We start from the raw sequence: 276,078 nt of genomic DNA, 5'->3' as shown, positions 1-276,078 counted from the left end.
ATAACTGCCTTTCTCCTAATTATTTTCAGGTTGGAAAGGGACAGATTTAAAGCCTAAGAATTCAAGAAATAGAAACAGAAATGGAAAAACCATGAAAATGCTTGGAATGGGTGCATATGCACTATAGTAAGAGTTCATATACAGGTGTGGGACCTGTGATCCAGAATGCTCGGGACCTGGGGGTTTTCGGATAAGGGATCTTTCCGTAATTTGGATCAACATAACTTAAGTTTGTTAATAATAACTTAAATATTGAATAAACCCAATAGGATTGTTTTGCCTCTAATAAGGGTTAATTATATCTTAGTTGGGATCAAGTACAAGGTACCGTTTTATTACAGAGAAAAAGGAAATCATTTTTAAAAATTAGAATTATTTGCTTATAATGGAGTCTATGGGAGATGGCCTTTTCTGTAATTCAGAACTTTCTGGATAACGGGTTTCCAGATGAGGGATCCCATATCTGTAATAGTGAACTTCCCCTTTAAAATAAAATGTCTCCAGGGAGCCTGGCAAGGACCAATTAGCAGCTCCAACCCTGCAATTATTTGGGTTACGCTGTACACTGCTCTTGGGTTGCAGGGTTTTCTGGCAAGGCCTGTCCGCCAAGGTCTAAAACTTAGTGACCAAAATAAGATGCAACTTTACAAATCTATTTATTGCACTGTATATATTAAGCTGGCCAACTTCATTAAAGTTGTCCATATTTTGGTCAGTTGAGAAACAAACACAGTGGATTCATACATAGGTTCCCATAAGAAGACACCATGGTATCTACTAACCCTAAAAACAAATGCAAATAACAAAACCTTCTTGCTGCCTGTCTTGTATATGCAGAAATGGGATTTGTTAACACAAAATTATGTATATGTATGTATGGGGCAGGGATCTCATTCCATTTGTTTCTTTGACACTCTCAATCTTTAATATGACTGGACTTTGTATTTATTTGTTTTTATTATTGTAATGACTCCATTTGTTGTATTAATTTATTGTTCTGCCATGAAGTGCTGCATATATAAGTAGTGCTATATAAATAAAAATACATACAAAACCCTTTGTCAAAAACCTGCCAGTGCTCCATTGATGCGGCCAATGCTTTATTAGCCCTACCCCACCCACATATCCCACATTCGGAGCAAAAGCTCCTGAACTATATATACACGGCAGCTAGACTGTCGATTACCTCCAAGTGGAAGTCCCTAGAACCCCCTAGCACAGGAGAGGTCATATCTAGAGATGTAGCGTTCACGCAAATTCGCGGACTTTTGGCGATGTTCGCCATTTTGGGTTCGCCGCGGTTTTTTTTGGCGTTTTTTTTTCTTTCGTTATTTTTTGGCGTTTTTTTTTTTTTCTTTCGTTATTTTTTGGCATTTTTTTTTGTTGGCGTTTTTTTTACAAAGTATTTTTCAGAGAAATTTTTGCTTGATCCCCCTCCTGCATGCCACTGTCCAGGTCGTGGCACCCTTTAAACAACTTTAAAATCAGTTTTCTGGCCAGAAATGGCTTTTCTAGGTTTTAAAGTTCGCCTTCCCATTGAAGTCTATGGGGTTCGCAAAGTTCGCGAATATTCGCGAGTTTTGCCGAAAGTCCGCGAACGGGTCCGCGAACATTTTTGGCGATGTTCGCTACATCCCTAGTCATATCCCGCCTACAGGATATGAAACTGCTAGAAGAAATGACAGCAAGACTCAGGGGAACAACCCCGCAACATGATAAAGTATGGTCAAAATTGGACTATTTTATTTCCCAAAATTATGCCCTTCATAGGAACAGGCCTATGTAATAAGGGATATTACCCCACCTACATTAACAGATAAGTGAACATAGGGACAAAGGTTATATTTTGATTCTCTACTCTGGGAAACACTTTAGAACTGTTACTATTACAACTGTATTTTACTTGTTTATTTCCCTGAAATTTCTCTCCCCCCCCCCCTTTATTTTATTTACATGTATAAAAATTTGACATGATTTTACATCATACGATATCTGCTACTGATCATACGATGTATAATACTTTACCTTGAAGAAACAAACACTGTATGTAAAAATTATGCTGTCAAAACCAAATAAAATTTAAGTTACAAAAAAAAAGCCTGCCAGTGCTCATAATTCACTGTTTAAATAAATGATCTGTACTCTGTACCTAAGTCCACACTCAGAGAATGTTAAAAGAGCAGAGTATCACTCAGTTTGCAGGTCATTACCCACCCCTTTTATCCTGCCGTGGAAAAAAACTAGCTCCTTGTACTCGGGTACCAGCAGGAGCAGGCAAGTTCTACGACAGCAACAACACATTATCAAATGTCCTTATCAAAAGGGATGTGTGTGTCATTCTTGATGTAATTTCATAAGAGGGAAGCGGGTACTTGTATGTTGGTACAGTTAGGACAGTCTTAATTTGCTTTTTTTTCTTTTCTACATGATTTTGACAGTAATCTAATTTTGCTGTTTCTAAATACACATGCAAAACGTAGTTCCTGAACATTCTTCAAATTGTCATAAACAGGGCCATCTGACCTATCCCCATCCTAAACCTGATGGCTGTTGAATCTAGTGAAGGGAAAAAGAATTCTCAGAGTCAGTAGTTTGAAGTCTAATATCAGCCAGGAAGCTGTCAACATCTAGGGCCTTATGTAAATCTGTATATAGGAATCTCACTAGCACTCCTTTTCATTCACTTTTAAGTGGCACTTCTGAATCCCTGGATGTCTAAACAACACCTTATAGCAGTAACAGTGAACAGCACTCAAATAAAAATTCTGTCACTTTGCCTTTTATTTTAAGCCATATATTGACTTCTGCAGTCGATTTAACATTTTGGGGGTAAAGACCTTCCATCAGGAATTGATGACGGTAGGGTTTATTCTAATAAAATACTGAATTAATTGTACAATTCATTCTGTGGGCAAACATATTATTGGTGGACCCCCAGCGCCCAGTGTTCTTTTCACTTTTTTTGAGGATGGTAGGACCATGAGCTGTATTTACCGTTGACTTCTATGAAAACTGTTCTTTTTTGGTGGGATAGGGACATATTTATTTTTCCCAACCTGGCTTATTTTTTTCAACACTGCCCAAGAAATCTGTGATAGAAAACCTTCTAGCACATGAACTTCAATATAATGTGGGAAGCAGTGAAGAAATGGTTTTCAATTTTTGAAGTAGACATGGTCCATGGTCCTCAAAAACCCTTGGGTGCCTTTTCGCACTTTGAAGCTTTCTGGATAATGGGTTTCTGGATAACAGATCCCATACCTGTGCTGCATGTGTTCAGTTGGTATATTTTTTGTGTGATGATTTATTGTCTAATGAGGACTGATTTACAATGCAGTCAAGGTCCATAGTTTCTGAAAAATGCTACAAAACTAATACAATAACATTTATCATTTATTCAAATATGATGAACTGAGAATTATGTTATTAACCAGAAGAGGGAGCCAGTGTCTTTTGAGAATGTCTCATTGTTTAAAGTGACAGTATAAAAAATAAAACCTTGGCCCCATCTACTATCTTACTGTTTTTGCTTGTAGGTCATTGTATATAGATAGATAGATGAGATTTTAATACTATTTGTAACTTACTAAGTGTAGAAGATAAGGGCCACAGATTTAGCTAATTTTCTTCCTTTTATATCCAAAACTATAATCAGGAAAAATAAACTGCAGTATATTACCTTGTAGATACATTGGGTGTATTATTCTAAAGAATTTTTCCACCGCACATCAAATTAATTATATGATATGTTATGTGTATCTCTAGGACTAAGTAGATTTTTAAGGATCCAGCAGATTTCCTTAGACAATTGTATGAATATACAACAGGGGTCTCAGAAAAGTCCCACCCATTGTTTTGTTAATTAATATCATGTTGTGTCAGGATGATCCATTATGGTGTTTTGTAAATTTCACCAACAATAATACTGTTTGAAGCCTAAGAGAAACCTATTAGGGCTGTTAGGAGACAATAGTGCTTTCTACTTACAATACATGTCTGCTTATACATGTCTTCTTCTGTCTCTTCCCATAATCCTTCTTGCAAATGCTTTCCATGATCCCGGGTTATCCCATCATTATATGACATACTTGAAAAACATTTGTGTTGATGTATACCAACGGCAAATGAAAATAAAAACCTACAAACTGCAGATAGAATAACGAGGGGTTATTTATATGGAAACCAGAGTACCCAGAGGAAATGCATGCAAGCATAGCATACAAACTCCTAGCAGATTGTGCCCTGGGTGGAATCAAACTCAGGACCCCAGCATTGCAAGGCAGCATTATTACCAGGGGAATTACTCTAATTGGAAAGCATTTAATTAGAAGGTTCTCTCAGTGCCCTGGACTTTCACTGCTATGAGCAAGTAGGTTGGTGCAAAGGGGAGCAGCTTCTGAGTATATTAATAACAAACTAAGCTGTATTGCTTTTACAATTTTTGGCTCTAGGCTTTGAAATGACGTTTGGGTGGGATGGGTGGTTGGTGCAACTATATTAAAGTTTAAGGACTATATTTGGACACAAGTACCTTTAATGAATAGCAGTGCTTGCACCCGGAAAGATGGCCACCTTTTTCCTTGTATACTGATTACTCTACCCATTTGTAGAAACAGCAACGCTCCTTTACAATTATCAAGCAGTAGCTGATAGATCTTAAAGGAGAAGGAAAGTAATTTTGGCATTTTACTGCCAATAGATTTGTCACATTAGTGCCACCTAGAACACTATATTAATTCTGCATAAAATTTTATCATACCTGAGTAAAGAGCCCTAGAAGATTTCTCTGACTGCAGCTGCCATTTTAGCTTGGTGTTCATAGCTCCTTGCTTCATAGCTCAGATTACACATTCCTAAGGGTGGGGGGAGTGAGTTTTATGCATTCTTATGGGAGAGAGGAGAGAACTGTGCAGACTCTGGCCCCGGGAATGAAGGATTTTTCCGAGAGAGTAAGTCAGATACCCTAAGAACATGTATAAAAGAGGAAAAAAGACATCCTGTGTTTCTTTTGATAGAGGACTTGATAGGGGTGTGTAGCATTACTGTAAGTGCTTATGACTGTATTTACACCGACCTTTCTGATAAAGCTTCCTTAGCTTTTACCTTTCCTTCTCCTTTAACCTTACTTATGCAATGCTCTATCCTGCAAATCTCAAGGTAACTGACACTGACGGATCCCATTACTTCACATTGTCTTAAGATGCCATGGCATTGATAGAAGTCAGGCCCAGACAGGGTCCACAAGCCTAGCATAGCTGCATCATACCACATAGGTTGGTGACTTTAGACTGGGCCGTAACCTTTACACAGTCTTTCACAAGGCTGTTGTGGCAATTACAGCTCATATATATGCATCCCTAATAATTCAAAAATATGATACTAGACCCTGGGTTAGATCACGAGTGAGGAGATTGGTCTTCACCTAGACCTGGAAGAGGTGGAAGACAACCTCTTCTTACCACTGATAAGCACAAGAGATAGGCTATTCAAACTTAAAATCATGCATCAAACTTACCTAACACCTAAGAAACTGCATTTAATGGTTCGATCTGAACACTCCAGATGCCTCCGCTGCAATGTGCCTGATGTGGACTTATTATGGCATTGCCTGGTTACTTAGACATTCTTGCAACAAGTTATGCAGTTCTAAGTTGGGCTCGGTAGACTCTATGATACCCAGACTACTTTTGCAAACACTTTTGTTTTATGTCAAAAAAATGATGGCCCTACAGTGCATGCATGGGTCCTTCTCCTCCATCCCTGTCTAAATGTATAAAGGTGAAAAAAACTCCCAGCTGGAACTCTGTAGGCTAACATACCTAGCCAGAAGCAAAAGTTTGAGAATATATGGAATCTGTGGCTTGACTCACGTACACCTACACTCTCCTAACATTGCTTCTATGTACTCTCCAACCTCTACCTCTGTCCATTCTCTTTCTCTCTTTCTTTCTCTCGATTCCTTCCTTCCTCTTATTACATGTTTAAAACTGAAAAAAAAAAATATGATTAAAAAGAAATTCTGCATGCTACTTACCTTTTAACCCAACTCCCAAGGGCAGAATTCCACACCTCCGCTTATCTCTATGCATTTATTGTTCTGTCTGTCATCTCTCCAGGTTCTACTATTTCATTCTGTCAGTGTTCTTTTTCAAGTGCATCTACCATCAATGTTTATTATAGCTTCAATACAATACAATATTGTTGACTATGATAGATTTATATTCATAATTTATGCTTAAAGATACCTGCATTTTAAAGACTGTAAGGGACAGATTGAAGAATGAGCCTTTTGGGTTCCAAACCCTTGTGTGGTTTTCTTAATCCGAATAGCACACTTCATGCAAATTGGGTTTTTCTTTTCCTAGTCCAAAAATAAAAAGCTTGGCAGATTTTTGTTGGGTAAAAGAAAAATCTTGTTTGCATGAAGCGAGGTATTCGGATGAAAAATCCACACAAGAGTATGGGAACTCTCGCGTGAATTTAGTATACAAATGCTCGAGCCTGAGGGCTTGAGCAATCTTAAATCTGCCCCATAATGTGCTTTTTTTCAATTAAATCATACATTGTAATGTGAATAAAATGTAAAGAATATATTAATATATAACTGTTTTCTCTCTGTCTGCAAAGAAAGATCCATACAGAATTGGGTTGCAGAGATGGGAGTGGAAAAATATGACTAGCTATCACATAGCCCTGACCTCAATAAAATGAACGTATTATAAACTGGAGTGCTGATGCAAGCCGGGTCTGATCCTGCAACATCAGTGCCCAACCTCTTACACATGAATGGAAGCAAAACCCACCAACAGTATTCCAACATATAGTGGAAATCTTTCCCTGAATAGTAAAGGGTAAAGGTTGTTTTTGCTGCAAAGACAGGGGCAGCTTTATATTAATACCCTCAATTCTGGAAAGAGATATAAGACAAGGAAGTGTACACATAATTTTGAACATATTGTGTATTTGACAGAGAGCTGCTGTAAGAACCAGATATAGCAGATACAGAAGTTATGTTACACTAAAGACCTGTCCTTAAGGATATGAACACACTAACATCAGAATAGTATATTAAATTGAAATCTGAAAAGAGACAGATTAGGAAGGTAAATTATTATTATTATTATAAACAGAAGACCAGCTGAAAAGGTTAACTTCATCTTTAACGTTTCCCAGGCCTACAGCAATTTGCCATATTTTATTCATGTGCATTTAGATATTGCCTTGGTATCAATGACTGAGTCTTATTATGAGAGATGCTTTTACTCTTCTGTCATCCTAAGGACTTCATTGACTGTGTCTCATTTGTGAGTGTTTGAGAGAAGACTGCCATCAGTCTCAAGTCTCATTATCATCCTAAAATAATTTATGGTTTTACTGTATCTGGTGATTGGATTTGAGGAATATTTTTTTTATTCCATAGTTCAATGACAGTGAGTAAGTCTCATGGGAAACAGTTCAAGGTTTGAGCCTGATATCCAAGTTTGATGGATGAGTTTGTCTTTCCTCACTGTCATAGATTTTACCCTAGTTATTAACAATTTAAAGTTTCAGTTTTGGTAATTACTGTCAGTCTTCAGTATCAGTGCCAGTTCTGAGTCTGATTTCTGGGATATTAGTCAATTCACAGTTTAATTGTTCTTCAGTGCTCATTTTAATTTAGCTCTTGAAATTTGAATCTGTAGTTTAAGTATGAGCCATGACCTTGTCATTCCTTAGTCTCAATGTACAAGCTTCATTTATCACTCAGATTTAATTCTGAGACTAAGAGATACTATACCATTCTTGAGCTTCATTTAACAGCTGGAACACAATTTTGAATTTGATAAACTGTATTTCAGCTTCATTTATATAAAACTCCTGCAGGCTAGTACTAGAGGAATCTCGCAGGCTAGTACCAGAGGAAGGGCAGCTGGCACAGGCCTATATCTTCTATAAATCAGGAGAGCCCCGCTAGTTTTGATCTTTACTGATGCCCCTTTTGGGCCCCAGAACTTTTTGCTGTGATACCAGCTGGAAGTCTACTTTCTTTAGACTTTAATCAAGGTAAAATGAAGTACAGACGAGGATGTGGGAAAACCATTGTAAACAGGCAAAGGCTCAGACACAGGTGCCAGGAATCGTAGTCACAAGTCAGGCAATGGCCACCAGTAACACTAAACAGGCTTGAGCAGGATGCATATAACCAGAAGCCAGCTTGTGCAAGGTAAAAATGGCCTTTAAAGCAAGATGGGAGAGTAGATTGGAGGAAAGGGGGAAATAAAAAAAATAATTTGAGGGTCATGGTCCCTTGACTTCATATCTCAGGATGCATTTAATGATCACCTACATACAACAGTTGAGAGGAGATGGGCAGTTTTTTGAAAATGCTCTTGGCGGGCAGTAGAAAGAATGACTTGTTGTCATGTTGTTTGACTGGCCAGTGGATATCTGATTGCCAACATGGATGGAAAACAATAAATATGCTTAACTGTGCTATAAGAGATTGCAAAATTTTTCCCCATGTGGGGCAATATCAAAACATACTTATAGCAACCTTCAGTCGTTGTTTATTTGTAACAGAAAGTAATGTGACACTTGATGCAAATTTCACAGCAGCACTGAACCAGGCAAAAAAGATTGGTTATCCCTAATAAAGAGTTTTAGGAAGCTGCAGACGGAAAAAGACAAGATTAATCTGCATAACCTAGAAAGGTCCCACAAACTTTTGCCCAAAAATGTTCAAAAAGATAAGTCTGCCCTACACTGTAGGCACTAAAATATTCTAAGGAAGAGCTGAAAATATGCTTTTGTTTTTATCATCAATGCAACACAGAGCATCAGGACTACAAATACCTTAATATGCCTCACGGTATAGCCTGTGCTGGATATAGGAAGTGAGCATTTGCCCTTTTAGTGACAAACACTTTTCTGTGTATCTGTATTATGAGCTGTTAATAAATACTCCTGCTGATTCTTTTGTAAAGTCATACAAGCGCTAAGAACTCTTTAAAGGCCCATTCAACCTTGGTTTTTATTTCTCTTTTTTTGTTTGTATAAAGGAAAATATGAAGAGTTGAATGTGTACTGAGGAAGTCAGCATGTATGGGCACAGAAGCCTCAGTATGATATTAATGGGGGCATGTTCAGTTGTAAATAAGCACAGCTTTTATCTTTCTGACTATTGTTCAGTGATACTAAGCACAATTCACTTGATATACATATACATTTCTCATTTACCTATATTGGCCCTTTTGTGTGCCAGCTATGTAGAATGAACTCCTTTGCAGGTTCTTCATTAACTTGGATCTAGTAATTATAGCCACAGTAGCCGTAGTATTTTCAGTGTGTGCACATGAGCATGATGGATTCCTTCCTGACTTTAAAATGTACCCATGTCATCATTTGCAATTTAACATCTTCCCTTATAATTAAATATGTATTTTCTATCAATCTGTACCACCATGTTTGAGTTGGCTGCTCTATACAGCAAATACCAACATTTTAAATGTGTAGGGGTTAACTTATGTACTCAGGTGCTAAGAAGCAACTAATCAGCAATTACTTTTGAACTTTTGGCAAACAGAATCTAATGTAGCCCTAAATCTTCAATAAAAGTCAATAAAAACGAAACTCGTGAAGATACCCAGTGTTATACACAACACGTTGTTCCTAAAGCTCTTTACACTATTAAGGAAGATCAGTAAGAAATTTATAACCCTCTCCTAACAATTAAACATCGATTTCTTAAACTATGGTTATGGATCAATATTTGTAGACCGCACATGTTAAAATACCAGCTTAAGTATTATTTCTATTCTATTTGCCAACTTCTTTCATCCATGTGCAGTAATTGTGTACATGTCCTGTATGTGGTGCCTCTACTTACATTATATTTATAAATCATATTTGTTACAATTCATTTTCTTTCAAAATGTCTTATTTCTGCAGTTTTTTTTCCTATATCACAACTATGTAAAGGGCTTATGCTCCAGGTCATTCAAGGCCCTAGTGACTTTGCTTTTATGCTGAAGGAGCTACATTTTGGGACTTTATTTGCCAGGCTAATGTATCTTCTCTTCACAACATTAAATTATGCAACAAGGAGCTCATATGATTTGGAACATTAAGCCATTTTGTGCATTAATCTACTAAAAATGCCCTCCCCTTTAAATAAAACAGAAATTGTTTTTCCATATATTGCAATATATTCAATCTGGCCAGCTACATCATAGTCATCCCCGGTTTGGCCAGTCCATCTCTCAATTTTGTCTGATTAATTAAGAATTCTATTATTTCATTATACATTTTCCACCTGCAGCGTTGCTTTCTAAGGTTAAATCTTGGTTGCCCTTTTATTGGCCACCACTGAGATCACCTGACAGTATATGAATATATATATATATATACAGTATATATATATACAGTATATATATATATATATTGATAATGGGTGCAGAGGTATTTCTATATGAATTTTGTAGTCACAGCCTCATTGTACCTCCACCTAATGGTTTAAAATAATTTATTTTTTTCCCAGAGATTATATGATTTCACTTACAGTGAGGATTATAAGGGGATGCTTCTCCTTGTTGAGAGAATTTGACTTTTCAAACCTGCCAAGACCCAGTCGAAATACTGGACACATGGATGTGAGCATAAATAGAAACATTTTAAGCACTACACTTACTGGATAATTCTTGGATTGCTTTACCATTTAAGTCTATGGGTAACACATTCAACATTTGAAACAGTTCTTCTGTGTGGAAACACATAAACATTTTCTAAATCTATCCTGTATTGTGAGCTTGTGATTGAGAGAGTATTTTTGGGGCTGGGGGCTACTTCCAAACTTTCAGATTATCACCTCCTTATCACCTTAGTATATAGATATAGAGCACAAGCCCTTTAACAGAGGGAACTAAAGCTTAACTAGTTGGTGCAAAATATTTTACATTATGTTTTGGGCTTCTGTTCCAGCCCAAGGCAACCAAAGCCCTTTAGCAGGGAAGAGCTGTGCCCCCCACGATTCCCCAGTAGCTCCCCATCTTCATCTCTGCTGATTCACTACACATGCTCTGTGCTGCTGTCCTTTATCTGAGGTTAGGGACTGACGCACATGAGCTCTGAAACCAGTGCAGCTTGCATCAGAATTTAATAATCAGCTCTGTAGCATCACCATTTATGACAGACAAACCTAATTTTCTGATTTTGCAACAACCCTAAGCTCAGCTTCTCAGCAGCTGTTTAGAGCACACTGAGCATATGCAGTGTCACTGACACATCTAGCAGACTCCAAGATGGGGAGCTCAAGTGACAACTGTAAAGTTGGTGCTGTAAGTTCAGTACAAAAAGATGGCCTTTTTATCCATATTAATTTCTAGGGTGTAGTTCTCCTTCAAACTGGGCTTCTGTTTATAATATGTGTGTAGATACCTGTCTTAATAGGGCTTTGGGCTACCATGGGTTTCTAAAACAGCTTCATTGTGCTTTGTCATAGTTTCTACAAACGTCTGAAGGTCATGTAACTATATTACTCCTTGAGTGTAGGTAGAATAGAATGAGACAAAGATACATTTACAGAGAATGATGAATGGCAGCTAAGTTGAGAGGTGGGAAGGGTGAGAGAAATTAAAGGAAAGTTAGCATGAGGCCAGAGAGCACAAAAAAAGGGAATGGAATAACAGCATAATTTCTTTTCACATACAGTCGGCTATTGATCCTGAATTAGAAAAACCAAGCAGAATTTAGAAAAACTATTGATCCCTGAGACAGAATTACAGTGGAAGCTTGACTTACTTTTACCAGACCAGCAATTTTGCAGAATTGTTAGAAAAGTTAGAAAATAACTGTTTTGGTTGGAAATGAAAGTGATAAATGTACTATACAGTTAGCAACAATTTTCTAAAGTCAAAAGAATAGTATTTTCAAATAACACTTTCTAAATAAAAATGTGTTTTTTGTCTCCTATGTACGCATTTAATTAGTTGGGGTTAGACTGCAAAGGGTGAAACCATCCCAAGGAAAAACAGCCATGCTCCAGCCAAGGAAGCTCGCCAAGCGAGCGGATCTTCACGTGTATGGGCTTTACTTTATATTACTTATCTTTCTATTCAGCCCCTCTGCTATTCCTATATCAGTCACTCTCTAATACAACTTCCTGGTTACTAAGGTAAATTGGACCCTAGCAACCAGATAACTGCTTATCAACATCCACTTGTTTCTGACCAAAAATGTCAAACATGAATCCAACAAACTGCAGCAATAAAGCCATGCTTTTACAATAACTTTGCCAGAATGATCTCTTGACTTATGCAACAGTGAGTCTGAGATTGATGAGATGAGTCATATCTATTCCCCCCACCCCCCGTGCTGCAGCCAAATGCAAAACAGGACCCCATGAGTGTGGTAAGCTCCAAAAGTTTCTTTCATTAAAAAAAAAAAAAAAAAAGGAATGGAATGGAATGAATTGCTAAGGGTGCTTTTCTAAGCACTTTTGCGATCTATGTTATTTATTTATTTTTTCAGTCTCAGAGCTATTTCAGTCTTTATTAACTGCTAATATAATAAAATTTGTAACAACAGAGCCACCTGCTGGTCAGTTCCTATTACAGTCAAAGACGGCATACCTTCAGAAGCAAGGTATGGTGTTTCGCTGACCCCTAAATGTAGCTATACCTTGCTGTTATTTCAGTACTAGTGACAGTTCTGCCCTTGAGTGACTGGTGAACCTCTATGCAGTATATCCCATAGCTTATAATTAGAGACAGACGACCCAGCATTGATTGTAATCACTTACCATATACCCGAGGTTGATGGTCCTGTTGGAAGAAAAGCCCAGCAGCTCAGGTTAGCTGCAAGCGAACAATCCTCTTCCTTCTCTCGTCTATCTTCAGAATCCCAGGGCCGACGCATGTGCAGTAGAGTGAAATAGCTGGCTTGTTTGTTAAAGTTCAGCTTTTCACTCTACTGCGCAAGTGGCTCAAAGACAGAAGATGGAAGGGGTCGCTGTCTCATAGCTACCCCAGGCTGGTATGGTTTTCTCTAACAGGAGCACCAGCCCCCGGGGTATCAGGTAAGCGATTACAATCACTGTGGGGGGTGCCTAACATTTTGGCACCTCCCAGTGATTGTACCTTTTCTTTTAAAGATACCTACATTGTTTGGGGGTATAGTTTTCCTTTAAAGGACATGTAAAGCCTACTTTTGCCTACAATGTATATCAGTTGGGCATGCCTCCCCCACCCAAATGGCATCATTTGTAGTGCATATATCCCCTCCGTTTGCCAGCACCATCACATTTTCCTAAAGCAAATAGCAGCTTTCACCCAGTGGCCATTTTTCCTCTGATACATAATTGGATACATTTAAATCTGCAAACAGTCTACACCAGGGGTTGGGAATCTTTTTGGCTGAGAGAGCCATAAACACCACATATTTTAAAATCTAATTCTGTGAGAGCCATACAATATGTTTGGCCGCGGATGCTGCGGGGCAAGGTAGGGTGGGTCCTGCGCTCGGCAGATGGAAGACGTGTTCTAAGGCTTAGAACACGTCTTCTATCCGCCGAGCACAGGGGCAAGGTAGGGTGGGTGCCAAGGATGCCAGATGTGATGCGGAGAAGAGCGTAGCCTGCGCTCGGCGGATAGAAGACGTGTTCTAAGGCTTAGAACACGTCTTCTATCCGCCGAGCGCAGGCCACGCCCCCGTTATTTTTTTTATTAAAGATTTGGCAGTGAGCCCGAAGCAGCCATCAAAAGAGCCACATCTGGCTCCCAAGCCATAGGTTCCGTACCCCTGGTCTACACACACAAAAACTCTTATTCAGCATACATTTCATCAAGAATACAGGCTCACACAGGCACAACTGCCTTTAATAAAAGTTCTGCTTTGTTTGAGCACTGTAGGTAAAGCTGAGCTCAAGAGAAAATAAATTGAGGCAGACAGCTAGAGCTGAGTTTCTATGGGAACCAGCAATGCCATCTCTTCTGTGGCTGCTAGTTTGGGGGCATGTTTAGTAATCTGAGCTTAGAACAACTGAGCATGCCCACAAGCCAACAGCCAAAGCAAATTCCTGAGGGCGGGGGCTGAGTGGGTTACAGGAGGAGAAGGAAATCTAAGGGGCATATTTATTATGCTGTGTAAAAAACGGCGAGAAAATTCGCCACACATCGCCAGGCTTCACCGTGTAAAAACGGCTTAAATCTGCGTAATTTTTTAAGCGTTTTTTCTTCCACCGGAACTTATGGAAAATAACGGCGTAATATCCGGCGTTCAGATGGCGATCTTTTCCATTTATTTTACACAGCTTTTTACTCCGTTTTTTCAGCAAATTAGTTTTACACAGGATAATAAATACGCCCCTAAGTGATTAAGGGGACGCTGAAGCCTTACTATTAACCTCTGGACAACCAGTGTGGCAGCTATTGAAATATTTCAAAGAGGCTGTTCACTGATTACATTTTCGTGTGTGGGGTTTACATGTTCTTAAAGCCTCAGACAATAATAAATAGGCTTAGACTTCAGTAGGACTCATGAAGAAATAACATTGCACAGATAAAGCAGTGAAATTATCACTAAGGGTAGATAGGGAAGAGTAATTGCCACTTTTAACTGAAACACCATTTACTGAATATGTTCAGTCAATACAGCAAGCACTACACCGACACACACTTTGCAAGCATGGTACATTACCTTTTGTTCCTAACGCTGTACCGGCGCCATTAACTGCTTAAATTGGTCTTTTAGCTTTATGTCTTTTCTTAAAAGGGAATGTTGAGAACAGAAAGTGCCTTCAACATGCACTCACTTAAATGCACAGGACAGTACTCAAATCCAAATGAGGAAATTGTATTAGAGCTCCTATAAGCATATTGATAAAGGATAAAGAATAGGATAAAATGGAACATTGGCAAGCCACATTTCTTAGTTTGTTAAGAACGCCCCTAATGCATAAACTTATACACACACCACTGATTATCTTGCTATATATAAAGTAAAAGGATGCAATATGGTACGTTTATTCTTCATTTCCTTTAGTATTCGGGGGGCATTTAGGGAATCATGGCCAGTAATAAGGCTAGAACCCTTAGGGGCACATTTACTAACCCACGAACGGGCCGAATGCGTCCGATTGCGTTTTTTTCGTAATGATCGGTATTTTGCGTTTTTTTCGGAAATTATCGCGACTTTTTCGTTACCAATACGATTTGCGCGAAAAAACGCGAGTTTTTCATAGCCATTTCGAAAGTTGCTCAAAATCTGCCGATTTTTTCGTAGCGTTAAAACTTGCGCGAAAAGTCGCGATTTTTTCGTAGAGTTAAAACTTGTGCGAAACGTCGCACCTTTTAAGTTTTAACGCTACGAAAAAATCGCCAGATTTTGCGCAACTTTCGGAATGGCTACGAAAAACTAGCGTTTTTTCGCGCAAATCGTATTGGTAACAAAAAAGTCGCGATAATTTCCGAAAAGTCGTAAAGGCGCTGAAAAAAATCGCAAAAAATACGAAAAAGTCGCAAAATATTCGTTTTCGAATCGGAATTTTTCCAATTCGGATTCGAATTCGTGTCTTAGTAAATCAGCCCCTTAGGGTTTCATAATATCTTTAAATATCTACAAGTACTGTAAACAAAAGTATTGCCCTCTACTAAAAACAATTCAGTGAGAGTATTTTTGTGCAATGGTCCTTTAATTTGAACCCTGCATGTTGCTAGCTAACCTTGTCCCACAACTCTTACTGTACCGCGACCAACAACTGCCGCAGTCTGAACAAGGCACAAATCTAATTCGTACATATTAAAGGTCTTGCAGAAAAGAGATGCACCAAACTTTCAGGTGCAACATCTATGGTTTCATATGGAAGATATAAACAAAGGACCCTGCAGTTCACTACCCCAGATCTGTGGAAAAAATGATGTTTAACTGCTTGAGATGCTTTGTGGTCTACATTCTAAAATGTTTCTTTGGGATTCTATATGTAGGGAAAACACTGGGCAGTAGATACATTAGTGCTAGTAGATGCTGCAGGTATTGTACTGTACAGCGCTGCGTATATAAGTAGCGCTTTATAAATAAAGATATACATACATACATACATACATATACAAGGCATTTTTCAGGTAAGGGATCCAGTGTAAGAAGTGAGATTTATGAGAATAGAACTGTCTAAAATGCCCCTAGAGGTTGGAATACAGAACATCATTTTGAGTAAAGTGAATTACAGTAAATATAGAAATTCTATACCTACTATCCTCAAGGTTTAAACAAGGAAAGAAAATGTCTTTCTTGCATCTTTGCGTTAGGTATTATAGGTCTGGTCATGTCCATGTATGAAATTTATGGTGCTGAAGAGCAGTTGTGCCTTTATTGGCACAATGGCTGTGTGATTATGTACTCTCTATTGCATAGAAGAATCACTATATTAGTACAGGTATGGGACCCCTTATCCGGAAAGCCGTTATCCAGAAAGCTCCAAATTAAGGAAAACATGTCTCCTATAGACTCCATTTTAATCAAATAATTCAGAATTTTAAAACTGATTTTCTTTTTCTCTGTAATAATAGAACAGTACCTTGTAATTGATCCTAACTAAGATATAAATAATCCTTATTGGATGCAAAACAATCCTATTGGGTTTAATTAATGTTTTATTGATTTTTTAGTAGACTTAAGGTATGGAGATCCAAATTACCGAAAGACCCCTTATCCGGAATACCCTTGGTTCCGAGCATTCTGGATAACGGGTCCTATACCTGTATGTATTTATAGTTCTCATATATGTATAAAAACTCTCAGCACATCTATGATGTTAAATATAGCTGAAACCTTTTTAGCATATTGGGTGTGAACTAAAGTAATGTGCTAGTACTGATGTGCTAAAGTCATTCCCAGTCAAACTAACAGCCACAAGAATGCATGCCAAACTGGAGAATGAACATGATCCTATAAATATATATGTGCGTTCAGAGATACAAGCCAGGCCTTCCCCTTCACAAAGGCAAAATCCTTGTTTTACGCAGTTGTTGCTTGGAGATCTTGCTTGCTCAGCAAGTATATGATAGACACGTAGGGGACCTGTTATCCAGATGCTCAGGATCTAGGGTTTCCCAGATGAGGCGTAGCATACAATCAAAGGTTCCTATCACATTCACACACTATGGTTAGTATTATCACGAGTTAACCTGTCTGTTTGGTTTTTGAGTGTGGCAGGAAACCAGTTCATGATAAAAGGATATATACAGGTACACATGCTTGATTTTGAAGTGCAACGTTTAGAAGTATGCATGATACAGACATAATAGGTGCTCTTGTTTTACCCCCAAAAAGCAAAAACAATCCCTAACTGAGAATTGTAATGTTTTTAATGATATACACATAGAGTGCATAGACAAGTTCTGTGGGCAATGGCTTGGTGTCAGGGGGCAGTATATGTAATAGAGGTATGGGATCCCTTATCCCCAACCTGTTATCCAGCATAAGCAAAACATTTACATTTTTAAATATGATTTCTTTTTTTGCCATCCCACCGGCGATTTCAATTTTCGTCGGTGGGATGGCAATCCGGGGAGATTAGTCGCCCATGAACAGGGAGATTTGTCGCAGGCGACTACTCTCCCCGTGTGCCAGAGCCCTAATAGGAATACAAGCACAGGCTCTTGATTTGGTGCTTTTTCTCCCTTTGTGTACCTTTCACCTCTTATCTTCTTTGGTTATAGGGCATGCCAACCCAAAAATAGAATATTACTTAATAAAAAAATAAGTCTAAGCAACTTTGGAATATACATTTTCAATGGTTAAAGGAGAATGCAAGTCAAAATTGAAAAAGCATACTGCCCAATAGTCCTCCTATTGTTTAGTAAAAACGCCACACTTTTGGCTCACCTAATCAAATATTTACTTAGTCACACTTACTTCACATTTTCTAGAACAGGCAGCCATCTCTAAAAAGGTATTCTCCCTTCCTTTCCCTCCTTGCTTCATACTGCACATGTGTTTCATTCCCTCCCCCCCACCCTCTGCCAGATCCGCTTCTGATTGGCTGGTGGGCATGTGTAGCTCAGAACAGGAGACAGGATCAAGTTACACACATGCTCAGAGAATAGGAAGGCTGCCGCTGGCACCTACAGGAAGGGGAGAGAGATTTCAGTGATGTCACTGTAGTCTTCACACTGCTGTAGGCTGCCAGCACCATATCTCAGAGAAGCAAGCAGGGATATGGGAATTTAGATATGCAGTAAGTACTTAAAAAGAATGCCTTTAGACTTAATTTTAATTTATATTAACCTTTCATTGTCCTTTAAGTGATTTGTATATACTGTATTATTGCATTTGAGCAGTGTTTGCTTGTCCCTTTCTATTCTGTGCCCTGGTGGTTCTGACTCGTGAAACAATGTACTATAAGCCAGCTGATTAACAGACCTGTCTTTGCTGGAGGAGACTGACTTTTGCAGCATTCTTTAAAAAAGTCATGACTAGGAGTTAAGCAAATGCTAATTTTCAAAGCACTGACAATTTGTAATAAATTCATTTGGAAAGATGCTTACAAATATGTTTTCTTTTATTAGGCAAACATTTATTTTTTGGGGCTGACAGTCCTTTTTAAGTCTTCCAGTGCTCCAAGCCCACTGCAATAAACATAAAATGCGTTCCTTCTATTATAACAACACAAGTGCCCTCTGTCCTGCTGAACACACAAAAGGGTATGTTAAATAACTGCTAACCCTAACACAAATGTGAGCAAATAAAGGGGTAGTCTCACCTGACAGTTGTCTTGCCCTTTATATTGAAAGACTGTTCCACAGTCTTCACTCTTCCCATAGCTTTCCTGCAGTTTGCGATTTCTCTGGTTTGCTCTTAAGAGAGAATCTTACGTGCACAACACGTTTGACTTAAATAAACATGCCCCATGTTTTATTTTCTGTGACCCCGCACTGTTAAAGTGTTAAAAAGACATATTTTAGTTGGTCTTAGAACAATTCTGAACTTCTCACAGGATTATTTTTAGTGAGCGTGCAAATGAAAGGAAGTGAGAACAATGTATTGCAGAAATTGGGCTTTTCCTCTGTACTTACAGGTCTGGTTTAAATGGGAGGTTACGATGACTTTCTTGATAAAGAATTGTTCATTAAAGAATAAGTAAACCTTTTTTTTTCTCTTTAAATCTCTAAAATTACTCTGTATAGCCTCCAGAATAACTTTTGTTTTTTCTATTACAGCCAGTTCAACTACAGCTCTTTTTCTTTCTAAATACTTCTTCTTTCTCCGACTATGATAACCTCAAAGCGGTGCCTCCTGCGCATGTTTGATTTTAATTGGAGCAGAGGCAGTGAGCATGCCCAGTAGGCACCTCTTTGAGGTCTTCATAGTCAGAGAGAGAAGGAGTGCTCAGAAAGCAAAAGAAGGGAGAGCTTTGCGCTAGACGAGGAAGTCAGAAAAAGAGCTGCAGTTCAGCGGCTTGTGATAGAGTAACAAAATAGTTCTGCATGCAGGGAGAAAGGTATGTTATACTGGGGGGTGTTTAGAGTAATTTTAGGGAATTTTAAAATAAAAGGCTAACGTATCCTTTAAAAGAAGAAGTGCTTTAGTGTAAGCTAACAATCTATCCTGGCCAATGAATCATTGGAATGACTTGGGCAAGTTATGGGTGGATTAAGCTGGCCATACACGCACCTATAATATCGTACAAAACCTAGTTTCGTACGATATTCAGTGCGTGTATTGCAAGTCGGTGAGTTGACCGATATCGCAGGAGGCTGCTGATATTGGTCGACTCGCCGATTGGGCCGGTTTAAAGATTTTGATCGGGCACCATAGAAGGCGCCTGAGCAAAATCTGTCTTTGGGGCTGAATCGGCAGAAGGAGGTAGAAATCCTATTGTTTCTACCTCCTTATCTGCCGTTTCAGCCCTGAACGGTTAGTGGCGGGTTGTACGATCTAAAATCGCCACATGTGGGGCCACCTTTAGAGTGAAAGGTAAGATAACATCACTCAATGGGTATTTTCCACAGGTCTACAGGAAGATAACATTGCCCATGAAGTAAGAGTTCTGCGTCCATTCTTATCAAACACAGACCAAATTGCCTGTAGATCTTATGCCTGTTTATTCTTTAGCACCTTTAAACGAAATATTTTTACCTTGCATGGTGCCACCATTTTGCTTCAGACTGTGCAAATGATTGCAAGCTACAAATAATTAGAGTTACTAAGGCTACAAAGTCAGCAAGGCAGTATTTTTAACCATTTCAAAATGCATCTCTAGTGGTGGCTGTCTGCTTTGTTCCTTTGTAGGCCTTCATTGCATTTTTCCCTATGCTTCATAAATGAAAGTGTTTTAAGTATTTCAGTTTCTTGATATTTTGCCGTCTCTCAGCCTACCCTGCTGTTCTGTGTCTGACTGTCTCCCCACCCCTCCCTGCTTGGGCTGTCAGCGCTGCTCTCCTCTCACAGTCGCACTGCAGAAGGTCTCCTCATCATGACTTGTCCTTGGCATCAGCTCCTTACTGTTATGCCTCCTTCTTGTCAAGTCTCCATGGTATAAATACTGTATAACAATATGTGTGAAAGAGACTGCTGGATGCTTATTATCAGATCTGTTGGTGGAAGCTGCCTTTTTATCCCTTTCATCCACAACCAGCAAAGAGCTTTTCATCCTGCGAGGAACTACCGTGGTGCTAATTTACTAGGCAAAAAAGGTAAGAGCCGACCGAGTTGCTTGCAGTGTCACAGATGCCACAAACATGCCTTTGGGATTTCTTTAAGGGGCTTTAATGTTATTCTGCCCATTTACACCTGGATTCTAGTTGTCATGGGGGCAGTTGATAGCACAATGGGATTCAGGCTCCCGAGAGCAAGTTTTCAGGAGGTGTTTCCTTGTTTCATGCTCAATGTCACAGAGTGTTGCTATTGATTACTGGGTGCATTACTTTATTGATTTCCCTGGCAGGATTACATTTATTTTGGGGGATGACAAATCAATTGAATCTTCTTGGGATGAGCTGAGAATTATCATTATTTTCACTTTCCTAGAAATGAGTACAAATTGAATTTAAGTTTTCCTTCGCATTTGGGGCTTTATATATTAATGCATGTATATCTTTCTTTTGTACTATTGGATAGTGTGACTTCAGGGAAATACAAATACTTATTAATGAAGAAGTCCCTTGAGAAAAGAGTATATAATTTTGTGAATGGGGATTGGATCCATACTGTTGTATAGGACCAAGGTTACATGGTCAGACAAAGGCAACGCTGGCATAGTTAATATGTGGAAACCTTATTCATGTGTGTTGCTGATAGCAAAATTGTGGCTATGGAAATAACTTTTCCTAAGGAACAAAATGATCCATAATGATTCATTCAAAATAGAATGGGAAAGGAACATACTGAATAATAGAACACCACCGAGCTGTCTATGAAAGTATCAAAAGTGAGGTGCAGGTATATAAATAGCAAGGTGATTGTTATGGGGCAAGGGCTGAATACTGGGTGCCCAGATTGTACATTCTGTGGTAATATACTGTTCTACAGAATGTAAGCCCTTTTGTATTCACTTGCACGTTTTATTTCTGCTTACATACACCTTACAGGCTGCATCTTTAGCTAGGCCTAAACAGTCACCTGTTTATCAAGGCCATACTAATAAATGTTTTAGGGTAGAGACTAGACATGTGTGCATGGGAAGAGTATGGGAAACAGGCCAATGACCCATAGCTAGCATTCTGCAGTAAGCTTATGCTGGACTAGTTCCCTCAGTGGGTTTCAAATTATTTTGTTCATGCTGCCCTTTGGTTAGAGCCCCCTTTATCTCATTAAAAGATAACATAAATCCTGCCATATCAAACATTCAGCAACACAATAATATAATAAATGCAAATATATATATATATGTATATGACTATATTTTGTGCTTTTTCTGTTTTTGGTAGGTCTGAAGGTCACGTAGGGTGAGATTATGGATGAAAATGTATTTGTGATTCTAGATCAGTGATTCCCAACCAGTGGCTCGGGGGCAACATGTTGCTCACCAACCCCTTGGTAGTTATTTTTGACTTCCTGACTTAGGGGCAAGTTTTGGTTGAATAAAAACAACATTTCCTACCAAATAAAGCCCCCTGTAAGCTGATAGTGTGCATAGAGGCTGCCTAATAGTCAATCTTAGCCCTTATATGGCACCTCCATGAAACTTTATAATGCTAGTGTTGCTCTCCACTTCTTTTTACATTTGACTGTTGCTCACAAGTAGGAAAGGTTGGGGACCCCTGTTCTAGATATTCTTGGTACTGAATCAGGATGAGTGATGCAGTAATTTTGTTCTGAGAAAGTGGCCTTGACCAGGTGTTAAACTTCAGGGGTTGTTTGTGCCAAAAAAACCTGAGAACTTTTGCAGTACAGAGTTGCCTGTCATTGCTAAGCAGGTTTAACCAAACTTCTCATGTTCACTGTTAAAAACTGAACACAGACTGGAAACAGACTAAGCACAGGCTAGACTTGTAAAGAAGACTCTATAGGGCTCTATAGGTGTAGCATGCAAGTGCAATTCTGTATGCATGTCGCCATTTTTTCCTCCACAGTTCCAGTGTCTTTGCAGCTTTGCATTTACCACAATTATATCTGCTGCAGTTGTGACTAATATGCCAAAACAAGTCGAATTGCACAAGTATTTGTGAATCAGGTGCCTATTGCAGCTAACATTTTAATAGTGGGAATGGTGTTACTTCCAGCATTTGTCATTAAAACATCATTGGCCTACTTTTCTCTGGGTGTAAAGGTGGCCATACACGTGGCGATCTGACGATGTTTCGTACGACCATCGGTCGCACGAAACATCGTAAGATCCGCCACACACCATTCAGGGCTGAATCGGCAAGTAAGGAGGTAGAAACAATAGGATTTCTACCTCCTTCTGCCGATTCAGCTCTGAAGGGAGAATTTTGGTCAGGCGCCTTCTATGGCGCTCGATCAAAATTTTCAAACTTGTCCGATCGGCGAGTCGTCCGATATCGGCAGCTTCCTGCGATATCGGTCGACTCGCCGACATGCCATACACGCACCGATTATCGTACGAAACGAGGTTTCGTACGATAATATCGGTGCGTGTATGGCCACCTTAAGTCTGTTGCATCTATTGACAGAGTTCTTTATGCGCGGTTTGTAGCAAGATTGCTTTATACTTAACTGCTTCTTTTGAGGTCAGTTTATTGCTGTAATGTTTGCCCCTTCTTTTTTTGCCTTTTGTCTTTTTGGCTTATTGAATGTGAGAATGGAACATGTTATTGAAATCTGAGTAAACAGAAACAAGAGGTCCTCTGGACTCATTATTAATATATATAAGACATTCTGTGCATTAAGCCAATTAAAAGTAACAATTAAAAGTAACAATAACAATAAAATTATAGCCTCACAGAGCAATATTTATTTTATTGCTGCTGCTGATGTCAGTGAGCCCCATTTGAAAGGTGGAAAAAGTCAGAAGAAGAATGCAAATAATTCATAATTTATAAAAAATAAATACTAAAGGCCAATTGAAAATTTGCTAAGAATAGGTTATTCTATAACATACTAAAAGTTGAACCACCCCTTTAAGCAAAACAGGGATTATTTGTCTATATATTGCAATATATTCAAGATGGCAAACTATGTCAAAGCCATCCCCAGTCTGGCCAGTCTTACACTCACTTTCATCTGATTGATTAAGAATTCTATGGCTCATTGGAAGACCTTAGATCCTCCTCCCCTTCCATTTTGGGAAAAATTGGTGGATTATTTCCTTCCTAGCCAGAAATTGAGTTACATAGTAAGGGGGTGGCCGGAGAAATTCAATGCCATATGAGGCACATGGCTGGCCCTATGAAGTCTGTAAACATGGAAAACTATTAATGGATCTGTTTAAACTGGAAGTTTGGCTCTTTTAGTAAAGTGTAGGAGCACCCACAACAGTGCTGATTTTCCCTATACTTTCCCCCAAGCAGGAGTACAGGTAAAGCTGAGGGTCGAGAAGGCTTTGCAACAAATAAATATTTTTATTATTTCTTTTGGTTTTAAAATTAAGGTTGAACTGTTTAAAAAATCATTTTTAGTTTTAAAATTGGAAGTTCTTAAACTGCATCACCTAAATAATGTAAGTGTGTGGCCTGTTATACTGCCAAATCAGCTTTTTATCTAAGATTTGTAATTGCTTTATTAACTCTAGTGTAACTAATGTAAAAAGGGTTCAGATTTGTGCCGTGCCTTTCTGCAAGATGGCTCTTTTTTTTTTGGAGTATTGTTACATATACAAGGGCTAGGGCTGTGTTTTTTCTAGAAGTCTAAGGGAGCAAGGGAATTTACTGTGTGAGTTAGAAAGCTACAGACATTTATTCTTTGCTTTATACCCGTAGGTGCATTCTTAAATTGACAGACTCTAACTAAAATCTTGATGATGTTTCTTGTTTGAAGCTTTGGTAACAGAAAGGCTTGACAACAAATATTTCTATGTGAAACCCATAAAGACTCATGTTGCTTCTTTTTTTCTGGCGAGTAAGCACCTAGCTTGTTATGTCGCCTACAGCGATAAATTAGCCTGAATGAAGCCAGTCTGTTATATATGAACAAAATATGTTTTCTCTAGATCTAACTTTTTTTATTTTACACTCGTTTTCAAGGAAAACAAAATTAGACTTAAGAAAAACCCAAGTATTAAACCAATTATACATAGTGCAGTGTTTTTCCAATTGGTATTTTAGAATGATATTTGAAGTGACAAAGTAAATGTAGTATTTAATTACATGAAAGACTAAAGGGTCTCGTGATGTGCCCAGAACCTTGATTTGTGCCTATAACAGAAGACAAATTTACACGTTGGTAATACAGTATACCGTATCTGATTTCAGAGCATGATGGAAAAGTTTCAGGAAATTGGTTCCTCTTCCTCACTTATGACTTTATGCTTCGAGACAGCAATTACTTCTTGCTTCCATTCTTGATCGGCATTTGTTCTTGAAGATAACCTGGATGATTACTATTTTGCCCAATCAGGTGTTTTTTTTTCTGAGCACTAAGGCATATTAAGGGCTGTGGCACACAAGGCATTTTAACTGCTGCAGTACTTTCTAGGAGAACTTTGGTGATGAATACCCTGTATCCGCTTCTTATAGAGAAGATGAGCAATGCTTAGGAATACCATGTACCATACTGGTGTCTTTTATAGGCAGAGAGTTTTCCGTGCTTTTACATGAGGATTGATGAGTGCCCTGAGGATTGATGAGTGCACTGCAACAGTCAAAGCCACTTGCACCAAAACCCTAAGGGCAATGACACATGGGGCTGTTTTGTTAAGCACTTCAAGTAGCCCACAAATTCTTACCAATGAAATTACATGACAAGCGCTTGGGCAGTTTCTTACAAGTTTTGACAAGTTTATTATTTCTGCTCCTAGCATTAGATAAAATGGGAGTGATAAAATGCCCACCTTTATGACCACAAACCTTTAGGAGCTCCTTAGTCTTTCTATTAAAAGGGAAGTCCACTAATTGAGAAATGTTGGATAGTACAAGAACAAGAGTGCATCCAAACACCCTTCTATAGGTTGAATAAGGGTGTCCGGGATGTAAGTTTGTTATGTTACATCCATAAGTGGTTTATGTTAGAAAGTGTGGCCTGAGACCTCCAAGGGAAAGGATATTGTGGAGAACATCTAGATAAGCTGAAATATGAATCAAAAATAGAGCAGAAGTATTTAGCTAGGGCAGGACTATAAGGGCAACAAGGGAAGCTATCCCTAACTCATCTTCCACTCATGTTTAGACAAAACCTAGAGGGAAGTGCACACAGAACCACGTGCAATAAATGGAACTATGGGAAAACAAAAACACTCAAACACTCAAAACACTCAAACAAAATTTGGATTGCTAAAAGCACGATTGGAAAAATTTCTTAGTAACAGCAATAATTTCTCATGTGCGTAAATTGCGCAAAAATTTGTGTCGTGGTCATGTGAAAATATTGTGGTTGTGATCCGAAAGTTACGAAATTTTCGTATCCAAGCGGCGTAAAAACCTTTCTGATTTTCATGATTTCGGAAGTCTCCCATAGGACGCAGTGGCATTCTGCAGCTCCAACCTGGCCAAAAAATACTGTAGTCATGATACCAAAGCTTAAATGAATTGCGAAATGTTCGTAGTCATTGTGAAAAATACGTTTTGTTTGTGCAAATTTACACAAAACGTGAAAAAGATACGTATTTTTAGCTATATTTTTGTGGTCTAAAGTTGTAAACTTTAGAAAAATAAGAATTTTTCGCAATCGTGCTTTAATGAATGGGCCCTGTAGTATGTGTGGGTGCTCACAAGGGATCTGTGTTCCTTCAAATTTCTTGGTTGTGTGTGCAAAAAATTTCTTTTGTGTGCACTTTTATAAAAACTGTATGTGCTCTTTTAAAAAACTGATGTGCGCAGAACAAAATGTTCATTTATTGTGTGTGCTGGTCTCAAAATCTGTGCTGCTGCATGAGCGTGTAGCTTACAGGGATCAGTGAAAGGAACATATTGTTATGCAGCATATTAACATTTATTAACATAAAACCAGTGGCAAATGGTTGACAGATATTAGTTGGGTAGTAAGCAAATGGATATTCATGAGATAGGCACCGCATATCCCCTCCAAAAGTCCCCTTATCCAGATATCCAGGTCCTTAACTGACCTCATACCTATATATACTGTATATGTGTGTGTGTGTATATAATTGGAATTTTTATCATGCCGTACTATTTATCTCATCTAAATAAAGATATGCCAAGATGTTATATATGGTTAGAGCAAGAGGTCAATCCCTCAGCAGAAAGATACTCTTCGCCTTGGGGCAAAGACACATGGGGCAATTAATTGCTGTGACTTTAAAAAAGACGGTCGCAGAGACTAATCACGGCCAGCTCTGCCGGCTTTTCCTAATTTGGAAAACTGGGTAGGAGGTTTCGACCTGGACAGCTCTTCTGAAAACCAGGCTGTCTGGGTCAAAACCAGACAGGTGGCAACCCTAAAAATGCACCTTAAAGTAAATATGTGCCTATTGACTGCCAACTTACCTGATAGCAACCTCAGCAAATCAGATCTTTGTTTTCATTGTTCTACCTGCAGCTAACTGACAAAAGCTAATCAATGATTGGTTGCTATGGTTTACTGCCCAGGTGCACATTTGCCCTGTGTTTATAATTGACCCCCATTAACACCTAAAACTAAACTGTTTTTTTAATATATCACAACATAACTGTCTTTATACATGCTTTATCATTTTGCCATAAAAGTACTTCCTGATGCTTTTACATTTTCTACCTGATCCCCCATGTTCCGCTATGAGGGAGCTGCCATATTTGTGCAGCGGTAGGCAAATAGCATAAGATGGAACAGTCAGGTTGGCAAAACAGTCAGGTTTAGGAACCATTAACTTGCAAAAGCAGCCCTATCAGCAAAAAACAATCAACATGACCTATAGGGAACTTTTAATGTACATTCATGTTTTGAAGAGTCGATTTTAAGTGTCAGTATCACTTTAAATACATGATATAGTAGCACTGCCACTACTCTTAAAAATAATTGAATTCAGCTGCTTAAAGCAGTCAAATCAGTTCTGAACAAACTGACATATTTAAAAAAGCTGAAGGGCTTTGGTAAATGAGCGCATTTGTAAATCACTTTTCTTATTGTCTGGACAAGAAAGCGTTAATAGATGTGACATAAATCTGCCTGAAAGCGTTTGTGGCCATTTCCAATCTGTGTGCCTGCAGTAGTGGCCCTCTGGTTAGACAGATGATAAACCAATTTTGAGCCCATATTTTAGTCAAATTAATAACCTCTATTTTTGTTGTTGTTAGTGATCATTTAAAGCAGTGATCCCCAACCAGTGGCTCGTGAGCAACATGTTACTGCTCCCAGTGGCCTCAAAGCAGGTACTTATTTTTGAATTTCTGGTTAGGGGGCAAGTTTTAGTTGCATAAAAACCAAGTATAATGGCAAACAGAGCCTTCTGTAGGCTGCCAGTCCACATAGGGGCTTTTAAATAGCCAATTATTGCCCTTATTGGCACCATCAGGAACTATTTTCATGATTGTGTTGCTCCCCAACACTTTTTCCATTTGAATGTGGCTTACGGGTATGAAAGGTTGGGGATCCCTGATTTAAAGAATAGATGCTGAATATTTGAGGCCTACTTGCAACTCTGGGGAGGTTAAAATGCCGTATCTTACTATCACCCGTGCTTTTTTTGACGCGACCACGTCTTTTTTTGACGTGTCCGCGCCCAATTTGACGTGACTGCGTCCTTTTTGCTACGCGACCGCAACAAATTTGACACAACCGTGCCCTTTTTTGGCGCAACTGTGCCCAATTTGACGCGCAACGGAATTTTTTCCACAAGTCCTTTTTTTCTGCGGCTAATTTTCACGGAAATTTCGCGAAACAACTTGCCAATGCCAAAATGCAGAAATTTGCTGCGAATACATGCCTGCCGAAAAATATTCGCTCATCACTAGTACTAGTACAGAACGACTATAGAAAGCCAATACAGTTCTTTCTATATCATTGTAACAATATATTTTGTAGACACCATGAACGCTATTTGCAATTTTTGCAGTGCTGTTTCAAACTGGTGATGTTTGTTTGACTATGATAAAACTTTGAGACCTTTGTGATCTGTTACATGCACAGACCATTTACATTCAGTTGAGCTTTGAAGGGGAAATAAAATGCGTATACATTTTTGGGCCAAGGATGAGGTACCTGATGCTGACCTGGAGGTACAGCAGCCCAGTAATGATGTATGGCTTCCGACTGTCCCCCAGAGAGCCAGATCTTTCTAATCTTGCTCAGTTTCCTCCCTTCCATCAGCAGAACTACATTCTACAATATGTAGCAGATTTGGGTTGCTGTAGGTTTTTACTGGTCACGCTTGATAACACATTCTGCCTGAAAATGATGAATGCCATTGGAGGGCCAGATAGATTGCCCTGAAAGACACGAATCTAAAGGCATTCGTATTCACTGTAATAAAGATTTAGTGGTCTCTAAAAATGGTGCAGAATTTTTTTTATGTATAAATATAGATTCATTTTTATGATACCTTGGCCTATAACACCAGGCAAAGTAACAGATGCAATGCAGAATAGGGGTCATTTACATTGCAGAATCAGACTTTTTTTGCATTTTGCTTGTTAGAAGAGCTTGCTCTTCTACCCTTTAGTGCTTAAGCACTGGGGAAATGTAAATGCCCCCTAATGCAGATGAACACAGTTTATTAGGGTATTTGCATTCAAACACAATCCTGCACTTCCACATGGTTGCACCCATCCTGCCTCATCTAATTAATGGTGTTCAACTGTGTTTATTGACACTGGGGAACCATAGAGCTACCATCATCCTGGACCTTGTATCCATGGGAGCTCCAGATTTGTGCCCAGTAAATAAGATGCAAACAATGTTTTGAACTTTTTCTCTTGAAGTAAGACAACCTTCACTCTGAAAATTCCAAATGCAACTTGCACCTAATTTACACCAAAACATAAGCACAACTGCGTCTGTCGCAATTGTGAAGGATGCAACTGGGAGTTTCTGCAATTGTGCTGGAAATATGGGGGAGGGTGCTGCCTTATGGGTAAAAACATGGCAATTTGCTGCTGAAATTTCACTTGCGCATTGCACTTGTGTTCATTAGTGACCCCTTATATCTATAATGCTGTAGGTATATGTATGTGGTATGAATAATGGCAGAAGGTCTCAAGAGGCTAAATATTATAGCTCAAAGTGCAACACCTATATACATACATATATATATATATCTCTAATCCCATTTTCCTCTGACATATAATATTTGGCTTCCATTTAAGTGAGTCTGTCAGGAATGATTTATTTTGCTTGCACAAGTAATCTTGTATTATTTTATTCATGGAACATGGAGTGCAGGCCTCCAGTTATATTCTATTTGTGTAAAAATTTATGTCAAATAAGTCTGTATATGACACATCCCGGTTTGTAGAACTACATCATCCTCATCTACATCTAAATAACAACTGTCAGTCTGAGCTTTGTGACCACAGTACACATTTGTTTCATGGGCAAGGAGTAGTGAATAATGAGCTTTTCTCAGCAAAGAGTATATAACATTACCATTTTAACATTAAAGGCAGACTCTGAGCATGCATGGAAATGTGATGGAAACATTCGGGGTGGATAATGCATCACAAACCGTTTATCTAAGTGCACGGAATGGAAACTAGTAGCAGACATCAAGTAAAATGTTTGAAGACCAGAAATTAACATTTTGATCGCAAACCAACGTATCATTTTCATCTTTGTCTGTACATATTTATTTTTATTTCTTTATTGAACATTTTATTTAGGCAGTATAAATCTTATGTTTTGCCAGTGTGCATTTACTCTCTGGGTCTGTCCAGTTTTTTTTAGCTTTAGAGAATAGGTTCCTGAGCTTAGGGATTGACTATATATATATATATATATATATATATAATATAAATGTCAGGATACAAGGCTGATTACTAATTAATTCTGATTCTCATTACATATCAATTGGGAAACCAGTCCATTTTGCATCAAGAGTTAATGATTAATGACTAACTTGTTTATCACAAAATGTAGTGTATCTGATCAAATGCCCTTGTGGGCTAATATATTGTGGAAAAACAAACAGACAATTGAAAGATAGGATCAGTATGCACCGCTCCACTATACGGGCAGCATTGGATCCCGAGTATGATAAAAAGAAGGGGAAACAGGATATCTCAAAGCAACCGATTGCACAGCATTGGGCAAAAGCGAGACATTCTATTTCTTCTTTTAAATGTATGCCAATAGACTGTGTAAAAATCCCAAGGAGAGGGGGAGATATCAATCGACTGTTATTGCAAAAGGAGGCCTTCTGGATTCACAAGCTGGGATGTGTTGCACCGAGGGGACTGAACACCACGTTGCAATTGAACTGTTTTTTGACAGAAAAATAATACCTATTAAGATGTATTACTGTATTATATTGACCCGGGTATAGGTACTATAAATGTCATGTAATCTATATGAATGTATTATATTTAAGCAAGGTAAAACTGTACGAATAGGAGTCAATGGGTTAATAATATGGGAAACTTTGGGACCATGGACATAGGAAACTGTGCATAGTCATGTATTGTTTTTAAATTTTACTAATTTAGCAAAATTGCACTTTATATGGTTTACATAATGTTCACATAATATACAATGTTGCACGAGTATCTATAGATGTGGGGGCAATTTTATACACATGTATGCTGTTTAATATCGTTGCAGTTTTAACTAGATTGGGGTATTGAATATGTGCAACAGATTTATTATGAAGTATGAATGCACTTTTATAAAATATATAATTAGTATATGGTATTAATGGTCACTATGGGGTTAATATGCATATGATGTCACTGGCCCTCCCTGGATTCATGGGAGGAGGCTATTTAAACTGAGTTGCTGTATGTATTTGCACCTTGAAAAAGGTCCCAAAAGGGACCGAAACGTCGGTTGTACATGCAATTTTAATACACGAGAGATTTTTTGAAACACAAAGACCCTTGGTGCTGGCTGTTTTATTTTGATATTTATATGATATCCCGTGCACAGGGGCAACTGCAGAGCAGCAGATTTTGGAGTGTGGTGCTGTCGTGTGGACTGTTTTATATATATATATATATAATATAAATGTCAGGATACAAGGCTGATTACTAATTAATTCTGATTCTCATTACATATCAATTGGGAAACCAGTCCATTTTGCATCAAGAGTTAATGATCAGCCCTGTAGCATCAACGTTTATGGCAGGCCAGCCACATTGTATGCTTGATGAATTGTAGCAATCCCCAAACTCAGTTTTTCACCAGCTGCCCAGGGCAAACTGAGCATGTGCAATGTCACTGACACGTGTTTCTGTACTTAATGCCGCCTGAGACGGCTTTTGCGATGCCGCCTCCCTGGCCCCTTCCCCTGCACGCTTACCTTTAGAGAGCTGGACGGGGTCTGGGGGGCTGTATCACTAGTGCGGAAAGCACAACTTCGTTGCCCGCACTAAATGAACTGGATTTCTAGTAAAAATAACGGATAATTGGCTCTTAAAGTTACCGGTATAGTCCTCCTATAACACTGTGGTTTTTAATAAAATAACAGAGCAGGGAGACAACAAGAATCCCTGATTGAGCTGGAATCCATTTGTCTTACTCCTTTTGAAAATGTATCACCCACACATCAGGTAGTGTTAATCATTCTTAAGATGTTCACCTATGGGCAGATTTTGGCTGCCAAAGTCACCTTTCTTGACAGTCAGCAGCGTATTGACCCATATATGGGGCTAAAATGATGGCCTCCCTGAATGACATCAAGGCTCCTTCGGGTATCAATTAGGAAGCCTGGAAAATGCTGTCAGTTGAGGACTGCTTTGTGGCATAGTTGTGGTACAGATCTGAAGAGACTTCACATACCCCTCTGTGTTCCAGTTATTTGCCTAGTGGTCACAAGATAGCTTCAAGACAACTTGGCCACTACTTAGGGGGTTATATTTGGCTGCGATTTGATCATTTAGTGACAACTTTACTATGTATGGTGAAGTTTAGTTCCAGAAAATCTAGAAATTATGTTCAAAATGTGTTTTGCCTATTCCTTAAATTAAAGAAGTTATGTTTTCAGACAATTCATTACACAGAGCTTATCTGTGAACTTTTACAGATATGGGATACACTATTTAGAAACCCATTATCCTGAAAGCTCTACATATTATAGGAAGGCCATCTCCCATAGGCTTCATAGTTCATTGTACTTGACCCCAACTAAGATATAATGAATCCTTATTGGATGTAGAACAATCCCATTTGGTTTAATTAATGTTTAAATTATCTTTTAATACACATATACAGGTATAGGACCCGTTAACCAGAATGCTTGGGACCAAGGGTATTACAGGTAAGGGGTCTTTCCATAATTTGGATCTTCATACCATAAGTCTTCAAAAAAATCAATAAAACATTAATTAAAACCAATAGAACTGTTTTGCATCCAATAAGAATTAATTATATCTTAGTTGGGATCATGTACTAGGTACTGTTTTATTATTGCAGAGAACAAGGAAATCAATTTTAAAAATCTGAATTATTTGATTAAAATGGAGTTTATGGGAGACAAGCTTTCCATTATTCAGAGCTTTCTGGATAATGGGTTTACAGGTAACGGATTACATACCTGTACAAGTATGGAGATCCAAATTACTGAAAGATCTCTTATCTGGAAAACTTGAGGTCCCTAGCATTCTGCATGACAGGTCCCGTACCTGTACTGTATTGCTTGTAAGAATCGGAGGAAGCCAGAAAGGGAAAGTGCTTTAATTTTGGGGGGAATATATTAACATTCAGATTTTCGTGGTTTTATATTTTTTTAAAACCACAACTAAATTCATTTTCACAAATGGCAATCATTTATCAAAAATTGAGAATTTTAAAAAGCATGAACAAAAAAATGCAAAAGTCACTACTTTTGTCGCATGAAAATCGCAACTTTTTTGTATTGTCGCACAAAATCCTGAGTAAAAAAAAGGCTGAAAACCTCTAAAACCACAAAGCAAGAAATGTCTTCCAACTGTAAAATGGACATCTGCCATTGACTCCTACATGACCTAGACAGGTTTTAGCTGGCGTATTTCTGCACTTGGAATTGTTGTGGTTCTGTCAAAAAATTGAAACCGAAAAAATTGAGTATTAGTAAATGCCCCCTTGGAGTCTTTGGCCTGTTTCTGCAAGAAGTAATGAAAACATACCTCCCAACTATCCCGATTTTCATGGGACAGTCCCTCTTTTAACAGCTCAGCCTGGATTTTTACTGAAAAGTCCCTTGTTTGATCTCCTGCACTGAATACTAAAACAGATACAAACTTAATCAAAAAGTAGCTTTTGGCAGAGAGCCCAGAAATCTTAACAAGCTACACCTGCAGATACACTGTTTCCCAGACTTAATTAAATAAGTGGGCTGTTGGCAGAGAGCCACAGAAAGCCCAGAAAGCCCAGAAAGTTAAAAAGTCACACCTGCACTTAGATACAATTGTAACTAATAAGCTAAACAGATTTAAAGGGCAATTTAACTGTAATAATACATAAAACAAGACCCCAAAACTCCCAGAAATGTGTTCAAACTTACTTTATCTAACCTGCCAAATTTTGTAAAATGGGAGTGGTATTTAGGGGGTCTGGTCACAAAAATGGCCGTTGTCCCTCTTTCCATTTTCCAAATGTTGGGAGGTATGATGAAAACCATAGATCTTTACTATTTAAAGCAACAGACTAAAAGCCATGTTCATTAAACCTGTGTTAAAAAAAAAAAAACACTACTCATTTATTAAAGGAAAACTATACCCCCAAACAATGTAGGTCTCTATAAAAATATATTGCATAAACAAGTTCATATGTAAAACCCTGCTTCATCTAAATAAACCATTTTCATAAAAATATACTTTTTAGTAGTATGTGTCACTGACTAATCCTTAATAGAGAATTGCCATTTTAAGAATTCAGTGCCGCCTCCTGGGATCATAGGATTCACAGTGCACACAAACAAACCAAGGCACACATACATGCTAGGCCCCATCAACCAATTAATCGACAGAGTTCTGTCTTTGCTCCCACACGTCTTCCTGTTAGAGCTGCATTATTTCCTGTCATGTGATCTCTGAGGGAGCACACAGCTCATCACTAAATGGAGGGAAAGGATGTAAAAGGGCAATATTTACTATTATATGTATTCCAGATACTTTAATAGGTCACTTAATATGATATAAACTGTATATAACTGTATAAACTGATATAATCTGTTGGTTACGTATTCATTCTGGGGGTATAGTGTTCCTTTAAAAGTGTGTTGGCACACACAATTTGATTTATATCAATCATTAATATGTTTTTTCTAGACTACAGATGAAACCGTGACAGTGATGTGGGAATATGTGTATATAACAGATCAAAGATATCAGCAGGTAGTGAGCAAACACCCTAGGGTCTATGGCACACAAGATGTTTTGCTCGTTGCTTCAGGTAGCAGCATTTTAGCCATTGGGATATGCATAACCCCCAGATCACCATCTGTTGACAGAACTGGGAAGTAAAACATGTAGCTTGGGACCTACATCTGTCAGTTGCACCGGTGATCTACGCTCCTTCGAGTGTCAATTATAATGCCTTATGGCTTAATCTTACAAATTCGCAGCCTGTGCTGAAGTTTTTTGGGAATACTGAATTGAAATGTCTGGAATGTCTGTGCAAATGAGATCTTTTATTGTTGTGCTTTTGTGTGAGCTATTCTAGCCCTTTATTGGGGAAGAAAAAAAACATTTTACTGATAAAGCCGTATAAAAGTGTTTGCCACCAGCCGGAACGTCAGTGCCGGGATAATTAAATTACTTTGCCACATTGCATGTTGGTGGTAAATATCTCCTGTGAAACTAATTGTTAATTAAAAGCAATTTACCCCACTCTTTAAACGACTTACATTAGGCGTCTTAGAATGGAAATAGCTAATTACATTTTTCTTTTAATTTTTAGAAAGGCAATTCCACGTCAATAATAGAAAGCAGAACAGACGCCATGCTATAAAAAGTTAGAGGTGCATAAAAACTGAAGGCGATGCTATAGTCAGATGCATTGTAGTGGGCTTGTTTTGTGGTTTTTTTCCGAACATAATTCTTTCTTTAAACTGTTTCACATTCAGCTCCTATAGTAACTATAGGGTTGAGTCACTAAAGTGCGATAAACATTATCGCATACTTTTTTGCGTTAAAATTGACGTAAAAAAACGTGCGATTCGCTAAAGTATTATCACGTGTTAAGTCACATATCTCATGCGCTAAATAACGCATGATCACAAGGTGTTAATTTTAATGCATTGCGTTAATTCTCTCGCAGAAATAATACTAACGCATGATTCACAAACACTTAGATGCGCTAAATATCACATTAGTCTGTGCGAAAATTAACACCTACTTGGGGCAGGCGGTAATTATAGAAAATTGTGGTTTGTGAGCTTTTGACAACACAACATGGACTTGGCAGTGGGATTTTTTCAAGTATGGGGGACAATTATTAATATATGAACACTCCTATCGTATTTTCTGCGATTTTTCGTACTTTTGGCGACAATTTCGTACTTTGCAACATCTGAGCACTTGAGTATTTTATATTATTTTTTATATTTACTGTTTTTTGAGATACTGCAGTCAGTGATGAGGGAATCTGTCCCATTTCGCTTTGCCATAAAAATTGCAAAATGACAATTCATGAACCAGCGAAAAACCTGCGCGACTTTTTTGTTGCTCGTGTCTTTTTTTTGTTGCCCGCAACTTTTTTTATGCGACTGCACCCAATTTGACATGATTGCGACTTTTTTTGACACAAATTTTTCTACGTGAACTTTTGCCGAAATTTAGCCAATGACGAAATGCAGAAATTCGCTGCAAATCCATGCCTGACGAAAAAAATTCGCTCATCACTAATTGCAGTTTTAAACTGCTAATACCAGGCTTTCTGCTCCGTTTTTAAACTTTCTGCATCAGTGACCCCAAGGGGGTTATTTATCAACATTTGTCATTTTTTTCCCGCTGTTTGGGGGTTTTTTTGCATTAAAAAACATGAAATTTAAAAATTATTAAAAATTTTTTGCAATATATGTGCAAATTTGCAATATTTGTTAATAAAATAAACCTGTAATGTAAACCTGTAATCTGCAAGGTTGTGTAGAAGTCAGTGGGAGCTGTCCTAGTTAAAATTTCAGCTGTGTAGCTAATTTTAACTTTTCAAATTTTTTTGAAACTTTTAAAGCATTAAAAAAATATGTGAAAAATTACAAATGGTATAATTGAGGTATTTGGTTTTTTTGCACTTTTATGTAATCCCTTTTTTATAATTTAATTGGAAATTACACAAATATGAGTTTGGATAAATTTGCCTTTTTATATTAACAGGAATGATATTTATATGCATATAAGGCATTAAGCCAGGTTTTTGCACCAGTTAACCCTCTGAAAAAAAAGCTGAAACAAAAGCCTGGTATTAGCAGCCTAAAATTACTAATATTTAAAAAAAAAACAAAAACAACACTAAAAATTGAATGTAAATTGCAAAAGTGCTTAGGAGCACTCCAAGCATACTTACCTTAATGATTCTGCTACATTATTATGTATGTCAGATTTTCTTATAAATATTGGTGAATAGTAGGTTATACATTTAAAAATGAAAACAAATGCTGCTTATTATCTGCTAAATGTCCTATCCCATTGTGTCTTGTGTTCTTTTGTTTCAGATATTTTCTAACATTTAATGGTTTCCCACGAGGGCAGTTTTTGTGAAATATCATCTGCGTAAATGCCTGAGGTTGCTAGCGTTCCTTAAACATCAACAGAGGACATTATCATTAATAGTAAAAAACCTGAATTCAGAGCTAATTAACTACAATGAGAGCAATGGCGCACCTGCTTTTTACTCTCACTTGTTTATTCATTATTTCCCAATGTGACAAAACAGACAGGCAAAAAGATTTAAAGGCTTAAAATGTCAAGTTTAAGGGTCTGTTTCATTTTAAGCATCTCATCTCAGCTAATGAAGCCTGTGTAACTCTAACACTTTCATAGTATATCCGATTTTTTAAAGGACCAGTAACTCAGAGCTTCATATCATGTGACGGCCATTGTCAGCATCTAGTCACTTGTCATTAGTTACAATATACATCTGTGAGTCAGGTTACATTGGGCTTATCAAAATACTTATCTGTACAGGTATGGGACCCCTTATCTGGGAACCCATTATCCACAAAGTTCAGAATTACTGAAAGGTAATCTCCCATAGACTCAATTTTAATCAAATAATTGGCATTTTTAAGTTTTTTTTCTCTGTAATAATAAAACAGTACCTTGTACTTGATCCCAACTAAGATATAATTAATCCTTATTGGACCCAAAACAATCCTAGTGGTTTAATAACTGTTTAAATAATGTTTTCAGTAGACTTAAGGTAGGAGATCTGAATAACTGAAAGACCTCTTACCTGCAAAACCCCTGGTCACAAGCATTCTGGATAATGGGTCCCATACCTGTACCCCATATTTGAGAGACCATATTTTATTTGCCCTATAGTTCTAGGATTTGGCAGAATTTGACTACTTTTAAAAAAGGAGGTTTAGTAGCCATGCATTCTTTAGATAGTGATGCCCGTGGGACTAAAGTTACAGCATGAATTCATATAATGTTAGCTTGTAGCATAGTGGGGTAGCAGTGAGGTATTAGAATGTCAAAATATCCATACATTTTTTTCATAGCGTGAGCCATATTTTTAACCCAATGCATATAAACTGTACTTTTTGTGGGGATCTTGACAACATCATGCAGGAGGAGCTTCTTTTATTGTACAGTTTCCAAAATTACACTTGGGGTCAGATTTATTCTGATTTTCATGGTTTTAGAGTTTTTTTTGACACCATGACTAAATTCGTAAAATCGTTTCTTTTTTCCGTAACAAAATCATATTTTGGCACAAAAAAATATGAATCATGAAAAAAATTGAGTGTTAGTAAATGCCCCCCCATCATTATTGGATTTGTTATCGATAAAAGTCCATGGTTTTAGAAGGTTATTCGTGCCTGCTCCTTACTGTTGCCCAACATAATCTAGTTTTCTGATGGAAATTGTAAAATGCATTTAGTGTGCACCAGGGTGCATTCCAGCTCTCTTAGGGCTTGGCTTGAGTTGAGTTGTATTTTTCAGTTGTAGTAGCTATTTTCCTTCCGCAGGGACCATTTACTAATACCCCAGATGCAAAGGAAAGAGAACTAAAGTCTGCACAACTGGCTGTTATCTACACATTGTGCTGAATTAAATATTGAGCTTGCTTTGTGCATTTTTTTTTTTAACTTGTACCTTGCCAATGATAATAGATGAGCCCTCGTGATTTTGGGGTTGTCCTGTAAAGAGTAATGGGTATAAGGCAGCCCTGTTTCATCTTCCTGGATAAAGCATGGTGTGCTGATTAACTGCCATTGACTACAACTGGGATCTGTTAGTAGGTGTAGCAGTACGTAGGCATGGGCTAACAAGCACAGGCCAAAACCCATTATAATTTAATATTTAATCTATCTCATTATAAATTAATATTTAATCTATAAAACAGATTGCTTTAGACTACTGAAAATAAAAAATGTAAGGTTTTGGCATTTTTGCCATTGTCAACATGTAAAGATGAATCTCAAGACTTTTAAATGCTGCAAAAAAAGCCAGTGACAGTGATTGCCAGAGTTTCTCTGTGGTTCTAATCATGTTGCAGCCATGCAATTCCATCTGAGATATCTGCCTATCAGTGATGCCTGTGCTGTTTTCCTTGCCAGTAGCACAGGGATTTTACTGGGAAAAAATCCAGTACAGATATTGTAAGGTGGGTGCCTTGTAAGGGTTCTGTTTTAATATAATACTGTAATCTATGGAGTTATCCATCATATCTGCTGTTACTAAATCTGTAAAGTCTAAATGCACAGGTCAGTCTAACAAAACCAAGGGCAATATATATTGTGGTCTGGTGCTGTGGGATTGCAGTTTATTTCAAATAAAAGCAATCACCAAAATGATTTCCTTATGGTGCAATCATATTTCATGTTTTGCTACTAATTCTCTCATTTTTCTGCAGTATGCACAGCTAGATAAGGCAGCTGTGGCTCCAAAGGTTCACAAATCAGTTTACTTCATATGCCCCTTTTTGCTACTTCAATTTACTGAATGCATATATCAGATGTGAAGTGGTCATGAATCATCTAAGAAAAATATGTGCAGGGATTTGTGCCATGTGATTGCTTAGATTTGTAATACATGGAGGTTTATATAAACCAGCTTGCTAATTTCTACTAAGAGTTTATATTGAACTCCTGTCGACATTAGAAACCAGAAAAAAAAAGATTTAATGCTTGAGATACCAAGCTGGGTATAGCACAGGAGACTCCAAGGACTCGTACTCTATTTCTACTGGGTGTAATTGACAATTAACAGGGCACCAGGAATTATTTAGCTGGAATCTATTTTACTTCCAAATAATAGTTATACTTATGAAGCAGTATATAATACATATTACAGTAAAACACAGTTAAAGATTGCATTTATGTATTGTAGAGCAACACATATTACTAGAAAAGACACTAGGTTCTGACCTAACCAGGCTTTGTTTTGAATACCTTTGACCAGGGGACCCAATCTGTTTTTACCCACGAGCAACATTTAAGTATAAAAAAGTTGGGGAGCAACACAAGCAGGAAAAAGTTCCTAGGAGGTGACCAGAAAGGGCTGTGATTGGTTATTTGGTAGCCCAATGTGGACTGGCAGCTTACAAGTGGCTCTGTTTGGCAGTGCACATGGTCTCTATGCCTCCAAAACTTGCCAGAAATTTAAAAATGGCCACCTATTTTGAGGCCACTGGGAGCAACATCAAAGGGGTTGGCAAGCAACATATTGCTTATGAGACACTGGTTGGGGTCACTGCCTTAGATAAAACTGGGAATCCTCTCTCCAGATACCTCCTTATCTCTGAGGACCCTGAACTAGGTTCTTAGGAACCTACCTCTAATACTTTACTGTTGGAGCCTTGTGCTGCTCACTATCCTAACTAGCTCTGAGTGGGTAGCTGAACTATTCCTATAACACAAACTGCCCAATCCTACCTGGAAACTATTAGGGATGATGTAATGAAGTTAAAACTGGTAATATACCAAATACTGGTTGTAGTCCAGGGTGTAATTAGGTGCATATCTGGCATTTATTATTTATAGTAGAGAGCATCACTTTTTCTGTAGCACTCTTATTAAGTTAAGCCTTGAGTTTTAGGACTGCACTTTTTTTTACATTGGCTCTCTATTTTATTCAGTTATTCAATTATATTCATTTATTCAATGAAATTGAATGAGACTGAAATGTTACTACTGCAGCTAGGGGACTGAAGCCTGTCTTTGCTTGTGTGACTGCAGGGTTGTGATTGGCTATTCCCCTCCTGCTTCTGGTAAGGACCAATAGAGCACGCCCTCGCTCACCAAAACCATATATTATTATTATTATTGCCTACAAGATTTGAGGATTTGAGCACCAGACATATAATTTGAGCTAGAGCAGAGTTTCTATGGAAACCAGTAATGCCATCTCTTCATTGGTGGTTAGACTGGAGGGGGCGTGTTTAGTAATCTGAGCTGAAATGTTTCACTGCCTTTGCTTGGAAGTGAGCATGCTCAGTAGCCAACAGCCAAAGTAAATCCCCAATGGAAGGGGTCGAGAGGGTTAGAGGAAGAGAAGGAATCCTAAGTGATTAAGGGGATGCTGCAACCTTACTATTAACCTTTGAATAACCGGAGTGGCAGGTGTTTAAAGATTTCTAAAAGGCTGTTCACAGAGATTTTGGGGATTCACATGTCCTTTAAATTAAAACATATTACAGGTATGGGATCCGTTATCCAGAATACTCTGGACCTGAGGTCTTCCAGATAAGGAATCTTTTCTAGTTTGGATCTTCATGCTTTAAGTTTACTAAAAGTCATTTAAACATTGAATAAACCCAATAGGTTTTTTTAAGGATTAATTATATCTTAATTGGGATCAAGTCTAAGGTACTGTTTTATTATTACAGAGAAAAGGATATTAGTTCTAAAAATTAGAGTCATTTGTTTAAAATGGAGTCTATGGGAGATGGCCTTTCCGTAATTTGGAACTTTCTGGATAACGGGGTCTCTGGATAACAGATACTATACCTGTACTAACATCTTGATTGCAGCTGGAGGGATGCCAAGCTTTTCATGGTACAGGTATAGGATCCATTATCCGGAAACCCGCAATCCAGAAAGTTCCGAATTACAGAAAGCCTGTTTCCCATAGACTCCATTATAAGTAAATAATTCTAATTTTTGATAATGATTTTCTTTTTCTCTGTAATAATAAAACAGTACCTTGTACTTGATCCCTACTAAGATATAATGAATCCTTATTGGAGGCAAAACAATCCTATTGGGTTTATTCAATATTTAAATGTTTTTTAGCAGACTTAAGGTATAGAGATCCAAATTACGGAAAGATCCCTTATCCGGAAGACCCCAGGTCCTGAGCATTCTGGATAAAGGGTCCCATACCTGTACTGAATTTTCTTCACACTAGTTTCATTTTTGGTGGTCATATCTTTAATAATAAAAAGAAGTCCCCATCTGTTGTATCGAATTTCTAAAACCTCATGGCTTTGGGGTATTGTTTGTGACTCAACTCTTCCTATGAAGACATTTGCTCCACTCATAATGTCTATATAAGCTTCCATCAACTCTGAAACTCTATACTGTATTTTAAATATATCTAGTATAAATAAATTTAAAGCAACTGGACTTGTTTAGTAATCATTGAAGACGTTTCACTACTCATCCAAGCAGCTTCTTCAGTTCAACTGACTGGTATGGGAAGTCCTCAACATATGTAATCTTCCACTAATCCAATCACAATGGCACTTTGTAACTCTTCAGAAAGGTGACATCTGAAACTCACAGAGGTGTGAATGCTGTGGAGTTACTTAGAGAGGATTACCAAAGTATCATGCAACTCTTCAAACAGGTGTTACTTTTTTGGAGTTGCATGAATGGATGTGTGAAGAGTTCTGAAACTGCCGGGGTACAGATGTTAGAACAGCATTGTATGTAGCAGACAGATGGTGTCGAAGTCCCCCGCCTCTGTTAAGGGATGGTTTCTCCACTTTGATATGAATGGACTCTTTTACACCTCTTTCAAACCAGCGGTCTTCTTTGTCCAAAATTTGGACGTTGCTGTTTTCAAAGGAGTGTTCCTTGTCTTTTAGGTGTAGAAAGACAGCAGAGTCCTGGCCTATAGTGTTCGCCCTCCTATGCTGAGCCATTCGCTTGGAGAGCAGTTGCTTTGTCTCACCAATGTAAAGGTCGGTGCACTCCTCGCTACACTGGACTGCGTATACAACATTGCTTTGTTTTTCCTTTGGTGTTGGATCCTTTGGGTGTACAAGTTTTTGTCTCAGTGTGTTGCTAGGTTTGAAAAACACAGGGATGTGGTGTTTGTTGAAAATTCTCCTGAGTTTCTCCGACACTCCTGCTACATATGGGATGACTATATTGCGCCTTCTCTCTGCCTCAGGACGGTTATTCCTTTTGGTGTTCCTGTTGGGCTTAGTTGCTCCTGTTTTGACAAAGGCCCAGTCTGGGTAGCCACAAGCTTTCAGTGCTCCTCTGAGATGTTTACATTCCTTGTCCTTGGACTCTGTATCAGTTGTCACACTTTCCGCCCTGTGGTGTAGAGTTCTAATGACACCCAGTTTGTGTTCCAGCGGATGGTGGGAATCGAACAACAGATATTGATCCGTGTGAGTTGGTTTCCTGTATACTTCTGTTTTCAAGATACCCCCCTCTTGAATGGATATCAAACAGTCCAAAAAAGTAAGTTTGTTCTCATGGACATCCTCCCTTGTGAACTTGATATTGTTGTCCACTGAGTTAATGTGTTCTGAAAAGGCCGCCACTTCGTTGGATCTGAGTTTAACCCACGTGTCATCTACATACCTGAACCAGTGACTTGGTGTAGTTCCAAACATACTTGGTTGGGACTGAGTTTCGTTCTGCTGCCGAGGGTGTTATCTTTCTGCAGTCGATTTCTTACAGTCTCAGTAGCCTCTGCTGTAGGTATACATGTGAATAGTGAAGTGACATCATATGATACCATAGTTTCTTCTGCCTCTAGTTTAACTCCTTGAATCTTGGTGACAAACGCTTTGGCATTTTGGATATGATGCACTGTTTTACCTACCAATGGGGCTAAGATGTTGGCCAAGTATTTTGAAATGCTGTAAGTCACTGAATTGATGCTGCTGACAATAGGCCTGAGTGGTGCTCCATCTTTATGTATCTTGGGAAGTCCATATAAGCATGGTGTAGCTTCTCTGGGGTACAGGCGGTGGTATAAAGCTCGATCAATGGCTTCCTCCTTTTCAAGTTGTTGTAGGCAATCTATCACCTTTTTCTTGTAACTGCTGCTTGGGTCTCTCCTTAAAGGTTCATATGTATTCCTATCACTGAGTAGTGAGGTCATTTTGCAGTGATAGTCAGTTGTGTTTAGCACAACTGTGCATCGCCCTTTATCTGCTGGCAGGATGGTGATGTTTGGGTCCTTACTGAGAGATGTGAGAGCTCTCCTTTCTTGTGTAGTAAGGTTAGAGGGGGGTGCTCTGGCACTTGACAATGCAGCTGACACTTTTAGTCTGAGTTGTTCTGCTTCCTCCACCTTTATATGGTTGTTATTGATGGCAGATTCTGTGGCTGTGATTAGCTCAACCACTGGGATGTGTTGTGGTGTCACTGCATAGTTTAGCCCCTTGGCTAGCACGTCCTCTTCTGGCTGAGTAAGTACCCTGTCTGATAGGTTCTTAACCCATGTATCTTTGGTGTTCTTGGATGTCTCATCTTTCTGCCTCCAGGTTAGTTCTTCTGTCCTTTTCAAACCGCTGCTACGTGATAGTAAGCTGGTGAACTTGCTTATTTGCCTCTCCTTACTCTTAATGTGTTGGGCCATCTGTGCATGTTCAATGAACTGAACCACCCTTTCCAGAGTTACATCAGGTAGCTGTTTTGTCAAACTCTGTTTCAGTTGTTCAATTTTCTGTTTAAGGGCCTCAATGGTGAAGTTGATCTGTCTAACCCGTTCATTTAGTAGATGTTTTTGGGCCTTCATTAAGATATTGCTGGCTCTGTGACCTTTTACAGTGGAACCCAGGCGTAGGCTACAAGGAGTGAGTCCCTGATGTCTGCATCTGAGATTGAAGCGTAGATGGTTCCGATAGTCTGCGAGTTTTCTTGCTGTTCTTTCATATTCCCGAACCAGTTTTAGAGTATTCTCTCCAAAATGAATGGCAATATGTCTATGAAGATTTTCATTCATCCAGGTCATGGTATATCTAGTATAAATAAATTTAAAGCAACTGGACTTGTTTAGTAATCATTGAACACTCTTCTTTCTGAAGAGTTACAAAGTGCCATTGTGATTGGATTAGTGGAAGAGTATATATGCTGAGGACTTCCCATACAGTCAGTTGAACTGAAGAAGCTGCTCGGATGAGTAGTGAAACGTCTTCAATGATTACTAAACAAGTCCAGTTGCTTTAAATTTATTTATACTAGATATACCATGACCTGGATGAATGAAAATCTTCATAGACATGTATTTTAAATAGATCACAAAATGTAATATCTAGGGGCATATTTGTGATTGATCTATATGAACGATATGTACTTAAGCCAAAAAAAAAAGATCAGTCCAAAATTGTATTGGTCCTATTGCCTGACTGAAATGGCGCTGGAGTTTTACTGAAGTTGCTACAGACCCCTTTTGTATTAAAATGCACGCCGTGTTTTACATTATTTAGATGTAAGTGCCACCTGGCAAGGTTTATACCCATAGCAAATAATGGCAATTGGCTGGTTTTAGCAAACAAAGAGTTTCTGATGAAAAGCTACAGAAAAAATACTTTTATAAATTAGCCCGAAAAGTATTTAAAAATGTGATAAATTTAGAAATTTTGAGAAATTGCCAGGAATACCCAATTTGGCGTTTAAAAAAAAACAGGCTAATACTATATATTTAAATTCAAGGAAGGGTTAAAAAACATGAAATGATAAATGGACCGGATTTTTTTTTTTTTACACGTAAGCTAATGTTGCAATCTAATCCTATAGGAAACTGAAATGAGAGAAACCACTGCTGACCATTATCAGGAAATGGTACAGAAGATTTACAGACTGTCTGTTGAGGGTGACCTTATCTCTATACAAATACATGACAGATAGGGGTACTTAATATAGTCATGTAATCCTGAAGCAATGTATGATTTACAGGAAGTAGAAGCCTTTGATATCAAGTTCGTAAAAATATTAATGACAAATTGATGGGAATGTAATACCTGTATACTGACTGTACTTCTTTTTAGCAGTGTGATACACAGGATTGCTCTCATTAAATGAAAACCAGAAAGTTTAGATGTTTACTTATGTTTAAAGTCTAAGAGCTTCTTCATTTCTGCACCTGTTGTCACCTGTCACTGCAAATAAAAGTTGAAAAAAATGGCATCATGGCCCAATATTGTTATAGCATTTGGCAGTAAGAAGTCCTACATAGTGCAATACACATTTTCTGTGAAGGCACTTGAATTCCTGTGCCAAGGGGGTGGTCATTGGGTGCCAAAATAGAAGAAACATATATTTTTATTAAAAAGGTATAAAGCCATTGTCCCACCACTGATTAATTGCTGTGAAATTTGGTGGCAAAGCTGAAGGGGAAGGGGTTCCATCAAAATGCAATCTTTTATCAACCAAGGTACCACCAAGATAATCTATGTACCAATTAGAGCTCTGTGCTCCGTCAATAAAGTAGATCCTCCATTCTGTGAAGAGGGGAACCTGGGCAAAACAGAAAAGTTTCTAAGACAGGAAATTTGTGATATGAAAATACTGGGTGCACTACCATGAGGCCCGGATATCCTTTCTGAGTTATCCTAAAAATAATAATGGAAGGTGGATACAAGTGAGGATTCAGAATGGACATATCTGGAGCTGAAATAGCTGAAATATGTTTGTGTATATGTTGTAAATAATAAAACATGAAGCAAGAAGGGGTGTGACCTTATTATAATGCTTTGGGATGCTTTGCTAAAGCATTGGAGACCGTACCACACAAAAGATTATTGATTAAATTAAAGAATATAGGCCTGGAACATAATATTTGTACTTGGATAGAGAGCTGGCCACTTTGCAGAGCAATTTGACTAAACTGAAGAATTGGGCAGCAAACTGGCAAATGAGGCTCATTGTTAATAAGGGTATGTAGAAATAATATAAATGCAAGTTATACAGTAACCAGTAGTGTGTTGGGGGTATCCTTAATTAAGAAGGATCTGGGGATTTTTGTAGATACCAAGCTGTGTAACGTTATGGAGTGTCATTCAGTGGCTATTGAAGAAAATTAAGTACTGTCTTGCCTAAAAAGGAGATATAATTTTGTCTCTGGTAAGGCCTCGCCTTGAGTATGCAGTGCAGTTTTGGGCCTTAATGAGCTGGAGAGAGTGCAGAGAAGTGCAACTAATTTAGTAAAAGAAATGGAGAGTTTAAACTATGAGGCTAGACTGTCAAGGACGGGGATGTCTTCTTTAAAAACACTTGCAAAGGGACATAATTACTCTTTACAAGTATGTTAGAGGATATCATAGACAGATAGCGGGGAATCTGTTTTCCTATAGAAAAAAATCAATGCACCCCCTTTAGATTAGAGGAATGGAACTTTCATGTGAAGCACCGTAGGGGGTTTTTCACCGTGAGGGCAGTGAGGTCGGGGAAGGCCCTTCCAGGTGGTATTGTGATGGCAAATTCTATTATGCATTTAACAGTGGTTTGGAAGATTTCTTTAATAAGCAAAATATGTGATCTTTAGATCTACAACTTGTTAGTACAGGTATTGGTCTTTCTCAACCTTATATAAAAACATATGTATGGTTGTAGGCCATTTGTATTTTCCAGAAAAAATGTTTGTAGATATTGTTTTAGCCACCCCATAATGATAAAGTTGTGCCTTTTTTGTTCAGATGTCATTGTTAGAAACATCAATAAACTCCCCCAGTTCACAGCTTACTTAAAGGTTACAGACAGTAATCATCCAAAGAGTTAAAATAGATTGACACGGAGCCTGAAAGAAATAGACGGTTAAAATCAATGATGATTCTCTCACATCTTAGAATTAATGGCGCCTGGCACTTTGCTAGGTTTTGACATTTCACTGCTAAACCCTTTATATATTTCTCATACTGCATTTTCCCCCCTTAAATATTAAGTTGTTATGAAAGCAGCACACTTTATGTGTCATACAAAATCCATTGTGTGCCTTGGATATTTCATTAGTCTATTGATCTGCAATTAAGGAGGGGTGTGTTTGTGGAGGATGTGGGTTCTTCAGAGACCACATGAGATATAAAAATGAATGAAAGTGGTAATGATTTATTTTAGACAGTACAGGGATCAATAATGTGCTGACCAGTGACAGTATTTCAGGGAATTTGTAATTTCATCTCTCCCGCACAAAATGGGGTTTTGGAAGTTTCCTATTTCCTTTTAGAATTAGTGGGCGAAAAATTATTTTACGCAATATGCAGAATGAAAACCTATATTATTTTGTATTTGTACATAGGATGGAACATTAGCTTGGTAACTCTGGGCATAGAGAATGTCACTGGGGGGATGTTGGAAATAGCATTATTGCAAGAAAATTGTTTAAGAACTGTATTCACCTCTTTGTCGCCCATATCTGATAAAAATATCAGCATAAATTACATTAATTATTTCTCTCATTAATGTCAAAAAACTGCTCTAACAGTATAAAAATATACAGTTATATATATATTCTTCTACAGCAAGCCCATCATTGTGACAGAATGCATGAGTTCCATGAAGAATCCACATTTATATGTAGAAAAATGGGCCAAATGAACCCCTCATCAGGTAACCCATAGTGACCAGTCAGGCATCTGTGTTCATTGTGCTGGCTGCACAGGGCAAGATCTGATCACTTAACAAGAAACTATTTTCCAGTTTGGTAGACGGACAAATGCTGCCCCAGGCCCAATGATCTGATCACAGTAGGGGCCTATGCAGATTAGAGAGGACCACATCAATGGACTGCTTCAACCCTGCCCAATAGATATCTGTGGGGTCTCCAAATGAGTCATGTGACCCTGTATACTTCACATGGTCTGGAATAGGGAGTTATCAACCAGTATCAGCCTTTTAGCCTTTAAAGTGAGATTCTTTATCTAAGTGGATGAAGAAGTTTCTGAATCAGTACTGTGTAAAAAAAAGATGTTCCTTAAAGGACAATGAAAGGTTAATATAAATTAAAAGTTAGTCTAAAGGCATTCTTTTTAAGTACTTACTTCATATCTAAATTCCCAGATCCCTGCTTGCTTCTCTGAGATATGGTGCTGGCAGCCTACAGCAGTGTGAAGCCTACAGTGACATCATTGAAATCTCTCTTCCCTTCCTGTAGGCTGCCAGCGGCAGCCTTCCTATTCTCTGAGCATGTGTGTAACTTGATCCTGTCTCCTGTTCTGAACTACACATGCCCACCAGCCAATCAGAAGCGGATCTGGCAGAGGGGAGGGGGGGGATGGAATGAAACACATGTGCAGTATGAAGCAAGGAGGGAAAGGAAGGGAGAATACCTTTTTAGAGATGGCTGCCTGTTCTAGAAAATGTGAAGTAAGTGTGACTGAGTTTTTTACTAAACAATAGGAGGACTATTGGGCAGTATGGTTTTTAAATTTTGACTTGCATTCTCCTTTAAAATACTTCTTTCCAGTCTGAATAAGGTTTGGTGACATTTATGTGCAATCCAAGTAAGATGAAAACCATAAGTTTCCTTCCATCGGTCTCTTCAAAAATAAAGTTTGCCTGTAAGTTACCCACCCAATTGATTGTAAGCTCTATGGGCCAGGGGCCTCCTTTCTCTATTTCTCTATAACACTTACTCATGAATGTAACTGCATTTTGTATGTATATATATGTTATTATTGCATTGACTATTATACTAATACATTATTCTGCTGTACAACACTGAATGGATTCTTACACATCAAACATTAATGGCTGCCGGACCTTTCAATCTTAATTACTCCTTAACAAATATGTTACATTTTATTTTGTATCAATCCAAATAAAAAGAAAAAACCTTGATTTTATGGCATCACTGTCATACATATGGCTGAATGCCTCTGCTTTGCCAATTATGCATATCAACTCTTTGGAGATATAAGCATATTTACAATTAGTGTTCTGAAAACCATCTGCGCTCAATTAAATCAGGTAATTGCGTGAGTGAATGTAATAGTGTTGTGTACTGTTTTAGTTTAATGAGGCTGAAATTCAGTGCCTGATTAGGTTAACAAATGGATACGGCTTAAAGATTCCTAATGTGCTGAGAAGCATCAAGTACTACGGCGATCATCCTGGTCTCCAACAATTTTCCTTTTAATAAAGGGCACGGCGAGGAAACAATCTCCCCGGAAATGGCAATGGTTATATTTGATTGCTTTTATATATTGTGCAAAAAATATCAATATATGAGCTAATGGGCTTTTTGTATTGCTATCTTTGCCCATTCCAAATTTTAAAAGCCAGCATCTTGTAAGAATCTGTTTCCTTAATGAAAGCATTGCAGCCTATTTAGGCTTATTAGTAGGCATTAAATCCTTTACTAACTCCTGCAGCTTTCAGTCTTTTGTTTAGTTTTATTACAGCAATAGAACATGCAGTGAGCCCCAGAGACTGTGCGATCTATTCATTAAATTCTGGCACTGCAAAGGCACAGTCATCCAAAGACACTAGGCTTCATAATAATAATCATAATAATTCACTTTATCATATGGAAAGAAAACAGCTTGATATTTTTTGGGGTGGTATTATTAAAATTGTTATATTAGTATGACTGGATGTGTGTCCTTTATCCTCCCACCTGAAACATGAGCCAGTAGCCGAGGTACAATTATATTGTAGTGAAAACATCCATCTTGACAATGTTTTAGAAGGAGGCAACAACATTTCAAGGCAAAGTTCTTTGAAAATGAAAACAGTAATATGCAGCATTCTTCAACATGAGACTAACAAATAGGCTGTGCAAAATGTTCTCGTCTGTGGTCTTCTGTTTTTTTGCTATGCCATTTGTTGCATTTAACAGCAAAGTAGCATACTTAAACAATTTGTTCCACTTTACACTTATGAACACATACTGATTTCTTCATAGTTTAGAAGTGTTGAATCAATTAGCCTCTTTCATCCATGTTATCCTCCTTATTGATTATATCTGAGACACAGGCAGCAACCTTGGTTTTGGGAATACTATTTATTGTGTCTTGCTTGGTTTATTTGCAGGTACAGTTCTTCTACTTTACTACTACCTCTGCGATGGCTGCAACCTCCACACCCAGTCACTTGATGGCACTCACTCTCTAAACTGGCAGTGTCAAGAGCTTTAGCTTCATGATGTTGAAGGAAGAGGTTAGGATGGTACCTGCTGCCAAAGCACCTTTATTTTTTCACAATGCACAAAAGTGCAGTAAACAGTGGGGTCACCCTCTACCAGAACCCTCAACATCCATTTGGTTTTGAAAATAAGAAACTGTTTAGTTCCTTGGGTATTATAGCACCCCTCCCAGCTTAGTACCTGGGCCTCAAGTATGGCTGGGTGGCAACAAATAGGCATGGAAAGAAATACAAGAACAGCTTTCTAATGGTTTTAAAAATACATGTTGCTTCTTAGCTTAGACTGTGGATTTCGGTCCATGAAGAAGGAGGGATTATGTAATAAATGGCACTACGTTTGCCCAGGAGCAGTACACCATAGCAACTAATCAGCAGGCAGCATTTACTGGTTTAAAAGCAAACATCTTATTAGTTGCTATGAGTTACAGTTTCTGGGCAAACTTTTTGACTTTTATTACATATGGGGTATGTCTCCCTTTATAAATGTTGAGGGATCTCTGTCCTTTTATTACCATAACCCTAGCTGTACGTGGCCATAACTCTAACATGCTAAAAAAAATTAAATCTGCTCTCAAATACAGTAGCTACAATTAGCTTCGTGCAGCTCCAGACCTATAATATCAGGGGGCGAACTAGATAATATATGGGGGTATGATGGATGATGTTAATTGGTTTCTAATGAAATTGTCAGTCTTTGTATGCACATGAAGTTAGACTAAAAGCTCTATGGGGACAGGGGCTGATGTCTATATGTTAATATGTAATATGGCAGAACAGCATAAAATATATTTGGTTTGCTCCATAGAAAAGAAAATTGTGGTTAAAGAAATGATGTATTTCGGGTACAAAACATAGTGAATTGCTCCCAAAATGTAACTTCTTTGTGTATTGGTGCTAAATGTAATAAAGCAGGTTAAATATACACAGTTATATGTAATGTACTGCTAGTAGTATTAGAATGCTGACTGCCTATACAATGTTTAATAGCACGTGAATGCAAATATACAGATGTTATTTGTAGTATTGTCTTACTTTTGTATAAGCTAATGACCAGTTTATGTTTTTCTTCCTTTTATTCATTGCTCCTGCACGGATCCTCTGTCATGTACAATTGTGTGCAGAACACAAGTAATAATGTTTGTGCTAACAGCCAGGCAGAACTCACAGAGTGATGGCAATTTTCCACATAACTGCACAGATTTTTATAGACTTCAGCAGAAATTACGCTTTTTGATCCCAAGTGTTCATGTAGGCTGTTTTATAGAAAGATTTACAGATAATATGAAACAGAATAAGTAAAGTGTACAGTACATGAACATCTAACACCATGAAGCCGCTTTATGCACCATTATCATTTAGGAAGTCATGTGGCGTAGATCCCCCTGAAACTATACAAAAGGAAATAAAAGAAATACATTTACTATAGCAAGCCATACCTTAATCAAACACATTCTGCTGTGACAGCACACTCTTCTGTATAAAGCTATACCTTACAGGTATGTAGGAATTGTATAATTTATAAATTTGATGATACTTTCAAACTACTTGCACCTACTTATGCTCTTTGCTAAAGTGCAAGTTGCAAGGAGCCCTGGAATTAACACCTGCTGTCAGCGGACGTCACGATCGTTAACCGACAACCCAGAACAATTTCCAAGATCCCGGTCACAGCTTACACTTTTGCCTATAACAGCCACCTTTGGCTTCGGGAGGAGCCCTCCGCTCCGGTGCCACCAGGTCTTAAAGTGAGAGGATCAAGGCAAATGTTCTGAGCAAGCAAAGGAACCAGATAAGTAGGAAGAGGACTGGGATCCAGAAGAGAAGTCAAACAAACAACACCAGACAGAGTTCAGTCAGGATACAAGCAGGAGTCAGAATCAGAAAGGCAGAACAGAAAGCGCACTCAGGAACTAGATAAACCTATAATGGGTGTGAAAGGAACTGAGAGGTAGGGATTTATAGGCTGGATAATTGGTGATTTAGAGCAGGTGTGGGTAAATAGAGATCGCCAATAGCCATCATTCCTACCTGGAAGACTAAGGATATTATTGAAGTGAACCAGATACCTGGCAGTCTGCTCAAATAGGTGAGCGGTATGGAAACCTGCATTAAGCAGTAGGTTCCCAGGTCTAATCCAGTATACTCCTGTTGTGTTTTGCACCTATACCCTAGTGCTTATACAATTTATAACAAAGTGTGTAATGGTGTTCTAGAAGTTAAGCCATTTGTGATACTGAGTAAAAATATTTACCATTAGTTTGGCCACAATGAATCACCTACATTTTTTTAAACTAAAACAAAGCAGCACGTACAGGATGAATATATGCTATATTAGTGTATGTACCAGCAAGAGGCCTGTATGGGGGTCATTTGGAAACCATTTATACGGTATATTTGCTTTCATAATTTATAAAACTTCTAGATCACAGGCTGCATTGTTTTTTTTACAAGTGAGCCACATTCAAATGTCAAAAAAAGTTGGAGAGCAACACGAAGATGCAAGAAATTCCTGGGGGTGTCAAAATGGGCTGTGATTGGCTATTGGTAGCCCCTGTCTAGCCTGGCAGCTTACAAAATGCTCTGTTTGGCAGTATACATGTTGTTTTTTGCAAATAAAGTTTGCTTTAAAGGAACAGTAACACCAAAAAATAAAAGTGTTTTAATACAATGCTCTGTTGCCCTGCACTGGTAAGTTGTGTGTTTGCTACAGAAACACTTCTATAGTTTATATAAATAAGTTGCTGTGTAGCCATGGGGGCGGCCATTAAGCTGGAAAAAAGGAGAAAAGGAACAGGTTATATAGCAAATAACAGATAAGCTCTATACAATACAATGGTCTTTTATCTGGTATCTGCTTAGTAATCTGTGCCATTTCTCCTTTGAATGACTGCCCCTGTGGCTTCACAGCAGCTTTGTTTACTGAACTATAGTAATGTTTCTAAAGCAAATACACCAGTTGTACCAGTGCAGGGCAACAGTACATTATATTGTTATTACTTTTATATCATTTCATTTTTTGGAATTCAAAAATAAGCACCTGCTTTGAGGCCATTGAGAGCAACAATACTGTTACATAGTTACATAGTTACATAGTTACATAGTTACATAGGGTTGAAAAAAGACCAGTGTCCATCAAGTTCAACCCATCCAAGTAAACCCAGCACACCCAACCCACACCTACCAATCTATACACTCACATACATAAACTATAAATACAACCACTAGTACTAACTGTAGATATTAGTATCACAATAGCCTTTGATATTCTGATTGATCAAGAACTCATCCAGGCCCCTCTTAAAGGCATTAACAGAATCTGCCATTACCACATCACTAGGAAGGGCATTCCATAACCTCACTGCCCTCACCGTGAAAAACCACCTACGCTGCTTCAAATGGAAGCTCTGTTCCTCTAATCTAAAGGGGTGACCTCTGGTGCGTTGATTGTTTTTATGGGAAAAAAGAACATCCCCCAACTGCCTATAATCCCCTCTAATGTACTTGTACAGAGTAATCATGTCCCCTCGCAAGCGCCTCTTTTCCAGAGAAAACAACCCCAACCTCGATAGTCTCACCTCATAGCTTAAATCTTCCATCCCCTTAACCAGTTTAGTTGCACGTCTCTGCACTTTCTCCAGCTCATTAATATCCTTCTTAAGGACTGGAGCCCAAAACTGCACTGCATACTCAAGGTGAGGCCTTACCAGGGACCTATAAAGGGGCAAAATTATGTTCTCATCCCTTGAGTCAATGCCCTTTTTTATACAAGACAGCACTTTATTTGCTGTAGTAGCCACAGAATGACACTGCCTGGCATTAGACAACTTGTTATCAACAAAAACCCCTAGATCCTTCTCCATTAAGGAAACCCCCAACACACTACCATTCAGTAGATAGTTTGCGTTTATATTATTTCTACCAAAATGCATAACTTTGCACTTATCAACATTGAACCTCATTTTCCAGTTTGCTGCCCAGTTTTCTAATTTTGTCAAATCGTTCTGCAAAGCGGCAGCATCCTGCATGGAACTTATAGTTTTGCACAATTTAGTGTCATCAGCAAAAATAGAAACAGTACTGTCTATGCCCACCTCCAGGTCATTAATAAACAAGTTAAAAAGCAAAGGCCCAAGGACTGACCCCTGCGGTACTCCACTAACCACACTGGTCCAATTAGAAAATGTTCCATTTACAACCACTCTTTGTACTCTATCCTTCAGCCAGTTCTCTATCCAATTACAAATATTATGTTCTAGGCCAATATTCCTCAATTTGATTATTAACCTTCTGTGAGGTACTGTATCAAACGCTTTAGCAAAGTCCAAGTAGATGACATCAACTGCCATTCCAGCATCAAGGTTCCTGCTCACCTCCTCATAAAAGGCAACTAAATTAGTCTGGCAAGATCTGTTACGCATAAAACCATGCTGGCACAAACTAATAGTATTGTGAACTGCAATGTATTCAAGTACCCTATCCCTTATTACCCCTTTCAAAAGTTTTCCTACTACTGATGTCAGACTAACAGGCCTATAGTTTTCAGGCTGAGAACGGGATCCCTTTTTAAATAACGGCACCACATTAGCAATCCGCCAGTCTCTTGGCACCATGCCAGACCTCAATGAATCCTGAAAGAGGTTTGGCAATCACAGCGCTCAGCTCATATAATACCCTGGGATGAATCCCATCCGGCCCTGGACCTTTGTTTACCTTTACATGTTCAAGTCTCTTTTGAATTTCCTCCCGAGTGACCCATGCGCCAATAGCTAAATTACTAGAACTGGGCATATTACAAGGGAAGCCTTCATTATCTGGCTCCTCAGATGTATAGACAGATGAAAAATAAGAGTTCAAAATTTCAGCTTTTTCCCCGTTCTCATCAACCAACGTACCCCCCCGTGATAATAAAGTTCCCACCCCTTCTTGCTTCATTTTTTTACTATTCACATAATTAAAAAATAATTTAGGATTCTTTTTACTCCTAGCAGCAATATCCCTTTCCATTTCTATTTTAGCTTGCTTGATAGCTTTTTTGCATGCTTTATTTGCTTCCTTGTACCTGATGAAAGTTTCTGCTGTCCCAGCTAACTTGAATGCCCTAAAAGCACGTTTTTTCTTACCAACCTCAACAATAACACTTTTATTCAGCCATAAAGGTTTTGCTTTGCGATGCCTCTCCTTGCTTACAAGGGGGATATACTGTTGTGTATACCTACAAAGCAATGTTTTAAAGATGTTCCATTTTCCTTCTGTGTCTAACCCTATGAAAAGCCTTTCCCAGTTGACACATTGCAGAGATGCCCTTATACTGGCAAAGTCTGCACATCTAAAATTAAGCGTATTAGTTACTCCCTTATAGCGCTGTCTCTGCAGCATTATCTCAAAGGAGACCATGTTGTGATCACTGTTCCCCAAATGCTCACCCACACAAATGTTAGAGATGAGTTCATTATTATTAGAAATCACCAGGTCCAAAATAGCGTCATTCCTAGTGGGTTCTTGAACCGCCTGAAATAAAAAGTTGTCATTTAGCATATTTACAAACCTACTAGCTTTTTCTGACTTAGCCACCCCATTACTCCAGTCAATGTCCGGATAATTAAAGTCCCCCATAACAACAACTTGACCCAGTTTTGAAGCCTCCTCCATTTGCAACAATAGCTGGGCCTCATCCCATCCCCCTCATCTATACGGGGTGGTTTATAGCATACACCAATGATCATTTTCTTTGTAACCTTCAGCCCTACAGAAATTTCTACCCAAAGAGATTCAACGTTTTCATTGGTAATGTCTTTGTTACATGGCTTTAAGTCTGACTTTACGTAAAGACAAACCCCTCCACCCTTTTTAATCTCTCTGTCCCTCCTAAAAAGTGTTGTTATTATACACTTTTTTAGTGCATAAGCATCTGTTGTGTTGGGTTTGGGACTAGATTAGTCAAACTGGCCATACAATGGGCAATAAAGGCTACCCCTGACGAGCAAGCTGGCAACTTTTTGGTCTGAAAAGATTTCAAAACCTGACTGATAGCTGAATTTGAGGGAGGTGTGAAAATCCAGTCACACACTTGTGATTTTATGATGTCTGTCCCCAACAGGTCTGGTACTTCAGCAGTGTGGCCCCTGGATCTGCCACACACACATACACCCAAGGCCTCTCCTGCCATGGGGTAAGGTGAGAATCTTGCCTTAGGTGGCAGTGAGCACCCAGTTACCAGGCGGCAAAAAGCCACCTTTGGCAACTTTAAGAACCGAATTTCCATTTTAAAAAATGATGTGCCCCCTCAGGACCATTGCCAATGCTGAAGGGATAAGTCCGGAGTGGGTAAGGGGGGGCGTCATTGGGGTTGTTGCCTCAGGCAGCAGCAACCCCAGAAGCGCCGCTGGACACTAGAGATGTAGCGAACTGTTTCGCCGGAGAACTAATTCGCACGAAAATCGGGTGTTCGCAAGTTCGCAAGTTCGCGAACTTTTAGCGAAGTTCGCAATTTTGGGTTCGCCTTAGCTGGAGCCAAATTTTGACCTCTCACCCCAGAGCCAGCAGATACATGGCAGCCAATTAGGCAGCTCTCCCTCCTGGACCACCCCCGGACCACTCCCTTCCATATATAAACCGAAGCCCAGCAGCCATTTTACATTCTGCCTGTGTGTGCTTGATGAGTTAGCATAGGGAGAGAGCTGTGCAGGGATTTGAGGGACAGTTTATGTAGCTTTGCTGACTAGTAATCTACTTTCTACTGCTCTGTATGTAGCTGCTGGGGGCAGCTGTCCTGCTGATCTCATCTGCTGTAACCAAATAGTCCTTGTAAAAGCAGTTTATTACACAAGTTTAGGAATGTAGTGTGATTTCTGCCCTTTACAGCACAAAACGCAACGCTGTATCAACAACGTATTTTTCAGAGAAATTTTTACCCTTGATCCCCCTCCTGCATGCCACTGTCCAGGTCGTGGCACCCTTTAAACAACTTTAAAATCAGTTTTCTGGCCAGAAATGGCTTTTCTAGGTTTTAAAGTTCGCCTTCCCATTGAAGTCTATGGGGTTTGCAAAGTTCGCAAAAGTTCGCACTTTTTGGCACTTTTTTTGTGAGGTTCGCTACATCTCTACTGGAAACACCTAACCCGCAGTTCTTACATGGTTTGGTGCCTGCTGCTGGTGGAGGAACTTCTCCAAAAGATAAAGACCTCAAATGATAGAAGCATTGAACCCAGGTCTTTCTGAATCAGCTCACTGATACTGCTTCTCTTTCCAACTCCAGGCCAAATACATTAATCATAAAAGTCAGAATTAATAAGTGATATTGACATGATCCTGCCAATGATACGACTCAGCTCATCAGTACAGCAGGACCCCAACACTCTGACATGGCTTCATTCAGTAGTGTGCTGGATGTAATTGTGTCTGTCATTCTGGCCTGGGGGTGGTTTGGGGAATTTGAAAAAAATAATATTTTGGGCCTTCATTAAAAGTGATACTGACACAATTCCTATCATTGATAAGAATGTATCAGTAGCAGTTAAACTGACTGGCATGACAGAATGTACAAGAAAAACAGAATCAAATAATCAAATCAGTATGATAGCAATAATACTACCAAGAATTACATTCGTAACCATCATTAGCTTTTCTGTCATCGTCAAATTAAAATATATAGGCAGGTTAATTGGCTCCCGATGAATCTGACCCTAGTGTGTGTTGTTGCATAGTTCCTTAGAGTGTAAGCTCCAATGGGGTAGGAGCTGACGTGAATATATAAAATGTAATAAAGAGTATGTAACGGTAATAATACACTTCTTACAGTGATCCCAGTGACTGTTATAATTTCTGTATAATTTAAACACTGTCTAACATGTCCATTAGAACCATGCACACTGCCAGTTTGTGCTCCTGTCCCACGAGGGCAGTAAGCAGGTCTCATCTGGCCTTTTGGGCTTCCTATTACCTTAATGTGACATTTGTTCCCAGTCTGTGACTTCAAGGTGTGAAAGGCTAGAAATAACTGCCACATGGCTAACTCATCACAAGTGCTCCCTACTTTGTTCATTGCCTGTATGAGTAATAAAAGATCAGCTGTCAGATAAAATTTATGGAAGGGCAATAGTTACTGAGGGATTGGCTCTTTGTTCTTTGGTTTATCTAAATATGTTTTCTGCCTGGAATATACACATAACATGTAATGATCTGCCAGTTTTATTATATGAAGTGTGAGAGCACAGAGTATTGTCATCTGTAAATCTAACAGGAGGTGCTTGTTGTGATAATGGTAATTGCAAGCCCTTTTGACTTGACGTCTATGTAACTGACAACAACCATGCTGCTTAATACCCCTAATTATTAGTTAATGGGACAGCATTAATGTTATGGGGATATATTAAAACCAAATTTTGAAAAATAGAAGCTTTTATACATAACTCATTATGTGTGTATGAAGGCATACATGTACATGTTTATGTAAGGCTATCGGTAAATGGAGGTGCCCTTACCTCCAGGGACTATAAGCTTTACCAATAAATATTTTAAGAAATATGCATGCAACTCTTAATATGCAGGTGTGTTTGTTGACAAAACATTAACTTCTTTATTAACATTAAATGTTCAATTCACTTGGAAATAACACAAATGAGGTGGCAGATTATTTAAGATACGTACTCACAAATACTCTGTTGAAGGGAATAGCAGCTCAGTGGATAATCAAGTGGCAAATGTCACGCCAAGGTTTCAAGGCTCCGCAATAGAACCTAGTCCAGACACTTCTACCCCTTGTTCTGCACACTCAGGTCCTTACTCTTGTGTGATATACCCAGTCCTTACTAAATTTCATTGTTAGAGCTAGGGCTGCACGCTAGCTAACCTGTCATTATCAATCACTCCTAGAGTGGTCTATAGCAAGAAATAACCTCGGACTGTCTTACCTAATATGCCTCCTCGGCTTAAGGTCCCCATACACTGGCAGCCTACGTGTGGGCGATATCGGGAGGATCAAGGGTAGTTCGATCGTTTGTCCAGGGGCCAAATGAACGAATTATAATGAGGAATTATAATGATGGGCATAGGTAAAGGCGGTCTGGGGACTGCATCAACGAACCAATGAGGTCCCCGATCCGACTAGATTTTCTAACCTGCCGATCGAGATCTGGCCGATTTCAGGCCAGATATTGGTCGGGCAGGCCCGTCGGAAGTGCCCATACACAGGCCGATTAGCTGCCGAATCGGTCCAGCAGCTACTATCGGCCCGTGTATGGGGACCTTAAGATTCCAATTTTCTTTTCCCTGTCTGCTCAGGGGAAAATCCAGATCCAGAACACATGTGAACGTGATGGACGTATGTCTTTTTTCAACCCAACTTACTATGTTACTATGTTACTATGTGTATACATGTGTACACTTTAGAACAGTGACTCCCTATGGCCAGTTTTAAGTCCCTTCTACAAGTAAGGACCCTTTTAGCTGTCTAAGATCTAGGAGACTGCTTGAGAAAAGGGTAGCTATTTTACCAGTCCCCTACATTTATAAAGGGTGTTTGAATAAAGTATGTGTTTGTAAACTGTAGGGCTGTTGGAGCTGGCCATTTTTCTCTACCCCTTGTCACTGAACTGCAACACCAAAGACCCCCATACAACTGCAGGATTTGGAATGGTTTATGTCACCTGTTCAATTACACTTATACACAAAATAATGAGATAGTACATATTTGTGATAGCCCTGCAACTAGGCTAGTTTCCCAGGCTGCACAGTCCTTAAGAAGCATCCCTGACCTGATATGATAGGCAACAATTTGTAGTTTACACCATGCATCTTTGTGTGTGTAACATCCCTAATAAGATAAGTTCCCTCTGACCAGAGCAGGAAAAGAGAGCTCCTGTAATCAGCAAATGATTTGTGACAGAATAACCCAATGCTCTTTATAGAGGAGCAGGTTGAAGAATAGAGAGCGATCATTCATTTTCAATTCCATAGTGACTCATCTTAAAAGGCTGAAATAATTTTGGTTCCTTAACTTACAGTTTATTGTTTTACAGTAAAGACTGGGGAAAAAAATGGACTGAAACATTAACTATATTTACCTATTTCTTGATAAGAATCTTCCACCTAGAATATTGATGGAATGTTATTGCTTACAATAATATTTCCTAAGGCCAGTTCAGTTTCAGATGATTGTGCCTTGCTGCCTTTCTTGGGAAAATAATAAATCCCTTTTCAGAGTGGAGCAGTTGCTCTATTACTGCATCAGTGACCCTTAGGACTCTGCACTGGCCCCATTACTGTGTGTCTTCAAGCTTCCCGGCATGGGATTCTGCTTTGAAATATACAGCCTCGTTGTTGCTAAGGAAGGATATTTTAGCCCACAGCCATTGTCAGACACAATATTTTATCAGATCACATTCCAACATGCTCCTAATTTGTCTACAACTCAACAAAATGGGCAAAATCTGACCATTGCAAATGTAATATTTTGGTTACAAAAATAGAAATCCTGCAGATATGATCAGTTATTACTTTTAAAGCTTAAAGATTAAATAGGATTTTACTGCTTTTTTTCTTCCCACCTGAATTTCTTCGGAGAACACGTGTGCATTACCCTTTGCCCCCGTGCAAGGATTGTTAGAACTACAAAATATTTCTGTTGTTTTGATGTCTCACTGTTTGAATTCTTCAGCCCAGTGGCTTGAGAGAGCCCCTTTGTTGCATGGCTACTTGGAGAGATGCTTCCCACCGAGCCAAGAGAGAGTTAAACATCTATGTAATTAAATGTAGCATGGATTTTTTTTCTCCCACCTGCTGTTGTTTTGCATTTGCTTTAACATCAGAGGATGACACAGTGTAGAAGAGGACATTCTCTGCTGGATAGAACCCAGTTAACCAGTTCTGTAAGAACCTATTGTTTTTCTCACCTTGAAATTCAATTTGCAAGAGAAGTATTGATTTGCTCACTTCACCTTCACCTTCACCCTCAGCTGGCTTTATGCTTATTCTATTAATTACCTCATCAATATGGTGGTGTGATGCAATATCTAGGCACTGCGAAATTCTTCTCAAAGGGGCATGGCGATGTGGGGTCCACACTCTGTATTTAAGTTTGTTTGTATATATTTTTGTATATATTATACGGCTACTGTATACATACTTGTGTATACCTGTGTAAACGTTTTTTGTAACTAGGGGTACCTAAGATCACCAATGCCTGTATACCTTAAACCTTTTCAAATTGGGTTCAACTCTTGGTTAGGCACATGTTACATGACTCTTCTCACTCAATTAATTTTGGGCACCAGTGGTTTTATAGAGACAGATGAACTCTTTATTGGGCAAATGCATAAATGATTTCTAAATCAGTTGCTACTTACACAATCACAGATGCAGTGTTCACAACACCCCTGAGGGAGTATTGCCCGCCTTGGTGAATCCATCCCCAGTGTTAGGTGAAGCTTACAGTGTTGCCACACTCCAAAGATCTCTCTGTCCCTGAGCCTAACTGATTGAGTCCCTATACTGGCAGCATTGACACCACAGGGTACTAACCCAACTGACCTCCTTGTTGGAGCCTTTAACTGCTCTACTAACTACCCTGATCTTGCCTCTTGTGCCTAGAGTGAACAATTACAAACATTACAAATCATTGCACTACTTCAGCTGGAACTTACCTCTGTCCCAGGCTTCCAGAACACCACTTTCCCCAGCATGTGGCGAACTAAAAAACACATGGTGCTTTCCCTTTTTATAGACTATGGGAATCCTGTTTCTCTCTCTGTCCAGTTATTGCTCTGTCAGGAAACACTTAGGAATAGGAAACACTCCTCCTCCCAACTATAATAAAGACCCATACTTAGCTAGCTAAGAACCCTCCTGGGAAAACTAATAGAATTAAATGTTGGCAAAACCTTTACCTTCCTATACCAGTTTACATGTGTGAGCATATGGTCTTTCCTTTAAATGCTTTGAGGTAAAGAATTTATAGGGTCACCTACCTAAAAAGGCTCCCTGCTCCATCTTCTCTTTATCAACATGTTCCGTAAACTAACAAAACATACTGTACATGCCAAAAGACAGAACTTGTTGTGTCAGAGGATTTTATGGAAGAAAACTATTTGAAAAGAGTGGAGAAGGGTTCATATAAAATAGCTAGCTTGGCAGAACAAAAGATATAAGGGACAGTGTAGTGAATGCTTTTCACTTTTTTTTACAGCGACTCAAGCTGCATAGCACTGGGCTCTTTGTTGACGAATACCATTCTGCTTCTACTGACAATGAGGTAAGCTTTCATTGTACTCCAGATTGACATATAAAGCTTTGCTGTAAATCTATGGGGAATCCTCCACCAGTTCTGAAGTGGCAGATATTTTTGTTCACTGGTGTGAAAGTACTCTGTATGCACAGCTCTATGTCCATCCCCTTGTGTCTTGAATATTTGTGCTTATCATACACAGAGTAGTAAAATCAAATGCTTAAACAATGAATAAATATGCAGTTGAAGTCATCAGGAGGAATTTCACCCACATTTTTTGTAATGTGTCAATTGTGACAAATCAGGGCAAATGCACTAAAAATCCAAGTCTAGCTGCCATCATTTCCAGTGTGTGATGTGAGAATAATGTGTGCACCCAGTACTTTAGGTGCAAGTGCATTGTGATGACTGACACAAGTTGCTTTGGGAACCCAGGGCACATTTGGAAGTGCGGTAGCTCAAAAGATCCCCGGTGTCAAAAAGCACCTTGCATTTAATTTTGGAACAGGAGACAGGAAGAAATCTGTAATGTTAAACATAACTACTGTATATATAGTTATAAATTATATACCAGTTACTCTATTCTTGGCAGGACCTAGAACCAGGGATTTCATGTTTGTAAGCCAATTTTCCTTCAGATGCTTTTTTAGTCTCAGTGCTGTAATGAATTGTAGAGATTTCTTATGTTTCTGCCTCATACCTGCAAATGCCATAGTCCCAACTGCAGGAAGTTTCACAAATAGGAGACTGCCACTTCCTCTTCCCAATCGTTGGACTACTGAGGTTCCTACTGTGATCTAACTACTGAGTTTAAGTATTTCCTGCCTCGCCCTAATCCTCTTCACTTGTCTTGACTGACACCTGACTCTACCTCTGGCCTCTATGGACTTATTTGACACTGATTTTCTGTTAGTATTATTCTGATAATTAAAATGAATAATACATAGCTGCTTTCCGCCAGGAATTCCAACAATGTCAAGAATAATGGCATCTCTCCATACTCCATTTTCAAGTCAAAATCATATCATTAGTAATAAAGGGCAGGATGACATTCACTGGGTTGAAGTACAAGTATGGAATCCATTATCTGGACATCCTTTTTCCAGAAAGTTCCAAATTACGGAAAGGCCATCTCCCACAGACTCCGTTATAATCAAATAATTCTAGTTTTCAAAAATGATTTCCTTTTCCTCTGTCATAATTAGTGATGAGTGAATCTGTCCCATTTCCCTTGAAATGAAAAACTGCTGAAAAATAAGGGAAAGGTGATAAATTCAGGAAATGACATTTAATGTGACTGTGACTTTTTTTTGACACAAGCGCAACTTTTTTTCCACAGTGAGTATGTACCTTGTGAAAAAAATGCTCATCACTAGTAATAATGTAACAGTTTCTTATACTTGATCTCAACTAAGATATACCGTAATTAATCCTTATTGGAGGCAAAACAATCCTATTGGGATTAATTAATAGTAGATTTAAGGTATGGAGATCCAAATTACGGAAAGCTCCCTTATCCGGAAAATCTCAGCTCACTGCTATTCTGGTTTGGTCAGACTTGACCACTGTAATGCAATTATTACTAAAGCATGTTGTATTAAATCAAAAGAACACATTTCTAGGTACTGTGTCCAAGTGCCGAGCCTTTGGAAAGCCAAAATACAATAGAATATGGGCTCAGGTTTGTTTCCAGTATAATTATAAAATTGTCTAAATTATCTCTGCATGAAATAACATTTTTATGGTGAATGAAACAAATCAAAGTGAAAACCAAAAAAAAGCTTTTTGTAATAATTTGGATATTTTTAACTTCAAATCAAATAGGGCAACCCAGTGTTTTCTCTGTTCTCTCTGAGATATTTCTGAATTCTTCATAAAACCTGGGATAGCAGAAGGTAGTGTTATCATGGACATATAATGATACCATCACTAGTTTCTACATAAATAATATATTTATAAATAGTCATTAAAAATTAACTGGCTCATTTCATAACATTAAAAGCAGAACCAGCTTAACAGTAAAAGCATTTAAATGGTTTAATGTATTTGTGTTCCTTCCTGCAGTATGTAAATGTTCCATATTAATACATATATGCATGTTCGCAATTGCATGCATTGTAATTATTAATAGCCAGTGGGGACGATATATCTGTTCTTAGTGCTCTAACCAGTGTCCAAAGGTCAGTGCCTACAGGGCTACGGGGACCCACTGGCTACTACAGGAAGAGAACTGAAGGTTTATTTTACTTCTGTTAAATCATGTACTGGAGACAAACACATAGCACCACCATAAATATTATACAGTGAATGTTGCTGCCATTTGTGATGTAGGAGGAGAATGTAACAACTCCAATAGCTCAGATTAATGAGGAGAGAGGCCCCCATTGGCTTTGACCAAAATGCCCAACATGGTAAGGCATCCAACATGCCCTGCTCCCCATATAACATGTGGAACATAGTAAAGGATGATATTTATATCAATACTCACAGCAGCTTATTTTCTATTCTCTCTGCTTTCTCATCTTGTAAGTTATGTTTAGATTTTGATTTGTGCTCCAAGTCTCTTGGATTCCTTGTAACATCCTTACTGTCTTTGCTAAGTGACTCTTCAGGGTCAAGTGGAAATGGCGTATCATCCTTGTGCACAGTTAAAAGGGCTGCCCACACAAAAAAACTGCTATTGAAAAGAAAATTACATTACATCCAGTATGCTTTGATTGAACATTTTGTAATGATTTTAAAGTTACTTGGAAACATAATTGCTTTTGATAAGAGTGTCTGTTTGGCTGTTTATATTATCTGCTCTGCTCGTTCCGACTCAAGAAATAGTAGCAGAAGGCATCTCATTAACAGACCTGGAGGAGAACTGACTTCTTCTACATATTTCTTTCTATTCCATTATTATTATTATCACCATCATTATTATTACATTGCATTACTGACACATATTTATAAAGAGCCAACATAGTCCACAGAAGTGTACAATAGATGGGTGTATGCATCAAACCTACAGATTACATTCAGTAACTGATACAAGAGTAAAAGAGGGCCCTGCCCCATATAGCATCCAGTCTAGAAGGAGGAAGGGGGGTAGGATACCCAAGGTGTGGGGATTTCAAATACATTTACAAATTACTTTAAAATGAATGAACATTTTTAATCAATGTATATTGGTATTGCTTCTTGCCTATTAAATACAGCCAGTATATATATATATATATAGTCAGGATTTCCCCATCTGTCCGATTCTGTATACATTACAAACAATAAGATTGAGAAAGAGAACCTAAGTTATATCACACTGAAAGGTCCTGAAACAACATACCATTAATTTAACACATTGTTCAGTGAAATATACAACCATTTATTGGCTCAGAATTTAAACACAAAAAAATCAAAAAACAAAACATACTATACCAAATGGTAAGGTACATCTCAATGCCACATGGTACCCACTCTCCTAACGCGTTTCGCACCATTGGGTGCTTCATCAGAGGAAGTTCTGTATACATTACCATAAATAAACAAGGATAGCAAAAGGATAGTCAGTTCAAGAAATTTGATCTTACAACCATCTATGTAGATTTTTTTCTACAACCTATAGTTCAAGCCATACCCACTTACAATAAGGACACGGGATTTTTTTAACAAGCTTAAATCAACATTACCTTTCCTCCCTAACATCAAATTAGCGACGACGGATATTTCCCCTTTACATATGGCTGTTCCCACCACTTTGGACTCACTATGAACTATTTTACATTTGAGTTGGCATTCTATCTACAAGTAAGTGGGACCAGCATGGGTTCCAACCTGGCTCCTGCTTTTTCCAATCTGTTTTTGGCTGGTTTTGAACTTAGATTCTTACCCCTTTTAAAGATAACATTTTCAGGATGTGGCGCTTTATTGATAATCTGTTATTCTATGGAGTGGTACCCAGGAACAATTTTATGTCATGGTTGAACATTTAAATTCTATACTCACTACAATAAAATTCACAGCACACATCAGTGAAACTAATATTTCTTTTCTTGACCTTAATCTAATACTAAGGAACAGCATAGATTTACAGGGAAAAAAGCCACAAGAAAGAAAAGCCTATCCAAAAATGCATTTTGCATGAAAAAAAACACTGCAAAAAAGGCCCATTGATTTCAACCTATTGTATGTGGAAAAAAAACGCTTTAGAAAAAGGACCCATTGACTTCAATGTGTTTCTTCACCACTGAGTGAATTTTTCTGTAAAGCAAAGCTTGATTCGCTTATTACTAATTCCTATATTACATTGGTTGTAACTTTTGTAACCCTCTGCTTCTAAACATTTTTGTGAAAAAAAATCTTCTAAGTTATAAATATAATGCAGTATAATCAGTGAAGTACTGCAAACGCAGGTTCTTACTCTGACTCTTATTACAGCAAGGAATGTGATGTTCCCTGAGACACCACTTGATGATGAATGATATATTCATTAGCAGATAATATGAAGATAACAAGGGCATTAGTACTAACCAGCAGCCCCTCCAATATGTGCTGTATTGTATACAACTCTGAAATAAGATATTTTTATCCCTCCTTATAAATAGCTCATATTTTCCTTTAACAGCCCCCACCTGTTATATAAGTTGAATCTTTATTTGCCAATGGCCACACAAGGGCTCATCTCTGCTTAGTTTTTTCCACTCCTTGAGTTTATCATTATTGCATAAAGAAATCGCATTGACTGGCTCTTTGAATTTTGAACAGTGAAAGTGCCTATTAAAGGTATTTCCAAAGTGGAATTTTCCCTGTTGCAGGAATAGAAGCAATCTAAACTGATCTCAAGTTCCGATGTCCATTTCTCTGCTATGCCTATTCTGCTCTTGCACTTCAATTCTTTACTTATTGATGTGCAGTGATGGGCAGTTTTATGCTTCAATAAAAGCTGTGGCGCTTTTAAGGTACTTGCATCATTTAGAAGGGAAAATATGCCTGTGAAAAAAGATTGTAAGAATTCCAAAAATAGACTAGAATTTTACCAATGATTCGTAGATTTGCTAAATGTACAATAATATGTGCAATATTGCCTATACAGGTATTGGACCTGTTATCCAGAATGCTTGGGATCTGGGCTTTTTTGGATAAGGGGTCTTTCTGAAATTTGGATCTCCATACCTCCACAAGTCTACTAAAAATCATTTAAATCTTAATTACAGAGAAAGAGGGGAATATGCTTTAAAATTTGAATTATTTGATTAAAATGGAGTTTATAGGAGATGGCCTTTCCGTAAATCAGGGCTTTGTGGATAATGGGTTTCTAGATAACGAATCCTATACCTGTTCATGGATAATATTCATGAAGATATGTAAAATGCTGAGGAGCAATAGAATTGTCATCACTGTTTTTAACTATATGAAAGCGAGTGTATTTAATAGTATAAGAAATAGTATTCAATATAGTGGAACGCAGCATGTTGTGTCCCACCTGTGGTCGTGAGTATGGCTGCATTAGGAAGAACAGGATACGTTCCTTCCTGCCATTTCCTGCTGTGGAACACAGAGGAACGCACCACAGGGAAACACAGAAAAGGATACTCGCGAGCACGAGCCCTAAGAGAGCATGACATGACTGTGATTTACAAGAAAATGAATCATTCCGATGAAAGGTTTATATGATCCAAACTGAATTTGTGCTGACAGAGGTTACGATTTTACTCTTCTAATAAAATCCAGTACAAGGGTCTCTTGGGTAACAATTTATTGTAAGACCTTTATAAGGATCCCCAACTCACAGCCTTCAAAATATGATCATATGTCTAAAATATTAGAAAAAAAAAATGTAACATCCTTATGGTGCCATTAGCAGCACTTATTACTTTTCACCATGCAATGTCTATATGTATGCACCCAGATCATGTCATCAGCTTGAAGAAAATCCAACATCATTATCAGGTATCCATGAGGCTGTGAGTAGATCATTTAAAATGAGGTGACAAAGAGAAAAAGCAGTTGGTACTAAGTCTGCCACCTTTCGAAAACGCTAAGTCCAGGCAGGGGGCTGGGTTGTAACATTTTAGGGACCGGCCAGTGACATTAGGGGCGGGCCAGCATCATCAGGGGACATGGATATGATGCGGTAATATGTGATCGTTGCACCAATTACTTAAGAGTCCTATCCAGATTTCCTGATTTGAAAACCGGACATGCGGTAATATAATTAATTATCAATGCTAGGTTAAGGAGAGAAATGCCATGGTACAGTGGCTTGCAAAAGTATTCGGCCCCCTTGAACTTTTCCACATTTTGTCACATTACAGCCACAAACATGAATCAATTTTATTGGAATTCCACGTGAAAGACCAATACAAAGTGGTGTACACGTGAGAAGTGGAACGAAAATCATACATGATTCCAAACATTTTTTACAAATAAATAACTGCAAAGTGGGGTGTGCGTAATTATTCAGCCCCCTGAGTCAATACTTTGTAGAACCACCTTTTGCTGCAATTACAGCTGCCAGGTTTTAGGGTATGTCTCTACCAGCTTTGCACATCTACAGACTGAAATCCTTGCCCATTCTTCTTTGCAAAACAGCTCCAGCTCAGTCAGATTAGATGGACAGCATTTGTGAACAGCAGTTTTCAGATCTTGCCACAGATTGTCCATTGGATTTAGATCTGGACTTTGACTGGGCCATTCTAACACATGGATATGTTTTGTTTTTAAACCATTCCATTGTTGCCCTGGCTTTATGTTTAGGGTCGTTGTCCTGCTGGAAGGTGAACCTCCGCCCCAGTCTCAAGTCTTTTGCAGACTCCAAGAGGTTTTCTCCCAAGATTGCCCTGTATTTGGCTCCATCCATCTTCCCATCAACTCTGACCAGCTTCCCTGTCCCTGCTGAAGAGAAGCACCCCCAGAGCATGATGCTGCCACCACCATATTTGACAGTGGGGATGGTGTGTTCAGAGTGATGTGCAGTGTTAGTTTTCCGCCACACATAGCGTTTTGTATTTTGGCCAAAAAGTTCCATGTTGGTCTCATCTGACCAGAGCACCTTCTTCCACATGTTTGCTGTGTCCCCCACATGGCTTGTGGCAAACTGCAAACGGGACTTCTTATGGTTTTCTGTTAACAATGGCTTTCTTCTTGGCACTCTTCCATAAAGGCCAACTTTGTGCAGTGCACGACTAATAGTTGTCCTATGGACAGATCCCCCCACCTGAGCTGTAGATCTCTGCAGCTCGTCCAGAGTCACCATGGGCCTCTTGGCTGCATTTCTGATCAGCGCTCTCCTTGTTCGGCCTGTAAGTTTAGGTGGATGGCCTTGTCTTGGTAGGTTTACAGTTGTGCCATACTCCTTCCATTTCTGAATGATTGCTTGAACAGTGCTCCGTGGGATGTTCAAGGCTTTGGAAATCTTTTTGTAGCCTAAGCCTGCTTTAAATTTCTCAATAACTTTATCCCTGACCTGTCTGGTGTGTTCTTTGGACTTCATGGTGTTGTTGCTCCCAATATTCTCTTAGACAACCTCTGAGGCCGTCACAGAGCAGCTGTATTTGTACTGACATTAGATTACACACAGGTGCACTCTATTTAGTCATTAGCACTCATCAGGAAATGTCTATGGGCAACTGACTGCACTCAGACCAAAGGGGGCTGAATAATTACGCACACCCCACTTTGCAGTTATTTATTTGTAAAAAATGATTGGAATCATGTATGATTTTCGTTCCACTTCTCACGTGTACACCACTTTGTATTGGTCTTTCACATGGAATTCCAATTAAATTGATTCATGTTTGTGGCTGTAATGTGACAAAATGTGGAAAAGTTCAAGGGGGCCGAATACTTTTGCAAGCCACTGTATATTCATCAAAATTCATAGTGCCAAAATATAGTGGATCATGCTTGTTTTTTTGCACTTTATACCCTGCCTTGCAAGTTATAAATTACCCTAGGGGGAAGATTCATTAAAGTGCGAATTACGAGTACGATTTGCATTAAATACGAAAATTTCTGATGTGCGTTAAATTTGCGAAAAGTCACGTCGTGCGTGTACGAAAATGTTGTGGTACATTCCGAAAGTTACAAAATTTTCATATCCGAACGATGGTAAATGTCGCTCAATAGTACTCTGCAGCTCCAAACTGGCCAAAGGAAAGTCACGATACCGAAGCTTCAATGAATTCCGAAACTTTTGTACTCGTTGTGACAATTCCGATTTTGTTGCACAAATTGTCGCAAAGTACAAAAAAGCCACACAAATTAATGAAAAAAATGCAGAAAATACTCACAGTTCTAAAACTTAGAAAAAATAAAAATTTTTTTGTATTCGGACTCAATTGTACATTGATGAATGTGCCCCTAGATGATATAAACTATCCCATAATAAATCCATGTTTAATTTAGGTTTAAGCAAACATATTCAATTTATAGAAATACCCTTATACAGAAAACTCTTAACTTCCAAGCATTCCAGGTAATAGGTGTTTTACCTCTAAGTACAGTAGTCTGTAATGCTGGGTATAATGGTTCATTCTATAACTGCACAGTTTGATATATTTTGTTTATTCCTTTACTCAGTGTTTAAATCACATGCAGTGGTGTGTGTGCAAATGATAGTATCAGAAATTCCGTTTCATAATCCCCCATGTCCTCAGTGTATTTCTGCACAATATCCGATAATATCGAATCACTTTTCCCAGTCATTTATTTATGCAGGTTCTTACAGACCTTCAGTCCCTAATCCCCCAAGGAAAGTTATGTGCTATATGAATTTTAAAAGATATGTGTTTAAATATGGATATGTATTTAAAGACAGGGTTTGAGCACATAGTAGCGGAGATTAAGCCCTGAATAAGTTAGTATAATAGGTAGGGAAGAAATAAGAGGGCCAGCTAGCATATTTTTTATCAGATAGCTCTGCAGATTTATACATAGCAGGAACCCATCAGTGACCATCAGATTTTATGCAAATAAATGCAGAAATTTAAAATCATCTTATCAATTCACATAGGACAGTTTATGCAGCTGAGAACACAGAATGTTACCTGAAGGTCTTAGGACACATGGCTGTCAATTACCATTATGCTCTTGAAACCAGCAGTTGCAATGAATTGTAATGGCAAGTGACAGCATTGTGGTCTTTGAGGCCCTTTGATACTGCCCTGTTTCCTGCATTGCTCTCTGTGCTTCACCCACTCTTTTCCTTTCCTTTGGATTATTATTTTCCAGTTCATTAGCTGGAACTTTGGCGTATCCTGGGATCAGAAATGCAGCTCTGGAGAAAAAACATAGGGATGAAAAACAACACATAGCCAGAAGCAAACTGCATATATAAATAAATGATGTATCGCTCTTGTGGCATTTCTTACACTACATCCATAAAAAAGCATATTAAATCCATTACGGACAGTGGCAGCCACTGCCTGTCATCCAATTTCAATTACATGTATAAACAAGTCCTATAATTCGCTTCAACCGGACAGTTTGCTGTCTTCCTGGTGCCAGGGTTCGGCATGTGGTTGATCGGGTTGACACATTATTGGGAGGGGCTGGGCATGACCCGGCTGTCTTGGTACATATCGGTACTAACGACAAAATGAACGGTAGGTGGGGGACTTTAAAGAGTGAGTTCAGGGATCTAGGCTCTAAGATTAGGCAAAGGTCCTCCAATGTCATTTTTTCGGAAATTTTGCCGGTGCCACGTGCAAGTTTAGGGAGACAGCGGGAGCTTAGGGAGCTAAATGCGTGGCTAAAGTCTTGGTGTAGGAAGGAAGGGTTTGGGTTCCTAGAGCACTGGGCTGACTTTTCCTTGGGGTACAATCTATACAGCCGTGACGGATTGCACCTCAATGGAAGGGGGTCTGCTGTGCTAGGGGAGAGAATGGTTAAGAGGTTGGAGGAGTGTTTAAACTAGACAAGGGGGGGGTGGGTGAGCTAGAATTCCATAGGAAAATTAGTGTAGACGGGGTAGGGGGACTAGCAAAGGGTTGTGGGGGAGGAGTGAGGGGGGCATATAGTTTATCAGATAAGGAGCTTCCGTTACAAGGAAAGCAGTCTCATAATTGCCTTAGCTCTAATTCTCCCTTAGCTAATGTAAACATCAGAGGGAGAAGTAAAAATCTCCGCTGCATGCTGGCTAATGCGCGTAGCTTGTCGGGTAAATTAGGGGAGCTGCAAGCTATTGCATGTATTGAAAATTATGATTTAATAGGTATCACTGAGACCTGGTGGGATGATAAATGCGACTGGGCTGCGAATTTAAATGGTTATACCCTTTTTAGGAGGGACAGAGGGATTAACAAGGGTGGAGGGGTTTGTCTTTACGTAAAGTCAGACTTAAAGCCATGTAATAAAGACATTACCAATGAAAACGTCGAATCTCTTTGGGTAGAAATTTCTGTAGGGCTGAAGGTCACAAAGAAAATGATCATTGGTGTATGCTATAAACCACCCCGTATAGATGAGGGGGATGAGGCCCAGCTATTGTTGCAAATGGAGGAGGCTTCAAAACTAGGTCAAGTTGTTGTTATGGGGGACTTTAATTATCCGGACATTGACTGGAGTAATGGGGTGGCTAAGTCAGAAAAAGCTAGTAGGTTTGTAAATATGCTAAATGACAACTTTTTATTTCAGGCAGTTCAAGAACCCACTAGGAATGACGCTATTTTGGACCTGGTGATTTCTAATAATATGGAACTCATCTCTAACATTTGTGTGGGTGAGCATTTGGGGAACAGTGATCACAACATGGTCTCCTTTGAGATAATGCTGCAGAGACAGCGCTATAAGGGGGTAACTAATACGCTCAATTTTAGACGTGCAGACTTTGCCAATATAAGGGCATCTCTGCATTGTGTCAACTGGGAAAGGCTTTTCATAGGGTTAGACACAGAAGGAAAATGGAACATCTTTAAAACATTGCTTTGTAGGTATACACAACAGTATATCCCCCTTGTAAGCAAGGAGAGGTATCGCAAAGCAAAACCTTTATGGCTGAATAAAAGTGTTATTGTCGAGGTTGGTAAGAAAAAACGTGCTTTTAGGGCATTCAAGTTAGCTGGGACAGCAGAAACTTTCATCAGGTACAAGGAAGCAAATAAAGCATGCAAAAAAGCTATCAAGCAAGCTAAAATAGAAATGGAAAGGGATATTGCTGCTAGGAGTAAAAAGAATCCTAAATTATTTTTTAATTATGTGAATAGTAAAAAAATGAAGCAAGAAGGGGTGGGAACTTTATTATCACGGGGGGGTACGTTGGTTGATGAGAATGGGGAAAAAGCTGAAATTTTGAACTCTTATTTTTCATCTGTCTATACATCTGAGGAGCCAGATAATGAAGGCTTCCCTTGTAATATGCCCAGTTCTAGTAATTTAGCTATTGGCGCATGGGTCACTCGGGAGGAAATTCAAAAGAGACTTGAACATGTAAAGGTAAACAAAGGTCCAGGGCCGGATGGGATTCATCCCAGGGTATTAAATGAGCTGAGCGCTGTGATTGCCAAACCTCTTCACTTAATTTTTCAGGATTCATTGAGGTCTGGCATGGTGCCAAGAGACTGGCGGATTGCTAATGTGGTGCCGTTATTTAAAAAGGGATCCCGTTCTCAGCCTGAAAACTATAGGCCTGTTAGTCTGACATCAGTAGCAGGAAAACTTTTGGAAGGGGTAATAAGGGATAGGGTACTTGAATACATTGCAGTTCACAATACTATTAGTTTGTGCCAGCATGGTTTTATGCGTAACAGATCTTGCCAGACTAATTTAGTCGCCTTTTATGAGGAGGTGAGCAGGAACCTTGATGCTGGAATGGCAGTTGATGTCATCTACTTGGACTTTGCTAAAGCGTTTGATACAGTACCTCACAGAAGGTTAATGATCAAATTAAGGAATATTGGGCTAGAACATAATATTTGTAATTGGATAGAGAACTGGCTGAAGGATAGAGTACAAAGAGTGGTTGTAAATGGAACATTTTCTAATTGGACCAGTGTGGTTAGTGGAGTACCGCAGGGGTCAGTCCTTGGGCCTTTGCTTTTTAACTTGTTTATTAATGACCTGGAGGTGGGCATAGACAGTACTGTTTCTATTTTTGCTGATGACACTAAATTGTGCAAAACTATAAGTTCCATGCAGGATGCTGCCGCTTTGCAGAGCGATTTGACAAAATTAGATAACTGGGCAGCAAACTGGAAAATGAGGTTCAATGTTGATAAGTGCAAAGTTATGCACTTTGGTAGAAATAATATAAACGCAAACTATCTACTGAATGGTAGTGTGTTGGGGGTTTCCTTAATGGAGAAGGATCTAGGGGTTTTTGATAACAAGTTGTCTAATGCCAGGCAGTGTCATTCTGTGGCTACTAAAGCAAATAAAGTGCTGTCTTGTATAAAAAAGGGCATTGACTCAAGGGATGAGAACATAATTTTGCCCCTTTATAGGTCCCTGGTAAGGTCTCACCTTGAGTATGCAGTGCAGTTTTGGGCTCCAGTCCTTAAGAAGGATATTAATGAGCTGGAGAGAGTGCAGAGACGTGCAACTAAACTGGTTAAGGGGATGGAAGATTTAAACTATGAGGTGAGACTGTCAAGGTTGGGGTTGTTTTCTCTGGAAAAGAGGCGCTTGCGAGGGGACATGATTACTCTGTACAAGTACATTAGAGGGGATTATAGGCAGTTGGGGGATGTTCTTTTTTCCCATAAAAACAATCAACGCACCAGAGGTCACCCCTTTAGATTAGAGGAAAGGAGCTTCCATTTGAAGCAGCGTAGGTGGTTTTTCACGGTGAGGGCAGTGAGGTTATGGAATGCCCTTCCTAGTGATGTGGTAATGGCAGATTCTGTTAATGCCTTTAAGAGGGGCCTGGATGAGTTCTTGATCAATCAGAATATCCAAGGCTATTGTGATACTAATATCTACAGTTAGTACTAGTGGTTGTATATATAGTGTATGTATGTGAGTGTATAGATTGGTAGGTGTGGGTTAAGTGTGCTGGGTTTACTTGGATGGGTTGAACTTGATGGACACTGGTCTTTTTTCAACCCTATGTAACTATGTAACTATGTAACTATAATTGGCCAGGGCCACCCCTTTTCTTTTAAAAACTTATATGAAAACATTTTGCTGTAGTTTTACCAGATGTGCTTTCTCCAAATCTCTACCTAGCTGGCTTTCAAGAACATTTATGGCAGGACAGCAAACAAAAATTCACCAAAAAAATCGCAATGACTGCTCTATGTTTTCTCCCCCACGTGCAACTTTGGATTTGGGTGACTCTCACACCCTGGGTGAGTTTTGGGTGAGCCCTACAGCCTGGGAAAACTATGAAGTAACTGAAAGACTTTTCCTGTCCCTGTCACCAAATTGAAACAAATGTTGTACCATGGGCAGTAATATATCAGTATCTGTAGTTTGAAGAAGCCATACATATAGTATTAGACCGTCATGCAGTTTTACAATTATCTATGGTTAGTACTACAATTAACCAAAGCCAGAGTCAAGTAATGTCAGCATGGAGGATCTCTTCACCACCAGTTGCTATGGCATTGCATTCGATATAATAGGGGGGAAATGTAGCTAACTGCATCCAGATTTGGTTTGACTGCTTTTGGCTGGCAGGAATGGCAATCCAGAGTCACATTATTTTTACAAGCTTTCACCCCCTTTGTCCTTCAATGTTTCGTGATGTCATTATGGTTTCACCATATTCTGGCAATGGATATCAACTCTCTGTTTTCTCAAAGCCAATAAAAAGTGCTCCTTGGCAATCTGTCATATGTACCATTCCCTAGCTAGTCTTTTAGCTGCCAATTGCTCATTGCCTAGCAGCACACAAAGTCGACACTTCAGGCCAGTTACTTACTGCAAGGCCAGGCAGACTAGTGAGAATAAAGTCTGGCCTTGATTTATGATGATACCTTGCTATTATTATTTATAAGATCATTACTAATAATTAAGTTCATACCCGTAAATGTCCAACCTTTTTTTTTTTTACTAAACTCAGAATCACAAGTCTCTAAATCTATAAAACAAGGTGTGTGTGGGGGGGGAGGGTGTTGCATTACTTTATAAGCCTAAGGGAAACCTTTATACATAATGGACCCTGTAAGGGATGCTCCCTTCCCTTCAGGCAATCCCTTCAACCCTTTGCATCCCTGCTGGTGTGTAGACTGGTGCTTGCTGGGTTCCTGCCTCTTCTCAGAGGAGTAAGGCAGTTGTCAGCAGAATATTTTGGGTTCCTTTGTAAGTTCAGGTACAGGCACCATTTTTACATAAGGTCAACTGACTGAGCTCATGTCAAAGAGAAGTGTATGCCTTTCTTTTAAAAACTGTCCAAAGGTTTTTAGACAGATAAAAAACATAGGGCCTGATTCACTAAAGTCCGAAATAAGGAGTGCTATTTATAGCATGCGTTAAAAATCTTATCACTTCTTATTTTTCACTCAATTCACTAAAAGGACACTTCTCATAATTAAGAAGCGATGTTCTTGGCGTTATTTATCTTATGATGACATATTTTCAAGCAATATATTACGCAGCGCACAAGATATTACGCAGAGCGCAATATATTACGCACGTAACCATTACTTTCTGAAAACCACCATTTCCCTGAAAACTGGAGGATGCATCACTCTAGGGCCAACATATACTTGAAAAAATACGACTGCAAACTCCATATTGTGTTGCCAATAGCTCACGAACTGCAATTTTCTTTAAGTACCGCCTGCCCCAAGTAGGGTTAATATTCACACAGATTAACACGATATTTTGCACGTTGAACGCTTCATATGTGTTTGTGAATCATGCGTTAGTACTATTTCTATTCGCCAATTAACGCAATGCGTTTTTTTGTGCATACGATATGCGGATTAACACATGCTAAATGACTTTGATGAATCGGTACTTAATTATCGCATGCTTTTTTATGAAAAAAACTATGCGATAAGCGTTATTGACCTTTAGTGAATCGGCCCCTATAACGCTTATCGCATAGTTTTTTTCATTAAAATATGTCATCGTAAGATAAATAACGCCAAGAACATCGCTTCTTAATTATGAGAAGTGTCCTTTAAGTGAATCGAGCGAAAAATAAGAAGTGATAAGATTTTTAACACATGCTATAAATAGCACTCCTTATTTCGGACTTTAGTGAATCGGGCCCATAGTCTTATGTTATAGGCTCTGAAATTATAAATGTAATTTTGTCTTTCCAAGGAATCCATGATCCTATAAAAGCACATTTGCAGAAAGGAAAAGGCAAAGAGTAGAGGGCACAATCTGTAGTTAAGGATCACTTTGTTGAGGATACTTACGCAAATTATAAGCAGGGAACTGAGTCAGTGAAGAAGTCCAATGATAAGGCAATTGATAGGCCAATGATAAAGCAATTTTAAATGTGCTATTAGTCTTTTCATATACATTTAATGAACATGCTAACTGAGCCAATTGGTTCTTCCTTCTGTTGATGAAGCCATCAAGTAGGACTAGCATAATAACTAACATTTGCAACAAGTTTACTAAGTTTTAAGCACAGCTCATATACTGTATATACTCAAGTATAAGCCTAGTTTTTCAGCACCCAAAATGTGCTGAAAAAAGTCACTCTCGGCTTATACTCGAGTCGGGTGCCATGAGTCCCTCTAGACTAGCACCCTCTGTCCTTTGTGTGCAAATTAGGCCACCTGCAACCAGACCCTCCAGTGCCCTGGCCTAGGCTCCCACTAGCAATACTTATTTACCCTTACATCCCTCCGGGACCGGATCTGCTGCCAGTTTGCCAATGCGCAATGAGCGTGGGGTAGTACTCATATTGTTTTTGTTGACCCTTTTCTCCACTTACAGAGATAGTTTACTGTTTTTCTTTGAAATAAATATTGAAAAACCTATACCCCACTGATGCCTCAATTAATGTAATTTTATTGGTATTTATTTTGATTATTAAAGGAACAGTAACACAAAAAAATAACTTTCAACATATCCATTCTAAATACTTTATTAAGATGTGTAGCGTTTAAAAAAATGCAATATTCTACATGGTTTTAAAATAAATTACATTACCAATGCTTTACTGTGCAGAGCTTGAAAAGGCGATACGGCGACTTCCGGTTTAACCGGAAGTTAAATGCCGCATTCTTCAGAGTCTGTTGTGAGTGATTTATGGGCTGTTAGCAGTTGGAGCATGGAGAGGGAGAGGAGAGGGATCAGAGACGTACTGTTCCTTCTGTCCAGCTAAGTCTGCATCGCTGTTTGAAGTAGCGCTGTATGTGCCTGCATTAGGAGAGGGAGGGGGTGGAGGGGGGAGTGGAACGGAAGCGTGGTGCGAGACTTGGGAATAAACAGCAGCCTGTTCTCTATAAATCAATGCTAAAGTAAGATTTCTAAAAAAAACCACTGCTGCTATTGAAATTTCTGTATGATATATTTGATAATCAAAGTGTATAGAAGGGATATTTTGAATGTTAAAAAATTGTGTTACAGTTCCTTTAAAACTTAGCAGTAGCGGCTGCATTTCCCACCCTAGGCTTATACTCGAGTCAATAAGTTTTTCCAGTTTTCTTAGGTAAAAATAGGTACCTCGGCTTATATTTGGTTCGGCTTACACTCGAGTATATACGGTTTTTAAAAAAATAAATAAATAATAAAATTGCTAAGAAAACCCTAACCAGAACTTCATTATGCTTGGAAAATTCATAAGAAACATAAATCAATTATTTAACTTGCTTGGTTAACTGTAACTTCCTTCCCAGAATTCCTGCAATTTAACATACAATTAGGTCTTCCTGTTCCAAAATGTTAATGTGAAATAATTTTTTCTCAGAAGCACAAGGCAGTGGGTAAATTAGTAGTGCCAGGGGTGTAAAGACAGTCCTTTAGCTCTTCCCATTTGATTACAAAGTCTTCAGTCAGTAGCCAAGTTAGTGCTGCAGAAGATATGAAAGGAATTGGTTCTGTAGCCCATTAGTCCATTAAGTCCTTACCGGAAGTGACATTGGCCTTACAGTGCCAAAAAAGGTGATATAGTCTATATTCTCTTGTTTTTTATCTGGAATAATATGTCCAGAAACTCTATCCATTGTGTGATATTTATTTGTATTGAATATTGCACTATTTTTCTACTAGTACTGTACATGCTCCTTTGCTACCTATAGCTACAGCATCAGTTTGCATTGCCTTTCATATGAACCACTTCCAATATCTTTGACACTGCATGGATCCTTTCTGCAATGGCATTATATAATGTGTCATACATCAGTACAGGTGAGCATCTGAACGACCCTGTGGTTTGTTCCAACTAAAGCAATTTGTCATTTGTAGTTGTGCTCAATGAAGCCAGTCAGTACACACCAGTGGGTTTACTGCCTGTGGACACAATCTATCTATGTCATGTTATGGTATGAGCTGTAAACCTGGTTGCTTGTTTATGTGCCTGAAGCATGTGTATATATATGCATTATTCAGGATATTGCATGTGCTGTAGTTAGTGATGAGCGAATCTGTCCCATTTCACTTCACCAAAAAATTTGTGAATCTTTCAAAAGATTTGCGAAACGGCGAAAATGTCATCTGCGACTATTCTTTTGTCGCCCGCGGCTATTCTTTCGTCGCATGGCTATTCTTTCGTCGCATGGCTATTCTTTCGTCGCCCGCGGCTATTCTTTCATCATCAACATACAAATGTTTTAGTGAGTCATGTGACACAAATAATATCACTGACCATCACTAAGTGCCATTTATAAGGATATAATTTATAGGATATTATTTCGTCGCATGGCTATTCTTTCGTCGCATGGCTATTCTTTCGTCGCCCGCGGCTATTCTTTCATCATCAACATACAAATGTTTTAGTGAGTCATGTGACACAAATAATATCACTGACCATCACTAAGTGCCATTTTTAAGGATATAATTTATAGGATATTATGGCTCCTCTGAATTAGAGCAAAATAATTTAAGCTTTTTTCATTCAGATTCTCGGACTGTGTGTTTTAATTTATGTAAGCATACTGCAATTTATTAAATGTATTATGTTCACAGATACATATCCATTTACTTTTAACTGCCTACATTTTACTCATTGGACTCAGAATCATTTACCTATGTAAGTGAAATGTGCAAAGTGCAATTTCGGAAATGCCAAATATGTAGTTTATTTATGTAGAAGAAATATTAAACATTCCCTGAAAGGAAATGATGGAATCCCTCTTGTAAAAGTGGTTCAAAAGAACCCTGCAGCCTATTCCCAATTATTTTGCTGTTCATCAAGCGGAAGGATGAAGAATTCCTACCGGTGTATCTATTTATTCTCCTGTTTACAGAATGTGTATATATGCTTTGTGGCCTCTGTTTCGCCAACCTAGCCAATATCATTGAGTTTAAGAGGGGGACTCCATGATGGCACTATGTCCTTGGTAATAGTATATATATATACAAATACAAATAAAACTAAATATTAACTGGTATCGCTGATATCTAATAATTAACCCTACAGCTGTTACTGACCTACAATTCAGCCTTCCATGAACAACTGAACAAAAGGCTGTTGGAGGGGTAGAGAGGCCACTTCACCGTCTTTAAAACTGAATACATATTAGATCCATATCTTGAATGGCTAATAGGAGCTGTCACCTCTTCCCTTTAGTTCTCATCACAGAAAATAGCATGGGACATGGCTGGTTAGTTATTATATAACGTGAATTTTGCATGGCTGCTTAGAAACCAGTACTCTAATTTAATTCCAGTATAAATGTAAATAACATTACTCAATAAGGAGATAATATACTGAATGTGCTGCTCAAAAACACTCTTGCTGTGTAATTGCCAGCAATCCAGTTATCAAGATGGGTGAAAAGGGAAGAAATTAAACTTTGACTTAAGTAAGTTTCTTTTAGGAAGTGAAATGTATTTTCAAGCCAGTAGGAGTTCATTTATGGGCAAGTTACAAATCCTGCTGATATTTGCTGCCTGCTGGGAGACTGATTAAAATCTGTAGGGGGTGAGGGTGACAGAGCTTCTGGAAAATCACCAATTCAATACAAACGCAATAAAAGCCATAGTTACAATTTATTCTGTTGTTCCAATTTAGATACCATTTAGACTGGAGGTATGTACTACAAATCACTAATAATAAGTAAACAGCCTTTTTGTAGGGCATGATTTTAGTCAAGCCTAGTTTACTGACAGTGCTGATACAAAGGGGGGTTCTATAAGTGGTGCTGGGGGATGGGTAGGAATTACTTATCCACTTACTGACCCATCCAGCTGTGCTTCTTTGTGGATATCTTAAATTTGTACAGTACAAAGCTGTTGGGAGCTGAGGACTTGGTTGAAAAGCAATGATTTCACGGCTGTATTGGTATTTCCTGTTATATACGACAGTTCTGATAGAATCTGATATTTTGTGAATTATTTATGTATGCTTTGCACCAGATGGCGGCCTGGGGAAAGCCTGAAAAAAAACCTAATACATGAAATATGCACCAGTTATAACATACTGTACAGCACATACTGCCCTCCATATGTGTTAGTATCATTAATCTGTGCTGTATCATCCTTTCTGATCATGGTCTGTAAATGTAAAAACAAAATATTCAGCATTATTTCTTCACAAAAGGGGCGTTACATAATTATGTTCAACTTAAACTTAAAACAGTTCATTATGTCCTTGGTGTTTTTTGTACTTTTGTATTTTATATATCTCTAATAGAACCAAATAACAGAATTATATAAAGCACTTTAAAGTTAGTCATACATTTAAAGATCCACTCTATATATTGGTTGGGCAAGAACGTCAGCGGAGGGAAGGAACGAGCCAGCAGCTTTTATCGGCCTGTGTGTGGCCACCTTAAGGTATAATTGAACTAAATTCTAATGACCTTGACAGACTATAGCTGGCCATACACCTAAAGATCTGCTCATTCAGTGAGGTATTAAAAAGCAGATCTCTACCAGATATGCCCACATTAAGCTGGGTGATATCGGGTTGATCGAATTGTTTGGCCCTCGGGCCAAATGATTAGGTCAAAATTAAAGTAATGCAGGCTGTTGTAGGCAAGGCACCAATGGGCCAAAGCAGTCCTTGCCCCAGCAGGAATTTTTTCCTGCCCAATATTTGGTGCCTGTGGTGCCTACGAGTAAGTACTAGATGTAGTACAAAACACAGGATGGCTGCAACTATGCCTGTGTTTCATTAAAGAAATGTTTGGTTTTACAAGTGCCTGCCAAGATTTCTTCTTTGCTTTATCAATTCACCATGCTGTAGGATCAGGGCAGTGCACGTGAGTAGTGATGAGCGAATTTTTTCGCCAGACATAGATTTGCAGCGAATTTCCACATTTCTCCATTCACTAATTGTTTTGCAAAACCTCCATGAAAATTGGCCTGGAAAAATTCTTTGCTCTGAATTTTTTTTGTTACCACCAAATTGGGCACGGTCACGTAAAAAAAAAAAAGTGTGCGCAACAAAATATAGACGCTGGTGACAAAAAAATAGACGCGGACGACAAAAAATAGACGTGCGTGACAAAAAAGACACAAAAACAAAAAATCGTGCGACAAATATGTTTCGCGAATTTTTCGCTGTTTCGTGAATTTTATGACGAAGCAAAATTGGACAGATTCGCTCATCACTATACATGAGCCCTCCTATATACTGGTCACAGTTATTCTATATGATATTCTCTAAAAAATACTTTATTGGACACACCTTAATAGTTGAGCTACAAAGCCGAAGATGATTGACGGGCTTGGCAGGACTTTTAATCCTGTCCCATAGATATCTGCCATATTCTTAGCAAGGTATCGGTGGGGCAGGGCCAATGACAGGCCCAGTGGCAGGCACCATACATTGGCCAATAAGCTGTTGACTTAGTAGTCAACAGTATTGGCATTGGTGGTTTTAGATCAACAACATTTGGAGAGCCTAATTTTACCAGAACTAGATACTGTATGTTTGCCATTTTTGCAGATTTGGACACTTAAAGCATTTCACTTTGAAAGAATGTGTGCCTTACAGTGATTTAACATATTTGTTGCAGATACAGGGGAACCCAAATGTCAGGGATGGAGTTTGAATATGGTCCTGCTGGTCAATTTAAAGTAATTCTCTTACTCACCACATCCTGAGGCAAGTCTGGAGCCTGAGGCAAGTCTGGAGCCTGAGGCAAGTCTGAAGCCTGAGGCAAATTCAACTGAAATATTGTGTATTTCTGCATCATCACACCTCTATGTTCTCCCACTTTAGGCAGACCGAGTCACCAATGGGGGACTGGAACATGGCTGGCCTTAACCAGGGGTGGGGGGAGATAAGAAAGAAATACTTAAGGAGCTTTTTGTTAATATTCAGAAGCAGTTCAGTTCAAGGCAAATAGTAAGTTGAACATTATCATGATTTTGTGTGATATCTGAACCTTTAAAATTGATACACTATGGGACTGATTTATCAACATTCTAATTGCAAATATTTGCCAAAACTGAGACAATTGTGAATCTGAAAACCTGTTGAGATCATAAAGAAGTCAGTGTTGAATGTCCCTTTTACAAGTAGAAGATCTTTTTTTGCTTTGTGGTTTTAGAGGTTTTTGGGTTTTTTGACACTGGCTTTTGTGTGACAATACAGAAAAGTTGCAGTTATCATGTGACAAGTCAAAAAAGTGGCGGTTTTCGCAATATTTGTGTGACTTTTTCTGTGTGTGCTTTTTCAGTTTTTTCATGGTTTCAAATGAATATAAATCTGGAAAAAAAGAGTTTTAGTAAATCCCCCCTAAATGTCAATAAATATAAGGATGATTAGTAATACAGATTATTAGTGCATGGCAGCTCTGAAACCATTAACATCAGACATTAATAATCAGCCCTGTAGTATCACCATCTATGAAAGGCATACACCTCATGTTAAATATGGCTCTAACATGATGGGACCATGGAAATATTTTTTTTTCAAGCAATGAAATTTTGATTGTGATCTGTATAATAAAACTGTGACTAGGGCTAATTCAAACTAGACATCATTTTGCCATATTTCTTCCATTCATTGTTATTTGACACATACCTTGGAGTGATTGCAGTAGGCATGTAACATTATGGGGCATATTTATTAAAAAGCAAACACTTGAGTGAAAAGAAAGCTGTATAATGTCATCAATATGTGATTGCGACTTTTTCCTTGATTTTAATTTCCATGCTATTGCAAAACTTGAATGGGTTAATTACGATTGTGCTTTGACAGGGAGAAAAAAAACCCAATTGCGTTAAAAAAAGTGTGACTGTAAAATAATGTGACCGCAAACCTTTGATTAAGAACTTACATGAATGCTAAAAAATACCTTTCCCATTGACTTCTATGGCATCTCTGCAGGTTATAGGTATATACTGTAGATTTTCTTCTATTTATTATCAACATTTAAAAATTTGCACCGACAATATCCACTTGTTAAGCCAAAATTGTGATATCTCTTAAATTGCTCTATACAGCCCCCAGAATAACATACCTTTCTCTCTGCATCTAGATTTATTTTGTTTCTCTATTACAAGCAGCTGAACAGCAGTTCTCGTCCTGAAGCTCCACCCCCTTTTGCTTCTGAGTCCTCCATCCCTTTCCAACTATGATGTCCTCAAAGAGGTGCCTATTGCACATGCCTAATTGATTTTAATTGTAGGCAATGAGCATGGCCAATAGGCACCTCTTTGACATCTTCATAGGCGGAGAGAGAAGGGATGCTCAGAAAGTAAAAGGGGTGGAGTTTCACACTAGACAAGAAAGCCAGTAAAAGAGCTGCAGTTCAGTTTACATACAGGGAGAAAGGTATGTTATTCTGGGGGCTGTACAGAGTAATTTTAGGGGATTTTAAAATAAAATGCTTACTTATCCTTTAAATAAATAAAGATTCTAAGATATGGAATGGAACAAAATATGTTTTAGATACATTTGGCAGGGTTACAATATACAGTATATGGCACTCCCAATGAAATGCTGAAATAAATGAATAATGCATGGCACGTCTGCACACAACTTTGCAATAAAAGAAGCAGAAGACTACTAAAGGGCAGTCACCATTTCAATAAGCCGGGATTTTCCTTCCTAGCACGTGTTCACTATTTGCATTTTATACCTATGTGATATTCCCTCTGGTCAGGCATTTTCTCTGTAAGCTCTTCTACGGTCTTCCAAGTCTAAAAAAATCCTGATGAATTGTATAAGAATCATGGTTATTAAAGGAAGATATTTAGCTTGTTTTAAAAGCTGAGCCAGTGGATAGCATATGTGCTTCTATCTTTTGTCTTTTCACCTATAGTTAACACGTGCACCTTCAAATCAGATTACAGCTGCAGGAACAAAGCAGTTACCATGGAAAAACATGCATGTTCAGGTAACCTTGGCTTCCAAATATAATATTAATGAAAAGTAAGTCCTAAATACTGGTCATTTATTCTGATTCAAGGTCAGCTGATGCATTAGAAACATAACAACAAATCAATTGAGATCACTTATAAACGGCTACATTGTCTTTTTTGTTTACGCCTCGCTATCCTAGTCTGGTATATCCAAATATTTAGGCAATATATGTCCTGATATACAATTAACCTGACTATTTAATTTTAGCACTTTTAAATCTTTATTATTCTTATAATAATAAGAATTGTTTAGATTAACATTTTGTTTTAGCTTTATTTTATATTATCTCTTGCCAGGGCAACCAATTACATTTCACCAATAAAAGAGAGGGCTGCTCTGGTCAAATCACCATGAAACACTTGCTTGGATCTTTCAGATAGTAATTTTGAATACAAGCTTCTCTCTCTCAGTACCCATGAAATCATTGGTCTGCATTATGATCACTGTCAATATTAAAAACAAATCCACTATGGCGGGTGTTTAATAAAACTGCTCCACAAACAGTTTTGATCAGTTGTTGACATATTTAATGATTTATTTGTGAGTTGCTCAACCTTAACATTTTGGTTCCTAGCTGCAACCAACCCACACTGATACTAGGAGGCACTGACAAATTTCACCTGCTCTATCTGGCGAATGTTAGCACGAGCTGGCAGCTTGCAATGCACAGCTGACAAGCAGCATGCTTGAGTTGTTTGAAGTAAGGGAGAATGTTAGGTTGCAGAAGCGCTCTAACAAACCATTTATATTTTCAAATCATAAGAAAATGACAATCTATGGGGCACATTTACAAAGGCACGAACGCTCGGAGCGTTCATTCAAACGCTCCGAGCATATTTTCAGCAAATTTTTCGGGCGTCTGCACAATTTTGTCGTACGCCGCACAACTTTTCGTACGGCGCACAACTTTTTCGTACACTTGCACGAAAAAATCAAAAAGGTTTTACCGCTGTTGTACGGTACAAAAATTTTGTGACTTTCGGATCGCCAATACGATATTATCGTGACTAATACGATTTTTCTGTAAGCATTTTCGTGATATTTGCGATCTTCAGAAATTTTCGTTTCCAATCCGAATTTTTCCCATTCGGGATTCGAACTCGTGATTTGATAAATCGGCCACTATATGTGATGTACAAAAATAGTGTATGAGCAGATTTATTAAAGTGTAATATTAGAGCTTACCACAGTAAAATGCCACCACTCTCTATTCATTCCTATGGGATTTAAAGAACATATTTATCAAATTGTGAAATCTTAGAGAGCGGTGGTATTTTACTGTAGTGAGCTCTATTTTTACACTTTGATAAATCTGCCCCTATATGCGAAAATGCATTATTAAGCATCTGTTAAAATTGTGTTTTTTTAACAGTGATGGTTCCCCTTTAAGTTAGCTGATGTTTCGGCTTTATCCCCATGTGTTCTGATAAATGGAGTTCTAATCTGTAGGCAATCCAGAGAATATATCTTGAATAATTCACTTGGAAGAGAGACTTCCTCTAGGACCTTTCATCCTAAATATAAACTGTAAAGGGAGAACACATATGTTGTATGGAGCTAAAGAAACCCTTGATTAATATGTGATTCTAGCCTATAGTAGGTATAGTAGGTTAAGAGTAAGGACAGCTACTTCTCACTTTCTGCAGATCTGAGCAAATGGAAGTATAGAACACTGTTCCTTGGCTATCCCTATGGATTTATGCATCTGGCAGGTCAGATAGTGTATAACCACCTTTAACCTTTAACATTACCTATAACCAATGAAAAGCTTTCGGTGGTTAATAAGCTGCGTGCTATGTATATGTTTAACCCTGCTTATCTTCACATTCCTTACTAATATGAAGCACGGGCCTAGAATTAGGATTGAAAAACATGTTGTGCCTTAAGGAATGTCAAATATTCTAAGCTCTTTTAGTATCAGAAAACATTTACATAAAATTTTCTTGATACAAGGGAAAGTCCTTTTTATGTAGGAACCAGTTGTATTTCCGCTATAGCCCCCAGGAAACGAACCTGCTGAAATTGGTTCCCACCTACTGCAATTCCCTCAACCTTTCTCTAAGCTCCAGGCTCGGACTATGATCTCAAGGGAACCATCTGCTGTCTGTATAACATGAATATGCCATTTATCAGATCTGCCAGGGCAACATTTCTGTCAAGGAGAAACCAGCAATGTGAATATTATAAAGAGGAAAGCCTTTTTTCAAGACTACGGTGTGTAAAGGCAGAAAGACAGGGCATTATTTCTTTTGGAACTTTGTTTTTATTTGGGTTTATTGTTTTGGTTTTATTTGGGTAAATTTCCTGCTTTCATCACCCCCAATGATGGAGGGAAGGAGGGAGCCAATCACCTGTTGCACTACATTTCCAACAACCCATTGCAACTAACACCTTTCCAGCTCCCTGCCTAGCCCTGTCATGGTCCCATCCCCTTCTCTATATCACAGTCCCCTGGGGTCCCATTGAATTGTTAAACATCTAAGAGCATGGCTCTGCCTTTCTAGTGGCTTTTTACATATGGGGGAAGTTATGTTTGCTATATAATCAGTTTGAATGGCCTCCAAGGTATTGAGTTGTCTAAAGGGGAGGAGATTTATAGGAATTAAATAAGCTTGGTGCAATTAATATTTTTCAGTGTTGTATATTATTAGTTAAAATAAAGTTCAATAGTTACTATTAATGAAAAGTCCTATGAGATCTACATTGCAATGGCAAGAAATTTTACACTGTGTTGGTAACACAGAAACAATTTGATTGTCCATTTTAGTTATTGGCTGAGGATTGCAAGGGTGTAACTACAGAGGGAGTAGACCATACAGTTGCAGGAGGGCCCAATGAGGCCCTAAATAGTGAGTGATTTCAATATATATATAGAATAAGTCAACTTATGTTTGGGGCTCTAAATTGAGTTTGCTGTGAGGCCCAGTAACATCTAGTTACGCCACTGGATGATTGCAGAGTATGTGAACCCAAAGCACGTGGACCAGCCTGTAAAACTACTTAAACTATCATATTTCAATATTTAGAAGTAGCTTTTTTATTCTAAAGTGCCGGAAATTTAGTTGAAATGTTATTGGAACTAAAAAGAAGATTTCAAAACTATACATCAACAGAATGCACATTTATTGTGCCAGCAAGGTACACAGTACTTCACAATACAAGGCATAATATACTGTCTGCATCTCCATATATAGAGTAGGTTTATCTGGATTCACCAAGCTGTTCCTTAACCATATTAGACATGAAGCACTATCAATCAACATGACTTCAAAACAAACAGATATCTTATAATATTTGTAAATATCCTTCACTTCACACCATTCATGTCTATGCAAAAGACACACAGTTTCTTAAAATCAGTATTTATCTTTTTTTATAATTTACTTTAAGGACAGGACCCCTACTGCTTTTATTACAGCATGCGCTGCCATGCAGTCTGCATTTACATTTTCTCTTCCATTCTTAGAATTATGTTAGTTTTGTGCAACCAAAAATCATGGAAATTCTAATTATTATTGATGTGAGCTTACATTCATATTGCCATCAGCTGCAGGGGGAATTTCCAGGCATCATCAATCACTGTTAGCTACATCTATGCCCACTAGACATTGGACATTTCCAGGAAGTGATCTCTTTTGTATCCCAGTGGTACATTTGAATTGGTCTTTTATTTCATTTAAGATCAATATAAACAACAATGCCGCATACAAAAAAGCTGTGTCTTGCTGTGTTTGGTGAACCACAAGTAGATTGTAAACAAGCCCTAACATAGCCAGTGAACAAATCACGTTTATTAACACATTATCAACCTTGGTTATATGTTGATGGAACAATTATGTAATTGTATAATGACATTGTCCTAATTATGTTTTTTAGGTTTGTGGCTTTAGAAAGACAGTCTGTACGCAACTGATTTAGCAGTCGCAATGTAGTTTTGTGCCACAGTTGTGGATCATTACTACAGTGATAATCTGCTGGTTCAAACAGCAATAAAACCCACTTTGACTTGCGTTGTAGCATATCACAGGGGTTACAAAATGCATTATGGTATGTGGTGTGGGCTTGTATCCTCTCATATATAAAATTTGATAACTGTACTTTAACAGGGATGATAGAGGTAGTAACTTTAATAACTGGTACTAAATTCAATTACCCCTTTTTTGGGGCGGCAAACTTTCCATGGAGGTGAAGATGCAAACTCAAGCACCTGAAGAATTTGAAGAATAAACTATAGGGGGCACATTTACTAATCCACGAACGGCCGAAAGCGTCCGAATGTGCTTTTTTCGTAATGATCGGTATTTTTGCGACTTTTTCGTCGCTGTGGCGTTTTTTTTTCGTATTTTGCATGACTTTTTTAACTTCGTTACGACTTTACCATATATTTTCCGCGACTTTTTCTTCGCCGTTGCGAAAAATTCGGATTGGTCTTTCCGCCGTTTACAATTGCTCAATACGAAAAAATCACAACAGCGACGAAAAAAATCGCACAAAATACGATAAAGTCGTAACGGCGTCGAAAAAGTCACGCAAAATACAAAAAAAACCACGACAGCGTCGAAAAAGTCGCAACATTTTCGTTTCCAATCCAATTTTTTCCCATTCGGGATTCGGATTCGAGGATTAGTAAATGTGCCCCTAAGTGTTGGATACTTTTAGCAGAAGTAGTAGTAAGACTGAGGTAAAGATAAGTGGAGTTGGCAAAATAAGGCAGACCAGTGTCCACCACAGTTAGAGAGGGTAGCAGGAATCACAGCAAAATTCTCATGGTTCATGGTTTTCTGTTTTCATGTTTAAATCGGTTTCTGTAGGAAGCATAGGATTTAAAAAAGCCACCAGAAAGGCAGAGCCATGGGGATGGGACCATGACAGGGCTAGGCAGGTAGCTGGAAAGGTGTTAGTTGCAATGGGTTGTGGGAAATGTAGTGCAACAGGTGATTGGCTCCCTCCTTCCCTCCGTCATTGGGAGTGATGAAAGCAGGGAGCATGGTAAGTTAATAGTTGCAGCCGAGGGCAGACTTTGTTTCTGAGACTAGCAGTTGCAGATATCAGTTGCTGTAGAAAAAAGGAAGAGATACAACATCATATGGGATATCCATAAAAGCATACTTCAGGGCTTTGGGTGGAGATCCAGTTTATTATGTTAATAAATGTGGCTGCGGACTTTTTTTGAGTTGCTTGAGTTATCAGAGGATGATAATGGTGGTAGGTAGAAGGTTCCAAAACTTGGCACTGCCCAGGTCATGAAAGAGTCAGCAGTGATTAAAAAGGGCATTTGCACAAACAGCAAAGTAAGAACTGGGACCTCTGTAAATTGAAGGTCTAATGGCATTTTAACACAGAGACACACAACTCCCATCTACACAATACAGTTTTGGTGCATTGCTGCTCATCTGTAGTAAAGCAGAAAATACTGTAAGTAGGGATGCACCGAATCCACTATTTTTAGGTTTGGCCGAACCCCGAATCCTCTGTAAAGCATATGCAAAATAGGCCATGGAAGGGTTAAATAGAAGTGTGCACTTCTATTTAATGTTTAAATGTTTTTACTTCAGTGTTCATGTGACCAAAAGTTATGTTACTTTAAGGATTCGGATTTGGTTCAGCCAGGCACTTGGATTCGGTGGAATCCTGCTGAAAAAGGCAGAATCTGGAATCTGAACTAAATCCTGGATTCGGTGCATCCCTAAAAATAAGGTGCACTAATTGGTTAAGTCTTCCTTAGACTTGCATTGCTTCAATTGCAGCCTTTATTCATGAGTAGTGATGAGCGAATCTGCCCCGTTTCGCTACTCCCGAAAAATTAGCGAAACGGCGAAAAATTAGCTAAACAGTGAAAATGTTGCGCATCAAAAAAACCTGTCGCCCGCGACTATTCTTTTGTTGTGCGGATATTCTTTTGTCGCCCGTGGCTATTCTTTTGTGGCACGGCTGTTCTTTTGTCGCCCGCGGCTTTTGTTTTGTCGCGCGACTATTGTTTTGTCATGCGGCTATTGTTTTGTCGCCCGCGACAATTTTTGGACACACGTTGAATTTTTCCTCTGCTAATTTTTTCATTCGTTTCGCGAAACAATCCGCCATTGGCAAAACATGGAAATTGCCGGGAATCCATGCCTGCCAAAACATTTCGCCCATCACTATTCATGAGCTTAAAGAATGACTCAGGTGTTATAGTTCAGTACTACACATAAAAAAAAGAATTACAGGCTGCTTGGATGAACTGGCATTTTTAAAACATCCAAAAAGCTTTGATACATCTGCCAATTTGCTAGTTGTTTCTTGACTATAAGAAAAGGAGGTCATTTACTAATAATTTTTTTTTCACAATCCATATTTCTTTGTGCTAAAACGTCTTTTCTTTGTGTAAAAAAAAACAACACATTTTTAAAAGCTGTTGAGGTAATGTGGAAGCCAAATAGGAGCTGTTCTAGGCAAATGTAACAATCTTTATTTAATTTTTGGTTTTAGAAGTTTTCTGGGAATTTTTGTTTGTAAATCTGTGAAGATTGGCAGGAAAATGTAAAAACTAATATGGATTTTGTGTTTTTGTTTTCATTCCGCATTTTAATTAGTATGTGCTGTTTTAATTTGGATCTTTTTAATAAATGACTAGACATTTGTGGTTTTCTTGGAAATAAGTTTGTTCGTGGTTTCAAAAATCTCTAAAACCGCTAAAATCCAAATGTTGATAAATCTGTTCTACAATTTGATTCCAATTTTAACAACTCTGCCCTTCTGTTTCCTTATTCCGCACTAGATCTTAGCGGAGGAAATAAGGCCATGACTTTAGATAAAAGGGATTTCATATTAATGTGCGTCATAGATTTTTTAACAGTGCAAACTCTGAAGCTGTGAAGTTATTTCCCAGAAGTGGCTTTATCGGCAGTTACAACAAATGGTCAGATAGTTACAATATAAAGGGTTAGACACCTTTTAGCAAGTGAGAAAAGCTTTGTGATGATCCAGGGACAGGACTGTTGGCTCTATTGGATTTAGGATATTTTCCCCTGTTTTGAGGCAAATTAAGAACATTGCTTTCTTTGGAGCAATTAGCTTGGTATGATCTCTGTCAGCAAAGTGAATTGCACAGCTACCTTTCTTCAACCTCCTGTGTAACCCAGGGGCAATGATGGCATTGTTATTAAATACATTTAATAGAGCTTCTCCTGAGAATCCTGCATTGAAATCTGTTTTTTCAACAGATTTGTTTATATTTAGTTCTGAAATTTCACATGGGGCTAGCCATATTCTTCATTTCCCAGGGTGCCAGTCATGTGACCTGTGCTCTGATAATAAATTCAGTCTTTCTTTACTGCTGTGCTGCAAGTTGGGTGATATCAGTCCCTTCCCCCCTGCAGTTGATCAGCAGAACTATGGGAAGGGAGCAAGATAGCAGCTCCCAGTAGATGCCAGAATAGCACTAAATAGTTTAAAAAAAGTCTGGCTTGGGACACCTCCAGTTACGTGGGAGCAGGAGAAACAATAGTTTACCTGAAAGCAGTTCTAATGTGTAGCTCTGTAGCGTTCCTTCTGAAAGCTCAGACTCAGGCACAATGCACTGAGATGGCGCCTTCAAACCAATATTACAGCTAAAATAAAATACATTTGTTCGTTCAAGAATAAAATTTTAGATGGTAGAGTGAATTATTTCCTATGTCAGCAGTGTCATTTAGAAATAAAAAGTACACCATAGAAATAATGACAGTATCCCTTTAATGTTGAAGGACTGTGGAGACTCTCTGCATGCAAGATTGTTTGGCTGTAATTTAGCTCAACTGCTTTGCAGATTGCAGAAATGTATTTCAAAAGAATCAATAAGATTATAGTCATGAGATATTTATTTTTCCACAGGACTTTAAGTTAAATTCCATTCAAAGTTTTGGACAGACAAAAAGTCAACTGATAGGCTGTAAGCTCTTTGGGGCCCACCTTCTACAGTCTATAACACTAGTCTTGTGTCTGTATCCCCCTAATCTGTAAAACATTGCAGGAGATGGTGGCAGTGTTCATGATTTGACACAATCATTCACCATTGCTGAAATAAGCCACCAGAATCCATTACAATGTCCAGAACAGCATATTTATGAAGGTGTGTATTTTATTTTACTCCACCTCATAAGTGGACGCTTAAAAGTGAATAAGGGTTGCCACCAGCTAGGGCCAGTGCCAGTGTTACAAATTTAGTCGATTTCCCCGCCCTATTATGTCATTACCCCGCCCCCAAGTGATGTCACTTCTCTTCCCCAAAACAAAAATATACGGTTGCTGCCTAGTCAGTATGCCCATATTAATAGAGAATTAACAATATATGAAGACTGATACATTTTTTCATAAAAGGTGGCAACCCTATGTTTAGATGCCATTATGTGATAATGCATTGTGTACACTGGTTTTGACACAGCTATTGAATGAGGTCCCTTAACTGAATAAAATGTGTTATCATTTAGCTTTTGAAGCTTTTGAGTGTTTCAACCTATAAGTGAAAGTGATTAATACATTAAAGCTGTGCTCTTTAAGTAAACATTTCTGTTTCATAAGTAGTGATATTATAATAAAATACATGAAGCTGCGTTTGAGCATATTTGGAGAGGGAGTCTGTGTTTTTATGCGTAACAATACTTTGGACTGGAGAAAAGAGAGCAATTGCATCTCAGCAAGGAGAAAAGGACCTCTGTGCCCCTCCTTGGGGGATAGCATTGCTGAAGCTCAGGCTTGGCTCATTATGCTGTTTTGCTACCCCAATGCACACCACATATCTCACTGCTAGAGCCAGACAATGGAATCACAAATTAGAAACAAATAGCTATTAACATGAAACGTCAGGGGAAATATAGCAATGCCATGGAAAATTTCCTTGATGATATCTCACATTATTTTTTGGATTTTACAAGCATGTTGAAATGTATCACTATTTAACCTCAGTTTAGGGATTGTGTGTTGACCAAATTATAGCCAGATTAGTTAAATTGGCTCAGAATACAAAACTAGTCCTATGTAAATGGTAGCTTGGCTGTGTGATGCAGAATAGAGGCAGAAAATGTTGGTTTCTCTCAGCTCAAACCTTGCACTGTTACTGAAGATAACCAGAATAGTATTCTGACCCTTTATTGCTAAATGCAGATTTATCAGTATGATATTGTATATGTATAATGCATTTATGTCAATAAATCCAAAGATTGTGGGACTCATTTACTATAACTAAAAAATGTGTGCTTGGTGTTACATCTGATAAATGTAGTGGCATGTAACTGCTTGCCCATGTCCTAACTATGTGCCATTCCCCTTAACTCACTGAATCTGCATTCATTTGCACACAATATATATATATGCATAACTGTGGGAATAGTTTTGTCCTGGGCTACAGGTGAGATCCATATTTGCAATACACAAGAAGAGTGTGGCTGAAGAGAAGTGACAGAATTGGTAGACCCCCCTGTTAGTAAGAGCATTATATTTCTATTTCTGGCTCTACACCTGTAGGCCTAATAATATATATTATACCTGTCTGAGGTTGTCACTAAGCAGTCCCCTTGAGACTTAATTTCTAATTTGTTTAGACAAAGATGAACTCAAACATCTCTCCTCCTGCTCCACTAGTGCTGCCCGTCTCTGCCAGTTCCTATACTGGCTATCTGTCATACATACAGAATTCACATTAAGGTTTTTTTCCTTACAAAGAACTCACCAATGTCACACCACTATACATCGCCTCTCTAATCACCAAGTACACCCCCACATGTAACCTTCAGCCAGCACATGGCCTTCTTTTCGACTCCTGGCTGAATACATTTTCACACTCCTGCATCTTGGACTTATTATGTGCAGCACCCATCCTCTGGGACTCCTTCCCCTGTCCCATTTGACACATCCAGAACCCCCAGGTCTTCAAATGATCAATTAAAGGCCAACTTTTTATTCAAGCCTATAACCTAAGCCCTAAGCAACTTGTCCAGCTTCCTAACCCTCCTGCTCTTTGCTAACACACACTAACTGCTGGTTCTTTATTTTTCACTGTAGACTTACCATTGCTATCTTGATCAAAAGAAACATCATAACCACTCCAGTCACTTAGACCATATATCTCACTTCTTTCTCCCTTTTAGATTGTAAGCTCTTGCAAACAGGCCCCTTCCCCTATTGTCTCCTAACATACAATTGTAATTATGTACATCTACATGAAATTTGTCTGTCTGTAAGTGTACATTTTTATGTCTTTTATTTATATCCCCTTACTTTGTAAAGTACAGTAAAAGATGGTGAAAGTATACAAATAACTGTAATAAACTTTGTGGTCTGCTAAGAAAAGGATTGCCTTTTGTTCTAGCACATAAATTCACAATAGCTATACAAGCGTGTACTATATATATGGTGGTATACAGTAACTGTCTATTTTATCTGAAATCTAACTCTCTTACCCTTGTATGAGGGTACCACTTATTATAGCAGAACTGTTCACAGTTAATGTGGCAGTATCCCATCCATATAGACACTTATTCCTTCTCAGTACCCATTTTGGTATAGTAGTCACCTCCATGCACTAACTGACCACCTATTTCTACCCTTGTATATTACCCAAAAATTTCCCTACGGTGCTTAAGCACATTTTTTTGAACAACACAAGATTTACTGAGTGTGTTGCTAAATACACTTTGGTGGATTACTGTCACGTTTTTTTTAATAGTGACTGCTATAATTAATATTGTGGGTGGACAAAAATCCACCCAAAAATCTTATTTTTGTTTTGAGGTACATTTCTCTATTGTTTAGGTTTAAAATAATCTAGATAAATGGATTTAATAATCTAGTTGGGTGCAGATTATGCTCAGATAGGGGATGGTGTTAAATTGCTAAATTACTTAGGGGAGGGTTGAATATTTCTTGATAAACAGGAAGGGAGATATTCATCTAATCTCTTAGATTTTAATCTTTTCTCCTTTAGAATATATACATTTTTCAGAAAATCCTCTTCATAAATTGACCTCCAGAACTAAATTCTTCTAAATCATTATATCACATTATGGCTTTTGTACTGTCAGTACTGACTAATTGTGGTCCTTCTCCAGAGACCTCTACTGCAATCTATCTATACTGCTACTGGCATGTTTATCCAGCTTACTAGCTGCCTCAGCAGAAGAACAGTCAGAGGGTCCCCAGGGATGTTAAGATCTTTACCTGTCAAACTCATCTACCCATTTAAATTATAGATGTGGGAGAAACAGTAGTCGCAGTCATTATGGCTGAGGTGCAAAGTCACTACCAGTGGTACAAGAAAATAGCTTGGACATAGTCAAATGCAATATGGTTCAATTTCTTATGACTATTCAAACTTGGGAGCCTTTCTTAGATTATTCCTTTGTGTGGGGATGCCAAAGATTTGTGCCCTATTCTGTTATAATTTTTCAGCATTGAAGGTGATGACATGGAACAAACATGATGGTCTCTTTAAAGAAGTCGGGAGGATTCAGAAAGACTGTATGCAGATGTATACCTCAAATAAAATGTATTATGATTGTAATGACAAACTACCAGCTTTGGACGAAGCCCTGATTGAATACCTCTGTCCACACAAGTGCCTGTAGCTGTTCTTTCAGTGGAGCCCTGTGCAGTGGCTCAGGATAAGTGTTTCTCCCATGCTTTCAGGTTCTTCAAGGCTAAGCCTAGCTAATTCCTAGTCCTCACATCACACTGTTACCAGACAGATAGCTAAGGCAAACAAGAGAGCTGCACAGGGTTTGGATAAACATCCAATATCTGTATAATACTATGGCAGTGGTTCTAAAAGTGTGGGGCTGACTCACCAAGGGCTGCTTGGAGCATCCGCAAGTAGAGTTCAGACTGAATGCTAGATATGGTAATATTGGGGAGAATGCATATTTTCTCTCCAAGATATACCTGAAAGTCCACTTCCAAAAGAGTGAGATTTGGAGTGAAAACGTATCTGAGATATTTTCGAAACTGTGGCTGAATGAATGTTACACTGATTCTTACCTATATCTGTAACACTTATGAGTTAAGGGACCCTGACCCAAAGTTGGACCTTCTAGGGGAGCTGGAGCTGAAAAAGTATGTTGACTGGTGCTCTATGGCTTATCTGTAATGTCTAAATAATGGACAGTAATGTAACAGCTCAAGTATTAGTAGTTCTGTCCAGAACAACCAAAATGGATAGGAAATGTTTACTTCAATAAACATTACAAAGACAAAGAACGAAGAGGGCAAGGAAGTAGGGAAATGAAGGAAGTTATGGGCACTAGAGAAAATAAAAAGGGGTGAACATGGATAGGGGTAAAGAAGAAAAGAGCAGAAAAGAAATGATGATAAAAGTGGCCAAGATTAATAAAGAGAATAGAGAAGAGACAGTAGCGAAGCAAATGCTAAATACATTAAAAAGGCTAAAGGAGGAGATTAAACTTAATTTGTGGCAAAAGAGTGTTTATGTCTCAAAACAAAGGAAAAGCAGAAGGGGAAAATTAGGAAGGCAGCATACAATTGGCAGATAAAGGAGAAACAGATGAGGAGAGTCAATGTGGACAGTGGTGAGAAAAAGGAGGCAAAGACAAAGGAAAAGTATTAAAAATGTACGTAAGGTAAAGAGAAGAAGGCTAAATAAATTCTTGGAGGAAAAGGAGAAGGGGAGAATGCTGGGAAAAATAAAAAAGACAATATGCAAAGTGAAAAGAAAATTTTTAAACAGAAGAGATGGAAAAAGATACAATAATAAGAATAGTAGAAAAGAAAGGGAGTGAGGTTGGTTGGGGAATGCAAAAGTACCAGCATAAATATGGGAATGGGAATATAGTCCCTACTCATACATACAGCAGTCCTATTTATTTATTTATGTAGTATCTTAACAAGTATTGTCCTTGCTATATGTGTTAAAAAAACAAGCATGACTTGGAAAGAGAATGTAGCATTTTTGGAGAAACCACTATTAACCACTCTAAGAGCGTTAAAAGCACTGATTTAAATAACCACTTTATAGTTTAATCTTCTCTGCTTCTGAAGGGTACTAAGTAAAGAAAGACTATGGGGCATATTTATTATAGTGTGTAAGCCAACATCAGCAGTGATGTTGTTCATAGCAACCAATCTGCAATTAAATGTTAAAAGTCACCTGCCAGTTAGAAAACTAAAACATAGATCTAATTGGTTGCTATGGGCCACATCACCAGTGATGTTGGCTTAATAGGCCAACATCACTCTACTTGTAGGATTAGCTATATATTTATACGGTCAGATAGGACCCTAGAGAACAGAGCCCATCAATTAGTTAGATGTGCAATGGCCGCTTGAAGGGTCTGGGAAGAAAAGGCCAGATATGTAATTGCATGTTTAGAGGTCTTATGGAATGAACCGCTGTAGGCTTGAGCTTCAGCATCAGTGCATATAGTAAACTCCATATGTCTGTAGGGAGATTGCTTGCTGTTTTCCATGGGAAAAACTGGGAATCCACAATATTTAATTTATTAAATTATCCTTAGGTTTGCAAGAACACACAGAAAGCACAGAATCTTGCCACCAACATCAATGAACAATGTCATTCAGAATGTGCATTTTACTTTTTCCTGTAATCTTTTAAAATACATTTTAATGATGCACATTTAAGATATTATTAGAATTGATTGCTAAGTTCCATAACATTACATTGCCAATAAAACATACAAATTTATGACAAAATAATTGTGTTACCAGAATTATGGTTATGGCCTATATGTTCTATTTTCCTTTTTATAGGTCATTTGTTTTATACTGTACTGTAAATTGACTCAGATTGTGCTTTTTCATCAGGGAATCACAACAGATGTCCACATTACCCATGTAGATTGCAGAATTACATGTGTTAATTTATGGCATACATATAAGGGAATACTGTCCTGTTCTACTGCCTTTTTCAGATGCTTAGTGATGCTTTTATGTTTATAGCCAAGAGATTTGCATTTTGGCCAGCACCTAATGTACACACATGTATGCACACTTACATTAATTGTGGAGTAAAAAACCTGTTATGCAGTCATGTTCTGGCCATGCATCTTATAGCTGCTATACATTTGTTGATTTGGACCAAACATTTTATTTTTTATTAAACTCATGAAAGGCAAGTGCCTGTGCCTAAGCTGTCATTCTTACAAAGCTACAGGCTATTTATTAGAATGCCATCCAGGTACTCACAGACTCTCACAAACAAGATGCCTTGATGTGCAGCATGTCCAAAATGTGTTGGGAAGCTGCATGAAATATTGCCCTGTCAGGCATCTGAAATAGATGTGGGAATGTTGTCCAGCCCCTGATCTGGAATGCGGAGGGTGCAGCTGGCATTTATGCAGCGGGTCTCTAGTTGAAGTATGGCCCAACGATGTCTGTCTACTGGACCATCTGGATAAAAAACACATATACATTATCCTGGCAGAGTCTGTTGATTTTATATACAGTATGCTTACATATTCAAATGTTTGAGAGTATCTGTACAGAATTTCAATAAATAGTAGGCTGTATTTAAAGGGAAACTCTGAATTCAGAACGAAAATATGCTAAAGAGCCCAACACAACGAAGAAACCCCTAATATACCTGTAATCCGTTATTTCGAAAAGTATGAATAAATACCATTTTATATGCTGAAATCCAACTGCAAAACAGTTCTTCTCTTTCTGCATCATTTGAAATCCTGGCAGGGGAGGAGGGACTCAAACACTGATGTTACAAATTGTAACAACTTGACAGCTTACAGACAACATGAAGGAACTACATAACAAACAATGCTTTGCACTGTGATGTTACTTATAGACATCACCTGCATAGGGATTTGTGGGATTTGGAGGATGCAAGCTGTGGACAGGCTGAGGACAGTCAACTACTGTCGATTTGCAGGAGAACAGGGACCAGGCTTAGGTAACTGTTTCAAACCATATTACATTAAAAATCATGAAAAGGCGGCATATTTCTTTCATTGATGTACAGTATATATAGTAAAGTTGCTTGAAATTATTTTTTCTTTTCAAAAAGCTTAAATTGTGTTTGGGTGGAGTTCCCCATTAAAAATAACATTATGGCACTTGATGTTCAAGATAATGTTTGTTGTACAGGTATGGTATCCCTTATCCAGAAAGTTCCGAATTACAGGAAGGTCATCTCCCATAGATTCCATTTTAATCAAATAATTCAGATTTTTAATAATGGATTGCTTTTTCTCTGTAATAATAAAACAGTACCTTGTACTTTATCCCAACTAAGATAGAATGAATCCTTATTGGATGCAATTCAACCCTATTGGGTTTATTTAATGTTGAAGGTATGGAGATCCAAATTACAGAAAGGCCCCTTATCCAGAAAGTCCTGAGCATTCTGGATAACAGGTCCCATAGCTGTACAATATAAATCAGCAACTGTTGGGTAGCTATAAGCTGCCATGGCAATGGCCAAGGCCACTATTTACTCCCACAAACTCTCCATAGCCTATGATCCTACTTTAAAATGATAAGCGAGAGATATTCAGGACAAGGTTATTGTTGGATATCAAACCCTGATCCACAAGTTATGAAACAGGCTGGGTTATGAAATGCCTCTCATAAAGTAGCCTGTCAATCTTACGTTTCTTTCTGCGCTTCCTTGAGTACTTCCAGCTATCACAAAGCTTCAAGTCAAGACAGGCGACGCTGTCCCAATAGCTGAGAAATGTCTGTAGGTGAAATGTGCCTTAAAATCTGACAGCATCATAATGAAATCAGACGTGTTTTCTATACTTTCATGAGATTTTTTTCGCCAATCAGAAAGAGTTGACACTGCAAAGAAACTATAGCATGTAATAATATCTGATGACTGGAAGCACTCATGGAGAGTGCATAGAGAGCCATCCCAGGACTCCTCACTTCAGGTCCAAGGGCAGCTTTTTAATGAATATACATATTTTTAATTATACAGTGTCATCTTTTACCTTTCATCAGAGCGCCATGAATTTTAGCCTAAGTTTCCCATTACCATTACCCGCTCTGCTTTATGGAAAGCCTCCTACGGTACAAATGATGCACTCAGCATAATGCGCATTTTATCTCAGCAGAGTTGCACATCTGTCTCATATCCAGCATGCAGTGTAGCATTGATTAAAATGTTCCCTGCCAGTTAATGACTATCCTTTAAGAGCTCTACATTTGAAAACACATTTAGTATACTCCTGCATGAATAGTGGAAATTAAACATCTGCACCGTATATGTAATGGGATATGAACATATAAGCAATCATTTCCATTTAACTTTCACCCTCCATATCATCAACTGATGGCGGAACCAATTTACAAATATGGATTTAAAGAGCCTATAAATGGAAAATCTTATTATGTTTATTTCAGTCACTTGTGATACTGATGTTGAGATTGTTTTAGCTGTCATGTGCAGTAGGAATGAATTAATCACATTCCTTAGAATCCCCACCCCGGGCTATAACTTCCACGCCTTCTGGTACATCAGAATATGTGTGTGTTTCTTCTATAACACTGATGAATTTAGTGTCTGACAAGCCTATAACAGAGTAGAACAGACTTGCTGCAAGTAAATCTTCACAATAAGACGACAATAGTGGGAATTTATAGCAATTTGATTCTATTAGCACTGGTTGGGGGCCAAGAGCTGCTGGGATATACAGACATAATACATTTTCATTACATAGTGTCTGTGTGTGGTTGCCCACAAAGAAGATGTGGCTGCAGCAAAACCTCTTGTGTAAACATGCTGAGCTCGGCTAAGGAGGGGGGTAGGATATATTCAGGCTCTTGAGGCAAATAGGTAAATAAAAAAAAACTAATCTGGATAGAATCAGGCTGCTGGATACTGTCCATAATTGCAAATCACCCGTTGGCTACATTTCTTTAATAGACTCTATAATGATAATGCCCTCTTTATCTCGCATACACTGTGGGTTTAACTAACATATTTATTGACTGTTAAAACGATCAATATCAAGTTCAACCTATGAGTGGCTAAATAACAAAACAGTTGATATGCTTTATTCATAAACTATATAGCAAACGGAATCAGTCATACCTAGGTTCTGAATGGGGCAGACAGAGCATCTCATGTATGGCAAACCCAAACCCCAGGGGAGTATATGGATTCCTGTGTAGCCTTTTTGCCTATAATAGTCACCTTTGGCTTTGGGTCTGGATCTCAGCTACTCAGGCACCACCAGGACTTATCATATGAGAGTTCAGTGAAAAATTTGCAAAACTGCTGAAAATTTCCCCAGTGAAAAGTTCAGGAAATACAAAACTGGGACTTTTTTGACATGGCCGTGACTTTTTTGATGCAACTTTTTCCTGCAGGTTACTGGTTCAAATCCAGGCAGGATATTACAGAACAGAAGGTTCAATGCTTTCTTTCAACAGTTTTTACATTTGAGAACACAGCTGCTATTGTACCAGTTCTAGAACCTTAAAAACTTACTGAGCAAATCAAAGATGCAACTGTAAGATCTCTTCACCACAATGTACCAGAGCTTTACTAGAATATAATTTACACCATACCTAGGCAGCCTATTTATTGATTCAAAGGATGTGATCTAACATGGAATCTGATGTTTTCTGGGGGTAGTCAGACAGCTATTGTTCTTTTAATGTCTACTGACTTGAACCATGCAATAAGGGATATAGCACATAAATCGTTTGGTAGCTGCTACTGGTTAAAGCAATTCAAATATAACTATGTGTTGGCATATATTTGAATATGAAATCATGGGTGCTTACCCGCAGCCATCAGGGCCAAGTAGTCAAGCTACTTGCAGCCCTAATGAAAACCACTTATACAATAACACTATGGGGCTGATTTACTAAGACACGATTTTGAATCCGAATTGGAAAAATTCCGATTGGAAACGAACATTTTGCGACTTTTCCGTATTTTTTGCGTTTTTTTCGGCGTCTTTACGATTTTTGCGTAAAAACGCGAGTTTTTCGGCGTCTTTACGATTTTTGCGTAAAAACGCGAGTTTTTCGTAGCCATTACGAAAGTTGCGCAAAGTCGCGATTTTTTCGTAGCGTTAACACTTGCGCGCAAAGTCGCGCCTTTTTCGTAGCGTTAAAACTTAAAAGGCGCGACGTTTCGCGCAAGTTTTAACGCTACGAAAAAATCGCGACTTTGCGCAACTTTCGTAATGGCTACAAAAAACTTGCGTTTTTACGCAAAAATCGTAAAGAAGCCGAAAAACTCGCGTTTTTACGCAAAAATCGTAAAGACGCCGAAAATATCGCAAAATCGATCATTACGAAAAAAACGCAATCGGACGCATTCGGCCCGTTCGTGGGTTAGTAAATGTGCCCCTATATCTGCCATTTATATGATTCACAAGCAAACTGAGTATCTGCAGAGGATCAGCTGGGGCTGAAGCAAGTTCTGATGGTTAGTGTAAAAACCTCAACTGGAAACAATCAGGCAATTTATATTAATAGCCCTCCATAATAATTTCAACCATTTAGCAGTGTTTTTATCTGATAGGTGTAGATCATTTTTGCTAAATAATGATTTTTGTAGGTTATTAGTAAGGGAAAGCTGATACCACATGGGGGAAAAAAAGAACAGTTTGCTTACCTTATTGGTTCAGTTTTAAGTGTCTTCTTCTCCCCATCTTCCACTTATGTCCCCGGGCGGCAGGGAAACATAGCAATCAGTATTGCTGCTGATAAAGATTAGGAGATGGCCATTTTTGCTCATCTACCTCGCCTACAGACATTACCTACATCCACATCAAAGCATTGATATTTGGCTATATTTGGTAAGAGAATGAAAAGCTTCAGTGCATTAACCTTGAAGTAACCCTGTGGAAACAAAGAGCAAAGGCACGCAACACGCTATGCGCAGAAGGGCAAGGGTCCACAAGCCCCTGAGTGGAATCATGAACCAGTGGTGGTGATGCTGCAACTGCCCCTGCTGTGCCTCTATTACAACTATGGCCAGATTTACACTGCTTAACCTTGCTACTCTTCAAAGCAGAAGCAATCACCAGGATCATGGAAGAATATTATTTTGGGCCAAAATGTTAAAAAAAAAAATTTCTTTTCTGTCTTCCCCTTTACAAGCTAAAATATTGACAGGACAGGATATTATGTGGGTTACTCACATTGTATCGATGTCACTTCTGTAGTTAGTGTACTGAAGGTAAGAGACAATGCTTCATGGGAGCAAAGATGATTGTGCAATACAATTTGTTATTTCAACTATGCCCAAGACAAGTTACAGAGAGGACCAGACAGGATTTGTTGACAAGAATTGTTGGGCAACCATTTTCAGTTTCATAAAAAAACTTGATATGTTATTATAAGGGTTAAGTGATAACCATTGCGCTCAATGTTTCATGAAAAACATCATTCTTATTATGAGGGCAAGGTGATATCTAAGACAGGGACTTGTAAAGTTAAAAAGTATTCTATTATTCTACATACAATCCTTTCTGTAATATAAGTAATAATATATATGTGCGTGTATATAATCCTGCGCTTGACCCGTTATCTCCGCAGGCAACTGTCAGATACAACTGCATTCTCCACTGTCATGTGTATCTGTCTGGGCTAGTTTATATCAGCCGAGGAAGGAAGACTTCACACTCATACGTCAAAGGCTAAGAGTCCATGAGGCATGATAAATCTAGAAATGGAGGCTTAAAAATAAATGTTGCTTAGATGCACTCAGATGCATATTGATTACAATGAAATAGCATTCATTTGGGATTTTACAAAATCATTTTTTTGTAAATCTTCATTTTATATGTGTTTTATTTGTCTTTCAATAAAACAATAAACTGTGAAATAAGCTCTTCAATTGGATGCTGGTTTTGCGCAGTTATCCAAGCTGAACACCATGGCACATAGAAAGCCCAAGTACATTTACTACTTTTGCAGTTTACACAAAAGGGCAGATTTATTATGAGGTGCAAAGACAGCAACAAAATGCACCACACATCTCCAGGCTTCATCGGTTTCCACTGGAACTTACACAAGGTCTGAAGTGGCATAAAATAAAGGCATGAAATCTGGTCTTTGTAAAATAAATTACACCTTGATAACCATTTATTTTACACAGCTTTTTACGCCGTTTTTCTCTGCAAATTTCATTTTACGCAGGGTAATAAAGTGGAGCCATAGTGTAATTTTTCTTTTGCAGGATATCTAATATTCTGATGGACAAAGGACCCTATATTAATACATACAGTATATATTTGCTAAAATGATGGACTGACCCATTATCTCCCTCTGTGCTGTGACCCCGAAAGATTTAATTTGAGCAATTTCTAATGCATAGCAGAAATGAGTAAAATGTTGTGGCATGTATAGATTAATTGCAACATTTTTTTGCAAAACTGCTGTAACATTTTGCAGTGAAAAACGCCAATAGACTGTATAGATGTAATTTGCTTGGAAAAAAAAGTTGCAGTGAAAAAACCCCCATAGACTCCTATGTATACTGCGCTGAGAGTTGGCATAAAAAAATAAAATCAACAAGGAAAAAGTTGCCACAAAAAATTCTAAGCAACTTTTTAATTGGTATTCATTACTTATATTTTATAATCTTTAGAATTATTTGCCTTTTTCTGTTGACTATTTCCAACTTTTAAATGGGAGTTACTGACCCTGGCAGGGTACAATTTTATTATTTTTGTTACTGTTTTATTATATTTCTATTCAGGTCCTCTCTTAATTATTTACCAATCTTTCATTCAAACCACTCCCTGGTTGCTAAGGTAATTTGAAACCTAGCAACCAGATAACTGCAGAAATTCCAAAGTGGAAATCTGCTGAACAAAAAATATAATATAAAAAAAAAAATAATAATAAAAAATTAAGACCAATTGCAAATTGCAAATTGTTTTAGAATATCACTTAATACATAATACTAAAAGTTAACTCAAAGGTGAACAACTCCTTTAAAATAAATGAAGGGTGGTTCCCTGCTGGAATTCCTGGCACATACAATAGTTAAAGTACAAGGCTGTCTATAATCAGGTATGTTGACAATTAGAAAAAAAAGTTAAAGATTATAGTTGATGTTAGACCATTCTGCCAACACTGAATTCTATAACATACTAAAAATAAATACAGAGGTGAACCATCCCTTTAAATGAACAAAATAAGGCAGAAACCAAATAGCCAGGGCCGGAACTAGTGGTAGGAACGAGAGGCACATGTTGGGTGGGAAGCGCCTACCGCCTTTGGGCTCTTCTGTAGTGATGAGCAAATCTGTCCTGTTTCGTTTCGCCATAAAATTTGTGAAACGGCAAGAAAATTTGCGAAACGCATTTGTCACGTGATTTTTATGTTGCCTGCGTCTTTTTTGTTGCTCGTGTCTTTTTTATACACGACTGCGCCCAATTTGACGTAACTGCGCCCAATTTGACGCGACCACGTCCAATTTGACGCACAAGAAATTTTTTCACACGCGTCAAATTTTCACGGAAGTTTCACCAATGCCGAAATGTGGAAATTCGCTGCAAATCCATGCCTGGCGAAAAAATTTGCTCATCATTACTCTTCTGTAATGCCCAGTGGCAGCTAGCTGAGGGAGTGATGGCCACATGGTGGTGACATGTCAAGCCCACCCATTTATTGTACAGTGCTGGGGAATATGTTGGTGCTCTATAAATACTTGTTAATAGTAATAATAATAATAAGGTATCTGTGAGAGCAGCTGCTCCCTGTGCAAGAGAGATAAGTAAAGCAATGCTATTTGCGACAGCTTTAAAGGTTGCGCCACTCGCATTAAAACACCAGATTCTGAGCATAAGAACTGCATTTAGCTTAGCCATAAAAGCAATTTAATCCTAGCAAGTAGAGCTGATTCCTGCAGATCCTTGCTTGTCGTGTATATCTTCACACTCTGTCTCAAAAATCCAACACAACTAGCACTAGGTTTGAAAAATATCAATGCCGGCCTTTGGTGTGGGCTCAGGATATTGCTGAAGGGGAACTGTCACTCTGAAAAATCATTCAAAATCCTATTTTATTGAGCTAGTTGGGCAAAATACTTTCCCTATATAAACTGTTTAAATATTGTTTCCCTTCTTCTTTTGGAGTCCGCAATCACAGTGCACAGACAGCGGCCATTTTGTGGAAGCTGTTATCAAGACAAACTTTGCAGCATCCCAAATTATGTGTATGTGCCAGAAAGGGCATGGAATATGCCCATACACAGACTGCCAATTGTACGCAGCGAGGAGGGAGGGGGAATGTGAGGGGAGTAGTGACAGCTAGAAAGTGCCTGAGGTATAGAGGCGGGGCAGGCAATGTATGATTGACAGCTGAGATTTTTGAATGTGTTTATAACAGGTATGGATATTTTAATAAACAAATATTGGTTTTGTGTTTAATTTGGAAAGGATTTTCAAATCCTTTGGGTGATAGGTCTTCTTTAAATACTATGATCATAGCAAAATTGTTAATTTTTTCTAATAATACTGATCCCTACAAACTGATGTGGTGTTAGCTACCCTTTTTTATATATATATATATGACACTTTTATTTAAAGTTACTGTCCCTTTAACCAGTTTTCAAGTTCAAGTGATTATTTCCACATTAATAAACCTTTGATTTAGAATTTGCCAAGATTAATAGCTGCAAAATAAAAGCTAAATATGCTCACATTAGCCTAGCAATAATCTGAATACATATTTGGTCATACAGAGATCAGGGAGTTCAGTCATTTTAGGTCAATTCGGTGGCACTCTATTGGGTGACAATTCCTGGTGCAAAGTCAAGCTGTCTGATTATGCCAACCTTCCACCTCTAGCATAAGGGCCCCTTCTTTTGCTAACCTACCCCACAGGGACACAGAAAACACACTAGTATAGGATGAAACTAACCAGAGTTTTTAACAACTTACATAACATTATAGTAAAATATACAAAGCAAATGAACATGAGAGATCCTCAGGAATTCTTGGCAGCCCTAACATTAGAACAGGCTCCCTGCCATGCCAGCCACCATCCGCAGCCACATTAGATTGGCACATATGATCACTAATCGCACCTGGCTCATTTTCATTTAAACTCAAGCACAAGCCTGTGCCTTGGCAAGCATTCCACTGCCTACAAAAGGCTTACCCCTTAACTCACTCTTTGTGTGGGCGGGAGGGCTGCCAACCCCTTTATGTGTTGCAAAACCGAAAGTGAGGAATCTTCTTGTGGTACCTGCACTTCCTGGCCTACCCACACCTCCTCAGAGCAATGACCTCCTTGCTTCCCTACACAGTCATGGATCCCCCCCCACCTCATGGCTTCAGGTAGGGAGCTCCAATCTGCTAGTTCTGTGGTCCCATTGGCATGCAGTGTGTCTGTCATGAACACTCTTTCTTTTGATAACCTACATTGTGGGGGTGGGATGGGGGGGGTCCATGATTGCAGCAGAGGGGACAGGAGCTAGCACTCCTTTACAATGTATTGATAAGCCATGACACTTATCTGCTTTACAAGACAAACAAGAAGATCAATGCAGACAATTGATGTGTGACCTCTATAGGGCTCTCTTACTAGGCAGAAGGCAAAGTACAAGAAATGGGTGCAATCTATCATTTTATTGCCCTTCTGCCCAGTATTGTCTAAGTATATCTGGCCTGAAAAATAATTTAATACCATTTATTAACATATTGTTCAGGAAGAATTGTGTGCTTGGTACTCATGTAAGCCTCCTGATTCATTTGCTTACCCCTTAGCTTACTACACCCCAGAATAAATTGTATGCCCAATAATCCTGCACTGTGATTATGCACTATTTATTAAACAGATACAAGAAAATAACAAAAATAATTCTCAGGATCAGACAACATCATTAACCCTGATAAAAATAAATAAATAAAAGAAAAATGTAATCCTCAGCAACTTTTCAATATAAATTCATTAAATATTGTCAATGGTTTTAAAGTTCTTTGTGAATGTAATTGGAATTAAATTCAGTATCTGGAACAGAAGCATTTACTTTAATTAGCAAGAGCAGATACTAGACCTAGTTTGTGTAGGATCCATGTGTATTAAATAGTAATAACCTATTGTATCTAGTGTTGTGTCTGGTGTTGTATGCTTGTTAATTTTTCCCTTACTTCTTGCTTTCTGTACCCCCCCCCCCCCTTTCTTTTCTGAAAATCAAAATAAAGAATACATAAATGCAGTATTTGTTTGCCTTTTCTCTGCACTGGGGGTTCTGACTAAGCTTATGAAATTCCACATTTTGGTGAGTGAGGGAAACGTCGCAGTTGAATCATAGCAAAAGTTGTGTGTTAGCTGCATTTTGCTAATTTTTCGCCATTTCACTAATTTTTCAGTTGTTTTGCTAATTTTTTGCTGAAACGGGGCAGATTCACTCATTACTAGTGAGCAATCATGTAAAGCACTGGGAGAAGTGAAGCCTTGACAGGACTACGGCTGGTATCTGCTACTTTGTTTCAAGTGTCAGACCCAGAAGTGCAGAAAAGGACAGACAAATGCTGCTTTCATTTACAAATAATTTTTAAACCATGTTCAGTAAATGTATATAGGAAAGGTAATAAATTACATTTTCTTTCATTGGAAAACATCCCCTTTAACTTTTAGTATGTTATAGATGGCATAAGTGATTTTTTTCTTTGCCTGATACAGCCGCAGATTTAGCATTTTTGCAGGTGGCGTACATTTTTGCAAAAAATGCGTGGTTAAGAAACAGCAATTGACTCCAATGTGTGCAAAATGTTGCTATGTAGCAAAGTTTTCTGTGGTTTGGCAAAATTTTCAGCTGAGCAAAATGGGGCAGTTTTGCTCATCACTAATCTTCATTTTTTTAATAATTTTATTTTTTACGTATTTATTTTTTATCTACTGTTTCATTCTGACTTCCAAACTGTTGCCTTATTGCTATGGCAATTAAGTCATAGCAACAAGGCAGTAATCTGTATTCCAAGCCTTCCAAAGAAAATGCCAGTTTTACAAAAGAAAAGAAAATTGTGATTTAAGGGGAACTACCACTTTAAAATGGAAAACAAAACCCCATCTGGCAGTAGCCAGACGATTCCCCAGCAAGCATCAGGGAGGGGACTTATGCGCTGTAAGAAAGAATGGATTTTTACACCTCGTGTAAAGGAGGATCCTGCTAATTACAATATTGCAATTGCAGGAATCAGCTCAATAGCAGAGGCTGTGCAAACACACAGTAAGGCATTTCTTTTCAGCACTTGCATTTCCTAAATGGTCATGATTTAACACATAAGTAGATTTTAGAAGAATTCTGCTGAGAACATTTCCCCGGGGAGCCAAGACAGATGGAGATTCCACTATGCACTGCTTGTTACACATCTTGGGCTTTTACAAATTCACTTTAGCGGTGAATAAAACCTCACAAAGGAAAAATAGGCCGCTTTCTTTCATTCAATACTTGTCATTGTAGTTATGGATAAAATATAGGAGTTGTGTGTGTATATAACCTATTTTACTGGCATTACCTATTTACACAGCTATTTTCATTTTAAATCCCACATTTTCTATCTACCTTTCTGTATTGAAAGTAAACAGAAACTATAACAGATTTGTTTTAATCTATGTCATGTTTTAGAAAACCCTGTTATATCTGTTTGAGTTGCAGTGAAAAAGAAATCACTTGATAAATGTTTTATTAGTTGGATTATATGTAATAACCCCTTTAAACTTGCTTTGACTTTAGGCAGCAGAACAGTGACCAGCAATGATCAGGGCTGTAAAGCAGATGAGTCTCATTTCAGTACTAGGAACATTGTTTCTTCTTTTCTAATCAAGCTAGATTTTGTAGTAATATGGCCGGCAGTAGTGGGTAAATCCAGGCTGGTAGCATGCTGTTTCCTTGGTTCATCCACCCCTATTCTGAAGGCTGGCAGCAGGTGGCATGCATAAGCACATACTTAGGCTTAAAGGAAAACTAATATAGGTCTCTATAAAAATACATAGCATAAAAAAGCTCATATGTAAAACCCTGCTTCCACAAAATAAACAATTTTCATAAAAATATACTTTTTTTTAGTAGTATGTGCTATTGGGTAATCCTAAATAGAAAATTGCCATTTTAAGTATTAAGGGCCGCCTCCTGGGATCATACAATTCCCTATGCACACAAACAAGCCAAGGCACACATACATGCTAGGCCCCATCAGCCAATTAATGGGAGAAGTTCTGCATTTTACTCTACTACTTCCTATTACAGTCAGAGCTGCATTATTTCTGGTCATGTGATCTCTGAGGGAGCACCCAGCCCATCACTAAATGGCGGCTCAAGGGAAAGGATATAAAAGGGCAATATTTACTGATATGTATATTCCAGTTTGGTGAGATTATTTATAGGTCACTTAACATAATTAGGGATGCACATAATTGGATTCTGCCAAACCCCTGAATGCTTCGAAAAGGATTCAGCCAAATACCAAATTCTAATTAACATATGCTAATTAGGTTTTGGAAGGGTTAAATGTTGCTGAAAAAATTTCAACTTCCATGTGATTTTTTGGAATCGGATTTGGTTTGGCCAGGACCATGGATTCGGGCGAATCTGAATCCTGCTGAATAAGGCCGACTCTTGGCCGAATACCGAACCGAATCCTGGATACGGTGCATCCCTAAACATAATATAAACTATCTGTTGGTAAAGTATTCATTCTGAGGGGTATAGTTTTCCTTTAACGCCCTTGCACAACACTCTCACCCTGTATTTTAAAGGGCTATTCCAGATCTTATCCTTTCTGGACAATGGGCAAATAGGAACCAAGCAGTTACCAGCTGCCAAGGGTCACAATTTGTATGTATGTACTGCATGTTTGTATGTATAACTTTATTTATAAAGTGCTACAAGGATACGCAGCGCTGTACAATCTTACAATATACACAATTACCCTCAGTGAGGACCAGTGTTAAAATAAATACAATAAATAAGTATAAATACACAGGGCCCTTGCCCTATAGATATTTTGCCCATAGATGTTGGTCATTTCAAATGTCAGGGCAGTCAATTATTATAGGGCCAATCATCTTGAGACAATGGCAGGGGGAGCCATCTTTGTTATCCACCAGTAAAATCAAACATCAGAGGAAGTTGTGGAAAGAAAAGACTTCATAAATCTACAGTAACCACAATATATGTTATGGTTAGCTGACCAATTCTAAGAGCCTATCATATTCCAGATATTACACTGCTGGGGAAAATCTATGCCTGGAAGAATGTATAAATGACTTATTTAAAACGTTCTTATCCATTATAACATAGTCTAAAGTGGCAGAAGGATGTTGGGTACACTTTAGCTATAAATCCATTTCTGACTTATGGCCATAGACTTCATCCACAGTCTGATATGGTACAGTACATGGATGTTTCTGCTTGCCCAATGAAAGCTTAAAGTAGGTATAAGTGGGGTGAGTTATAACTGCCCTATATGCTGCCAATTCTCTCAAAAATGCAAAGTCAGTTGTCATTAACTGCCTGAGTAAATCCGAGCTTTAGACTGCTTAACCACCCACTGTGGAGTTTCTTATTTAAATGAATAATGCAATACACTATTGGGTTGTCTAATTGTTTTCATTAAATTAAAATATATTGATTTCTGATTGGAAGTAATCCATATTTGTAGCACTTAGCTGCATTTTACAATACATAAAACATATTAATAAGGCAATACTGACATAAAGCATGTATGAATTGAAGTAGAATTATGTTTCAAAGCATTGAACAGCTTAAGTGAAATACATTAAACATGCAGGGCAAACTACTCTATAATGTATGTTGTTGTATATGATCTTATTCATTTCACTCTGTGTCCTATGCTTCAACTGAATGGTCAGCTTTGTTATTCAGTAACAGCTTTTACCTGATTTATGGTATGGAGGTTATATGGGAATAGCTCTCTATTGATGTTTTGGTATATAGTATGCGGTGTACAGTCAGGGAGAGAAAGATAGCCAGATGATAGATAGATAGATAGATGATAGATAGATAGATAGATAGATGATAGATAGATTAAATGAAGACATTGAAAGCCCACTTGATCTGAAAAGACCACAGCTTTGGTGACAAGGTATTAAGAACATGAACAGTAAAACTGAAGTTTAAAACTGTTAAAATTATAACACAAAATACTTAGAAAAACCAGAATGCTTGCCAATGGAACCCCACATGATTGAATGGGCCACCGCCATGCCAGCCATCCCAACACTGCTGCACTCATGTGGGCCAGCTGAAGCAAAGTAAGCCCCAGCACCCCATACCCAAGGAGGTACAGACTAAACACTACTGAATAGGGCAATATACTGGCGCATTCCCACTCCAGCATGCATTTCCCACCCAACCCAACAGTAGAAAAAGCCATGATCCACCAAACTTACCAGAATTAAACCCAGAAAATTTAACCCTGCCTCGACCTCAGAAAGAGGGACTACTACCTATGCTCTTCCTTGTTCCTTTCTCGCTTAGCCACTACTCCCTATACCAAACCCCTGTGACTTCATTAACCCTTTAATCTCTTAGCCTTTCTAACCATGTCAAAGTTTATCTACCTCTACTATATATCATCTGAGAAGTAAAATTTCTGACAGAAGCACAAAAAGACACATTCAGTATGCTAAGGTCCCTGTGCTGTACTCCTGCCGCTGACCAGCAAGTTTAGTACAGGTCTCCCCTTACATGCACTGTTCTCCCATACATTCTTATTTTGAACCTTAAAAATCATATACAATTGAAGGGGATTTTAGTGAAGGCTCATGATAATTACTTATAATAACATGGACGCTTGTTAGAAGTTGCATGGTATTTACAAAGACTTTGCACATATGTCCAAGCATAGCTTGCAGCTATAGATGAGCTTGTTATTATTCATAGACTAACTGGTTAATAAAAAAAATCACACAAGGTTTGAAGACCTTTATATTAATAAAAAGTTAAAAATTATTGGGGGGTTTTTGTAGGTAAGGGGAAGACATACTTTTATTTTTTAGAGGATCAGGTGCTAGAATGGTGGTGAAAAGTATAGAACTCCCTACTCCAATGAACAGCAGATAGCACAGACTCACAAGTTCATTTGCCTGGTGCTGCAGAGACGTCAGTTGATACCGCTAGCAATCTCTTTGGGAGCCTCACTCAGTCTTGGTCCCAGCAAGGAAGGACAGTGAAGGACACAAATACATGAATAGATGTCATGCCTATGCCTGGCAGAAATATTGACAAATTGCCTAATTGTTGAGTCAGCACCTTCAGCTACTGAAAATGCATGCAGGCTTGGGTTTATATTACATGGGCCTTCGGCAGCACAGAAGCAACTAAAATGAAATTAAAACACAATAGGGCTCTTTTACGAATGCACCTCCAAGCATGGGTGCTCTAAAATGGACACAATCAAGAGTGCATATTGATGCAATTCCATAATTATTGTATCCAGTACCTATGTACTGCCTCCTCTGATGAATGGTGCACAACTGCACCTATTGACAGGGAAACTCTAGGGCTGCTACCACCAGGCTTTAAAGAAACTGTTCCTTTAGCATATTTTATTTTTATAATTACCTTCCTTTAGCTATTCTCTATGTCTGTGGTTTGCTCCAAGGAAAGCAAGGTTTAGACACCAATTAGCAGACAGATTTTAGAGGTACGCTGTTCAAAAAAAAATATTTATACATATATATACAGTATATATATATATAATTTATATTCAGTGGTTGCAGATAAATTGTTGACTGTCATATACTTTCAGTTATTCAGTTACAGTGCACAACAGCTCCTTAAAGTGTAAAAGGCATAAGCCCTGCAATTGACCTGCTTTTTCTGGGTGCTTTGGTGTAAGTCTTGCACTTGACCTGCTTTCATTATGCACTTTTAATTGCTTTCCCAGCTGGTCATTTCCACATCAAATCCATAATAAACTTAAGAGGGTCATTACAAATGTCAAAGTTGAATAAGCCATAAGCTTAAATACAGTATGTGAAAAGATTGAGCACTGATAGCTGAAGTGTTCTGCTACTGTTTTCTGCCCCTTGCTGTAGCTAATTTTTGCAGTTTTCAGATATATATAATGTTTTTGTTCACTTGTCTGTATTCCTCAGATTCCTAATCACTTCTGATAGATTGAAAGCTTCTAGAAACTAAGATTAACTGGCAGAGAGACATTCCTGTGTTAGATAATGAGATGTGGTCTGATGCTCTCAAACTGGTCCCAGACCTGTCCCTCCTTTCCGTGAGGGATAGATATATACAAATGAATGCCACAAATGCAGGGATGAGATAGGCACTATGATTCATGTATTCTGGTCCTACCCTGAAATTCAGAGATTCTGGAGTGAGGTGTTACGATATTTCAGTGAGAAGCTTGCACTTCCAAACATTCGTTCTCTAGAAGCTAGGATTAACAGGAGACCTGCAACTCAAGCCTTACTCCAGGATGTGCTTCTATACTACACTAAGAAGGCCATTTTAATGCATTTTAAATCCCTTGATACCCCTCCTCTTCAATTTTCAGTGCCATATGGGGTTCCTGACTAGATCTACAGAATGCCTGATTGTAAAAACTCTTTATTCTGAATATTTATAATTGTTTCCCTGGTCCTTCCTTTCTTCTCTGTTCTTTCTGTCTTGTACTTGTTTGTAATTTGAGAATTATGCAAAATCAAATCTTATAAAAAAAAGAAATTGAATGTACAGTTGCCAGTTCATATGCCCCACATAGGTACAGAATTAAACTTATGGTTAACCACAGTGAAGAAGGTTTTCTAATGATGGGGCTGCCCCTTAGGGTCCATAACAGTTGATTGGGCCCAGTCAGCTGGCCAGTAGAGTGAGAATATCAAGTCATTATCATAGAGAATGTGTATATTCTTTCCTATGTGTTTCCAGAATATCTGCTTAAACATGTATTTGTCATTCTAGAATTCCTGGATCTGTACTGGGATGGCTGATAAACCATTCAATTTTCTGTAACCTTGTCATGAGTTACAGTGGGCACTGACCATTTATACTTCTTGTATTATGGCATGTGCAGCATTTGATTGGCACCCTTATTGTGGCAATCACAGTGCTCTTACCTGTTGAGTATAATTTCCCATTAAAGTCAGCTGGTACTTGTGATTAGTGCTCAAAAGCACACCGGAGAGGTAAAGTGTTACTTTATAATGCAGTTGCCCTAAATCATTATAAGGTACAGGTATGGGATCCCTTATCTGGAAACCTGTTTTCAGAAAGCTCCAAATTATGGGAATCCCATAGAGCATTTAAGAAAATAATTCTAATTTTTAAAAATTATTTCCTTGTAGAAGTACTTGAGCTCAGGGTGGTGGAAGCACCAGGGTTAACCAGCATCAATAGGTGCACTTGCAATTCATCAGGCTAGGAGGAACTTTGAGAGAAGAATACTGTAGAGTTGTGAGTTAAATGTATACAAACTAAAGCAATATTATCAATCTATAATTTTTCTAGACTTTTCTAGACAGTGTGGAGGGAAGATTTGTTAGTATTTTAGCAAATTTTTAGGATTCTGAATCTGGCAATATCCAATAAACTAGGTATAAGAGAAGAGAGAATTAAACTTTAAACATGAAAATAAGGAATGTACAGTATAATGCAATAAAACAGTGAAATTCACCACAAAGGTAAATGTGTTTAATATTACATTAGGATTCATTTATATATCTCCCAACTGTGTTGGCTGGATTAATGAGTGGCCTGACCTTAGTTAGCTATCAACCCCCAGGGGCAGAGAATTGGAGAGTGGAAAATCCCTACTAACATTTAATTAGAAAATATGCTCTAAAAGTTAGTACTGGGAACCAAAGTGAAGGCCAAAGGAAATGTGTTCAGTAATGATATTTGTGTATCCAGAGGGATGCCTAAGGGCAATGGCCTATTTCTAATTCATCCTGGTAGCTGTCATATTATGACTGCTTATAGTCTATTCTCTTTTAGGCTCTGTTAAAAAATGAAAATACAAAAAGTGTTCCCCAAAAACGAAATAATTTTTTTAAATTAAAAAATGAAATGAAAGACTGCAATGATATAAAAATGATTTGATCTCACTGCACATACTGCATGTATAATACACAAGGGGGGTTAATGTTACTATACAAAGCAAAATAGGACTCAGGTCTTGGCCCAATGTCCAAAAATAGTTAGAGGCTACTGAGCCTGTGTACCACCTATTAATACATAAAAAAGGAAAAAGTAATCAGACAGCTCAAAATAGTATTTTTAAACTGTAAAGTGAATTTATTTTATCAGTGTTTTGGGCAGGGCCCTTGATCAGGTGATAAGCTGGTGACCAGGAGGGGAACTGGAGAAGGTTGTGAGTGGTAGGGGAAGGTCAGGAGTAGTGATGAGCTAAACTGCTGTGTTTTGCTTTTCTAAGGAATCTGCAAAACCTGGGAAACTCATGTAGTGGCAAAATTTTGCAGAAAATTTGCCAAATGCATTGGAGTCAATGGGCAATTTTTTGAGTGAATGAGCCTTTTCCTTGCATGGCAGCCAGCATATCTCCTCCCTGCCAGAGAGCTAGGAGATAAAAAGCCAATTAACCAGACATGGTGGCTGCCAAACCTGCTGCACTACTCTGGCCTTTAATTACCAGGTTAGGAGATATATCCATATTGGGGAATATAGGGGGATTGGTATAGAATGGGAGAGGGGGGCTCTGCAGTGGTCCTATGATATGTATATTGCTTTCCTTGGCCTTTAAAGAAACAGTAACAACAACAACAAAAATTAAATTGTTTTAACGTAATTAACATATAGGGGTATATTTATCATGCTGTGTAAAAATGGAGTGAAGCATTACCAGTGATGTTGCCCAGGGCAACCAATCAGCAATTAGATTGTGTTGTGTGTTTGCTACAGAAACCCTACTATAGTTTATATAAATAAGCTGCTGTGTAGCCATGAGGGCAGCCATTCCTGCACTGGTACAGCTGGGGTGTTTGCTACAGAAACCCTACTATAGTTTATATAAGCTACTGTGTAGCCCCGGGGGCAGCCATTCCTGCACCGGTACAGCTGGGGTGTTTGCTACAGAAACCCTACTATAGTTTATATAAATACCCTGCTGTGTAGCCCCGGGGGCAGCCATTCCTGCACCGGTACAGCTGGGGTGTTTGCTACAGAAACCCTACTATAGTTTATATAAATAAGCTGCTGTGTAGCCCCGGGGGCAGCCATTCCTGCACTGGTACAGCTGGGGTGTTTGCTACAGAAACCCTACTATAGTTTATATAAATAAGCTGCTGTGTAGCCCCGGGGGCAGCCATTCCTGCACTGGTACAGCTGGGGTGTTTTCTACAGAAACCCTACTATAGTTTATATAAATACCCCGCTGTGTAGCCCCGGGGGCAGCCATTCCTGCACTGGTACAGCTGGGGTGTTTGCTACAGAAACCCTACTATAGTTTATATAAATACCCCGCTGTGTAGCCCCGGGGGCAGCCATTCCTGCACTGGTACAGCTGGGGTGTTTGCTACAGAAACCCTACTATAGTTTATATAAATAAGCTGCTGTGTAGCCATGGGGGCAGCCATTCAAGCTGGAAAAAAAGAGAAAAGGCACAGGTTACATAGCAGATAACAGATAAGCTCTGTGTATGCTTATTACTCTAATGTCTCAAGAACTACGTATTTTTTTATTTGGCACTTCTACTCTTTTCATCTTTTGAGGAAAGAAAAGAATTACAAAAATGCATAAATAAGAACAAATATTCACATTTCACAATGTAATATTTTCATTAGACAACTGTTACTTTGCACAAAGGGAATATTTTAAAACTTGCTTTTCTGTAGGTTTTTTTTTCCCAGTAAGATGCTTTAGTACAAGAAGGATCCCAACAACAACACTAATATCAGTAATTCCCTTTAGTGCTAGATAGAATCCCTTTCAGTACATATGTAGGTTGCTAGTAGGAAGTAGGAACCACCAAAGGACCGTTTTGCCAATGTACAAGGTTTTCTTAGCATGCAAGATACAGTAGGGTCTGCACCTAATTATCACCTCTTGACATTATTTTGTATCATATAGTACCAAACCATAGCTTATATATTTTTCTGTGTTTATATTTATACAGAATCTGCCACCTTTTCCTGCTCAGCACTTACTATTCCCATTATAATTGCCTGTCAGCCAGTGTCAGCTAGTTACTGTGTGCTGGAGTCAGGCACCCCCGACTGTCACAGCTGTCTCCCCATGCCTATAAGCACACTCTTCTCTACTAGTTTCCTTACACAGTGCATGCTTTCTCAAAATACATATTTACATGGCTCTCAAAGCATTCATATGCTGCTCATGTTTTCTCTGTTTCAATATTTTTGTAATTTTTCAGCAAATTCGCTTTATTTAATGTATTTTAAAAAAGCTTCCTACATGCCTGCATCATGCATTCATTATGCTATATGTGATAAATTGGACTTCAAGCAGTACATTCTGCATATCAAATCACATTGTGCAGTTTGGTGCAAACATGAAAAAAAAATGTGCTATATGGCTCGGTGAGAATGCCTTTAATTGCTTATACATTACAGATCTTATCAAGACTCAGACAGCAACCTAATGGAGAACTATACCCAATTATTATTAATAGTAGGGTATGTTTTAACTTATATACTGTATGCTTTGTGTGTTACTTTTGGGGTTTTATTACATATGAAAAACAGTAAAAAAAAAATTTGAATTATATTGTATTGGGATTACCAGTTCTGATGGGTGTTTGAGCTATGCACTGCCACTAAGCTCTAACCCTACTGAACAGAATGGTGTTCCAATTGTCAAAGCAGTTGAACATACAGTATTCTTATGAATTAATAAATGAGTCAACTAATTAAGTACTTAACTGACAGGCACAAAAATGTTTGGTAAAAGAGAAGAATATGAACTTCAAGAATATTATTAAACATATTATTAAATTTTAAACATCCACTACAATGTGGGTGCATGCTCATAACAACTTGTGGCAGCGCCATTGTGCCTGCTCTGATGAACTGCCAACAACCAAGTAACCCGGATACTAATGCTGTTATTAACTGTGTTAATAATCCTCTAGAAGTGACACAATTATAACGCAAATTATGTGGAAAGTGCAACTTGCAAGTGATTTAACAAGATGGGCGCTATTTTGTTTGAATGGACTAACCATTGAAACAATATTCAGCCCCACATTGTGTCATATACACTGGGAACCACACTGTGTATATGCTGGAATTTTTATTCAATGGTATAAGAGTATGTGAGTACATTCTTTAGCATTAAAAAATCCATCAGCATCTTCCTGATAACCCTGTAATGGTTGTGACTTTAAGACATTGAACAGTTTCTCTACATCTTCAGTTCTGCCGTAGCTATAAACATTGTTTAACATCCTACAACTCTGGCATTTGGGATCACTATTTGAGTTTTTTTTTCCAGCGCATAATATGGGTTGCATATATTACAGGAAGCTGTTATGTTATATTTTATTTATAAAGCACCAATCTTTCTAGGCTGCAAACAGAAACTATTGGAAAGCCAGGGAAAACTGAAGTCACGGTGCAATGTGCAAGATGTATTTGGCAACACTATATTCATAAGGGGTGTGCAGGCATCCCCCCATTCTGCCTCCTTCCCAGCCCTTGATATTATTTAAACACACAAGATAGGGAGTGCCAGTGGGTACAGTCCCAATCAATCCCTGTACTTATGTCTGTGAGGTTCTCTTTTATCCAGGTCATGGTATATCTATGGTAATAAGTCAAATAAACTAGACTTGCTGTCATCCAACTGGCTTTTTCAATTCAGAAATTTCTGAATTGAGAAAGACAGTTGGATGACTAGCAAAACATCTTCAAGAGAAAAAAGACAGCAAGTCCAGTTTATTTGACTCATTACCATAGATATCCCTGTACTTACTGCCTGCTCACCACTATGAACCACTTTGGCTCATTGTGCCCCTGAACACAAATGCTTTAAATGAGCAAAAAGAGGGGTTTTTCTGTGCTGCTTAGTGCTCTTGCACCTATATGGCATGTAAACTCTCACAACTAATAGAGAACTCTAAAAGCAATTTAATAGGCCTAAGAATGATGGCTGGGGAATCAGTCCTGGTTTGGTTAGAGATTTTTATTGTCTTGCATAAATATGGGATAGGTTATGTGTGAAGAAAAGAGAATAGAGGAAACATATTACCCAGTTAGAAAGCATAATACCCTGGTAAAGATAAGTAGGGTGCACACATCTTTTATTGAATGGATGAGCTGGCATATGGTGCTTTAACAGCCCACTGGTGATGATTTTCATGCTGTGCTACCACATAAGGAACCTTTAACCTAAAGTTTACCCTACAACTGGCTTGAACTTTATGGGGGGCATTGAATTATTTTTTCAGTCCAGAACTTTTAATAAATGACTGACATTTGTGCAAAGGAGTTGTGGTTTCAAAAAACTATGAAAATCAGAATTCTGATAATAGTGCCCCATATGTTTCAGTGTGCAAAGAGTCACCTTACCTGTCAACCAATGCATTGGTTAGAGAACATGCAGAACAATTAGAGAACACTAAAAATAAAAGAAAACATATTTAGACTAGAGAAATATGCAAGAAGAGGATTGCCCACATGTAGCCAACATTGCCTAAATCAGTGATCCCCCAAACAGGGGCTCATGAGTAGAGATGTAGCGAACTGTTCGCTGGCGAACTAATTCGCGCGAACATCGGGTGTCCGCAAGTCCGCGAACTTTCGGCGATGTTCGCCATTTTGGGTTCGCTGCGTTTTTTTTTGCGTTTTTTTTTTTGGCATTATTTTTTGGCGTTTTTTTTTTTGGCATTATTTTTTGGCGTTATTTTTTTGGCGTTTTTTTTTGGCGTTTTTTTTACAAAGTATTTTTCAGAGAAATTTTTGCTTGATCCCCCTCCTGCATGCCACTGTCCAGGTCGTGGCACCCTTTAAACAACTTTAAAATCAGTTTTCTGGCCAGAAATGGCTTTTCTAGGTTTTAAAGTTCGCCTTCCCATTGAAGTCTATGGGGTTCGCAAAGTTCGCGAATATTCGCGAGTTTTGCCGAAAGTCCGCGAACGGGTCCGCGAACATTTTTGGCGATGTTCGCTACATCCCTACTCATGAGCCACATATTGCTCACCAACTCCTTGGATGTTGCTCCCAGGGGCCTCAAAGCAGGTGCTTATTTTTTAATTCCTGGCTTTTGGGCAAGTTATGGTTGCATAAAAACCAGGTGTACTGCCAAACAGAGCCTCCTGTAGGCTGCCAGTCCACAAAGTGGCTGCCAAATTGCCAATCACAGTCCCATATTGCACCCCCAGGAACATTTTTAATGCTTGAGTTGCTCTCCAGCTCTTTTTACATTAGAATGTAGCTCACGGGTAAAAAAGTTGGGGATCATCAGCAAAAAAGGTTGGGGATCCCTGGCCTAAGTCATCAGTATACAAAATCCCTTTACCCTCCTTTTCATATTTATAACCTTGCAAAAGTCATCTTCTGGCATCAGAATTGGGCATGTCAAATCCAATCCTCGACATCTGTTGCCAACATTATTTGAAAACATAATAAGCATGTATTCTCTGCTTTATATAACTGCTGTATTCCCCTTCTGCCCTCGTGCCAGTGTAGACCTTTTAGTTCATGGTATAAAATGCAAAGCGAAATCTGTAGAATAGGTACATACACAGAAAGTGGAACACTTCAGCTCAGTTTCCTTCAGGCAATGGTAACAAATCTCTTACCTCAGTCGTTGGTTAGGCTAACTCTCTATGGTTGAAAGCCACTGAAGAAAACTGCACAGAGAATAATGAAATATTCTAAGAAGGATGAAAGAGCTTTCAGAAAGTGTATGTTGCAACCCCGGAGATCCTGTCCAAGGCTGCATGGGGTCTGACAATATGTCTATTCAGATTCCCTTTCAGTTCTCTCCAAAAAGGTTACTATATAATATTAACTAGTAGTCCTCTGTATCAAAAAGTAAAGCTCTGGTAGAGTTAGAAACCAGAAGTTAGACCACTCTGCCTACTACCTGGCCTTTTCAGAGAAACTAGAGAGGAGAGTACCCAATCGAAACTACTTGTGTTGAAATCATATTCATTTTATATTACTATTATTATAGCAATAGCGATAAAGTATAACGCTATGGTAAAGTATAGCAATGAGGCAATGTTTTCAGCAGGTTTGGTTGTGACGAAATTCCGCATTTCACCACTGGCAAATATTGTCGATATTGTTGCGAAAATTTGCTGCAAAAAATTTCATAGTGAGAAAGTCGCTGTGAAAAAAAAACACCAATAGACCCCAATGTATTCTACACAGAAAAGGTTGTTGCGGAAAAAAGTCACCACGAAAAAAGTTGCATTGGAAAAAAAATGTTCGCAGGGGAAGAAAGGCACAATGAAAACAAAACAGGACAGTTTCGCTTGTCACCATTAAAGTATATAGAATGCAAACAGAATTTAGTCTCATTTTTCCTTCCAGTATAAATGATAATGAATCTTCAAGTATGTGGTCTTCTACTGTACAGCCCTACAGACTACACAGTTGCTTTATAAATGTAAACCAATAATAAACTAAAATAATAATAGGGTTTTGAATAGCAAAGGCTTCCTTCTCCACCTGATCATTGTATAATGAATGCTTTAATTCCTCTCAAGCACTTACTTTCCATTCAACAGGCAGGCATCACCGATGTTGTTTAGTACAAAACCCGGCACTTATACACTGTATACATTCTAAACCAGAATTAATATTGAAGTGCAAGTAAAGATTCAGAATAAATAACCATTGATTCATTTTGCACTACTTATTAAAATGAATGTAGGGGAAGAACAACGGATAATTTCCAATGAATGTGCTTGTTATGATCATGACTTTTTATGGATTCCTTATCAGCCCATGATCTTCTGACTGCCGCCTCTTTCCCAGAGCTGAGGAGCAGTAATCCACACTTGCTTATCTCTCTTAATCACAGCCTCACAGAGCCGCCGCTGCCTGAGCCCTTAAATCCCTCTTAAATGCGTAAGAGAGTGAAAAGTAAACACAAAGGCAAATCTGCGGCCTTCAACATCGCTAATTTGCTCTGATGTCAGAATATTTTAAAAGGATAGTTCTTGGGAATTATTTGATCAAGGAAACTTCTAATCTCATGCAAGTGAGGAGGCAAAATTAGGGAAGGTTCTGGGATATGGGGCTTCCCGAGGGAGATTACAGGCGGTTTCTTTTTACAACAATAGGATCCCTAATGTTTCACATCCACTCTACCACGTGCTACCAAAGTCACTGGATAGTTTTTCTAATGTAGCTCTCCTTGAATCAGGACTGAAGCACTTATGAGATCATTTTCTGTGTATCTGAGTATCTTAAACGGGGTAATGCATTAGCCAAAGACAATGATTAATGTTCATTCACCTAGGGAAATATGTATATATATATTTATATAACAGATATGTCTTTCTAAAGCAGACAGGTTATTGCTTTAGGATGCATAGCTGTTAAGATTTAACTGAGCATTCAATATGAACAAACCTGGAAGTGAGTCTATATACAATAATCCACAATCTCCATTACTTTCTGTATCAAAGTTACTTAAGAAATCACTGCCATTGGTATTATCACATGGCATTTCCTTTTATCTGGTTTTTTAAACCTTTCCATGAAAATTACTTTCGATTTTGCCATGCTGCGTATTAATCAACACGTGCTGCCTCATAGGTCAGTGAACCGTATAATCTATTACATCAGGGTACTTTCATGCTGATTTTGTAGATTTTATAGTATGTGGCATTAAAAATTAAAATTACAGGAATTATTATATTGCGTGAATGCTCATTAGTCCCTAAAATGGCAGACTTAGCCAATAAATTTTATTTGTTGATGTTGTTGATGTTCCTGTACAGTAAACTGTTTCATGGTTAGAAAGGAAGAGGGTGAAGGAAAATACAAGGCCAAATGCTGAGGCCAAATACCTTGTAATACAGTAGCGTAGCCTTTGCCAGCCCCCCCCCACCCCCGTCTTCCTACTTCCTGCCCCCCCACCTGCATCCCTCATGTCCCCCGCTCCTTGCCTGCAGGTGGTAGATCTGCCAGGGAGGGTGATTTATTTGCAACTATAGAAGAAGCAGACCCCGCAGTTGCGGTGGGGCCCGGGGGAGAGGGGAGCCCTGACTGTGGGGGTATGCTTCCTCTATAGTTGTAATGCATTACTTGAATGAATGTTGTTAGTCCATTGCCCATCCTACTGCTGGTACAATACCTCTTCCAGCATTCTTCAGCACTATTCAGTGGTTGATGGATTACTGGGAGTTTAAATAACGCTTAAGTGGTCATTGTATTTATAATGGCTGCTCTCATACATGGATTGTGTTTGTAATGACAATGAACACAACTGGTGCCAGGGCCTAGAAAGCACATAGGCATACTCCCAATGCATGAAGTTCAGCTTGTACTGTATATTATCAACATAGTTGGTTCTAAATACCAGCTATTCTCTGGCATCATGTTACTGGCTACACTGATGCACTTTCTAATGTATATGCTGATAGGAAATTCAAATTTACAGAACCAGTAGCATTTCCTAATAGCACATTGCAGCAGCTGGCACCTATGCACCTTTACAGCACGGGCTTAATAAATGAGTCATAGGGAATTAGATAAACAGATACATTCAAGAACTGATAACTATGGATTTAGGGCATTGGCATGGCACATTCTCTTCCTTTTAGCTGCAATAAAATGTCCATTACCGAGTACTGCGGATTGCTTTCCATTTACAGTGTGAGTTTCTGCAGGCTGGCCATAACCAAGGAATTGTTGCGCAGTATTTCACATTTATATGTGATAACTGACCATAGGGGTTATATTTAAATTGGAGTGGTCATAAAAATAAAATCAAACTCACAAAAGGCTCACTTAAGTTTTACAGATAGGACATTTTTCTCAACTTTGTTCTTATAGGCACAATTTTTATATATTAGAATAGAACAACCTATGACCAGCTGAAGTTAGGTTTTCAGCATTGTTGACTCCATTTTGCTATTGTTAATGACAAATAGCTAGAGATTTAGAAAGATATGTCAAACTGGAGGAAACATAATTTCTCCAACTTTATGAGTGGCATTTTGATGCAAGATGGTGTCAAATAAAAGTCCACTTTTGTTGTTTCCCATGGATCCCGTGGACATGGTTTACTCTTGTTCTGCATTCCTTAGCAACATGTTAACAGTTAGCAAACATATAAATAGTTGCTGTGGATTTCAGGACTTTTAGGCAAGTTTTCTCTATGTCTCTACATACCCTGCCAGTTCTGTGTGCCAATTGTGTAGACATGATTTTCTTTATATAAATTGTACCGTTACATGAAACTTGTTGTTCATGACATAGGTAAATTGCAAATGGTGCATGCTAGTAGGAAATTAAAGTTTTTTTTATATCAGTAATTATAAAGCTATTTGTATTCTGTTTATTTTGCCCATTTGTATCTGTGTCACCATTGTCACACTTCAGTATCACTACTATTGTTAGTATGGCTTGTGTGATTCAGTGCCTTGCTGCCTAATTTGTTTTTAATGATCTCTTCCCTTACTGGTCTGTTTTGGGACTCATCACTCATTCTGTCTGTCTGTCTGTCTATGTGTACGTCTATCTTTACCTTTACGGAGGCAATTTCACTTGGATTTAGTTAATTAATTGATGCTTTATTTAATAAAGACATTTTATCTCAGTTTAAAACATGAAACATAAAGCATAAAGTTTTTGGTTTGTTACTTACAATGTATTTCTAAGTTAACGTCAGTTACAAGGTACTGTTTTATTACTACAGAAAAAAAGAATAATCATTTTTAAGAAATTCAAATTATTTGCTTAAAATGGACTCTATGAGAGATGGCCTTTCCATCATTCAGAGCTTTCTGGATATTGGGTTTGTAGATAGATCCCATACCTGTATCCGATTGTTGCTAGCACTCATAGGTAAATATATTTGAATGGTTTTCTGAAACATTTCTGTTTGATTAATATTGTATAACATAGAGTTGTTTTATTTCCAGGGAAGGCATAGTTTAATTTTGACTGGAAATGTTTAATTAATATTTTCATAATTAACTAGCTTTAAAAACAGTCTTTTTCAGAATGAAAGACTACGTATAATTACATCAAATGGCTTAATAACACTTCAGTTAGTTGCTGCGAGCTGATCAAGGCCTTCTATTCTTCCTGTGCATTGTTTTAGATAAGAGGCATCTGGGGTGTTACAATGACATGAGTTTCCCCCTTCCTCTCTGAATTTCTCTCTCTCTTTTTTTTCCCCCCACTCTCTTTTTCTCCAGCTGGTGCAATTTATTGCCGCTGCCTCCCAGATCAAGATAACCTGCTCAGTCAGCTGGAGCCCCCTGCAGACAGCTGTCTCTCTTTCAGCTGATGGAAAACTGCCACTAGCCAGTGAATAGGAAGCGAGCGGCGCAGCATCCTCTGCACAGCATCAGCACAAGCAGCAGCCCTGGGCTCTATTGTTCCTTGGTGTTAAATGGTTTTTCCTTTTCAACTGGCATGCACAATAGCTGGGAAGAGGATTCTGTTCTCTGTGACTTAAAAAGGAAAACTGAGGAGGGAGACGCTATTAGGAGTGGGCTATTCATTGTGTACAAGCTGTAACAGCATCGCTGCCTTCCGAAGGCATGGGGAGAAGCACCGGCTTTTCTGGTACCCTTGCTTCTTCCCTGGGAGTGATTGTTCTTCTTCTCGGTGGGATCTGGGCTGCTGAGACGCAGAGTGAATCTGAAACCAAAACTATATACATATGGAAGACTGGTGAGTCAAATGGGCTGCTTGTTCTTTTTATGTTACTGGCTCCAAAAGTAAAGGCAGCTATTGCATGTAGGCTATTCATTAACAGATGTGTTGGTCAGAGGGGTTGTTAGCTTCTTCTGTATGAACAACAACTGGACTGTGCCTAATATCTATAGTACTGATGGAAAGACAATAACCACATAGTGAAAGCACAATGCCAAGGTAGCACGAGGCATTTCTGTTGCAATGATGATATGCAGTAGGTAATATATATTATGTGTAGGTTGCACATCTAATGGTCTAAAATTAGATTTTGCCAGAGAAGATCTAGTCGTGCAGTAAATAATTCAGCGCTCCAAAACTATACAGCTGACCTGATTTTCCTGCTGTATATGATAGTGACAGGTACGCACTCCTACTGACATTTATTTGAAAAATGTGATTGTTCAAACTAGAAAACAACCGTAACCGCATGTCAGTAATTACTTTGTAACGGATATAGCAAATAAACTATCATACATTGTTGTTTTAGTGTCCTATATCCATGTGTATGTGAGTATGGTGAGTCCTTAAATTTATAAAAATAATACATTTTGCCTGCTATGCTTTAGAATTTTCCAGCTACGACATAACCCATCAAATTAAGGGTTTGTGTTTTTTAACCACATCCGACAGATAATGAATATTATTAGTTGTCAATGATGTCATGTAGGGAAGCAGATTCCAGATCAAACTGGTGATTGCATTTGTGACTGCCACTTCATTCTTAAATTGGATAATAGCAACAAAAAAAGTAATCATAAAAAATGACTGGGTCTTTTCTGGATACCAACTTCCTTTGGCCATATGCCACAAAGACAGATCAATTTACAATTACATAGATATCCTGAATATTTTAAGAGCTTGCTGTATTTATCTGGAAGCTCAGTGCAGGGATTAAAGGGAAATTCATTTAAACCAAGGAAGGGATTCTCTCCAAATAATGCCAGCACCAAATGTATCTGGTAAAGAAGCAAACTGAATGCTATAAACACGTACCATGTTGTTCAAACATGAATGCATGCCATTAACTTTAAAGGTTATGTATTTTGATTTAAGATAATGTAACTGGTATATGATAAGGGACAGAAAGCAAATTCTATCAGGACATTGGGTGTGGGGGTGGGGGGATCCTTCCATCAACTTTTTCAACATTAAATAACACAAGATTTGGTCAAATTAAATGGCTCATATCATTTGGGGGGATCTGTGAACAGAACCATTGATTTAACTTATTTTGCAACGGTGATAACATCCATAGCCCAGTAGAAATGTCTGTAAAAGCTCAAGAGATATATGTGACACTGACTGCTAAGCTTCTGTAAATTGGGTTAGCTCTCCATCTCACTGATAGCTCAGCTTATCATCCTAATGGCAGGAACTCATTCTTTGATTTGTCTTAACACTACTGCCCGAAGGAGCCACGCTGCTGCTATATCCTACTGCCGGGAATCAGGTTATGAAATGGATCCATGAATTAAATAATAGTTCTGGCCCTGGCAAGTCACAACTTTTTAATTTGGGCGCTTAGCTAGGAGATGAGAGAGCTGACAGAGAAGGCTGAATGTGAATTATATTTATATTTTTCTGTTGTGAGGTCTTATTATTTTTTATTATCTGTGACTGATAATAATAGGGAAGGGCAGAGAGAACATTTTCCCTGGGGCATCAGTCTCAGAGAAGGTTCTTGGTAACAGTATGGGTATTATGTCAAATGATGTACTATTTTTAGCATTTATATAGAGCATATCCTACCTGCCCCCTGCGGCTGTTGGAAAACTACAAATACCATCCTGCCCTGGCCTCCAAGTCCTACTGCCTGTTTTAGCTCAGCAACAGCTGGATAGCTGCCTGGTGGATATTCCTAATTTAGGTTTTTGGTTTCTCCATCTTGGATGACCATGGTTTCCCTGTTAGTATGATGTAGATATACTGATTGACCAATCAAAACAGTCACATTGTTTCTTATTATGCAGCTTAAAATTTATGTTGGTCTGCCTGAGGCACATTGTGGTGAAATAGCTTGCTCTGGGGCATCACCAGCTGTCACAGGAACTGAACCCAATCCTCCATCAATCAGACAATGCTGTTTTACTCACTAAGCAATATCCTTTGCTCCCTAGGCTTGTGTTTATAACAATTACTGTCTTTATGTTTATTATGACTGTGATAGTGTGTTGTGTTTTTCCTATTTGAGTCATTCCTATTTGCAGCACATACCACTCCAGTGTATTTGACTAACTGCCTTTCACTACTTTTCAGCTACAATCGAATCAGTCCCATTGACATCATGGGTATTGCTTGCTTACAATTGTTCCTGCTATTCCCACTTCTCAAATCTGATTGACCTTTGCCTGCACATGTATATTCATTTGCTTAGCGAGGAATGCTCTTTGGTAATTAACTGTTTGTCTTGCACTCCACTTCTAGTACCTTATCAATAAACCTTTACTAGTGTAAAGAATGATCAAAAAAAGAATATTTGACACAAAATTGAAAATTCAGATTGATTTCTTAAATGTAAGCAAACCGAGTGAGGCCCTGCTTTAAACATTTGATTTGTGTGGAGTAGGGACGTCCCCAAAAGATGTCTTCTTGGCTCATGAGAATATTGAGGCACCCTACCTGCATACATGTGTCTCCCTAAACCTTTTTGATTGAAATGTTTCACAGATGACAAGGACCAACTCCCATAAACAAAGATTAAGACTGTCAGGGTTAAGGACGTGTGTTTCTAATAAGCCAGAAGGGCAGTAGATGGATTTATCTGTGAAGTTCCCCAGCTAGGTTCCTCTCAGAGCAAACATGTCAACTTGTGGCCAAGCTGAATGGGCTTTCAAATTACAGCAGATTTGGGTGTATCTCTCCTTTTGTTTATTAGATTGATGAGGGCAATTTTATCCAGGCTAACAGTTTTAGAAGTTTTAACTCTAGACTAGGGACAGGCCTCCAAGGTACCCTAACCATTTTTGCTCTTCAGGCTAAGACCATAGTGTGTCCCCAAGTGAGGTACACATAGAAGGGAGCACCAGCTGACATGATTATTCAGTTGTACCTTATTAATGCTCTGCTTTAACCTGCTATTTCCAGCCAGTACCAAATGCCACTTAGAGTATGGACTTGCCAACTGCATAATCGCAGCAGAAATGTATTTTTATGTTAAGTGACAAATGTGGTTGTGTTTGTGGGTAGCATCACATTGGGTGACAAGCACAGAACCTTCTTTTCACAGGTATGTGTGAAGTTTTGGTGACGTCTTATAGTGTTTAGTTGCCTAAGGAGACACTTACCTTTTCTTATATGAAGGACATTTGCCATTTTCTTACAAAGAAGAGAACTAAATTCACTGGTACTTTTAAATCTGCTCTAAATGAGAGAGCAACTTATTCTGTTTTGAATCTGACTTGTCATTGGTTCATTTATTGATAGTTAATCAAGACATACAATGAGTACGGCACATAAGCAGAGACATTTGCTTGTGAACTTGCTGGAATTTCCCATATTGCCTGGAATAAATATTCATTCACCAATATATGGCTTGCAGCTTATGGTCTATTCAGTCACTAAGCTCTTGTGCCTACCGCTTCATCTGTGCCCTGCATACTGCACTGGGTTAAAAATCTGGCGCAAGGTGCAGAGAGCAGCTCTATGACATGCAAACTGCAGGCATTCCATAAACACCCTTGTGCCACCCACTTGTGCTACATACAGAGTGAGTTCCCAAACTATGGGGCTGTCCCAACTAAGGGTTGATTTGAGGCTATTTAAGGTAGTATTTAAGGTAAAGGCCAGTTAAGATGAAATGTGGCATTAGCATTTGATTGGTCTATAGCCATGATTGAAACAAGATTAGGATCACTAATACAAGAATATTTTTTCTATATCTTTAACCTTATTATTGTGTAGGAGGGCCCCCTATTTTAGACAACATAGCCAAGTTAGTATTGAACAACACTTCACAAGTGGGAAGACCCATTCTCACATTGAATTTATATGCTCACATTTATAGTATGAATTCCATGCTTGCTCGTAACCCAATGATAAGCTATAAATAGGGGTTTATTTGTTAAAGAAAAACCTAACTACAAATTTAGTCAAACACTAAGGCAATTCTTATAATGCTCAGTTACTGATCTCAAATGTGCCACAGGTACTGTATTTGACATTAGCAGAACCTAAATGCAATTGTTATTAATATGACTCGTACTTTGGTTTTCCAATGAGTATTCAGGAGTATTCTTACTTATTTCAATAAATAAGAAATAAATATCCCCCATTTTAAATACAATGTATTATATTGTCATAAGAAATACACACACTGATCTCCATATAGTACATCATAGCATATTTTCGGTAAACGTACGCATTTGTGTGCACAAAACAAATATTTGCATATGACTTTGAAGTCTCATGGCAAATGAACTAGACTCCCTTGTGTGAAACCATATGACAGGAAGAATTACATCCATGGCAGGTATGTGCAAGGTTAGGAAATCTTCTAATCCCCCACTGATAGGATTCCCTCTGTTGTCAGGACATCACAGCAGTCCCCACCTCTAGCTGTTAAGTGTTGCCATGGATATCCCAGACCTTTTTCATTTCATTTTTGCCTATCTATGCCCAATGGCACCTATGTAATGACATTTTAAAACATTGTCTTATGACCTACATATGAAATATATGAATGCATTAAATACATAAATGGTACTACACCTTGACACTTGTTAAAATGTATCCTTTAATATACCCTAACAAAATGGTATTTTAAGTTTAACACACCTTAGATAATACTCAAAAGAGCTTATTGCTAGATAATTGTAGTATTTGACATTTAGTATATGCTTTCCTTCCTACACTGCACCGATCTTGTTTCATAAATTCAAGTTGTGCCTCGTGATATAGGCTCTCTCCCAGCAGTGCCCAGTGCTTAATGAACTCTATAGCCAGACCACTGGTGTAAAGAATTATATATGATCAGATTCATATTGAAATATGAATAGTCCAATTGCAGCAGTCTAGTAAGTAGCCCTGTAACCTGATCATATGAATTTGCCTTTGGAGATCTACCTGAACATTTGGATGGGAGAGGTCTAGTTCCTACCCTTTGATGGATTTTTCATTGGTGTCCTGTATTAAAGGTGGCATGCCATTCTAGATGCCAGGAGGGGCAATACAAGGAGAATAAACATAAGACATGTGTCTCACAAGGCAGGTGTCTCTTTTACAGCCAGGCTATAGTTTTAACCTATTATTGCCAAAGCTCTGGGAGCAAAACTAAAATTCTTTAGGTCCATAGCATTATGTTATCAGGCTGGTTTTATAAATATATACACTGTATATTTGTGTACTGAGCCTGGTTCCTGGAATAGGTATTACCTCTATGTTTCCAGTGCCCTTATTCCTAAGTTACAATGGCTAGTTTACCTTGACCGTGCTCTTCAGTTAAGTGAATGCAGTGTTAACTGGGAGTGTGACAATTCTTTTATGCTCAAATGGAATGCTTTGTCATTACAAGCAGCTGAGCTATGATATATGTGCAGTGTGCAGCTGCGGCCCAGGTTCAACTCTCTTGCTGAAGGTAATAAATATGGTGTGAAATGTTAAAAGGGAAAAAAAAGAGAGGAAAACCCATCAACACTATCCAAGCAAATGCATTATGTCAGTTCAAACAGGGATGGTAGTGCCAAAAGGTAAATATGGAGATTCAATGTAAAAGTGTCATAATAAAGAAATGGAGGTCCTGCTGCTTCTCTGAGTCCCCCCGACCAGCTTGTGCCATACCAAACCAACTGCACAAAATAACAAAATAATGGAAATGTATTTAATTGCTTTAATAAAGACAATCTAACAGCTGTTCCATGGCCATCAGTCATCCTTACAGTGATGTTCTCTGTCCCCAGTTTCCAGAAGACCTCATGTTTCATTGTAAATGTCAACACATTTTTGAAGGTTCTAAAAATGCAAATGTATATATTTTGCACTTGTAAACCAGTAATCTGTCCACCACTAATCCCAGTTCAGTTACTTGACTGATATCCAATTTCCCTCATCCTTGTAGTTTGCAAGCTGCCACTGGCCTCTACAAAACTGGACATGCATTCAATCTACATTATACCATAGTTGGCTTATTAGCAGTTACTAGATGCATGCTGTTGGCTGCACTGGTTTTAATGCTACTGTGAACTATGCAAATGAATTGCTTTCTAGCCACGCAGAATGAGAATTTAATGGGGCTGCTAAATTGCACAAGTGCAGTTGTCAATAGCAACCAATTAGCAATTAGTTTTAGTTCTGCAGCAAATTAAGAGCAAAGTCTTGATTGGCTTCTATGGGCAACCACCCTTGTGCAATTAAGTGTCAATGGTTAAAAATGTGAATAAGAGAAGAAGCGGTAACCCCATACAGGGACTAATAGATATTTCCTCAATATGTTTTGTTATAAACAAGCAGCATTCTTGTGCTCATTTGAAAACTGCCCCAGCTATGCTTCCTATATAAAAATAAACATCACTTTGAAAAAAAAAGAATTTTTGTGACTTTTTTGAAATGTAATCTGAAACACAATAAATTAAATAATTTAGTTACTGGGGTACAAAAGAATACCATATTCGGCGATCCCATCTTACTGGAGCAGTGCCATAAAAGCTTGAGTTTCTAAATATATCTTGGGTAAATGTTCCTCAGCCTGATTTGCCATTGGTGGCATTTAAATTATCATATAAATGTAAACAAACTACTAATCCCACCACAGTTATTGATAGGATGCTTAGCTACATTTATCAAAGGATTTTAACAAACTGATACATTTATCAAAGATACACATGAAATGGTGTTTCCACTTAAATGAAAGATTTTGAGATTTTATCTGCACTGGAAAGAATCATCCCCAGTTTTTTGGGTTTTTTTTGCTTTGTAAAAATATTCAGTAAAATGTTCAGTAAAAATATCAGGTAAGTCCCCATTGGCTGAGCGTTCCACCACACAGCACAGCAGGTAGTACAGTTATTCAGAATGCTGGGGACCTGGGGTTTCCAGAAAAGGGATCTCTTTTGTAATTTATAGCTTCATACCATAAGACTTCTAGAATCATGTAAACATAAAATAAACCCAATATGATTGTTTTGCCACCAATATAGATTCATGCAGCTTAGTTACCAAGTACCAAGAAATTAGAATTATTTGCTTAAAATGGAGTCTATGGGAGATTGCCTTTTTGTTATTAAGAACAGTCTGGATAATAGATTTCCAGATAAAGGATCCTATACTGCACCTGTAATAAGTTCCATTTAGTACCCATAGTGATAGAGACAAATGCTGAATGAGAAAAAAAAAATGAAGGCCTCTTTTATCTTTATTCAGCATGTTTGTGTATGGATAAATTGGACCTATTAACAACAGTACTGAATGAACAAGGGAAGCTAAAAGGTACAAGTAATTGCTGTTAAAATCCATTTATTAACACATAACATGTGTGGAGTCAAAGTGGTTCTTTGTCAAAAGGTATTGTTGTTGATCGCTAATATAGCAGAGGCAGGGTGTATTAGAAGGAAAGGTTGATGCACTTCTCAGTGTATTGGTCATATTCATTTGTTCCATAAATTGGACTTATTACTATATGTGAAGCAGGAGGTGGAATGCACCAGACAGGGTAATGAATACTTACCCATCGCTGAAATGCAAATTGCTTGTGCGTGGAATATAATGCGCCAATATAGCTGTACCACTTGCTTCATTGTTATATTTGTCAACAGTTCAGGCTACATTGTAGTGGCATTATAGATATACAGAGTACAATGAGGAAACAAGAGCATACTTGTCTGCAGTACAACAAATGATGTGGTCAGATTATGTGTTTCATTGTTTTGTATTGTGTGTAGGATTATGCTATGCTAGAAATTTAATTAAGGTCACCAATAATATACTTCTGACAACCTTCAGCATAGGTATTAACTGGCAGTTTGGGTGCCTGTATGAGCTGGCTTGTTTGTTCCAATACACCTCGTTGTGTGAGATGGCGGGTGGAACTACATCTTGCTCTAACCTTTGCACCGTGCATCACAACTGATGTACGGGTCAATGTTTTGGTGTTAAATTGCTTTTAAAGGAATGTCATGGAAAAGGTGTTTTTTTTAAACACATCAGTTAATAGGGCTTCTCCAGCAGAATCCTGCATTGAAATCCATTTTTCAAAAACACAGATTTTTTATATTTAATTTTGAAATTTCACATGGGGCCAGCCATATTCTTCATTTCCCAGGGTGCCACAGCCATGTGACCTGGGCTCTGATAAACTTCAGTCACACTTTACTGCTGAGCTGCAAGTTGAAGTGATATCACCCCCCTCCCAGCAGCCGATCAGCAGAACAATGGGAAGGGAGCAAGATAGCAGCGCCCTGACACCTGTATTGCTAAAAGTGATAGATCCAAGTACGGCTCATGACTCCAGTTTTTAATTGAAAATAAGAGAAAGATTGTAGTTGTCCTGCCTTAATGCCTATAAATAGATTGCTATATAGATACAATATAGATTACAAATGTCATGGCAAATTGTTCATTTAAACGCTTATTTTGTACTTTTTTTTTTTTAAAGAATATTATAAAGCGATAAAGCAATGATTCCTCTGTGTGAAGTACGTCTTATACAGTTATTTTTCCAAATACTTGCTGCGAAAATGATGTGACATAGAGCTTTAGAAATCTCAGAAACTATAAAATATGAAAGGATCACAGAAACAGAAGCCTTTCAACACCAGATATTGATTGGTACAAGCAGGCCTATTAGTTCCCATTGCAATATAGCCCTCAGGGATCTCAATATACAGGATAAGCTTTTTTCATATATATAAACCTGTATATTGCATTACAATGGAATATGGCATGCTTCCTCATCCACTGAGCAGAGTGTTCAATCAGAAAGTGAATTAGACTGATGTCTAACCGGGCACTACCGGTGTCAGCATTTGAGCAGTTGCAGGAAACACTTAGTACAAGTAAAATGCAGCCCCATACATATGCACACCCAAACAGCTATCACTTTCTTTTTCTTTTTTTGATGCCCTTTGTGGTGCTATTTAATGGACATAGGAATGATTACAAACAGAAAGGAATGCCTAGTGGTAGCAGGTGGAGCAAGGGACATGGACTCAGGTGGGGCACAGATAGACCTTCCATCAATATCTTTTGTTACAGTCAGAATTTGATGCTGGACTGTGTTATGATATCTTTTGTCCAGTTCCAAACTGGAATCCCAGCCAGATGGCTTGGGAAAAATGGTTGGTATAATTCTGAGAACCTGCTGCTACATTTGTCATTAAATATGAAGCATGGAGGAGCAGGGCATGGGTACAGCCCTTGGCTATTGAACCTGTTTTTATGTCATTGAAAAAATCAAGTCGTTTTAACCCTTAGATTAGTATTTTCTTTTACACCTCAAAATCACTTTATAAATCCAAATTAAAATAATTTGCAAAAAGACAAATGAGCAGTCTGTGCCAAGTACCAGAAAAGAAATTTAAAAAAAAATGGTACTGTCTGAACATTTTAAAAACATTTGTGAAATCTTTTGTGAAGGGGAGGCAAATTTAGCATAACCTCCATTGACTTCTAAATGAACTTGCCAGCTTTTAGTGTATTCAGTGTAGTGACTACTAGAAAATACATTTCCCATAAAAGCAACAGCTATTAGCGTTATTTTGTTTTCAAAATACAAAAGTGAATTTACATTATTTTCAGTATAAAATTGTTAATTTTAGTTATCATTTATATGCATGGTAACTTCTAGTTATATTTTTTAGCTCTAAAAGCCGCAGAAAAAATGGTTGCGACTTTTCCAAGATCTAGGGGCACATTTACAGCCCATTTAAGCCCCGAATCTGAATCCCGAATGGGAAAAAACGGATTGGAAACAAAAATTTATCGTTTTTTTCGTCGCCGTCGCGATTGTTTCGTATTTGTCATGATTTTTTTGGCGCCGGCGCGACTTTATCGGTAGTTGCGCGATTATTTCGTTGGCGTCGCAATTTTTTCGTATTGCGCTATAGTAAACGGCGGAAAAACCAATCCGAATGTTTCGCGACGGCAACGAAAAAGTTGCGAAAAATATACGATAAAGTCGTAACGGCGACGAAAAAGTCGCGCAAAATACGAAACAATTGCGACGGTGACGAAAAAATCGCAAAAATACCGATCATTATGAAAAAACACATTCGGACGCTTTCGGACGTTCGTGGATTACTAAATGTGCCCCTAGTATACATAAAAACAGCTAAAAATCCGAATCTGACAATTTGCCAGCTAAAACTTGCCGAGATCATGTAGAAGTCAATGGAAGATGTCCCTTTCCTTCCTTGAAGGATCCTTCTTTTGCTTTGAAACTTTAGAGGTTTCATATTTTTTACCCTGTTTTTTTTTTTTGAGACAATTTGAAAAAGTTGCAGTTTTCAAAATTATTTACTTTTCTGCAACTTTTTAGTAAATGTAAAGACATTTAAGTAAACAAGTTTAATTGAATTTTAAGATAAAAAAGAGAAATGTTAGAGATTTAGTAAATCTGCCCATAGTGACCAATCAGCAGGAATCATTTACAGTATCAGTCTTGTTTGACAGCCAATGCCTAATTAGTTGCTATGGGTAATATGGAATGTTACATTGCAAAATGCAAATAAATCTTCTTAATTGAGTTTTTCCATTTACAAATCGTATTACCCCCCTCCCTTAGTTATGTTTTTTCCTCAATATGGAGATACACAGAGATTTAGATCTACCCACCCACCTTTTTCCCAAATAGGTAAAAGAAATATTAGCGTCAGAATATAACTAGGCCACAGGCAAAACAGCAGCTCAGCTATGGAGCCGATTTGTTTTTTTTATAGCCTTGAATATATTGAATACTGAGTTGACAATTTAGTTTCATTTGTACACAATGCTTAAAAATTATATTACTCCTTGCTTGATATATTGCTTTGAAAGCAGCTGATAATGGTATAGCTGTTAACCATAATTATGGCATCTACCACCTCAAATGAAATATGACTGTATGCATTGAGATACTGTAACATCTTCTCACATGTCCCTCGAGTCTCCTATTTCAAGCCTAATGGCATAACCCTTTGTTACAGCGTAGTCCTCTTTGCTGCTAGAAAATGCTTTCCTCCTCAAGCACATTTATTGTTCTACCATCCAAATCAAGTGACTGTGCCTTGATAGCCTCACTTCAGACTGTTTGAATGAGGACATAATTTAAATCCATATCCCATCAACGCAAATAGGGGGATTTTAAACGAAGATGGCAACTGACATTATCAAAGGTTCTTGTTTCTAAAATGTTATCAAACAACAAAAAAAATAGCAAAAAGCAATAGAAAAATGTCAAAATGATGTCTTTTTAGTAATAATTAGCTTTTGCAGTTATATACTACTGAGAACTACAAATGTTTTCATGTTAGACAACAAAACATACATAAAATCCTGATTTTACTTGCAGAATAAAGGAGATATAAAATAACCATCGATTAATGAAGTTAAGAAAAAAGGCCTAAGGTCTAGGTTCAACTTCACTGACCAGCTTGTACACCTTCTTATATAATTTTGGCAGTGCTTAGGTAGAGGATAATTCTTAGACATTGGCTGTGCTGAGTTCTTTCAGACTGCTGCGAATGCTAGATACAGGCAGTTGACCACATTTATCTGACCAGGGCTTGAGTTTAGATAGGATCTTTCAATTCAGGTGGTTAGATGGCTATAGGGACTAGTGATTGACAAATGTGTCCCATTTTCACCAAAAATGAGCCAAACTGCTTAAAATTCACAAAAAGATGAAAAATTTGTGAAATGTGGCTACCAAGCAACTTTTTTTATACACTTGTTTTTTTTTTGCACAATTGCAACTTTTCTGACGCAACTGTTTTTACATTACTGCAACTTTTTTCTCACTCCAAACACATTAAAGTCAATGGGCATTATTTCTCTGCAAATCTTTTTGTCACAGCAACTTTTTGCAGGTTTCGAGAAAAGAATCGCCAATGGCGACATGCGGAATTTCTTATTTAATCCATGCCATCACTAATGTGGACCTTAGAAGTAACCCTAGAGGCCCTTTCTGTTATATGCATTGGGGTTTATGATGAACCCTAACCCAAGTGCTTCCTCTGCTATGTAAAACCCCAACCACCAGTCCAGTGAGGCCATAGTTCTACTTCAGCAGAGGATGCACTTTTTATTAGGAACCTCATCCAGAATATTTTTTGTTTTGTTTAATGGTTCGGAGAGTGATACTTGCAATGCAAAAGCCACATTTCTGCACACTGAGGAGTCTTTTTAAGGCAGGTTTTTTGTATGTGACTAGGCCCTGCTAACATAATACAGGTATAGGACCTGTTATCCAGAATGCTCAGGACCAGGGTTTTCCGGATAAGGGTTCTTTCCGTAATTTAGATCTCCATACCTTAAGTTTACTATAAAATCATTTAAACATTAAATAAACCCGATAGGATTGTTTTGTGTTTGATAAGGGTTAATTATATCTTAGTTGGGGTCAAGAACTAGGCACTGTTTCATTTTTACAAGGGAAAATAATTTTTAAAAACTGGAATTAATTGCTTATAATGTAGTCTTAAGGTGATAGCCTTCCAGTAATTCATAACTTGTATAACAGGTTTCCGGATAAAAGATCCCATACCTATAATAACATTTTAGAGGTCCGTTGAAGTAACTTGCCCCAGCTGTGAGGAGTTGCCATTTTACCAAGGAATGATTTGGGTTGGGTACAGGACAAAATATGCATTTAATACATTTAATTGATTGTAAATCAATTTTGTAATAAAATGTTCTTAGTATCCATACATTATATGGATTGATTTGGTAGACCATGTATACATGTCAGCAAACAGCTTTAATAAACCATGCACTTTTTTCATTCAATAATGATATTTTGCCTTGTAAGGTGTGCTCATTCAAGCACTTAATAACAGGTCAGCATTCTTAATATATATTGACTGATAATCAAGATGTGCTGCTGCAACAGCTAATGTGTTTTCAGAGAAAAAATACATCAGAACTCTTAAATACAATTAAAATATTTGTGCTTCCTACAGTAGCCAGTTCTCTTCGGAAGAAGATTTTATATATATAAATTATATATATATACAGTATTTATACCTTCAACACAACTAGCCATTTGTTTTTCTTATTGGAATGGCAGTTGTCTGATTGCCATTACCATAGGAGACCAACGTCACTGTTAATATTACCCATAGCAACCAAAAAGATCTTTGCTTTTGTTTTCTAAAGGTGGCCATAAATGGGCAGATTTAAGCTGTGATTCAAGTCCTTCACACCAATCCAGCAGCTTATCTTCCCATGTATGGAGACAGACGTTTGGCCTCCCCAACCGATATCTGCCTGAAAATTGGCCAGGTGTTAATCAGGCAGTTTTGATTTTCCCATTGGATTGAGGAGCACATTGACTCATTGATGTGGTCCTCGCTCCTTGCCAGATGAGTGAATGGGGTAAACTGTGAGGGTTTTTTAGCCTGATGGTTAGTAAGCCATGTAGCAAATTTAAGGATGTTTTCTATTCTATTCACTTATGTAAAGAGTATTTGATTTCCAAAATATTGCTGTCTATCCAAAATTAGGCGCAAACCTTGCCAATAAAGTAATTTTAAAGGAAAGAGAGAATCAGTGCATTGTGAGAACCTCCTGTTATGAAAATATGGTTGTAAGGTGTGTGAGTAGAGAAACTTTATCAATGATGCTTTTCTAATCTCAAAAAAGTAATTATTATTTTATTTAGATTTTATTTTTAAGAAATCAGCATTGGAAACTGAGCAGTTTGTGTACAAACTGACTATTTGTCAGAAACTTAGGTGAGATGTCAATATGGCTTCTCACTTGGAATGCCAGTAGGCCTTTAAAGTAGGGGACCCCTGAAACGCTGCCTGCACCCCTGAAAAAGTGTTTTTTCATTAGCAGGAAACCCCCATTGATTTATGGCCTTTATATTTAGTTTCAAAACAAACTTCTCCATTCTTACTATATGTACTTAAAACTTGCCAATAAATGGTCTTTGTTTCAAGGAACAATTCCACATACTTTTGTTTAATAAATAATATTGGTTTCCACAGATATACATGTATTCCTTTATGGTGCCCCTCCTGTTCTATAATGTTCTGACGCATTTCTCTGGCTAATGACTGCTAAATGATTCAACAGCAGCTATACAGAAATCCAGTACATTTTTTTGAACTGGATTTGAATTAAATAGAGTTCAAACCATCTCAGTAACTTTATGGATAGCTATACCATTCTGTTTATAGCAGACATTCCTATAATGTATGCATACCTTTCACTAGAGCACAAACAAGAGTACTAAACGATATTGCCAATTTGGTGCCTTGGATCAAAGTGTGACAATGAATTTTTGCAATGATAATAGTTAAGCCATCTGTTCTGCTATAGAAGGTTACCAGCGATTTTATCTTACGTTCTACTCTCATTCCTGCTATGTCCTTCATAAAGCAATTCACCATAAAAAAATGATCATCTTATTTCATGCCCCTTATCATACATGGTTTTGTCATTTTTTCCTTTATTTACCATGGAGCAAATAACCAGAAGAATTTTGTAGGCAGTTAAGTCATTAGCAACAGCCCGGGTCTATGGCAGATGGCATGAGACCTTTTAATCAGAAAGCAAGTGCATCAGCCCTTTGCTACTGAATTGCACAGGGAGACAGCTGGACAGATTGGTGCATCTCTCCTAGCAAAAGTTACTTTAGTGCCTCTCCATCTCATTAATGCCATAAACGCCACAGTAAATCTGTTTTAGTGCCATCATAGGCCTATGAATCAAATGGTCTGCATTAAGGCTGGAGAAAATACTATGAGCTTCTCAACCTCTAATAACAAGGGTAAGAGTAACATCCTTAACTAAAGAAGTGTGATGATTGTTTGAAATTAAATACAGTCAGCAAAATATATAAGCCTAAAAGCCTTGATGAATGACCTGCTGATCTTTACGAAGATGCATATTTATTAAAGCAGATTAATGACTATTAAAAGAACCAGTGTTTCTGTGACAGTGTTGGTTGCCCTTTGACTGTTGAAAATAGTATTAAATAAATCAATGCATTTCTATTTTTTTTAGTTGTAGCTCCGATCATTCTTATCTTCAGTCAGGTGATCCATGGGATGTACAATAAAGATGGGAGTTGTAACCTTGGTAGATCATGTTGCAACTAAAACTCAGTTCTATAATTACAGATGAGTGAGTGTATGGCTGACCAGACCAGGGATGACTCAGATGTTGTTGACCAGATTAAATATATTGTAATATACAGTATATAGTTATGGGACCTGTTATCCTGAATGCTTGGGACCTCGGGTTTTCCGGTGACCTTTCTGTAATTTGGATCTCCATACCATAAGTCTATAAAAATTATTTAAACATGAAATAAACCCAATAGGATTGTTTTGCCTCCAATAAGTTTTAATTATTTCTTAGTTGGGATCAAGTACAAGTCACTGTTTTATTATTACAGAGAAAAAGGGAATCATTTTTAAAAATGTGAATTATGTGTGAATTATTAATAGGGACTCTATGGGAGATGGACGGAGCCCATAACTATATACTTTTTTGTGGAAAGGGGAGGGTATTTTTTTGGTTGCCCAAAATATTTACCGTTTAATTGTGTCTGTATTATGTGGCACTCCCTTATTACACACTGCCTTAGAATTTTAATTGTGTTTCAACGCAGAATTTATTGATTCAATCAGGAAAAAAATCCTTCATAATCCAGTGCGGTGAGGGCAGTGAGGTTGTGGAATGATCTGATTGCAGATTCTGGGAATGCCTATAAGAGGGGCCTGGATGAGTTCTTGAACAAGTACAATATCCAAGGCTATTGTGATACTAATATCTACTACAGTTAGTATTGATATTGGTATATATGGTTTATGTATGTGAGTGTATAGATTGGCAAGTATAGGTTTGTGTGTGCTGGGTTTACTTGGAAGGGTTTAACTCGATAGACTTTGGTCTTTTTTCAACCCAATATATATAACTATGTAACTATTAATCCTGCCTATTGTTTTTTTATTTCTAAGGTTTTATATACTGCTTGTCCTGCAAACAGATTAAGAAAACAAATGTACTAGCCTCACATGGACCTTGTAAGGTGACCCATAAGTCCACAGTTGTTCAGCAGTCCCATTCCCCCAGTGCATTTTTGTACTTGAGCATGGTGCCAAACAAACAGGTTGGGGGGTACTGGACCACATCTATGCATTCAAGTTTCTAATGAGCAGCCTATGCACATTGGCACCCCACTGCTTTTTATATTTTGTTTTATTCAGCCAACCAGTCTAAAACAGAAGGGCTCATGTACGTCAACAAGTGCATTTGCAGTCTCCACACTGAGTTGCGCATAGAACCATTTTCATTAAAGGTACTTGCAACAAAACGTGTTCCTTGCACTTCCTTTTAGTTGTCTCAGTGCCCCTCAGTCCTTCCTGTTCCAAATTAGGAGCTGCTGCTGCATTTTAATGCAAGAGAGCTCTGGAGCTACCTCCTGAGCAGGCTGTAACTCCAGGGTTCCCTCGGCGCCAAGTGTCAATAGGTGCAACACCCTTGCACCTCAAGCATTGGTTGCAGATGTCATTTGCACAGCGAACACCAGAAATTATGTCAGACAGACTTTAGTACAATTGTGTCTGATTTGCCACTAAGAGTGCAGTTGCAGTGGGTACAGTGTGGCATCACAATAATCATCCCTTTGGGACCACAATGATGCCATAATTCTGGGAGGCAAGAAACCTTTTACTAACTCTTTTATACTGCAAATAAAGTCTATTTTGTGTGAATTAACCCGCAAACAGCTACAGACAAACCCCCAAAGGTTTGGTAACTGAGCAAAGTTTTGCACAAATACCTTTCCTTTAATGGGACATGCAAAGATCCCTCTTTTCATATAGTGCATGAGACAGGGCCGGAACTAGAGGTAGGCAGAAGAGGCAGCTGCCAAGGGCGCAATGATTGGGGGGCGCCAGGCAGCCTCTCCTGCCTACCCCTAGTCCGCGCTCTTTAGTCATTGCCCCCGCCACTTGTCCTTACGCGGTGGGGGCAATGATGAATTGCATCGCGAACCCCGCCCTCCGCGTTCAACTGCGCATGCGCGCCAAAGGGGGTTGGGGGCGAATGAGGAAGGTGCAAGGGCGAGGTGGCCAACCGGGTTACCTAGGGCGCCTGGTCGGCTTTGCCCGCCCCTGGCATGAGATATATGTTTTCAAAGACAAATTGAATCTTTTTATTTATAGTTGTACTGCTTACTCTCAGTTATTACCATAGGTTGTGCTTGTGCTTTTTTAGAGGGGAGTCTAAAGTATTTGATAATTAGCTGTACGATATACTGTATATTTTGCAGAACTAGTTGCCTTGCCTGATTTAAAAAAAAAAAAAAGTGTAGTTATAAAATATATTTTAAGTGTATTTATTGCTTTGAGTAAAGTTGTAAATTAAAAAGAGAACTGGATCAATCCCCAGTAAACAATAAAAAAATAAAAACAAAAGTGAGCTTCATTTCAGAAAAGCACAATGAACACAATTACCAGGCCTGATTGTTTATGTGCACAATAAGCCCCAAGGGGCAGATTTCATCTGTGAGGTCTGTAGCAGTTCCTGAATTTTAAGATTGCCTTAAGGAAAATACTTTCTCCAGGGCATTGTGGTTTCTTAAAGAGAGAGATCTCGTTCTTGTTGGCTTTTGTTAGAGATGATTATCATATTCAGTCTCTGCAATTAAATACCATAAACTAATTGGGTGATATGATTAAAGCAAAACGTATACATCACGTACAGTCACGCACCAAAACATTAGTAACAAATGCATAAACTGTGACCATGTTTGGGAATGAAAGGCATCTGATTATTTATTCTTGGATCTAATTTTTAGCATTCCCCTGGGAATGGAAATAAAATTTTAATTGGTTCATTGTGGCAGGAGAGAATGAGAGAGAGAGACATGCACTAATTCACTGAGTAAAATGCAAGGCTTTTCGCTAACTGAATTTCACCTTCAGAAGTTTTTGAAGAAAACAGAGACTATATATATTGTTATACAATGGACAATGGTGACTGTCATTGTATCTATGTGTGAGAGAGGCCTGTTGGACTAGGCAAATGTCACCTTAACATATTAATATTCAAACAGAGGGGTTCAGCCCTCAGCATACATGATTAATGTGTTAATTAGTTGCATTTACTGCTGCTACAAAGCTATGTAGTGCTAAGAAGCAGAAAGCAGCATGTAAGAACCTTTTTTTGCACTGTATATTATTGCATTATTATCATATTGGAAGTCTCTCTGCATGTCTGTTATATCACGTATAGGACTTTAAATGCAATTTTAGTTAGGATTCCATCACTGAGAAAATGTTTAGCACATGTCTGAACTGCTTATAAATACAGGTATGGGATCCCTTATCCAGAAACCCGTTATCCAGAAAGCTCCGAATTACAGAATGCCCGTCTCCCATAGACTCCATTTTAATCAAATAATTCAGAATTTAAAAAATGATTTCCTTTTTCTCTGTAGAAATAAAAATAAAACAGTACCTTGAAATTGATCCCAACTAAGATATAATAACCCCTTATTGGGTGCAAAACAATCCTATTGGGTTTAATTAATGTTTTATTGATTTTTTGTAGACTTAAGGTATGGAGATCCAAATTATGGAAAGACCCCTTATACGGAATAGCCTTGGTCCCGAGCATTCTAGATAACGGGTCCTATACCTGTAGTAGGTTAGACAAAAGAGGACAACAGATTGGAACTGCAGTTGGGATGGGATCCGTTATTAGAAAATTCTGAATTACCTTGATCCTTAATTAAATTATCTTTTTAGTAGACAAAGTATAGAGATCCAGATTACAGAAAGTCTCCTTATCCAGAAAATCTCAGGTCCCCAGTATTCCGGATAATATGTCCCATACCTGTATTACATATGATTAATAATGTGAGTTCACTCCATACCAGTGGCTTGCATAGGTGCAACTGCTAAACTGGGGTCCCTTGAGACCATGTTCCCTTTAATTTGTAACTTGTACTTTATTTAAAAAGCTTCTCTTGGTGAGGGGCACTGCACTTTTTATATTCAATTCAGGTATAAACAGTTCACAGCAACGTTCTCAGTGCATTTTGTTTGCTTTAGCCCGCTGAAAAGCAAAAGCTGCAGCTAATTATTTGAGCGTTTTGCTATAAGGATGCCCAGGACAGTCGGAAAAGTGTTTTAATGACTTGACAAATTTGTCAATGCAGATAGATATGTCAATGAGGTAGAATTTGTTCAGATACTTTGAGCTGCTGAACATTATTCTGCTCTATTGGGAGCTAGAACTAAGAAGCTGCACTGAACTCTAACACCCCTCTGGATCTTCAGCCCCCACTAAAAATTGCAATTGAAGATTATGTGGGTTATTTATCAATGTTCTTACTTTTTTTCCCCCACAATTGGAGTTTTTTGTTCTAAAAATCATGAATTTGATCTATGGTTAAAAAAACTCAAATTTTCAAGGTGAAAAAATGTGAAAAACTTGAATGTAAGACTTCTGTATCTGAAAGCTTGCAGGATCATTTAGAAGTTGATGGCAGCAGTCCTAGGCAACGTTTGAATTAGGGGAATTACGAAAGTACGAATTTGAATTTTAAAAAAACAAACAAACTTATTGTTCAAGTCTAGAACCATTTTTAAATTTGCTTGATATTGGTTACCTAGAGGAAACCATCATTTAAAAAAATAAATAAATAAAAGACTGGGTCAATGTACTGCTTAGTTCTAATTTTCTAGACATTTTTGTCTAACTATAATACATTGGTGCTACCTAACTTTATGACAGAGCAAACTACCAGTACCTACAATTTTACAATCAGTAATAGCTAGGGTTAACTATTTAATCATTCTCAATTCAACTATAATTCAATTCAACTATAATTGCTTTCACTTTTTAATTGCCTTGTATATCACAGCATGTTATTGCAATACTAGATTTTCCATTTTTTTATGAAATAGGGGTGACCTTGTTATTTACTTGTTAGCCAGTAGCAGCAATGGCAAGGTGCATCAACAAAAGAGTAGCAGCTGGTGAGATGAATGATTTTGGCAGAAGATATTGGAGACAGTCTCCGGAGGCAAAGAGCAGCTATCGGTGTGCTGCAATTATCAAGATTGTACTGTGAATAAATGGAGACTTGGTGGTATCTGGGGCAATGCTAGGTCATGGTTTTATTATGTAGGGGAAGGCAAAGGGGTTCTTATAAAGGCAGAATATGAGATATGTTGCAAAGTAACCTAAAGAGCAGCCTATAGTAATAGGCACAGGGACAAGAGGTTAAAAGCTGTCTTTAACAATGAGTAACAGCACAACAAAAAATATTGTAATTAAGTGGTTGAAATTTCACAGCAGAAAAAATATATAAAGTGGGCTGTATGCTTGATATATTCCTTTTAAAAAATATTCCTAGCAGTGAGAAGCTGACAATTCAATACAAGGATTTTTAGCCAGTGCACATTCAAAACTAAGATATTCATGTGGTTGTAATAAGCAAAGTCAATAAGAGAAGCAGCAAATATTTTATATACATTCAGTAGAACTAATAGTAGTTGTAAGCGCTGCAGGGTCCTCTGCTTATCCACTTTTATTTATTCTGTCTGTTATTGACTTAAGGGCGAAGACAGATGAGGCACCATGTTTTTTATAATACAGTCGCTGCAACTAATCACCACCATTTTTACACAAAAGTTAGTCACCACAATGGTTTTCTTATAAGTTGCCCTTAAGGGAGGAAGCAATAGATCTGTATTTGTTGATGGCACCATGCATTGTCAATCTAGGTTGTGTTGTCCTTGCTGGAAGATCTGGACAAGCTGGGGTTGGGAGCAGCATCATTGCAGATGAGATGGGTATTGATAAAAGTAAGGTTAGGCACCTGGATTAGGTTATGTACAGTTATGCACTTGGAAAATGCAGACTACTGTATTTAAACCTTTAAGATCCATATTAGATAAGGTCTAAGGTGTATTTGTGGAAAATACACTCAGCTGTAGCAAGCATTGTCAGTCAACAGCAACAAGGGCCAGCAAGATATTATTCTGTATTAATAGGGGTATAGATTTACTATAGAAGAAGGTTCTTCTGCCAATAAAGGTCATGGAAGATCTCATTTATTAAGAGAGACTGACCAGGTTGGGATAGTTATATTGGAAAAGATATCCTTATGGGGGATTTGATTTCAAATAAAAAGGCACAATGCATTGCCTTCTGTGCCATTAGCTCATTCCTGAGGGCACAATGTCACCCATAGAGATTAGGACAAAAAAAAGTTTTTGTTTTAGGTAAAAGGCAAGAATCTTGGTTTGTTTGTTTTTTTGTAGATTCTTTATTTATACAACACATTTCTTTTCATTTTAGTTCAACAAAATAGAAAAGTATTGAAAAAGAAGACTCATATGACAATTTACATGGGTCAGGCTAACAATTACTCTTTTTAGAAGGACCTGCTGTGTTATTGATTAGTTAGGTTTTGTCCGTATGTCCCAAATGGATAATGTCTCATCCGCATTGGCTGTTCTTCAGTACTTGGAAAGCTACTTTTGGATATAGTTTTTTTTGCATAAGGTCAGCAACTTAGGGTTATCTATTTTGCGTAATGAAGTCCTGTCCAAGCTGTTGGCAAAATTCTGTTATGTCATAATGAAGATGGAAATGAAACATCAAGATAAATTAAAACATATTGGAAAATATACAAGTTAGGGAATGAGAGAAAATTAGAGATAAGAAGTCGTACAGCCATTCCTGCTTTACTGGTCTGGTCTCCGTGTATTGGGCTCAGAAAAACAAACGTAATAATGCAAACACTTGTTACGCCTAAAATATCGCTCCTAGTTTGGTCTTTTAATAGTGAATGATTTAAAGATGTGGAATGATCTTCCCTAAGCTCTTGTACTGGCTTGTCAGGTAGTTCAAAAAAGAATTGGATGCCTTTTTGGTAAGTGAAGAAATAAAAAGCTACTAATACAGTTATGGGATCAGTTTTCTTTGTTTTAACTGAAATATTATCTTAACATTTATTATGCATATTATACCAAATATTTTACCCTAACTCCAAGTGTACAAATAGACTAGTCCCTTGGGAAATTGTGCTGTGATTACTAATACAGGTATGGGACCTGTTATCCAGAAAGCCCCAAATTACAGGAAGGCCATCTATCATGGACTCCATTTTAATCAAATTGTTTTAAATATTTTTTCTTTTCTGTAAAAGTAAAACAGTACTTTGTACTTGATCCCAACCAAGACATAATGAATCCTTATTTTTGAGGGGAGCCGTTGAAGGTGCCCAAGCAAAATCTGCGTTCAGGGCTGAATCGGCAGGTGGAGGTAGAATTTCTATTGTTTCTCCCTCCATATCTGACGATTCATCCCTGAACATCAGTGGGGGAAACAAACAATGTATGGAGATCTGAATTATGAAAAGAACACTTATCCGGAAAAGCCCAGGTTCCAAGCATTGTGAAAAACAGGTCCCATATCTTTATTAATAATCATGGTGCAATGTTACTCAAGGGACTGTTCTGTTTGCACTCTTGGAGATAGGGCACAATTTTGGCTTTGTGACTGGTTTGGGTAGAGCAACATGGAAATCTCATTGGGACAAACTACAGATTGTAAATGTTAAAATAATATTTTTCTAAAAACAAAGATTATATTAAATTAAGAACATAAACTGTATATATATATATATATAATGTGCCTCAAATATTTGAGTTTTCAGCATGTTGGATGGGTTTTTTGACCAGAAGAGGCAATACTTTGTTCTAATTATCTAATTACATTTCAGTAAACCCTGGCACATGAAGATAAAGTAGGCTGCTCAAGGTCACACTGAATGAACTGCAAAACACAATGTCTAGAGCTTATTGAGCCTTGACTTTGAGACTGTGTGTATATCCACCCAGTGCTTTGTGTCTTCACCTTGTCAGCAGAGATAAAGGACACCAATTTGTTATTTTTCTTTCACCGATGACTACAATTATTTATACCTTTTACTACGGTATTTGAAATAAATGTGCTATATTATAAAGGCTTCAAAGATTACAATCTTATCAGAAAATTGTGTTGTTTATAGGGCACATGCTTATAAACAAAGCACTTACCTACACTTGGCAAAAATGTCATTCTCATGGCTGTTGCTGATAATTTAACATTGTGATAAGACCATTATCTGTGTACTCTGTGACTTACTGCAGATTTATTGTACTGCAGCCAGAAGTCCCGGGCAATGGCTTGGGAAAAGTATCCAGTAGAAAGGCTTCATTATGGAAAACAAAACAACCAAAGAAAATATTAAGTCCAACTGTCAGTTTGTAAATTTGTGTTATCCTTGTAGTAAATAAGATTTAATTTAACTATTAAGATATATACAGAGGGAAAAAACAGTTCCGTGAAACTAAAATTTGTCAATTCAAATACCTTTTCACAGGGAATGCTTTTTTGTTGTTTTTTACTTCTGCAGTACTCATTTAATTTGTAATATACTTTCATCATCTCTCTCACCTTATTATCTGGCTTAATGTATTATAGTAAAATGGTCTGCTCTAGTGATGACAGAATTGGCATGGATTCACAGTAAATTATTTGGCAATGAAAAAAAATGAAAAATGGCATGAAAAAAATGCAGTCAAAAAACACTGTTTCACGTTTGAGTGAGTTGGGTTTTGCAAATTTTACGGCAAAGTGAAACAAGGCAGATTTGCTCAACAATACTCTGCTTCTCTGAAATGAATTACTTGAAAACATATTAAGCCTAACCCTCAAAAAACTTTTTATTCACAAATAAAAAATGATCTTTCTATTAATTATCTTAGATTTAGGATGAAAACATAAATTTGCCCCTTTATAGGTCTCGGGTAAGGCCTCACCTTGAGTATGCTGTGCAGTTTTGGGCTCCAGTCCTTAAGAAGGATATTAATGAGCTGGAGAGAGAGCAGAGAGGTGCAACTAAACTTGTTAAGGGGATGGAAGATTTAAACTATGAGGTTAGACTGGCAAGGTTGGGGTTGTTTTCTTTGATAAAAGGGCGCTTGCGAAAGGATATGTTTACTCTGTAGAAGTCCATTAGAGGACATTATAGGCAGATAGGGGATGTTCTTTTTCCAATAAAAACAACCAGTGCACCAGAGGCGTAGGTGGCTTTTCACAGTGAGGTCAGTGAGGTTGGGGAATGCCCTTCTGAATGATGTTGTGATGGCAAATTCTGTTAATGCTTTGAAGAAGCATAGTATCCAAGGCTACTGTGATAGTATGAGTGTATGGATAGGTCAGTATAGGTTGTGTGTGCTGGGTTCCCTTGGAAGGGTTAAACTTGAAGGACTTTGGTCTTTTTCCAACCCAATGTAACTATGTAACTATATAAATAAATAGCTGGTTTGCTATTTATAAAAATGGTTATTGTCACCCTTTGGGCTCCAGAGATGATCAAGCCAGAAAATACAGACATTATAGATGGAGAAATGATTTTATTTGGTGATTCATGAACTAAGTGAGATGCCTTTAACTTTGACCTTTATTAACGTAAATCTGATGGGAGATTTATAATGTCTAATAGGAAATAATTCTCTACATAAACACACCCTAAATATTTTTAGGTTGGCCCCAAAGCCACTGCTCTGGGTGCAAACACCACAGTTTTGGAACCAGTAATCTATGTTTATGTTTTAGTCTTTGAAATCAGCAAGAAACCTACATTATTATTATTATTGGAGAAGATCAAGCATGCTTTACAGAACCAAACAAATGTAAAGGTGACATTTTCTCTAACATGGATTAAGGACTGAGAGGTGTAAAATCCTGAATATGAAGCTTTACAACTGCAGAGATTAGGAGTTTTATAGCCAAATCCATACTGTATGAAATAAGAAGATTACCCTTGTGAAGCAGAAAACTGATTACAGACTAAGAACACTGACCACCTCTCTTTGAACCTTTCTGAAGCAAATATATATTGTACACATTTGCAGGATGTTGTTGAATATAGAACCAAACCCCACCCCATTTGTACAGTAATTTATTGCTAAGCTGATATAGGCATTAGTAGCACAGATGTCTACTATAGGGCCTTGAAACTCTACACTGTGTCTGGGAATATCTATTGATGTTCTCCACTTAAGTAACACTCAGAAACAGATGGCTGCATTTGCTTGGCAATTTTTTCACTTCAATAAATGGTGTTTGTCCTTAATGCTGACTTTAAGATATAGATCAATCAATCTACCCATTTGATATTGAACATGAAGCAGTCAGACCTCATGCATCTTGTAAGCAAGACATTTCTGACAAGCTGCTATAGATACAGATTGATGCTGTGTGTCAGCTGCAGTTTCCATTTGGATTTTATTTTGACTCCAAATAAAGAAGCAAAAACGTTCTTTATCAACCATACTGTGTATGTCTTGCACCATCTCACCGCATTGTTTTTCTTTTTAATTAGCCTTGTACATCAGAATGTTCTTCAATGTTCTGTTGCTGTTGTGTTGTTTATAGTATAGAATATAACTGCTCTGTGTACTATTTGATGGCATGGTAGCAGAGTCCTGGAACACATTTCAGCAAGTTATATATTAATATTTTTAAGCAAATATTTCTTTTAAAAAAAGCATAATTTGGTGTTTTTTAAACAAATGGATATTTAAAAGTAGATTTTTTAAAAAGACTACATGTTCCTTGCCGCATTTGTGTGCATGACATCACTTTTGGCCCTCAGCATCAGTAATTGCATTTACATGTGATTCACTGGAATCAGGTCAATTGAAATCCCCTAATTGAACCCTTGATTTAACACCTCCTCAAGGCAGTTGTTAATTCAGTGGCCTATTGCATCCCTGCTCCCTATTTTTTGCAGTTGTGTCCAATTCATTGTAGCAAGCTGGCAGGGGCATTGGGGCAATATATAAGTTGTACGGAGCATAAATGGTAGACTTATCGTTTGTGCAGATTACAACCTTGCATCAATTTTAGAGCTTTGATGTTACACTTGTATTCTTAAACAAGTCATAGTGCCTAAAAGCCAATGTAAACTATAACACTGGAGAGTGATGATGGCAAACTGGGCAATAATAGTATGTGATCCAAACCTTGTATAATAATAAGACCTAGGGAACAGTGTCAGACAAATCATTTTCTTTGGCACTGCCCTAGCAAAGTGGCTGATACAGCTAGTACCTACTATTGGATGGGATTTTCGCTGACTAACCTGAAAGTTATGCCATTATCTGATAAGCCATTATCAGCAACATTTTCAGCTCATGGAAGCAGCTGCCAGTGGTTTCAGTGACAGTCATTATTACAGCTTAAAATATATATAAGTAACATCAAGCACACGGCAAATCGTTTTATTCTTCTTTGTGATGAGTTTTATTTTTGAGACTCACATTTGGTCCTGTCAGAGGTATTTACTGGAGACGGATACATGAGACTATCCTAGGATACTATAGGGTGTATTTATTAACATTGGAGATAAACATCACCGGTAATGTTGCCCATAGCAGTCAATCAGCAATTAAATTTAAATGGTCACCTACAAGTTAGAAAATAAAAGCAAAGATCTAATTGATTGCTATAGCCATTCGTAAAGTTTGTCCCCAATATTAATAAATACACCATATATATTTTGCTGGTGTTACCAATAAATTTAATGGCAAATACTGTTGTTTTGGGGGGAGCATTATTTGAAAATCTACTTAGATAAACTTTGTTGCAGCAAAATTGGTAAAACATGTGGGTCTATCTATATTGGGTAGAGGTGCCAGATTTTATCCATGTGGGGTCTACTTTTACTGATTCATCTTATTCACATCTACTATCTCCAGAATATTGTCCAGATGTGCTGTTGATTTGAAGTTTCCATTAGGTTGTTTTAATACAGATTTTGGACAACATCCATATGGTATCAGCTCAATATATACTGGTAGATCTCATTCTACTGTTTGGCACCAATCCTATAGTGGGATTGAGACACTAATCCTTAGTTTAGTTTTTAATGTTGGATGTGTTCTGCCACTTCCATTTTATATCCAGTACGGTTCTGCTAGGGATGAATTTTATTGCATGATCTTTCATTAGAAAAGAAAATCTAAAAGGAACAAGCTTATAACAGCATGATTTCAGACCAAAATTTAATAAAAGGTTGCAAGAGCCATTATATTACTAAAACTCCAGAGGAACACAGGTTATTGCTACATTATATTGAGCTTAAGGCATTCAGTAGCTGAAAAATCTGCTTTGATTTAAAGTTGCTCCCTCACTGACATAAAGAAGCAATAAACTGAAGGTCAGACCAATCATTTTGCCCTAGGGGAAAACAATAAATGTAGTAATAAATATTTACAACTATTATTTTTCAACTCCAGCAATTGACATAAAATTATACACAGTCACAGAGACATGGACATCAAGCTGTGATACAGACGCGGCTTTCTCCTACTGGCTACATAAATATTTTTATTGTATTATAGCAATAGAAAACTTTATAGCGTGGTTTATGTATACTGCTGCACGTTCTCTTTAAGCCGTGTACAATATATATCCAGTTAAACACCGTGACTTTTTACATCTTATTTTAAAGTTTTGTTACATTAGCAGAAATGAACTTTAAATAATACATGACTAGGGAAAGAGGTTAGGGTAAAGATGCACTTTGTACTCAGTAATATATAAGCAATAAACATTTATGAAAATGTTGCTCTGATGCTACAGGGTTTTTTGGTTGGTTGGTTGCTGAGATATCATGCTTTTAAAGTAAAAAGATATTATAGTTTTGGATGAAAAACACCCAGTTCTACCACCCTCCTCACCCTCCAAACTTTGTCAGATGTGGGGGTCCCCTTACCAGGTAGCTAAGTGTGAACAAGGTCAACCACCTGGTAACTAAACTGAGCGAAATCTTTCCCGCCCAGTTCAGAATCACCTCTTCTACAGAACAGAGTATGGAATCTATCTCTTAACTGTCTGCTATTGTGGCAAATATAGGGGATAATGATAATTCTGAACACCCATCATGAACACTCACCTTATCCATGTTATCCTGCTCCCTAAAGGGACCCCCCATTTCCAAGCATCCTTCTTCAAGTCTTCTTCTATTCGTTTTTGAAGTCCCTAAAGGTGGCCATTCATGGTAAGATTTAGCGAAGTTGCCAAACAAGGAAATCTATCCCCTGATACGCCCACCTTGAGTGGGTGATATTGTGCTAATGTGACCCTAAGGCCAAATTATCAAACTGCAATGAAGGGGATAGGAAAAGTTGGAGTGAGGACCGCATCAATTAGCCAATGCAGTCCCCAGTCTGACGAAAAATCAAGAGCCTGCCCAATTGACATCTGGGCAATTTAAGGCCAGATATTGGTAGGAGAGGCCTGTCAGAGGGCCCCATACATGGGCAGATAAGCTGCCGAGTCGGTCTTTAGGAACCAAATCACCAGCTGAAATCTGTCCTTGTATGGCCATCTTAACACAGGCTTCCTAAGTTGTAGATTTCAGCATGTAACCCAGAACCCATTGTAAGATATCCGTTTTATCCACGGTACCAGAGATTCAGTGCTAATGGAAGACCTGTTGTCCAGTTTGACACCAAAAAAATGTTGCTGCATCCACCCTTTTGTTTTTCTCTGAATACAACATTCATTACAACTGGCAGGGGTGTGACAGTAGAGTCATTAAATAAATGGAATAACTTTGAAGTTGTGAATTATTTCTCATGATTTACACAGTACAATAGAGATGACCTCCAGAGAACCTGAGCTAATGATACATTTTTCATCTTCCATGTGCTCACCAGAGATAACCAAAATGATTAATCAGTTACTGTACTATGTACTAAATTATTGCCATTTTAGTGTTTTAGTTAGGTAACTAGTAGATGGTACTCATAATGGCCATATGTTCAGCAAAAGCTTGACATATATGTGTGTGTGTGTGCCTGCAACACTGCACTCACATATCTTTAGTGATAAGCAAAAAAATAAGTTTATTGAACAAAGGTTGTATTAATCTGTGGACTGTGAGCTTAAATGATGTTTACATTTACTCCCACCCACCTAATCAAGGAATACTAGTTGAAATGTAAGGGCAATACTTACTAGTCCAACATAACATCTCATTTGAAAAGATTAAGGTTGCCCATGGTCCATGGAACACAAATGCATTTGGGCCTGTTAGCTCTTTTCAAAAAAGTATAGAGGAAGTTTAACATGTCTATTAGTGATGTGTAGGTCAGGAAAAATTCAACCCATACGTAACTCTAACCCACACAATGTTGCCATAGTAGGACCTGCACCCAACCTCTACCCACGTCTTTCTGTTTTATGTGCTGCTTCTGCACACGCCTTAGGTTCCAAGACAGGGAAATTTTGCAACTGTTTTAATTTGTTCTTAATATGTTTCTTTTATTATGATTGAGTTTTTCTTAGTATACCAACTGTTATTAGAAAAAGAAAAGAATATTCATAGTAAGAAACACAATGATATTACTTATGATCAGAGGAATACCTTTGAAACCTCTCTTGATAATCTGACCATAGCTCCCAACACTTTCAACCAGCCAAGGGGCAATCGCCAGTTCGAATCTGCAGTATAGACATAATTCTGTGTAGATTACAATTTTGTGGCAGTTTTCCTTAGAATGAGAAATGCCACCTTAAATAAATAGCTTCCCCTTCACCCTGACCTCCTCCTATTTACCGGGAAGGTGATAAATCAATGACTGCAGTCACAGCAGGATTCCTTATTAATAACAACCTTCACTTCCCCTAGGCTTTAGTCTGCAACACAGCTCTTCTCTTTTCTCTTTATCTGGAAACATTTTCCTCTCTGTTAGTGTCCTTACTTAGTGATTGTGGGAAGCTAAAGTCTGCATGACTCTGCAATAGCTATTTCCTGCTGTTATAATCGGTCTCTGGGAAAGGACTGTGCATGCAAATAAGATTTGACTATAAATTGTAAAAAATTTATTTATTAATTTAATGAAATCTATTTCTGAGATTTTCATTACAAATTATATTGTATTACATGTCACCCTCACTCTGGAACCTTTTTTATCCTCTCTGTATTTGGCAAAATTCATTCAAAAATAGTGATGAGCAAAATGTTTTGCCAGGCATGGATTCGCCGTGCATCCAAAAATTGTCGCAAGAATAGTCGTGCGTCCCAAAATTTTGCAAGTATAGTCGCAGGCGTCAATAGTAGTGCATCCAAGAATTGTCGCAAGTATAGTCGCAGGCATCAAAAGATTAGTGGCATGTCCAAAATTGTCACAAGAATAGTCACAGGCGTCAAAAGAATAGTCGCGGACAACAATTTTTTTTTTGCCACATGACATTTTCGCCATTTCACAAAAGAAAGATTCACGATTTTTTTGGCGAAGCGAAACGGGACAGATTCGCTCATCACTGTTCAAAAGTCAAACAGAACAGATCTTATAGATCTATAAGGAACAATTTGGTAAACACATTATGGTACTATTAAACAAATGAATGTTTAAAGTGGCTCTGGTGGCAGTTGCATAATTGAATATGGGAAACTGATGTGAAGTCTCATTTCTTGGAGACAAGTGGACTGATAGAATGTTTACAGTGTAAATGTTGAGTTGCAAATTGGAGAGGGATTAAACTTCATTTAAACATTGACTCAGATGACTTCAGTTGCTTTTGTGCTGTTAGGAGATGGCATCGTAGTAACTGTTAATATGTTAAGCCTAAAAAAAGACAAATGATTAGAAATTCTGTGCTGTATTTTATTTTATTTACTAAACTGTACCAGCCCAGATATTCTGCAGCCATTTAACAGTAATGAAGCGGGTCTTCAAATTTTTCCAAACATTACCCCATCTTGGATCTTGTTAGGCCATCTTTTAGGAGCCAGGGCCAATGCTATGTATTGGCCTATTTGGGCCTCTCTGCACTTGAAATGTCAGGGATTATTTTGACTATTTTTCTGCTTTTGAGAACCTAAGTTAGGGGTCATGAAAAATCATTAAGATATCAGCAGAAAGTTATATCTGCCAGAGAAGCTGATGCTACAGGGTAGATTATTAATGAAACTGTATTCCAAATGCACTGATTTCTAAGCTGCCATGTAATGTGAATGCAAAGTAATAGCTATATATAGTATATTGTGAGACGGTCCCTTAGCTAAGTGACAGCAGAACAGATTATGGCCTGTGAATGAGTAGAAGCTATTGTCCTTTATGTATTGTTCTATCACTTGTTTTCAATGGACTGGAAATGTCTCAATTTGTAGTGATTTTTTTGGGTGGGGGGGGTTGGGTAAATATATCTGATCTCATGGGGCAAAATATATCTCATGGGGCAAAATATATGGTAAGTAATTGTTACTCAAAAATGTTCTATGTTAAACTTCAGCAAATCCAGCCTAATGTTTAAATAATATTTGGAATTCTGAAAATAAGTCCTAGGACCACATTATTTGCTGCAATGACATATCAGTTGACTGTCAGTGGTATGCGATATCTTCTGTGTCAATGTAATGTCATTTTTTTCTGTTTGTATTTTAATGTCAAGTCTAGTGACCAGTGAAATCTTTCATTGTTCTTTTTTGTGTAAATGCCTTTGTTTCATTGGCACAGCAGCTGCGCTGCAGAACCAGTGCTCTATTGTTTGCCTCAGACAGCACTCCTTGGAGGCAGTTCTGATGAAAGCATTTGTTTTAGTCCTTCCATAAAATGACCTAACGGGACACTCATAACAAAGAAGAAACTGTTCATAAGACATGTTTTATAACAACTAGAAACCCACTTCAGTGCTCTGGCATAAAAAGGATTCCAATTTAAAGAGACATTATGGCTTTTTTACTGATTCATTTTCTTCATGCTGTTTAGTATTACTGTTATAGATTTTAAACCCAAAGCAAAAGAAATAAATAATATTTTCTAACAGATTCTGCAGTCAGCAGAAAAAAACTGCTGAATTCTTTACAAACCTGCCCTTTCAGCATAGACGTTGCAGAATGAGGAGGGAGTCTATGGCAAGAGAGACCTATTTGCTGTTTTTACAGAGAGCTAAGCAATTGCCTAGGCAAGCTGACCACTTTTCAAGCAAGAAATTAAGGTTTTCAAAAGTATGCTGTTCCTTACCTAGCTTAATTCTAAGCTGCCAGTTTGTCTCTGTTGCCCAGTCTCTAACCTGGCATAATGTATCATTTTCCAGCTCTTTTCCTTAACTGACAACCATTTTTTTATGTATATTTAACAGAAAAGACAAGCCTCTCATTGCTTCCATATCTAAAGGCCTTTAAAATCTACTTCACAGATTAACAATTAATAATTGTATTTACTTGATTACCTAAATACAAGAGAGGTTACTATTCCCATTATTCACAGGGGAGACAAGAGAGACATGATTGATTATGCAATGGGGGAAACAGGAGTGAGACGGAACAAATAGCAAATTCATCTTACAAATGACTTCAGTAGCTGTATATATTATATACTGTGTGAGATTCATGTTAATTGTACAGGGTCTCATTCATAATGATACTTTTTGGCCCCTCTACTAATAAGATGTGTGCAAGATTTTTTTGTTGTAATGCAATACACAAAAAAACATAAAAATAAGAAATTTTACCCGGTTAGGTTCTGGCTCCTGGCTGTGTTTCCAGAACAGATACAGTTATATGTTATCACCTACCTATGAACTATGGAGTTTTTCATGTGTTTGGGCTGGAAACTATCCCTTCTGAGGTAGAAGGGCCAATCAGTTGGTTTTCAATATGTGGAGGTTTGGATGGAGTTGTTTATTTATGATTAGTAGTGTCCAGGAAGTTCTGATCAGGAAATCTGTAATTGAGAATGCAAAAGTTTTTTTGGTTGGGCAGAATGTATTGTATTTCAAGTGGAATTTTAACAGATCTTCTTTACCAGTGGTCCATATTATTAGGATATCACCTATGTAGTATATTTTGATATATGTCAGATTGCTATTTTGATGTAACTGCATCTGATTGTTTCTCTGTGTGTATATATATCTTTAGTTACTGTTTTAGAAAATGCCTGATGAAGAGATGTAATCTTATTCTCGAAAGCTTTCATTCTTACATATATTAGTTAGCCAATAAACACTATCACATTACCACACTAAAAGAAATTATACTTTTTTGGAACTATGGCTAACATAATACAACAGTCTACTACTTTATATTGGCTTAGCAAACTGACATCAGCCAGGGGCTTTAGAATAACTTATAATCAACAATCAGTTGGCAGTAATGCTTATAAGCTTATAAACTCTACCTAGTACAGTTTTTAATATAATTATTTGTTTAAATGAACTCTATGGGTCATGGATCTCTCATAATTTGAAGCATTCTGGATATTAGGTTTCTGAATAAGAGATCCCAAAGGCGAAAACTAGCCAGTTGTATCTCAGTAGCAAAGAACAAGACAATTCTATGTATACAGAAATATGTTTCTGTCCATAACCTTAAAGGAACAGTAACACCAAAAAAAGAAAGTGTATAAAAGTAACTAAAATATAATGTGCTGCTGCCCTGCACTGGTAAAAGTTGTGTGTTTACTTCAGAAAGTCTACTATAATTTATATAAATAAGCTGCTATGTAGCCATGGAGGCAGCCATTCAAAGGAGAAAAGGCACAGGCACATAGCAGATAACAGATAAAACACTATTGTATTCTACAGAACTTATCTGTTATCTGCTATGTAACCTGTGCCTTTTCTCCTTTTTCCAGCTTGAATGGCTGCCCCCATGGCTACACAGCAGCTTATTATATAAATTATGGAAGTGTTACTGTAGCAAACACACCAGTTTTACCAGTGCAGGGCAACAGTGCATTATATTTTTATTACTTTAAAGCTCTTTCATTTTTTAGTGTTACTGTTCCTTTAATAAAAAGAGTGAAAGGCCACCAAGATCTTGCAACATTTCTTTATGGAGACATTTACCTTTTTTTTACTCCTTACAATAGCTTAGGTCTTCAATTCTTTACTTTTCCAATGCTTTTCGCTGCTGTGACTGTTCAGTACAAGTGTCCTACATTGCCCTTTTCCCCTCATGACACAAGTATTGACTACATGTTACACCTGGAACAACAAAGGTTCAACGGTGCACACAACCTTTTGACCTTATCCATATTAAGCAAATTGTTAAGCTTGTTCCCTTCTGAATTCCTACTTTAATATGTAGACAAATTGGGAAGCACACATTAGATTACATCTTGTCCAGTGCAAGATTATTTTTTGGGCCCCTATGCCTTTGTATCATGTTGCATTAATATCGGTTCTTTGTCTTGAACTGATGTTGATTTTTCTCTAAAATCCAGCATCAAATATTTTATATAAATACTTTATATATCTGACCCAGTGCCAGGCTTGTCTGCCATAGTGGATCAATCTATGGCATAGTCTAGTCTATGAAGATGAAATCTTGTTTTTTTTACCCACTGGTAAACACAGCATGTACATTCTACATACTGGACATGTATAAAAATATTGATTGCAGAAGAAGACTGAAACGTTCAGTGTAGTTTTTTCCCACCGCTCAGACTAACCATTGCAAGCCAATAATGTACACACTCCTTGGACACAATGGGTACTTAGTCTTGAAGGTGATACATGCCATCACAGAATCTGTAGAAGAAAAAGGTGACCACAACTCCGATGGGTTAGATTTTTCCCACTCCTAGATCATTTCCTGATATATCTATTGTTACAGCATTTTGGCTATTTTATTTCAAGACCATGTCTTGTGTAGTGTTTACTTAAGGTAGTATTAAGTTGGCCATACACATAGAGCTTTGCTCATTTGGCAAGGTCGTCAAGCAAATGGCTCTTTGCTTGATTTGACCACCTACTGTATGTGGTGGGCCAAATCAGGCTCATTTGATCATATGGCCCTGGACCAAGGTTCAGATAAAGGAACATAGGTCTATGCAGGTCCATCAAGAGAGGATCAAATCAGCATGCTGATATGGTCCTTGCCAGACAGGATTCTCATATGGGGCCAATTTTCAGCTAGGAAGAGCCCAGGAAGCTGTCTACTTGGTCTGAATTGGAATCCTAAATCTGTATGGCCACCTTTACACTTACACTGTATAATAAATTATAAAATTCTTACATAATAAAGTAATATTTGTTTGCAGGAATCACCATGAGCTTGTTGGCGGCCACTACCAACAGCAACAATTGAAATGCCCGTTTATATAGCTTATAGTTTATCTAAAATTACATTTAAATTGAATTAATTTAATTAGAAACCCTTTGCACTGTGGTGCATATATTATCACTGAAATATAAGTCATTTAGTTGAGGCATTTTGCAATTTAATGATAATAAAGATATTTCAAAAGAAATCAGCCAGAAGAACAAGAATATATGTAAGCCATAATGGATACTCACCTTAAACTTTCCTTGTTTAGCAGTTTGTGTTAAGCTGCTGACTGGCTGATTGCCTCACAGGCCATAGGTCATAGATTGTGTGCTTTGTCCATCCATGCAAGTGGCTGAACAGCACTGGTCTGTTTGTCTGGGCCACTGACCCCAGCCCACTCTTACTTCTGCATCTTTTTGATGCCTCATCTGTCTTTTGAAAGAGGCATAAGTTGGACATTCTTCAATGTCAAAACTGACTCCAAAGGTCAGGTGAAAGGGTGGTCGTTTCAAAACTGACCAATCTGCCCAGCCAAACATGACCATCTATGGCCATCATTACTGTTGTATAAAAAACAAATACAATTTTGAAAAGAAAAATAATTATAAAAACTGTAGGTATGAAACAGTTATTTGTATTATTATACAGAGCCTGTGTGTATTATGCAGAGGTCTCCAAAGAAATCATCAATCATTCACGCCAGTCAATACAAGAGGCGCATACATGAACACAAAAAATAACACACAGGGTCAATTTTCATCCAAGCCAATTAACATACTTTACAAAATCCGAGTGCCTGAGGGAAGCCACACAAACATGAGGAAAAGTCCAACTGCATTTAGATTGAAATAAACGGGGACCCCAGCCCTACAAGTACACATTTTGTTCTAAAAGAATACAAATGAGAATAACATTATCGTTACTCTTTAAGGTCTGCGACACTGGGGCAATACAGGAGAAAGGTTTACATAAGATTAAGGTTAAACATAAAATATAAAAATTTGTGCACTTTTAGACACATTTTTTAGAAACCCCTTTCTCCCCTCCCTCTCCAAACCTCAGCTCTCCAAAACACGGATAAATAAATAGCCACAAAATGAGCGCCCACCTGGCACAACATTAAAATCAGTCCTAATAAATTCTGTGCTAAATCAAATTTAAAATCCAAACTGGAAACCTTTGTGTCATTACAAAACGCTGCTGTGCAGATTCCATTACGTGACTAATGAACCTTTCATTTTAAATTAGTATTTATTTCCTTAGAGGGGAGAGTCTGTACCAGCTTTTGAACAATTCCTATCATGCTGTAAAGTGAATAAAGCCACACACTATGTCACTAAAGGTTTGGTACAATGCAGAAATATACTGCAAGTAATTATTTAACTTCATAATGTACATTCAGTAGGTTCCTAAATGTGATTTTCCTAACATAAAAACAGAGTCTTGTATAAGGATATTAATGTAAATCTGAACAGATGTATCATATAAATTGCCTACAGCTTTTGCTCATAATGGCACAGCGAGGCTAATTTAATACCGGATCGCAGTATGCAATGCCTCCTCCTGGCTGTGACCTCTCCTGTTTTGTAGTAGGCAGTTTATTCAGCTTTGATCAGGTCGCAGCTTCATATATTGCCTAGAGTGCAGGTTTCTTATAGAAAAAAAGGCTGCTCAATTCAGCACCTCAGGCATCGGGAGAATGTAAGTGGTCATTTATGGACACATCTGCAAGTGTTGGTGCTGTACAATGAATACAATGTAGAACACATATTGATGCAACATGCATCAGCACTTTCACATGGTTGCACCCTATTCCAGCATGGTCCGGCACTTTCACATGGTTGCACCCCATTCTTCCATATGGGGTTGTACTAACACAGGCACATGTAAGTGCTGAACACCAGTACGAGCCCTTAGACGGGTTGCAATAAACACAACTTGGAGCACAGCTGCCATTACTCAGGAATGAGGGGAAAGCTACATTATGGGTAAAAAGCATGGCAACGTGCATCCAAAATTGGACTCATCACTACATAAATGGCCCCTCAAGTGACTAGGGAATTGTATTCATGATATTTCTCAAGTGATATAAACTTTACACATATTATAACATTATTTCTGGTGGGTTATAACATTTTATCCACAAGATCAAGATGTAAGATTTTTGCACCTCAGCAGAAAACCTTTTTTTATGTTGTATGATATTGTATATACATAGCAAGTAGGAAAGTTGTACTCACTGATAAACAATTTTTAAATTATTAAGCAGGGGTGCAATAAGGCTGTGACCACAACATTTATACAAAGACAAGATATTCTCGGCACTCATCCATTACCCATTTTGTGCATTAAGCTACTAAAAATGCAACAAAAGGGATTGTTTGTCCATATATTGCAAAATATTCTAGCTGCCCAACTGCATCAAAGTCATCCCTGGTCTGGCCAGTCCTACACTCACTTTCATATTTCCATAAACTGTAGCAAACTAGCCTGCTCCTAATCCAATACGCCTATATATAAATACAATGCTAAAAGGGAACATTCAGTTCCTGCAGTAAACAAATCCTTCATAATGCATTCTACTGCCCTTGTAAATCAAAAGAAATGGAAGATTAATCCTAATTATAAATAGGGCATATTTTCCCTTTTTGAAAATACAAACACATTTCTCATTAAATCCTCAGCAGTCAGCTCCCTATTAGTCTTTTGTCTGCTCAGCAGATTTGGCAGGAGAAGCATTATTGGTGGCATGAATCCCTAGCAATTTGTTTAACGCTTTTCCAGTCTTTTCGCTCTGTTTTGGCAGCATACTAATTCAGCTTCCAGCTTCCAAAAAATTCTTCTGTGTTTGTCAACATATGAAATTATATCGTTATAGAACTATTACTGAAGTGTAAATAAGCTATTCAAGCTAGAATATTCATTTCATGGATTCTGTTTCATAAACAGCAAAAATAAATAACTTTTATTTTGTCTGCTTTTCCTAACTTCTTACTGTCAGTAATTTGGATTTAGTGATTTCTCAATTTGTTTAGGACCTGGGATGTCTGAATTAGGGGGCTTTCTATAATTTGAAACACCTCATCTAAGAGCTGCTGAAAAGTATTTACCATTGCATAGGACTTATTCTGACTTGATGTTAAGGCAATATCTTATTATTATCTTATTATTAGGGGTGAGCAGATTTATTTTAGCTGTCAGTCACTATTTATTGGGCTGGTGGGGGCTGTTTGGGCATCTGTGTACTTGGAATGCCAGGGCCTAATTTGAATCCTCCTGGTGGAAGACCATGTTAAACACCATTCACAAGAATACTTACTTTACATGCTCCTTTCTACTTGCACCAAATCATTGGCTTTTTTCCAATTGCTGATTAATGTCCTAAGAACAAGGTGCACAGACCAAAGGAGTCTTGAAATTAATATCTCCCCAATGAGGTTTACTTGTGTGTTGCCCTTATACATGAAACAAATTGCACGCTGGCGCATGACATGAGTAACGTCGGATCCTGACCCGCCCTTCTCCCAACCAACACCCCCTTTTTACCTCTTTACTTACCATCCCCAATAAACACACGGACACCAATTCTTGGGATAAAATGGCCGCAGAAAATTTATTAACAACAATCAAAGTTTTAATTTAAAACATAACATAAATAACAAATGTGAAACAAAACATCTCACACATAACACAAATGTTTGTATAACAAACAAACCAACTTTTAAATAACCAAACACTATAACAATCCAATAACTGCGCAGCGCAACTGGCGCAGCCAGCTGCCCTTCTAGCCCGGAACCAACTACCCAACAAAACTCACCTCGTAATCCACTTTCTTACCCCTGAGGTTCCAAGCATGCCAGCCCCAATTAACTATAACCAACCATTGTTTTCCCCCAACTCAATCACCCCGCCCACAACACTTCGCTATCTCCACCTCTATAGGGAGGGAGGGTGGGCGTTTTACTATGCTGACTAAAATGGATTGAAGAGCGGGAACAGTATCCAAGATTTATACCCTTTATGAATCAACGAATCACCTGCAACTGGGAGTGGCTAAGTCTGTCCAATGTATCTGTCATGCCCTTGCTTCCCTACGTTTCACTACGGGTCATTGGGCTACTTTATGCACTCACAAGGATAAAAGCAAAATAGGAGTGCAACTTGCAAGCAAATTATCAACATGTATCCACACAAGTTGCAGGTACCTTCAATAATTCTGGTTTTCTAGAAATGAACATTACTTTGTGGTTAAAAAAAAAATTGGTTTCATGCAAAATTGGTTCTTTTGTAAATGTGCCCTGCAAGGTATTTTTGTATTTTTATGTTATTTGTAGTAATGTGGGAGCACTTAAGCTAATGGCACATGGATCGATTCTCCATTGGCTGTGCACACACATACATGATGCAGAAGGCAGTGGATTAGCAGAGAAAATGACCCGTATGCCAAGCTTAATAGTAAGATTTAAAGACATTCCCACAGCATGAAGGGATTGTGAGATACATGGGGAAATTTGTACAGTATTCACGTCCTGAGTATAATCATTTTAGTGAAAATCTCCATGGGAAAATCCTGTTCTTGTCCCTGGGATTAAATGTGCAGTCATCTTTCAAGGACACGGCACAATCTGCATGGAGTTTGTATGTGCTCCCTCTGCCTACTCCAGTTACCTCCTACATTCCAAAAACATAGAGGAAGATTAATAAGTGCAATATAAATAAAGGATAATCATTATATTTTGAGCTTCAATAAGTGTTAGCATCTATTTATTAAAGTGCAATGCTGAACTTTTAAATGGATTGAAAGCTCTGTGGGACAGGGACCTTCTTCCTCTTGTTTCTTAATAACTAGCACTTAATTGTGAATCTATTTATAGGTATATATATTATAAATGCATTGTCCCCATCTACTTCATTAATGAATTGTTCTAATGCACATTCATGTGTAGCACTATATGACTGTACATACATATTTAATGTCTTATTAATGAATAGGATAAAAACAATGCGATGGCAGGTTAGATGGCTGGAATATGATTGTAATTTTTTTTGCTTCTCCGTTTGTTGAATCAAATGCTGTAATGAAAGATCTTAATTCAGAGACTTTTAAAGAAACAATAATTTTTAGAGAATGAATGCTTGCAAGATCATTATAATAGGAAACTGATATGTCTATAGAGAATTTCATTTATCAGGAGAGAACAGGCAAGTGCTGCTGTGTATAGAAATCAAATTCAAATCAGATGAAAACTATTCTTCTTATTCCTACATGAAAAAAAGGTTTAAAGCTTTATCAGTTGATGCATACAGAGCCAAGTATGAGCCAAGCTTAGAAACGGAGCAGAACAAGCCTTTCCTTTATCTTTTTGGAAACCCATAAACAGAAATAGTTCTTATCCAGTTTAGCATCCATGAGAACAATGAGACTGTACTGTCGGTAATGAAAAACCAGTAAATATATTCTGTAAAGACGGATCTGGTTATTCTCAGAAAATCTAAGCAGATTTAGAAACCGCCATTACTTTTTTTTTACTAGTGGCTTCAATAGTTTCATGTTAAAGTTAACTCAGTGCTCATCGTTTTGGGGACACATGATTGAAAAGCATTGAATTTGACTGCTCAAAGCAGCTGAATTAGTCCTGACAAACTGACGCATTTAAAAGAAAAGACTTTGATCAATGTGCCAGTCCTTTATCTACTTTACATGCTGTCAGGAACCAGTTTAGCTAGTGTTATAATATAAATACTCCCAGGAAATCTTTAGGATTCCCAAGACTGCATTTTAATCCATTTGCCTTTAAATGTGACATCAAAACTGAGATAGGCAACAACTGTTTCAGAAGGGCTCATGTCTACAATTTTATATTCTATATAATTCTGCCAATGATATTATTTTAACCTGCATACCTTTTAGCTGTCATACAAATATTAGTAGAACCATTCCAATGTTTGACTGTTGGAAGATGCAACAATTTGATCACAGCTACACTGGAAGGAAAAATAACTGCACTAACATTCAGTTCTACTACTCTCTATAGTAAAGTATTTCATATCCAGATTGCAGCTATCTATCTATCTATGTATAACAACACCTCCCAGCATATTATTATGAATATTATCAGTCTGTTCGTTTTCTGTCTGGCTTAAAAGGCTACGAGGTGGCCAGCCAGATGAAGGTATATTTTCCAAGTTGGACATGCATAATAAAATAGGAAAATGCATCTAGCACCTTGTACCTTAGAACAACATCCCACTGTTCTCAGCAAAATATATACATATATATATAAGTATATTAAATATTTATGACCTTGCCTCAGTCCTAATTAAAGGGATCCTGTCACAGGGAAACATGTTTTTTTCAAAATGCATCAGTTAATAGTGCCGCTTCAGCAGAACTCTGCACTGAAATCCATTTTTTAAAAGACCAAACAGATTTTTTTATATTTAATTTTGAAATTTGAGATGGTGCTAGATACAGTTATATTGTTAGTTTCCCAGGTGTTCTCAGCCATGTGCTCTGATAAACTTCAGTCACTCTTTACTGCTGTGCTGCAAGTTGGAGTGTTATCACCCCCCCCTCCCTTTCCCTCCCCAGAAATCAATCAGCAGTACGATGGGAAGGTAGCAAGATAGCAGCTCCCTGACACCTGCATTGCTAAAAATGCTCCCATGCCCAACCTAGTGGTAAATATGATAGCAGCACTCAATGTTAAAAATCCAAGTCCAGCTCACTCAATTCATGACTAGTGATGGGCGAAATGTTTCGCCAGGCATGGATTCGCGGCGAATTTCCGCGTTTCGCCATTGGCGGATTGTTTCGCGAAACGGATGAAAAAATTTGCCAGCGTCAAAAAAGAATAGTCGCGGGCGTCAAAAAAGAATAGTCGTACGACGAAATAATAGCCGCGGGCGTCAAAAGAATAGTCGCACGACGAAATAATAGCCGCGGGCGACAAAAGAATAGCCGTGCGACGAAATAATAGCCGCGCGACAAAATAATAGCCGCGGGCGACGAAATAATAGCCGCGCGACAAAATAATAGCCGCGGGCGACGAAACGATAGCCGCGGGCGATGAAATAATAGCCGGGCGACAAAATAATAGCCGCGGGCGACGAAACAATAGCCGCGCGACAAAATAATAGCTGCGGGCAATAAAAGAGTAGTCGCAAATTTTTCGCTGTTTCGCGGATCTTTTGAATGATTCGCGAATTTTTCGGCGAAGCGAAATGGAACAGATTCGCTCATCACTATTCATGACTTCTTCAGTTACACTGAGTAGGAAAAACAATAGCTTATCTGAAAGCAGTTCTAATGTGTAGTGCTGGCTTCTTTCTGAAAGCTCAGGATCAGGCACAACGCAAGGAGATATTACAGCTAAAAAAATACATTTTTTTATATGGTAGAGTGAATTATTTGCTATGTAAACAGTGTAATTTGGAAATAAAAAGTACCCCATAAATAGCATGACAGAATCCCTTTAAAAGTACAACACGGGTAATATCTTTGGGGAAGAAAGACCATACCTCCTTATCTCTTCATGTAACTAAATGTGTCTTTTTTTTATCCCCTTTAACTTGTGGATGTTTAGCATCTAGCTTCCCAATAGTTTTTTGGCTGCAGGGGTCAGTGACCCCCATTTGACAGCTACAAAATAAATAATAAAGATCAATTGAAAAGTTGATTCGAATTGGCCATTCTATAACATACTAAAAGTTAACTTAACGGTGATCTCCTTTAAGTTTGGCAAATTTGGTAAGGTAGATCTGGGTAGGGTACACAGTGGTCCCTGATTTTTGTGTATAGGCTAGTGATTATGATATCAACCCAGACTTCTGAGAAGTAAAATCAGTACAATATTAAAGTGCTGCTACACTGCAAATACAGCATGAATAGTAACATCTGAGCTAAATTGCACTAATACAGTAACAAACAATCAGCAAGTAGTATTTTTCTACTGCAAGTTAGAAAGTGAAATGTGTATGATAAATAGGAGAGGGTGTTTACAGAAAAATAAGCTATACAACATATCAGTGGGAAAACATGTGCAGCCACACAGTGAAACCTTGTTTTGTTACTGCGTTGGTGAACTTCCCAAGATATTACTTTAAACTGTAAACTGGAAATCACTTAAAGGAAAACAATACACATAGGATAACCTTAACTAACAGTTTATATCATATTAAGCCTATTAAAGAATCTTACCAATATGGAATATATATCAGTAAATATTGCCCTTTTATATCTTTTCCCTTGAGCCGCCATTTAGTGATGGGCTGGGTGCTCCCTCAGAGATCAGCTGACAGGAAATAACGCAGCTCTAATTGTAACAGGAAGAAGTGCCCTTGGTTTACGTGCACCCTAAATTGTATTCCTTAGTACTTAAAATGGCTATTTTCTATATAGGATTACCCAAAGGCATATACTACTTAAACAGTGTATTTTTATAAAATGGTTATTATATTTTATAGAAACCTACATAGTTGGGGGAACAATTGAAAAATATATAGTCCTGTTAGTAAAATACAAATGTTAACTTTTAAGGGTGGTTTTTCTGCAATTTATAGTAGAACTGCACTAATATCATCACTAGCTCATATAATTTTTCGGTCTTGGTCTGAGACTCATTCAGTGCTATATAGACATGTGTTTTAAAATCTTATATGTATTCTGTTTTGCATGGTTGAAGGTAGTGGTATTGTGATTTGAGGGCTAGCTATTGTACAGGTATGGGATCCCTTATCCAGAAACCCATTATCCAGAAAGCTCCGAATTATGGAAAGCCCATCTCCCATAGATTCCATTTTAATCAAATAATTCAGAATTTTAAAAATGATTCCCTTTTCTCTGTAATAATAAAACAGTACCTTGTACTTGATCCCAACTAAGATATAATTAATCCTTATTGGATGCAAAACAATCCTATTGGGTTTAATTAATGTTTTATTGATTTTTTAGTAGACTTAAGGTATGGAGATCCAAATAACGGAAAGGCCCCTTATCCGGAATACCCTTGGTCCCAAGCATTCTGGATAATGGGTCCTATACCTGTAATAAAAACTCAGTGGCTTATTTACATAGTAGGTTTATATGTTGCTTAAATTACAATCTTGTATTTTATACATGTAATCCAGACAGTGTACTGAAAGGTCAGTATGGCTAATTACAATAACGAGACCATTTATTTTGTTGTGTCCCAGAATCCCTATATGCCTACACTCAGTAAATAACATATAAAAATGAATGGGTTGGAGTTAATGCCTTATTAGATTATAAAAAATATTAATGTTGGCACAGACATCTATCACTTCAGTAAATGTGGAGGAATTACGATCAGTAATTTGGCAGGGAGGTTTAAAAAACATAAAATACTCTATTCTCCTGTATCAGCATTACAAGTGTCTGACCATAATTTATAACAAGCTATTCATTGCCTGTGACCTGTTAGGATAGAATTTAATATAGATATGTGGTTGCATTTTTGCAGAAGAATATTGAGAGCCTACAGTGAAAGTAATCAAGATGTTTTCTGACATTTACTTGTAGAATGACAGAAACATTTATAAGATTTCACATACCGTTTGAATGGCGTTACACCACTAACGACAAGTCTCATTTATTACATTTATCCTAGACTTCATAAAGTAGTTTCTACAAATAAATGAAATGAGTTCCAGACTTGCAGACTAATACAGTGTGGGCTCTTCACAGAGCTCAATATATACGTGTATTTTTTATAGACTGACCCTGTTCTTTATGTTCTTCCTAATTTGGAATCTGCAGCATTTAGAATTGCAATAAAAACGTAGTGGGGTACATCACCCTCAGCATTAACCCTTCAAGATTATACATAGTAGCGATGGACCACACAAATGAGTAAATGTTAGTGTATAGCATATATGATCATATAGCCCATATGAGTATGATAGTATAATTGACCGGGGCTGATATCTTGCCACTACAACGTTATCTGAAGAGATCAGGAAGGTAGGAACAAAGCAAGTGAATGGAGTTTTTTGCAAGCCTTGAACCTACCTGTAGAAGGTAAAGAAAACAATGAAGAGTAAAATAATTATATGCAGCAGATACAAAGGATTAACCTTCTACAACTGTGTACAAGTAAGCTATGCTTTGTGGGGGGAATGTGTTCCCATTGGCCCAGAAAATTTTAGGAAACTAGTACTATAAAAAAGGTGAAGGATCCCAAGGTCCAGTCTTTTTTTGAATCCATTTTTAGCCTAAAGGAAATAAGATAGGCAGATACCTTAGACATAGTGGATGCCCAGGAAATTATATTAGACTGCTATTATATAATACACAAGGGATGCCAAAGGTTAGTCTTTTCTGGAATCCACTTTTAGCCTGAGGGAAATAACATAGGCAAACACCTGAAAAGGAAGGCATCCCCTCAATAAGGGAGTCTGTGCTCCTACAAAGGTTTATAGTGTGGAATATTTCCCCATGTAATATATGCTAGACTGTAGATAGTTAATCGGGCAATACCCAGGACAGGGAGTGAAGTTCCTTTGAGGCACACAGTGAGATCCTTATATGCTAGGGGCTGACAACTGTGGTGTGAATAATATCCATGTGATATGATGAGATAATCAGTTATGGATATTCTCTGTACTGCATAAAGTATCCTCTTTCATCTGCTGTGTTCTTTAATAAACCTATTGTTCCTGTTCAGAATCCCTGGCACCCATAAACCTTTGTGAAAGTGTGTGAGAGGGTATAGATCAGCATGAGTCCAGCTAAGAAGAGGAGTCATGGTACTTTAGAGAGCAGCATTTCATTTGAAAATGTTAACTACTTTCTTGACAATCTTAATGCTTTATACAGGAGACTGAAGTACGGCAATGCTTATTTACAAACAAAGGCATAGAGTGCCAAAGTCCCAGAAGTTATTGGAACTAAAGAGAAGTTTGTTTATGTTATTTTAACTGTATGAGAATTAAAAAAAAGCTAACCGATTGGGTGCTTTGGATGACAGGGTGCATTTATTCCTGCATATCCCTGCGGTTCAATTCAACTTCAAGTTTATAACATTTTGATAAATAAAAACTGCAATATATGTCTTAAAAAGAGATGTATTACTATCCAAAAAACAAGAAACAAGGTTATATAACCTATTGGTCAAAATAATTATTACAGTTTCGTGGATTTTATCATTTTATACAATAGCGATGAGTCCCCTTTAAATGGTACTTGCACTCCCTCAATAAATAAATAAGAATTCATTATAAAGGGACAGACCTGAGCCGAATCGTGGTTTTTCAGTAATAAATTATATTATCAATAAGTTATAATATCAAAAGTCAGGCATTAAATGAAAAATAATGTCCCCTGCATTTAAATGAAAAACAGCAGTTTTTTTTTTTATTGTTACTGTCATTTTATAGAATCTTCTAGAAATAGCTATGTGTCCCAGTATCACCTTTCATGAGGAAGCTTTGGATATAGGCTTTACCAGTCTCATGATACAGCGGTGCCAGGTAGAATGGAAGCGTAGGGATTAAATAACTTGCTGAGGAAAATTGATCCAGGTAGCAGCGTTTCAGAGTACACTGGCAAGTCCATTACAGTATTCCCAAGAGAAAACTTTTGGCTGTAGATAGCACCTATTAGGAATACATTTTTATATGTGATATAAAAACCTTGATCTGGTTTAACATGAGAAGATCCATTGATTTTATGCACTTCCTAATAACACAAAATAGCCCCAGAAAGAGCCTTTACGATACCCAGAAGTTCCAGTATTGCAGTCTGAGTGGCTTGAGTGTGGGATTAGATAATGAAATAGTGTGAGCATCAATTTGTAATTTTAGTAGCAAGGCAAGGCAATTTTGAGTGCAATTGGCATGTTTGTTCCCACAATGCGTTTTTGAGTGCAATTTTGTTTTTTCTCAGAATCCGGTGTCATTGCGGATGCAAAAAAATGTGCTTGCAGTTTATTGCAAATCAAGCGCGGTTGCAGCTAATGTTTTTGAAGTCTGTCTCATTTCCAGTGTTGGTGTTTGAGTGATGTGCACACACTATTCTTTTGCTGCAACAGCAACAACAGACACAGGGCACTGACGGGCCCTTACGCAACTGCCTGGTCCAGAGGTGCAACGATATGGAAGGAGTGCAAGAAGCGCATTTTGCCGCAAATGCCTTGAATGAACGTAATTTTATGCACAACTGACAACTGTGGGAAAAAGTGCAGGGACCGCCACTGCACTTGCAGATGTACATGAGCCTTTATATGCGGATTGGTCGTTTTTAGGAATGCTGAAAGCAAATGTATTAAGAATTCCATTCCAGAACACACACAGCCTAAGTCTTCAATGGCCCCAAAATTGGATCTATCCAGAAACAGACAAATACTTTATATAATAACAATGACAGCCAAGTTGCTGCAGTAAAAGTTTATGGTTAGGCTAAAGGGTTATGCTGTGATTTTATTTTTACTCTCTGTATAAGCTTCTCTGGAATAGAAAGGCAAGAGGCTTCTGCTTTATTCCTTGACTTTATCTCATCAAAGAAAGAAAATGAATAGATTATCTCTTTAGTCTGACTCTTCTCATTATTCTGCTTAGTAGAACATTTCAGAGCTTTGCCTTTCTGTCACGCTGTTGCCATCTGAGCTGCAGTTCTCAATGCAAAGACTTAATAAAATAGTAAACATAATCTAATTAATATTTTAAGATAGAAGGGCTTTGGTGTCTTTGCTCTCAATATTTGTTATTTTTCCTTCATTTTGAATGCAATAATATGCAATCATAAAATTTCACATAATTAATTCTAGAACCTGATTTTCGGGGCTCATTTCATAATAAAGCTGATCTCACACAAACCAACGTGTGGCATTATATACCTTTCCAAGATACTGCACATCCATCCTGCCTCTGAATTTAGATTTTGTTATATGCAGTTTAGGACAATTACAGTTTATTACACTGAACAGGATGGGGCCAGATAGTTTTATGCCTGTTATGTAGATGGACAAGTTGCACTGACCTGATGGATCAGCCTGCTGAATTGGATGGTCAAATTGGGTCCAGTTTTGCATTCTGACACATTGATTGTATACAGACTGGGCTGTTGGGACAGTGGGAATAACTGGTGGGCCCCAGCCCTCATGGGCCCCACCAACCCAGACCTGATCCATACCTGCAAGTATTGTCACTCCCCTGCTGCTCTCCCTCCCTTGATCATAGTGAAGTAGTATAACGTATACATGTGGGGGAGAAGTGGGTCAGTGTGTGGGCAGTGGGGAACCCTGATGGGGCCACTGGGGCTGCTGGGCCTTACACACCCCAGTCTGACGCTGATGTTTTAAATGTGTCAATGGCTTAAATGGTTGTGAATGCAACCCACTTTCACCAATATTGCTCCTGTTTAAAGGCACATCCATCGCAAAGCTCTAATTTACCCCAAAGACCAAGCTTTTAATCAGAATGCATTTCTTGCCTGAATCTATATTATCCATTACTTCTGAAGTTGCAGGAGTTTCTCCTCACAGCTGGGCATTATACAGCAGGACTGCCTTCATAGGGGCACAGTTGTTTTTTACTGGCTTTGACTTTGTACATCCCCCCTCCTTCTGCCCTGATAGTAGCTGTATGAATCATATTATATTATTCCTACACAAATGCACTAATTGTTTATTTCTCTAATTCATTTAGGAAGAGAGGAATTCCTTTCCTCATGTTCCCTTTAAAAATGATGGGCTTAAAAGTCATTATGAGGGGATTAGCAATATTCCATCAGTTACTGTTCTCCTTTCCAGCTGCCTTGCCCAGCAGATCAGAATGTATATGGCAATCGTGGCTGTTTTTTTTCCTCATCGTAAAATAATCAGGAGTGATGTCGATTTATAGAGTGCTGTGTGCACTTGCAGTGTGTTGTCGGTACAGAGGGAGGGAGAGGTATTGGGCATGTTATGCATATGCTATTAACCTTTAACAGTATTATCACATTTTTTTCCTTTGCAAAGCTTATCATAAACATGTTGTGCCTTGGTGTGGTTTGTTATATTTATGTGCAGTCAGTGTTATCTCTATATGTTCCATTTGCTCTTTTAAACTGACCACATCTATATTTCAACTCTGCACATGAGAATGCTATATCTGAAATAACAAGAAGATGGGTGCAAACATTTCTCTTTTATATGGGATCAAGGCTTCAGACTGGATAGCTGTCATACATGTGCAAGGAATAAGCACTAACTAAAGGCACTGGGAATATGCAGCAAATAAAGGCATGCTGTATGGGGTTAAAGATAAATACAATAAGGTTTATTTACCAAAGCTACAGAGGCAAGTGCTGGAGTTCTAAGAGCAAAGTAACGTCCCTTGCTGCCGTTAAAAGGAACAAATGAGCCTGTAGCTGTAGCCCAAGAAAGGCTTGCATTCCCTAGAGCAGTGATCCCCAACCAGTGGCTCGCCAGTAACTTGTTGCTCACCAAGCCATTGGATGCTGGATGTCCCAGTGGCCTCAAAGCTTGAAGGCAAGCTTTAGTTGCAAAAAAAAACTAAAAAACATACGTACTGCCAGACACAGCCTCTTGTAGGCTGCCAGGCGTTGCTTGCTTGTGTTGCTCTCCAACTTTTTTTTATATTTGAATGTGGCTCATGGATAAAAAAAGATTGGGGACACCCACCCAAGAGTGTGCCAAATTGAATGCCCAGAATCACCTAAAGCTAGGGGCATTTCAGGGGTGCACATATGCTGTCCCTTCTATATCCAAACAATGTTACAAAAAAAATTAAGGCCTCACAATTATGTGCCCCATTCTAGGAATTCTAGGAAAGGGTTGCACTGCAGGATGCTAGCAGCTAATAATATATGGACAATGTGCAAAGTGCACTTAATATCTCTCCTCTTTTTCTTGGTAATTAGCCGTAGTATGTACTTTATGAGAAATAACAACTAAAATTATGGTGGCAAAACATGCATTTCCTTTTCCCTTAGTTAAATCCATTTACTTGTTTTTAATTCATATTCAGTCCACAAGTCATTTTTTTGCCAAAATATCTGTTTAGCACCACATGAACTACAGATTTAACAGCTCCAGCCTTCAGGTAATTAGAGAAACAGAATGCATTTTAGGCTCTTTGTTTCACTCACCACCCGAGAGCTCCACACAGTCACTGCTCATTATGGGAGTCAAGGGGAGCACAACTGACAAAATAGTTCAACATTTGCCCTGCTGAGACAGACAAAAGTCTGCAGTCTGTGTTTTTTGTAATATGCTAACATGTAATATCTTCAGGGTGCAAGTGCCCCCTTTTTTATTTACTGTTGACTGCATTCAAAACACTAATACAAATGGCAGGCTTGCTGTTTTCTAACTGGATCATTTACTAAGAGCATTACCTGTTAAGGTAGTAAGCCAATTCACTACATACTGTGTAATGTAATTATGGTTTTTATAAAATCATTAGGATTTATTAAACCATTCTGTCTTGTGACACTAAATTAAGATTCATGTTTAACCTGGCTTTGATCAATATCTAATGTTTTTTTAATCTGACTTTGGTCAATAATGCAGACTGATTGCTGGGGGAATGCTCCCTGTAGTCACAAGCTGACCCTGACTTTTGTAGTTGCGTCTAAAGGAAGCATGTAGCTGCTTTGTTTTCAGCACCTTAGCCATCATGATTAAACTCAATGGAAAAAAATGAGCCATGACAGGGTCAGGATATATCTGCCAGTAATGGCTTCAGAACTGAGAAAGCCAGTCAGATGACTGAAAAATGCAGCAAGTCCAGTTGATTTGACTTATTACTACAGATATACCATGACCTGGGTGAATAAGAACCTTCACAAACAGGGTGGGGAAACTGTGTCTGGCAGGGTTAACTGTACCATTGCATAATGGGGAATGAAGTGCAAGAGCTGACTGGCTAGGAGGTTGGATAATTTTATCCAGCAATGTAACTAGAGACCAATGGACCTGGATGCAGAATTTGCACCTAATCACACCCCTGTCCCCACAGTAGGTCTTGGCTGGTAAAATACCAGACAAGGCCAGGGTTGGTATTACAAAATTACTGGCAATCTATATGCTGTTAAACACCCCCTCTTTCTACTAATGGCCTGCCACAATTCTTCTTTAACTTGTCTTTTTTGGCCCTGCTGCCTTCCCCTTTAGTTCCTGATCCTCCCTTCCACATAGTTAGTCTGCTACTACCACATCATCATTTTAATAGAATACTCCAAAGTGCCCTCCTCTGCTTTAGACTTAGCGATGAGGTCTTATGAGCAAAAGAAAAAGAAAAAAAAGAAAATCATCATCTTGCCTTCTTAAGTCATAGGCCCCCCTCAATGTCAGTGGTCCGCCCCCTTTGCATCATCAGCCTACCCCTTGAGTCAGATGGCAACCCTAGGTAATTACAGTTAATTGGAGTCAGGAGTAGCTCCTCTTTGGAAGAAATTTCAAATAAAGGGGTGAGTGGAAGGTTAGACCTTAGAATAGGGTTTGAGGCCGCAGTTGAAGTGGGCTTGTATATGTTAAACTAACAAGGGAGGGCTAGCCTCATGACTTCAAGAATTGTGTGGAGCAGGAATTGTACTGTATCTCACAACCTCAGCCTTCAGCTGCTCAAGTGATACAAGGTAGCCTTGGGCTATTTGTACATATTGCATGTGTTATTTGCAGCAGCTGAAGCATTAAAAGGTTCCATTACAGGTAATAAATTGGGCTGTGGACGGCAAACCTAAATCAGGTTATGTGAAGGTAAAAAACCTGACAGATGAATTGTAGTAGTGATAAGGGGATACGGGGCATAAATTATTAATGCTGTGTATCTCAAGTTTTTAAACCTGAAAACTGTAATTAACTTTAAAATGTAATTCCTAATAGAAGAACCCTTTCAGAATAGATGAAAGCACCTCGAAACAACACACAAGTCAGGATCATCCACCAAATAATGGTATTCAAAGAACCCAAGTAGCTAAGCTAAATGATAGCTTCCTTATTATTCAGTATTAAGTTTCATGTCAGTGTACTAATTTCATTATTTGCATTTTTTTTGCAATTTTTGTTTAGTTTTCATGAACTGTATTTTTATTGCTTATTTTTGCTTTTGTGCTGCACTGAAGAAATGTTCCATTGCGCCATCAATTTTCCATACAATCTTTAAATCTTGGCCTTATCAGATCATCCCTTCCTTGAGCGAAGGCAATTAAAAGTTTCAAATAGCATAGTCTGCATTTATTGTATCCTTTATATTTTTAGCCATGAACATTACCGCTGGTTAATGCACATCTAATCAAATGTGGAAAGGCAATCTATAAAAATGTGTGGAAAAGGGCTGAGGGGGGTTGGTTTTCCGAGGGAAATGCTGAGGTAGAAGATGAAGGCATCTCTACATAAAACATTAACTTTGATGTTAACTTCAGTCAACATTTTAACTTTGATGTTGGCTTCAAACTGTGTTGGTTTCCCCTGTGAGAGATTTAAAATCTGGAATGATCAACATATTGGCGATCGCGGCGCTTAGACTAATCAGCAATGATTTTTCTTAGTAATATCAGTATTGCTTTGCACTTCTAATTACTGTTCACTGTCCATTTGTAGTTTAGATCCTTACAGATTTTAAATGGGTTGACCCAAAACTAGGCTATGGTGAAACAAGGGAATTAGATGGGGAGGCCATTATTAGATATTTTGTAATCTTCTGTTTGTAATAGGTAGACATTATAATTATCCAATTTTTACATATGTTTCGTGACTTAGTTAAAGTTGTAATGCCCTGCATTAGGATATTTGCTACACTATCAGCTGAGTGATTCTCAATGCCTACAAAGCATGAACATGGCAATTGTGCAGAAAAGTACAGTAACCCCCCCCCCCTCCACCTTACACAGATTTGTATAATGCCTTTCCACCAGTGTGGGTATATACTGGTATTTGAAAATAATTATAAAATAAAAATGAAACTCCACATATGCATAAACAGTTTTATTATATGGGCTCTGCCTTTGCTGTACATTTTTGAAAGCAAAATCAATATGCTCATTCACTTTGTGCCCATTATTCATTATTATTATTCATTATTTATGGCATTAGTGTCTCCTCTTCCATTCTTTATCTTATCTGATGCCAACATATTATGCAGTGTTTGCAGAAACTGACTTTCATTCATACAATTTCCTGTGTCCCATTGAGGCTTCAGTCTAATGGGATAATATAAGAATACTCACATAGGTTCATTTATAAACAACTATGCACCTGGGCAGTAACCTATAGCAACCAATTAGTGACTGGCTTTTTTCAGGCAGCTGTAGGTTGAGCAATGAACAATGAAAGCAAACATTTGATAGTCCTAGTGCAAATTTGCCCAAATGTTTTCAGCAGGTCTAGTTAACAAAGTGGCCAGTAATGGTATTTCTTTAAAACCATAGCAACCAAAAAGCACACAGTTTGTACTGGTCACCTGTCTGAAAGCAAATATCTGATTGGCTACTATGGGTTACTAGATCTGATGCAAATATTACCATTTTTATTTTATTACGCCCGCTTTACAATAATTTTAAGTGGGCACGATAACTTTTAATTGACTGCTTATACTTAATTAAGTTAATTTATTCATATTATACTTTTAACCCAAACCTGTAAATATAAATATTTATTGAGCAATTCTCTGTTATGCCACTAGGTGGAACATACAATCAAATTTAATACCAGAAAAATATGTTCTTCTAAAATCTTTAGAAAATGTTAATGTTGCAAAGTATCCAGATATCACTGGAACCACTTTTCATGCCAGGAATTCTTTGCCACCTGAATTTTTCATATTAAATTGATTGGGTTATGCCATTCCTATATATAACTATGCCCCTTAGCGATATTACAAAAATTATTTAAGCACAGCGTGTCAAAATCTGCTATGCAGCATCTGTATTTTCAATAGCCCCAGATATTGCTGGATGACATAGAACTGTTGCTTTAGGAATTCTGAAATGAGTTCATTGATGTTCATTCTTGTCTTTAGTAACCCAGGGGCAACTCCACTATATGTTAATGGGAACTGCTGCTAAAATGAACTCAGCCATAAAATTCAACTGGACAACTTTCAACTAATTTAATTATGTGGACTGAGGAATTTCAGTGAGGATCTGACATATATGAGGACTATATGGTTAAATGTGCACAAAAATCATCTGCAATAGAGAGATCTAAAACTAAGGGCTTCTAACAGAAAATATAAATTGTGCATTGTTTAAATCAGTATGATGTTAGTGCAAAAACCTCTCTGTATTGTTTTAGGGGCTGATTTACTAATCCACGAATCCGAATCCCGAATTGGAAAAAATCGGATTGGAAAACAAACATTTTGCGACTTTTTCATATTTTTTGCGATTTTTTTGTCACCGTCGCAACTTTTTCGTAGCCGTCACGACTTGCGCGAATTGTCGCGAGTTTTTCATAGCCATTATGACTTTCGTGAATTGTCGCGACTTTAGCATAGGCATTACGACTTTCGCAAATTGTCGCGACTTTTTCGCATTGAGCGCTCGAAAAATTTGTGACAATTCGCGAAAAAGTCACAAAATGCTGATCATTACGAAAAAAACGCATTCGGACGCTTTTCGGACGTTCGTGGATTAGTAAATGCGCTCCTTAGTATCATGATGGCCACAAAAAATTATATTGCAGTATTTTTACAACTATTTTACTTACAAATTGTAATTATTTTGAAAAGCCTTAAAGTAAAACTATACCCCCAGAATGAATACTTAAACAGCAGATAGTTTATATCATATTAATTGACCTATTAAAGAATCTTACCAAATTGAAATGTATACAGTGGAGGAAATAATTATTTGACCCCTCACTGATTTTGTAAGTTTGTCCAATGACAAAGAAATGAAAAGTCTCAGAACAGTATCATTTCAATGGTAGGTTTATTTTAACAGTGGCAGATAGCACATCAAAAGGAAAATCGAAAAAATAACTTTAAATAAAAGATATCAACTGATTTGCATTTCATTGAGTGAAATAAGTTTTTGAACCCCTACCAACCATTAAGAGTTCTGGCTCCCACAGAGTGGTTAGACAATTCTACTCAATTAGTCAACCTCATTAAGGACACCTGTCTTAACTAGTCACCTGTATAAAAGACACCTGTCCACAGAATCAATCAATCAAGCAGACTCCAAACTCTCCAACATGGGAAAGACCAAAGAGCTGTCCAAGGATGTCAGAGACAAAATTGTAGACCTGCACAAGGCTGGAATGGGCTACAAAACCATTAGCAAGAAGCTGGGAGAGAAGGTGACAACTGTTGGTGCGATTGTTCGAAAATGGAAGGAGCACAAAATGACCATCAATCGACCTCGCTCTGGGGCTCCACGCAAGATCTCACCTCGTGGGGTGTCAATGATTCTGAGAAAGGTGAAAAAGCATCCTAGAACTACACGGGAGGAGTTAGTTAATGACCTCAAATTAGCAGGGACCACAGTCACCAAGAAAACCATTGGAAACACATTACACCGCAATGGATTAAAATCCTGCAGGGCTCGCAAGGTCCCCCTGCTCAAGAAGGCACATGTGCAGGCCCGTCTGAAGTTTGTCAATGAACACCTGAATGATTCTGTGAGTGACTGGGAGAAGGTGCTGTGGTCTGATGAGCCCAAAATAGAGCTCTTTGGCATTAACTCAACTCGCTGTGTTTGGAGGAAGAAAAATGCTGCCTATGACCCCCAAAACACCGTCCCCACCGTCAAGCATGGGGGTGGAAACATTTTGCTTTGGGGGTGTTTTTCTGCTAAGGGCACAGGACAACTTATTCGCATTAACGGGAAAATGGACGGAGCCATGTATCGTGAAATCCTGAACGACAACCTCCTTCCCTCTGCCAGGAAACTGAAAATGGGTCGTGGATGGGTGTTCCAGCACGACAATGACCCAAAACATACAGCAAAGGCAACAAAGGAGTGGCTCAAGAAGAAGCACATTAAGGTCATGGAGTGGCCTAGTCAGTCTCCGGACCTTAATCCAATAGAAAACCTATGGAGGGAGCTCAAGCTCAGAGTTGCACAGAGACAGCCTCGAAACCTTAGGGATTTAGAGATGATCTGCAAAGAGGAGTGGGACCAACATTCCTCCTAAAATGTGCGCAAACTTGGTCATCAATTACAAAAAACGTTTGACCTCTGTGCTTGCAAACAAGGGTTTTTCCACTAAGTATTAAGTCTTTTTTTGTTAGAGGGTTCAAAAACTTATTTCACTCAATGAAATGCAAATCAGTTGCTATCTTTTATTTAAAGTTATTTTTTCGATTTTCCTTTTGATGTGCTATCTGCCACTGTTAAAATAAACCTACCATTGAAATGATACTGTTCTGAGACTTTTCATTTCTTTGTCATTGGACAAACTTACAAAATCAGTGAGGGGTCAAATAATTATTTCCTCCACTGTATATCAGTAAATATTGCCCTTTTACATCCTTTCCCTCGAGCCACCATTTTGTGATGGGCTGTGTGCTCTCTCAGAGATCACCTGACAGGAAATAATGCAGCTCTAACTGTAACAGGAAGTAGTGTGGGAGTAAAAGACAAAACTTTGCCCATTAATGGCCTCATTCCATTTAATCTATTGATCATGGTTATTTCTCGCCAAGTAAGAATGAAAATTCAGCAGTCTTTCATGTCGAGTTCCACAGCGGAGCTCCGTCTCATGCAAAAAAAATTGTTAATTAGACGCACACTGTTTTTCCAAGGTGCTCCGTACGATAAGTTGAGGCGACAGCGTGCCTTTCTCAAGTGACGGGACATATGTTTACCGAACTGAAATTGTCATTCTCTACATAAGTATGTCATTTTCTGATTTTGTTGTTGAGTCTCTGCTGGGGTTCCCACGAGGCGCTGGATGCAATTTTCTGAAAATGTAGAACCAATTCTGACATTGTACAGTCATGGAGTGCAGCAAATAGAGCCGTGATGTAGTTATTTGAAAACCTCGATGAGATATAAATCAAGGTATAATCTTGACACGACAGAAAAAGAATTGCAATTGTATTTACCATATATTTGTTTTGTAGGCAAGCAGGGAATCTTCAAACTATGATTTAAAAAGTAATCAGCACAAAACACCAAGAGAGTTTGTGTTAGCTTAATCTATGTGTAGCAGCTGGCTGCTCAGGAGAATATAAGCACCGGGGAGGACATGCCGTGCACCTTACTATTTCCTTTTATGTCAATTACTGTGCGTTTTATTACTACTAAAGACATGTGAACAGATTTTATGCTGCGAAAATGATGTGTTATTAAATCTAAAATACCTGGTTTATTGTTTTCCAAAACATTTCCTGCATCTTGGGGGAACTTTTATTTAGCAAAGTTTTCTTGAATGGCTTTTTTTTTGCTTTAAGTTTTGCTCTTCAACAGAAAAGTGATGGCCTTTGTGGAGCAGGCCTAGAGATTTGTCAGGGGTTGAACTGTGAAACACATGCATTGTGGCTAATTTTAGATTGTATGTACATGGTAACTGTGCATGAACCTTAGTTTAAATCTATTGCCTTCTAAAAGTCTGCCTGTATAGTAAAATGATATATCAGTATTACATATGATTTAAAGGAACTGTAACACCAAAAAATTAAAATGGATTAAAGAAATTAAACTATAATGTACTGCTGCCCTGAACTGGTAAAAGTTGTGTGTTTGCTTCAGAACCACTACTAGAGTTTATATAAAAACCCTGGTGTGTAGCCATGGGGGCAGCCATTCAAAAGGAGAAAAGGCACAGGTTACATAGCAGATAACAGATAAACCCTGTAGAATACAATGGTGTCTAATCTGTTATCTGCTATATAACTTGTGCCTTTTCTCCTTTTTTCCAGCTTCAATGGCTGCCCCCATGGCTACACATTAGCTTATTTATATAAACTATAGTAGTGTTCCTGGAGCAAACACACCAGTTTTACCAGTGCAGGGTAACAGTAAATTATATTTTAATTACTTTAAAACACTTTCATTTTTTGGTGTTACTGTTCCTTTAAACAGACCCTGAATTTTCTGAAAAGTAACCTAAATATGAATACAGTAATTTCTGAATGCATAATATACATAATATATGTAACAGGTAGATGGGGTAGGGGTAAACTAAAATCACACTTACCCCAATTGGTGTACCTCAGGACCAGTCCAATTGGACACAACTTCCAGCAACTCATGGTAGGCACTTGTTACACAGGACTCTTTATTCTTAGATGGCTCCTCGCTCTACTGTTGCAGGAAGGGTTAACCACACTGATCACACAAAGCTGACTCTTTTAATTAACTTGGGTGCCAGTGGTTCTTTAAAAACAGATGAAATGCTTACTTGATGAATCCTTTACAATCTCTCTTTGGTGGGTGCTGACTAAATGTTACAATATCAATCAATAAATGCTTTAACACTTTATAAATTCACTGTTACGCACACAATATTAGAGGTAGTGTTCACAACACCCCAGAAGTAACATTATCCCCACTATCCCCAGCACTAGGCGCAGCTCATAGTGGTCCCAAACTTCAAGGATCCCTGAGTCTACCCACTTGAGTGCCTTTACTGACAGCTTGCGACTGCAGGATACTCACCCTCCAGGTCTCCTCGCTGGAGCCTCTGGCTGCTCTACTAACTAGACCTTGATCCTGTCTTTCACTCCTAGAGTGATTTTAACAAAGCTACCCTTACTTCTTCTATACTGGAACCTTCCTCTGTTCCAGGCCCTTCTGCTGTTCCTGACACTTTTACTGCTAAGGGACCTACCAGGGCCCAGCATAGCTGGCTTACATAGGGCTAAGACTCTAAATGTTGACAAAACCTTTACCCTTCTACATTTATATAGTATTTACTTCATGTATATTAACCATATTTAATGTTATATTTATTTTATTGCCAGTATAAAGGTTTTGCTGTGCTTGCAGGAATGACAGCAATCCTTGAAATGTTCACATGCTGTTTCATTAAAGCTCCAAATAAACCAACTGGCTGGAGTAGTTGTACAACTTTAGCATTGCATGCAGTTCTATTTTTATATTTTTTGTGCCTCTGCCAGTATAAAGCCTACCACACAACTTTGACACATGTAAAGCAGATGACAACCAATTTAGGCTTTTGCAGACAGTATGATTACTGGATCACATATATCACCCTAGTCAAGATAAGTTGAGTTGAGCCAGTTTGATGGCTGCCATGTAAGTCAAAATGTATGTGGTAGATGAGACTCTCATTAATATCAAAGTAGCCAGATGTTTTGTGAGGAGAATTAGATTCACCCTTATAAGCTTAGAAAGGATGTCAGCAATACCCTGATTTAAATACCTGAAATGTAGTAGCAAATTGCTTCATATGAAACAAATTTCAAACGCCTGATTATTATTATTATTGCATAAATCATAATTTTAAAACAAAATATTTTGCTTGTTTTTTTAAAGGTCCCTGGGGCAGATGTATGGGCGATGAATGTGGACCTGGAGGTATTCAAACAAGGGCAGTTTGGTGTGCCCATGTCGAAGGATGGACGACCCTCCCTACAAACTGTAAACAGACAGACAGGCCCGAAAACCAACAGAACTGTTTTAGAGTTTGCGACTGGCACAAGGAAATGTATGACTGGCAGTTAGGAAGTTGGAATCAGTGTAAACCAGTTATATCCAGATCTTCAGAGAAACCCACAGAATGTACTAAAGGTGAGGAAGGCATTCAGACTAGAGAAGTAACATGCATCCAGAAAGCAAATGGGGCAGTAGCTGATGATAGTATATGTGAATACTTTGAACCTAAGCCTCGACTGGAACAAGGATGCCTCATTCCCTGCCCTCAAGACTGCATTGTATCAGAATATTCTTCATGGTCAGAATGCTCCAGAACATGTGGCAATGGATTAAAACACAGAACCCGATATGTTATTACTTTGGCCCAGTTTGGTGGATCAGCATGTCCTAACCTTACAGAATACCAAACATGTCAGTCTGCCCCATGTGAGGGTGAAGAAAATATGTACAGTCTGAGTGTTGGACCCTGGAGTTCTTGCTCAATTCCACTTTCTAGACATGTAAGACAGACTGGTAAACGAGGCAAAAATAGAGAGCGAGCGAAGGAAAGAGAAAAGGCAGTGAAGGATCCAGAAGCACGTGAGCTTATTAAAAAGAAAAGAAACCGGAACAGAAAGAATAGACAGGAGAATAGATATTGGGATATACAGATTGGTTACCAGACACGACTAGTAACTTGTATGCACCGGAATGGAAAAACTGCTGCGTTAAGGTAAGGACTTATTTCTATAAGCTAATGTATTTTATTAGTGGTTGCGCTTTTCCCTCTTTCTTCCTTTTAACAATGCTTTTTCTTGCCTCCTAGCTCTACTCTATACCCATTCCTTTCTTTTATTCCCTGTGTCATTCTTCAGATCATTACTGAATTCCTTCCATTCACCTTTTAAACTCTCAATTATTGTTTCCTATGTATTTTCTTACTTACTCTTTTTTTGCATGGATTACTATTAATATTTATGGAGTTCTGTTTTTAACCCCCATTTACCCCTTTTACCACTACAGGGATCAGAATGCTAGTATTCAAACTGTATATAAATGTAGGGCAAAATTCCAGTTTCATTTTTGTTTTGATTATTGTGCTCATGAAACAATGCTTATTAACCTTTCTCTGTTGCTATAATTACTAACTGTTAAAATTGCTGTTATAATTATTATGTGCAACAGCTTTTATTAGGGTAACAACAATTACTATAAAAGTAAATATGCCTCTGAGCTAAAAGGCTGCCAGTTAGAGAGACACGATGCACAATATGTATTGCCCATAGCATTTTAATACCCATTTATTGCTTCATTTCAAAACTTGTATTGTACCATATCCCTTTAATGGTCATTTTGAAATGAAACAGCTTAAGAGAGAGCTAAAATGGGTCTTTGTCTGCTCACCCTCAGTGTATGTTTTCTAGATTTTAGCTTAATGCCACATGGGGCTGATTCTCTGCCTGTGGATAAATGCAGGCTGAGAATCAGCCCTACACTGACATTAGCCTTTTGCCTGTGTCTGCCCCCAATTTTGGCTTTGAAATAAATACTCATGCATTTTAGGGCTGAAATCTGCTCTGTATGCCTGCACCCAGGCTGATACAATGCACAGGGAAAAGCAGATACCAGTGTAGGGGCTGACTGTCTGATTCTCGGTTTATCCAGCATTAGCCCTAGGTTCTCAGTCCCTGGAGTACTTTAGGATGAGGTGGGTACAGCGTGCACCTGGGGCTACAAGAAGCTATTTTCACTGTCAAAGCACATTTCAACTGATTCTATTAGGCTGAGGTAAGGGGCACTTATACCTGTTTAGAATTGTTGAAGGATGCACTATTTTGAGATTCGGCTGAACCCTGAATCCTTCGTGAAAGATTGTAAATACCGAACTGAATCCTAATTTACATATGCAAATGAAGATACAAGATGGCCAAAAAGAACCGTGTGCTTAGCTCGCAGCAAAATAGTCTGAAACTTCTGTGTTTATGTGACGAAAAGTCACATGATTTGGACTTGGTTCAGCCAGGACCATAGATTTGCTGAATTCTACTGAAAAGGCAGAATCTTGGCTGAATCCCGAACCGAATCCTGGATTTGGCGCATCCCTAATTTTTTTATTTCTTAATTATTTCATTTGAATTGCAATTTAAAAATGCATTTAACATTAATATTTGTGTCTACCTAAACTAACTATAGTTTAGGTAGCAGGAAAGATTAAAGCTAAGTAACCTTTTAAGGTCTATGAAAGGTCTATGTAAATACAGCTTACAGTACAGCTGCTCTGAGTCCTCTGTGAAAAGAAATACTTTGTTCCCTTGTTTCTATTCTGTACACATGAGCTTCTGTGTCAGACTTCCTTCTCTCAGCAAAACTCTTCAGGACACAGCAGAAGCTTGCGCAGCTTGCTCCTCTCATCTTCTCCATCCTCCCTTGTCCCCCCCTCCCTTCTTCCTCTTCCCCCCTTATCTCTCCTGCAGCAAGTGGCAAAGCAGCAGGAGAGATACAGGCAGGGAAGTGACATCAGACCAAGCTAAAATGGCAGGTGCTATCTTAAACAGAGAGGTTCTAGGGCTGTTTACTCAGGCATGGTAAAGGATTTTACAGAATAAATATAGCATTCTAGGTTGCACTATTGTGGCTAATCTATTGGCAATAAACGGCCTCAGTAGCTTTCCCAGTCCTTTAAGAAGGGGTAGGCCTGGGTGTTGACTATGATAAATAAGTGAAGCCATGATGAGAAAAACAGTCCATATAAACCTATTGTAGCTTTATTTGATCAGCTTATATACGGGTGAAGTGCTTACACTATTACAGTAGTAGATCATCAGAGCCCAGTCACACATGGAAATACACACTGCTAGACTCATCTCACTTCCATGGGGAGCTACATTCTACTGTAGAATATTGCATAGATGAGACTTCTGGTTTCTCTTTCACGCTAATAGCCTTTATTTAAAAGCTGTGACCTGTGCCCAGAATTTGAATAGAGGCTATTGATGTTAAAGACACGCTTGGAGTTCTGTCTACTCAACTTACTATTCTACTTACAGGTTCACAGTAATGGTGCCTACAGTATACTATATATTGTGTATAATCATCATACCCACCATTGGTGTAAATAAAGCAAAAAATAGTAATTAATCATTTAATGCCTTAATACATTGTTAGCCTTTCTATCTTTACACAACATTACATGGTCCAGGATCACATGTAAAATATTTGAACTGTGCAATAAATTAAAATCCATTTAAGCAAAGAAAATTGCAGTTCTAGGCCAATATCTATTTGGGGAACGAGCCATTTCTATTCTCAGTGTGGTACACATGGAGCATTGCTAATGTGTAAGCTAAGCTAACTGAACTGTAAAATAAAAAATGTCTAATTACTTTAATAAGTCCCCCATCTCATATAATTAACCAGCAATTGGTAATAGGTTAGGCATATCTTGGCAGATTACAGTGGCTTGGGGAACGGGAGTGTAAACACATTTTTCAGAAAATTACAGTTATCATTTATCAGATTTAAACTGGCTGGCAGTTAGTAAAAGCAAACAAGTACCAACATGCCAGTAGCTCATATATATATATATACAGTAGAAGACCATATTACACAGAAACCTTTTACAGCCTAGTGGAGATATAGCAGCTCTATCAGATTTAATATATATGCTTCTGAGCTCTGGGCCTTGTTTACTTGGCAGGTTTTACTACTGCATCCCTGCAGCCCCTATTTTTCCCTGAATTTATTGTGTATATTGTGTAGTGTTAGAAAGCATCTCACAGGGCCATGGCCACATCTCTAGCAGATTTGCTGTTTTCCCTTATAAATAACACCAATTAGGAAATTGTATTAATAAAATGACACATTTTCTATACAGATTTCCAATGCAGAAGGTGTTTGTATGCTTTGAGCAATTAAACATCATTCTGTGCTTTGATTTGTTCATAATTTGTTTTCAATAATTCCAATAATTTTTAATTAATTCATTCTTTTTTGTATTATGTGTATATTATTTTCTTTGCTGTTATTTAACTAAATACCTCATCTTGCAATTAACCATTTAGACTTTATCTGGCTTTTTCAGTGACCTCACATACATGTGGGAGTTGTCAGCCAACCAATCAAACCTTATAAAGGTAGTAAATACAATGATTTTCAGTAAAGTATAATACAATCATTTAAATGCAAGCCTGAGGGTAGCATGCACATGTTGATAATTACATAGATTTTATATATGTGTATAAAATAAGGGGCTAATTTAAAGGGGAACGCCACCCAAACTAAACGTAAGCTTTATGAAAAGAAAACAAAATTTCAATCAACTTTGCAATATACATCAACTAAAAATATGCAGCTTTTTCATAATTTTTAATGTAATGATATGGTTTGGAACAGCTACTTAACCCTGGCCCCCTGTTCTCCTGCTGGCTGACTACTTTGAGGTTTAGATTAAATGTAACAGTAGTCAACTGTCCTCAGCCTGTCCTGCCTCCTGCAACACAATGTCCTGCACACTTGATGTCAATAAGGATAGGAACATCACAGTGCAATGCATTGGGGGTTATGTAGTTCCTGCATGCTGTCTGTAAGCTGTGGAGAAGTTGTTACAATTTATAACATCAGTGTTTTAGTCCCTTCTCCCCTGCCAGGATTTAAAATGATGTAGAAAGAGAAGAGCTGTTTGGCAGCTGAATTTTAGCATATAAAAATGTTATAGTGGTATATTAGGGTTTTTGTGTTGTGTAGGGCTTTTTAGCAAATATTGGTTTGGATGCCCAAGTTCTTCTATAATACTGCTCGCGAGTTCCTGACCCCAAGCATAGTTTCTGTAGCTAATTACTTAAGCTAGCTGCAAAATTTTTGTTTTTTCCCTGAGCAGGTTTTTGAAAAAGATAAAAAGCTCGGCACCCAAAACCTGCTGAGCTTTTTATTTTCTTCAAAAATACTCTCAGGGGGAAAAAAAACCCATTCAGCTGCAAGCAGATGTAATCAGATACAGAAACCACGTAGGAGTTCAGGGACTCACACAAGGTTTAAGTAACCGATTGCTTGAGCCCAGAGGCTTGAGAAATAATAAATCAGCCCCTGAGAGTAAAACAGAAGGGCTTTATGTCTTATTACATATCTGATTTTACAACCGAATGGAAATATTGCTTTGTACTAGTATACCTGTATACCCTATATAACATATCCTAGCAGGGATGTTGAGAAAATCTTATTCATAACAAAACCAATGTTCATCATTTGCAGATGATAGGCTTTTGGTGTTGCACCTGAGAGGCAGGTGGAAGTGAGGAGGGTCCACAATCATTTGTGTATATTGCTATAACAATTACATTGATTAGTGATATTGTCCGACAATGTGACATATTGCTGAAAATAATAACATTCATTCCTCTGATGGCAAAACCACTGCACCCAGTTTAATCTCCCATTGAAGCATTACAGAGGAATTCTACAACCAATAAAAGGTAAAGACTAAATGCCTCCCATAGCTTAAGTCTAAGGGCCATAGTGCATGTTTTCCAGCTTTCCATCATGAACATTATTTACCTCCTGCTTAAGGGCTTTCTTAAAGAGTCAGCAGATTATTGTCATGATGGACAAATCCTGTGATTTCTGCTTATCTTCTTCCAGATCATCTGAGATTGATCAGGGTAAAGCAACAGTGAGAGGTTATATGCCTATCATTTAATGGGCAATATTTTTAGTTATATAGAGACTTTCTAGCTTCTAATAAGGCATGAACCCACCCTATCAGAATATCCCTAAGTCTTATGGGAGTGCTTAGTGTAAGTGACTGAGCAAATCTATGGTTCTCCTGAATTGTGGTGAGAGTGTGATATTGCAGTAACAAGTCTTTTCAGAAAGCAAGAACAGAGAATAATAAATGTGTATTGTCATAGTATCAAAAGGTTGAATTGAGCAATTAATAAAGAAACATTGGAGGAAGCTAGCTTATGTTATATTGTATTATGTTGTATCTTTGTAATCTGATTAGGGCTTTTCCAAAGGTTAAAAAGGATCTGATAAAAGCATATGTCCTTATAAAAGGCCTTATAGAACTTGTTAAGCAATTCAGTAGTTGGAAAGTGTTGACTGTTGGGAAGAAGGACAAGGAGTCTATGGGGCCAATTCATTAAAACACGAGTTCGAACCCCGAATGGGAAAAATTCGGATTGGATACGATAATTTCTGAAGATCACAAATATCACGAAAATGCTTACGAAAAAATCGTATTAGTCACGATAATATCGTATTGGCAATCTGAAAGTGACATGATTTTCATACCGAACGATTGTAAACAGCGGCAGAACTTTTCCGAATTTTTTGCGCAAGCGCAAAACAATCGTTGAAAATATGCTCATAGCGTTCGAATGAAAGCTCCGAGCGTTCGTGCCCTAATAAATCTGCCCCTATGAGTTGCCATTGTTCTCGGCACACTTGGTGGCAAAAGATACAGTAATTACCTGCAAAGACCAAGCAATTGTTTTGAGTTTTTGTATGAAGTAACTGCACTAGCATCCAAGCACCAAAGAGAATAGAAGATGATCTTAAATGATGCTCAGACAGATGAAGAATGGACTTCCCATATGAAGTTATTTAGCGGAGCCTGAGCTATTTGAGGTTAATATATTATAGTGAGAGGGGTCATGTTAAGGGGCATTAAGGGGCAGCCAAACCATGTTAATAAAAGTTTTTCCTTAAGAGGTTAAACTATTTTATTTTTTAACATGTTTTTCTCATATTTGTGTTTAACGGCTTCTTATTGTGTATAATAATGAGCCCTACAGAGGCAGATGATTCCCTTACATACACTAAAATAATAAATATATATTTAGGCCACAGTTTCTTTTAAGTACTAAAAATAATGAGGTATACAGCACAGTTTATGAATAGGGGTTAGCACTGCCAAATCTGAATATGCTATATTGAATATTTTAGTGGATTGAAATCACATCTGAATAATACATCTTTCTTTTGTCTTTTATGTCACATTTCTATTATGTGTCAGGGCTTCTAACAAAGCAGCTTTTATGCTGTTTGAAGGATGCAGTGTTAACAGTTTAATCATTCATACAATCTGTGCACTCCACTTTCTGCTATTTTACATATTTAAAATAATTGTATTTATGTTTCTGTATCACGGCAGGAGTTAGTTTGCCTTGAATAACTTTGTTTATCGTGCTTCTGCACAGTAGGGAATATATAGCAAGCATAATTATAGGCAGAGATGCATTTTTGTAACCCTGAAAACTTGTGGACACAATTAAAATGAAGTACCCAAAATGTAATATGATTTATGAATGTAATAAACTAAATATGTTTTTGCAATTTAGTGTTACTGTAGGGTAGTTACCTGAATGGACACCTAAATTCACTAAATTCAGACTTAATCACAATGTTTATTACCCTCAATGCAGTATTCTTTCCACAGTATTCCTGCTTTATTGTGGGCATCCATTTTTCATATTGACAATGGTTTAACTGTAACAACATTACTGAACGTGGCTTCAGTAACAGCATAAGGCAGTTGTGGCTATGGACGCAAGTCGCTAAGGGAACTGTGGAATTACAGCCTTCCTTTGTGTCCATGTGTCAAATGCAGCTCAGTACTGTAGTGGCATTATTGGCACTTCCCATGCCACAGGGCTAATAACATACATGGCACCCACATAGAAATGTACGTATGACAAGCTGTGCTCTACTTGTAACATGTGATGATGAATCATTTAATAACACTCAAAAGGGTATTATAATTTACTTTAGATTTATATACTATGACCAAACATGTGGGCTTGTGGATTAATAAGGACAAATTGCTTTTCCTTGAATTGTACTATCCCTAGAAATTACAGGAATGCCATATTGTATCCCTTAAATATTAAATTTAAACAAAAGGAATAAAATGTATTTTAATTAATGAAATGGGTTTTATATAATGCATGTTCAACACTGCTGATTTACACTATATAAAATAGTGCTGCCTTACAAATCTCCTACTGACCACCTGCCCGAAGCTAACATGTTATGTAATGTGTTCCACTAATACACCATTGGTTTAGTTAATTGTGCTTATAAATGATTGCTTTATGGCAGTTGTTTATAGGGAAATGAAGTTGCTGCTGACAAATGCCCAGTTTTGCTTTTCTAGTTTGTTTATAGTTGGTTGGGTGATGCTAAAACACGTCCCCAAGGGCTCCTCTCTGCTGGCAGTAAGCTATAACAGTGCCAGGTTAAATCAAGTGGAAACAAAGAATATAATGTGCAATGTTTTAGCATTCCCTTGTGCTTTTTAACTTTGTTTCAAGGATTAGTAGCAATAAGGAATAAAAATACTATCAGTTCATTTACATGCAATATTTAAGCTCCCATCATTCCCTGATACAATCAGGTGGTCCCAGTGGTGTCCAATAAAAGGGCAGCCACTGGGGAGTTTTAACCTTGAAAATAAGCAAGTTGCACATAAAATTCAGTCCCTTTGTAAAATGTATAAATAAGTAGTAAAAATCTTAATCAGATGAAAGTGAGTGCAGAACTGGCCGGACAAGGGATTGAAAATATTGCAAATATGGACAAACAATCCCTGTCCTATATATATTTATAATGGTGTGCAGAGGGCCTCTTGTCTCTGTCTATATGAATTTACTGGTGCACTCCAGCTTAAATGTTTAAAATTTTGTGGTGAGCAACAAATTTTCTCTTTTTTTTTGCTACATGCAATATTTACTTGGGTGTCTGTACATTGTAAATTGAATAATAATCTTTAAAACACATGTTTTTAAAAACAAATTTTATTTACAGGGGGCCATCAACAATAACCTGGGCAAGTGCTTGAGCAGTGAGGGGTGCAAATCGTGCCCCTTAGTGCTCATTCAGGGGTTTTGCTACTCTCTGCACCTCTTGCTGTACAAAAACCTGCTAGCACTTCCTTTCGCTGGGCTATACCTGCACACTGATCCTTAAATTAATCTGGTGTAAAGTGCAGAGCACAGCGCTGGGGGGCACACGAAAGCCCCATCCTTTCCGTCTGCCTATTGCACACAGTAAGGGTAAGCTGCCTCAGCCTCAGCGCTTGTGGGATTTAGATACCCAAGTTAAAAGGGAACAGCAGACACAGAGTGGTTTTGGGATGTTGTAGGGATATTTTTGGTTCCTAAGCTTGTAAATACATTACTTTTTACCATTAAGGAGTAGCCTATAGCAGGAATTAAGGATGGGGTTCTTTGGGATGGGTTTCTCACTTGCTGTCACCTCTTAACTTAGATGTTTAAATCACACAATAGACCAAGAACAGGAGTGTCAAGGCTCTAAGCAATGAACAATAGTAATGTCCCATCCACTCACTCATCCACCAACATTTTTTTCAGTGTGTAACTACAGTAGTTCATTTCATCGTTGTGACTTTCAAATATAGTTACAGCATATAAAAGTACCTTGTATAAAAAAAATCCTCCAGGTGTGGTTTTGTGTGTACATACATATATGTGTGTGTTTTTTTTAGTTAATCTTTATTGATATAAACACCATCTGTCTTGTTCATATTGTACCCAGTGAAACTATATTACTTCATTTTATTTAATCTCATTTTATATGCATAAAGACTTTTTTTGCCTTTTGCATAGATCCATGTGGCTGCCTTTCTTCTTATAGGTCAGCTATTGTCGCCAATGAGCAGATCTAATAACACTCACATATGGGGTCATGTTGGCAGAGTAGACATTATAATGTAGGATGACAGGCAGAACCTCATTTTTATTTGTGTTTATCTAAAAGTACTAAAGTCAATAGCGCACAGAACAAACAAGATTCTAACTGGTGAGCAAGACTTGAATAGGAGGACACATCCAACGTAATGTTGGAAGCACTATCATCATTCCATCATCTGCAATGTGTGATATATATTCATACTAATACAATGTCTAGTGATGAAGACAGGATTTATCCTCAGGACAACTGAAGTCAATTTCAGAAATATGCTGCACAATGTTATTGGGTGTTTGATTGGGATTCTGTACAATAAACCTGTGTGCCATTCCATATTTCAAGAGTTAACTAAAACAGTTGTATATATTTTTCAGTTTTTGCCAACAGGAAAAGTTGCCAATTACGTTCCAGTCTTGTGTTATTGACAAGGAGTGCCAAGTGTCTGAGTGGGCAGAATGGAGCCCTTGCTCCAGGGCTTGTGATATGGAATCTCCTGGTGGATATCGTACTAGGAAAAGGACTATCAAACTATTTCCAATTGGGAATGGAAACGAATGTCCAGAGCTAGAAGAAACAGAAGATTGTACTCCTCCACCAGACGGGCCACAAGTTTGTATTAAGTAAGTATAAAGATATTGAAACAATTAGGAATATATATATATATTCCAGCATTCTGAATGTGTAATGTAAACCCTGTATTATAATTAACAGATTCAAGTTTTGATTCCTTTCTACTTACAAATTTGTGTTTGGTCCTTGCTTAAATATAATGCAGTGTAATGTAGTGGTTTGGCATTCAGACAAATCTCTTATGGAGTGTTCTTTGAATTTTTATACCTTCTTGGTTGTACTGGTTCACTATTAGCACTTGTCCTGGGAACAACCTTTTGCATTATGGATTGGACCTCTTTTAGAATACATAGGGGGACTTTTAGATGTGGTTTATGACTATTAAGAATAGAAGCCTTACTTGCCTATATTTATATAAGCCACTTGTGAGAATACAGGGGGTTGCTTATTTTTCTTTTAAAGAGATATTAGAAACACTAGAAATTAAACCATTTTTTACATCCATCATAACATTGTTGTTGCATGCTATATATAATTTTGTCTTAAAAGTATTTCCCCGATGCTTTACATAATCTATCTGATCTGACATATTTGTGCTACAGTAGTCAGTTAACATTAGAAGCTATTACTGACAGGTTGAGAAGGGACAGTCAGGTTGGCAAAACAGTCAGGTTTAGGAACTTCAAGTACAAATTAATTACAAAAGCAGCCCTATCAGCAAAAAATGATCAATATGACCTATAGGGAACTTTTAATGTACATTCATATTTTAAAGAGTAATTTTTTAGTGTCAGTATCACTTTAAGGTAAAGGTAAAAGGGCTTGCTCATTTTAGTATCACTTACCTGTGGTCCCTTGACTGATGAAATCACCTTTGATATAGAACTATTAGAATCAATTAAAAAAGAAAAAGGTTCAGTGCAGTTAGATCATAAATAAGATAATGGCAGCCATTCCATTTTCACTTATGTCCCTATGTTTTGTAAGCATATGTATTAATTAAATATGAAATAGTTGTGTTGTGTCTTATGAAAAGTTTTATGAGTAATAAATGCTGAAATAAATGCTGGTAATACCAAACATGTTGCTGTGCACTCTTAGGGGCACATTTACTAACCCACGAACGGGCCGAATGCGTCCGATTGCGTTTTTTTCGTAATGATCGGTAATTTTGCGATTTTTTTCGGCGTCTTTACGATTTTTGCATAAAAACGCGAGTTTTTCGTAGCCATTACGAAAGTTGCGCAAAGTCGCGATTTTTTCGTAGCGTTAAAACTTGCGCGAAACGTCGCGCCTTTTAAGTTTTAACGCTACGAAAAAGGCGCGACTTTGCGTGCAAGTGTTAACGCTACGAAAAAATCGCGACTTTGCGCAACTTTCGTAATGGCTACGAAAAACTCGCGTTTTTACGCAAAAATCGTAAAGACGCCGAAAAACTCGCGGTTTTACGCAAAAATCGTAAAGACGCAGAAAAAATCGCAAAAAATACGAAAAAGTCGCAAAATGTTCGTTTCCAATCGGAATTTTTCCAATTCGGATTCGAAATCGTGTCTTAGTAAATCAGCCCCTTAAAGTATTTCACATATGAACCAAAATGCCCTTTTGCCGGTAGAGATGGTAATCATCAGCTTGTTGAATTTTGAGTATTGTCATGACATGTCAATAAAGCCTTGTTCCCCAATGTGCACAAGAAATTATCACAATTAGTGATGAGCGAATCTATCCCGTTCCACATAGCGAAAAAATTTGCTGAACTGCTGAAAAATTTGCGGAACGGTGAAAAATCTGCCAAATGCATTGACAAGAGTCGCTAATTACAAAAATTATATGTAACATGGAACGCTTGGTAATGTATTTCATATGTAAGTCTGTATGAGAATAGCTTTATCTATGTAGCTGCAATGCTTTATGAAGATGAGCCCCTGAATGAATTTCTTGTGGTCAATTGAATAAACTATATTGGGCATTAGTTGCTAATTAAGACAAATATTTCCATTTCAAATTACATGTCAGAAAACTGTACAACATCCCAGGCTAATTGGCTTTCTGTGGTGTCTGTCTAAAAACAGGGAAGGGTATCAAGAAAGAACTCAAACAGTGCATAGAAATTGAGTAAATACACACACACAAACATATACAGACACACACATACATACATACACACACACATACACACACACATACACACACATACAAACACACATACACACACATATACATACTACATACTGCCAGTGGGTTTGTACTATAAAGGTGGGTTTCAAATATTTGCTCTCATTGTTCTACCTGAAACTGACTATAAAGACTAATGACTGGTTGGTATGGGTTATTAAGCCTAATTTAGTCAACTCCCCAGGCGTAATACTCACATAATAGAAAACAAGAATTCCTAATCCACAAATGACTTTTGGAGAAGTACAAACCATGGATAATCAAATGATTTTCTGTGCTTTTAAAAAGAATTAACTTTAACTGCTCCCAAAGAACGAATTACAACAAGCAGTGCTGTTCTATAGAAACTCTAATTGCTCATTAAATTCATGTAGTTATTTAGAATGATATTATATCAGAGCAATGCAATATTGTAAATCCTGACTACAGAAATGAGAAAATACAAATATCAGAGAATATTATTGTTTTAAATTACACTACAGAAAGTAAATGGTAAAAGTTTAACAAGAAACCAATAACAGTAAAAGTAAGGAGCAGCAAATAGGACCGAGTTAGCTTTATTGCCTTCAAGTAATTGCAAATTGCAACTTAATATACTAAAATATATGATAAAAATAGAAGCTACTAAACAAGTAGTGACAAAAATTGTGGTACCTCTCCATTGCTGCAAGGAGCCACCGCAACTAAAGGTGGCCATTAGTGATGAGCTAATCGAAATGGCAAAAAATTAGCAAAATGCATTTGTTGCACGATTTTTTTGTTGCCGTGGCTATTTTTATGTGGCTGCGGCATTTTTTTTTTTTTTGCTGCGACCACACCCAATTTGACAGGCGACAAAAAATTCCCAGCAACAAATTTTTCTGTGCCAAATTTTCACAGAAGTTTCTCAAAACAATTCGCCAATGGCAAAATGCGGAAATTCACTCCAAATCCATGCCTGGCGAAAAAATTAGCTCATCACTAGTGGCCATATATGGGCAGATTCCAGCTGCCGATTTGGGCCTTTAAGACTGACTCGGCAGCTTATCTGACCGTGTATGGGGCCCTCCAACAGGCCTCCTGACTGATATGTGGCCAAAAATTGCCCAGATGTCAATCAGACAGACTTGATTTTTCATTGGATCGGGGACAGCATTGGCTCATTGATGCGGTCCTTGCTCTGACTTTTCCTATTCCCTTCATTGCAATGTGATCGTTTGGCCCAAGGTGGGCATATCGGGGGAAAGATTTGTTTGTTTGGTGACCTTGCAAATGAGCAAATCTTACCATGTATTGCCACTTGAACCCTAAATCTGAGGGCTCAGGTTTTGGACTTGCATATATATATAAAGGCCACTCCACCTACTGATCACCTCTTTGTAACAACCAGTGGCACAATGTCAGATTAGCTATACTGATACACTGAGGCACCTAGGATGAAGGGAAAAATTAGTGACTTCTCGAAGATGCTGATTGAAATTTCTAACCGTACTCCAGCATTTAGATAACGGGGGGTAACCTTAACAGCATAATTGTAAGGCTGTTTGGCCAAGGCCTCCTTTCTTTTAATGTGAAGCCTCTCCTTTTTAACATGACATGTTTTACCATTTTCCTATTGAGATGTCTGGTCTCAGTGTATTTTACATCTGTCTGGTCATTTTTTTAATGTTAATTTCTGACCTAGATACACCTGGAGAGCTACAGAATGGACTGAATGCCGTGTTGATCCTTTGTTAAGCCAGCAGGATAAAAGGAGAGGTAACCAGACTGCTCTATGCGGCGGAGGAATTCAAACACGGGAGATTTACTGTGTACAGGCAAATGAAAATCTGCTTTCTTACCTCAACAATGTAAAAGATAAAGAAGGTACTATTTGCAAAAATTCTTACAGTTTTGCATTGCATAATGCATGTGCCTTGTACACTACTTCTACATTGATAAAAAGCATGCCATTAATTTCCATGTGGAATATATATGAAAAACAAATAACCTATTATAGCCTTAGCCAACAAGAGGTAGCAGCTATTAATTTCCATATATGACCTTAGAACTATCTTTTTGTTTCAAACTTTCTAGAGTCCTGACTGTGTGCAAGGCTTAGGACCTGCATATATACTGTATGGGCCATGAGGTTGATTGAATTCATGAGGTTTTACATTCTTTAGCTCTCTTTAGAATTTCCTATAACCTTTTAAATACTTCAAATAAATACTAGACCTCAGAAATAGAGATTCCTTCAGTACTCCACCCACATCTCTTGTCATTGAAAGAGTTAGTTGTCTATTCCAAATGCAAAAAAGTAAAATTCTACTCAGAGCATTATAGACATACCACTGCCAATGTATTTCGGAATTTCTAATGTGTTTCAATGGTGTTTTGGAAGCACCAAACATAAACTACTCCATAAACTTTTACATGTAATGCAGTATATTGATACTCTGCATTTTTAAAAATAGCGTGTTTGCTTCAGAAAATCTATCATTCATATAAATAAACTCTTTTTTTTAAACATTTATCTTACAGCAATTACTTGACTAATATTGTTTCCATTCTTCTTTTAGCTCTTACATTTTCATTCTGTTCTCATTCCAGAATGCCTTTGTTAAACTAAATTCCATAGATTCTACATCTCTAACTGGCTTCCTGCCTTCCTCCAAACTCTTTATATAAGTGTATCTCTTTCTTCTTGGTGTGGGTGAGGGGTGGGGTAGTTGATCCTTATGTAATGTCCCAAGCCTGCCTCTCATAAATATAACCCTGCCCCATTCTGGAGTGCAATATGAGTGTGATATGAGTTGGGCACTAAATTACCCCTTCATTTCTTGTGCTTCCCATCTTCACTGGCATTTAAAAAGTGCATTTCACTGTTTTAAATGAATGACTTGGTATGGCTATCCTAATTATTAAACCAAATTCTACACCTATAGGGTGTAGTGGGCTAAGGGATAGAATTAGCAACCTTTATTTCCCTCAAAGATAAACATGGAATAATAGCACAGCTATAAAGGCATGTAATCATTGCTAATGCCATTTTGTGTTGGTGTGTTGGTGCACGTTCTGTTCAAAATCATCTGTCATCAACAGAAGCTAAATATCTCCATTTTTGACATTTTTTATTAAGGTTAAAGGAAACATACTGTGATGCTTATCAAGCACCTTAATGAAATTAACACCTAACTCTAGATTCCAATCTGTATCTCAAAGCACAACCACAATTCCTGCCTCAGTGTTCCAAAAAATCAATTGGTTATGTTCCATTTGATTTATTTAATGATTTGAAAACTGTTTTCGGTTATCATTACCTTTATTACCCATAACGGTGATTGCTGTAATAATAGCGTTCTTCCTTGTTAACTATGTAATTAAATTAACCTTGATACCATTTTCTGATTTACTGATGAAGTTAATTGAAAATTTGCTAAATAAAATGGAAATGATGTTATTTTAGAATGGAAGCTTGGTTCAGATTATTTTCAATTTCACGCTACCCTTGTAGGTGTATTTAATATTTGTCTTATGGAATTAATCAGAAAATATAAATAAACCCTTTAACGTTCAAAGCTAGTGTATAACCAGTAAGATACTGAGCCAGCAAAGCACTTCAGTGACTACATCTAGTGGCAAGTAATGGCCATAGCATTGCCACAGTATTTCCAAATGATACCGTTCTGCAGCTTTCATTCCCTTTTACCACATTTAGTAGATATGGGAAAAAATATTTCTTGGAAATTGTAGCAAGCAGTATGATTTTTAATTTAGATTTCAGGTTTGATTTGCAGAGGTGGAAATACAGTGACTTTGCTGGATATTGGAGAATTTACACATTCTTTAAAAGATAATGTTCAACTGAGTGTGCAGTTTTATTGAAATATGTCTGTAAAGTGAAACATTTATGTCCTCCAGGCTTTCATGCTCAGTAAATGACTTCCCATATTACCTGAAAATGAAAATGATAATAAAATACATCATGTAACTTGACTTATTGTAATGGGTTGAAAGAGTACAGAAATGTAAGATGTGATTTGTCCTTTTCGGCGAAAACAGTGCTATAACTACTTTCCTTTTAGTTTGGACAGAAAATGATTTTCAATTTATATGAAGCATTTCGATGTTGTGACATAATTTACTGTAAATAGGAGACAAAACAGAAAATCTGTTGCTCGTTTGCAATGTATTTTTCTTTGCTTATCATATGTCCTTATATGTTAAACCCTAAGACTGTTTCATATAATCCTCCTACAGAAATAGCAGTGAATAGAATAGCTTTCTGACTGATCCATTTAGTCCTGTATTCTCTAATGGCACTTTCCTAGCCAGTCTAATCACTTTAGCCTTGTATCATAGGTCTATTCACTGCTGCGGCCATTGTGCCCTAAGCTGACCTGTATAGGGTGCATGAGCTTTATATCTCTGACTTTTGTCCATAGAATTTTTTTAAACAGAAGAAAAAACAGTTTTCCAAATGTAGGAATGGAGGCAATAGGTTCAACACCTAAGACATGTCTCATGTAATCGTCAATATTTTCCCTAATAAGACATTGAAAAGTACTTTTTTTGGTGACTTTTTATTATAGAATTTTTTTTTATTTCTTACTTTAATTTGCTTTTCCTTTCAGAAAGCCATTCTTACAGCACATCAAAGTCTAGTGCGGCACCATTTCTATCAATCACTTTTGAAATATCAGGTGGGTGCAGGAAGCGCTGAGAGTAATGTTTTTATTATAACCGTAATCCTAAGAAAAATAAAGAGCCTGTGCTTAATCATGCCTTTTAGCAGCTACCATATACCATAACAGTTTGATATTTGCAAATCTAGTGAAATTTTATTTTAGTTTTGTAATTTAATTATAAATGTATGAGGTTTTAATGTATTGATCTATACCTTGCTTATGATTTGGAACACTTTCATCCTCTTTAACATCTGTTAATGTGATGAGAGGCTTATATCTGAGCTTTGCAGCTAGGGATTTTCTGCTGTTGTTCTGCCCATAGCTATTATTATAAAATCCAGGGGTAACAGTATAATAGGAATGAGTCTTCTTAGTGTCGCTGTATAACTACAGAAAAATACAGCAGAAAAGCAAGATATAGTGTAAGATACTCTCATTTAATTAAGGATGATTTAATTGAGAGACAACATCCACAGAAATCTCACATTTTTGATCATTTATTTTGCATAAAGACACAGGGTTGTGGTGACATTTCATCTATACAGCAGCCTTAATCAAATATCATTATGATTCCCCTGGCCTGGCTAATTTAGTGCCCTTTCACTCATTAATATCATACATAATTTTTCGTGTCTGCAACAGAAACCTTGTCAGTTCTCTGCAATTTCTTTTCCAGTCACACTCTCTTCTAGGGAAAGTAGCATGTTATGTCAAATCAGACTATCCCTTATTTGACTGGACAACTTGGTTGGTCCCACTTGGTCCCAACCATGTAGGAGGAGGGATAAACAGCATCAGTGGTGGTAGTACAGGCCCTGTGCCATAAATGAGTAAAAAAAGTAAATCTGAGTAAATTAAAACTAACATTAAACATCACTATCCTCCTGTTGCAGATCTCACCCTTAGCCCATTCAGATACAGCCTGACGCTAAAACTTTCCACAAGTTAGTGCCTGTCTTAAAGGGATTCTGTCATGATTGTTACAGTGCAGTTTTTATTAATAAATTACACTTTGTACAATACAGTTACTTAATTCTGCTATTTAAAATGTTATTCTTTTTAGCTATAATATTGGTAAATTGGTGGCATCCACCTCTCGTCATTGTGCCTGAGCTTTCAGAAAGAGCCAGCACTTCACAATGCAACTGCTTTAAGATAACCTATTGTTTCTCCTACTGGAGGAGTCATTAATTGGGGAGCCGGACTTGGATTTTTACTATTTAATGCTGTTATTATATCTACTACTAGGTGGGGCATGGAAGAATGCTAAGAATGATGGAAGAATGATATAAGCAGTTGGGAGGGAAGAAAAAGTTATCAGGGGAAACCTATGCATTTAAGCAAAGTATTGGAATAAGTTAGCATATAAAAGACAAAATGACATAAAGGTATATTTTAGGAGTATTCATCTGCAGTTTTTAGGAGCAGGACAAAAAGCTATATATATATATATATATATATAGGGGCACATTTACTAACCCACGAACGGGCCGAATGCGTCCGATTGCGTTTTTTTCGTAATGATCGGTATTTTGCGATTTTTTTCGGAAATTATCGCGACTTTTTCGTTACCAATACGATTTTTGCGAAAAAACGCGAGTTTTTCGTAGCCATTCCGAAAGTTGCGCCAAATCTGGCGATTTTTTCGTAGCGCTAAAACTTGTGTGAAAAGTCGCGATTTTTTCGTAGAGTTAAAACTTGCGCGAAACGTCGCGCCTTTTAAGTTTTAACGCTACGAAAAAGGCGCGACTTTTCGCGCAAGTTTTAACGCTACGAAAAAATCGCCAGATTTTGCGCAACTTTCGGAATGGCTACAAAAAACTTGCGTTTTTCGCAAGTCGTAATGGCTATGAAAAACTTGCGTTTTTTCGCGCAAATCGTATTGGTAACGAAAAAGTCGCGATAATTTCCGAAAAGTTGTAAAGGAGCCGAAAAAATTGAAAAAAATACGAAAAAGTCGCAAAATGTTCGTTTTCCAATCGGAATTTTTCCAATTCGGATTCGAATTCGTGTCTTAGTAAATCAGCCCCATAGTGTCTGCCATTTTCATTAGAGAACAAACCTACATATCATAAACACATTTAGTAACATATTTTCCTATAATATATTTCACCTTTCTGGATTCAGTATCCTGTTACATTGCAAGGCCCTTCATTTCCTTTAAAAAGATATGAGAATATGAGAAGAAGCTTAATCAATATGCACATAAATTTCTGCATCCCCATTCTGACCTTACATAGATAGATATTTTGTAATATAATGAAATCCCAGTTCTCATTATTAAAAGAGTGCTCCAAGTCTATCAGCATTATCTATAGTATATATACAAAACAAAGAGAAATATAGCCAGTGGCTGAATTTAAACAGCTATAGAAAGTGTTAATGTACATAGAATATTTAATTGTTTTGTATTTAGCTAGATTTTGAAACAAGGTATTATAGGGATAAACAATATAAACATTACTTTGAAATTTAGATAGAAACACAAAATAAACACAAATTAGCTATTTAAGGTAGGATTAAAAGCTATTCATATTTGGAGCATAACGTACTATGGGATTCAGTAGCTTAGACTAGCCATTCTTTTGGACGGGTGTCAGACATCCAATCACTAAAACCCATGGAAACCGATTTAACATTTGACTAAATAGATAAGCTCATTTGATTGATTTGATCAAAACTCTAGCAAAGATCACATTTTTACATATCAGTTATTTTCAAAGTGATAAATTATGAAATGAGCCCATCAGCTGCTAGATTATTAGAAAATAGGGCTACGAGTTTAAGTGAACTAATGATAACCTAAATAATATATACGTTTTGGTATGCAGCAGAAAAAGTATAGAACATTATTAGGATATACTGTATATTGGCATGTTTAGTTCTTTCTTCACCATTTCTTTAAATATAATATATATATATAAAGATAAATATAATAAAAGCAACATAGACAAAACATCCTTACTACTGTGCTTTTAATGTGCAATAGTATAACATCATATCAAGTAGTCTATGCACATGTAATTTTATACACATGTTTAACTGGTACTTTTACCAAAGCATTTTACACACTGGATTTGTCCCAATGGCCCTAATAGGTTATTCTAAGTCACGGGTGGCACAAAATAATGCTGTAGGCATTAGTCCAGCCTAAAACAACTTTGCATCTTTAGCTGTGATTTCAATACACGTCCTATTTTACACATAAGGTATCTAGACAAACTGTGGTAGCTAAGTAATGGGGTCCTTTGAGTGAGAATGTGGTAGCACAGAAATAATGGGTGACTAAGGCTTAGTGCAAGTTACAATTTTTTGTTTAGCCAATTAGGGGTGTTTTAGGCTGTCGAGAGACAGGTGATTTGAGAGGGTGCCTTTTCCATTTGGAACAAAAGTGTCACCACACACCCAGTGTGCTTAATGGAGGTTCTCTAAAGCATTTTTCTTTGGATGTTTAGTGGGCCACCAAGGTGGTGAAAATACATACTGGGTTTGTAGCCTATGGTTAGTTTTCTGGCTATTGCTTAGTCCTTGGTTCCCCTCAGTCAGGGGTCCTAGAAGACGGTAAATAGATTACCTGTACCCATCTTCAGTCCTTTTGTGGATGGCTGATGTGACAGGTATTTCATGATATTATGAAGTTTATGTTGACAGACTGTTGGTATTAAGTAATCCTCATTGTTATGTTGCTTATTAAATACATTAGTGTAAATGTTCATTATTTTTTTTAAAGGGAAACTAAACCCCTACAGTCAAAAGCCACCATCCACTGCCATTTAATTAGCCTCCTCCCTGCTCCCTTCCTGCAGAGTCTATTTCACTGAACAGAGTCTCTGAGTCTCTGGCAGGCACCATCTTCTGAATCTTTGTGTTCTTTTCTGATAAGTTGAGAGACACAGAGCTTTGTGGCACATGTGCAGTTAAAGAAACTCCGGGATTGCTTTCAGCTGCTATTTCACTGTTACAGACTCTGCAGGGAGGGAGCAGGGAGGGAGCTCATTAGATGGCAGTGGATGGGGGCTTTTGTCTGGGGGGTGTTTAGTTCTCCTTTAATAAAAGCTGTTGCCTTTGAATGGCAATAACTGGAAATTATAACTGTCTCGCAAGGTATAAAAGGAGGGCAAGAAAGGTATTTAGTGACTAAGCTGGTCAACTTGTTCTTTATAATGCACCAGTTGCACCAGTGAAGGTGCAATGTGCAAATGGGACTCAAAGTGCAGGTGCCCTGTACCATTACAGTTTAGTTTTACACAAGCGTATTGAGCCCATTAGTGAGCACAGCACATGTGTTTGACATTTGTAAATGAGCTGTATTGTTTTGTTGGTTTAATATAAAGAGCTGTCGAAAGGTATTAAGGATGATACTTATTAACCAGAAAATTGGTCATACAGGGACAGCAAAGAGACAACAGTTTAAACCAACAAGATTACTTTGTCAAATGTCAATAAGAAAATCTTTATTCTTAGCCATCGAATCATTTGATAGAGACAGGAGACTAGTATTATAAATGAGAGTTATTTCTGTAATATTGAACCATCACTCGTCTCAGCAAGAACAGCCTTAGAAAATATGTATTGCCTACACATTCATTCTTTAATTAATTGCTTCTAAAAGCTATAGAAGTTTAACTATTAATGTTCTGGCCAACAAAGGGGGTTTTATCCCTTTCAGCTTTTTGAAAAGAACACAGGCTACATATTTGGGCAGATGTATCAGTTGGTTGAATGCTCACTTTTACCTATGAACGTCTAAAAATCCCAAAGGAATGAATAGAACGTGGATGAGTTTTTATGTATTATGTATATATATATGTATATATTATGTATATATATTATGTATATATGCACAATATATCATTTTTCTCACAAAATGTGCTTTTTTATAAACTGTGCACAAAGAGCAAGTGCATATGGGGGTAACTTGAACATTTTATTACATAACTTCTATTTGGTCATTATTTATTTGGCGTTAATGATTTGTGCTCAGGGGCAGACACTCCCAGAGTCTTTAAAGACATGTTAAAAGGTGTTACATACCCTTGGTCTAAAGCTTTGTAATTTACACCTTTGGTTTTAATCATAATAGTTGCAGCTAAACCTCCGGTGCATTAGCACTACAAGATTGACACTAAATACTAGGGTAGAAATTGTTCACTTTCTGTAGGGCCTTTTTGACAGATGAGGCCCAGAGTTTTTCTAAGTTTGGTATCCTTTTTACATGAGTTATTGACTATGTAAGCTCTGTGGTTTATTCTCTGTTGGTCTACTTTAATATTCATCACTCTGTGTAATTCAAATAATATCTTGACATTGTTGATAGCTGACCTTGATACCTGAGCATAAAAAACTATCGCCTTGCGCATTTGACAAGATGTTTAGTCTTAAATCTGGCTACAATATTGTAAACAACAGACCATCTGTGGGAGGACATGGAATGTCTGTTGTTACTAGATATGGAGCGAGGGCCCCCTGCAGATCAGCCAATTGCTCTCTTATAGTGAGAAAAGCCTCAATATATAATGCCAAGACATTTGGTATTTTGTACTAAATTATTTTGAGCCCAGAGCTTCAGAAGAACTAAAATTCAGAAGTGATCTATGCTTTCAAAGGTGACAACAGATCACAAAAATCACCAAATTTATCTGAATATTAGTGGAAAATAAAACTTGATATAGCAGCTAATCATTGGATCATAATTAACTAGGAATCATTGATTATTATCTCTGACAGAATGCTCTAGTTTCTATGCTGCCGTGTTGTGGAAATAAATTACTAATATTGGGAATTCTATATTGTAATACACAGTATATTGGGAGCAGCACAGAGCATGTGCAGTGAATCAGCAGAAAAGAAGATGGGGAGCTACTGGGACATATTTGGGGCACAGATCTTCCCTGCTAAAGGGCTGGGGTTGCCTTAGGCTGAGGTTTAATGCAAGTAATTACAAGTAAATCTTATTTAAAATAAATGGGTGTGGTTGCAGAACAGGGAACTGGCGTTGGACCAATATGCATATATAGATAAGCATTAATGCTACATGGAAGATGCCTGCTTAACAAATATTATAACTGAATTTATTACATAATATACAAAGAATCATAATCATTATACTCATTTATATGTTTAAACTGTAAAACTGAATACCTAATACATAGTAACATCAACTACATTTTTAAAACTGTATTGTTTATTATTAGATGAACATGCATTTAATCTGATCAGAAGTTGTTTGAATCTTTTAAAAAGGTTTCAGTGCTCCCTTTATAAGAAATACATTTTCACATTTACTTTTCATATGTATGTTTTAGACAAAATAAAAGTCTTATATTTCACAATTACATTTACTTTTATGTTTACAGCATCCAAGCCTGTTGATCCCAAATTGTGCTCGGAATCACCACTAAGTACAAGCCAGCTCTGCCATGTTCCATGCCCTATTGAGTGTGAAGTTTCTCCATGGTCAGCATGGGGACCTTGCACCTTTGAAAACTGTGAAGACCAACAAAGCAAAAAAGGTGACAATCTTTTCCACTAAAGTAAATTTTAACATTATTTGCTTGTTTAAAGGGCAACCAAACACTACTAACTGTATGAATTACTAAATATTACATATATTGTGTGGTGTTAGAAGTCTCGTGTCTAAAACTGTCTAAAACTTTTGAGCTAAAAGTCTGGTAATAGCAGTAAATTGCAGAATTGCCAATGAAGTGTTTTCTTTCTGGGGAAAAACTTCTTTCAGGCACTTACTATTACTGGTGACAATTTATTATAACTCTAAAATATAATTTTTTTTCATATATGCAGCTGTTGAGATTTTCTGCCTAAATATTTCAGTGAGAACACCACTGGTACAGGTATAGGATGCCTTATCCGGAAACCCGTTATCCAGAAAGTTCCGAATTACGGAAAGGCCGTCTCCCTTAGACTCCATTATAAGCAAATATTTCTAATTTTTAAAAATGATTTCCTTTTTCTCTGTAATAATAAAACAGAACCTTGTACTTGATCCCAACTAAGATATAATTAATCCTTATTGGAGGCAAAACAAGCCTATTGGGTTTATTCAGTATTTAAATGATTTTTAGCAGACAAATTGTGGAGATCCAGATTCCTTAAAAATCCCTTATCCAGAAAACCCCAGGTCCCAAGCATTCTGGATAACAGGTCCCATATCTGTATATGTAAACTGTTTTATCAAATAGGGCAAAAATATTTGTCTTGGAAAAAACATGGAAATATTTTCCATGAAAGTAAAACAGTACTGTACAGAAAGTATACAGTACTGTATATTCAGCTTCCATAAAAAATACCATGTGTATTTGAAATCATGCAAGGGAAAAAAACTTGAACTTTCTATTTTGAAAATGGAAGTATATACACTGAAGTTGGTTAAATCTATAAAATATTGATACTCATCAGCATTTTACACTCTTGACTTTGCTTTTGAATTATTCCATATTAAGTTATATAATTTTTTTTTCTGTGTTTAGGGTTCAAGCTCAGAAAGCGCAATATTACCAATGAGCCTACTGGTGGGACTGGCAATTGCCCTCACCTTGTAGAAGCCATTCCTTGTGAAGAACCATCTTGCTACGACTGGCGATTGGATAAACTTGAAGAGTGTATTCCTGACAACGGAAACAATTGTGGGGCAGGAACTCAGGTGCCTGTTGTTACATGCATTAATAGTGACGGTGAGTATATACCTTCATATAGATAAAACTACTGTATACATAAGCAGTGCAAAAAGGCATGATGAGGATTGATCTTGGTGTCTACTTGGTAGTGCCAATAGTCCTGTGTAAATTAATGTAAACAGAACATTATCTCATTATTTTTATATAGAAAGAAGTTAGTTTAAAATGTAGTGTAAAATGAATGGCATATTATTAAAGTTCCTTTGATGTTCAGATGAATGTTCATCATGCAAGATATTCATTAAATAATCATTACAAAGAGTTAATCATCCTAGTTATAATGATATTGCCCTTAGACCTGGTGTAACCCATTGCAATCAATGGGACAAATTTAGGTGGCAACTTTTTTCGGGATTAAAAAATAATGTCAAAAGCTGTTTAAAAATAAGCTTTTCATGTTTTGTTTTATAGTTGACACCTCTACTCATACCAATATGTATACAAAAGCATACAATTCTGCACCATTCCATCAGTTTAATATAGAGAGCTAAGTGAGGCATGGTGCAGTGAGAGGCCTGTACTTAATGCCTACTCATGAGTTACATACTGTATATCCTATGTGGATAAGCACCACATTGTAGGGCTGCAGGGCTCTGCACAATTAAGACCATTTGCCATGCAAATCTCACTTCTTCAGCAATTGCTGTGACCCAGTGATTCCCAACTAGTGGCTTGTGAGCAACATATTACTTACCACCCCCTTTGATGTTGCTCTCAGTGGCCTCAAAGTAGGTGCCCATTTTTAAATCTCTGGCTTGGAGGCAGGTTTTGGAAGCACAGAGACATAGTTTTACCCCAAACAGAGTCTCCTGCAGGCTAGCAGCCCACGTGGGGCTACCAAACACTTTTTACATATGAGTTTGGCTCACGAGTTAAAAAGGATGGGGATCCCTGCCGTGACATGTTACTTGGAAAAACAGTCTATGGTGTTGGCCCACTGGCACTTCCATGTCAGCACCAAAGATTCTATGATGTAATGGTCAAACTGCTGTGCTACTCAGTGATTCTTCTGTTACTCTTTGGACAACAGGGAACCCCTGACTGTAAAATTACCCCTAGTGGGCCAGAGATTGTATTGATTCATCAGCCATCTCTTTTCTATTAATTTGAGCAACTGCATTAATATTAATTTTAGCACGGCTTGAATGTGGTGAAACTACTCTACTAAAGCTGCTGCTGAGATACAGGTGATGGCATTTATATCTTCAGTACCCAGCTGGATACATTTTATTGTATGTAAGAACATAAAAATGTGGTAGTAGCCTCATCATTATGCAGTTTGATAAAAATAATGGGACCAGTTGAGAACTGTACTGCATCTAGAGATCAGTCTTGGTTGTAGGCATGGTGTTGCAGCCAGCTTAGCCTTTAAACATCTCACTGGGCTTTTAATTCTTAGCTTTCCTGCTGCTAAATGTAAAGCAAAGCCTTACTAACTCTGGATACAGCAGAATGAGTATTTGCTGACAAGCTGAAAAATCAAGCTCTGGTATGAAGTGACAAGACAAGAACCTGGAAATGTGAGAGGTTGATGCTGTATGACAAGATGTTGACTCGGTTATTGCAAACGAATATGTGATGATTGTAGTGGTTACATTTATATTCCTTTTTTCCTATTTTGTGTGCATGTTGTGTACTGCCACCAGTAATTTCATGGTTCATAGAATTGTTGTGTTATTGTTGATCACTGTTATTTATGCTATTTAAGTCTCCAGGCTACATTAACTCTAACTAACCAGCACTAGACATTTAAACGGATATGAAGACTTTTGAAAAGATTTTTCAATGACACATCTATTGTTGTCCAATTAGCAATACAATCCAGAATAACCCACCAGGTCCAGGTTATAACTGCCTAAAAATACCCTTGCTGATTTAGGATATATTAGCATAGAATGGGCCAATTTATGTAATGACCTCACATGGTCAAGGAAAGAGTCAAAGGCCCATTTATTAAAATCCAAATTTGTGTAGCTTTAGAGGTTTTTTACAAGAATTTTGTGTGCTTGAAAATGAAAAAAATCACGAAAACCTCTAAAACCACAAATTTGAATAAGACAGTTCCCACTGATTTCTACATGACCTTGCCAGCTTTTAGATGGCATAGGTTTGTATTAATGTGGTTTTTACACTTATGACAAATTTGTGGTTTTTAGTCATTAGTAAAATACACAATTTCTTTGTAGTCAGCTCGTATTGGCTTTACTATTTTTCCTTTCTTTTATACAGACACCAAGAAACATCTTTCAGTAGATTTATTTTCAGAATCAATCCCAGTGTTTACCCAGCACACATCATCGTTATTTAATACTTATAGGAGGGCTGCATTTTCATTCTCACAACAACCATTAGAACAAATAAATGCTGTTAAATGACATTAATTAGAAATTAAAATGACAACTACATGTATAAGGAATCCTTAAGCAGACAGGAAGCTTTATTAGCTGCATTCTCACTTGGCTGTGTTACTTGTATAAAAAGAACTGAACACTACAGGGAAATGCAGGCATCCTGCCATGTGTGACTGCTTTAAAGTGACAAGTGCGCTCCTGTGTGTGCCTGGCAATGAGACCAGCTTGTCAGGAACAGCCATTTGTCTCTTGTCTCTTGATGGCAATCAGTAGCTGATCACAGTGGTGGTCAGGTCCTGGCAGGTTTATCTGTGCCAGTTGCATAGTTTGGGGGACTTCATCTTATTGTTGCTAAGAGAAAAAAGACAGATGGAGAAAAAAGACAGATACCTCCCTTTTTATATTTGAGAGAAGCTGTAGTTAAACAAAGTGGGTGTATGAACACTGTTTGATAACTATATATATATATATATATATTTACACCATATTTGCCTAAAGGTGTTAACATCCCCTTAACATGACTGTAAGATTCACTCAGTTTACTGTATATAGAAAAGAGCATAAATAAAAATTAATACAGAGTTTGACACTGTTTTTACATTTCTATACACAGATGTTTAATGTTAAGAAAAAATAAATATATGCTTGTGGAGCCCTTGGACTATGAAAAGCCCAACAATACCTGCCCGTTCGTTATTTGGAACTACCGCATGTAAAACAGATTACATGCAGGGATCCTGGGTAATCACTTAAAAATGCCTTCTTCCACATTTTCAGGCAATCACCATCGCCGCTTATGTTTCAAATGTGGTTTCCAAGTAATGTGAACAGGCAGGTATTGTATTGTATTCATGGTCTGTGGGTAGTGGCCCTGACAGGGCCCTGTTGGCCAATTCTCTTTGTTTTTTGACCAGTCATCCCACTGGCCATATGGATGGCTATGGTATGAGTGGCCATTAGCAATACAGCTACCTTTCTATTGTTCCATTCTTTTAGGTCAACAGCTGGAACAATTGGAGCTGTTGCTCTACTTTACTTCATTATCTGTCAATGCACCATGCACTGATTAACATGGTACATCAGCAGATTCTCAAACCTGCCCAGTCAGCTAACCAACCATTATCAGTGGTGCAAAGATATCCAATATCAGTTGGCTTTGTCCCCCAACAAACACATACCAAAAATCATTACGTGTATGGCAAATGGCAGGTTTAAGGTCCTTTTAAAATTCAAACAAACTTGGACTGAATTGAAGACCTCAGTCCTGCAAGAAAGAAATGCTAAAAAATGAGCCACTGTGCCACCCATTGGTTAGCACTTCTGTTTCTGTAGTTTGTGTGTGTGAGGGGGAAAGTTGCATTTTGGGAAGAGGATACACAATGAGATGGAAAGCAAATCTTTCATATGTAACCAAAAAAAATTAGGTGGGAAGCTAATTTTTCATAAGTAACCAAAATAAAAAAATACAAAAGTTAACATTTCTAAATCATTTTTCATGATAAATAGACATATTTATGGCCATAAACAATAGAGTCAAATCTATAGAGACTGATGATTGATAGATAAACAGACAGACGGACAGACAGACAGACAGACAGACAGATAGATAGATAGATAGATAGATAGATAGATAGATAGATAGATAGATAGACAGATAGATAGACAGGTAGATAGACAGGCAGATAGATAAATGGGTTTTTTTGTACCTATTGACTGCATTTACTATTATACGCAAATACTAGATAGTACTTTTAATTACATGCAATAAACTCATTACAGTAGCTACCTCATTTATAGTTAATTAATCCCTGACTGGCATTATTTCCAAGGAGAAGAAGTTGACAGACAACAGTGCAGAGATGCCATCTATCCGATCCCAATTTTGTGTGAAGTTCCCTGCCCAAAGGATTGTGTTCTCAGCATGTGGTCTGAATGGTCGTCCTGCTCACACACCTGCTCTGGAAAAACAACAGAAGGACGGCAGACACGGACGCGGTCTATTCTCGCTTACGCAGGTGATGGTAAGTTCGAACTTTTCTGAATAATACATTTTCAAATTATAATAGCACATTATTAACTAAAATTGTGTTGGTGAATTGATGGATTTCTAAAAAGAAAATATCCCATATGCCAAGTTAAACTTGAAGGTAAATTTCAATAACTTTGCAGAATATATTAGTAAATCAATAAGTATTTTGATAATACTATATTTATATAAAACAAAGCTCTTCGCCTTATCCATTTATTTGATACAAAAGACAGATATGTTCATATCAACCATTTAATTTGTCTGATGAATAACTATACTTGAGGGATCAACAAGTCAATGAGGTCCTCAAACCGGCAGGAAAATCAAACCTGCAAGATTGACATCTGCCAGAAATCGGTTTGGAAGGCCTTTCAGGGGCCCCATACATGGGCAGATAAGCAGCCAAATCAGTCTGGAGATCTTGTTAAACTTCAATTTACTTATAGCACAAGTCAGAGTAAACGAAGTGAATCGCAAAATATCATTTTATTACATTAGACCTAAACAAAAATGGCTAACATAATGCATTGTAATTGCACATTTATTAAAACCTGCTGGTAGATGGTGTAAACATGTTTGTGAGAATATAAGAACTTTCTTAGTAAGCATTTGTATTCCATGCTCTACGCACTGGTCTAAATTATACAATTTGAAATCTGTGGATAGGTTACTAAATACTTTTACTATGACCTGTTATAAATTCACACAAAGGAAAACTGTTCCCACACAGGAAAAATGTTTGCATTTTGGATGTCTATATTCTTAAACAATTTATTACATTCCTACATAGACCATTTACAAGGTTTCATTTGAATCTTGAGCCTTAGATATTTGTCATGAATCTGCCCTACATAACAATGACCTGGTTTAAACCCTTCCTTTATATCTACTGGACTTTTCTGTTCATGTAGGTATTTATTTAGAGCAGGGATCCCCAACATTTTTTACCCATGAGCCACATTCAAATGTAATAAAAGTTGGGGAGCAACACAAGCATGCCAAAAGTTCCTGGGGTGCCATTTATGGGGTGTGATTGGCTATTTGATAGCCCCTATGTGGACTGGCAGCCTTTCATTTGCACCTTGGTAGCATGGTAAAAAAACATATTCACTTCCATACCATATCCTACCGTGACCAAAATACACCTTTCCATTTTATAATCTGGTTTAAAAACCAGACCCGGCCCCTCCCCAACCATATAGCATTTGTTGTGCCAGAGCTGCTGTTTTAATTGCTTTGCTGACACAATGGGGGTCATTTATAACATTTGCGCAGTGCATATATTTTTCACAAATGGTTGTTTGCGCATGTTTTCCCCCTGAATTTTGCACTGCTGTGCTTATCTTTAATTTTTTTTTTTTTTGCGAACCGCAGTAAAATGCAAATTGCGCACCAAAATTTGCAAATGAGATTGCGATTTGAATGAGCATGCCCTTGTGTGCGTTTATTATGTGCAAATATAGTGACAATTTTCTCTTTGCAATTTGCAAAATTGGTTTAGCGAATATTTTTTCCACCACTGAAGTTGCGACGTAATTCGGATGCAGACTGTGCGCATAAATATTTGCAATTTGCAAATATGCAATATTTGAAAACTTTTGCACTTTGAAAAAAAATGTAGCAATTATGTTTGCCCATTGAATGTACCAGTCTTGTCCAACTTTATAAATATAAACACGGGCAGGGCAAATATGTTCACTGTGCGAATTCTGCACACATTTTATAACTGACCCCCAATGCCTCTAAACATGGTACATCATTCCCCCTATTATGTTAGGGGGATAATAATTATCTTCTTCTCTTTTTCACTACTTTTTCAAAAGACTGTAGCTTCATCCAAAACATATTCTCTTTCATGCCTGTACCATTAACCCTGGTCTGTAAATGCGTTACAAGGTTTGTTATACAGTGCTTAATAGCACTATATCAGTTATTATTACTACTATTAAAGCAATATTAATACTCTGAAAAATATCAAATAAGCAATAAAACATATTAAGGGGCTCAAGTTTGAGCAGTTGATGCAGTTTTTGGGGTTTTATTGCCGCAATATGAGCTGATCTTGCAGCAAAGTCAGAATTCTTAAATGCCCCTAAATGTCGAATTGTTTTGGGAAAATAAAATGAAACCAGAAGAAGGTTCATCTTTGTAGAAAGAATGATATAAGAAAGGAGTAGAATAGCTTCCTTTAGTTCTATCTAATGTGATGGGTCTGTCAGTGTATAGAATAGTTAGAATCATTTAGCATATAATTATCATAATGCTTGTGTTTGGACCTTGTGGTCTTGTATTATTTTGTTAGAACTAGGGATGCACCAAATCCCGGATTTGGTTCAGGATTCGGGCCGAATCCAGCCTTTTTTCAAAGTATTTTGTTTCGGCCGAATCCTTGCTCTGTGCCAAACCGAATCTAATCCTAATTAGCATAAATTATCTTATGCTAATTGGCATTCGGAATGGTTACATTTTAAGGAGGGAAAAAAATTTCAGCCAATAATACAGCCAAGAGCACACTGAGCATGGATTGGAAACACTTTCCGATCCTGATTAGCATGTGCTAATTAGGATTCGGATTCAGTATGAGGTTCAGCCAGATCCATCCAAAAACAAGGGTTTGGTGCATCCCTACCTAGTTAGAACATCTAGTACAGAGTACAAAGTGCCCTGCTCTCCTGTCCAAGGGATCCCTGTACTTAAAGGAACAGTAACGCCAAAAAATGAAAGAGTTTTAAAGTAATAAAAATATAATGCACTGTTGCCTTGCACTGGTAAAACTGGTGTGTTTGCTACAGTAACACTACTATAATTTATATAATGAGCTGCTGTGTAGCCACGGGGGCAGCCATTCAAGCTGGAAAAAAGGAGAAAAGGCACAGGTTACATAGCAGATAACAGATAAGCTCTGTAGAATACAATAGTGTTTTATCTGTTATCTGCTATGTGCCTGTGCCTTTTCTCCTTTGAATGGCTGCCTCCATGGCTACATAGCAGCTTATTTATATAAATTATAGTAGACTTTCTGAAGTAAACACACAACTTTTACCAGTGCAGGGCAGCAGCACATTATATTTTAGTTACTTTTAAACACTTTCATTTTTTGGTGTTACTGTTCCTTTAACACTCTGCTTGTAGCACCTAATTAATGGTGCACTAGTAAGTGACAAGCAGATACAATTTGTGCTCACTTGTGCACCATTCAGTATCAACTGCAATTCTTTGAATCTGTTTCTTTAATGATTTAATCATTTTGCTCACTTTAGTAAATGAATTGTAAAGCATTTTTAAAACTATACATTATAAATGCATCTGATAATCAGAGCCAATTAATTTGCTCAGAGCGGTCCAATCAAAAGCCCATGGGCCAGATGCAACCCTCCAATGGTTGGTTATGGCTCCCAGGATTCCCAAGGGCTATATAGACTTGTGAGTTTGACCTAATTATTTTAATATAATCCAACACCCACACATGCATTCTATTATATACAGTAGCTGGTTGTTATATACCAGTTATGTTATAACTGTGACTAGTTCTTTTAAAATCCAGTATCCTATGTTTACTGTGAATTATCTATTATTAGTAGATTATTCATTAATAATACTTTTTAAATTTAACAAATGAAATATGGCAAGTTTCAGTATGCATTTTACATGATGTCCAACAAGCAGATAACGAGACGTCTGTGTTATTCTGTAACTAGTTTTAAAACTCTCTTTTTTTCTATGTCTATTATTTCAGGAAGAAGTCCGTGCCCAGAAAGCAACGCTCTGCAAGAGATTCGTAGCTGTAATGAGCATCCTTGTACAGTATATCACTGGCAGACGGGTCCCTGGGGCCAGTGCACTGAGGATGTCACTGTTTCAGGTTTCAATTCATCCAACTGGAATGGTGAAGCTACTTGTGCTCTAGGGATGCAAACAAGAAAAATCATTTGTGTTCGAGTCAACGTGGGACAGGTTGGACCCAAAAAGTAAACCTAGAACTATTTTTTCCCCCTAAATACTGTTCTGTGCAGCCAGATTTGTGCATTAGGACAGTATGGTGACTAAGCAAGATAAAAGATGTAATAAAATGAAATTACAGTTATGAGATCGGCTATTGGAAACCTGTTATCCTGAAAGCTCTTAATTATGGGAAGGCCATCTCTATAGACTCCATTTTAATCAAATGGAGTTTTTTGTTTTTTTTTTAAATTTCATTTTTCTCTGTAATAATAAAACAGTATCTTGTACTTGATCCCAAATCAATATAAAAAGCAGATCATCATATTTCATCTTGGGAAACATCTCTCTATGATGATCCAAATAAAGGCAAAAGTTCATTTACCAGCATAACGGGACTGAGGAGAACAATGTCTTCCCTGTCCAAACTTGAATCCAATATCTCCCTGGTTTTATTGATAATCATTATCTTTATTATTATTATTATTATTATTATTAAACCCCAGCCCAATGCACCCATCACCACTCCATGCCTCTGCAGTATTTCTAGTATAGATATTGTACCTTGTAAATTCTAAAGAATAATTGCATATAGATACAATTTTTGCAGACTATCAGAAAAAATGAAATACTTTCACCAGCTAAACATAAATGTCTATAAAATGTAATGTTCATACTAAACAAATAATCCTCTCCAGGGACATGGGAAAAGGGATATTTTATATTCCAGCCAGCAAAAAAAAGAAAATAAAAAACACAAATACAATCTCTATTTTTATCGTCATTTAGCCATTTTATATTGTGCATTCAATTCCTGCTCTTTGAACACAATTCTTGTAATAAATAAAGCCCAAGCTTAGCATGTTAGCCAAATCATTGCAGTTCAACTAGTGAAGCAGACAGCGGATTTAGTAGGGCCTAAATAAATACTTTGGGGGCCCTCACTGTATCCATGGGAAAAAGTGGGGGGAGAGTTATGAAAGAACTATCCCTTATTTGGTTTAAATAATTAAAAACTCTGGCCAAAATCATTGTAAAATCATATAATTATAGGCACCATTTCTCTAGGAATATATATATTAAACACAATAAGATTCCAGGTTTGATTGGTTCAGATATGTGAATGTTTCACAAACAAGAATACTGTTTTCTATAACAATGACTGTACTATATTTCAGATGTCCTGAAAGCCTTCGTCCAGAAACCATGAGGCCATGTCTGCTTCCATGTCGAAAGGATTGCATAGTTACACCATATAGTGACTGGGCCACTTGCCCCACCGCCTGTCAAGACGGTAAAAATAGCCCCTTTTTCCATTTTTTGCCCATTTTTGCACTATATTTAGTGTGTGCCATCTTGACCAGTATTTTTAAAATCTATCTATCTATGAATGTATGTATGCATGTGTCTGAGTGTATGTACTTGGTTATGTTACTACCCTTAATCGGGATATCACTGACTGATCCTTCCGTGAACTAGTGACCTGGAAAAATGTTGCAGGAATACAAACTGGCTCTATACTGTTGACAAGACACAAAAGTGGGTCATGGTTAGATCAAATGGATTTCACATAAGGAGAAATATTTTATGCAGGGTTAACTAACTGTATCCATAAAAATATTGAGCAGAAACTTTTTTCCTTTTTAGATCTATTATTTATATACAGTAGTTATTTTCTTCATTATTGTCATATTATTATTAAATAACACTGGTTCCAGACAGCTAGGCAAGAGCTAGGCAAGCTTGGGGATTAACAGAAATATAAGGAATAATGTATCCCTTACTCTAAATTAAAAGGATACTGTTTTTAAATATGTCATGGAACTTTGTGGTAACTCCTAAAATCTTTTAGCCTGTTGTAAACTACAATTCCCAGCATCTCAAGTTAATCACTTTATGGACTTCTTGTCCATAAATGTAATTATCTATTCTCTTCTGTTTTAAATAGGGAATATTGTTTCAAGAACCGCTATTTCTCTTTGCATTATTATGCATCTATAGTATAAGCACAGAAAGAATGCGCTTTTAAAATCGTGTTGCTTCAATTATAATTAATACAGCCCATTTCTCATCATGTAGGCTGGAAGCCAATAGCTTCTCTGAAAAGACTAGAGGAGCTACAGTTTGTTTTCCCTGTCAAGACAGGGCTGCCCGCATCTTTTGTAGCATTTTAGATTCATATAATGTGAATGGCTCTAAATATTGAATGTAAAATGCTTTCGTGATCTGTTTCAAAGCCAGCTCCTGCGCAAAATGAGAAGCAATTTAGTAGGTATAACGCTTGCTATATACATTGCAATAACAGAAAATGAGTGTCAATAATTAAAAAATATGAGAAAGTGGAATTGTGTGCCAGAATTTAAGAAATGGCTAACTGAAAGTGCTGGGTTTACTTACAATGGTAATATGTTGTTTATAGGGCAGGACGCATGAGCAAAATAAGTTTCCTCTTTATGCTTTGAAGGGTTCGTTACTGGTGAAGTTCGGAAGGGTTAAACTTAGGGCTCATTTTGGAATGCAATATTTTGTACACAATCTTTTACCCACAATGCAGCTTTGTGCCCACAGTCCCAGTGTAATTGTGGCCGTGTATGGATTTATATTGGAATTGTGCCAATTCCGGTGCTTAGTGTTAAAATGATGTCTGTGATAGTTTAGACACAAGTCTGTGGCACCTACTGATGCAGCCTTCCAGCTTTCCATTCCATATTGGGCCCCGCTATGTCTAATGACAGGAAACCCTCCAGAGCAGGTGGTAGCTCCTGGGTTCCCTCGGTGCCCTACACCAATAAGCACAGCACACTTGCACTGAAGATGTCCCTTCCCTTCTCTGGAGAATCCTTTTTTGCTATGAAACTTTAGAGGTTTTTGTTTTTTTGTGCGGCAATTCAAAAAAGTTGCAGTTTCACAACTTTTCTGCAATTTTTTCCCACACGTACTTTTTCAGTTTAGACTTTTTAGTAAATGTCAGACATTCGTGAAATTAGTTTATTCAAAAAAATTAGAAATGTTCGCGTTTAGCAAATCTGCCCCCACGTGTACATCCCCTTCTATGCAATATAAGAGGGGGACTATTATATTCCAGACCCCCAGGGTAAGCAGACTTCAACAACCCCCAATGTCTACGTAAAATGTTTGCTATCTAAAGGCTTTCATAGCTAAATTGTGTTACAAAGGGAATACGCTGCTTCTCACCCCATATCTTTCTTTCCAAATAGTTTACTATTCTGTTCTGGATAGGCCCATGCCCTGAATTTTTGACACATCTACATCTGGGTCTCCCGTCTCTCAGGATCACTTACTAACCTTGTCACCCTTGCAAACTGGCTGATGGCCTCTTTTGTTCTAGTTTTCTTTTATAAAAACAACAGAGATAAAGCCATTGGCAATATTAAATGAACATGCATGCAGAATAAACTTAATTCTTCAATTCTTTTCATCTTGTCTTTAAGAAAATTTTATGGTACAATGTCAGTTTAAAGAACAATGTTTAATGAATTCCTTTGCTCCTTGTTATTCCCATGGTGAAACTTTGAACTGATTTGTTTAAATATGTTTTCAAAAGTGTTAAAGTGCAGAATGAAATGAAACTATCAAATGAGTCTGATCCAATATATACTGTACATTCTAACCCACTGTTTGTTGTTTTATTTTAATTTAATTCATGCCCCTGAATTTATGGTATCATATGATGTGCTTCTCTAGGGTATAACCAGAAATGATCTTCAATGTAATGCTTTGACTAAGATAAATCTAGTTGGGAACCACTCAATGGGCCTCTTATTTTCCCCTTACAAACCCTGTGGCACAATGATAAGCACTGAAAAGCCATTAGGTACCTTATTTGTTAGTAGCATTCATCTTAAACTGAGCTACTATTAAAATATTAAATTCAGCAAGGCTCATTTATTCTGGACACAAAGACCTGCATCGAGGGTGTTATGTGTGGGACAGGGTGCAAAAAGGCACCAGTAAGTGTAAATGAGCCCTAGTATGCAGAACATTACTTCTATATATTGCTATCATTAGTCATTTTCTAGTTGGTTGCCCCTTGAGAGTTCAGTGTTAATAAATCATATAAATAATTGTTATGGTCGTGCCTATCATGTTCTAAACAGTTGAAGTGTAAATGTGTCCTAAGATCATTAAAAATGCTAGCCAATAGAACATTATTATTTTTTATTTAATTATTTTTTTTCATCATTTTGCCTATTATAAGGAACTGGTTTTATTGCAAAATCATTTTTTTAGGACCAAACCTTTTACAGATTCATATATGCATTACATTTATCTGTGTTTTAGGTGATGTTGCCATAAAAAAACAGACTCGTCATCGTGTCATTATCCAACTCCCATCTTATGGAGGCCGTGACTGCCCCGATACTTTATACGAAGAAAATGAATGCGAAGCTCCAGCAACCTGTCACAGCTACCGGTGAGATGACGTCACAATGAGGAGATGCTGTTTTAGATTATGGAAATTTGCCATTCATTAAAACTGATTTTGTCATGGTGGAATGGTGGCAGTCCCATTGCTCAGATCTCAGTTCTAAATTGCCTGACTCTGTCACTCTCATTGAGTCCAGGCACAAAAATACAAGTTGCCTGTTATATAGCTCAGTTTCCAACCCTACAAATTATTTATATTTTTGTGGAACAATGGATGTAATTATATTTGCATTTACTAATATAATGTTTATTAAGAAAGCTTGACTATCAACATTCCAACACTGTACAGCTGCTGTAGGGCTACCTCAGAAATCATTTCTGTGATTTCATTATTGTGGGGAGAAATGTACTTGCTTATTTTCAAGGTCTGAATGCATAATTTATATGCAGGAATCCATGAAATATGCATTTAGTTTTTTATATGAAAATTTTAACTGTTAACATAGTTTGTAGATCATAAAAAGTCCTTTTACTCCTTACTCGTTTAATTAGATGACACTATGTGACAAATAAGAAAGATTTCTCTGTGCTCTACTGGATTAATTGCCTTGTTATATTTCACCCCAGTGACATTTTATTTTGAAGACAAATATGTGAACAATTTTGATTCCTAAAGGGCTTATTAGCTTACAAACTAGATGTTAGGTGAAATACTATACATGTTATACAATTACTGTTGAATTGACTTTTAGATTTGGGTTTCTATCTGCCATTTACATTTTATTTGACAGTAGTATCATTTTAAAGACAATGTAAATGTAAAAGTTAGTTGGCGACAGGCAACCTGTCTGTTTTTGTAAACCCATAGACTCATTTTTAAATGTGCTTAAACAACAGGTGTCACTATCCCTAAACACTATCCCTATCCCTAATACAACCTTCTCTTATTCCTTCCTGTCAAATGAACTGCTTGCTTCACAACTGGGATTCTACCAGTTATTCTTTATATCTATAAGGACGGTTCTTTTGTTTGTATTTCTTACCCTGCAACGTGGAAACAAGGTAAATGAGCAGGATGTATAGAACCGTCCTTATAGATACAAAGAATAACTGATAGAATCCCAGTTGTGAAGCAAGCAGTTCATTTGACAGGAAGGAATAAGAGAAGGTTGTATAATTACCAGAGATTAATTAAAGTTTATCCACTATTATGGAACACCAGCTATGTGGATTTCCATGGGTTACTTCCCACTGATAACAATTGTAATCATAACAAGTTATCGCAGACCCCAAATCCACAGTGTTTTGCCTGTAGTTATTATTCTTCATTTATATAGGCAAAATCCTCAGCACTACATATACATCATTACATTAGTCCCGCCTAGCAGTCTAATTTCCTATTGCATCCCCATACACTATGGCAAAGTTAGTTAGCAACTAATTAACCTGCCAGTTTTTGGAGTAGTAGAGGAAACTTAAGTACTCGGAGGAATCCCACACAAGCAAAGGGTTTCCAATTGCATGTGATCCATGGGCCATTTTGATCTTTTTTTACTAAAGGTGCCCATACATCTGTCAACTAGGTACACTCTCCGACACACACTCCTATTATTCAGATTAGAGTTGTCACCTTTTCTCTATAAATTACTAGGGATGTAGCGAACCTCAAAAAAAAAGTTTTTTTTGTGAACCCCATAGACTTCAATGGGAAGGCGAACTTTAAAAAATAGAAAAGCCATTTCTGCCCAGAAAACTGATTTTAAAGTTGTTTAAAGGGTGCCACGACCTGGACAGTGGCATGCAGGAGGGGGATCAAGGGCAAAAACCTCTGAAAAATTGACACACGCCGTTTTTCGAAATGATCGGTAATTTTGCGACTTTTTCGTATTTTTCGGCGCTTTCGTAAAGTTATCGTAAGTTTTGCGACTTTTTCAGAGCTTTCGTAACGTTATCGTAAGTTTTGCGACTTTTTCGGAGCTTTCGTAACGTTATCGTAAGTTTTGCGACTTTTTTGGATCATTCGTACTGTTATCGTAAGTTTTGCGACTTTTTCGGATCATTCGTACCGTTATCGTAAGTTTTGCGACTTTTTCGGATCATTCGTAACGTTATCGTAAGTTTTGCGACTTTTTCGGATCATTTGTACTGTTATCGTAAGTTTTGCGACTGTTTCGGATCATTCCTAACGTTATCGTAAGTTTTGCGACTTTTTCGTACCGTTATCGTAAGTTTCGCGATTTTTTCGGAGAATTCGTACCGTTATCGTAAGTTTTACGATTTTTTCGGTGCCGGCGAACCCAAATTGCGAACATCACGAAAAGTTCGCGAATTTGCGGACTTGCGAACACCCGATGTTCGCGCGAATTAGTTCGCCGGCGAACAGTTCGCTACATCTCTATAAATTACCACCCTTTGGGTTTTAGGGGCGAGCAGTGACATCCCTTGTGGAAGGATGATGACATCATGGGGTAGGGGAAAGGGTGTATGGGTAAATGGCCATGTGGGGGCATGGAAATGGGCATGCTGTGCAGTTAAATGGGTAGAGCAGACACTGTCTCTATTTAAAAGGGGCTGATTGGGCAGGGTGAGAGTCAGGGAAGGTTGCCAGCCTTACAAATTTACTGGCAGGTATATTGCTGCAATACCGGCACTGGTTCACAACCCTAGTTCACATCATTCACTCACTTTGTGCAAACAAATGAAACAATATGAAGGTGGCCATACATGTAAAAGTCAAGGTGGCCCCTCTTCAACTCCTCATCTGCACCAAAAACAACCAATTTGTTTGTTGGTAGATAAAATTATCAAATGCGCCCAATTGCTAATATAATATGTGGTTCCTAATATACCCAGACTTCTCTGGTCTTAATGTATCAGTGAGTAAACAGTGAGAAGCTGTTTCTCTGGGGCTAACAGTAGGAAAAAAGACAACACATGATATTCTGAGCTCTTGTTTCTGGCTATAGTATTTCTACAGTACATAAGTTATACAGTACCATTACTATGTCACCATTATCTTAATAATCAGAAAGCAGAAAGTATTACTGAAACTCACTTTCAGTGAGTCCTGTGCAGAGAAGAACTTTTAAATGATTGTCTTAAATGGCTAGAACAGTGTCATTTTTTTACAGAAACACATGCACTGCCAGTAATATGCATGATGGTTCTGGAAGGTAATAGTTAGAGCTGTGCCATTCTGGTTCTTTGTCTCACAAAATCATATTTTAGCTACTATCCAAAAGAGAAAAAGTAGGGTAACTGAGAGGCACAGTTACAAGTCAGAATTGTATTCACAAGAGTCAGACATCTGGTGTTTTGGTAAACTATTTATAACTGGCTGCTGCATTCTCAGTGGCAGACACTCTCATTTTAAATATATCAATTTTGTAGGCTCACAGCTCAGTAGAAATAAAGAACAGTCTGTGCCAAGCAAATGCTGAGCTTTGCCAGGAGGAATCAAAGACCTAGTTCTAAAGGAAAGGATGCTCACTCATCTACCTCGTTATAGTTTGTCATTTTTTGGACAACGTTCTGCTGTTTTATAGAATTAGAATTCTATAAGGCATAAGAATGACACAATTCTAATGAAATTAATAATATACCAAAGTGGCAGAGTGCTACTGTATTTCTGGTGTGACACTGAATAACTTTAACATTACAAAACTAAATACATTATAGCACTTTCACTTTATATTCTTTAGCTTTTTAATTTCATAACTTCTATCTAAAGGTAGGGACATTTTTTAAAAAGGCAGAGACCAAGGAAAGCATGTTTTTTTTTAAAAAAAAGCTGCCTATTGACTAATTATATCAGGAATGCACTTGTTACTAATATGTGAGTAAATCATTTGCGATTGATTTGTTGAATCACAGCTGGAAAACACATAAATGGAGAAGATGCCAGTTGGTGCCGTGGTACGTCCGACAAGACAGCCCTGGAGCTTATGAAACGTGTGGGCCTGGATTACAAGCCAGAGGTAAATACTGAATTGCCAAAGGCAAGAATCTAGAGAAGAGAAGCTATGAGGTAAAAATCAATCCTGTTTTTAGGATACAATGAAACAAACCTTGAAGGCAATTATAATCATAGAAATGTGTCAAATTCTGTTACTTTTCCCTACAAATGCGTTTAACAGACACTATGACGGTATAGCTTACACCTCTTTAGTTATAGAATTAACACAGAAGATGTTGTGGTGATAACAATCATATGGATACCATGGCCCATAGAAGTAATAGACATGAAATCCTAATCCTTCTTCCATCCTTGTTGGACTTTCTGACTCATCTTCTAAATATCCTAGTCTATCCTAGTCTATATACTCCTAGAGTGAGCTAGAATACAGTAATAAACCCTCTTACTATTTAGTCATTATTAACAGTGCTAACCCCCCTGACTCCCACTCTTCACTGAGACTTTTCTTGCCCCATGCTCCTGGCACCCTCCTCAGTGAATGGAGTTCATATAGGCCTAACTTTATTTACTGTATCTTTTATAACCTTGGAGAATCCACCTACTATCCCTGGGCTAAGTGGGAATGTCACAATTACCACAAGTCCTGCCAGTATTAGGATATGGTGCACCCACTCCCACACATACTTCTTGCAGACCCACCCCACAGCTTGGGCTATACCTAACAGTAACACAACGTTAGATCCCTATTCAGTGACAATAGTTCCCTTACTAATAGGAATTGTTTTTGGATGAGTGAATGTATCTAGTTCAAGAATGCTTGGAGACAAAATTATATTGGATTTAATATATGAATGACATTTTTTCCTCTTATGATTTAGCAATTACTTGCCGCAGACAAGATGGTGCACAGGTTGATGTCACTGATTGTCTTGCCAAAGCTGGTCCAATGCCTCCTTTAACCCAGACCTGCCAGATACCTTGCCAAGATGACTGTCAATTTACTAACTGGTCGAAATTTTCTTCATGTAATGGTGACTGTGGTGCAGTAAGGACAAGAAAGCGATCACTTCTTGGTATGAATAGAAATATTCTTGTCTACTTAATGAATTAAAATAAACTTTCCTATTTATAATATAAGGAAGAACATTGGAGTTGATAGGTGTTTTTTTCATTGTGACATTTTTCTCACGGTGGCCTTTTCTGTGCAGAATACATTGGGAGTCTATGGGGTTTTTTTTTGCAACAAATTTTTGCAGCGGTTTTACGAAAATATTTGCAAATCCATACCTGGTGGAAAAATATTTAATCATCGCATGTTGGGAATGTTTGGGGTATAGATTGACACAGCTGTAGAGCCAGTAGGCTGCTGTGCCCAGTCTAGAATATATAACTTTATTTATGTTTCTATGTATTTGCTTTTGTAATGCAGGGAAAAGTAAGAAAAAAGACAAGTGCAAGAACGCCCAGCTCTACCCAGTGATTGAGACTCAGTTCTGCCCATGTGATAAATACAGTGCTCAGCCTGTGGGAAACTGGTCAGACTGCATCTTGCCAGAAGGAAAAGTGGAGGCCTTACTGGGGGTAAAAGTACAAGGAGACATCAAGGAGTGTGGGCAGGGCTATCGTTACCAAGCCATGGCATGTTATGATCAAAACGGCAGACTTGTGGAGACTTCAAGGTGTAACAGCCATGGTATGCAACTATGCTCCTCCTTTCTTACTACTTGTTTGTTTAATCTCAGAGTTAAAACCATTAATTCAACTTCCAAATTAGACTTCTATTCCATAACAGGACAATGGAAAATATTTAACTGGGCCCCAGTTATTTCATTATAATATGAAGACACAATTGCAGCAAATATTTCACACATACTTGATATCTTCATTAGCAATTATCTGTAGGATGCATAGGCATATAACAAATATCCGTACATTAGATGAGAAATAGGAGTGGGAGTACAGATTGTTATTCTGTTTTATCATTCATTTCTCTCTTACCCAGAAATGCAGTGATTCATATTAACATATTCAGACACAAATCTCACTGGAAATCAAGTGCTAAAGGTTGAACATACTGTAAAATTAACATTCAGCGCATGGTTTGCATTCAAGTAGGGTTGTTGCACTGATGATGATAGGAATTTAGCCTCAGGAAATAGGTTTTTTGCCCAAGGTAATACATGTGCAATCCAATTTTGGCATGTATGAGCAGGCTCGCTTGAATTAATAAACCACTTTCCCCAATCACATTATTTGCAGTTTGTAATGCAGGCTAACCACTGATTTTCATCTGCATGGAGAAAGCTTGTTCATTTAGATTTAGCTACCATATTAATAACGTTACTTGATCATCAAGCACTTGCTTATTTTACCTAATGAACTGGGAATGACTAAAATATACTCGTAGCCAATAAAAGCATTGCACATGTGCAAATCTAGTGCAAGGGATATTAGTAGAGCAAGTAGATTTATGCAGGACAAGAGCAAACATCCGATCAATATATTGCAACAGATCTATAACAGAATTAAAGCTGAAACCTCTAAACTTATGGCTCAGTTGACCCAGTCCTAGTCGGAGGGCTATTCTTCTACAAAGAGGGAATTCTTCCTTCCTGAAAGAGCTGAGCACATCCTCCCGGTAGCTTCACTTTAACAAATAAATATATACATTAATTATTCCAACAGGTTATATTGAGGAAGCATGTATCATACCCTGTCCATCTGATTGTAAGCTTAGCGAATGGTCCAACTGGTCACGGTGTAGCAAGTCCTGTGGGAGTGGAGTCAAGGTTCGGTCGAAATGGCTCCGTGAAAAACCTTATAATGGTGGAAGACCTTGTCCTAAACTGGATCACGTAAACCAGGTACATAGTTTAAAACACATTGTATCAGAGTTTGGAAATTAGTTGCTTTTTACTTTATGTTTTGATACCAAAATGAAACTGCAGCAATGTGACCATCTCTCCATTTCAGATAGAGAGCAAACTGCTATTTTATAATAGCAGGATTTGTTTCCGTGTGAAATCATGGTGGAAAGTATTTCTCAGCTGTCAGTCATATTTAAAGCTATTCTGTAAGGAAGTGGTTTAGTTGAAATTGAGTGCAATTTAATGAGTATTTCTTGCATGCCACAGGCTTCTGAAATTAATACAATAAGACAAGATTTACATTTATTAAGTTTAGTGAGTAAAATATTCTACTGCTGCCCTCTAGTGGAGTTAATAGGCAATACACCTGCCTGATAACTGTCCTGCAGAACCGCTATGGCACAGAAACATACAAACTCCATCAATAATGTATTTGCAACCAATGTTCTTTCAAAGGACAGTAATAATGGGATATTATTGTCACTGTATTTAAAAAAAAACCTGAATAATACTACATTGTGATCTGAAGTAATTATTTTACTGCATCGGATGAGTTTGGACAATAGGAATAGATACTGTTTAAATCTGTTCCAATACAGCCCAATACCCTGCTGGCATGTCCTAATGCCTGTCCACTCTGCTTGATCCCTATATGATCTTAAAAATTGACATCATGGACCTTGGCCTTTGTCTTACACCATCATGTACCCCATCTGTATCTTAATTATTATGGCCTATGCATGTTCCATTGGCTCTAAGTCACATTTTTCACTTTTAAGCCAATCATCTACTTTACTGGCTTCTTTATATAACCTGATTCTGAATTTTGTATGCTACAGTAGCGCTAATTGGATACAGATTGAGCAGATTTCATTATCTGATATACATACTGCACATACATTCATTTTAATAGGGAAATGTTGAGCCTTTGTTTGCTTTAGTTGAAGTGATGCTGGTGGAATAAACACATGAAACTGTTTATTTTACTGTTTTCCTTTCTGGGAAACAACAGCAGCCCCATCTTGCTTTATGGTAGGGATTCTAGGTATAATCTCAGGATCAGAATCATCCCAAAAGGCAAACCAGGATTAATGATATTTTATCTGAACTCATCTAATAAACTGCTGTCTGGAGACTTAAAGGGGCATATTTATGAAAGTCTGAAATAAAAGTAAAATTCCCTCACTCTCTATTCATTTTTAGAGGCATATTTCTCAAATGATAAACTCTAACTTTAACCCATTGATAAATCCATCTCTAAAAACCCCATAGGAATGAATAGAGAGTGCTGAAATGTTACTGCAGTGAGCTCTATTTGGCCAAGGTGTGATTATTCTGGTACAGTAAGAGGGGATCTCCAGAAGTGTCCACACTGCTGCCCTTATCTCTGTTCTTGGTTTATATATATGCGAACAGAGTATAAACGTGTTAAGAGAAAATTAATGATGTATTAATGATGTTTCAGTTCTAATCTATTTCTCTTTTCCTTTTTGGTCTCCTTGCTGTGATGCAGGCTCAGGTAAGACTTGCTGCATTATAATAGCGAAAGTAAAATTGTGTCAATGCATAACATGCCAAATTATCATTGAACTCATACATATATTGGTCCCTATAAAACAGTGGCTCCCAGCCAGTGGCTCATAAGCAACACATTGCCTATCATCACCTTTGATGTTGCTCCCAGTGGCTTCAGAGTTGGTGCTTAGGCGTCCGTTTACTAAACTGCTGTAAATGCGTCTATATTTTTCCAAAAGTGAAGTTTACCAAACAGCGATGCTCTTGGAAATCATTGCGATCAATGGAGTAAACTACAATAACGTACCAGCTATAAAAAAATTTTATGGCGTTTATTATGGCATTGATCTCTGGCTTGTAGGCAAGTTTTGGAAGCACAGAGACACAGTTTTACCCCAAGCAGAGCCTCCTGTAGGCCAGCAGTGCACATGGGGACCTTATTTAGCATCTCCAAAGTACTTTTTTCAAGTTTCTGTGGAAAAAGGCTGGCAATCCCTGCTATGAAAGATATAACTTGAATCATGCAGTTTTGTATCATTTGTTGTGTGCAGGGTGTATATAATATACCAGTCTTTATGCCTTTAGACATACATTATGAGTTTTTTTGTGAAATGAGCAGATAAGCAATGACCCAAGGGTTCACAAATCAAAATAAGCCATTTTATACAGATTTTCTGTAGCTAAAATCAGCCATATTAAATATATATCCCGCTAAGGAATTATATAGTGAAATTTTATCAGATACCAAGTAACCTCCCTTATTATCAATACAATATACACAAAGGGGTAACTTGTGTTTTCCTTGGGTTCAAGTGCTAGAACACTAAAGGGGCACAAGAGTACAACCCTTAGTGCTCATCTTATAAGAACTTGCTCCCCTGGGAAAGCTGCAATGTGCTCTTGGATTGTAAATGAGAGACGGTGATGAAAGAAATTGTTTCCTAATGTTTTGAAAATGTAAAATGTGAAGGTGGGTAACACTAGGATTATCCCATTCATTGGCTTGCCTGTTAAAGGGTGGGATATTGTGTGGTTCCATATGGTTCTGTTTGTGTTGACCTCCCAAGCAAAGTGAGTCCAGAAATCATGCCCTACCTCTGATGGCAGATGTTTGTACAGACCCACTGGGATTCTATAGGACTAAGGGCAATAAAAAGTGTGATACACCCTGAGGGTGGAATTCTGCCTGATCTTCTCATCTATAACTATGATTAGGGAATCTGGAATAAAAGGCAGGCAGCCTGCGGGTTTGCCTGCAGTCTGTGTATTCCTATAGGCCTCTTTTAGATTTCAAATTTAAATGTGAATGTCAGCTAAACTAAATGTGGATGTCAGCTAAACTGTAAAATACTGTGCTGAAGTTATTGATTCATATTTCTTTTTTCATAAGGAAAAGGCTTTTCTTACGGTCATAATACATTTATCTTAAATGCTTTGCTAATGTAAAAGCTGTGCTATGATTATATAATGCCATGTAATACACTGGCAGATGATAAAAGTGCTTTTAGCTGCACATATATATATATGTACTGAAGTACACACTTTGTGTTATTTGAGAAACCTTGTGAGATTCTTGTATTCAGATGATTGCTGGCACTGATCCTAGAGCCTTTCAGCCTGTTGTCTATGGAGACAGATCAAGGTGCTTTGCACAAATGATGAGAGTGTTTCTTCCCTTTCTCTCTTTTCTCGGATCTACAGGTATATGAAGTGGTTCCATGTCACAGTGATTGCAATCAGTATATATGGGTCACAGAGCCTTGGAGTATTTGCAAAGTGACTAATGTTGATCTAAAGCAGAACTGCGGCGAAGGTGTTCAGACAAGAAAAGTAAGGTAAGAGAAAGGACTCATAATAAAGCAATGTGAAAATATCATTTGCTATTATTATATTTGGAAGCCAAAGGGATGTGCCGCCAAAATCTCCAGTACAAACAGAAAATTATATTTTGCAAACTGTTAGCTAGAAACAATACATTTGCTAAATCTGCATTTTTCTTAGATATCTACGGGTATATTCATATGGGAAAGAACACCAAATTTAGGATTTTTTCAGTTCTATATAGAGAAAGAGAAGGTGTCTGCACACACTGTATTGCCCCTGTTATTGCTCGGCCAACATCAGCAGTATTTTCTCTTTCTAAAGTGATAACGCAAGAAAAAAAAAGCAGATTTTGCGCTGGAATTTTTTTTATGTTTTAAGGTTATTGTGCCATGATTGGTTGTAAAACCTGCCAACATCTAGAGGTAGTCAACATTTTGTTTCTGAGATGATTTTTCTTCATCATAACATGGTAATTCCTGAGATAATGATACAATTACAGGTTATAATAAAGACAATTGATTTGCCATATAAATGTGGCCATACACAGAATCATTGCCATGTGATCAGGTTGCTAAGAACAAGGACCCCCTCAAACTTTTTTTTACTCATGAGCCACACTCAGATGTAAAATGTGTTGCTGAGCCTCACAAGCAGTAAAAGGTTCTTTGGGGATGAACTGTGTTTGGCCATTTTGTGCCCAATGTGGACTGCTAGCCTGCAGGAGGCTTTTTTTGGCAGTGCACGTGGTCTTTATGCCTTCAAATAGTCATTGTCACCGGGTACATTGCATAGCAAATAGTCCTACAAGTCAGTAGTGACGAGCGAATCAGTACCATTCCACTTTGCCAAAAATATTGGGAAACTGTAAAAATGTTTGGAATGTGTTGGAGTCAGTGGGTGTTGTTTCACAGCTACCATATGACTATTTTTTTTACCGTGCACAATTTTTTCGTGGCCATGGGAGTCTATGGCTGTTTTTTCACGGCGAAATTTGGTGAAAAATGTCACTCATCATTCAGAGGTTATATATATAGAAGGCCTTCTCAGAAAGCTAGAAAGGTCAGCCTATGAATAGTATCTAGGGAGTATCTTCAAGAGGAGTCTTGTGATGTATAGGAGGCTACAAGTGGGAGAAATCCCACTGCTGAGAATTATAGTATGTACCCAACATGGTAAGAAAGTTTAAAAGTAACTGTCAGTATGATTTTTATTATTTCTTTCCAAAACTCTTGCCTACATCTAGGTCTTGACCAGTTCAATAAATGCTACAAAGTTAATGACTAAAACTAGCGCCCAGTTGCTCTGCAATGTTAGTCCTAGGTGTAAAGCCAAAGTAGTTACTATTAGTTTTACAATATATTTTCTTTTTACACCATGCACACATTTTTAGCCAAAGATTCTATTCTATGTCTGGTTCACATTGCAGTTTCAGAAGGTTCTGCTATTGAAGCAGAAATGCACAAGCAGATGTAGAAGATGATCAATTTGTTTTACTTTGTAACTGCTGTTTCCTTGCTGATGAATTCCAGTGAAGGCCATTAACATGACACAAATGTCTGATACAGATGCATGCAGAACACAGTAGATGGCCCTTCGGATGTTGTGGAAGACTATCTATGTGAACCCGAGGAAATGCCATTGGGCGCCAGAAACTGCAAGCTGCCCTGTCCTGAAGACTGTGTGATGTCTGAATGGAGTGAATGGAGCAGGTGTCCCTTGGTAAGATCAATTTATTCTTCTCAGAGACAATTTAATGCTTTAATATATTTCTGTGTGTGTGGCATCTGCAGGGAGACACATCCCTATAATGGCAGCTAAAATAGTATGAACTCTATTCCTTATTGAATAAATATCTATTATAGCCTGTACCCAATATGTATGTAAAACAGATATAGTATTAGATCCTCTAAACCTGTGTTAATTTGATAATTGAATACATATACACATATAAATGAATAGGAAGACCTATGGTAGCAAAGTTGAAGTTACCATGGCAGTAAAACTGTTGGGTTCCCCTAAAGGGCAGCATAGCTCCCACTACCAGTATTTAGAGAAAAAAGAAAATAGTTTCCCCAGCTGGAGTGTTAGCTCTATTAGCCCCCACCCCCTGTAATACTTATTTAGTTGGGATACTCGGCTTCACTTCTAGCTTGCCTCTGTACGCCATAGCCTGTTTGGATGACTGATACATGAAATGTGCATGGTTTTGCAAACTGGGTACAAGTTGCAGGAAACATTTTTAGAGTGGAGATTGTGTCACTTCCGGTACACAGCATTACAACAGAATTAGGGGTATATTTATCATGCTGTGTTACTGTTGATGTTGCCCAGGGCAACCAATCAGCACTTAGATTTCAACAGTTAGAGAACCAAAGCAAAGCACACCTTAGTGTGTGATTCTTTTAGTGCAAGTCCGTTGTAGATATTGACATAACCCATTGTGGGAACCCCAGAATTACATGTGCCTGAGTCCGAATCTCTCTCCCAGCTTGTCCCTCTACCCCATGCCACTTACTAAGTTTGTTAGCTGTGGTCGGTAACATCACAACTCCACCCCCATGGCATCATGGCCCCACCCCTGGTGTCATCAACCCACCCTTTCATAGACACTCCCTAACCCCTACAGCCATCGGGGGTCTTTCATCTGAGAGGCACTTAATACATCTCACCTTGCCTACTTATTAACAACTGAAGAAACTATCCCATTGCCCTACCCATATCCTCTGTATTCTTCCGTTAGACTATAGTACAGCGCTGCGGAATATGTTGGCGCTTTATAAATAAATGTTAATAATAATAATAATGGATCACTGCATCACTACTCTTATGTAACCTGCAATAATATCGTTAGAAGTGAAATATAATTTTTCCACAAAACACTGATTCTCTGATATCTAGACTGCTGCCTTGGAAGGAATGAAATAAAGTGTCACCCAGGCACCACAAAAACAATTCCAACAGTTCTGCTAAAATGTAAAAAAAAATCATGAAATCTTAAGTCGTATCTCTGTTTTTTCTTGATGTTCTTATTTTCCTTGTGATTATAAAGAGGCAAATGTGTGTTGGTGGCTTATGCTTATGGCTGCTATGTTTTCATTATTATGCTAAGGAACTTGCGGCACTGATAATGGCACGTTCGCTGGTTTAATTCAGTGCTTGAGTTGCAAATCACTGTTTGCTCTAATTTGCTTCCCCGATGTTTGTTAGCGTTGTGCAGATTAGAAACAAACTGCTTTTTAATCACAAACACTCACATCCCTAACTGAATAAGACACGGTTTAAATATTAAAATGTTTGTCTCTCGTATATTCTAAGCGATTGTTTTTGCCTCTGCTCCCAAGCCCTGTGACGGAAGCAGCTACCGAGAGAGGTCAGCCCTACCTATCCGACAAGCCGAGGAAGGCAAAGCCTGCCATGTTGCAATTGAAACGGAGCCCTGCAACCTGAATAAAAACTGTTATCACTATGAATACAATGTCACGGGTAAGGAACAATGTTATTAAACACATGTTCATAGCTAGAGCATATTCATAAGGAAATCTACACTCCAGTTAAAGATACCACAAATCTGGTACAGGTATAGGACCTGTTATCCAGAATGCACAGGACCAACAGTATTCCAGATAAGGGGTCTTTCCGTAATTTGGATCTCCATATCTTAAAGTGATACTGACACGAAAAAAATACTTTTCAAAATATGAATATACATAAAAAGTTACCTATAGGTCGTGTTGACGGTTTTCCGCTGACAGGTTTGGTTTTATAAGTAATTGTTACTTGAAGTCCCTAAACCTGACTGTTTTGCCAACCTGACTGTCCCTTCCCAACCTGTCACTTATAGCTTCTAATGCTAACAGACAAATATGGCTGCCCCCTCAAAGAGGAACACGGGGAATTAGACAGGTTATGTAAGGGCCTCAGGCAAAAATTTTTCTGGCAAAATTATAAAGTTCTTGCAAAGACAATGTTATGATAGATGTAAAAAAAGATTTACTTTCTGGTGTCAGTATCACTTTAAGTCTACTAAAAAAATCAATAAAACATTAATTACACCCAATAGGAATATTTTTCATCCAATAAGGATTCATTATATCTTAGCTGGGATCAAATACAAGGTAGTGTATTATTATTACAAAAAGAAAATAAAGAAAAAAAAGAAAAAATCTGAATTATTTGATTAAAATGGAGTCTATGGGAGACAGGTGTTCTTTCTGGATAACAGGTTTCCGGATAACGGATCCCATACCTGTATTGGGCTCAACAGTACTGTATTGCCAGCTGCCCAGTGCTGTCAGGTTGTGGAAAGCAACCTGAAAACCAGGACCAAAAAATAAAATAATGATAATACAGGCAATCATTCTTGTGTGAAAATCAAACTTGCTGATTTTGGTTACAACCCTAATTTCTGTAAGTCTACTCATTAATGTGCTATGAAATTGGTGCTGAATATCCTAGCCCATGTACTGGAATGGGAACTGTAAGTTACAGCCTGCCAACCATGTGAGAGCAGTGCTAAATAGCAGGGGTAGTATCTGCACTACTATATAGAACAGTAAGTTGGTCAAAATATAACAAAAATGGATACCATGGCGGAAAATCTTAGATAGTTTTCTGTAAATGTTACTGAATCAGACACACATTTTTTACGCTAATTGCCATGTTTCGAGTCACTTAACATACATGTTGGGGTTATGTAATAAAAGGCTTTAAGTTTGCCTAGGAGCTGTAACCCATAGCAACCAATCAGCAGGTAGCATATACTGGTTTACCTGTTTAAGAATAAACATTTAATTGGTTGCTATGGGTTACTGTTCCTGGGAAAACTTAGTGCCTTTTGTTACATATGAGGGACAAGGTTTGTTCATTAAACAGTTGGGGGTTTTACTTCAACTCATCAAAGTGCTATGTAGGTTTTCTTTGGGTACTCTTGTTCCCCCCAAATATACAGGCAGGTTAATTGGCCCCTGATATAACTGATATAGTGTGTGAATCTTAAGCACATTGATGCTATATAAATGAAAATAATAAAAATAACAGAAGCCAGAAGGCTACAGCTTTGCTCCGTGAAGAGACACAATTTATTGGTAGTGGTACCCTCTGCTGCCACCAAGTGGCAAATATCTTCCCTGCATATCTAAGTTCCATAAATGAATAATGAATTTGCCATGAAGAGTTATATTATAGTTTTCCTTTAAAATTTTTGAGAGAAAAACTTGAGCAAACAGTACAAAGAAGGAACAGAAGGGTGGGGGTATGATAATGGCACAGGAATGCAAATGGTAAAGGAGATACAAAAATATTAACTAAGATTGGGTAGAGATGTGAATCTGTGGTTAACATGAATGAAGGGTAATGATAATAATGTACTAGGTATTAATTGTGCAGGTAGAACCGTTACAGACAAAGCTTTTGTGCGTTTCTAGCCCAGTACAATATTGGTGTAATATATATCTAATGTTGCTTCTAGACTGGAGCACTTGCCAGCTAAGTGAGAAGGCAGTTTGTGGAAACGGGATAAAAACAAGAATGCTGGACTGCGTCCGCAGCGATGTCAAATCAGTTGACTTGAAATACTGTGAAGAGGTGAGCTGATTGTGTTAATAATAATAAATAATGCTGCTTGAACTACTGCTGCAATGTTCTGGCAGTGACGCTAGCAGTATTACCCACTACATTCTGGTATTTAGATTGTAAGCTCTAATTGGGGCCCTCTGATCCTATTTTTTACTCTGTTATGAATTAATGTTAAGTTATATGTAAATTCCAGGCACTTAATAAATAAATGATAATGATGAATATCATTGAGCTTTGTAACTTATTTGAATATATATATAAGCATTGCTTCAGTTGCTAAAATTTTTTTTTTTTTTTTTTTATAACAATTAGAGAAAACCTTTCAGAAAGCTACTAACTTACCAGGGGTTTGTAGACAGCAGAAGAGCTAGAATAGATAGAACTAAAATATATGAAAATACCTAAACAGGAGGAGGTAACTGGCACAGTGGTCAGGTGAGGGAAGAACAGGAGACTCCAGCCTGTGTTCTTCAAAACATTATTTTAAAGGGAGTCTATCATGATTTTTATGGGGTACATTTTATTTCTAAATTACACTGGTTTTAATAGCAAATAGTTCACTCATTTCAAATGTTATTCTTGTACCAACAAATATGTAATATTGTAAAAACAATGTAATATTGGTGCATAGGTGCCATCTCAGTGCATTGTGCCTGAGTCTGAGCTTTCAGAAGGAGCCAGCGCTACACATTAGAACTGCTTTCAGGTAACCTATTGTTTCTCCTGGTCCCATTTAACTGGAGGAGTCCCAAGCCAGACTTGGATTTCTTACTATTGAGTGCTATTCTGATATCTACTGGGAGCTGCTATCTTGTTCCCTTCTTCATTGTTCTGCTGATTGGCCGCTGGGAGGAGGGTGATATCACTCCAACTTGCAGTTCAGCAGTAAAGTGTGAAGTTTATCAGAGCACAGGTCACGTGGCTGTAGCACCCTGGGAAATGAAGAATATGGCAAGCCCCATGTAAAATTTCAAAATTAAATTAAAAAAAATCTGTTTGTGTTTTTGAAGAATGGATTACAATGCAGGATTCTGCTGGAGAAGCCCTATTAACTGATGCGTTTAGAAAAAAAAACTGTTTTCCCATGACAGTATTGCTTTAAGGAAGTTTTAAATTATTTTTATTATCAACTAATAAAACTTTTCTTTTTTAGCTTGGCTTGGAAAAGACATGGCAGATGAATATTTCTTGTGTGGTGGAATGTCCTATCAACTGTCAACTCTCCGAATGGTCACCATGGTCCAAATGTTCCAAAGACTGTGGCCTAGCAGGTCTGTTCTATGTCATTCCCCATACCGTGACAAAATATATATATATATATTTATTTACTGGGCATCTGGGCAGCCAATTATATATGTATCACTGTAGTGCACATTTATAGTGAGCTCAATGTTTCTACAAAGCTACAGTTATTATTTGCCCATCAATTAGATTTCAGTCTTAATTATTCAAAATGTTATTATTAATACTAAATTGGTATATGTTATTATTATATAACTCTGTGCCCATTTAGGTTTTCTTTTAAGAGAAAACTAATATAGTTCCTTTGAAAAACAATTTTAACTGTTTTTAACATTTATGTTTTTGAACATTAGGTAAAATGTTACGGAATAGAACAGTGATTCAGCCGTCCCAGGGTGATGGAAGACCTTGCCCTTCACAGATGGAGCAATCCAAACCCTGCCCAGTAAAGCCATGTTACCGGTGGCAGTATGGACGGTGGTCTTTGTGCAAAGTTGAGGTATATCCTAGCTTCTACCTGTTTTGCTCTCCCCCCCTCCCCATTACACATAGACAACGTAGCTGAGCTTATGTCACACACCGGCAGAAAGCAGAAGGGGCATTGAAGGTTTGTGATTGGGCATATTCATTCACTTGGGAGGCATTTCAATTAAAACCCAGAAGAAGGGAACAAACATGGCTGCTCCGTGGGTCTGTAATTCGTGCTACCATAATTATGAAGCGAAAAAACTTTGCAGATTTAGTTTAGAAGGAACTTAAAGCTGATACAAATGAAAACACAACAGCAGGTGTAAAAAAAAATTTAATTGGCTTTCAGTATCACCTTAAAGGTACCGTATATAATTGTCCCTAAAATGAGCAGTAATATACAGTTACGCAGCACTTTGTTATTTAGTTATTGTTTGCCCAGAATATTCCATCTTGGAATGTTTTGATGTCCATATTCTCCATTCAGATACAGTGCAAGGGTTCGTAAAAAGACTCCAGAAAGTTGTCCAACTGTTAATTCACCGTAAAACGAAAATAATTTGTCTGTGGTAGGCAGAAGAATGGCCTTTTCAACTAGAACGTTCAAAAAACCCCATTAATGAGTTTTCACATGCCTTGTCCTATAGTGGTTACTACTGCCTGACACACATTGTGGGAAATGAAATAACAGGTGAAAAGTTCACTAGCCTAGTATCCCATAGCATCAAATTAGCAAGTTTGATAACCAACAACTGATTGGTTGCTATAGGTTACTGGACCACCTTGTAGTTTTTATTACATCACGCTGTTTGTAACTAAAGCTAAAAAAAATACTTTATTCTCTTTTCAGGATGCTCAGTGTGGTGTAGGAACAAGGTTCAGAAACATTTCTTGTGTAGTGCATGATGGATCCAGGGAAGATTCTGGTAAAATAGTAGACGAGGAGTTTTGCGGAGACATTGACCTTACTGTAAATAATGACAAGAACATTGTGCTAGAGGAATCATGCACCGTTCCATGCCCAGGTATATTAATATATTTCAGTAGTAATATTTTTGATGAATCATAAATGAACTGAAATTTCCATGAAGGTTATATATGAAGACATTTATAATCTATACAAAAACACTTTTTTATTGCTCTGTCCTTGTGGTCGTTCGTGCAGAACGTTCTTATTCAAACAACAGATAGATCAGGGCTTACTTCAATATATTGCTATTTATTCCTCTTCTAGGTGATTGTTACTTGAGCGAATGGTCTGAGTGGAGTTTGTGTCAGCTGACTTGTGTTAATGGAGAAGATCTTGGCTTTGGAGGAATAAAGATGCGATCGCGTGCAGTAATTCTTCAAGAAATGGAAAATCAACATCTGTGTCCTGAACAAGTTGTGGAATCACAACCATGTAATGGTAAGTTCCTTTAGATCACAGGGTCCTATCTAGATAAGGGTAATACTATTTGTATTTACACCATGTTTAAGGAAACACAGTTTGAAAATCCCAGCTTATATAAATGGTTTAGCCTGAGATAAGTATCACAACATAGGGTTGATTCACTAAAGTGCGTTAAAACAAGCGCTATTTATATTTATAAAAGTATATTTGTGTTAATTTAGATGCAATACTATTTGCGTTAAGTCGTGCGGTATTCAGCACTAATTAACGCAGTGCACTACTTGTCGCATGTGCTAATTAACACCCGTGCGCTACTTATCGCGTGCACGCCATATTAGCCATACACAGCATTACGTTCGTAAAACTACTTTTTTTTAAAATGCCCATTTCCCTGCAAACTGGCGGCTGCATCACTCTAGGGCCAACACAGACTTGAATAAATCCCACTGCAAAGTCCATATTGTGTTGCCAAAAGCTCATGAACTGTACTTTTCTATAATTACCGCCTGCCACAAATAAGTGTTTGTGAATCATGCACTAGTATTATTTCTGCGCACTAATTAACGCATACGGTAAAATTAACACATTCGGTTGCGTGCTATTTAACGCAGGCGATATGCAACTTAACGCACATGATATGCGACTTAACGCATGCGATAATACTTTAGCGAATCCCGCAGTTTTTTTCTCGTCAATTTTAATGCAAAAAAGCATGCGATAAGCGTTATTGCACTTTAGTGAATCAACCCTTATGTATTCTCTCACAGCATCAATGCAATTATATTGAGAACTTTACTAAAAGAATAAAATATTAATCATAAACAATAAAAGAGATCATGGCCTAATTTGCCATAGGTGTTGGTTTACACTTCAGTAACAGTAACTGTGTTCAGTAGTATTTAGTATATTAGTATATAGTAGTATTAGTATACATGTTATGTTCTTGTTGAGTTTATTATTTTAATTGTGTATTGATACTCTCTGTATAGATGGAAAGTGTTATGAATATAAATGGCTGTCAAGTCCTTGGAAAGGATCTTCTCGAATGGTCTGGTGTCAGAGGTCAGATGGCTTAAATGTTACAGGTGAATATTATTCTTAAATAATTGTAATATTTCTGTATAGAGATATATGATCTGTTATGATTTGTTGATCTATTAGATTAGCAAGCATTTTGCAAAATAATATCTGTGGGTTGTTAAAGGGGATGTAAAGTTAAAATCTTAACGCAGTAGACCTAAGATAGGAAAGCACTATAACAGATGTTGTTCTAAAGAAATTCCAATGGAAAAACAATTAAAACAGGGTTAAAACACAGCTAACTGGAGGTCTGGCCTCAGAGTCTGCAGCTGAATGAGGAGTGGGCGTGTTTCACTCTCTGCTCATGTTCCAATTCCTTATCTGTGTGTGATTTGTTCTTATTGGCAACTGACCAATGAAAGTCCAGTAAATAAACTCCTGTGCTTTTTTTTCAAGTCTGGTATAGGACAGTCCCCACTTTTGTTTTACAGAGCAGTGATCTGCTTTTTTTCCGCAGCAGGATGGCCGCTGGCCCTGTAGGTTTCTAATTAAAAATGGTAGAGAATGTTTAATGGGTTTATATTGCAAATGTATTTCATTTGGTCTTAATAACACACACAAGGATTATGATTTTTGACTTCACATTTCCTTTACATTAAAAGCAGCCAAATATTCTAGATCTTTAGAGGGGATCTAGAATAAACAATATTTATAGCTTCTGTGATTCCACTTAAAATTAGGGGGTTAGAATAGACTTTCCCAGCACTGAAGTCATTTATCATCCTAGAGCTCTGTCTCAGAAAGGAATATCAGGTGCATTAACCAAATCCTATAAGCCAGGGCTGGCCAGACTTTTTCCAGCAACCGGACCGACACAGAAAGCGGAAGTGCGGAGTGAATGCGTCCGTACGTGACGCAGCATACATACACATTCACGGAGCACTTCTGCATCCCCAGCTTGATCGCGGTCCACCAGAAATCCACGGGGGATCGACTGGTGGACCGCAATCGGCCACCCCTGCTATAAGCCATTCAGTCTTTGGGATTAAATGCATAATACAGATGTGAGCATATATTAGTAGCTAACTTGCTGATTTATACTTGAATCAAGGTGACGCCACTCATCTCTAAAGATATAAAATATAAGTGGAATGGAACCCGTGCTTAAAACGCAGATGTAAATAAAATATTAAAATATGTTTTGAGTTAATTGCCTATAAATATTTCAGATTGCAAATACCTAACAACATCTGCTGTTGATCCACATTTTTATTTATAAATACATTTTCATGAGCAGTGAGCCAATTTATGTTGCAAAGTTGTTATTAAAATGTGTACTTATATGTTATTTTCTGCAGGAGGCTGTTTAGAGGCTTATCATCCAGAAACTGAAAGATCGTGTAATCCACCTTGCACGCAGCAACACTCATATTGCACCGAGGTATGTATCCATACACTGAAGACACAATTAATTAGAATTCAAAATAGGTCCTGGCATTTTAGGTACACTGTACCCCAAATAGAATTCATGGGGCCAATAAATAGTGACTGTCTATGGAATCTTACAGCAGCCCCTCTGGCATTTGCCAGAATCCACAGATTGCCAGTCCGGTGAGTGTCTGGTTATACTTTTAAACAAAGTATGATTTAGCAAGTTTTGTTAAACTTTCTGCAAGGAACTTTAAAATGTGTTGAAATGGTTCTAGATTCTAATAGATACCTATTTCCCTCTTGATATTATAAACTTAAATTTAAAGGAAAACGATACCCCCAGAATGAATACTTAACCAACAGATAGTTTATATATCTTAAGTGACCTGGTTAAGAATCTCACCAAACTGGAATTCATATATCAGTAAATATTGCCCTTTTACATCCTTTCCCTTGAGCCACCATTTAGTGATGGGCTGTGTGCTCCCTCAGAGATCACCTGACAGGAAATAATGCAACTCTAAGGGGCACATTTACTAACCCACGAACGGGCCGAATGCGTCCGATTGCGTTTTTTTCGTAATGATCGGTATTTTGCGATTTTTTCGGAAATTATCGCGACTTTTTCGTTACCAATACGATTTGCGCGAAAAAACGCGAGTTTTTCGTAGCCATTCCGAAAGTTGCGCAAAATCTGCCGATTTTTTCGTAGCGTTAAAACTTGCGCGAAAAGTCGCGATTTTTCCGTAGCGTTAAAACGTCGCGCCTTATAAGTTTTAATGCTACGAAAAAGGCGCGACTTTTCGCGCAAGTTTTAACGCTACAAAAAAAATCGCCAGATTTTGCGCAACTTTCGGAATGGCTACGAAAAACTTGCGTTTTTTCGCGCAAGTCGTAATGGCTACAAAAAACTCGCGTTTTTTCGCGCAAATCGTATTGGTAACAAAAAAGTCGTGATAATTTTCGAAAAGTCGTAAAGGCGCCAAAAAAATCGCAAAAACTACGAAAAAGTCGCAAAATGTTCGTTTTCCAATCGGAATTTTTCCAATTCGGATTCGAATTCGTGTCTTAGTAAATCAGTCCCTAACTGTAACAGGAAGTAGTGAGGAAGCAAAAGGCAGAACTCTGTCCATTCATTGGCTGATGTGACCTAGCATGTACACGTATGTGTGCCTTGGCTTGTTTGTGTGCACTGTGAATCCTATGATTGCAGGAGGCGGCCCTTAATTCTTAAAATTTTCTATTTAGGATTACCCAATGGCACATACTACTAAAGAACTATATTTGTATGTAAATGGTTTATTTAGATGAAGCAGGGTTTTACATTTGAGCTGGATTATGCAATATATTTTTATAGAGACCTACATTGTTTGGGGGTATAGTTTTCCTTTAATGATGTCTTCTAAGAAAAAGCAGTAAACAGGTGTCTGGGATTTCACGTTTGAGCATCGATTGATTATATTCCTTTATACTATTTAGATTGAGTTTTTATTCCTGTGTGTATTTTGAATCTAACTCATGAAAGATATGAAATGTGCCATGAAATCTAACAAAAGAGAAAACGCCTGAAAAAGGCATTGCGGCAAATGTTTTCATAGCCCTCTCCATGGTTGCATTGTCTCCTTATCATTGACTTGATTTTTTAAGGTCTGAATCAAAAATAAAAGGTATCTATGGCAGATAATACAGGCCTAGGCAAGCAAAACAAAGAATATAAAAAAGTTTTCAAGCAGGTACAATGTACAATAGATAAGCAAAAGTATCTGGACAAACTTGTCACCAAATTTACATTCTAGATACTGTGTTTCCTTCTTTGAGGAAATGGTTTGAGGAAAACCCTTTTTTCCATGCACAAAGTGAGGTCCATGCAGAATAGGTTGGCTGATAAGAGAATTAAACTTGACTGACCAGCCCAAACTGAAAACCTGGAAACGAGGCTTGGACCTTAACATCAGCACCCAACCTCACTTATGCTTTTGGGGCTTCATGGAAGCAAATCCTATGAACAATGTTCCAAAGTCTAGTGGAAGAATAAAATGTTGGGCAGACATATGTCCAGATACCTTTAACCACATAATGTATACACTTTTTTTTTTTTTAAATTAAATATTGGCATGCCAAATGACACAACACCTGGCAGACATGGATGTATATCTGTTTTACTGAGCAAAAGGAAATGAGTTTTATCATACAAAATTAGTAATGGATTTTTGTTATGGGTACTTTGGGTGACATGTATTTACTTTAAAAAATAAATAAGAAATAAAATAAATTTATTTTTTTCTTCTCCTATAGACAGGGTCATGTGGCTGTGAAGATGGATATACTGAAGTGACATCGTCTGATGGAACACTAGATCAGTGTACTCTGATCCCAGTGGTGATAATGCCAACATTAGATGAAAAAAAGGGAGACGTTAAAACGAGTCGTGCCATCAACCCAACCCAGCCATCCAGTAGTCAGTCGGGTTATGGAGGAAGAACATGGTTTTTACAACCCTTCGGTTCAGGTACAATGCTTATTATAGTCAGTACAGGTATAAAATTAATTATCTGGAAACATTTTATTAGGGTTATTGAGATAAAACCAGATAATATCTTTCTACATACAATGCATACATACATTTTGACAAATTCCCTTTTCCTCTTTGTGCCTTGAATTTGAAGCACTGATGTTTTTATCCGGCATAAATACAGTGTAGGCTGATGACAGAACAACTGTTTTGTGTTTCTTGAATGTTTAGATTAATATTTGTTGCTCTTTGGAAAACCTCAGCATTATATTTATTTTGGCACCTTTTTTACATAAATCCAACTGAAGTTTTTTTTTTTACTTTAACAAAGGAAAAAACTCACCTATATAGGCATGATAGGATAGCATAGTCTACAATAGCTACACAAAACAACAACCAGCCCTGGGCCCTAGTAGTAGGTTTTATTCTACTCTATTAGTAGTAGGTTTTATTCTACTCTGGCTTAAGACCAGGAGTTTTCCATATAAGGGATCTCTCAGTCATTTTGATCTACATACTGCTAAAAATCAATAAAATGTAAAACAAACCCAATAGGATTGTTTTGCCACCAATATGGATTCATGCAGCTTAGTTACCATCAAGTACAATGTACTGTTGTATTATTACAGAGAAAAGAAATGTATTTTCAAAAATTTAAATTATTTGCTTAAAATGGATATGTCCTTCTTGTAATTCTAAGCTCTCTGGATAACAGGTTTCCAGATAAGAGATCCCATACTTGTACTTGGTAGTAACTAAAATAAATAAAACTTTATAAGTGGCAAAACAATCCTGTTGGGTTTATTTATGTTTGAATGTTCCTTCATAGATCTAAGTTATGGTGATCCAAATTACGGAAAAAAACCCTTAGGCTAAGGACCCAAGGAGCAGTTTAGTCACCCCTGATAGATCACTGCTATTGCGGTTGACTAACTGCTCTGAAATGGCTTTCCATACCTGTGTTACGAGTGTTTTCTAATTGCACCCTTGTGCCATTAACAATATGGTTCTTTAATAAAGGCTTACATTACTGTATGTTATTTAAGTTATCGTACTAACTTTACTAACAACTAACATTCCCTCTTTTAGACGGTAGACTGAAGACCTGGGTGTATGGGGTAGCAGCTGGAGCCTTTGTGTTACTCATCTTTGTTGTTTCTATGATCTATTTGGCCTGGTGAGTTACCAAATAATAATTCATAACAAAAAAAACGATCCATTTCATTAAATTAAATTATTTCAAAATGCATAGCAAACCACTCACCAGAAATTTGTGCTCCATGTATTTATTCATATCTCCTATTATTATAGCTGGCATTGGAATTTATCATCTAGTCATAGAAATCTAGTATTAATGTTTTTTTCCTAATCCATTTATACTGTTACTATATATACATATATACTATATAGTGTTTTTCAGATCATACATGTAAATTGTATACGAAGAGCTCCACAGTAATACGATATAGATGACTAAACTGCATTTAAGTCTTTGCTAATAAAGAGATTAAATAAAACAATAAATAAGATCTATCACAGGTCACAAGCTCCTTGTATATAACTTTAACGTTCTGATGCAATAAGACAAAATACAAGCTTGCATAGATATCACTGATTCAAATATATCAGTAATATGAAGCATTACAGAGTATAAGCTTGTCTCCTATGCTCATTCAAAAAAGTGAGGGTGTGTTTGGGAGAAAGACTGATTATGCCCCATACAAAATAGACCTTTGCTTTTCTTGTTCTAAGGCACAAAATCAGTTGGCGGGGAGAGATGAGAAAAAAGTTGCACAGCAAAACAGCGAAAATGCATTTGTCATGCGACTATTTTGTCACGCACGTAATTTTTTGTCACACGTTGTTTTTGACACAACCACGCCAATTTTGTGTTGACCGCGCCTATTTTGACGCAACTGCAACTTCTTTTGACGTGCAATGAATTTTTTGCCAATGGGAAATGCGCTTTATAAATAAAGATATACATACATACATCACTAGTTTTGAGATTTGCTGGAGCCTTATTTAATCTACAAATATGGTCTTACATTTTAATTTACAGTACACCCTTTTCCCTCTACACAATTTATCACCAAAAGCTAGCACAAGGGTCATTTTGAAGGTGTCACTTGTGGAATAACAGTAAACAAGCTAATGTAAAAGTGTAAATCAAGGGTAGGAGTCCACTGGAGAAGTTTCAGTGGAAAGGTTTGTATTATTGACTGAGAATAGTGTTACAAAACTATATGTCAGTAAATACTGCTGTATGGGTTTGCAGGCACCGCATCCCAAAGGTCCTGTGATCCATCAGGCCACAACTTTTTCCAGAGACCTTCATAGGGCCCCAAACAGACGTTAAGGTGTCCAGAGATATTATTTTTGTGCTTCTCTCCTGATTATTTACCATCCAGACATTACAGTAATGTGTGCACCTCTAAAGAGAAGCTTTAAGTATATAGGAGAACTTTTTTGAGGCATTATGGGTAGTGTTAGCTAGTTGACTGTGTGAATAATTAGCACTGGTCATGTGATCAAAAAGAAGCACTTGATGCTTGGAATAGTTGGTTAATAATGGCTCACCATTATGTTATAGAACGCCCTAGCAACTTTGCAATTAGTATTCATTATTTATTTTTTGTATAGTTTTTGACTTATTTGCCTTCCTCTTGTACATATTTACAGCTTTCCAATGGGGATCACTGACCTTAGCAGTGAGAAATCTTTAGCTTTGTGCGCTTTCAATTTTATTGTTACTTTTTATTCCTTATATTTATATTCAGTATATCTCCTAATCATATTCCAGTCTCTCATGCAATCAGCTGTATGGTTGCTAAGGGAAACAAGACCCTTGGAACCAGATAGCTGCTGAAATTCCAAACTGGAGAGCTGCTCCTCAAAAAACACAAAAATAGAAACCAATTACAAACTGTCTCAGAATATCAACATCTACATCATACTAAAGTTAATCTAAACAACCTTGCGTTATGATGTTTCTAGGAACAGGTAGCATCACACAGTAAGGTGACATTAGTGCATGCGTTGGCGTTAGTTTTAGGGAGACAGCTTTGTGACAAGACTATAATTACACCCGGGTGTGTTCCATAAATATGGAGATTGGATTCTTCCAATGAACTCATATTGTTTTGTTTTCAGCAAAAAGCCGAAGAAACCCCCGAGACGACAGAACAACCGCCTGAAACCCTTAACTCTGGCCTACGATGGAGATGCAGACATGTGAACCGTCTCTGATGAACATTAAGCTTCCATATCTGAAGTGCAAAAGAGCATTTTAAGGAGACACTGATCGCAGGAAGTTCATTAAACTATTCCCACCAGTTCTGAACCATAACTACAGGTTAATCTAGTAAATGTTTCACATACATTACTCCTGAATCCTAACAGAAGAAGAATAAAATGTGCATTTGAAGTACCTTCCTCAGTACAAGACTGACACAGGCCAAAACTCATGAGTTTATACCGCACTCGGAACAGCTTTAAATTTAACAACCTTCGTGTTTTTTAAGGTCAACTTTCGCCAACTAACTGGGGTAATTGTACATAATTTCACACGGACGACTGAACGTTGAAGGTGTTATAGGACCATACATGGGACAGAATGGATTCCAAAGCGACTTGTGCTACAATGACAGCTGACGTGGAACTGTCCAATACAGCAGTGTTTTTAGCAATTTCCTCTCAACAATACTAACTTGTATATGTTACAATGTTTCTACTTTCTCTAACTCTCTTAATGTTGCCTACATCTTTTTTTGTTTTTGCTATATGTAAGGCAAGATATTGCACTATATTAGTGCTGCATGATATGCACTTAACTAGATTTGCCATAGAAAAGGGCCTCTTCATAAGGGATGGTGTGTCTTGTGATAGCATTGTCATGTAGACATTAAAGAAATATCAGGTTGAAAGTAGATTCTGTGACAGGAGAAAATAACAACATCATGTAAATAACCCCCCCCCCCCCCCGTTTCTTGTCACTATAGCTACAGTATTTTCTAGTTAGATGAGGTTATGTATGTTGTTTCCTTCTCTTTAAACAAAAACCTTTTTCTTACCTGTATTTGGTATAAAAAATTGCTTTACTTTGGATATTATTGCTGTTTATACTGAAAACATAATTTGAACTATTTCATTTAGTTACGAAAGGGACCATAACTGGTGCATTCTGGGACATGCTGCTAGGTGAGAGGAACCTCTCCATTAACAATTTGTGGTGGGTAGCTCCTTATTATAGGACAGAGAGCTTCTACACATTTCTATAAACAAACAGTAGTGCAGTGACAGACAACCAAAAGGCCCTTCGGATGTTGTTGAGCTAAAGCTTCTCACATCCCACGGTCATCCAAAATGGGTTGGGGTGTGCCAGTTGTATCTCAGCAACATCTGAGGGAAGTCCTGTTGCCCACTACTGCCTATCTGACATAAACGCAAAAAATGTGGATAATTAATATATTGGATGAATTAATATGCTTGTCTGATCACTGAACATATCGATGAGTTGCATTCACTAGTATCATCCGTGAGCATTAAGACATCGTTTAGATTGGGGTGCCATAATAAGCTGCAAGCTGTATGCAAGGTGTAATACATCACCTAACACTGAAGTTTTTGAGATATTGATAACATCTTGTTCATCATTTTGGATTGTTCATACCATGATTTGCCTTTATTTAATTAGTTTTCAAAGTATTTTTCAGTAATGTAATTGAATTGCTGCCATCAATCTCATGAATCATTTGCGATTTGGACTTTTGTGGCTTTTTGTGTAACCTTCATTGCTCTACTTTAGTCAATACCATTCATCTCTTGCCATAGGAAGCAACATCCCTGGTCTAGCTGTTCCCATACTGATTTCAGCTTCATTTTCCGAACTAAGCTTAGTTCTATTGTTGTTTTGTTGTATTTTGACAGTAAAAAGAGCATTGCATGTGTTAAAACTCACTCGCTGACATTAACACATAACAAATAATACTTTATGCTACACTCGTAACCATTATTGAGTATTTTTTTACTTACTTACATCTTCAACATCCCACATTTGATTAATGCCATTGGTGACTAACGTGCCACCATGAAGCCCAGTGATTTAAACAATTTGACAGAATAAGGCAATGAATGGAAGTAATGTCTTCCATCATGTACTTCAATTTCTAAGGAATCGCAATTTGTTTTATAGTAAATGGAGCAGTTTGAGTCTAAATTTGGCAGCGTCTGAAAGTACTGCGAAAGTCTGCTGTTTAACTCTTCACATTCATATTGGGATTTGTCGCTTACACATACAATGTTTGGATAAATAACAAGCATGGAGCATTTCATTAACTTGGTTATATCATCATTTAAATGCTAGCTACTAAGCAATAATGGTAATCACCTCTATACATACAGTATTTACAGCTGGATAACTTCATAAACCATTGGCATTTGGTACATATAAATATAATCCTGCTACATGTAACTTCATAGCAAATATAGTAAATAAGTTCTAGCTTGGGTTGAAAGCCTGCAGTTAATTTATTTATATTGGAAACGCTTAATTATTAATCACTAAGAGGAAACAAACTGACTTGACAAATACACAATTTATTGGAGAAACAAAAAGCATCTAAGAAATATAGAAATGTGATTAATTCTTGACAAAAATAATGGCATCATTTTATTTATTTTGTAAAAAGTCTGACAAAATAAAGAAGACATAATAAATAATGTAAATAATAATCAGCATTAATGTAACAGGGACATGCCATATTAGTATTTTAATGAAACCACTAGAGGGTGCCATGGAGTGCATGTACTAATTGGTCTGTCTTAGAAAATAACTTTTTGTGACCTTTGTTATAATTGCCTTTACGTTTTTGGGGGGTGAAAATTAAACCAACCTGAAAAATTCAGTTCTTCAAGCAGCTTTTCAAAAACAACAACCCTCCAAATTTTTTGGACTGCTGAGAGTGTAACACTTATCAATTGTCAGTCTGTGGATTCCAGCAAATGCCAGAGGGGCTGCTGTAAGATGCCGCAGACAGTCACTATTTATTGGGCTGGTGGGGGCTGTTTGGGCTCTGTGTACTTGGAAAGCCAGGACCTATATTGAATCCCAGCCTGGGCCTGGAAGGGTTTATAGTTTCTCAGCTACCTTTACTGCAAACAATTAAAACATTATGGTATAAATTCGGAGTAACCACGATAATTTCTGTAGTTCTAATGTCACAAAATTTTCGGACCATAAACACCACGAAAACAGTTCTGGCTTTGAAACCTTCCATAGGACTCAATGGCACTCGACAGATCAAACCTGGGGAAAATATAGTCCCGGTGAAAGTCTAACCAAAGTGTTAACGAATTCCAAAATGTTCATATTCTTTGCACAAGTATGATTTTTTGTGGAAATTTACGGAAAACTCATGGAATTTTAACAAACTTTTTGCATACTTTCTGAAAAATACGAATATATCTCAAAATTGTTTAGTAAATGAGCCCATTTACTAACCTGGACCCCAGCTGCTGCCCTCAGTTGTTAGTTGTCCCTTTATCCCTTACTAGAGGCAGTCACATAGGTCCATCAATTACAGTCTAGATTTAAATCATTCAACAGTATTTCAGACCTTTGTAATTGTGCAACATGTAAGGCTGCATGCACATCTGCAAATATAAAACTCCAATTAAACTTGTCAGAATGAGATCTGTTACTCCCTTTATTTAAACCAGAGGCCTTTAATTTATTCTTATTACACTTCTGGCCATTCATGCATCTGATCCTCCGGTGATTGTTTTAAGCAGTGTCAACTTGATTCCAATACAGGTATTGGACCCCTTATCCGGAAACCCGTTATCCAGAAAGCTCCGAATTACGGAATGCCCGTCTCCCATAGACTCCATTTTAATCAAATAATTCAGAATTTTAAAACTGATTTCCTTTTTCTATGTAGAAATAAAACAGAACCTTGTAATTGATTCCAACTAAGATATAATTACCCCTTATTGGATGCAAAACAATCCTATTGGGTTTAATTAATGTTTTATTAATTTTTTAGTAGACTTAAGGTACTGAGATCCAAATTACGGAAAGACCCCTTATCAGGAATACCCTTGGTCCCGAGCATTCTGGATAATGGGTCCTATACCTGTACATCCAACTGTCTGAATTCATCCCTATTTATCTCTACAGAGTTGCATTTGAATCAAATAGCCATGTGACCAGTCAGGTGGGATAAGACATCTTTTAATAATATGTAGTCAGATCGGACATGATGATTGTAATGTTGGTGGGATCACACAACAAAACCTATAGAATTGCAGTCACGCCTTTTTTTTGTAACTGTGTTTTTTTTGTGGTCCGGCTATTGGTCAGGTCCCTTTTAGCCCATACCAAGATAAAAGACACATTGAAATACTATGACACTGCTATAAATAAAAGAGTATCCACACCACCAAATGCCCATTTATCCTTGCAATTGTCTCTCATTTCCAATCAGACCCAGCCCTTATATTTTAGCACAGATACAGTTACATACATGTCTTGAACTTAATGCTAAAACTGAATGTGACTTCAGTGGAAGATCCTGTTCCAAATCTGAACACAAATCCAGCAGTTACACAGAGTGATTGCATTTGCTACTTAGTTGCAATAGGACTGATGTTCTACACTTGGCCCTTTGTGACGTTCCTTTTCTCCTCCACCCAATATTCTACAGACATCTTATTTGCAGAGGTTTTATGAAACTATTGTAAAACACTGGGAGAGAACCTCACTATATACCCTACATAAGGTGTTTCTTATTACAATAAGGTAGGCAGCCATATAGTTTGTTTTGGTTGATGCCTTCTCTATTCTGAACAATAAAGTTGTACCTTCTATTAATGATAGAGATTCTCTTCTATGATGGGGAATGGCCCAGCTAACCCAAACTTTATAATAACATCTACTCAAACATGCAGAATATGCTGTTCCCACATAAATGATTATTTATTTATGATAAAGAAAGGATATATATATTCTGCTCACATATTTAAACATAAAAGGTCAATTGAAATGTATTTATTCCATGGAAATCAGTTTTGTACCTTATTTATGAAGATGACCTATTTTCATTTTTTTCACTCTTATTTACTTGAACCTTTGTTTTATGGCAAATGGAGGCAGCCATCTAATGAATGTTTGCTTTGCTGTTTAATTGTAAATTATATAATACATTTTATTTTTTAACATTATGTATATTTTTGTTTTTGTTTTTTTTAAGCAGAATATGTTTATCTAAAAAGCCCAGGAGGTCTGTGTATTGTTAACCATTTAATACATGAGACTTGGAGATGTAAGATTGTTCTGTTTACATTTTCATGTGTGTAACATTAACATACTATAACTGGCAATAAAGATCCATGCAGTTTAGTGTTGCCTTATTTCAAGATTATGGATTACGGAAGATTATGGAAATGTGGGACATTCATGGAACTATCCCTGACAGCGGGATGCACTGGCTGTAGCTGGGCACTCCTTCTTCTTCATCGGTTCCTCTCGTTATGCGGCTCCTTGTGCGGCAGCGACAGGCCCTTTTATAAGGTTGCACCCCGTGCGTATTGACGTCACACGTACGCACAGGGCACAACCCTATAAAAGGGCCTGGCTCCGCTGTATATGGAGCCGCATAAGGAGAGGAGCCGCCGAAAAAGAAGCAGCAGTATCTATGGGGGGTCCTGTGTATGGGGGTACTGTCTATGGGGGGCACTGTGTATGGTGGGTACTGTCTATGGATGCAATTGGGGACACTTTCTATTGTTTTGTCCCTCTTTTCATTTTTCGAATGTTGGGAGGTATGTATCTTCAATTACACTAATTTCTATGTTTACTCTCACAGAGTTCTCCCTCTCGGAAGCCTCCAGTACCCTTGTCCTGTAGAAGGCAATATCAGAGAGTCATTAACCATTTAAGGGGCTCTTTCCCTATTACTATTCCCTCCCTTTTTCTGTTGTGTCCACATACAGTGTACAGGCTTCAAACTGCTGCATCAATACAACCTGTAGGTCTTCTCTAACCTACCCTAACTGGCACACTATCGCTGGGGTCCTAACCACAATTTCTTCCTTCTTGTCAGGGCTATAGACTGCCCGTGCTGCCTAAACAGCTATCTAAGTACCCCTGGGGTGATTCTGGCACACTGGACTCATACTCACCCTAGCACTAGCTAAGTGCAGCCCCCATTTCCTTGAGACTGGCCGAGCTGCCTATATTGCCATCAGATCTTCTTAGGCCAAAAAAGAAAAGAAGTCTCCAGCTCAGACACTTGCTTTTATAAGCTAATATAGGGGGAAGTCCCTACAGGCCAACCATAGGGGTTAGTGCCACCTGCTGGCCAAACTAATTATAGCTGCAACTATTAATATATTAAACAAATCTTTATTTTAAGTGCAGATACCTGGACATCTACTTTTTTCTTCACTTGTTTCTTTGACTTGACGTTTGTTTTCTAAGCTGCCTTTATGGAGCACTATCCTTGTCACTACCTGTCTCCAAATCTTGCAATTCATACAGCTCTCTTAAGAGCCTGTTCTATTATTACAGAGAAAAAGGAAATCATTTTTAAGAATTGGAATTATTTGCTTAAAATTGGGTCTGTGGAAATGGGAGGGGCGCGGGGTGAAGGCAGGCCAAGCTGGCCATGTTGCCTAGGGCGCCCAGTCGACTTGGCTGGGCACTGCCCCCAGGGTGCTCTGCCCAGCCGACGGGCCCCTCTGGAGACCTATTTTTTATTTTTGCCCTGTCATATCCAGCCCAACACAAGGTAAGCTTGTAAAAAATCAGTTAAAAAAAAAAACATTCCTAAAGTCGGCCATACACGTTAAGATTTTTAAAAGATCTTTTAGTTATCGTAGGACCAAGATTATCCTGAAACAATTGTTGAAAGGATGATTTGTCCATCAACGAAAATGGCCATTTCAAGTCATATTGATTAGTTGAAGTTGGGAAAACTACCTACTTGGCCCTGCAAACAATCGGACAATGGGCAAATTTCATTGCTAACGGTGAAAAGTTTCAAGCCTGCCCAACCAATTTTCTGATCGATGTTGGATGAAAAATTGCTGGATGTGTGATCGCTCGGTGCCCACTAACCTTATGAGAATTTGACAGGCTTGTCAGATCGCACTAAAATTGTTCATTAGGGAGAGAAAAATCTTAACTTGTATGGCCAGCTTAAGGAACAGTGTCAGGTAGTTTAAAGTATGCAGATCCATGGAACTCATTCAATGATTTATGGTAAACTATTCCCCAGAAATGCTAATTTCATGTAATCATAATGTAATATAAAGCAGATTCCCAGCTGAAGGCTATCCCCTCTCCAACCAGCCAGATTGCCAAAAAATTAAAAATGTAGAACATTCTAAACACAGAAATTCTATAAAAAGAAACAATTGGAGGTTAGGAGAAAATCAGTTCAGAATTTAGAAAACCTGAAAAATCAAAAAAATCAGATTATACTGTTACATAGTTACATAGTTACATAGTTACATAGGGTTGAAAAAAGACCAGTGTCCATCAAGTTCAACCCATCCAAGTAAACCCAGCACACCTAACCCACACCTTCCAATCTATACACTCACATACATAAACTATAAATACAACCACTAGTACTAACTGTAGATATTAGTATTACAATAGCCTTGGATATTCTGATTGTTCAAGAACTCATCCAGGCCCCTCTTATAGGCATTAACAGAATCTGCCATTACCACATCACTAGGAAGGGCATTCCATAACCTCACTGCCCTCACCGTGAAAAACCACCTACGCTGCTTCAAATGGAAGCTCCTTTCCTCTAATCTAAAGGGGTGACCTCTGGTGCGTTGATTGTTTTTATGGGAAAAAAGAACATCCCCCAACTGCCTATAATCCCCTCTAATGTACTTGTACGGAGTAATCATGTCCCCTCGCAAGCGCCTCTTTTCCAGAGAAAACAACCCCAACCTCGACAGTCTCACCTCATAGTTTAAATCTTCCATCCCCTTTACCAGTTTAGTTGCTGTAATACTGTAATTATGTGATTGAAGCCCTGACTCACACACCCATATATATATTATATATATAACAGAGAGAGTGGAGCACACCCTAATACAGCACAAATGCCCTGGGTGCTGGCAAAATACGGAAATACAAGGACAGAGAGCCGCACACACAGGGACTTAGCAATAAGTGAAAAAAGTTTTTTTACAAGCAGCATTGGGCAGGCAGAGTATGGCGCACACAGTATAGGGAAGGCAGAGTCTTACCTGCCTGCCTATGCTGCCTGTGTGTGCCATACTCTGCCTGTCCTACGCTGCCTGTGTGTTCCATACTCTGCCTGCCCTATGCTGCCTGTGTGTGCCATACTCTGCCTGTCCTACACTGCCTGTGTGTGCCATACTCTGCCTGCCCTACCCTACCTGTGTGTGCCATACTCTGCCTGTCCTACGCTGCCTGTGTGTGCCATACTCTGCCTGCCCTATGCTGCCTGTGTGTGCTATACTCTGCCTGCCCTACCCTACCTGTGTGTGCCATACTCTGCCTGCCTATGCTGCCTGTGTGTGCCATACTCTGCCTGTCCTACACTGCCTGTGTGCCATACTCTGCCTGCCTATGCTGCCTGTGTGTGCCATACTCTGCCTGTCCTACGCTGCCTGTGTGTGCCATACTCTGCCTGCCCTATGCTGCCTGTGTGTGCCATACTCTGCCTGCCCTACCCTACCTGTGTGTGCCATACTCTGCCTGTCCTACGCTGCCTGTGTGTGCCATACTCTGCCTGCCCTATGCTGCCTGTGTGTGCCATACTTTGCCTGCCCTACCCTGCCTGCCCTACCCTGCCTGTGTGTGCCATACTCTGCCTGCCTATGCTGCCTGTGTGTACCATACTCTGCCTGCCCTATGCTGCCTGTGTGTGCCATACTCTGCCTGCCCTACCCTACCTGTGTGTGCCATACTCTGCCTGTCCTACGCTGCCTGTGTGTGCCATACTCTGCCTGCCCTATGCTGCCTGTGTGTGCCATACTCTGCCTGCCCTACCCTGCCTGTGTGTGCCATACTCTGCCTGCCTATGCTGCCTGTGTGTGCCATACTCTGCCTGCCCTACCCTGCCTGTGTGTGCCATACTCTGCCTGCCTATGCTGCCTGTGTGTGCCATACTCTGCCTGCCCTACCCTACCTGTGTGTGCCATACTCTGCCTGTCCTACGCTACCTGTGTGTGCCATACTCTGCCTGCCCTATGCTGCCTGTGTGTGCCATACTCTGCCTGCCTATGCTGCCTGTGTGTACCATACTCTGCCTGCCCTATGCTGCCTGTGTGTGCCATACTCTGCCTGCCCTACCCTACCTGTGTGTGCCATACTCTGCCTGTCCTACGCTACCTGTGTGTGCCATACTCTGCCTGCCCTATGCTGCCTGTGTGTGCCATACTCTGCCTGCCCTACCCTGCCTGTGTGTGCCATACTCTGCCTTCCCTACCCTGCCTGTGTGTGCCATACTCTGCCTGCCCTACCCTACCTGTGTGTGCCATACTCTGCCTGCCCATTAGATTAATTAAGAGTTTTACTGCTCTATTATACATTTTACAAAGGGAGTTTTACCTGCAACTTGCTATGCGATACAGCATAAAATGTGCAATGCAATAGTAATTTTGAGTATTTGCAATGTCAGTAGAAGATCCCCTATATCCAAGATGTGGGCTGCTCTGGGTATTTTAAAATCATGAATCAATAGTGATATGGGCTGCTGACCCTCTGGGCTGGTATATTAAGTTCAGTATATAAAATAAATCATTTTTAGCCATATTCTTTTTTTTTATGCTTCCGCTATCCATTAAGCCTGTGAAAGTGGGTTGGATCTGTAAAGTGATGCTGACAAACAGCAAAAAAAATCACCACTTCAAGAATGATGCTCTGATTGCAGCAATTCCAAATATATTCTGCTTACTAACCTAATATTACCATATTTTTCTGCAGCTGCTTTTTTATGCTGTAATGGGTATATAGCGGAACACTTGGCTCATTCTAACAGTTACAGTGACATAGTGTTTAGCTTCAGCCAAGGGTACATAAACTAAGATTGGATATCTCAAAGTTTGCTCCTTAGAAACATATTTATAAAGAGGCACTTTGGTAAAAGTAATGAAAGTTTGCAAATTTCTGTAATTGTTTCCAACATTGCTGTTTTAATGGAAAGGTTAAATTCTTGATGATACTGAAGGCAGCGTGCAGCGTCACAGTGCACCGGCAGCGGAACATATAAGGTTATAAATAAACAGCAAGAACTGATGGCATTTTGTTTCTGTTCTGGTGTTACTTTACAGATGGTACAATATATAATCACTGGTACTGGGCAAAAGAGGAGCATTAGAGGTAGTACTAACTGACAGGTAGACTTGCCCCCAGCTTGAAGGGTTACTCACAGCGATGCCCCCCAGTCGATCTCTCTATCCTTCACCACTTGAGGCCATATGCAGGCTGGTAACACCTCGGGTACTAAACCTTATGCCCTCCTCATTGGAGCCTCTGGCTGCTCCGCTAATTACCCTCAGCTAATTACCCTCAGACCTCCGACCCCAAACTGTCCAGCACTGACCTCTGCCTCTGAAGTGACTGAACATATGGTGAGACAGAACACATAGTGAATTCTCCTTTTAAAGACCAGTGATGCCAGAACCCCGAGCCAATTACAAAAACTGCCCAAGAAACTTTATACTAGCTCTGCTCACAATGCCGAACAATTCTAGACCTTGGCTCGATTCACCCTTCTGGGGACTGTAAAGTTAAACTAAACCTTTACTTTCCTACATTCTCCCTCTGATTTGAAACAGCAATGTCCTATCTTAGATCTTACCATCATTTTATCATCAAATAAACAAATTTTAATGTAAAAAATATTATTTATGAAATTATACTTCGGCATTGTACATCATGCTTCAACAGCCTATCAACAGCCTATCCTGATGCCTGTCAGGGTACAATGGTTTACCTGCAAAGAAGACAATAGATTAAGGCAGGTTTGTCAAAAACATGAAATGGTGTGAGTCCCACAGTTGGGAAATCCCAAGTTTAACTCATGTAGCTGTACCTACTACCAATTTCACTGACATTTGTAGGACTCACCTCTGTACTTATAAAGCATGGACCTTAAATGTTTACCTTAGCCGCTACACATTACCAAACACTTGAACTTTCCACTCAATTATTGCACATTATAACCTCTTTGAGGTGCCTCTCCAGAGCCCACCCAGGTACCATGGCTTGCTGTGAAAACTTTTCAACTTGAACTTTATATCTAAAAGTGTCACTCCTATTTCAGTTCACTTAGGGCCCAAATCCCATCAATTTAATGCACTTGGAAGGGAAAGGGAAACAGGGAAATTGAACGTTTTCAGCAGGGTAAGGCCTACAGTTGGATAGATAGGCGCTTAATAGAAAAATGGCCTCTCTAGGTAAAGAAGCTGTGTGGATTCCTCTACTGCTATTGAAATATTTGGGGATGGGATCACGCTTACTACAACTGTGTGTGTTGCTGCCACCACTCTTCATCTTTACATATTGCCAATTTTTTATCCTCCTAGCAAAATTTTGTGTCAGGCAATTTGGAGCCATTTTATTCTTAAGACAATCTCTTCCACATAGTAGCTGTTTCATACGCCTGAATACCCTGTAGGGACACATACGGCATACTTCCCCCACAAATCCGGAATGTTGATGACCCACTGAATGGAAAACATCCATGTAGAAACTGCCAGGAAATCCCCCCCGCAAGAGATGGATCTATAGGTCTAAGACTCCCGTAGGCTAATACCTAACCAGAAATGAGGATCCTGACTCAAGTAGAAATGCTTACAAAGTAAAGAAAATTGTAATCATTGCAGAGGTCAAGACTGGAGTATTATAGGGATGTGGGTAAGGAATAGTGATGAGCGAATTTTTTCAGCAGGCATGGATTCGCAGCAAATTTCCGCATTTTGCCATTGGTGAATGTTGTGCGTCAAATTGGGTGCGGTTGCATCAAAATTGGGCACAGACGCATCAAAAAAGCACCGCAGACAAAAAATAGGCGCGAGCGTCAAAAAAAATTGTGCGAAAAATGCCTTTTTGCTAATTTTCTTACCGTTTCATGAATTTTATGGTGAAGCGAAATGGGACAGATTCGCTCATCACTAGTAAGGAAGGTTAAGGTAGGTGGGAAAAAAACTAAAATAGTGATATATCATTTTTCAAGGTTTATAAGGGCATTACTCTACAGCAGCGGTTCTCAACCTGTGGGTCGGGACCCATTTGGGGGTTGAACGACCCTGTCACGGGGGTCGCCTAAGACCATTGGAAAACACATATTTCCAATGGTCTTAGGAATAATTTTATGGTTGGGGGTCACCACAACATGAGGAACTGTATTAAAGGGTCACGGCATTAGGAAGGTTGAGTCAAGACTAACTTGTAAAATATATCCTTACTTTATCCTGATTTCATTCATTATCATTACCAATACGTTGTATCCTGACCAGTTACATGACTTCACTAAATCACTTGACCTGCAGCCTCATGCTTTTATATGGTCATGGAACTTGTCAGCAAGTATTTTTAAATGTTTTACATTGTTCCCTGTAAAATAGCATTTAGGAAATCAACCCTAGGTTTTATTATTGCTCTCTTTTCAGAATGGCTTTGTGGAGCTGAAATACACTTTGGGTACAGCTCCTTAAACGTCTGGTTTGCTGAAGCTTACCAAAAGCCTATCTAGACTTCATTGTTATACAGATGCTAATGTTCCCAGGCTTAAATATCATCTGATGCTGCAATTATTATTCTTTTGTCTTCCCATTATTATGAAGGTATTTCTGATAAATAATACCACACTGTTACCACAAGATGGCAGCATAGGCTTGTCTTCCAAACTTGCATCTCAGCATCTAACAAATTAGCCCTCGAGTGTTGAATAGATACATCTAAAGATACCCATGTATAAGACTAATGTACATCTAGTCTGCTATCTGCATTAAGTTGGAAATAATGTCCAGATGATTTAGTGGAATAGAAGGAAAACACTCTGGAACTTTGTATATTAAAATTGCCTCAATAAAAGTGTTAGGCTTGAAAGGAAATTAGTTACAATTTCAAGTAAAATTAATGTAAAGCCTTACACAAAAATAGCAATATTTCATAGTTTCAACTGGGCAGAAAGGAAAATTGCTTCATGTAAATATGATATGGGGGGGGGGGGAATAAGAATATATGTATATAAAGCTTCCCTAGGTTTAGTGACCTGTCAGGCTTGCCTTAATAACATATATATTATATCCCTGTGATAACATGTGAACAACTCTGGTATTTTATGAACATAGAAGTTTAATTACTGCAGTCAGTACAACCAAACAATAATATCACCATTACTTTGAATCCTATAGTAACAGAAGCATCCAGCATTCAAGGCTTCTAATAAATATATTCTAACTATACTATCCTACTGTCTGTGTGTGCATGTACTGTATATATCTAGCACATGTAGCACATCACCTGTTCCCCTGTTTCTTGCTTTCTTCTTATGCTTCCAGTTTTATCCATTTGCCCTTCATGACAACCAGGCCCTAGTTTCTTTGCAACATTCCGTAACTAGGATTAAACACAGTCCAGTAGTAGTCGCTGCAGACTATGAAACATTTCCAATCCCATAGGTCTTCATTCATTTTCAGTAACATGCTATACTTGATGGCTTTCATTATTTGTCACTGTGTCTTGTCCCATAGACCTTCCTGGTTTTCCAGATTCCCATGAAACTAGTTTTCCTTGGGTGGTCAGCACTGTTTACATGTTACAAGGAATAAAGATCCAGGGTTTTGCTGGGGAAGATGTGACTCTTCTTTCTTTGTTTAAGTAACACCAACTGTCTTTCAAGCCTTTCTTTTGCCTGATATAGTGATATTTCCAAAGGCTTGCTTGGATACATATTGAAGTCCCTTTACCAATATTGTGTTTATAATGGCACATAGCATGTTGCCCATTATAGCATGTATGTTTCATATAATTTATTATGCTATGTATAGGGAGTGGACTTCTTGCTTTAGATGCACAGCCTATTCCCTTAGCATTTTGGCTGGTTTGTCACTTATCGAAGGCTTGGTGACCTGCAAGTCCAGTTGAGCATGTGGTGCATATGACTATGTTTGTCTCTTAGGTGGTTCCTTGCTGTAGGACAGAACTAGGGTTTCCACACTGACTTCATCCACACTACACAGATCTTGCAATAACCACTCAGACCATTTTGCTGTATCTTCCCAACAGACCTGTTATCAATAGGTTTCTAAGATGTACATTGCTTTGCAGACTCATATACAATAGTATGTATTCCCTGATAGCATGGGCATAGACAGGGCATTATTTATAGCCAGTGTAAGTACTCACTAAAGGAATCCAGTTAACAGAGTACAAGACTCTCACAGTGTTCCTCTTGGGATTGGAGTCAATACACTGGTTGGTGATGCCTAGGATGCTATCACTTTCTGCTCTCCAAGGTGGAACTTCTTAATTCTTCGGTTAACTACCCTAACGTTTCTTTTCATTTACAGAGTGATCATTTACTGTATGTCTCACTTCCACTTTCCTTTGGATTGTAAGCTCTCACAAGCTGGGCCCTGTCCCTATTGTCTCCTGTCCATGTGTAACTGTAACTGTGCATATATTCCAGTACAGGTATGGGACCTAATATCCAGAATACTCAGGACCTGGGGTGTTCTGGATACGGGGTCTTTCTGTAATTTGGACTATTTACCCAATTTACTATTTACCCTATTTAACCCAATAGGGCTGTTCTGCCCCCAATAAGGATTAATTATATCTTAGTTGGGATCAAGTACAAGGTACTGTTTTATTATTACAGAGAAAAAGGAAATCATTTTTTAAAATTAGAATTATATGATTGAAATGGAGTCTATGTAAGATGGGATTCACATAATTGTGAGCTTTCTGCATAATGGGTTTGTGGATAAAGGATCCTATACCTGTATTATGCCTGTATATGTAAAACTTTAATGTCTTGTATCTGTTTCCGCTTACCCTGCAAAGCCATGGGGGGACAACGGAGCTGTATAAATAATAATAATATTAATAATGATAATAATAATGTTAATAATTACCATTTGATTCAAAACTCCGGGAAAGGAAATCAAATGAAGATGCACCTGTGTGTTTTTAGGGAGAACTGCAAAAGTACAGTAAGCAAGGCGGAGTAAAAATGTGTATAATATAGCAAGTCACACCATGGATCCTACCAAGGCCCAATCATTAGGTTTTTTTGTTTTTTTTTGTTTTTAGCTCAACCCACTTGTTTGATTTTTTTTTTCTTAGTTTAATTACCTCTAGACTATCTTGGAATCTTGGATCCATCCAATCAAACCAAGTGACTTCTGTCTGTTTGTAAAGGTCCAACAGACCCCAATTTATTTATTAAATACAACAGGTTTGTGATCATTCCAAACAGACACTGTAGTAAATGCATTCAGCCAATGATCATTATGGATGTATTTCTACAATCATGGCCTGAGTTGGATGCCAGCCTGAGCAGGCGACTGCTGAACGTGGCATAAAGCTAGAATCCCTTGCACCGTGTGACCCTCTAGCGATGCTCTGAGGACTTTGGACAACTTGCGGCCAAGAAACTTGTATTTTGTTAATGTCAAGTCTCTTTTGTAATGTTATCATGCTACATATGGACATCTAAAGAAAAGCTATGGTAATGTCATATTACAATTATACATGCAGCAACTCATATGCTTGCATAGTTTATTGGCCTATCCATCTATCATCATTTCGGCATTCTTGTCAGCATAGGACAACATTCTGCAAACATTCTTTGGCTTCCTTTCTAGCTACCACCATCTGGCATTTGTTTAACCAGTTATTCAATTTCAAGTAGTTTATATCAGATTATGCTCATACCTGTTTGGGGGGGAGAACTTTCCATCTGCTACTTTGCTTCATTCATCTTAATAAGGTCATAGTCTCTCAATTCATTATTTGCATGTATAGCAGTTACATAGCCTTGTATTTTCTTCTATGGAAATGAGCTGGAAACAATTTACAACAAATACGGTGATCATAAAACCCATTTACATTAATAGACAAAAAAGTACATTTGCTAATTTGGATCATAATTGGAATGCAACAGAACTGAAAAGGGTTACTCATCTTGGAGAAACAAACCAACAATAAACACTCACTGATAATTGTCAAACCATCATATTATAACTGTCCCAATATAGATGACATTTAATTCTGATTGGGAAAAACAAAGCACAAATCTCTCTCTAATGAGCGCGCGGATGTTGTTGCATTATAGTTGTCCTTTTTAGCTCGTGCAGCACGTACTTACTGAGATTTCAGACAATATGGAAAAGGTTACTGGAAAAAGCCAATAAACAAGGAAGGGTGGGAGATCTTTTTCACAATTTTACAAAACAATGGGACAACTAGGGGGTCAATTTCAAAATGCTTTGGAAAAAGCACTAGATTTCAAAGGTATACAGTATTTCCTTATCTAGCCCAAGATTTCGGGGCAGGTTATCAATGGGGTCACTTGGTAAGAAAATGGTCTTAGTAAAAGTTCTTATTTGTCATTATTCTGATGTATAATGTTTGTCAGATATTGTTTATGTGCCAGAGTTGGATGTGCTACACAATGCTGATATGCTGTATCTACAGGTGTACGCATTAGGTTTTTAAAAAAAGTTTTTTTTTTTACAATGTCCCAGACGTTTACAGGAGATCATTTGATTATGATGATGCAAGATGGCATAAGATTAGATACAAACACGCTTATGGGCAATGTGGTTCCCTTCAAATCCACAGATCAAAGCAGCAGTAAATTTTAAATTGGCATTCAAACTGTATATCTTTACTCTATGGAAGCGTGCAAGCTAGAATGACTAAAGGGTCATGAAACACACATGCGTGACTTGGGGTACACTTGGCCTTCCGCCCTACTAATCAGTCTGTGTTTCTTTCTCTTAAAGAAAAAAAAATAGCATTATTTGGGAATTGACACATTATTTCACTGATTGCCTTCCTGATAAGTAGATCTAATGTATATCTATGATGGTTTGACTATATTGACTATATACAGGTCATGATTAGAGATGAGTAAAAGTGCCCAGTTTTGGCTCACAGAAAAATGTGCCTGTCTATGGAAAGTTCCACAAATGGTGACATTTCCCCAAAATGCTTAGAAGTCAATTGAAAGAAGAAATTACTGTGCGGTTAAAGGAGAAGGAAAGGCTAATAAAGAGTTAATCTCAAGCTGCAGGCATACCTTCAGTTGCCTCTATAGTGCCCTTAAGTCTCCCCATATTTCACCTGTTCAGAAGATATGAGTACATCACACTCGTGTCTAGGGGGAGGAAGGAGGTTCACTCAGGCGCAGTTGGTTAAGTGGCGCCATGTTGGACTAATTTAAATATCCAAAATGGTGGCTGCAATAGGCAATATATAGTGTTTAGTTAAATCGGAAAGTGCAGAGAATATACAGGATATAAAGGTAAAAAAATGTAGCGATCAGCTACAGGGACATTAGGACTTTGCATTAATGGGGGGGGGGGTTGAGATTTTAACCCTCCTTCTCCTTTAAGGCATTATTGGCTTTGAAATAGCAAACCTTGATAGAGAAACTCCTTTCCACTATGCTACAACTGTTCTTCATAGGAAAAAAATGCTCCCATGTTGCCTTTCTTCCAAACTCAATACCTGAATAGCTCTTTAGATAGATGGGGGAGGGCTTCAATCCAATTGGCTGATATGGAATCCAAAGGTGCATTATAATGACAGTTGTGTTGTAGTGATGCTTAAACTGCCAGAGAGATACTGTAAGACACTGTAAGACAACACGAGACACAACTTGCATATTTTTTGCCAAAACAAACTGTAATTTGTTCCCATACTGATTCAGTTGTATCAGTAAATCAGTGGTACTGGCTGGTACATTATATAGCTTTAAGAAGGGGTTGGATGGCTTCTTAGCAAGTGAGGGAATACAGGGGTAGGGGGATAGCTCTCAGTACAAGTGAGGGAATACAGGGGTAGGGGAGATAGCTCTCAGTACAAGTGAGGGAATACAGGGGTAGGGGAGATAGCTCTCAGTACAAGTGAGGGAATACAGGGGTAGGGGGATAGCTCTCAGTACAAGTGAGGGAATACAGGGGTAGGGGAGATAGCTCTCAGTACAAGTGAGGGAATACAGGGGTAGGGGAGATAGCTCTCAGTACAAGTGAGGGAATACAGGGTTATGGGAGATAGCTCTCAGTACAAGTGAGGGAATACAGGGTTATGGGAGATAGCTCTCAGTACAAGTGAGGGAATACAGGGTTATGGGAGATAGCTCTCAGTACAAGTGAGGGAATACAGGGTTATGGGAGATAACTCTCAGTACAAGTGAGGGAATACAGGGGTATGGGAGATAGCTCTCAGTACAAGTGAGGGAATACAGGGGTATGGGAGATAGCTCTCAGTACAAGTGAGGGAATACAGGGGTATGGGAGATAGCTCTCAGTACAAGTGAGGGAATACAGGGTTATGGGAGATAGCTCTCAGTACAAGTGAGGGAATACAGGGGTATGGGAGATAGCTCTCAGTACAAGTGAGGGAATACAGGGGTATGGGAGATAGCTCTCAGTACAAGTGAGGGAATACAGGGTAGGGGAGATAGCTCTCAGTACAAGTGAGGGAATACAGGGGTATGGGAGATAGCTCTCAGTACAAGTGAGGGAATACAGGGGTATGGGAGATAGCTCTCAGTACAAGTGAGGGAATACAGGGGTAGGGGAGATAGCTCTCAGTACAAGTGAGGGAATACAGGGATAGGGGAGATAGCTCTTAGTACAAGTGAGGGAATACAGGGGTAGGGGAGATAGCTCTCAGTACAAGTGAGGGAATACAGGGGTATGGGAGATAGCTCTCAGTACAAGTGAGGGAATACAGGGTTATGGGAGATAGCTCTCAGTACAAGTGAGGGAATACAGGGGTATGGGAGATAGCTCTCAGTACAAGTGAGGGAATACAGGGGTAGGGGAGATAGCTCTCAGTACAAGTGAGGGAATACAGGGGTAGGGGAGATAGCTCTCAGTACAAGTGAGGGAATACAGGGGTAGGGGAGATAGCTCTCAGTACAAGTGAGGGAATACAGGGGTAGGGGAGATAGCTCTCAGTACAAGTGAGGGAATACAGGGGCATGGGAGATAGCTCTCAGTACAAGTGAGGGAATACAGGGGTATGGGAGATAGCTCTCAGTACAAGTGAGGGAATACAGGGTTATGGGAGATAGCTCTCAGTACAAGTGAGGGAATACAGGGGTATGGGAGATAGCTCTCAGTACAAGTGAGGGAATACAGGGGTATGGGAGATAGCTCTCAGTACAAGTGAGGGAATACAGGGGTAGGGGAGATAGCTCTCAGTACAAGTGAGGGAATACAGGGGTAGGGGAGATAGCTCTCAGTACAAGTGAGGGAATACAGGGGTAGGGGAGATAGCTCTCAGTACAAGTGAGGGAATACAGGGGTAGGGGCGATAGCTCTCAGTACAAGTGAGGGAATACAGGGGTATGGGGGATAGCTCTCAGTACAAGTGAGGGAATACAGGGGTATGGGAGATAGCTCTCAGTACAAGTGAGGGAATACAGGGGTATGGGAGATAGCTCTCAGTACAAGTGAGGGAATACAGGGGTATGGGAGATAGCTCTCAGTACAAGTGAGGGAATACAGGGTTATGGGAGATAGCTCTCAGTACAAGTGAGGGAATACAGGGGTATGGGAGATAGCTCTCAGTACAAGTGAGGGAATACAGGGTTATGGGAGATAGCTCTCAGTACAAGTGAGGGAATACAGGGGTAGGGGAGATAGCTCTCAGTACAAGTGAGGGAATACAGGGGTATGGGAGATAGCTCTCAGTACAAGTGAGGGAATACAGGGTTATGGGAGATAGCTCTCAGTACAAGTGAGGGAATACAGGGGTATGGGAGATAGCTCTCAGTACAAGTGAGGGAATACAGGGTTATGGGAGATAGCTCTCAGTACAAGTGAGGGAATACAGGGGTAGGGGAGATAGCTCTCAGTACAAGTGAGGGAATACAGGGTTATGGGAGATAGCTCTCAGTACAAGTGAGGGAATACAGGGGTAGGGGAGATAGCTCTCAGTACAAGTGAGGGAATACAGGGGTAGGGGAGATAGCTCTCAGTACAAGTGAGGGAATACAGGGGTAGGGGAGATAGCTCTCAGTACAAGTGAGGGAATACAGGGGTATGGGAGATAGCTCTCAGTACAAGTGAGGGAATACAGGGGTATGGGAGATAGCTCTCAGTACAAGTGAGGGAATACAGGGTTATGGGAGATAGCTCTCAGTACAAGTGAGGGAATACAGGGGTATGGGAGATAGCTCTCAGTACAAGTGAGGGAATAAAGGGTTATGGGAGATAGCTCTTAGTACAAGTTGATCCAGGGACTGGTCCGATTGCCATCTTGGAGTCAGGAAGGAATTTTTTCCCCTCTGCAGCAAATTAGAGAGGCTTCAGATGGGGTTTTTTGCCTTCCTCTGGATCAACTGGCCATTAGGCAGGTTATATATAGGCATTATAGTTGAACATGATAGACGTCCGTCTTTTTTCAACCTAACTTACTATGTTACGATGTTACGATGTTACTATGTATCAGATGCTACTTAAGGAATTCTGGGGGAAAGCTGCATTGTGGGTAAAAACATGGCAATTGGCATCTGCTGTCGTAAACAAGCCCTATAGCCCTTTTTAGAAAACCCCTTGCAGGATTTATACATCAATCCTAAGAAAATGCTGTAGTGGAGTTGCCTCTCGCTCTCTCTCTGTAGTTGGAGAGCCAGCAGTAATGTCACAGCCTTCTACTCACTGTAATCTTGTATTCAAGTCCGGAATTCCCAAGATTTTTAAAAAGTATTGGTTACCTATAGGAATATACTGTTCTACACAATATACTAGTTTTTAAACAGGTGTGCAGCTATTTTTGCTGCATTACATATCATATTTAGAGATAAGTCTGAGCAACAATCCATAGCTGCATTTATTTTCTGACATATTGAACAGGAATCTGGAAAGATATAAAAATGCATAGTTCAGCAATGTTCAACCTGTAAACCTCCAGCTGTACAACCTGTCTGCTATTGAGTATTACTGGGTATTGTTTAGTTTAGAGTTAACTGTGCACCAGAGATGGGTACAGAACTGCACGGCACTGTGTTGTTTAAATACTAACTACTATACAGTATACTACACCAGGGGTTGGGAAACTTTTTGGATGAGAGAGCCATAAAAAGTGATGAAGGGTAAATCCAAGCACACCGGACAGCAGGAGATTCTCTTAAAACTTAGTCTTTATTCATCCATTTAAAAACAAGCCACGCCTAACGCGTTTCGTGCCCAGATGCACTTAATCATAGGCACTTATATCATAGTCTATGATTAAGTGCATCTGTGCACTTTTTATATTTTGCCTTAGCTACGGGTTCGGGGCCCTGAGCACCCGGACCACTATGGGACTACAGTGAGCTTCTTTATATCGCTTCTCAGAACTTTTCTGCTATTTGAGTGATAGACCCGGGGTATGGACACCCGGGTCTCTACTTTATATTTGGTACGGATTTGTACTTTGATTGTTTGAGTCAGATGAATATCTGAACCATAAATAACATTAGTATCAACTTTATTTACCTTTACTTCAAGCGAGCACAAATTTTGTATTTGAGAGAGCCATAAACACCACATATATTAAAATGTAATTCCGTGAGAGCCATACAATATGTTTGGCCTCGGATGCTGCGGGGCAAGGTAGGGTGGGTCCCAAGGATGCCGGATGCGGATGCGATGCAGAGGAGGGCAAGGCCTGCACTCGGCAGATAGAAGATGTGTTCTAAGGCTTAGAACACGTCTTCTATCCACCGAGCGCAGGGGCAAGGTAGGGTGTGTCCCAAGGATACCGGATGCGATGCGGAGGATGGCGTGGCCTGCGCTCAGCGGATAGAAGATGTGTTCTAAGGCTTAGAATATGTCTTCTATCCGCCGAGCGCGGGCCACGCCCCGTTATTTTTTGGCGAGCCAAATGTAGCCATCAAAAGAGCCACATCTGGCTCTCAAGCCATAGGTTCCCTACCCCTGTACTACACAGTGGGCACAAACATTTGTTGATACCACTTCACACCCAACACAGAGGCAGATTTGATTGGACAGTAAGAGGACATGGCTCGTGCTCTAGTTTGAGTAAGACCCAAAACTCAGATTCTTGAATGTTATACATAAATACTAAGATGAATTCTGAAGGATGAAAGATTTATAAATTATACAGAGAAAATAAAAGCTGAAAGCACATAAAAACAGGTGGGCAAATGCAAGGTTCTTGCAGAGAAGGTGGAGGAATCAAAATCTGAAAAGCTCATTGCTTCATCAAAATGGTTTTAGTTGTTCAGTGGGTGGTTCAGTACTGTACTGTACCTAAACCAAAAGGTGATTATAGTGTATAGTTAGAAGAAAAAGGAATCAACAGGATTCACTGAGAGGAAATCAGGCAAAATTATATAGAATGAAGAAATAATGAAAGTTTAGAGGCAGATGTGGGAACAATGTCAAACAATGAATTTGT

The 276,078-nt window shown here is 37.9% G+C and overlaps 1 protein-coding gene across 2 annotated transcripts; it reads left to right on the top strand.

Annotated features, from left to right (window-relative positions):
- The first annotated feature begins 128,941 nt into the window (after positions 1 to 128,941).
- thsd7a (thrombospondin type 1 domain containing 7A) lies at positions 128,942 to 256,851 on the top strand. 2 transcript variants are annotated; one of them, XM_012965595.3, is made up of 29 exons: positions 128,942 to 129,414; positions 189,069 to 189,900; positions 199,247 to 199,492; positions 203,278 to 203,459; positions 206,210 to 206,278; positions 212,620 to 212,775; positions 213,751 to 213,954; positions 218,138 to 218,329; positions 222,074 to 222,305; positions 223,455 to 223,570; positions 226,579 to 226,711; positions 230,539 to 230,642; positions 231,460 to 231,654; positions 232,011 to 232,274; positions 233,267 to 233,445; positions 234,962 to 234,967; positions 236,665 to 236,798; positions 238,353 to 238,506; positions 240,129 to 240,270; positions 242,255 to 242,370; positions 243,515 to 243,632; positions 243,957 to 244,102; positions 244,922 to 245,096; positions 245,306 to 245,479; positions 246,454 to 246,549; positions 247,843 to 247,925; positions 250,211 to 250,424; positions 251,517 to 251,604; positions 253,581 to 256,851. In XM_012965595.3, exons 1-29 carry the CDS (start codon positions 129,282 to 129,284, stop codon positions 253,663 to 253,665), a joined length of 4,968 nt encoding a protein of 1,655 aa, XP_012821049.1. In that variant the 5' UTR covers positions 128,942 to 129,281; the 3' UTR covers positions 253,666 to 256,851. The 2 variants fall into 2 exon arrangements, with proteins under 2 accessions (XP_012821049.1, XP_012821050.1); XM_012965596.3 differs by lacking the exon at positions 251,517 to 251,604.
- Positions 256,852 to 276,078: the final 19,227 nt, after the last annotated feature.

The sequence above is a fragment of the Xenopus tropicalis genome, chromosome 6, assembly GCF_000004195.4.
Source record: "Xenopus tropicalis strain Nigerian chromosome 6, UCB_Xtro_10.0, whole genome shotgun sequence".
Lineage (NCBI taxonomy): Eukaryota > Metazoa > Chordata > Amphibia > Anura > Pipidae > Xenopus > Xenopus tropicalis.
Note: the sequence above shows the minus strand (reverse complement) of the source record. Positions and strands in the feature narration are given on the sequence as shown.

Bases quoted from the DNA above. Each gene is read 5' to 3' on its own strand.
- thsd7a (XM_012965595.3), top strand. From the start codon at position 129,282: ATGGGGAGAAGCACCGGCTTTTCTGGTACCCTTGCTTCTTCCCTGGGA. The intron at 238,507-240,128 runs GTAAGATCAATT...TCTGCTCCCAAG, and splicing joins AATGGAGCAGGTGTCCCTTG to CCCTGTGACGGAAGCAGCTA. The intron at 240,271-242,254 runs GTAAGGAACAAT...TGTTGCTTCTAG, and splicing joins CTATGAATACAATGTCACGG to ACTGGAGCACTTGCCAGCTA.